This window comes from Falco punctatus, assembly GCF_963210335.1.
Source record: "Falco punctatus genome assembly, chromosome: 4".
Taxonomy (NCBI): domain Eukaryota; kingdom Metazoa; phylum Chordata; class Aves; order Falconiformes; family Falconidae; genus Falco; species Falco punctatus.
Genome location: NC_137583.1, coordinates 50,760,596 through 51,033,125, shown reverse-complemented (window position 1 = coordinate 51,033,125; position 272,530 = coordinate 50,760,596). Strand labels below are relative to the sequence as shown.

General features: G+C 59.2%; 10 protein-coding genes across 31 annotated transcripts in view; 5 read left to right on the top strand and 5 right to left on the bottom strand.

Moving 5' to 3' along the window:
- KCNH2 (potassium voltage-gated channel subfamily H member 2) overlaps positions 1–24,835 on the bottom strand; it is a 30,376-nt gene extending 5,541 nt beyond the window's left edge. Inside the window, exons 1-7 of one of the 2 annotated variants that reach the window (XM_080382752.1) lie at positions 21,089–24,835; positions 20,137–20,367; positions 13,847–14,011; positions 13,154–13,594; positions 12,121–12,335; positions 1,541–1,966; positions 366–753 (exon numbers count right to left, since the gene is read on the bottom strand). In XM_080382752.1, the coding sequence (XP_080238878.1) occupies positions 366–753; positions 1,541–1,966; positions 12,121–12,335; positions 13,154–13,594; positions 13,847–14,011; positions 20,137–20,367; positions 21,089–21,164 (1,942 nt within the window). In that variant the 5' untranslated portion in view covers positions 21,165–24,835. Of the gene's footprint in view, positions 1–365; positions 754–1,540; positions 1,967–12,120; positions 12,336–13,153; positions 13,595–13,846; positions 14,012–20,136; positions 20,565–21,088 lie in introns of those variants that run through there. The other variant, XM_080382751.1, reaches the window with a different exon arrangement.
- A 2,912-nt stretch (positions 24,836–27,747) lies between these two features.
- NOS3 (nitric oxide synthase 3) lies at positions 27,748–37,837 on the top strand. Of its 4 annotated transcripts, none has more exons than XM_080382754.1 (26): positions 27,748–27,966; positions 28,992–29,094; positions 29,374–29,522; positions 29,901–30,063; positions 30,215–30,306; positions 30,425–30,566; positions 30,713–30,786; positions 30,982–31,156; positions 31,248–31,349; positions 31,461–31,655; positions 31,730–31,803; positions 31,903–32,047; positions 32,186–32,290; positions 32,374–32,441; positions 32,539–32,655; positions 33,204–33,378; positions 33,457–33,586; positions 33,887–33,965; positions 34,494–34,681; positions 34,946–35,124; positions 35,386–35,596; positions 35,982–36,069; positions 36,358–36,479; positions 37,110–37,258; positions 37,353–37,547; positions 37,625–37,837. In XM_080382754.1, the coding sequence occupies exons 1-26, from the start codon at positions 27,854–27,856 to the stop codon at positions 37,745–37,747; spliced, it is 3,456 nt and encodes a 1,151-aa protein (XP_080238880.1). In that variant the 5' UTR covers positions 27,748–27,853; the 3' UTR covers positions 37,748–37,837. The 4 variants fall into 4 exon arrangements, with proteins under 4 accessions (XP_080238880.1, XP_080238879.1, XP_080238881.1 ...); XM_080382753.1 differs by having other exon boundaries at positions 30,647–30,786; XM_080382755.1 differs by lacking the exon at positions 37,353–37,547 and having other exon boundaries at positions 30,647–30,786.
- On the bottom strand, positions 37,825–45,416 carry ATG9B (autophagy related 9B; the record flags this gene model as incomplete). Of its 6 annotated transcripts, none has more annotated exons than XM_080382762.1 (14): positions 45,007–45,416; positions 42,820–42,937; positions 42,447–42,490; positions 42,238–42,302; positions 41,956–42,126; positions 41,727–41,868; positions 40,877–41,625; positions 40,611–40,764; positions 40,351–40,530; positions 40,024–40,269; positions 39,490–39,592; positions 38,988–39,078; positions 38,709–38,831; positions 37,825–38,566 (listed from the first exon to the last, which is right to left on the bottom strand). In XM_080382762.1, exons 2-14 carry the CDS (start codon positions 42,917–42,919, stop codon positions 37,825–37,827), a joined length of 2,910 nt encoding a protein of 969 aa, XP_080238888.1. In that variant the 5' UTR covers positions 42,920–42,937; positions 45,007–45,416. The 6 variants fall into 6 exon arrangements, 5 of the variants coding, with proteins under 5 accessions (XP_080238888.1, XP_080238887.1, XP_080238886.1 ...); XM_080382761.1 differs by having other exon boundaries at positions 42,820–42,934; XM_080382763.1 differs by lacking the exon at positions 45,007–45,416 and adding an exon at positions 39,735–39,946 and having other exon boundaries at positions 38,427–38,566; positions 42,820–43,314.
- A 70-nt stretch (positions 45,417–45,486) lies between these two features.
- Positions 45,487–49,954, top strand: ABCB8 (ATP binding cassette subfamily B member 8). The gene is made up of 16 exons (XM_080382773.1): positions 45,487–45,631; positions 46,047–46,326; positions 46,531–46,686; positions 46,767–46,861; positions 46,951–47,056; positions 47,136–47,297; positions 47,422–47,507; positions 47,578–47,675; positions 47,760–47,865; positions 47,961–47,994; positions 48,088–48,224; positions 48,321–48,415; positions 48,729–48,862; positions 48,974–49,121; positions 49,487–49,737; positions 49,815–49,954. The coding sequence occupies exons 1-16, from the start codon at positions 45,543–45,545 to the stop codon at positions 49,893–49,895; spliced, it is 2,058 nt and encodes a 685-aa protein (XP_080238899.1). The 5' UTR covers positions 45,487–45,542; the 3' UTR covers positions 49,896–49,954.
- A 110-nt stretch (positions 49,955–50,064) lies between these two features.
- On the top strand, positions 50,065–60,134 carry ASIC3 (acid sensing ion channel subunit 3; the record flags this gene model as incomplete). Of its 5 annotated transcripts, none has more annotated exons than XM_080382771.1 (11): positions 50,065–51,419; positions 55,700–55,850; positions 55,924–56,051; positions 56,830–56,980; positions 57,079–57,135; positions 57,426–57,579; positions 58,240–58,331; positions 58,406–58,485; positions 58,572–58,643; positions 58,919–58,971; positions 59,578–59,802. In XM_080382771.1, exons 1-11 carry the CDS (start codon positions 50,865–50,867, stop codon positions 59,654–59,656), a joined length of 1,572 nt encoding a protein of 523 aa, XP_080238897.1. In that variant the 5' UTR covers positions 50,065–50,864. The 5 variants fall into 5 exon arrangements, with proteins under 5 accessions (XP_080238897.1, XP_080238895.1, XP_080238898.1 ...); XM_080382772.1 differs by adding an exon at positions 54,596–54,707 and having other exon boundaries at positions 51,411–51,419; positions 58,572–58,971; positions 59,578–60,134; XM_080382769.1 differs by having other exon boundaries at positions 58,572–58,971; positions 59,578–60,134.
- On the bottom strand, positions 60,091–62,912 carry CDK5 (cyclin dependent kinase 5). Its single transcript, XM_080382774.1, has 12 exons — positions 62,783–62,912; positions 62,557–62,645; positions 62,420–62,487; positions 62,232–62,292; positions 62,084–62,140; positions 61,848–61,943; positions 61,526–61,600; positions 61,324–61,420; positions 61,169–61,238; positions 60,987–61,053; positions 60,829–60,909; positions 60,091–60,700 (listed from the first exon to the last, which is right to left on the bottom strand). The coding sequence occupies exons 1-12, from the start codon at positions 62,817–62,819 to the stop codon at positions 60,614–60,616; spliced, it is 885 nt and encodes a 294-aa protein (XP_080238900.1). The 5' UTR covers positions 62,820–62,912; the 3' UTR covers positions 60,091–60,613.
- Positions 62,913–63,879: 967 nt separating this feature from the next.
- On the top strand, positions 63,880–82,633 carry SLC4A2 (solute carrier family 4 member 2). Of its 4 annotated transcripts, none has more exons than XM_080382738.1 (23): positions 63,880–63,954; positions 71,006–71,150; positions 74,378–74,546; positions 74,614–74,849; positions 75,028–75,152; positions 75,306–75,532; positions 76,340–76,476; positions 76,646–76,826; positions 76,914–77,049; positions 77,230–77,413; positions 77,546–77,660; positions 77,738–77,922; positions 78,005–78,218; positions 78,313–78,534; positions 78,680–78,828; positions 79,040–79,234; positions 79,313–79,546; positions 79,684–79,773; positions 80,078–80,244; positions 80,536–80,789; positions 81,119–81,288; positions 81,574–81,747; positions 81,878–82,633. In XM_080382738.1, the coding sequence occupies exons 2-23, from the start codon at positions 71,091–71,093 to the stop codon at positions 81,956–81,958; spliced, it is 3,705 nt and encodes a 1,234-aa protein (XP_080238864.1). In that variant the 5' UTR covers positions 63,880–63,954; positions 71,006–71,090; the 3' UTR covers positions 81,959–82,633. The 4 variants fall into 4 exon arrangements, with proteins under 4 accessions (XP_080238864.1, XP_080238865.1, XP_080238866.1 ...); XM_080382739.1 differs by lacking the exon at positions 63,880–63,954 and adding an exon at positions 65,701–66,128; XM_080382740.1 differs by lacking the exons at positions 63,880–63,954; positions 71,006–71,150 and adding an exon at positions 71,171–71,705 and having other exon boundaries at positions 75,040–75,152.
- A 173-nt stretch (positions 82,634–82,806) lies between these two features.
- Positions 82,807–97,182, bottom strand: FASTK (Fas activated serine/threonine kinase). 4 transcript variants are annotated; one of them, XR_013927423.1, is made up of 11 exons: positions 96,893–97,182; positions 95,647–96,259; positions 93,261–93,731; positions 92,531–92,679; positions 92,068–92,284; positions 91,712–91,871; positions 90,947–91,038; positions 89,925–90,561; positions 89,450–89,564; positions 84,611–85,196; positions 83,108–83,301 (listed from the first exon to the last, which is right to left on the bottom strand). XR_013927423.1 is itself a non-coding variant. In XM_080382766.1 (10 exons), exons 2-10 carry the CDS (start codon positions 96,212–96,214, stop codon positions 83,215–83,217), a joined length of 2,496 nt encoding a protein of 831 aa, XP_080238892.1. In that variant the 5' UTR covers positions 96,215–96,259; positions 96,893–97,182; the 3' UTR covers positions 82,807–83,214. The 4 variants fall into 4 exon arrangements, 2 of the variants coding, with proteins under 2 accessions (XP_080238892.1, XP_080238893.1); XR_013927424.1 differs by having other exon boundaries at positions 85,121–85,196; XM_080382766.1 differs by lacking the exon at positions 84,611–85,196 and having other exon boundaries at positions 82,807–83,301.
- A 119-nt stretch (positions 97,183–97,301) lies between these two features.
- On the bottom strand, positions 97,302–99,063 carry TMUB1 (transmembrane and ubiquitin like domain containing 1; the record flags this gene model as incomplete). Its single annotated transcript, XM_080382775.1, is given in 3 exon segments — positions 97,302–98,181; positions 98,562–99,045; positions 99,048–99,063. Coding segments are annotated over 3 exon segments (855 nt in total). The 3' UTR covers positions 97,302–97,826.
- A 25,797-nt stretch (positions 99,064–124,860) lies between these two features.
- AGAP3 (ArfGAP with GTPase domain, ankyrin repeat and PH domain 3) lies at positions 124,861–272,149 on the top strand. Of its 3 annotated transcripts, none has more exons than XM_080382758.1 (18): positions 124,870–125,393; positions 179,938–179,996; positions 187,314–187,401; positions 187,596–187,681; positions 188,013–188,154; positions 190,416–190,550; positions 197,635–197,762; positions 207,138–207,293; positions 211,339–211,431; positions 219,833–219,937; positions 224,994–225,162; positions 250,127–250,300; positions 254,769–254,930; positions 267,775–267,929; positions 268,469–268,559; positions 268,902–269,124; positions 270,199–270,454; positions 270,741–272,149. In XM_080382758.1, the coding sequence occupies exons 1-18, from the start codon at positions 125,117–125,119 to the stop codon at positions 270,966–270,968; spliced, it is 2,727 nt and encodes a 908-aa protein (XP_080238884.1). In that variant the 5' UTR covers positions 124,870–125,116; the 3' UTR covers positions 270,969–272,149. The 3 variants fall into 3 exon arrangements, with proteins under 3 accessions (XP_080238885.1, XP_080238884.1, XP_080238883.1); XM_080382757.1 differs by lacking the exon at positions 124,870–125,393 and adding an exon at positions 164,266–168,541; XM_080382759.1 differs by lacking the exons at positions 211,339–211,431; positions 219,833–219,937; positions 224,994–225,162; ... (5 more) ...; positions 270,199–270,454; positions 270,741–272,149 and adding an exon at positions 209,899–210,028 and having other exon boundaries at positions 124,861–125,393.
- Positions 272,150–272,530: the final 381 nt, after the last annotated feature.

Here is a 272,530-nt window from a genome sequence, read left to right as displayed (position 1 = left end):
CCCACACACATGGACTCACACATGGATGCATACTCACACACACATGCATGCCCCCACACACACGTGCATGCATGCTCACATGTGCTTGCACATGCATGACCCCACTCACATGTACACCCACACATATGCACAGGCACATGTACACTCACACACACCCCAACACACACAGTCACGCACAGTCACATGCTTGCACGCACACACACCCCCACGCTCACATGGATGCCCACACACACGGACACCCACACACCCCCAGACTCACACATGTGCACACATGTGTGTCTGCAGTTTCCCGCCCCCCCCTCCAGGCATGTGCCCCCCACAGCCCCCGCAGCGAGCCCGCCAGGGTGCACGCCGGGGGCACTCACAGCCAATGAGCATGACACAGATGGAGAAGATCTTCTCGGAGTTGGTGTTGGGGGAGACGTTGCCAAAGCCGACGCTGGTCAGGCTGCTGAAGGTGAAGTAGAGCGCAGTGACGTACTTGTCCTTGATGGTGGGGCCATAGAGGGGGTTGCTGGCGTTGAGGGGCTTGCCGATCTGGTCACCCAGGGAGTGCAGCCAGCCGATGCGCTGCCCCTCCACGTTGCCAATGGCGTACCAGATGCAGGCCAGCCAGTGGGCGATGAGGGCGAAGGTGCACATCAGGAGGAAGAGCACGGCTGCCCCGTACTCTGAGTAGCGGTCCAGCTTGCGGGCCACCCGCACCAGGCGCAGCAGCCGTGCCGTCTTCAGCAGCCCAATCAGTGTGGTGGTCTGCAGGGGAGGGGGGCCACAGCAGGGGTCACCGAGAGCTACTGCCACAGAGACTCCCACCCAGCCCTCCAGGAGAGGGGGGGGGGGCCTGCGCCAACCCGGGGACCCCCCAGCCTCTCTGCAGGCAAGGCAGCCCTGGCCCCTCTCCCCACTTCAGGCTCCGGTGACCCCAGTGCCCCACCCACCCCACCCCCGGGGGAAAGACCCCCCCGGTGCTAGGGGGCCCCACAGAGGTGCGTGGCAGGGCGGCAGTTAAGCCCACTCCCCCACTGCACGTGGCACTGCTCCATCAGTGCTGGGGGTGGGGGTCCCCCAGGGCCAGACCCAGATTCGCTTGCACCTGCGCTCAGTGCCACATGCTGCCTGCGCCTTCCCTGGCACCTACTGCCCCAGCACCCCCCATGACACCGCAAGTGCCAGCCTTGGTCTGGGGGCATGTGCAGGACCCCCAGGAACCACCCCATAGGAGGACCTGGCACCCAGGGAACAGCACCCACTGCCCTGGCTCCCACTGTGGCACCACAGGCACCTAGCCTTGGCCTGGGGGTGTGTGGAGGACCCCCAGGCATCACCCTATGGGAGGACTCGGCACCTGGGGAACAGCACCCACTGCCGTAATACCCACCATGGCACAGTGGGGCCCCAGCCCCAGCCTGGGGGCACACACGGGACCCCCCACGCATCACCCTAGGGGAGGACCCAGCACTGAAACAGCACCCAGCCCAGAAAGGGCATGGCGCAGCCAGTGCCATAATGGCACTGTGGCACTCCGTGGGGCAGCTGATACCTCCTCAGAGCCAGAGCCAAAGATGAGCAGGTCAAAGGGGATGGCAGCGACCATGTCAATGAGGAACCAGCCTTTGAAGTAGTGGATGGCGATCTTGGCAGGGTGGCTGACCACCTCCTCGTTGGAGTTGACGTAGGTGGTGCGGAAGTTAATGAGGATGTCGATGATGAACATGATGTCCACAATGAGATCGACGACGTTGAGGGGGCTGCAGGAGTAGCCGCAGTTGTGGCGCTGGACCTCCTCCTGGTCATTGAGCAGGAAGGCGGCGGAGTAGGGGGTGAAGATGGCCGTGTAGATGACCAACAGCAGGATGAGCCAGTCCCACACTGCCTTGAAGGGGCTGTAGTGCAGGATGGTCCATTTGTGGATGCGTGGTGCCTGCAGCTTGTACTCCGGGAGGACATCGGCACCCAGCGACAGCACCTGGGCAGGCAGGTGGGCAGGGGCTCAGCTCCTGCAGCTCCCCACTGCCCCATGGGGCTGAGCCCCCCAGCCCCCCCGAGTTGCCTTTGCCAGCCACAGACAGAGTATCCCTGGGCCAGGGCTGCTCTGGTGGGTACCAGCGGCCCAAGGGTGCTCTGGGGTGACAACATGGCTCTCTGCAACCGCCTGGAAGGAGGCTGTTGCGACATGGCGTCGGGCTCTTCTCCCAGGTTACAAGTGACAGGACAAGAGGAAATGGCCTCAAGTTGTGCCAGAGGAGGTTTAGATTGGATATGGGGAAAAATGTCTTGCCTGAAAGGGTGGTCAAGCACTGGAACAGGCTGCCCAGGGAAGCGGTGGAGTCACCATCCCTGGAGGGATTTGACAAGTGTACATGTGGCACTTAGGGACATGGTTTAGCGGTGGGTTTGGCAGTGTTAATGGTTGGACTTGGTGATCTTAAAGCTCTTTTCCAACCTCAACGATTCTGTGATTCTATGGGGTGCAGCATGACCCCAGAGCTGGTGGTGAGGGATGCGGAGGAGACAGTTGGTAGGCATGGCTGGAAAAAAGCCACTCCACACCGCAGACCAACCCACGAGCCCCCCTGCCCCACCGGTGCTGCCCAGGTGCAGTTCCCCCTGCAAACACTCGCACCTCCCTGCATGGACACGATGCTACCCCTCGGCAAGGCACATCCCTGTGCCCCCCTGCCCACGCCACCTCCAAAGCGGCAGCAGCCGCCCCAGAGCTCTGCTCCAGCAGGACCCTGGCACAGCTGCTGCCAGACTGGGGCCGGCAGCCCCAGAGGCACACAGTGACGCAGCTGTGGGCTGCCACGGGTGCCCCAGCCTGTCCCCGTGCCAGGCCAGCTGGCAGAAGCATCACAGAGCCCCGACCACGCCACGGGGCTGGGCTATGGGGCTGGGGCTGCTGCCAGCCAGGTCCCAGCTCAGGGAGTGGGACTCCTGCAGCTGGCACAGCGGATGCAGCAAGGTGCAGCAGGCACAGTGGGTGCAGAGGGCACAGTGGGGTGCAGCATGTACAGTGGTTGCAGCTGGCACAGTAGGGTGCAGCAGGTGCAGAGGGTGCAGCTGGTACAGTGGGGTGCAGCAGGCACAGCTGGGTGCAGCAGGCACAGTGGGCACAGTGGGGTGCAGTGGGTGCGGACAGTTCCCGCATCCTCAGCAGGACGCTGCCTGCTGAAAGCCACCCCCCACCCTGTCCTTCCCCAGGCAGGGATGGGCAGGCAGCACCCATAGAAATGAGGGCTGGCATGCAAAACACCCCAGCACGGTACTGACATATGGGGGGGCACCCCCCCCCCAGGTGTTGCCTCGCCTGCCCCATGGCATCCCACTGCCCTCAGCACTGCACCCCATCCTCCTGGGTCCCACAGGGCCGCTGCCCACCCCATCCCTGCTGCACACACACGTGCATGCACAGGCAGAGCCCAAGTACAGGGGTCTGAGGGGCACCACTGTGCCCCGGCAGCTGTGCCCATCCGTCCCAGCCGCCTGGCATGGGGATTAGATGTACCGGCTGTGGGGCGAGGGGCACCAGCTATAAATAGGGACCGGGTGAGTGGGTGCCGGGGGGCAGATGGGCCCTGCGGTGGGGAGAGGGTGCCGGGGCCCCACAAGGCAGAGCCAGGCTGGGCATGGTACCAGCCGCACGGGACCCGCTCAGAGCAGCTGCCGGGCTCAGGCAGGCGGGGTCTGGTGGCCACCGGCTGCACCCAGTGGCTCCGCACGGAGCGCCGGGTACCCAAGGGCAGGGGTGGGAGCCGGGGTGATGCCAACCCAGATCACCAGGTGGCAGGACACCCGGCACAGCCCTGCCCGGCTGAGGGGGCACAGCCTGGGAGCATGATCCCGGGGGCCCCCTGGGAGTCCCTGAGGGGGTCGCTCCCTGTGCTGTCCCGCTCTCAGCCACCACGTGTCCCCGCACCGCCACCGAGGCGCAGGTGAGAAGCGACGGGGGCGACCCGCAGCCCTTGCCCACCACCCCACCACGGCCAAGGGCCACAGCCCCCGCCCCCCGTGCCGTGCAGTTCTGCCTGTGCCCGCAGCGGCCGGGCACTTGCCCGCCGGCCGCATCACAACAGCTGCGCCACGGCCGCACAAGCACGCGGCAGGGCCCCATCCAGCCCCCAGCCCGGGGGGTCCACCGTTCCGGGGGGGCTGGGGAGGGCTCCCCGTGCCGGGTCGCCCCGGGGGGCTGTGGTCCGAGCGGGGGTCAGAGCGAGAGGCAGCTTTACATAACCACCCCAAACCCAGAGCCGGTGGCAGTCACGGGGGGACAGAGCCCGAGCCCACCCGCGGCCACCGCCAGGATGCAGGTCCCCCGGGGTAGGCACAGCACCCGGACCCTCCTGCCACCCGTGTGGCAGCACCCACCACCCCTCGCCGGGGCTGGGCGGCGGCGGTACCGGTACCTTCTCCTCCTGGCTCTGCCCCGCGGAGCGGGCCGTGTCGCTGTCAAGGCACAGGCAGGTGCTGCAGAGGGAGATGCCGGGCATGGGTCCTGCTCCGGCCCGGGGAGGGGCGGCGGGGGGGCCCGGCAACTCCTGGAGCAGCTGCAGGAGCGACGCCAGCATCCTCACGGCTGCCCGCGGCCCCGGCCCCGGCCCATGGCGCACCGGCGGCGCTCACTCCCTGCCGCCCGCCCGCCACCCGCGCCCCGGGCACCGGGCACTCGGCCCTCCGCCGGCGGCGCCCGTGCCCATCCCGCCGCCCCTCCGGCCCCCGGCACCGGGCGCGCCTCGCGGGTCGGCTCGGCGGGAGCAGCGGGAGGCGGCACGCGCCACCGGCAGCCGAGAGGAAAATTATTGGGGCGGAAATTTTTCCCAGCCTGCTCCGCTCCCGCAGGACGGCGGTGCTGCCCCCAGCCCTTAACCCCCCGCACCCGGGCGCGGCGCGGCACGGCTCGGCGCGGCACGGCACGGCACGGAACCGCACGGCACGGCGCGGCGACTTGGCCGGGCGCGGGGCCATGGGGCCGCCGTGGCGCAGACCCTGGTGCGGCCGCGGGTGGCCACAGGCAGCCAGCCCAGGCGGCAGTTGTCCTGTCACGGCACGGGGTGGGACGCATCTTGACCCCATCAGCATCCTTCGGCCAACCGGGCACCGCACTAGTGCCAGCACCCGCGCCTGGCACGGGGGGACGCAGCCTGGCCCTGCAGCGGTGAACAGGGCATCACGGCGTGCAAGCACACCGCGGACACAGCGCGGGCACCTGCGCGGTGCTCACGGGCTGGGGAACACGGCTCCCACCCCGCCGGTTCAGCCAAAACATCCCCTCCTACCACCACCGCCACCCCCTCGGGCCACGGGGCAGCAAGCGATGTCGCCGGAGGGTACACGTGCAGCCAGTGTCACCCCCCGTCCCCAGGTGCCACAGTGGCCTCACGGGGTGCGTGGTGCCCGGGGCTGAGCTCGGGGAAGTGGCACGGCGCCGCAGGAGCTGCCGTACTGATGCGGCAGCAGCGCCGGGGATGCGCCGCAGTTCCCGTCGGCCCTGGCTCACCCGCCGCCACCCACGCGCAGGGGTTTCCCGCTGGCACCCGTGTCCCCACGCACCGCGTGATGGTGACGGACGAGGCCACGCGTGCGGCGCGCGCGGTGGGTGGTCCCGGCGGCGCTGCTGGGGAGGGGGCTGCGTGCTGAAACTGCACAGGGGCCATTCGCATGCCCCTTCCCACATGGGATCACGCTGATGTGGGGTCATATGGGGTCATGCTCCCACGGGGGCACATGAGGTCATGGGTACGGGGAGGGGGGACAGGGGGTGAGGATACTGTGAGACACATGGGGCTGGGGTCCCACGGGGATACATAGGGTCAAGGACAACGCAGGAGCGCAGGTACCGTGGGGCACAGCCCCCCCCGCCCCAGGCTCCAGCACACCCAATGGCGGGTGGGAGCCCTGGGGGTGTCCCAGCCGTGGCCCCCAGCCCCAGGAGCCAACGGTGGCCCGGTCCCGGCTGCCCCTTTAAGCTGCGGCTCTGCCAGCCCGGCTCCATTTTTAGCCAGGGCAGGGGGGCCGGGGGCGGGCGGCTCCAACAGCCAGCCGGCTCCTGCCTCTAAAATTAACGCAGCTGCCGCGCCAAATTGGGACAAATCCCTGCCTGCAGCAGGCAGGACGGGCAGTGCGGGCAGCTGCCCACGGCCCCAGCAATGCCACACTCTGCCTCCTCCAGCCCCACCAGCCCCACCAGCACCGTGTCCCCACTCAGCCTGGTGTGACCCCTCTGCCCAAGACTCCCCCACGCTGCTCCCCCCTGCCCAGCACAGGGGCCGTTTGCATGCCCCTTCCCACACGGGATCACGCTGTGTGGGGCAGGGTGGACCTCCCGGGGGCTGGATGGCGGTAGAGGGCCCCAAAGCCTGCACAAGCCCCAGACCCCCAGGGACGTGGCAGGTACCACGGTACCACAGACCCCTGCCCAAACCCCAGCACACATCGATCATCCGGATCCCATGGGCATGGAGTGGGGGCAGTCCAGATCCCCAGGGGTGGCACAGACCCTGCACACCTCTCCCACCTGGACACCTCCCCCCCCAGAAAAATCCCATTTGAGGAAACTCCTGGCTGTGCTGGCAGCTGAGAATGGATGGCTGAAGGACACAAGGGAACAGGCACTGTCAGCCCCACGGATACACCCCCCACCCCACCCCACTCCACTCCCCCAAACACACCATCAACCCCCAGCCTCTGGCCACCCCCCTGACGTGGCCCCAGCCCCAAGGCTGCACTGCTAGTGGGAAGCAGCCCTGGCTCCCCCACCTCCTGGTGCTAGCCCATGCCTCAGCCCCAGGCAGAGCTGGGGACTCCCAGCATGGCAGGGGCACAGCCACCAGCCCCCCCAGCCATGGGGACAGCACATCCCCATGGCTGGCACCGTCACAGACCCACACCCACAACAAGAGCACCTGACCCATCCCATGGGCACAGACCCTCAGCCCAGACCCCGCACTGGGGCTGGCACATGGCGACCTCGTGACCCCTCAACCCACACCGGCCCAGCAGGTCACGATACCACACCAATGATGCCAACAGGCAGTGGGACCACTGGTGGTGACACAACACCTATCAGTCACCGTGACACAGATACTGGTGGTGCCGACACTCGGTGACACATACACCGCCCCAGCACAGGCACGCAGCACCTCACACTCACGGTGACACGTACACCGACACCTGCTGTGACACTGGCACACAACACCCAGCCCGCACACCCGGAGACACCCAGCACGGCACCTGCTGCGACCCAGACACCCACGCCCACGGGGCACAGCCCCCTTGCTGCCACAAATACCCCAACCCGTGGCCAGGGGCCACCCCCCGGGCACCCCCAGACACTGCCACCTGGCACACTGGTGCACTTGCACCCTGCCATGACCCAGCACCCTGATAACCCCCACCCCAGCAGACACTGTGCACCATGGCAAAACTGCCCGGCACCAAGACCAGGCAGGTGTCAACGTGCTGGTACCCCCCCGGACCCCAAGACCCACACTGACAGACACCCCCAACCAGACACCCAGCATCCACGTGCTGATAACGACATCCAGCACCTGCAGGTACCCAAGACCCACATCGGCAGCCAACAACTGCACCTGCAGGTACCCAACAGCCACAGGCACCCAACACTGGCACCGGCACTCAGCTGACACCTGCACAGCGACCCCCCACCAGCACCAACACAGGCACCCAACACTAGCACCAGCACCCACCTGACACCTGCCCAGGGACCCCCCACCAGCAGGTTTCCAGCACTGTCCAGAACACCCAACACCAGAACACCGGCACCCAACACGCACCGACCGCAGCATCCGCGGTACCAAACAATGCCATGCTGCCCAGCATTGACAGCTCCCACGCCAGCACTGATGGGGGACTCAGCACCCTTGGGGACACCCAAAGCAGGACAGGCACTGACACCCAGGGCCCACATTGCCCCACAGCTGCAGTGGCCACCACAAGTGCAGGTGCCTGACACCAGCTGTGACACCCCTGCCACCCTCACAGGTGCCAGTGTCCGCATCACCTAACTCGCTCTCCACGGCAGTGGGCACCGGCCATTGGCAAGGCACCAGCACAGCCCTGGCAGTGCGGACGACAGGTGCTGCAGCAGTGGGGACGCCCCAACACCCGACTGTCCCCACCTCAGCAGCAGTGGCCGGTACTTACAGCGTTGAGCTGCGGCAGCGGTGCGGTTCCCTTGGCACCCCCCGACATGGGTGCCAGGGATGGGTGGCCACCCTAGGCCAGGAGGCAATGCAGACACCCTGCTACGGACAGCACGGCAGCAGCACCGACACCCTGCAGTACCGGCGGCACAGCGGGGTGATGAGCCCTGTGACGGGGTGACGTCCCCACGGGGCGGTGCGTCCGCCCCAACACCCGAGCCCCACCTGCTGACACAGACACCCAGGGGCCCCGGCGCTGACCCACACAGCCCACAGCCACCGTGCCACAAACCACCATCGATGGGACAGCCATGGGGACCACCTGGGGACATGGTAGCCACTGCAAACTCCCGATGCTGCCCCAGCTGGCAACACCTCTTGCCACTGCCACGGCCACGCTAGAGCCGCCGTGGCAGAGCCGGTCGCAGCACCGAGCCTGGCAGCGTGCCCGTGGGTGGGCAGTGCCCCTGCCACCCTGGCTTACGGAACCCACAGCAGTTGGCAGGAGCCCGGCTGTCGCGACAGCTCTCGCGGCTCCCCGGCCCCCCAGGATGCTCAGCCCCCCGCTGCCCCCCAGCCCCCCGGAGCGCGGCCGACGCCTGCTCCGACGCCTGGTGCCCCCTCCCATCCCGGTTGCGCCCCAACCCAGCGTGGGAACGGCCCCGGGACACCCACACCTACTCGCGACGGGACAAGCCCCTGGAGCCCGGGACACCCCCCCCCGTACCCCCCCGTACCTCCTGGGCCACCAGACTGGAGATGCGGACTGCGCGGCGGACGCGGTCGCTCCTCCGTTCCCCGTCGGGGCGGTCGCCGCTGTCGCGCCGCGCCGGGGCCATAATCGCGATTAGCGGGGAGAGCCCTGCGGTCCCCCCCGCCGCCCCCCGGCCCGGCCGAGCCCAGCCCGGCCCGGCCCGGCGCTGCCCGAGCTAGCGGCAGATGGAGCGGGCGGGCGCCCCCCCGAGCCCCCCCGCCGCCGCCCGCCTCCGCCGGTCCCGCTCCCCGCCCGGCAGCCGCCGCCCCCCCGGCTCCAGCTTCCGCCACTCCCCGTGGGCCCGTCACGCCGCGGGGAGGGACTGAAAACACCCCCCGCGGGGAAACTGAGGCACGGGGGGCAGGGGGGGGCACTCCCTGGGGTGCCCCTGCCTGCTGCTGCCCGCAGAGCCTGGACCCCCAGGGATCCCCCAGCCCCATCTGCTACGGGGTGGGGATGGGGAGGCGCTGGCAGCCCCCCCGGCTGGTTCCCGGCACTGCCAGTGCCCGGTGTCCCTGGCTGCTGCCCAGCCCTGGCAGCGAGACACTGCTGCGCCTGCCCACCGCCTCTGCCCGCTCCCCTCGCCGAGGGGCAGCCCTGGGGGGCAGCATCTTCACCCAGCGGGGCCGGGGGAGCACCCGCCCCATCACCTGGGGGCTTCCCTGCGCCCCCCACCCTTACTCCCGCCCACCACCACCAGCCAGCGAGCCCCGGGCCTGTGGCAACTCCCGATGACACTCCTCCTAGCCGGTGTCCTGGCAGGGGCACCCACTAGCCCTGAGCAGGGCTGGGGGTCCCCCCAGATGTGCCGCCCCAGCCTCCACCACAGTCACAGCAGGCAGTGGCACATGCTCCATTGCCCTGCGACACCGGAGACCCGCTCTGTCCGGGCCGGTCAGTCAGCACGGTGCCGGCAGCACCCAGCACCAGCACTGTCCCACCACACTGTGGGCAGGGGTTCCTGCCGGAGCAGGCTGGGGGTCCCCAGGGCTGCCGCAAGCTGCCGAGATGCCACAGAGCCCGTCCCAGCGTGGCAGTGGGGCCTCCTGCCTCCCCATCCGCACCACCCAGTGCCAGCCACGCAGCCACGCCAGGCCCCGTCCGTGTCCCTGTCCCCACCGGGCTGGCACAGCACGCTGGCCGCGGCGAGCTGGCAGGCCCAGCAGTGCGGTGACCTTGACGGGCTGCGGGAGCAGGCGGTGTGGGAGCGGGCAGTGCGTGGGCTCCTTCACCTGCCGTTACTGTGGGTGATTCATGGTGCCGCTGCCTGGGAGCCCTGGCCCCTCCAGTGCTGCCAGCCCGGTGGCTCACTGCGCCTGAGCTGGGGCTGCCCCACAACCCGCTGGCAAGGTCCTGAACATGGTGGCCACCCCTACATGGCCCACCCGCTCCCCATGCCACGCCGGCATGTGGTGTCCCCCAGGCCACAGCAGGCACACACTGCACAGCAAGGACCCCCACCCCATCCCGGGGAGGCAGTGGGTGCTCCCGCCCAAGGGAGCCCAGCGCAGCCGAGGCACAGCCAAGCCCCCTGACCTGGCACCATGGGCCAGGGCTACTGTGCCCCCCCACCCGCTGGGCACTGCGTGGCAATGCCGGTCACGGGCAGGAGGGAACGACCGAGGTTTGGTGCAGGCTGCTGCCTGCCCACACAGCAGCAGCCACCACAGCATCCGAATTAATTACACAGCAATCAGGATGCTTTGCTTGTTAGCGCACTATAGAGGAACAGGGCAGGCCAGCCAGAACATCACGAGGAGTGGGGAGGGGGTTTGGGGGGCTTTGAGGGAGTTTGGGGAGGCCCCACCCCTGTGTCTGTGGGGCTGGGGTCCCCAACCCCCCAGAGGGGTCCTGCAGCTGCCCCAGCACCCCGCGAGGGGGGAGGGGCTGGGTGCCCACCCCAGCACTGCCTGGAAAGGAGCCCCAGCAGCAGGGCTGGGAGTTCCTCATGGGATCAGGGGGGTCCTGCATGGGGCCCCCCTCACCTGTGCGAGCAGACGCAGGGCAGGGGGCGGGGCTGTTCGGGGACCGGCAGCTGGGCAGACGTACCCAAGCAGCTCCATCCCCTGCCAGCTGCTGGGGCCCCTGGGGAGAGGGGATGTCAAGGGGCTGCCTGGGTGGCTTGGGGATGAGGCAGAAGGGACTGGGAGAGCTCCCCGTCCCTGCAACCTCATCCCCAACCCCCCCGGGCAGCCCTCCCTGTGGGGGTAGACAGAGGTCCCGGGAGCCCAGCAGCCCCCAGCAGCTTTCAGTTCATTAGCTGGAGCCAGCATCAGGGTGTAATTAAGCATCCACCGCCGCCTGCTCCCCACAGCCAGATGGCAGTTACACAACGTGCCAAGGATTAGCCACCACTTCCAGCCCCCTGGGCACCCCCAGCACGAGCTGTGGCAAGCTGGAGGCATGGAACAGCCTGCCATGATGCCGGGGCTTGTGTCCTCACCAGGACAGAGCCAGGGCCGAGGGATGCTCCAGTCCCAGGGGGTGCCTGCCCCGTTGCTCCCCACTAGGAGCCCCCTGAGGATCCCATGTGCCATGTGGAGTCTGTCCCAGCCACATGCCACCCAGCCATGGCATCCATCCCACCCATCCTCACGCCCTGACACAAGGGGCAAGGACCACCCCAGCCAATTGCTCCGGGGGCAAGGAGCAATGGGGACCCTCTGGACCCCAGAGGGGGAATGACAAAGGCCATGTGGCACAACCAGCACCAGCCTGCACCTCCAACCTGCCCCAGCATGCCCTGCTCAAGCCAGCCCCCCCAGCACGCCACTGGGCCAGGGCACCCTGGGGACCCGGCCCTGCCCTCGGCTCCCTCCTGCAGTGCCCAGCCCCATCCTGCAGCCCCCTGCACCTCCCAGTGAGCTCTAGCACCATCTGGCACACTCCAGCACCTCCCTGCACACTCCAGCATCATGCTGCATGCTCCAGCATCATCCCACAAGCTCCAGTATTGCCCTGTGTGTTCCAGCATCGGCCTGCACATTCCAGCATCACCCTGAGAGCTCCAGCATTATCCCACAAGCTCCAGCACCTCCCTGCATGCTCCAGCATCATCCTGCACACTCCAACACATCCCTGCGAGCTCCGGCAGCCAGCTGCCGTGCAGAGCATCCTCTGGGCTCTGGCCATACCCCGAGCCCCACCCAACCGCCTCTGGCGCTGCCCAGCCACCTCCGTTGGCGTGGCAGGTGCCGGTGGGCTCACCTGGGTGACCTTCTCAGTGACATTGTGGGTGCGGTCCTTCAGCTTGGTGGGGGCGATGATCTCCTTCTCACCGGGTGGTGCAGCCAGGAAGGCATCCGCTTTGAAGTCCACGAAGTTGAGGGTGATCTGGGGGATCTTGCTGATGGCCCGGTAGCGCATCAGGTCCGAGTCGGAGGTGGAGTTCAGCAGGGCACTCCGGACGTTGTTCATGGCCCCTGGGCACGGGGACTGTCACCATAGGGGACCATAGCCCCGCTGTTCCCCAGGGCTGGGGTCCCACAGCAGGGCGAGGGGAGCAGGGAACCCCAGGGCTCAGGGGGTCATGATGGCAGATGAAGGGAGCGAGAAGCCCCGGCACAGGGGGGCACCCCCAGCCAGGCGCTGCAGGGCTGTGACCCAACAGCTTGCTATCATTTACCATTAATATAATTATTTTTCCCTTCCTAATGCACTTAGCAGGATTGGGGGTTAACAAGGCAATTGCTGGTGGCTCTGTGCTGCCAAGGGGATCATGGGCTGCAGCAGGTGGGGCCGGGCACCGCGGGGGGGGGGCAGGGGGCTGCGCGATGAGGGGAGCCAGGGAGCCCCTCACCCCATGCGCTGCAGCCAGGCAGGGGGTGTGCACTGGGCAGCCACACCAGGGTGGCGCCGGGGTCCCTGCCACGCAAGGGCGGGGCTTGGTGCCGGGGCGGGGGGCGGAGCTCAAGGCTGCCCCAGCCCACCCCATGCCAGGTGCCGGGCCCCACCAGGCGCCGGAGCTGCCGGCAGCGCAGAGCATCACAGCAATGAGGAGCCTGACAGTGACAAGTGCCGCGGCAACCCCGTGCTGGCACTGCTGCCAAGCTGCCGGCAGCTCCCTCCGGCTGCGCTTGAAAGCTGCCCCGGCACCCTGCGTGCCAGGAGATGGCCCTGGCCCTAATGAGCTGCCAGCCATAATGACTTCACCCCATGGCCACACGCTGCGCCTGGGCAAGAAGCTGCAGGTGCTGGCACTGGTGTGTGCAACACCCGCGGTGTGCCAGCAGTGCCGTACCAGTGCTGGAGCCACGATGCATGCTGGTGCCAGTGCTGGCGTGGCGGTTGTGGCAGCGCTTGTCACCCTCGCCCTTCATGGTCTCGATGTCGTCAACGGAGGAAGCACGGCGCACACTGTGGATGCTCTCGTGGGAGCGGCTCCGTGCCAGGCTGCAGTTGGAGAAGGCGGTGTGCAGGGCCAGGCGGTCGGCGCATGGCGAGGAGTGGGTGACGGGTGGCTCAGGGGGTCTGTCCCCCATCAGTGCTGCCTGGTCCTCAGGCTGGGCCCCCCCCAGGCAGCTGGGCTCCAGCGAGGAGGTGGCCTCCTCAGCACCAGACTCGCTGCTCTGCTTGGAGAAGTCCACGACAACGGCGTCAGGTGGCTCCTGCGGCAGTGACTGCTTGCTGCCCGCCAGTGCCAGCAGCGCTGGCAGCTTCAGCCTGAAGGACTTGCTGCGCCCTGGAGGGAGGAAGGGGCACGGTCAGGGTTGGGGTCCACCCACCAAACCCACTCCATGGGTGCTTGGCGACCTGGGCACCCACTGCCCTCGCCACATGCTGTGTGGCACAGCGCTTTTGGCACAGCACCCGGGATGTGGGGTCAGTGGTAGCAGTATCAGCACCACCTTGGTAGGACTCGGTGCTGCAACTGGCACGGCAGTGCCAGCACAAGTCCCCCCAGTCATGCCACATGCACTGGCACCAGCCCTACCTGCAGGGAACCAGTTGGCGGGGGTGACCCAATGGTTGGCATCCTTGTCGGGCGAGCCTGGGTGCTCCTTCTCCATCACCACCTCAAAGTTCAGGATGAACATGATGACGGCCCCATCCTCGTTCTTCACCGGCACCACGTCCACCAGGCACAGGAAGCAGCTGCCTATGGTGCAGGGGGTGCTCAGCACCGTGGCAGCATTGCCCCCCATCCCTGCTGGGCACCCCCTGCTGCCATCTGCCTTGGTGGGGGGTGGGGGGCAAGAACTTGCTGACTCAGCAGGATGCCAGCCCCCCTGCAGCCACATCACAGGGAGACGCTGAGGCACCGAGAGGGTAGAAGGGGCCCTCAATTCCCCAGAGCCCCCCTAAAACATTCCAGAGAGCATGTGGGGTGAGCGTGGGGCCTGCAGGAGGTGGGGGCTGTGGTGGGAGCAGCGCTGGGGGCAGCCAGGGTGCCAGGCCAGGCTTAAGCTGCTCAGGACTTGTTAACAGCTGCAGCGTTAATCCTGCTGCCACAGCTGCAAACTCAGCTGGGCCGGGGGGGGGGGGGGGGGGGGGGGGGGCGGGGGGGCGCAGGCGGGCAGGGCAGAGGCAGCCCAGGGTAACGGCTCCAGCATCCCGCATCCCCACCATTGCCCCACGGAGCCACTGCCCTTCCCTCTGCAGGGGTCCTTGTCCGCCCTGGGGATGCATGGGATGGCCTCTGCAGCTCCCCCCCCCCTCTCCCCCCCCCCCCCCCCCCAGCATCCCAGTGACGCCCCAGCACCTGCAATGGCTGCAGTAGGACACGGGATGGGGTGACAAGCACATAATGCCAGAGCGCTGCATCATCACCACGCGGCTCCTCTGAGCTGCAGCCCCCACTGCACCCCCACACGGCATCCCCCCAGCTGGCAGCGGGCCCGGTAGCCTGCGCCGTGGAGCCCAGTACGGCAGGCGCCAGCTGGCGCCAGCACCATCCCCAGCCCCGCATGGGGAATCCCTGCCCGCACGTGGGGCTGTGGGCAGGGGGCCAGTACCACAGGAGGCATGTGGCATGCCACGGGCATGGCACACCAGGGCACAGAATGGCACGCCATGGGCCACAGCAGGGTCCCCAGCTGGGCCACCCGCTGCAGGGGGATTAGCGGCACTGACACATGGCCACCCTGTGCCGCCAGCAGCTTTATTTCATCCTCGCCCACCCTGTACCCAGCTCCCGCGGGAAAACCTAATACCCCTGATCCCCCACACTGGGATGCATGCCAGCACTGGCCACGGGCACCTCCGGCCCTCCCACCCGTGGCAGCCCCATCCCACTCCCTGCAGGCGGCCGGCCCCGGGGCAGGGGAAATGGCAGGACCCCCGCGCCGGGTGCATGCACCTCACCTTGCTGCCGCCAGGGCCTCCGGGGGGGGTCAGGGTCCCCCAGCACCCGCCCCATGCACCCCTGGGGCTGCAGGCATGCGGACCCACACCCACGTGGGCTGGAGAGGTGCAGGGGGGCCTGAGTCTGGCCGTGGCCTTGGCCAGCCCAGGTCACACACACCCCCACGGTGTGCAGCACCCCAGTCGGCTGCCCCCCCAGCCCAGCTGCTGAGCTCAGGGGCTGCGGCCCTTGGCACCGCCGCTGTGCCGGCTTTATGCCTAAATATGGCTGCGGGCAGCAGCTGCCGGCGCCACGGGACGGCCACGCCATGCCATGCCATGCGCCCTGGTCCAGCTGCCAGCTGCCTCCAGCCCCCCTGGCACCAGCTGCCCGTGGGGAAATGGGGTGCAGGGCTTTGAGGCACGGGGATGCCCAGGGCGAAGGTTGAGGGCTCAGGGCACCAAAACACCAGACCTACACACGCCTGTACTGCGGTACTGGCTGGGGGGAGAGGTGGGGGCTGTGCTGAGACCCCTGCCCCTCCAGTGTCCCCCTGTATCCCCCCCCACCATTCCACTGCCTCCCCCAGCATCCCTGTCCTGCCCCAGCATCCTACTGCCCCCCCCAGCATCCCCCTGTCCTGCCCCAGCATCCCACTTCCCCCCCCCCCAAGCATCTCCCCCAGCCCCCCTCCCAGCATCCACCCCAAGCCAGACCCCAGCATCCTCCAGCCCTGCAACACGTCCCCCTCCCCTGGCCACACACCCCCAGTACCCTGCCCAGCCCGGCACAGGCCCTGCGCCAGGAGTTGCAACAAAGTGGCTGCCGTCCCTGCCCTAGCAGGTCTGGGGGCTCTTGCACCCCCGGGCCCTCCCGGCCTCTGGGACTGCAGTCACGAGTGGCAGGGACGGAATGTACCCCGCGGGGGGGAGGCTGCTCCCGCCCCCCAAATGCACCCACACACCTCCAGACCAACGCCTCAAATCCACGCACCCCCCTACGCTGCAGCCCCCGCCCCCCCAAAGCTGAGGCTGAGCTGCTCCCCACGACCGCCAGGGGGCAGCACCGGGAGCACTGAGCACCCTGCCGCCGACCCTGCACCCCTACCGTGCACCCCCCAAATGCACCAAGCACTCCGCATCCCTCCCTGCACTGAGCACCCTGTGCCCCCACCCTGCACGACACTGAGCACCCAGCACCCTGACACCCTGCGCCCTGCAGTGCACTGTGCACCCCCACATCACGCACCACGCACTGTGCCATGTTGTGCGCCCTGCACCCCACATTGCATCATACACCCCCACACCCTGCCCAGCACCGCGCAACCCTACACCACCCACCCCACGCTGCATCCACACCACACCAGGCACCCCATGGCACAGCTCAGCCCGCACCACGCACCCCTCCCTGCTGCACAGCCCCCACCATGCCGCGGGACCCACACCCTGCACCATGGTGCTGTGACCCAAAGGCCAGGCAGGGGCACCCAGACACATGCACCTCCTTGCTCCCCCATGCAAACCCCGCTGGCATCCCCGTCCCGCAGCACCCACCGTGCCGGCACTGGTATGCTGCCTGCCACTCCCCCCCTGGCGCTGAGGCTGCCGGCGCCTGGCCTGGCTCCCACCGCGGTGAGGACATGACCTTGCCCAGGCAGCGCTGGCAACACCAGCGAGAGCCACCGTGTACTGATGCTCCTCGCCAGCACTACTGGCCCATGGCCACCCAGCCACAAGTGCGGTGCCAGCGCGGTGCCTGGCTGGGCCAGGGCAGCCCCACTGGCACGGGGCAAGCACCTGCACCTGGCTGCACCAGCTTGTGCCAGGCTGGTGGGGACTGGGGGCCTGATCTGGCTCCTTCACGCTCCCGGGCCAGCACCCAGCCTGTGCCAGCAGACAGGGACAGGCGCTGCTGCAGCTGGCCCTGGCCCCAGGCCATCAGCCTCCCCAGCCATGGGTGGCAGGGGTCTCTGCCCCAGATGTGGTGTGGCACCACGGCAGCTGCCCCTGTGCCCAAGGCTGTCCCCACAGGGCCCTGGCTCCTCTGTGGCTGCCACGACCTTCTGGCGTCCCCAGCAGCACCAGGGCTGTATAAACAACGTCGCTCAAAACTAATGGCTGCAGCAGCGGCTGGCGACACGGCAGAGCCCAGCCACCTGCCTGCAGCACAGCACGGCACTTCCGTGTGCCACACCATGGCGGTCCAGGGCCGTGCCAGACAGGCTGGCCGGGCACTGTGGCAGGGCTTGGTGCCAGGGGGATGCCAGGGCAGCGGAGCGGGGTTCAGCACAACCACAAAGGCACAGATGGGATGAGCAATGGCAGCCACGGCCAGGGAGATTGCCGGGGCTGCCAGGGCCAGCAGCAAGGCCACAGCCAGTGGCAGCAGGGTCCCTGCTCGGGGTTCAGGTGCCCCAGTGCAGCAAGAGGCAGCAGGTGGGACCCCACCTCCCAAGCACCCGGCAGGCCTCCCCGCCCCAGTGCTAGCCCCACCGTGGCAGGGCGGCACCAGCACTGCAGCACACTGCAAAGGGGATGCCCATGAGTGGTGCCACTTGCAGCCAGGGACCCACCACACCAGCCCCTGGACACAGGGCCAATCTGTGGGTACAGGAAAACCCCATACCCCAAGGGCAGTGGGACTCTGCCACCAACGCTGCTCCTGCCCACTCCCCTGCCCCACGCAGCTCTGCCCCGTGGGCCAGGGCAGCCAGGTCCCCACAGATCCCTCGTCCTGGCCCCCTGCCCCAGGGAGGTCCCGGCCATGACAGAGAGAGCTAAGCAGCAGCTCCCCAGCCACTGCACACACCCGCCACTGCTGCTGCCTATAAATATCCCATCGGAAACACCACGCTCCCCAGGGACATGGCACGGGCAGCGCTGCTGCAGCACCAGCCACTGCCAGCACCTGCTGCCACATGCCCTGGGTGCCCCCGCTGGCCTGTGGGCAGGGGAAGCCCCATCCCCACCCGGGGTCTGGGGCTGCAGGACAGAGCTGCCCCTCGGGGTCAGCCCTGCCATCCAGGGCAAAGTCAGGCCCTGGGCTAGGGGACCCCCCCTGACATCACCCCCAGGACCCTACATCCCACCTGCTACAGGTTTCACAGCAGCACCCAAGAGCCCAGGCTGGGGAGGGGGCTGGCAGAGGACTGACAGCTGTCCTGCTGCAGCACTTGCCCTGGCAGCCTAGTGCTGGGGGGGCACAAGCCCAGATCAGATCCCCCAACTGGTGCCAGGGCCGCAGCCCCCGGCCCAGGGACACAGATCTCATCCCCTGCTCTCTGGAGATGGGGTGCCTCGTCCCATCCTGGCTGGCAGCTGAGGGGCACAGGCACCCCTGGGCTGCTGGCTCAGCCTGCCCACCACTGCCCAGAGCCAGGGCTGGAGGCACCAAGTGCAGGCAGGCAGCAGGTGGGCACGGGTGCTGCTTGCAAGCACAGCAGCTGGGGGGTCCTAGCAAGGGCCCCAGCAGGAGCCTGAGCCTGGTCCCAGTCTGCTGGCACACACCAGCCAGCAAGCAATGGGCAGGGTAATTAGCACAGCCCTAATGAGAACTAACAAAGCATTGCCCACACTGCTGGCAGGGAACAGCCATGTGCTGCCTGTGCCCTGCCAGAACCCAGCACCATGCACAGGTCCGAAGGGCACTGGCACCAGGTACGCCCGCCTCGGCGCCACTGCCCCAGCTGCCAGCCCTGGCTGTGCCAGGCACCACAGTGCCCAGCTGCCTGGCCAGCACCGCAGAGCCGCAGCCAGCTGCGGCAGGACAGGGGCACGGCAGGGACTGGGGTGTCCTCCCACCCCAGCTCAGTCCTCAGAGCCTCTGGCAGCCACCCCAGCCGGGACCCCTGGCACCCCGCACCCCAGAAGCCAGGTGGCACCAGGAAGCCAAAGCCATCGTTGCAGCACGTGGTGGCTGCCGGCAAAGCCGACATGGGGCCAGCAGCTGGGAACCAGCTTTGTTTACTCTGCCGCCGGAACCAGGGCCGGGTGCCGAGAGCCGGGACAGCTGCCATGAGAGCCGGGACACCTGGTGGAGGCACAAATGGGGCTGCGGTGCGGGGCAGCCCCAGCACCACCAACGTGGAGCTGCACCAACCTGCTGTCACCGTCCACTGGCACAGGGACCCCCAGGACTGGCAGCACTGGGGCAAGGCAGGGGGTGCAGCACGGCCCTTGTGCCCAGCCTGGGCAGTGACCCCCCCCATGCACCACATGCTCCGGGGTGGCAGCACTGCGATGTCCACTGCAGGCTTAAGCCCCACAGCCTCAGTGGCTTGCTCCAGGGCTGGGTGCAGCACAGCACCCACATCCCACCCAGCCATGGGGCAGCCAGACCCCCAGGACAAGGCAGGCTGAGTGGCTGCTGGTGGGGCAGGAGCTGGCCCAGGCCAGCAAAGCCATGCAGCACAGCAGCACAGAGGCTGCCACCCTGCTACCCCCTCCGCTTCCCCAGCACTCAGACCACGCTGCCCCAAATCGTGTCCCCCCACTGCTCCCCATGTCCTTGCTGGCAGGCAGCGCAGTGCCCCCACACCCCACGTCATCCCCCACTGGGTCGCAGCACGCTGCTCCCACCCCACAGCTGCAGCCCCATGGCACATGGATTCCCGGCACCCCACTGGTGCCCCCAGCACCATCGCTCTGCTGCGAGCCAGGGCAGCAGCCAGGGCAGCTGGCAGAGCTCCAGTAGTGCCAGAGAGGCAGGACAAATCCCCACCTGCGAGGCCAGAGGTGCTGCCCTTCAGCACACAGGCACCAGCTGCTGGTGCCAGGCTCCCACCCACGCTGATGCCACCCACAATGCAGCAGGGCCCGGCACAGCTGATGGATGGCCACAACTCAAGGGTCTGTCTGCCCATGACACAACGAACAGCCACCTTCACCCCCACGCAAATAACCATCAATTTTCGCTGGCGGCCGCATGGCGCAGGTCCCTACCATCCTTGCGGTAGAAGCAGATCTCCACCTTGCGCTCCTCAGCGCCCAGCAGTGCCTGGGCGATCTGGGCAGCGGCACCGCGCTGGGTGCGGGGCCCATGGAGGAAGTCACAGGTGCTGGGCTTCTGCATCACCTCCGCCCGTGAGTACCCGCACAGCTGGCAGAAGCCGTCGTTGCAGTAGATCACCGCGCAGTTCTCCACCCGGGCGTTGGCAATGATGAACTTGCGGCCTGGGGGAGAGGGAAGGGTCACTCCCTCACGCCCCCCCCAGCCCAGCACCCCACCGGGATGCTTCGCTCCATCCATCCATCCATCCATCCTTCCATCCACCCACGGCTCTGGGCTCCCAGTGACCGAACACCTGCAAGCTGCCCTACTCGCTCCCTGGAGAGCCCCCCCAAGGCTGCCAGCACTGCCACCATCACCGAGGGGACCCCCCGCCATGGGGACCCCCCCGCCACCGCGGCCTGAGGACAGAGGCTCAGCTGGGCCAGCCCAGCCCTCCCCAGGACACCATGCTGCCACCAGCCCCTGGCTCATGGCCTGTCCCCCAGCACGGTGACACCCCACAGCTCAGCCCCACGGGGTGGTATCGCCCCCGGGCCACCGCCCAGCCCTGCCGGGATGCCGTGCCCGATCCCCCCCAGCACTGGGGCCCCCCGCAGGCCCCGCTGCCGGCACAACGGCACGGCTCGGGGGGGCCGCGGACAGCCGGGGTGCCCTGGCCGGGCGGCAGCCGCGGCGGACGAGCCGCCGCCGGCGTCTCCATCACCGCTGGTGCTGGGCCCCCCCGAGGGGCAGGGGGACCCCGGCACGGCCGCCCTGGGGCCGGCGGGGGCCAGGAGCCGGGGCGCTGCCTCATCACCCGCACCCCAAACCCTGCCCGGAGCCATGCGCGCGCGCGCCCGCCCCCCCGGCTCCCGGCGCCCCCCCACCCCCGGCCCCACTCACTCTGCCCCTCGAACTTGCGGATGATGGTGTCCAGGAAGGTGTTCTGGGGGGCGACGTGCCCCCGCCGCACCGGCATGCTGCCCGTCCCATGGGCAGCGCAGCCGCCCGCGCCGCACCGCCGGGCCCCGGGCACGGGGGGGGGCGGGGGGGAGGCGGCCCCGCGCCGCGGGGGGTCCCGCTGCCCTTGAGCCAAGGACGGCGCCGGCGGGGCGGCTACGGCGGGGCTGGGGGGCCCCGGCCCGGCCCCGGGGAAGGCGGGATGCGGGGGGGGAGCACGCAAGGGGTTAAGACGGGGCCCTCCCCCGCCGGGGCCGGGGCCGGACCCTGCCCGGCCGGGGCCGGGGCCGGGCCCCCCCGCACTACCCGCTGGGTGCGCGCCGCGGCGGTCGCAGCATCGGCCTTATTTAGTCAAGGAGAGGCCGGGGGGGATGGAACCCCCGCCCCGCCCCGCCCCGGCTCCGTTCGGCCCGGCCCGGCTCCGTTCGGTTCGGCTCAGCCCGGCTCGGTTCGGCTCGGCTCGGCTCGGCTCGGCCCGGATCCGTTCGGCTCGGCTCGGCCCGGCCCGGCCCAGCTGGGTTCCGTTCCGCCCGGCAGGGGCTAGGCTCGGCAGGGCTGGACTGGGTTGGGCTCGGCGGGGCGGGGCTCGGCTCGGCTCGGCCCGGCCCGGCTCGGCTCGGCGGGGCTCGGCTCGGCTCGGCTCGGCGGGCGGCGGCAGGCGCTGCGTGTTGACAGCCGGGCCCGCGGGGCGGGGCGAGCGCGGCCGCAGCCAATGGCCGGGGGGGGAGCCCGAGGGGGCCCCCCGCCACGCCCGGCCTGGGGGCGCCCATAGGCCCCGTCCCCCGGCGCACCCCGCAAGCACAGACCCTCCGGACCCCCCCCGCGCCCCAGGGCCGGGCACACCGGCACCCCCAGCAGCCCCACCCACCTGCGACCCCAGCGCTCACCGGCCCACCTACCTGCCCTGCCCTGCCCTCCTTGCCTTGTCTGCCCTGACTGCCTGCCCTGCCCCCGTCTGCCCTGCCCTGCCTGCCCTGCCCCCCCCACCTGCCCTGCCCTGCCCTCTCTGCCTGCCCTGCCTGCACCCCTTACCACACCCCTGCCTGCACCCTCAGGGCCGCAGACCAGCAGCCCCTGCCCACATCCCCCTGCCTGCTGCTGCCCGCCCACCCCTCCTGCAGGTGGGCTGGGATGGGATGGATGTACTGGGACACCAGGACACTGGGATGCCAGGGTGCCAGGACGGCAAGATGCCTGCACACCAGGACACTGGGATACTGGGATGCCAGGACACCAGGATGCTGGGATGCCAGGATGGCAGGACCCTGGGATACTGGGATGCCAGGATGGCAGGACCCTGCGATACTGGGATGCCAGGATGCTGCGACACTAGCAGGGCCGGTGCCAGCTGCTGGGAGCAAGCAAGCGGGCTGCCCCCCCCCCCGCTGCTGGGACCCTGTCCACACAGCTGTGTGGTGCCATCCCTGTGCCGCACTGCCCACACTGGGCCCCTCCCGCTGTGGGACCCCCCTCCCTCGGCCTGGGGTCCTGTGCCCCTTCTAGAGGCAGGTGCCAGGGTCCCCCAAGATGCTGGTGACCAGCCAGTCTCAACGCATCCCAGCCCTGCTCCTCAGTGGGGTTACATGGGGTCATGTAGGCTCAGGGCACGGCCGTACTCCGGGTTCTGGGTGATTATGTGTGGTCTGGCCACGGTGGGGCCCATGGGGGCAGGTGCATGTCCCCCCATCCCTCCTCTTGCCCTCACAGAACCAGCCACCACCAGCACCCCCTGCCCCCCCAGGTCTCAGTATGGCCCAGTGCCTGGCCCACTCCCAGTGCTGGTTCCAGTCCCAGTGCTGATCCCACTGCTGGGCCCAGGTCTGATCCCATTCCCAGTGCTGGGTCCCAGTCCCAGTCTAGCTCTAGTTCCAGTCCTGGTGCTGGTCCCAGTCTCAGTCTGGGTCCCAGTCACAGTCATGGCTGCACTCCCAGTTTCAGTCTCAGTCCCAGTCCCACTCCTAATGCAGTCCTGGTGCTGGTCCCAGTCCTGGTCCCAATACCAGTTCTGGGTCCTTGTTACAGGCTCATTCCTGGTCCCAGCCTAGTTCCAGTCCCAGACCTGGTCCCTGTCCCAGTCTCATTCCAGTTCTGGTCCCAGTCATGATGCTGGTCCTGGTGCTGGTCCCAGTCCATGTTGCAGTCCACTCCTGTCCCAGTTCCAGTCCCTGTCCCCATCCCAGTCCCAGTTTCAGTCCCCATTCCAATCCCAGTCCAGTCCCAGTCTCAGTCTAATCCTGGTCCCAACCATGATGCTGGTGCTGGTCCAAGTCCCTGTCCAGCCCAGGCACCAGTCCCTGTCCCAGTCTCAGCCTCTGCCTTAGTCCAAATCCAGACCAGGTACCAGTCCTGGTCCCAGTCCCAGTTTCAGTCCCTAGTGCCAGACCCAGGCCAGGTTAGGTCAGGTCCTGGTCCCCACCCCAGTTTCATTCCAATCCCAGTCCCAGTCATGATGCTGGTCCTGGTGCTCATCCAATTCCCTGTCCTAGTCCCAGTTCAGTCCAGTCCCACACCCAGTCCCAATCCTAGTCCCATCCCTGTCCAGTTCAATCCCAGTCCCAATAATGATGCTGGTCCCAGTGCTAGTCCCAGTCCCAGTCCAGTCTAGTCCAGGTACCACTCTCAGTTCCAGAATCAGTCCAGTTCCAGCCCCAATCATGATCTGTTGCTGTTGCTGGGCTTAGTCCCAGTCCCAGTCCTAGTTCAGTTCCGATCCCAGTCCCAGTTCAGTTCCAGACCCAGTCTCAATCCCAGTGCCAGTCTCATTCCAGTCCCATTTCCAGTCTCAGTCCCAGTCCCTGTCCCAGTCCAGTCTCAGTCTAGTCTGAGTCCAGTCACATTCCCAGTCCTATCCTGGTCCCAGTCATGATACTGGTCCCAGTCCCTGTTCCAGTTCCAGTTCCAGTCCCAGTCCTAGTCTCATTCCAATCCTGGACCCTATCATGATGCTGCTTCTGGTACTGGCTCCAGTCCCAGTTCCAGTTCAGTCCAGTCCCACTCCAAGTCCCAATCCAGTCCTGTCCCAGTCTTTTTCCCATCCCAGTACATTCCCAGTCCCAGTCCAGCCCTTGTCCCGGTCTGAGTCCAGTCCTTATCCCAGTGCAGTCTCAGTCCCAGTTCTTGTCCCAGTCCAGTCCCATCTCAGTCTCACTCCCCATCCAGTCTAATCCTAGTCCAGTCCTTGTCCAGTCCAGGTTCTGGTACCAGTCTAGTCCTGGTCCCAGTCATGATGCTGGTCCCAGCCACAGTCCAGTCCAGTCCCGGTCCTTGTCTCAGTCCAGTCTCTGATTAGTTCCAGTTCAGTCCAGTCCAGGTTCTGGTCCCGGTCCTGGTCCTGGTCCCAGTTCAGCACCAGTCCCAGTCCCAGTCCAGTCCTCTCCCAGTCCTTGTCTCAGTCCAGTCCCGGATTAGTTCCAGTCCAGTCCAGTCCACTCCCTGTAAAGTCCTAGTCCTGGTCCCAGTTCAGCACCAGTCCCAGTCCGAATGCAGTCCTGTCACAGGCCCAATCTCCATCTCAATCTGAGTCCAGGTCCACGCCAGATCCCTGTCCCTGTCCAGTCCCAGCCCCAGTTTCAGTCCAGTCTCGGTCCCAGTCGTGATGCTGGTCCTGGGCCCTGCCCCAGTCCAATCACAATCCCAGTCTCAGTCCAGTCCAGCCCAGTCCCGGTCGAGTCCCTGTGCAGTCCCAGATCCAGTTCAGCACCAGTCCACCCCGGTCTCCCTCCGCTCCTATCCCAGTCCGGCCGCCCCGCCGGGCGCTGTCCTTGGTGCTGAAACTGGAGCCGGACCCGGCCCGGACGCGCGGTCGGAGCTGTGACCGCCAGGACCCTGCTCAGCTCACCCTAGCCCAGCTCAGCCCAGCTCAGCCCGGCTCAGCTCGGCTCAGCCCGGCTCAGCCCAGCTCAGCTCAGCCCAGCTCAGCCCAGCTCAGCCCTGCCCAGCTCAGCTCAGCCCGGCCCAGCCCTGCCCAACTCAGCCCAGCTCAGTCTAGCTCCGCCCAGCTCAGCTCAGCCCAGCTCAGCCCTGCCCAGCTCAGCCTGGCTCAGTCCAGCTCAGCTCAGCCCTGCCCAGATCAGCCCGGTTCAGCTCAGTCCAGCCCAGCCCAGCTCAGCCCAGCTTGGCCCAGTTCATCTCAGCCCTGCCCAGCCCAGCTTGGGTCAGCTCTGTCCGGCTCAGCCAAGCTCAGCCCAGCCCAGCTCAGCTTGGCTCAGCTCAGCTCAGCCCTGCCCAACTCAGCCCAGCTCAGCCCGGCTCAGCTCGGCCCAGCTCCGCCTGGCCCAGCCCAGCTCAGCCCAACTCAGCCCAGCTCAGCCTGGCTCAGCTCAGCCCAGCTCAGCTCAGCCCAGCTCAGCCCAGCTCAGCCCGGCTCAGCTCAGCTCAGCCCTGCCCAACTCAGCCCAGCTCAGCCCGGCTCAGCTCAGCCCAGCTCCGCCTGGCCCAGCCCAGCTCAGCCCAACCCAGCCCAGCTCAGCCCTGTCCAGCTCAGCCCAGCTCAGCTCAGCCCAGCTCAGCCCAGCTCAGCCCAGCTCAGCCCAGCTCAGCCTGGCTCAGCTCAGCCCAGCTCAGCCCTGCCCAGCTCAGCTCAGCCCAGCTCAGCCCGGCTCAGCCCGGCTCAGCCCGGCTCAGCTCGGCCCAGCTCAGCCCGGCTCAGCTCAACCCAGCCCAGCCCAGCTCAGTTCGGCCCAGCTCAGCCCAGCTCGGCCCAGTTCAGCTCAGCCCAGCTCAGCCCAGCTCGGCCCAGTTCAGCTCAGCCCAGCTCAGCCCTGCCCAGCTCAGCCCAGCTCAGCTCAGCCCGGCTCAGCCCAGCTCAGCTCAGCCCTGCCCAGCTCAGCTCAGCCCAGCCCGGCTCAGCTCGGCCGAGCTCAGCCCAGCTCAGCCCTGCCCAGCTCAGCCCAGCTCGGCCCAGTTCAGCTCAGCCCGGCTCAGCCCTGCCCAGCTCAGCCCAGCCCGGCTCAGCCCAGCTCAACCCAGCCCAGCCCGGCTCAGCTCGGCCGAGCTCAGCCCAGCTCGGCCCAGTTCAGCTCAGCCCGGCTCAGCCCAGCTCAGCCCAACTCAGCCCAGCTCGGCTCAGCCCGGCTCAACGCGGCCCCGCTCAGCTGGCCCGGCCGAGCCGAGCCCCACCCCGGGCTGCCCCGCGGGGGACACGCGTGGGGAGGGGCGGGGCGCAGCCTTGGGGCAGGGGGCGCAGCCGTGGGGCAAGACCAGTCCTGAGCACCCTCACCCGCCCCCTCCCCAGGGCCGAGTCCCCGCCCCCCAGAAAGGGCAGCCAATCGCATGGACGCTCTGCAGTGACGGACAGGCCTGTCCCGCCCCCCGTGGAGGGCGCGGCGCGGGGGGGCGCGAAACAGCCCGGGCAGCGGGGGCCGCGGAGACCCCCTTGGGACGGGGTGACCCGGCATTGTCCCCGAGCCGGGAGGGGGAGCGGGGCTGGAACCCCGGCACCCAGCCCGTGCCCCGCTGGGAGTCCCTGAGCCCCCTCGCTGACCCCGCCCCGCCCGCCCCCTCGCTGCCCCCCGCCTCCCCCCGCCGCAGGAAGGAACCGCCGGCAGCCGCGGCCGGGCGCGGTTTCCCGTCGGTGCGGGGCCCCCCCGAGAACCCCCCAGCCAGGCCCCCCCCCCCGTCCCGGGACCCCCTCCTCGGGTGTCACCGTGGGACCCCAGCACCGCCGGCAGCTCGGGTGACCCCCCACCCCAGGGTCACCCCAGTGTGTCCCCCTTCCCGTGCCCCCACCCCCCCCCGGAGGGTGCCGGGGCACAGCCCCCCGGGGTGCCCGGCCGGGGGGCCCCTGGGAAGCGGCCTGGCATATCAATGGCAGGAACTGGGTGGGGAGCGGCAGCCCCACACGGGAGGGGCAGGGAAACTGGGGGCTTGCGGTGGACATCCACCCCACAGCCCCCGGGGAGGGGGCTGGGAGGAGGCCTGGGACCCCTGCGGGACATCCAGCCTCCTGGCACGAACGTGGGACCCCCCAAGGAGGGCACACTGCCCATGGCCCCCCAAAGGAGCTGGCAGGAGGGGCGGGGGGGCAGCTGGCCCCATCAGGGGCAGGTGGTGGCAGACTCCAGCCCACGGCCCCTCTCTCCCCTGCTCTGGCATGCCATGGGGCTGGGGCCAGGGGAAATGGACCCCTCTCGGGGACAGTGGCTGGGGGAGGCAGGAAGGGTCCGTGGCTGTGCCAGGGGGGCCATAGCCATGCTTGGAGCTGTGTGGCCATGCTGGGGGTCCTGTGGCTGTGCTGGGGGTCCCGTGGCCGCGCCAGGGGTCCCATGGCTGTGCTGGGAGCCCTGTGGCTGTGCTGGGGGGGCTGAGGCCACGTTGTGGGTCCCATGGCTGTGCTGTGGTCCTGCAGCCATGCTGAGGGAGCTATGGCCATGCTGGGGGGTTCTATGGCTGTGCCAGGGCCTGTGGCCATGCTGGGGGGGCCCTTCACCATGCTGGGGGTCCTGTGCATGCCACCCCTGGCACTGCCACCCCTGCCTCCCCCCCCCGGCCACCTGCAGGGGTACAGGGAGGGCAGAGCAGGGCTGAAGCACCTCAGCAGCCCCACGGCAGGGTCCGCAGCATGGCCTGTGCCACGTCCTGGTGGGCAGCATCGCAGCAGTGGGTGCCCATTGTGCGCAGGGCGGAGGCGTGCACGGCCGAGGTCACCACTTCCCCGCTGCGGCCGGAGGAAGCGGCCGCTCCCGGCACCGGCGGCTCAGTGGCGGCACGATGGGCAACCTGCCGGCCGTGCTGCCCAGCGCTGCCCGCTCCTGCGGCCTCGGCCTCTGCTCCCGCCAGCTCAGCACCACGCCTGAGGAGACTGCGGGCACCGAGCGGGGCAGGTGGGTGCACAGCGCGGACAGCAGGGCAGGATGGATGGGGCAAATGGGGTGGGGTGGACGGATGGCTGGACGGGGCACCGGCACCCACTGTGCCGCAGTGCACCGTGTCTGCTGGCTGCCATGCCTCAATGGGACTGCTCACTCAGCTCCCTCCTGCCTGACCCCACCATGGCTCATGAGGACATTCCCACATGGCCAGAGCCCACCAGGGATGTGTCCCCACAGCAGAGGTGGCCCAGCTAGGGTGATGCTTGCTGGGGCAGGATGCGGTGCAGCCATGGGCACCCATCGGCAGAGAGCCCTGTGCCTGCGATGCCATGTGGCATCATGCCAGTGTCCCCTGCCCCGTGGCATGTCCCCGGCAGCCCCAGTGTAGTGCCCCCAGCCCCACAGCAGGCTGTGGGATGAGTCAGGACCTACCGGGATATGCTGGGGTGGATGGGACATACAGGGACATATGGGGATGTATGGGGACATACGGGGAAGGGGCACAAGGGTCGAGTTGGGCTGGGAAGTAAAGCTGTGCCGGGATGTGTGGGGTCACCCCAGCGCGGGGGGGGCAGGAGATCGGTTCACCCCCTCAGTGGCCATGAGCCTGCTCTGACTCATGGCCATTGTTCACACACACACACAGACACACACTCACACACACACAGAGACACACACATGAGGCCCAGGAACGTCCCACTCCCCCCCAGCCAGCTCCCACAGCTCAACCCCACGGCATTGAGCCAGGGGCCACCACAGCAGCACCAGGGGCCAGGGGAGGTCCCTGGTCACCTCCATGTTCCCTCACAGCCCCCCATCTCCAATGATCCCCTCATCCCAGTGCACCCTGCCCACCCCCCTGAGGGTCACAGTCCCCATGGGCAGCAGGTGCCAGAGCCCCACTGGTCCCAGTTGCTGGACCAAGTGCAGGGTGTGTGGGGGTGTACCCCCCCAGATCGCCAGCTGTGCCCCACGTGCAGGGCAGGCTGGCCCCCTTCCCTGTGCCTGGGCAGGGCTCAGGGCCATGTCCCCCCCAGCTTGGTGCCCACCCGCCCAGCGGAGCCCCCTCGCTTTGCCCGGCTGAAGAACTGGGAGACAGGGAGCATCGGCTATGACACTCTCTGTGCCCAGGCCCTGCAGGTGGTGGGGTGAGGGGGTAGGGGGTGTGGGGCTAGAGGGCACAGGGATGCGGGGCATGGGGATAGGGGGTGGGGGCATGGGGATGGGTGTTCAGGGCTGTTGGGGAACGGGGTTGGGGGTTTGGGGATGGGGGGGGTGAGGCTGAGGGTGGGGGGATGGGGTTTACCGGGCTGAGGGCCATGGGGATGCCGGTGTCAGGATGGGGGAATGCAGGATGGAGGGTCTGGGACTGGGGGTGTGCGGAAGGGCCCCTCTCTAGACCTCCCTCCTCCCACCCAGGAGCTGCCCTGCTCAGGGCAGCGCTGCCTGGGCTCCTTGGTGCTGCCACGGCCACTGCCAGCCCCGGCGCCTGATGGCCCCCGGCCCATCGAAGAGCTGCTGGGCTTGGCCCGGGACTTCATCACCCAGTACTACCTGTCCCTGCGCCGGTGAGCAGGGTGCTGGCGGGGCCAGGGCACCGACCTGCCCTGGGGCACCCCACATCCCCATCCCTGCCCTGGGGCACCCCACATCCCTGTCTCTGCCCCAAAGTACCTCAAAGCCCCAGCTGTGCCCTGAGCACCCCACAGCCCCCGTCCTGCACAAGACAGGTACCCCAAAACCCCACTGTTACCCCAAAGCACCCCGCATCCCCATTCCTGCCCCACAGTAACCCCACAGCCCACTTGTGCCCTGGGGCACCCCACGTCCCCATCTCCCCCCCAAGGGCACCCCCAGCCCTGCACCCCACAGCAGTGCAGGGCGGGTCCCAGTGCGGGGGGTGTCTGTCCCAGTGTGGGGGGGCTGAGGTGTGGGGGTGTCCGCAGGGAGAACTCACCAGCACACGCCCAGCGGCTGCGAGAGGTGGAAGCCGCCATCATGGCCACCGGCACCTACCAGCTGCTGGAGCCCGAGCTCGTCTTTGGGGCCAAGCAGGCCTGGCGCAACGCTGCACGCTGTGTGGGGCGCATCCAGTGGAACAAGCTGCAGGTGGGGCAGGGGGCACACCATGGTGCTGGCAGGAACCCCGGCCCCATGCCTGCCCCACAGCCACGGGTCACCCTAGTGTGGATGCTCTGCGGATGCTTGTTGGGGGACCAGTGGGATGTCCCCTTGCATCCCTCCCGACCCCCTCCCACAGGTGTTTGACGCCCGGGACTGCGCCAGTGTGGGAGAGATGTTCAGCTTCCTCTGCACCCACATCCAGTATGCCACCAACCGCGGCAACATTCGGTGAGAGCCCTGCCAGGCTGCTGTACTCACCACCGGCCAGACCACCCCACCTGGGGCAGGACCCCCCAGCCCTGCAGCCGGTGGGGGTGTTGGTGACATCCCACCCTGGCCCCTCCAGGTCGGCCATCACCATTTTCCCCCAGCGGATGCCGGGTCGCGGTGATTTCCGCATCTGGAACACGCAGCTGATCCGCTATGCTGGGTACCGGCAGCCCGATGGCTCCGTGCAGGGGGACCCAGCCAACGTTGACATCACCGAGGTGGGGAGACACCCCCTGTCCAGCCCCCTGCCCGAGGCCCCGCCTGGTGCCACCGCCGTCCTGATGCTGCTGCCCCCCAGCTCTGCATCCAGCACGGCTGGAGCCCCGGCGGCGGCCGCTTCGACGTGCTGCCACTGCTGCTGCAGGGCCCCGACGAGCCCCCCGAGCTCTTCCCGCTCCCGCCGGAGCTGGTCCTCGAGGTGCCCCTCCAGCACCCCACGTGAGTGGGGCTGTGCCCACACCCCCCCCCCCCCCCCCAGCCCTGCCTGCCCCCCACAGCCCCGAGGGACCGGAGCCCTGCCAGCCTCGATGGGACACCCCTGAGGAGGGGAGCGGGGCTGGGATGTGCGGCAGGGACCCACACTAGGGCTGGTGAGGGTCCCTGGCTAGAGCCCACCCACCTCCCCCCATGCAGGCTGGAGTGGTTCGGGGAGCTGGGGCTGCGGTGGTACGCGCTGCCAGCTGTCTCCAACATGCTGCTGGAGGTCGGGGGGCTGGAGTTCCCGGCAGCCCCCTTCAACGGCTGGTACATGAGCAGTGAGATTGGCACCAGGAACCTCTGCGACAGCCAGCGCTACAACCTGCTGCCGGTGAGCCCCACAACTGGGGGGGGGGGGGGCGAGCTGGCCTAGAACCCCCACCGGGACCCCCCAGCTAAGCCCCCCACCATGCCGCTGGCAGGAGGTGGCCCTGCGCATGGGGCTGGACACACGAACGACATCGTCCCTCTGGAAGGACAAGGCAGCAGTGGAGGTGAACATCGCCGTGCTGCACAGCTACCAGGTGGGACGCATGGCTGGGGGGTGATGCTGGCACGGCTGCACCAGGGGAACCCCAACACTGCCACTACCCTGGGCCAGGTGCCAGCCACTCCCCAGCCCATTCTACCCGCAGGTGGCCAAGGTGACAATCGTGGACCACCACGCGGCCACAGAGTCCTTTGTGAAGCACATGGAGAATGAGCTGCGGACACGGGGGGGGTGCCCTGCAGACTGGGTCTGGATCGTGCCCCCCATCTCGGGCAGCCTCACCCCCGTCTTCCACCAGGAGATGGTCAACTACCAGCTCTGCCCCACCTTCCGCTACCAGGTGGGCCCAGCCCCCGGCCCCCCCACCCCCCAGCCCCCCAGCCCCCCAGCTGACCCCTCCCGCTTGCCCCACAGCCCGATGCCTGGAAGGTCTACGTCTCTAAGGGCACCACTGTCACCAGGAGAAAGACCTTCAAGGAGGTGGCCAAGTAGGTGCCCACCCTTTGGGGGCTGTCTTTGTAGGGGGGGATTCTTGCCCATGGGTCCCCAAGCCCAAGCTGCTGACCCAGCGATCCCCCCATCCCCAGTGCGGTGAAGATTTCAGCCAAGCTGATGGGACACATGATGGCACGCCGCGTCAAGGCCACCATTCTCTATGCCACCGAGACTGGCAAATCCCGGACCTATGCCTGGAACCTCTGCCAGCTTTTCCGACGTGCCTTCGACCCCAAGGTGGGCAGGGGGAGATGGGGTGGGGAGCAGCAGTCTGGGCTGCAACGGGTGCCTTCATGTGGGGGGTGGTTTGGGTGGTGGGGAAGGCATCTGTTGCAGCCCCCTGTCCATGTCCCAGTCCCATGTCCCCCCCTCCAGGTGCTGTGCATGGATGAGTATGATGTGGTGTCCCTGGAACATGAGACCCTGGTTCTGGTGGTGACCAGCACCTTTGGCAATGGGGACCCCCCTGAGTGCGCGGAGGTAAAGGGCTGCAAGGAGGCAGAGAGGATGGGATGGGATGGGGATGGGATGGGATAGCGATAGTGACATGCTATCCCCAACAGAGCTTCTCCAAGGCACTGATGGAGATGACCTCACCCTACACCAGCACCTCCCAGGCTGAGCCACCCATGTGAGCACACGAGGGAGGCCAGGGGTGCCTGCCTGGGGCTGGGGAAAGGTCCACCCAGGCAGGGCCCACCCTGCCCTCACCCTCCTGTCCTGAACAGGAGCTACAAGCTGCGGTTCAACAGCGTCTCACAGTCTGACCAGCTCGTCACCTCCTGGAAGAAGAAGCGGCGGCAGCTGAGCAACACTGACAGTGCTGGCACACTGGGCGCCCTGCGGTACCGCCAGCATGGCCATGGCCACAGGGATGGGGTCCTCTGCCTGAGCACAGTGTCTGGCTGGGGGCTCAGGGTGCCCTGTCTGGGAGGACGGGGGGGCTTCATGGTGCTGGGCCAGGGAGAGGTCAGAGTCTGTGGTGGGCACTGGCCCTGGCACCAGCAGCTTCAGCCACGTCTGTTCCATGGCTGTGGCAGAAGCTGTCCCTAGGGGTCCTCAACCCTGAACCCTGCTTGTGACAGCCCTGACCCACCAGGCTAGGTGCCCCCACCAACATCACTCCCCTTCACAACCCTAGGTAGCCCCACCCCTGGGTGCCCCCACCCCAGCCCTGAGCACCCCAGCCCACCCCTGAGCATCCACTCCCCATCCCTGGGTGCCCCCACCCCAGCCCTGAGCATATCCCCCACCCATCCCTGAGCATGGCCCCTCCTGCCCTGAGCATCCCCCCACCTGTGAGTGCTCCCCCTCCCAGTGCAGGCTCCAACCCTCCATCAGAGGGTCTGGGTCTTGGGTCACTGTGCTCAGCCCTCCCCCGCGGTGGTGGCAGGTTCTCGGTGTTCGGGCTGGGGTCCCGGGCATACCCCCACTTCTGTGCCTTCGCCCGGGCGGTGGACACGCGGCTGGAGGAGCTCGGGGGGGAGCGGGTGCTGCCCATGGGCGAGGGCGACGAGCTCTGTGCCCAGGAGGAGTCCTTCCGCACGTGGGCCCGCCTCGTCTTCCAGGTCAGTGGGGGCACCGGGGGGGTGGGAGGCAGGCACCCACCACCTGCAGCACCCACTGGCCCTTTCCTGTGTCCTCAGGCTGCCTGTGAGACCTTCTGCGTGGGGGACGTGGCAGGGGGGGCCGAGGAGCTCTTCGCCCCCCCCCAAAGCTGGAAGCGCCAGAGGCACCGGCTGGTTGGGCAGCCCCAGGCCACGGAGACCCTGGCTGGTACCACCACCACCCTGCCCCCCCCAGCACCCCTAGGGAGCCCCCAACCCCCCCTTAGCATCACCCTCCACCTGTCGCCAGCATCTGTCCCATGGCCCCCCGCCCTGGTCATCCCCACCCAGCTCTGGGGAGAACACCCCACGACCCCCCCGCAGGACACCTACAGCCAGCGCAAACATGGGATCTCGGCAGTGCCCTGCCAAGAGTCTCTCCAGCCCCCCCATGACCCCCCCAGCTTCCTCGACCTCGCCAGCCCCTACTGTGCCCCCCTGTGAGTGCTAGCCCCTCGTGCCCCCCCAGGGCTGTCCCACCTGCACAAGCGCCGGGTGTTGCCCTGCACGGTGCTTTCTGTGGAGAACCTGCAGAGCGAGGAGTCCAGGTGAGCCCCTCCCCGCCCCGGGACTCCCCACCCCCATGACCCCCCAGCACACCTGGAACCTCCCATCCCCGAATCCCCCACTGCCGGGACCCCCACCCCTCCCCGTGTCCCTGCAACCCCCCACTCCTGGGCTGCCCCCACCCCTACACCCCCAGAACCCCCCCAACTCTGGGACCCCTCACCCCTGGATCCTCCCTCACCCCAGGACCCTTCCAACTTTTGGCACCCCCCACCTCTGGGACCCTCATCCCTGGATCCCCCCTCACCCCCGGGACCCCCACCCCCGGGGCCCTAAGCCCCTGAGATGCCCCCCCCCCCCCAACACCGGAACCTCTCACCCCTGGATCCCCCCTCACCCCGGGACCCCCCATACACCTCTGGGACCCCCCACCTCCGGGACCCTCACCCCTGCATCCCCCCTCACCCCGGAACCCCCCCCCCCCAAATCTGGAACCCCCCACGGGCCCCCAGCCCCCCCAGCCCCCACCCCAGGACCACCCCTTGCGCCCCGCTGACCCACCCGCGCAGCCGGGCTACCCTGCTGGTGCGGCTGGACTCGGCGGGGCAGGCGGAGCTGCGGTACCAGCCCGGGGACCACCTCGGCGTCTTCCCCGCCAACCGCGCCGAGCTGGTGCGGGGGGTCCTGGGCCGCGTGCGCGACCCGCCGCCCCCCGAGCAGCCTGTCGTGGTGGAGAGTCTGGAGGGGGATCCCGGCGGTAGGACCCGCGGCCGCGGGGAGCGGGGGCCGGGAAGGGGCTGGAGAGGGAGCAGAGAAAGGGGCTGGGGCAGGGGGCAGGAAAGGCAGAAGCCGGGGCAGGAGAAGGAGCAGGGGAAGGGGCCGGGGCAGGGGCTGGAGCAGGGGAAAGGGCAGGAAAAGGGGCTGGGGCAGGGGCGGAAGGGGCTGGGGCAGGAGAAGGGGCTGGGGCAGGGGCAGAGGCTTAGCATGCCTACCATATCGCGCCCCCACCCTCCTCCCGCAGACGGGCCCGTGCCCCCCCAGCCCGGGGTGCCACAGAGCCGCCTGCCCCCCTGCACCCTGGCCCAGGCACTCACCTTCTTCCTGGATGTGGCGGCCCCCCCGAGCCCCCAGTTTCTGCAGCTTCTGGCTACACTGGCACAGGAGCCAGCCGACCGGCAGCGCCTGCAGCAACTCGGCCAGGTGGGAGAGGGGGCTGGGGCTTGTTCGCTGCTGACTGGGGTGCTGGGCCCCTCCCTGGCTGAGATGCTGGGATGCTGGCCCCTCCCTGGCTGGGAGGCTGGGGTACTGGGAGGCTGGCTCCCTTCCTGCTGAGATACTGGGATGCTGGTGTGCTGGCCCCTCCCTGGCTGGGATGCTGGTTCCCTTCCTGCTAGGATGCTGGGTCCCTGCTGGGCAGGGGTGCTGGGCACAGTGGCCATGGGCCAGCTGGGTGCCTTGCAGGACGCCCGGCTGTATGAGGACTGGAAGTGGTTCCGGTGCCCCACGCTGCTGGAGGTGCTGGAGGAGTTCCCCTCGGTGGGGCTGCCGGCCTCCCTGCTGCTCACCCAGCTGCCACTGCTCCAGCCGCGCTACTACTCCATCAGCTCAGCACCTGGCCCCAGCCCTGGGGAGATCCACCTCACAGTGGCCGTAGTCACCTACCACAGTGAGAGTGAGTGGGGCTGGGGGCTGGTGGGCGCCCCGGGTGGGGGGCTGCTACCTTCTGCCCTGCCACACACACAGCAATGCCTGTCACAGCACCCCTGTGTTGCATGGCCCCAGAGGCACCTCCAGGGTTCCCCAGGGGCATCTCCAGGGTTCCCCTCCAGAGGTACCTCCAGGACCCCCGAGGGGTATCTGCAGGTCTCCCAGGGCCCCTTGAGGGTCCCGCCCAGCCCTATCACACAGTGCCTGGGAGATGCTGTTGGACGTGGTCCCCTGTCCCCATGCATTGTCCCAGGCTCCTAGGGCCCCCCAGGGCCCCCGTGCGGGGATGGTGGGGGGACTGCCTGCCACAGCCCATGCAGCACCTCCCCCCCGCCTCCGTGTCCCCGCAGATGGGCAGGGCCCCCTGCACTACGGCGTCTGCTCCACCTGGCTGGCACGGCTGCAGCCGGGGGACACCGTGCCCGCCTTCATCCGGGGGTAAGGGACAGGCCCCCCCGCCCCTGCCTGCATGCGCCCCTCGCCCCCGGACTACATTTCCCAGCGTGTCCTACGCACACCACCGGCACGCCCCGCTACATTTCCCAGCATGCCCTGCGTGTTCCCCACCACTCGGACTACATTTCCCAGCATGCTCTGCGCGCACATTCCCGCAACCCGGACTACGTTTCCCAGCATGCCCTGCGCGCACCCTCTGCACCCCGGACTCCGTTCCCCGGCACCCCCCGCGCGGGCGCTGCCGGTGACCCGCTGACCCGCCGTCCGCAGCGCCCCGTCGTTCCGGCTGCCGGCCGCCGCGGAGGCGCCCTGCATCCTGGTGGGGCCCGGCACCGGCGTCGCGCCCTTCCGCAGCTTCTGGCAGCACCGGCTGCACCACCTGCGGGCCGGAGGTGGGGGCGGCGGGGGGCTGGGTGGGGTCGGGGTCACGGGGCTGGGGACAAGGGTGGGTGTTGGGGATGCGGTGGCACCGGGATGCAGGACACGGGGGACAGAGGGATGCGGCGACCTGGGGGCAGAAGGTCGGGGGCTGGTGGCACCGGGATGCAGGGTATGGTGACAAGGGGATGTGGGGACACGAGGAAGGAGGTGGAGGGTGGGGGCATGGGGACACAAGAGCAGGGTGACGCGGGGGTGGGGGGAACATGGGTGTGTGTGGCATGGAGACATGGGGATGGAGGGACATGGGGACAGGGCAGCGTGGGGATGTGTCAGGGCTACAGGACACGGGCAAGTGGGGATGTGGAGCATGGGGACAGGGGGACATGGGGCACAGGGTGCAGGGATGGAGGGACATGGCCACCTGGGGACAGAAGGTTGGGGGCCAGGGGCACAGTGGCACAGGGCATGGTGGCGCGGAGATGTGGGCCACGGGGCTGGGGACAGAGGGACACAAGGGGATGGGGGCATGTGGGGACAGGGCGGTGTGGGGGGCTGCAGGAGATGGGAGAGCAGGGACGCAGGGTGAGGGAAAATGGGGACATAGGGCACAGGGACAGGTCCCGGCTGCTGCCTCCCCACAGGCGGCCCCCTGGGCAGCATGGTGCTGGTTTTCGGCTGCCGCTCCTCAGCGCTGGACCACATCTACCGGCAGGAGATGCAGGAGGCACAGGAGCAGGGGGCCCTCAGCCAGGTCCTCACTGCCTTCTCCCGTGAGCTGGGGACCCCCAAGGTGGGACTGGAGTGGGGACCAGGTGGGGCTGGGGGCAGCATGGGGCTGCGGCCATGTGCCGGGTGTCAGCAGCAGCCCTGCGCGGTGTCCCCAGACCTACGTGCAGGATGTGCTGCGGATGCAGCTGGCAGCAGAGGTGCACCGGGTGCTGTGCCAGAGTGCTGGGCACATGTATGTCTGCGGGGATGTGACGATGGCCACCGAGGTGCTGCAGACGGTGCAGCACATCCTGGTGCAGCAAGCCGGCATGACGCTAGGGCAGGCTGGGGACTTCATCAGTGAGCTGCGGGTAAGGGCTGGGGGCGTGCAGCACGCTGGCACCATGCCCGGCATGCTGCCATGCTGCCATGCTACCTTTTCCCCCAGGACAAGAACCGCTACCACGAGGACATCTTCGGCCTCACCTTCCGCACGCAGGAGGTGGCCTTCCGCATCCGCAGCCAGTCCTTCTCCATGCAGGAGCGTCAGCAGCCGGCCCCAGCCCCCTGAGTGTGCTAGGGCAGGAGGCACCACCGCTGCTGCTCGCCCCGCCCCGCTGCAGGCAGCGCCGCCTTCCCAGTAAAGGTTTAGTTTTGATAACCCTGGCCTGGCACTTCACCTCCCCCAGCATGGCACCGTGCGTGACTGGGAACAGTGGGTGGGCAGGGCTGGGCTGGGGTCTGCGGTGGGGTCTCCCGGCCCTGCTTTGGCCACGAGTGGGGCAGATGTGGGATGGGGGGACACAGCTGTGGTCCTGCTGCTCCAACCTGTGTGGCTGCGGGCGAGTGGCACCACCCTGGCATCACTGCCCCAAACCACCACAGCTCTGTCCACAGCATCACCCCCACCCCCATGATATCCCCCTGCACAGCCCCACAGCATAGCCCCCCACCAGCCCTCTGCCGGATCCAGGCACAGTCACCACTGGGCACAGCCCCTCTATAAACCTTTATTTCCCATGGCGGCTCGGTGCAGCCAGTGCCCTGGGCAGGGCACTGTGGGGGGCAGTGGCCCCGGCAGGCAGCGCAAGCAGGGATGGCACCAGCTCCAGGAAGGGGCAGCCTGGGCGCACCATGCCCCCCCCTAAATATAGCACCTCGCAGGGCTGGCTGCCTCTGGCAGCACCCCTGGCCCTGCACCACAGCAGGGCCACCCGCAAAGCCCCGCGCCTGAGCTGGGGGCCCATGCGGGCAGGGTCGGCTGGACCACCCCGTGCCCCAGCCCCAGGCAGCACGGTGGGCAGCGGCAAGCATCCCCTCTGTACCCGGTCCCAGCCAGCGCCTCCTGGCAGCTCTCCTGGCACTGGGAGCTCTCAGCATGCCCAGGACCCTGCAGAGGAAAGAGGTCTGTCAGCGGGGACCCCAGCAGTGGCGACCCCAGCAGACATACTGCCTGAACACCACCGGGCCCCAGCCCCAGTGGTCACCGACCTTCCCCAGGCCAGGGCTGCCAGGCTGGGCCATGCCCTTACCCACTGAGGCCAGCTAGCCCGTCGTCTGCACTTCCTCCTCCTCCTTCTCTTCCTCCTCTTCCTCGGCCCAGCCACCCAGCGGCATCTCCCGGTGCTGAGCCTGTGAGGCCCTGGCAGCTGAGCCTGGGGCACAGGGTGGGTCAGAACCAGTCCTGCAGCTCCTGCCTGCGGTTCAGGCCCTCAGGACCCCCCAGCTGCCCCACCTCCAGGCTCAGCCCTGTGGGGGCTGGGGGCAGCATGTGTCCCCCGCTCCCCCAGGAGCCCCAGCACGGTGCTCACCTGTGGTCATGGGGGGAGGCTTGGGTGCTCCTGTGGCCCCCCACACCCCCACGGCCTGGGGTCCAGGGCCTTGCTGCTGCTGCTGGTGGAGCTGGAAGAGTGGAAGAGGCAGTCAGAGCCCCCCACCATGGCAAGCCGCCTCCCCACAGTGTCCCCTTGCGACACCGCCCCATCCCCAATGGGGTGGCAGAAGGGAGGACATGGCTGCAGTGATGCCAGCCATGGCAGTTCACCCCCAACACTGTCTGGCAGCACCCATGGGGTCCCCAGCCAAACCCAGGGTGACGGGGGGTGACAGAGCAGAGGACTAGGGACAAGGGCCTGGGAACCAGGGCCAGGGCCAGGCAAGACCCGTGGGGGTGGCAGGCAGGAGGCAAGGGCAGAGCACCCAGCTGGGTACAGCCCCCCCCAGCAATGCTCCTGCAGGCAGGGATATGGGTAGGGCCATGGTGGGGGACCCACACCCCGGGGGCGCCACGGGCAGGGGAGTCAGGGGATGTACCTCGTGCAGGTAGATGGCATGGAGGCTCATCTCGGCCGAGGCCACCTCGGAGAGCAGTGCCGAGTGGCTCAGGCTGCACAGACGTGACTTGCTCAGGAGCAGGCTGTGGGCAGAGCCAGTGAACACCGCGCCAGCACATGGGGCCCCGCCACGACACCCCTTCCCCATGCCCCCTCCCCCAGCCCACTCCGCACACAGACCCCGCGCCCCCCCCCCCCCCCCCCCCGCCCCCCCATCGGCAGGACCTCTCCTCCGGGAGCAGGCGGTCGCTGTGGCAGCCGGGGCTGTCGGCGGGAGGACCCCGTGCCCGCCCAGGCAGGGGCGATGCCAGGGAGGCCAGGACGCTGGCGGCGGCGCTGGCGGTGCTGCAGGGCTGGGCGAAGTGCCGGTCCCGGGCCACCAGCCCGCTGGCCGAGAGGATGGGCCGGGCCAGGACGCTGGCTAGCAGGCCCTCTGGCTGCGGAGACATGCGTCAGGGCGACCCCGGCTGGAAACCTCCGGACCCCCCCAGCCCCCCGTGCCCGCCCCACTCACCGCAGCTGCCGAGTCGTCGGAGAGGAGGGATGCTCCCAACGGCCCCTCGGCCAGGATGCACTGGGCAGGCGGCGCAGTGGCCGCGTCCTGCTGCACCTTCTCCTTCAGCTGGCTGAGGAAGAGCTCGCTCTGTGGCGGTGGCTGCCAGCGCGGGTTGGTGATAGCGAAGTGCATCAGCGACAGCTCCGTCTTCCCATTCTCTGCTTGCTGGTACACGGAGGCCTCCGTCTGCCCGGCTGACAGCCACTGTGGGGCAGAGGTGAGCAGGGCTGCTGCACCTGGGACCCCCTGACCCCGGGACTCCCCCACCCTGGGACCCCCCCCGACCTGGGGATTGCCGTGGTTGCGGACATCAAGCTGGGCAAAGGAGCAGATGTCGCCCACTCCTACCACCTCCACCGTGAAGTTGCGGAAGAAGTCGACGATGTCGAGGGCACGAGTGGGCAGGGCAAAGATGAGGATGAGGGGGGTGAGGATGGGGCTCAGCAGCTCCTCCAGGATGAAAACCTGCAGGTGACAGGGGCATCAGGGGGTGTCTGGGGGACGGGGGGGGGTTGGTCCCACCACCTACCCCTGCCCATGCTCACCGCCTTGTACTGGAAGAGCTGTGCCATCTCGCTGCGTGTCTCCGACCGGCTGGCATTGCCCTGCCAGTGGTCAGGCATGTAGTGGACGTGGGCCAGGACACGCTGCAGCAGCTGCTCTGGGCACCAGACCGTGTGCTCATCGGGGATGAAGGACCTGCAGGTGGGGGGCAGGCATCCCACCTCCCACTCAGCCACTGCACTGCCCACTGTGCCCGCCAGCGGCCCGGCACCGCACAGCCCAGCACCGCACAGCCTGGCGCACCTACCTGGCCAGAGTGACCACCAGCCCCAGCAGCGTGATGGCGGTGAGGATGTGCTGCACCGTCAGCACATCTTCGTCATAGACAGTCAGGACAATGAGCACGGCCAGGATGGAGCCAGCGAAGAAGCCGATGTTCTTGGCCAGCACAGTGAGCAGTGGGCTGGTGAAGGAGTTCATGTACTTGGTGGCCGGCTTGTAGCCACGGCTCAGCCGTGCCTGCAGCTCGTGGTTGAGCTCATTGAAGTGGCGCAGGTAGTGGCGGCCATAGAGGGACCAGCGGCGGGCACCCAGGCTGCCCGGCTCCCGCTTGATCACCTCGGCGTAGCTGAAGAAGGCATAGAGAAGCTGCCAGACCAGCACGCAGGGGCAGAGCAGCAGGTTGGCCAGCCCCAGCAGCACCATGGCACGTGCCAAGCGCCGGGCCAGCTCCCGCCGGGCACCTGCCCGCTTGCACTGCGGCCGCAGGCTCCACTTGTTCTGGAAGAGCGAGCCGGGGCCCCAGAAAAGGAGCAGCTCCAGGTTGTACTTGAGGCCCTGGGTGAGGAAGACGACGGAGCCCAGCAGCGGCAGGCGGAAGTGGACGGGCAGAAGCGACTTGTTGATCATGGCCACCGTGTAGTTCTTGAAGCGCAGGATGCGGTGGTAGATGTCCAGCTCCGTCAGCTCCTTCTTGTGCACGCACATCTGCTGCTGCCGCTGCAGCAAGATCAGCCGTTCCTGCACCTCCTGCCAGCTGTAGTTGCACAGCCCCTCCTGCGCCAAACAACACACCCATTGGCTCTGGGTGGGCACAGCTGGCCCTGCAGACCCCCTCCCCATGGCCCCATGAGCCCGCTCCCTGCAGCCCCACTCACCGAGGGGATGTTGAGGGCTTTGATATAGAAGGTTCGGATCTCCCAGTAGCTCAGCAGGCTGCAGAGCACCTTCACCAGCCGGTACAGCCAGAAGACAGCTGCCATCACCAGCAGGAAGATGATCCAGCCACTGGCCTGGATCCTGGCAGGGGACGTGTGTCAGGCACGGCCATGGCGGTGCTGGGACCCTTGCACGGCCATGGCGGCAGCTCCCAGCCCTGCTCCTCACCTCTGGGCACACTGCGGGGCTGGCAGGACAGCATCGGGCAGCGTCACCTTGCTGCGGTCAGGGGCCACCCCCCCGGGGTGGCTGTGGTTGAGTGGCCGGTTGGCAAAGAGGACGTCATAATCCACGCAACACAGCAGGAAGGTGGTGAAGGTGACAACGAACAGGAACTGCCTGGGGGTGGCAGAGGCTCAGTGCAGCCCCTTGCCCCATGGCCGCACAGCATGGCATCGCATGGCACAGCACGGCATGGCACGTAGGGGCGGGTGTCCCGCAGGCACTTACACCAGCTCAAAGATGTCAGAAAGCATCATGCAGGTGAAGCCATTCTTCTGGTGGAAGTGGTAGATGTTGGGGCCACGTTAAGGAGTGTGTGCCTGCAGTGCCAGACCCCCCTGCCCCCCCGCTCGGCACCAGGTCTCCCCGCCCCCCCGCCACAGTGCCGGCCACGGGCAGGGCTGGGCAGCAGCCAGGCAGGGGCCCTGCAAGGATATCTTGGTGAAGAAATTATCCAGGTTCTTGATGTGGTGCCAAGAGTCTGGCAGAGGAGAGAAAAACAGCAGCAACTAAGCCAGGGCCACAGCACAGCCCACCCTGGCCCCCCACACCCCCCACCCTCAGCACATCCCAGCCTGGCACCCACAGTCCCCCCACCTGTGACCAGCTGGAGGGCTGTGGGGTAGCAGTGCCCCCACCCCACATGCAGCAGGGATGGGCCTGTCCCCTCTTCCGGCAGGCTGCCCTCCAGTCAAGCCCCCCAGCCCAGAGCCAGGAACCCTAGGCTGCCGCTGTGACCCCCCAGGGCAGCACCGCCCCCCCAGCAGCCTGGACCCCTCCACCCGCGGCAGGGTCTGAACCCCTCAGTACCTTGCAGCCCCTCGGTGACATGCACCAGCAGCTCTTCCTCGCCTGGGGGTGAGTCTTCCTCAAAGTCCTCCAAGCGCTGGTACTCCCCTTGCGCCTCCATCGCCCACCGTCCCACCTGCTGGGGATACCCATCGGCACCCACCGATTGCAAGGTTGCAGGGTGCAGCCCCTCTGCAACCCCATGGGCTGTGGTGCACAGGGCTGCTGGGCTGAGCCTGCCCTGCTGCCGGGAGCCGGAAATGCCGGCGAGGTCACGCCGCGCCGCCCGCATGCCCTGAATTCGAGTGGCCTGAGCTGGCCTCCCACACCGCGGCCACGGTCACGGCCATGGCCCCGAGGCAGGGCACGCCACCCAGCCTGGCCACCGGCTGGATCCCTGCCAGCACTCAGCCATGCCCCGCCACAGCAGAGCTCCCTGGGGAGAGACCCCTGCCTGGCCTGGCAGGGACCCCCAATTCACCCCCTCCATGCCCACCCCTCAGGCCATGCCATGCTGCCCCCCTGCAATCTGAGTAGAGTGGACCCCCACCCCACAGACCCACAACCCACGGACATGCATCCCCATGGACCGCCACCCCACTGACACACACACCCCAGACCCCCATCCCCATGGACCCCCATCCCCAAGGACACCTCCCCTCCCAGACCCCCATCCCTGAGCTCAGGGCCAGATCTTGAGCCCCAGTGGACTCTTAATGCCCCGGGGACCCCTGGCCTCAGAGTAGGACTGGACCCCAAGCTCTTTTGGGCAGGAGGGACCCCAAACCCTTGGGACAGGAACCCAAGCCCCTTGGGGAAGCACAGGACTGTGGCTCCTTTGGGGCAGTGTGGGACCCCCACCCCCACTGGGGAAGGGCAGCACCCCCTACCCCTAGGGAAGGACAGGACCCCTGGGCAGCATGGGACCCTTACCCCTTGGGGAAGCACAGTACCCCAATCCTCTGCGGCAGGATGGGACACCCAGACCCCCAGGGAAGCACAGGACCCCGGGACCCTTGGGGCAGGATGGGACCCCCCTCCCCTTGCGGCAGGACGGGACCCTCACTCCATGGGGAGGGACAGGACCCCCAGCCCCTGGGGAAGGACAGAACCCCCCTGTGCAGCAGCCCTCACTGCCCTCCCCTTACCGCCGCTGGTCGGTGCTCCCGCAGCCCCGCACGTCACCCGTGTCCCCTCTGGTGGCCCGTGCCAGTGCCCGGCCAGGCCAGGGGCCGCAGGTGATGCCGTCTGGCCCCACCCTGCCGCGGCGCTGCCAGGGCCTGACTCACGGTACCGGGCCGGTGCGACGGGGCCGCGGGCACGAGGGGCCCCGGGGCGGTGATTCAGCAGGAGGAACACGGCTGCAGGGGCCTGGGTGCTGCCGGACGCACCGTCCCCGCACTGACCCCCGCCTTGCGCAACTCCCCGTTGGGGACAGGGCCACCGTGTCCCCCAGGATCGGGTGTCCCGGCCGGTGATGCCGGCACAGTCCTTCCCCCACGTGCCCCGCACCGGGCGGCCAAAAATACCCGCAGGGCTGGGGCACCCGAAAATAGCCCGGGCGGCGTAAACAGCTGGGGGGGCCGGGGCCTGGCAAGGGGACCCCTGTGCCAGAGCAGGGCAGCACGGGACCCCTCCTCGGCACACTGCTCCTCGGAGACACAGGCCCTGGCAAGGACCCCTGCGAGGACACACGTACCCCAGTGTCCCCACAGTGGCATGTGTGTCACATAGGGACCGCCACGACCCTGCAGGGACACAGGCACCTCAGTGGGGACACAGGTACACGCATGAGGACACAGGCAGCGTGACAGCCCCGTGGTGACACACACCCTGTGGTGACACGTACCCCAATAGCACCGTGGTGACACACACCCCGCAGGGACACAGCCACCCCTCAGGGACAGACACTGGCGTGCCAATGGCCCTGTGGAGTCACCTGGATGCCAGGGGCCCACATGTACCCCGTGGGGACACGGGCACCCCGATGACCCCATGGAGACATATCTGCTGGTGCGGCAGCCTGTGCCCCCATGTCGCCTGGTGGTCCCCCCCGCAGTGGCCAGGCCAGGGGACTCCAGGAAGGTGCGGGGTGACCCCACACAGGGGGCTCTGGGGCATCGCAGCTGTCTGAAGCCACCCACTCCCGTGTCCCTGGCCCCTCCGGTCTCCCCTGGCCCAGGCGCCCGCTGGTCCCTCCCGGCTCACCTGGCAGCTCGGTGCTGGTGCGGTCCCCGCGGGACCGGTATCCCCGGTGCCGGGCGCTCATCTGTCCCCGCACCGGCCCCGGGACCGGGACGGCGTCCTGCCGCTGGGCATGGCCGCTGCGGCACCGACACCGACACCGGGGGGTCGGGCGGGGGTCTCGGGGGTGTCCCCCGCCCTAGGGAGCGGGGTCCGAGCAGGAGTAAGGCGGAACCGCTGCAGGGTCCCGGATCAGGGCTCTGGGTCCCGGTGCAGGGCCCGGTGAGCAGCGCGGGCCCCGGCGGGCCCGGTGTGCCGAAGGAGGCGCCGGGGAGTGACGGGGGTGCGGGCCCTGGCGGGTTGTCGGGGTGCGGGGCCCGGGGGGAGCCGAGGGGCTCGTGTGGGGCCGGGGCGGGTCGGGGCCGGCGCAGGGCCCGGGCCGCGGTGCTGGAGCTCCGCCCGTCGCAGCCGGTGCTGCCCGCCCCTCCCCGCCCCGGTGCCGCCCCCGCCCGCCCCTGCCCGCCCCGGTGCCGCCCCCGCCCACCCCGTCGGTGCCCGCCATGCTGCTGCTGCTGCGGGCACTCGGCGCTCGGGCCGGGCTCCGCTGTGTCCACGCTGCGCTGCGGCCGCCCCTCGCCCCGGCCCGGAGGTACCGGGGAGCCTCGGGGTCGGGGGGGCTGGCCGGGCTCGGGGTCGCTGGGGGGGCGGGGCTGGACTCGGGGTCACTGGGGTCAGGGGGTGCGGTGGGGTGGGGGCTGCAGGGGTTCGTGTGTGTCTCGGGGCAGCAGGGCTGGGGGCGTGCAGGGGGCGGTGGGCTCCCAAGCGCTGGGCTGGGGGCAGAGCGGGGGGGCGAGTCCGGGTGCTGGTGCTCAGCCAGGGGGGGGAGTATGCGAGCGGGGATGGCGGGAGCACTGGGAGGGGGCCAGGGTGTCCCCTGCCCCGGGGCAGCCCAGGTCAGCATGGGGAGGCTGGCCGTGCCTGGGGGGAGCGGCCCTTGTCCAGGTCCCCTATGTCCCCGGGGCTGGCCCCGGGTTCAGGTGGCCCATGCTCACCCCTCTCCTCAGTTTCAGGTATGGGGGGGTACGCCTCGGGCTTGCTGGCCCCCCTCACCTCTCCCCCAGCCCCACGCCACCAGCCCTGCGCTGCCTGCTCCTGGCTGGCCCAGCCACGGGCTGCATGGTGCTTGGCTTGCTGGGCACAGCTGCGCGCTGCAAGGAGGCCACCGTCCCCACCGTCCCAGCTGTCCTCGAGCCTGCCCAGCCACAGCCGGAGCCCACCTTCAACTGGCCGCTGTTCTGGACCTTCCTGCGCCCCCAGCTCCTGGCCCTCTCGGCAGCCGTGGTGGTAAGGTGGGGCGGGTGGGTGGCCACGGGCCCCTCGTCCCTGTGCCATGGTGTGATGCCCACCATCCCCGATGCCCACTGTTCCCATACTGCAGCATGACGCCCACTGTCCCTGTGCCATGGCACGGACACCCACTGTCCCCATGCCACGGCACTGACACCCGCCATCCCTGTGCTGTGGCACTGACACCCGCCGTTCCCGCAGCTGGCGCTGGGCGCAGCCCTGCTCAACGTCCACATCCCGGTGCTGCTGGGGCAGCTGGTCAACGTGGTGGCCCACTGCACCCGCAGCCACGTCACCACCTACCTGCAGGAGGTCCGGTGCCCAGCTCTGCGTCTGCTCGCTGTATACTGCCTGCAGGTGGGTGCCAGCACCCTGAGCCAGGTGGGGGGTGCCGGGGGGCTGCCCCTGTGCCCCTCGCAAGCCTGTTTCCTCCGCAGGGGCTGCTGACCTTTGGGTACATCGCGCTGCTGGCACGGGTTGGGGAGCAGGTGGCGGGCAGCATGCGCAAGGCGCTCTTCATCTCCTTGCTCCGGTAAAACGCCCCACAGGGCAGTGAGGGGACAGGATGCATGAGGGGACCCCCAGCCCACTGCTCCAGCCTGCTGCCACTCCCCCCGGCAGGCAGGATGTGGCATTCTTTGACGCCAACCGGACAGGACAGCTGGTGAACCGGCTGACGGCTGACATCCAGGAGTTCAAGTCCTCTTTCAAGCTGGCCATCTCCCAGGTGAGACACGCAGCTAGCAGCACCAGACCCCCCCCCCCAGCCCCTAGCACCCACCCCTGCCGACCCTCCCCCCACCTAGGGCCTGCGCAGTGGCACCCAGACGGCAGGCTGTTTTGTCTCGCTCTACCTGCTCTCTCCGAAGCTGACCGGCCTCCTGCTCGTGGCGCTGCCCACGCTGGTGGGTGCCGGGGCCCTCATTGGCACCATCCTCCGCAGCCTCTCCCGCCGGGCACAGGAGCAGGTAACCCCACACTTTCCCCCTGCACTCCAGCCCTACAACCCCCATCAAGGGACCCCGCCATCCCCCAGGGCCCGAGCAGGGGGTGTCCCACTCCTGGCCCCCTGCTCCATCCCTCTCCCCGCAGGTGGCCAAGGCCACCGGGATAGCAGATGAGGTGCTGGGAAATGTCCGGACAGTGCGCGCCTTTGCTATGGAGGACCAGCAGGCAGGGTAAGGGGTCAGTGGGGATCGGGGGCAACTGGGAGCTGGGTGGGCATCAGTCCCCATTCCCTGCCCACAGGCTGTACTGTACCGAGGTGGACCGTGCCAGCTGGCTGAATGAGCGGCTGGGGCTGGGCATTGCTGCCTTCCAGGGGCTCTCCAACCTGGCGCTCAACGGTGAGTGGGTGCCATGGGGTGGAACCAAGCAGTGCCATGGGGCAGCACCCCCTCTGGGTCCCAACTCTATCCCGCCCCCCATAGGCATTGTCCTGGGTACCATCTTCGTGGGCGGCTCACTGATGGCTGGGGATGAGCTCTCACCTGGGGACCTCATGTCCTTCCTGGTGGCCTCACAGACGGTGCAAAGGTCAGGGCAGGGCCTGGCACAATGCCTCTCCCGGCACCCCGGTGCGCTGCAGCCCGCTGTGGGCGCAGCCCTGAGTCTCCCCTTGTGCACCACAGGTCCATGGCCAACATCTCCATCCTCTTTGGGCAGGTAGGTGGGGCAGGGGGTCCCACTCCCCCCCCCGGGAGCTGGGGGGCAGGTGACCGGGGGTCCTGGGGGGTGTTTCCACTGCTGTCCCTGCAGGTGGTGCGAGGTCTGAGTGCTGGCGCCCGCGTCTTTGAGTTGCTGACGCTGGAGCCCAGTGTGGCGCTGCGGGGAGGAGGCTCCATCCCCAGCCACTCCCTGCTGGGCCGCATCTGCTTCCACCACGTCTCCTTCAGGTGAGCCCCTGCATCCCGGCCGGCCACCCAAGCCTCCCCACAGGCTGGGGGGTGCTGGCACGGTGCTCTTGCAGCCCCCCTCTCCTCTACCTGCAGCTACCCCACCCGCCCTGGCTACTCAGTCCTGCGGGACTTCAGCCTCACCTTGCCCCCCTGCAAGACGGTGGCCATCGTGGGACCATCCGGAGGAGGTACCAGCCTGGCCGCAGACTCCCCCTGGCTCTCCCTGCACCCCCAGGGCAGGGGATACCCTGACCTGTGTGTTGCAGCCAGGGTTGGGGGCTAGAGCCAGCCCAGCCACCCCAGGGACGCCAGCTCAGCCCCTCTCCAGTCCCTGGCTGCATCCTCCTGCACCCCAGTCCTCTGCAGTACTACCCAGTCAGCCCAGTGGGTGCCAGGGACTGGGAACTGGCCTCTGTGCCTCTCACCCACCCACCAGCTCTCCATGATGCCGGGGCATGTGGCCGGAGCCGGTGTTGTGGGGCTGAGGGCTCCCTTCTGCAGGGAAGTCGACGGTGGCAGCACTGCTGGAGCGGTTCTATGAGCCCACGCAAGGCACCATCACTCTAGACGGCCATGACATCTCCTCCCTGGACCCTTCCTGGCTGCGAGGGCAGGTCATCGGCTTCATCAGCCAGGTTTGGGGCTGCTGTGGGATGCTTCCCCCACACCCTGGATGGGACACCCGAGGAGGAGAGGGAGGTGGCCTGGTCCAGGGCTCGGTGTTGAGGAGCTGGCTGCTGCTGCAGGAGCCAGTGCTCTTCGGAATGACCATCATGGAGAACATCCGCTTCGGGAAGCCGGGTGCCTCTGACACAGAGGTGTACGCTGCAGCCCAGCTTGCCAACGCGGACGGCTTCATCCGCAGCTTCCCCGATGGCTACAACACTATTGTGGGTATGTGCTGGGCTGCAGGGCACGGCAGGGGGCTGAGCCTGGCGGCGGTGCGGGGCAGGATGGAGCTCAGCTGCCCCGTGGGACAGGCAGACGAGCATGAGACCCTGGCCAAGGTGGCCCAAGTTCCCCTGAGGACACTGGCTGCTAGTCACCGCTGGTGCGAGGCTGTGCTGGGAGGGACAGCAGCTGCGCCAGGCTCCCCACAGGAGTGGGGCTTCTGGGGGGCTCTCTGGCTGTGGTGCCTGGGGGTGCTGCAGGAACATGGCTGTGCCCCTTGGCTCCTGTCCTCGGGGCCTGGGTCCCTGCCCATCCAGGGGTCCCCCCAGGGTGGGGCGGCACCAGAACCCCGCAGTTGTCCCCATCAGGCGAGCGCGGCACGGCACTGTCAGGAGGTCAGAAGCAGCGCATCGCCATCGCCCGTGCCCTGCTGAAGGACCCTGCTATCCTGATCCTGGACGAGGCGACGAGCGCACTGGATGCCCAGTCAGAGAAGGTGGTGCAGGAGGCGCTGGACCGCGCAGCCTCGGGCCGCACGGTGCTGCTCATCGCACACCGCCTCAGCACCATCCGGGGGGCCGACCTTATCGTGGTGCTGGCGCAGGGGCGGGTGGCCGAGGTGAGCGGGGGGCGCTGGGGGGCGTGGGGTGGTGGTGCGCAGCCGCATGGGTGACGCTGTCTCCACCGTCCCCCCAGGCAGGGACCCACGAGGAGCTGGTGCGCCGCGGGGGGCTGTACGCCGAGCTCATCCGTCGGCAGACCAAGGACCAGTCCTGAGCGTGGAGCGGACGCGGAGGGGCACCCGCAGCTCCCCAATAAACCAGGGATGAAAAGCGGCCGTGGGGGCTCTGCTGTGTGCTGCGGGGCTGGGGGGACCCGAGCCGGGGCCGACCGCGCTGCCGAGGGGGGCGCCAGCACCGCCCTCCCCGCGCCCGCTGCGAGGGGCCCTCCGAGCCGCTCGGGGGCGCCCGTCGCAGCGGCGGGAGCGGGGCCTGTGCTCGGCCTCCCGCCCTGCCAGGGGGCGGTGCCGTGGGGTGACGCTTATTTAGGGGCGGGTCGGAGTGTTGGCCCCGCCCCTCCGCGGGGCCGGGCGGGTGCCTGCCGGCGGCCCGGGGCGGGGGAACCCTTGTATACACCGCCCCCCCTCCCCCGCCGGAGTAAGGAGGGACCCCTGCGTTGTTCCTCTGGGTGTCGGGACCCCCGTGTGCCCCCCGGGGCAGGACAGCCGCCTGCTGACACGCCCCCCCGCTGGGGCTCCCACCCCTCAGTACCCCAGCGCCCCCCGCCCCGCCGCTGCCCCGGGAGGGGCTCCGGGCCACCCCGGCTCTGCGGCCGCCGGTGCGGGGGCCCGGCGCGGTCCAGGGGGATGCTGCAGTGTCCGAGTTCCCCCCCCGCAATGGGCTGAGCGGGGGCTCCGTGCCCGGAGGGAGGGGGGTCGAGCAGGGAGGGAGAGAGGAGGGGGTTGCGGCGAGGCAGCCCCCAACCCTGCCCGGCCCCCGGCTCCGCGCCCCCCGCCCGTCCTCGCCGGGGGGCGGTGACGGGTGGAGCCGCCCGGGAGGGGCGGGGGCGGGGGGCGGCCGCAGACCGGCAGCGGCTGCGCCGCGGCAGCGAGAGCGGAGCCGGAGCCGGGGCTGGTCCTGGTCCTGCCCTGGCCGCCCGCAGCAGTCTGAGCACGACGCGGCGATGGGCCGGGGGCGGCCGGGGGGCTGAGGGCGGTGGGGAGCGTGGGGGTCCGGCAGCAGCATCATGAGGGCGGGCGCAGAGGGTGGCAGGGAGGGCTCGGGGCTCTCCAGCCTGCGGGCCTTCGCCCACAGCTCCTCGCTGCACGGCATCAGCCACGTCTTCGCCTACGGGGCCGTGTCGCTGCGCCGCGTGCTGTGGGGTGCCTTCTTCCTGGGCTCGCTGGGGTTGCTGCTGCTGGTCTGCGCCGAGCGTGTCGCCTACTTCCTCACCTACCCACATGTCACCAAGCTGGACGAGGTGGCTGCCCACAACCTCACCTTCCCGGCCATCACCATCTGCAACCTCAATGAGTTCCGCTTCTCCAAGATCACCCGCAACGACATGTACCACGTGGGCGAGCTGCTGGCGCTGCTCAATGACCGCTACGAGATCAGCAATCCGCAGCTGGCCGAGCCCCACGTCCTGGCTGCCCTGCGCGACAAGGCCAACTTCAAGAACTTCAAGGCGAAGCCCTTCAGCATGGCCGAGTTCTACAACCGCACTGGCCATGACCTGGCCGACATGCTGCTGCAGTGCTCCTTCCGTGGTGCTAACTGCACTGCCCGCAACTTCACCGTGGTGAGTGCCGGCCGCGGGGCGCGATGCCCAGCTGGAGGAGGGGGCTCCACCGGTGACAGGGTGGCCACGTGCCCCTGAGGACCACGAACGGATGCCAGTGTCCTGCCAGGGTCAGGCACCGGCATGCTGAGGCTGCTGCAGCACCGGTGGGTGAGCCCCACAGCCATCCCACTGGCGTGTCCCACCACCCTCAGCCCACCTTCCCAGGCACTGCAGTGGGCCAGCTGAGGTGCCCTCACCCCACCCTCACTGCAGGGGTGCCTGGTGGCTGTGAACGGCACCCAGCCTGGAGCCGTGCTGTGCCGGGACCCTGCACCCGGCTGGGCAGCTCTGCCTGTGTGCAGCCCCTTGCCACGGGATGCTTAGGGGTACAGCCCCTGCTCCCCCCACGCCAGCCCCAGGTGCCACCCAGGCACCAGCACCAGCCGCTTCCCCGGCTGAGTTTGCAAACAGGCTCCCACTCCCGCAACTCCTCCGTGCAGCTGGCCCTGGGGCGGCCAGGGGTCTCCTATGCCAGAGTCATCCCCCCTGCAGCCGTCGTGCTGCCCTCAGCACTCCCCCACCACTCCTGGGGCTGTGCCCGCTCTGCTGCTGAGCCAGGGAGTCACTCTCACCACAGCAGCCGTGCCCCAGCAGCGGGGCCAAGCTGCATCCCCCGGGCTGCAGGCTCGCCCCTGGGTGACATGCAGGGTGCAGGCAGCTGCTGGAGCATGGCAGAGGAGAGCAGGGCTTCCACGTCCCTGTGCAGGTGGGGGCTGCTGTGGGCAGCAGGGCGGCCGTGGGAGGGGGTGCCCTCCCTGCCCTGTGCAACCATGGGTGGGAATGGGGACCCCCAGCAAACCTCGGCTGCAGGCAGCCTGTGCCAGGTCCTGTGAGACCCGCCTGTGGCAGTGCCTGCCCAGGAGGGACAGGCAGGAACGGTGGCACGGGCAGGAGAGGGGCATGGACAGGAGACATGTCCTTTGTGCTGCGGCAGTGCCGGGGAGGCAGCGTGCTGTGGGAGCTGGGCAGCCTGTGCCCGCTGCTTGGCCACGCTATCACAACAGCAATTACTGTCAGCTTAAGACTACTAATGTGCAAAATTAATTTTCCTTGGGAGCTCAATTGAAAAGCATCCCCTTCGGCAACTCTGCGACCCCTGCGCCCTTTGCTGGAGCAGCTCTGCTGGTGCCCCTCTGGCAGGGCCAGGTTGCAGCCGCCTGGGTTGAGGGCTGGGACATGTGGCGGGAGGGCTGAGGGTCCCCAGGGCAGGACGTGGGGTGGCACAGCTGCCATGGCAGCTGGAGGGCCAGCACCTCTCTGGAGAGTATGGCTGAGCCACAGGGGCCCCAGCTTGCTGCCAGCGTGGGGAACCGGTGCCTGCCCCAGGGGTGCGCAGGCACCCATCTCCGTTCCTGTGCTGATGGTGTCGGGGGGGCGTGCTGTGCTGCTCCCACTGCCCTGAGGGTCACCGATGCCTCCGGGAGCATCGGGCTCTGCCTGCATGTGTTGCACAACCGGCACCACTGCCACCTTGTCTCTGATGGGCAGCGAGAAACTTCTGCCTGAGCAGCCGTGGCCACCCCCGGCACACACAGCCACACCGTGGGGCTGCCCAGCCCAGCTCAGCCCTGTCTCTGCCTGCATCCACTGCAACTTTCCCGGCTGAAAATCCAGAGCTAATGCCTGGCCTTAGTCACGGATTATGACCCTCTGCCCTGGGCCTCAGTGCTAAGCTGGCAGCTCACGGCACCGCGTCCCCTCCGGTGGCAGTGGGCTCTGGGGCTCCCATCCCGTGCCTGGGCTGGAGAGATCGGCTGTGTGCGGCACCTCATCCCAGCCCCATCCTTGGGGTCCCCAAGGACCCTGGGCACATGGCGAGTGTCCAAAGCAAGGGCTGTCCAGGCTGGGTCTGTGCCCCACAGCTGCCTCCCCCTGGGGCTGGTAGGGATGGGGCAAGCTGGGCTGTGGGAACTGGGGGGGCTTGGGGCCAGCATGGCCCCAGAGTGCAGGGCTGGGGGGCTGATCGTGGGTCACCCTGAGTATGGGGACCAAGAGGGCTGGCAGTAACAGGGCTGTATCCCCATTCCTATCGTCCCCCCCCCAGCAGCTATGTCCCAGCACATCCCTGTGCCGGGCAGCCGTTGCCATGGTAGTCGCCCCCCTCCTCCTCCTTGGGCAGCGTGTTGCCATGGTGACGGCTCCCCTCTTTAGGAACAGCCCATTACCATAGCAACGCCCCTCTCCCTGTCGTGTGGTTCCCCCCCCCCCCCCCCGTGGGGCAGTATGGGGGGACAACCATACCCGGGGGACAGACACACACATGCCATAGCTGGGTTGGGGCCTGACCTTATGGGGCAGCGACAGGGCTGGGGGGCCATGGCTGCACCCCCTCCCCCAGGGCAGCCCCTCCATGGGGTGGAGGCTGTGGCCTCTGTGTGAGAGGGGTTCTGAGGGAGCAGCTCACAGTTGTTCAGCTCAGGGTCATGCTGCGAGCTCTGGGCAGGGTCTCTGCCCCTGGGTGCTGGTCCCTGGAGGCTCTGGGTGCTGGGGTCCCTGGCTGTGGGTGCTGGTCCATGGGTGCTGGGTGCTCTGGGGTAGATGGCACAAGGCTGGCTCTCAGGTCCTTGTGGGAGTGACAACCTCTGCCGCCATGGCTAAGCCAAGTCCTGGTCCCTGTCTCTGTCCTGGCTTGTGCCCTCGCCACTCACATGTCCCCACATATCCCCACATACCCCTGGAGCTGTGCTGAAGCCCAGTCCTGCTGCAGAGCCAGGCAGGATGGACCACCATGGCCACTGAGCCACTAGGGCCAGATGAAGGAGCGCAGGGGATGGCCAGCCCAGCCACCTTTCACCTGCTCCTGTGCCCTGCATGGGCTGGGACACATCTTTGTGCCTGGTGCACCGGCGTCGTGCCACGTGCTCCAGGCTGGTGCCTTCCTGGCTTGCTGGGCACCTTCCTGCTGCAGGCTGGGCAGTGGGTGCAGCACTAGGTTGCGTACCCCCGAGTCGCTGGCAGGTGGAAAGCCATGGCCTCGTCTTCCCCACCGTCACCCTCTGCAACTACAACTGCTCCCAGCTCACCCCCCGTGACCTGTTCTGGCTGGGGCAGCTGCTGGCAGTGGGGAGGGAGGATTTCCCCCCTGTCTGCGGGCACTGGGGCAGACCCCCCAACCTCGCCGGCTTCTTCCCCAGCAAGAGCCACGACCTGGGCGCCTTCCACCAGCGCACCTGGCGCCCCATCCATGAGATGCTGCTGCGCTGCTGCTTACGTGCCCAGGACTGCGGCCCCCAGAACTTCACTGCCGTGAGTGCCAGCACCACTGCCACAGCTACAGTCACAGTCACTGCCACGGCCACATCTGGCTCCGCCCCGGGCAGGACCCACAGCAGCCTCAGCTGGCTCTGCCCTGGGCAGGGCTTGGGCAGGACCCCCAGGGCTGAGCAGGTTTTGGAGCAGTGGGGTGATGGGGTGTGTGGGCTGTGGGGCAGCCGTGCCCCCACCCTGTGTTCCCTAGCCCCAGGCACTCGGTGAAGCTCCCACTGCGCTGCCCTGGGGCAGCTCCTCTTGCCCACCCTGCACCCACGGGGCCATGGAGAGATGTGGGGCTGTGGGGAAGTGTGGTGGGGATGGGGAGCCACAGGAGGATGGGGGGGCTGTCGGGCTGCAGTGCAGGTGTAGGGGGCCAGGGCGGGGTGATGGCCAGAGTGTGTGGCTCAGCCCTGCTCCCCAAAAGAGAGCGGTCCCCGGGGCATGGGGAAGGGGTGGGAAGTGGCTGTGGGGCAGTGGGGACAAGGTGTGACGGCAGGGGCAGGTGGTCTGCTCACTGTGGAGGCTGGTGGGGTCTTTCTCCATGCTGGTGGGCTGTGGGAAGAAGTGGGTCAGCCCTGGGCTGGGGGGGTCTGTGGGCACCTTCCCAGGGGTTGGGGTCCCACATCCTGCCTAGCTGGGGCTGGGGAGGAACTGTCCCTCTGCCATGGCAAGTGCTGGGAGGCAGGATACAGGCCGGGAGTCCCACAGCACCATTGGGACCTGGCAGAGCCAAGGACACTGTGCTGAGGCAAGAGGTAGCAGCAGCCACTCCACGACCCCATCCACAGCCCCCACACCAGCCGCTTCCCTGGTCATGGACTGATGGGGCACTGGATCCAGCACTGGGGCTGTGCCGGGTCCCCGGGTGCTGCCCCCCAAGCTCTGTTCGGTGGGTGCAGGGCAGGTGCGCACCCAGCACCCCAGATACTGTTGTCTCATGGGTGGCCCCCGTGGTGGGTGCTGAGGGTCCTGCCCTGTCCCCACAGATCTTCACCCGCCTCGGCAAGTGCTACACCTTCAACTCGGGGGGGCCAGGCCGGGAGGTGCTGACCACGCTGCAGGGTGGTGCGGGGAACGGCCTGGAGCTGATGCTCAACGTCCAGCAAGAGGAATACCTGCCCGTCTGGGGGGACACGGGTGAGGGCCCCCCCCAGCTCTGCCCACAGCCTGGCTGAAGCCCCGCACCCCCAACGCCTTCCCTGCCTTGCAGACGAGACCTCCTACGAGGCAGGGGTGAAGGTGCAGATCCATAGCCAGGAGGAGCCCCCCTTCATTGACCAGCTGGGCTTTGGTGTGGCACCCGGCTTCCAGACCTTCGTGTCCTGCCAGCAGCAGCGGGTATCCGGCCGCTCTGCCCAAGCGGTGCATGGAGGGGGCTAGGGGGACACAGACCTCTCCCCAGGGTTCGGGCAGTCCCGGCACAGGGGCAGCCATCCCCATGGGGCCATGCTGTGCCAAGCCACGCCACATGGCAGGTACCGTGCCACCGGCATGGCAGCTTTGCTGGCAATACCGCAGCACGGTGTGGGGCAGCCCCACGCTGAGGAAGCTCGGTCCTGCGGCATGCATCAGCCCCCGGCAGCGACCCCCCAGCCTCCTGCAGAACAGACCGTTGGCAGGGGCGGCATCCAGCTCGCGCAGCCAGACACCTAAATTTAGGTGTCTGGAGTGGGTGTCTCCATGTGTGCCGGCACTCATGGTGTGGGCTGTGGCAGCAGGAGTGCAGCCCTTGGCGCCCATGGGTGTCTTGCTGGTTCCTGCTGCTGCCTTGCCAAGCATGCACCTTGCACTGGCCCCAGCACCACTCCACCGGCCACCACAAGGAGCATGGGGGTCCATGCCGACCCCCAGAACGTCTGGCCCCTGTGTACTCCCAGCTGGTGCCATGTGCCAGGTCTCGCCCAGCACCTTCCCACCCACTGCCACGCTGGGTGCAGGTGACACCAGTGCCCCACAAGGAGAGGCAGGGGTGGGAGCAGGGTCTCCGGGGTGGCGTGACCCCCCCAACACCACTGCATGGGGCCAAGCTCTGCCTGAGGGACACAGCACCATGGTGGGCTGGGAGGTGGGCGTTGTGGGCCAGGGATGCGTGTTTTCCTTAGCCCACGGCCGGCAGCTGGTGTACCTGCCCCCACCCTGGGGGGACTGCAAGGCCACCCCCATCGAGTCCGACTTCTTCACCAACTACAGCATCACTGCCTGCCGCCTGGACTGCGAGACCCGCTACCTGGCTGAGAACTGCAACTGCCGCATGGTGCACATGCCGGGTGAGCCGGGGCCGGGGCTGGGGCTGGGGGGTGGCTGCCGCAGGGCCGGGGCGGTGGGGAGACCCTCCTGCCCCTGCGACTGCCGCCTCCCCCCGCAGGCAACGCCAACGTCTGCACCCCGGAGCAGTACAAGGAGTGCGCTGACCCCGCGCTGGGTACGTACTGGCAGCACCCGGACACCTCCAGCTTCCCCCCAGGACCCCTTGGCCACCCCCGCACCTTCTGCCAGGCTCTATCATTGCAAACGTGGCATCATTGTCCCCATGCCCTCGCCACAGGGGGTCCCTGGCTGCTCAGACCCCAGGCACACCAGCCATGCTCATGGCACGCTTGTCCCATGCCACCGGCACCCACCACTGCCTGGGTGGCTCCAGTCAGGAGCATCCCAACCCCACATGGGCAGGAGTCCCAGTGTCCCCATCCCACCCATGCTTCCCCCCTCCAGACTTCCTGGTGAAGAAGGACAGTGAGTACTGTGCCTGCCGCACGCCCTGCGCCATGGTGCGCTACGGCAAAGAGCTTTCCATGGTGAAGATCCCCAGCAAGGCCTCAGCACGGTACCTGGCCAAGAAGTTCAACAAAACGGAGCAGTACATCGCGTGAGTGCCCGCGGCTTCGAGAGCACATGGTGTGGCACGGCATCCCCCAGCATGCAGGAACTGGCACGGCATGACAGTGTGACATGGCATGGCACAGCCACACATCCCTACCATATGTGAACTGACACGGCACAGCACGGCACGACCTCCCCTGTGCAAATCTGCCCCAGCACAGGGAAAAATGTGGCACCACACAGCATGGCATGGCACAGTATGGCACAGCACAGCACGGCATCCCCCAGCATGTGTGAACTGGCACGGCACAGCACACCGGTGTGAGACAGCACAACACAGCTGTGTGGCATGCCCCAGCATACATGAACTGGTATAGCACGGTGGTGTGACGGCGTGACATGGCACAGCATGGCCACACGACATCCTCAAGCATACATGAACTGGCACAGCACCACCTCCCCTCTGCAAATCTGCCCCAGCACAGGGAAAAACACACAGCACCACACAACCAGTGTGGCACAGCATGGTGTGGCACAGCGTGGCGTGGCACAGCACAGCATGGCACAGTACATCCTTGTGCCATGCCAGCTCAGGGCAGACCCAGACCTCTCCACCCCATCCTGCTGGCACAGCATAGCCCGCCGTGGCTGGGGATGCCTCCTGATAGCTCCTCTGTCCGTCCCGGACCCTTCTGTACCTCCCCAGGGACAATGTGCTGGTCCTGGACATCTTCTTTGAGGCCCTGAACTACGAGATGATCGAGCAGAAGAAGGCGTATGAGGTGGCGGGGCTGCTGGGTAAGTGCCCAGGGGGGTCCATGAGGGTCTGGGGGGGGGGAAAAGCCCCCCCTCTAACACCAGCCCTCGGCCAGGCGACATCGGAGGGCAGATGGGGCTCTTCATTGGTGCCAGCCTCCTCACCATACTGGAGATCTTTGACTACCTGTACGAGGTGAGCATCCCCCCAGCCCCCTGCACTGCCCCCCAGCCAGAGGATGCTCAGGGCTGTGGCCAGGGGCCCTGAACCATCTCCCCCAGGTGTTCCGGTACAAACTCCTCAGCTTCTACAAGGAGAAAAAGAGGGCTCCCCGGAGCGACAGCAGCACCCTGGTAACACCCCTCCCCGACAGCCCCCTGCAGCCCCTCATGGCTCAACCTGCCCGGTGCTGCACCCCCTCAGCACCCCCCAACCCCTCCGGGCTGCGACCGGGCCACCCTCTCCCCCCAGCCCTGGCACAGGCGGCAAGGGGGGGGGGGGAGGGGCGGTCCTCACACCTCATCCCACCCATTGCTGCTCGGCCTCATCCCACTGGGACCCCCGCACTCATTCGCTCCTCTCTGTCCGTCCGTCTGCCCGCCCATCCTGCACCCACGCCGCCGGCCAGGAGCATCCAGCGGTCCCGGGCAGCCCCGCTGTCCCGCTCCCTCCGGGGCCCAGGTAGAGATCCCCCTGCTGCACCCGGGGGGGCAGCACCCAGACCCCCACCCCGGCAATGCCAGCACAGGGGGGCCACCTCCCTCCAGGGGGGTGATCGGGATCCCCGGCCAGGGTTGAGGGGCAAGAAAGATGCAGCCACGGTCCCCCTGGGCAGGGACCCCCTTACCCCGTTCCCCTGCAGATGGGCCCTAGGGGTCCACACACCCACTCCCTCCATCCCAGGCTTTTCTTGACATCATCACCGGGGGCCACCCCCCCACCGGCTCTGCTCACATCCTCATGCATCACTCCCCAGCACCATGTCCCCTGGGTCCCTCCTGCCTAGTGACCCCCATTCCCCCGCAGCTGGGGCCCACCCCAACCTCCCCTCTCCTGTCCTGGGGGAGGTTGACCACTCAGGGATGGGACAAGGTGGGGGGACACCCTTGCTCCATAGCAGCTGTGTGCTGGCCTCCCTGAAACTAGGGGGGTTCCCAGGGCAGCCCCAAGGGCATGTGGGGTCGGGGCAAGGGGCAGAGCCCCCCAGCATGGCCCAGTGCAGTGGGATGGGGGTGGTGGCTGCAGCGCAGCCCCCTGGAGCCTCCAACAGCTTCCCCCCATCCCCAGAGCCCCCGTCCACCCCTGCGCTGCCACACGGACAGTCTCAGCTTCACCCCGAACGTGCTACCTCGTCACCCGGCTCTAGGCGCCTTCGAGGAGTTTGCCTGCTGAGAGTCCAGCCCTTTGTCCCCCTGTCGGGCTGGGGGGGGGGTCCAGCGGGGCCCCCACCAGACTGCCCTGCCGGGACCGGGGGAGCCCATGCGGCTGTGGAGCTGGCACCAGGCCCCAAGGTGCCCCATTCTGGGCCTCCCACCACCACTGCCTGGGGGTGGTGGCAGTGGTGGTGGGTCCCTCCCGGCCCTCCTCCAGTGTACCTGCATGCGCTGCTTGCGCCCACCCCCCTCCCCACTGCACTGTACATTGCGACGCCTGCTCGCTGTGGCCCCCGCCCCATTAAAGACCTGTCCCAGGCCCTGGCTCCTGTGCTGCTGGCAGGGGGGACAGGGGCTGTGCAGAGCAGGGCAGGCTCTGCAGGGGTTGTGGGGGTTCCCCAGTGCCCTAGGAAAGAGAAGGCAGGCGCTGGGGAGAGGGAAGCTCTTTATGGAGGTAACAAACACGCATGATCACCCACGTACAGCAGCACGGTAGAAAAAAAACAAGGTCCCCCCCCAGCCCTGAGGCTGGTGCCCGGAACCCCCTCTCCTGCCAGGGAAGGGGCCGGGGTGCAGCAGGGAAAGGAGGGGTGGGGGGGTCCCACCCACCCCACCAAGGTCCCTGCATCTGGTCCTGGGAGGGTCCTGCCCCTCCACCAGCACCATGGCCCCATGTCACCGGGGAGGGCTCCAAGCACTCCTGGCCCCACTATGGGGCTGGGAGGGTGAGGGACAGGAGGGGCTGTGCTAGCACCCAGCAGCCAGGGCAGAACTGGGGCAGCACTGGGTTAAAAAACCTAATAAATACTGGAGGTAGGGGGCTGTGGAGCCAGGGTCCTCACCTCACACACCCCGCCACTGCCCTTCCCACCACTGCCAGAAGCATGCCCAGAGCTGGGGTGCTGCCCCTCCAGCTCAGCACGGGGGCTGGGCCAGTGCCAGGGGTGTCCCTAGGGGGGGCAGAAGTCTGTGAAGTAGGGGTGCTGGAGAGCCTCCTCCGCCGATATCCGCTGCACCGGGTTGCACTTCAGCAGGTTCTGGTGATGAGAGGTGAGGCTGAGCCCCCCAGCCCCCACAGACAGGCACCCCCCTCCAAGAAGCCAGAGCCCCTCTCACTCCCAGGGAAGCCCCGTGGGGCAGCAGGATGGATGGGCAGAGCACTCACCTGCAGCAGGTCCCGGCCGGTGGCGTTTAGCTTGGGCACCACGTTGACCAGGGAGGTGGTGGCGGGGTACATGGGGTAGGGCTGGGGACAGAGAGGTGAGCCCTGGCTGCCTGCTCCTGTCACCCACCACCCCTGCCCCCAGCCTGCCCCTGCCTCACCTTGTAGTCTGGCAGCTTGGCCATGGCTGGCCACTGCTCCTCTGTGGGGGTTCCCAGCAACGTGGGGATGGCAGCAGTCAAGGGCCACCACAGGGGTCACCCTGCCCATCCCTGCCTCACCCTACCCTGCTCCCCTGCCCAGGAGAGGGGGATGCACCCCTCCCGACGCATCGGAAGGATATCGGAAAATTCTCTTCAGCTGGTCATCCACATCATTCCCTGGGAACAGGGGCCGCCCCGCGTTGGCCAGCTCTGGGAAAGAGAGAGGGGCTGGGCCCCAAGGCCCCACAGCACCGGCAGCCACAGCCCCCTGTGCTGGCAGCCCCGGCAGCACTACCTGCGAAGATGCAGCCAGCTGACCACATATCGATGGAGGTGGAGTAGAGCTTGGCGCCAAAGAGCACATCTGGGGGCCGGTACCACAGCGTGACAACCTGCACAGAGGGCCAGGGGGGGATGCTCAGCCAGCCGGGGGACGGGGAAGCTGAGCCTCCATCCAGGAGAAGGCCTCCAGCAAATGTGCGGACCTCCCAGCTCACCTCTGCCGAGTAACAGCGCACAGGGATGCCAAAGGCCCGGGCCAAGCCAAAGTCAGCCAGCTTGAGCTCCCCGTTCTGCAGGGAAAGTGCTGTGTCAGCAGGACAGCGGGGGACACACCCTGTCCTGCACCCCAGGGATGGCAGTGGCCATCACTTCAGGCCCTTCAGCCTTTCCCATCGACCAAAAACATGAGGCAGAGGCAGCACCACAAGCCACGGACAGCCAGGACAGCTCCACAGCATCACCCCCGCCTCAGCCCCCACTAGCAAGCAGCCCCCCGCCGGCACGCAGCCCGCTGCTGGCACGCAGCCTGGCCCTCACCCTGTTGATGAGCAGGTTCTGGGGCTTGAGGTCTCGGTGCAGGACGTTGCGGCTGTGGCAGAATGCGAGGCCCTTCAGCAGCTGGTACATGAAAGACTGCAGAGAAGAGCACGGCCCCAGCGGAATCCATCAGCTCCTGGAGCCCGCGGGCTGGTGCCAGGGGCAGTCCACGGTGCCGCAGCGAGGCAGGACAAGTGCCAGCCCCCCCGAGGGCTTGCCAAGCCCCCCAAGCGCACCTTGACGATCTCCGGGTCCAGGTCCCCGTTGCAGCTGTCGAAGTACTTCTTCAGGTCCTGGGAAGAAGGGAGCAGGGGCCGCGTCGGGCAGGGCCAGGGTCCTGGCACCGTGACCCGCTCCCGGTGCCGCCCTGGTGCCGGCACTCACCTGGTCGCAGAACTCGAAGACCAGAGTCAGCTTCTTGTCGCTGTGCAGAACGTCGTGGAGCCTGCAAGGGGAGGGGGGACCCTGAGGCCCCGCGGCACCCGGCTGAGCCCCCGGAGCCAGGCCAGCCCCGGAGGGGTGCGGGGCTCCCCCGGGGCTCCCCACCCCCCGGCCTGGCAGCCCCCCCTTGCCTGACGATGTTCTTGTGCTTCAGCTCCTTGAGCAGGCAGATCTCCCGCAGCGCCGAGCTAGGGACACCCTGCGAGAGAGCGGAGTGCTCAGGGGGGGCCCAGTACCGGCCCCGGCCCCGGCCCTGGCCCCCCCTCACCTCATCGTCATCGTCCAGCCGCACCCGTTTCAGCGCCACGATCTCGTGCGTCTCCCGGTTCTTGGCCTTGAACACAGTCCCGTAGGTGCCTGCGGACAAGCGGGTCACCGCCGCACCGGCCCCCCAGCCCGCGCGCCCGGCCGGGCCCTCCGGCCGGGCCCTCCGGCACGGCCCCAACCCCGGCCCCCGGTACCGGTACCGGCACCGGTCCCCGCCCCGACCGCACCTTCCCCGATCTTCTCTAGCTTCTCATATTTCTGCATCTCTCCGCTCCGCTCCGGTCCGGTCCGGCCCGGCCCCGCCGCCGCCGCCACTCCTCCCGGCAGCCCCCGCGCCGCCCCGCGCCGCCCCGCCCCGCCGCCACTCCTCCCGGCAGCCCCCGCGCCGCCCCGCCCCTGGGCCCCCTCCCGGCGCCGGCCCCGCCCCCGGCCACACCTTCCGCCCCACCCCACGCCGTGGTTCCGGGTTCGATTCCTGAGCCCGCCCGCCTCTCCCTAGGACGCTGCGGCACCGGGCCCGGCCGCGGCGGGGATCCTCTGTGGGGCGGCGGTGACCGCACCCGCTGGGAACGGCGCCGGGACTGGTGCGGACCCGCCCGGTGCTGCCCCGCCCCGCCCCGGCGCGCTCCCGCTGCCGCTCCGCCCCGCGGGGCCGCGCAGACCCGCCCGGCGCGGCGGGACTCTCCGGTAAGCGGCGGGCGCGGGAGCGGGAGCCAGCACCGCGCTGGTGCCCGGAGGCGGTGGGGCCGGCCCCTGTCCCGGTCCCATCCCGATGCTGCCCGCTCGCCCGGTGTCGCTAGTGCCATCCTCCGCTTCCCCCCGCTGTGCCTGGGCGGCCCCCCGAGCCCCCGCCCGCCGCTCCATTCCTCTCGCGCCCCGGCCCAACCGGCCCAGAGACACCCCCCCCGGGCCCGCCCCGCTTTCCCTCCCCGGGACGCTGCACCGGACCGGCCCCGCTTCCCCTTGCCGTCCGCTCGGGCCCGGCCGCGGGATGGAGGGACCCGGGGGGGCCGCGGGGCTCCGTGCCGCCCAGCCCGCGCTCCCGGGACCCCCGGCCGGGCTGGAAGCCGCACCCCCGCCCGCCGGCATTTACCCCCCGGGACCTCCCTCCCGACCCCCTCCCGCCCGCGCCCGGCTCCCGCTGATCCACCAGCCAGGGCATCGCGCCTCGTCCCGTCCCCCGCCCCGGGGCGCTCCCGCGCGGCCCTGGCGGCGCCCCTGGCCCGGACCCGGGTTCGGGGCGGTGGCTGCCCCGGGACACGGCGGCAGGGCCGCGGTCGTGCCGCTGCCGCGCTGCAGCCCTTCTCGTCTTTCTATTTTGCAGCGGGTGCCGGAGCAACGCGAGGCAGCTCCATGCCCTTCCCGCCCGGCCTCTGAACCCCACAGCGACCCTCAGCAGGTGAGAAACGTGGGGCCGGGGAGCGGATGAGTCTGTCCCGCACCCGTCCCGCACCCACCGGCTCCCCCCGAGCAGAGGGACCCTCCTGCAAGTCTGCTGTGTCCCGGCGCAGCCCCGCGGCTGCCCAGCCTCATGGCATAGATCTGCTGCTGAGGGGTTCGCACCCGCCCGGCATGTGCCGCGCTCGGTGGTGAGCAGCACTGCCCGCTTGCGAAATGCTGCCAGGAGTTGAGCAACACCGGGCATGGGTCCAGCCCCGCTGCTTCCCACTTACACATTGGCATGGGCTCCCACGGCCCCAGAGTGGGGACCGTGTGGCCTGGAGTTGTGTCCTGGGGGACACGGCACCTATGGCTGCCCCTGATCCCCTTGGTGCAGGCAGGGATGTGGGCAGAGCTGGTCCCTGGGGGCAAACGGGGCTGTCCCATGCTTCTGCAGCCAGAGAGGCCCCCATAGTCTCTGCTCTGGTGTCGGGAAGCAGGATTGCTCTGGGCAGGAATCATGTCAGTGGGTCAGTGATGGTCGTGGGGGCTGTGGGGAGATGTGTGTCGTCCCCCTGTGCAGTGGCTCTGGGCACAAGCTGCAGAGTCTCTGCTGGGGCATCAGCCCCGAGGGCAGTGGAGACCGCCCAGCTCTGCTGTCGTGCCCTTCGGGGTCGCTGCACCGCTTCAAGCGGCTGCCAGGAGCGCGGGATTTGATCGCTCTAACAACCCTGCTGGCACCGGTGCCTCTGCCTCCCCGCGGGCAGCCCTTCCGTCTGCCCCAGCCTCCTCTGGCACTGGGGGCCAGGAGCAGGGCTGGCCCTGAGCCCAGGTAGGGGATACTCTGGGTGGGCTCTGCCCCACACTCCCTCGCTGCTCCCCAGGCCCTCAGTGCTGCCTCACACTGCCATGGTGGGTTCTGGTTGCCCCCTGCCTCACTGCCCTCCTGCCTGTACCTGGCAGGTGTGGGGCCCTGCTTGGCCACGTGTCCTCCCGACGGTCACTGCTATCGGTGTCTGTGGGTGAAGGCGCACAGCAGAGCCGGCTTGGAGGATCCCTGCACTGGTGAGGGTCACCCCAGGGTTTGGTGCCTCCCCTGCCCTGCTGTGCTCTGTGCCACTGCAGTGAGAGCAGCGAGAGTGCTGCAGGGTGGGCTTGGGGACCCTCAGCGTGGGCAGGCCCGTTACAGGGGACAATCCTGTCACCCTCACCTCCTGCGACGTCCCAGGGATGGGATGGGGGTGGCCCAGCCCAGCCCCACAGCGGTGGCCCCTGGCCCAGGGATACTGGCCCAGCTGCCGGAAAGGAGGGGGGGCCGCAGGAACTGCTGCCTGGCTGGGTCCTTGTGCTGGGCTGCGGGGTGGGGGGGGGTCTGGCTGCCATCCCCAGTGCAGCCCCCACAATCGGAGCCCTGTCATTAGAGGGGACTGGGTGGCCGCAGGGACTGGGCTGGCTGCCCAAGGATGCCACACTGGGGTTTGCCAGGGGCGCCGAGGCCGGCGGGGGGGCCCAGGCTGTTCCCCAGGCCCTTGCTTTCTGCCCCACAGCCCTTGCCCGGCGGGTCATGCTGTCCATCCCCTGAGGGAACCTCAGTGCCGGGTCTGTGCAGGCAAAGCCCCCGGCATCCGCTCCTGCCTGCGCCCACGGGGCTGTGGGATGGCCCTCTGCGCCCCCCCCCCCCCGGCTGGCTGGTCTGCGGGGCAGGACCGTGGCCCCTGCGCTGGCACTCGCTGCCGGTGGCGATCGCCGCTGGCTGCCCCCGAACGCAGCGGGAGCCGCGGCACGGAGGTGGGACTGACCGAGGAGCCGGGCCGGGGCTTGGCACCGCCGCTGTTTGGACGGAGCGGCCCGGTGCTGGCCGGGACACAGGCGCTGTAGCAGCCGCCGGCGGCGGCGGTTTTTTTTCTTCTACGCCGGTATAAAAGCTGCCGCCGGCGGCCGGCGCTCGGCAACCCCGGCGCAGCGGGGCAGAGCGGCGGCCCTGGCCTCGCCGCGGAGGGAGGGACCCAGCCCACGAGAGAGGCAGGCGGAGGGGCCGCGGGCCCCGTCGCGCCCTGGGCCTCACTCCGTCTCCCGCGGGGGCAGGTCCCCGCCACGGGGGCGCGCACCGGCCGGACAGGCGCCCGGTACCCCTGCGGGCAGCGGCGGCAACGCAGCAGAAACCGCAGCCTTTCCGGGTCGGCGGGCGATGGGGTGAGTGGGGCCGGGCCGCCCACTTGTGCCGGGGTCCGTGGGGCACAGCCGGGCTCACACACACACCGGCCTCTGGGCAGCCGCGGGTGGGTGGTCATACGGCCCCCAGCCCTACCGTGGGTGACGGCGTGGAGGGCTGCGGCCAGGCACACCCCCCACGGGCAGCCGCCGAGGACCCCGGGGTTGGTGCCAGTGCATCTCCCCGGGGTGGTACGTGGAGCTCGGCACCGTGGCGCGGGGGCAGCGGGTCCGTGGGGGCGGCAGCTGTGCCCACTCCTTCCCGCGGCTGGGATGGGGACAGCGGTGGGGACCGCGGGCAGGGGCGGCAGGAGCCTCGCACGGGGGGGCCGGTGCCACACGGGGGGTCTCGGCCTCTCTAGGTCTGGGCCGGGGCGGCGGGGGGCTGCATCCTGCGGGGTCCGCAGGACAGCCCCTGCCCGGGGCGGCTGTGCCTGCCCTGCCTGTCATTCCCCCGGGCCGGTCCCCGGGCGCGGCGGTGGCACCGCGTGGGCGTGGGCGCCGAGCCACGCAGCGCTGTGATTCATCTCCCGGATCTGGCGGTTTCGAGGTCGCGGGGCGGGGGGTGCGGGATGGGGGGAGGATATTTTTGGTGGCGGCTTCTAAAGTTGCAGTGTCTAGAAAACCTCTGCCGGGCTGGGGGCCGCACCGTCGCGGCGTTGTCCTGGCCCAGCTGCGTCCCGCGGGTCCGCCGCGGCCATGAGGGGCTGCGGGACCCCAGCCCGCCACGCCGGGTGGGCGCATGGGAGGCGGGGTCTCCCAGAGCAGCCAGGTGAGCCGGGCAGGAGGGAGTGGGGGCAGCTGACACGTGCCATGTGGACCCCACGGAGCTGGGGGGGGGGCTGGCACGGAGCTGCATGGCTGTGCGGGGGTCTGCACCGCCTGCCAGGAGCCCCCGCCCCCCACCCCACCCCACCCCCACCCCCCCACCCCGCCCCATCTTGGGCGGCCTCCGGCCCTTGGGTGCAGGTGCTGCCCGGGAAGTGAGGGGCTGCTGGGGGCTCTGGGTGGTCTCCTGCCCTCAGGTCCTCAGGGGTAGGTGGGGGAGCTGGAGTGTGCGGCCAGCCCCTCCCGGCACTGCTCCCCATTTGGGGGTGCAGGGAGCTGGGGGGCCTGTGCTCTGCCCGTGCCGGTGGGGGGTCGGTGCATGGCCACCGCGGGTGCTGGTGGTGCATGCCGGGGCTCCCGGTGGTGCGGGGAGCGTGGCAGAGCCCGGGCACTGTTAGGCACGGACACAGCCCTGTTTCGGAGTACTACCCTCGGCCGGTGCTGGCGCCGGTGCTGGGCGGCTCTGCCAGGGCCAGCTCGCGTGGGGCAGGAGCACCCCGAGGAGCAGCGGGGGGAGCATGGCCGTGCCAGACCACCCGCTCCTTCCTGCTGCCGCGGGCAGGGCTGTCCCGGGGCAGCCGTCCCGGTGGGAGCCCGGGCTCCGGGCAGCCCCTGCTGCGGCGAGGGTCTGTGCGGACCCACGGGGACGGGGGACGGGTCTGTGCTCCCCTCTGCCGCGGCGGGGCGGGTCCGGGGGAAGGCGGCCGTGACCGAGGGGCCGTGGTGGGCGCTGGCTGTGGCTCTGAGCCTGGGCAGCATCTGCCAGCTGCACTCTCGACGGTGACGGGCGACCCGGGGGGGAGCGGGTCCTGCTGGGCAGCGGGCGGCGAGCATCACCCCACGGTGGCCGTGCACCGCCCCTGCTTGGGTGTTCCAGGACCCCGCACGCCGCAGCGGGACGGGCTCCGGTGAGCACCCGTGGCAAGGCGGGGTGACCCGTGCCAGGGTCCCAGCCCCGGTCGAGGAGCCCAGAGGAGTTTCCGTGCCTGCCAGGGTGCCGGTGCAGCATCGCTGCTGGCAGAGGTGGCAGCAGGAGAACGGGGGGACGGGCCTGGGGGTGCGGAGCACCCCCCGGGCAGCCGTCGCCATCCCTGGGCTCCCCCTGTTCCACGGGGCCCAGGCCCGGGCTCGCCGTGCTGGGCACAGCCTGACCTGCGCTGGGCTCGGCCTGCTGCAATTTCGGCTGGAAATCGGGCACAGGCAGTTCCCGGGGTGGTGGCTGCCAGTGCGGGAGGGGCAGCCAGGGACGCGGTGCGTCCTCCAACACCCGGTGCCAGGCGGGCGGGGCGCGGGCAGGGCCGGCAAACGCGGCCCCGGCTCCCGGCCAGGCGCGGCACGGCGGTCGCCTCGTCCCCGGCAGCGGCCACAAGCGTGGGGCGCGCCCGTGCGTGCTGACCCCGCGGCGGGGGGCCCGACGGCAGGGGGCGGGCAGCGGGGCTCTGGCTGGCCCCCGCCGCCCCGGCCTCGCCTCCCGCCTGGCTCGGCCCGCCGCCGGTCCGGTCTCCCCTCCCGGGTGCCGGCGCGGGGGGCGGGAGCCTGCGGGCCCCCACGGCGGCGTGGGGCGTGGGGCCGGGCCCTCTAATCGCCTCAGCGGATCAGGCAGGCCGGGGCCGGTCCCAGGAATGCGGCTGCGGCAGCGGCGGGAGCCGCCGGGCCGGCTCGCGCACAGGCGCTGATCGGAGCCAGCCGGTAATTAGCGGCGCGGCGCTGGCAGCCGCGGCTCTCTGCGGGCCTGCCCGGCTCGCTGCCCCGGCCCCTTCCTCGCACAAGGGGCCATTGTGTGCGCCGCCGGCCCCACGGGGCGCGGCAGCCTCGGCGCCGCTCCGGTCCCCGCCGCCCCGTTCCCCCGGCACAGCCGGAGCCCCTGGGCCCGGAGCAGGGCGAGGTGGTGGCACTGCGGACGCGGGGGTGCCCGGAGGCACGGGGCGCTGGTGGCGCAGCCCCGGGCACCGGCGGAGCCCCGCGGCTGCCGGGCGTCCCGCCTCGCCGACCTGCGCCCCCGGCCCGGGGTGCGGTGGGGGCGGGCGGGGACCGATCCGGCGCGGTGCGGGGTCTCCCGGGCGGGCTGGCTCCAGGCGCCGCTCTGCAGGGCTGGCACGAGCCGCTGAGCCGCTGCCGGCCGGCTGCCCAGCTGTGCCTGCCCGGTGACTCAGCCACCACCACGGAAAGCAGAAGCTGCCCCCTCCGGGTGCCCATCACCCTTTCCAGCAGGGTCAGGCCACAGGCTCCGGGGCACCGCGTGTCCCCTGCACGCCGGGCCTGGCACCGTGGAATCACCCACCCTGGCACCAACCTGCCAGGTCCCTGCAGTGGCACTGCTAGAGCCCGGGGGTAAGGGGCTAGTGGCACCTCAGGGGGCCAGGAGCCCCCCTTTTTGGGTGATGGGCTGGCAGCCGGCTGCCCCATGCCAAAAGCCGGTGAGAGTGCAGCTTGGTGCCGCTTCCCAGCCTGGTGTTCCTGGAGAACAATCCCAAGTGTGTTCCCGGGGCCCTAATCCCTGCGAGCTGCCAACGGGATTAAACCCAAAAAGCGGTTTAGGGCTGGGAGCGGCGAGTGCCTTCCCACGCTGGAGCCCTGGCACCTGCCAGCTGCAGTGGCCTGCCACCACATCCCTGCGATGGGTGGGATGGGGCACTGTCCTGCGGGAGCTCTGCCCAGGCATGACACTGGTGGGGGTCCCACAGTCTGACTGGGCTGGCACGAAGGCGCTGGCTGTGCCCGGCTGGTTGCTCAATGCTGCTGACCTCCCTGTGGGTTCCGGCCCCCCCACCACAATGCCCTGGAGCCCCCTGCTCCCGGCAGCTGCTCTCACCGCTGGTCCTAGTCCTCAGGGCTGAGGGGGGATGCAGCCGTGTGAGACCCCAGGAGCACAGGGTGCTGGGTGCCCTGTGCTGGAAAGGGACCCCTTGCACCCCCCTCGAGTCATCCAGCAAGGGCAGGCTGGGGGTACCAGCTCCATTTGGGAAGGGAGAACAGAGGTGCTGGCTCCTTCCCCAGTTCTAGCCTTAGTGGGTTGGGCAGGTGCACTGGTGAGACTGGATCAGCTCTCTGCTACCTGTGCCACAGCGGGGGCTGGCTGCAGTCCCTCTCAGGCACGGCACTGCGGGGTGCACAGATCGGGGGGTCCCCATCTCAAGTAGCAGGGGGAGTTCTGGCTGCTGGCTGTGGCTTGGCGTGCGCCCCAGGAGAGCGGTGTGGCAGGTCGGCTAATCTGCACTCGCTGGAATGTGGATGTGCTGGCTCAGGCCCCGCATGGGTAGCAGGGATTAGGGAGCAGCCGGAGCTGGGTGGCACCAAACCTAGGAGATGGTGTGATCTAGTGCGGTGGCTAGGCTCGAGGAGCCACGGCCTCGGCAAATGCCAAGCCTGGCTGTGGCCACCATGCTTGCACCCCAGGGTGCCTGTGAGGCACGGTGTGGCGGGAGGGGTGCCAGTGATGGTGACGAGGATGGTGATGGTGAGCCACCCATGTGAGACGCAGTCATCCGTCACCACCCTCCTCAGTCCCCGCCGTCACGTGGGGCCACCTCCCGCGGCAATAAACCCAGCACGCTGGTGCCGGAGGGGTCAGCCTGGTGCACCGGGAGCTGCCGAGGGGCAAGTGCAGGGCGAAGATGGCCGGTGGGCAGGTGTGGGGGGACGGGATGGGGGTACTGGGGGGCTTTCAGGGCTGGGGGGTGTGTCCGTTCCTGCCGCTGCCCCCCGGGGCCTGGCTCCCTGCCTGCCCTGCGGGTCTGGGTGTGTGCCCAGGGTCCTGCCGGGGGGGCTGGACCATCCCGCTGCCCCGGCTCTGCTTCCCTCCTGGCATTTGTCTTGGCCACTGCTCTCCTGCTCCCACCGGCAGCCAAGACAAACCAGCCTGGGGCCAGGCCTGCCTGCGCCTCCCCCCGGCCCCTGGGCAGACCCCGACCCCCTGCCTGTGGCTTTGCAGCGGGGGCAGCAGTGGCACCCGGTGCCTGGGAGAAGGGGGGCATCTCCGCTGCCGGTGGGGAGCACCAGCTGTGCCCCTGAGCACCCTTCTCTGCCTGCAGGTTATGCTGCCCCGACAGCGTCCCCTGAGCCCCCGTGAGAAGGAGAAGGGCTAAGCCGGCTGTCCTGGGCTGCCACGCCGGCACCATGACCCACTCCCAGGTGTCCTCCGAGATCCACCACATCGTCTCCTCTGCCTTCCAGAGTGTAAGTGCCATGGTGGGCACAGCCCCACGGCTGCTGGGAGGGGAACGGTGGGGCTGCGTGCGTGCCGCTGCCTGGCTGGGCAAGGGGTGCTGCGGCACGTCCCTCCTGCCATGCTGCACTGCAGGGTGGTGCCCCGTGGCCGAGGGGTGCTGGCAGGGCTGCATGGCGCTCACCCCGTTGGCACTTGCTGCGTTGCATGGCCATGGGGCAGGGCCGTGCCCCACAGCTGCCACCCTGGGGCAGGCTGAGCTGACTGTGCCAGGGCGGTGGGTGGCCTTGAGGCAGGTGCTGTTGGGGCGCGTTGGGCTGGGGCCGCAGGCTCTGCCGGTGCCGCTTGCCTGCCCCAGCTGTGTGCGGTGCCAGTGCTGCCAGCGCTGCACTCGTGTGGGTTCATGGGGTTGCCCAGGAGCAGAGTTAATGATTAACCCTTTGCATCGTGCTGCACGGCTGCCTGGTGCCGTTGGGCAAGTCCCCATTGCCACGTGACCGGGGATGGGACCTTGTGTCCCCTTCCTCGCGGCTCCGCTACCTATGGATTTCCTCCTGTGCTCCCGGGTAAGCTGTGGCCTCGCCCCAGCTGGCAGGTCCCTCGCCCCACTGGCACCCATCCTGGGGCTGAAGCTGGGCCCAGCATGGCCGTGGGTGTCCCGTGGGTGAGGGAGCGTGCCGGGGCACGCAGGGACATGGGGCATCGCTCCGGCATGGGGAGCTGGCTTGGGTGCTGTTCAGCCCCACTGACAGCCGTGTGCCCCCCTGGGCCACAGCGCACATGGGGATGTGGGCACTCGGTCACGCCAGGCCGGGGACAAGGCGTGTTCAGCAAGGGGGTCCTGGGTGTCACTGTGGGCACAGTTGGAGTGCAAGTGCTGGGGTCTGGAGGAGCCAGGCCCCTGGGGTGGCAGGGACAGGTGACATGGTCATGGTGTGGGCAGTGGATGGGGAGTCCAAGGTTGTTTTGGAGCAGGCGGGACCCTGGAGTTGCGGTGTGGGGGTGCACTCCCAGGTTGGGGGCTGTCTCGCTGGGAGCCGCAGGAGCTGCTGGGGCACTGCAGGCACTGAGCTGTAGGGGGGGGGTCTCAGTGGGCGGGGGCTGTCAGAGGGGTCTCTGGGGGCGGCAGGAGGGATGTGGCAGGAGTGGGGGGATGTGGGCAGAGGATGCGGCCTGACTGCCGCTGTCACAAGGCAGTCATGATGCCATGGGGTGGTGGGTGTAATGGGATGGTACGGGGCTGTCTGTTCCCTGTCACCCCGTGGCGGTATCAGGGCCTGGGGGCTTTGGAGTCACCGCACAGTGAGGATGGGGGCCAGGAGACCATGGCTCCGCTTGAGGACACGATACTGGGGCTGGGATGTGCCAGGTTGGGGGGGCTGCGGCACCGCCATGGGGCACAGACTCCAGGTGTGGGGCTGTCCCCGGGGAGGGTGGCAGCCCCCACTGCCGTCCGCAGGTGTCCCAGCGGGCAGAGCCTGACACCCACCGCCTTGGTAGGGGACAGTGCCTAGGGTGCTCCTGTCCCCATCCCCGCCCCCTGCCATGTCCGGCTGTCACTGTCCTCCCCGGCTCCCTCCTCCTGGTGCCCCCAGCCCCATGTCGTCCTGCCGGGGGGGTCAAGGACCTGCCTCTTCCCGGGGGTCGCTGCGGGTGGCCAGGGCAGGGACCGACCCCCGGGCTGAGCACTGCCGGTGGCTCGGGGCGGGGGGTGGGGAAAGCACCTGCCTTACCGGGGAGGACTTGACCGGGAACGGGGGCGTGGGGGGGAAGCCATGCATTACCGGGTGGGTGGCGACCCGGCCCGGCCCGGCCCGACCCGTGCTGCACCGGGGGGGTGGTGCGACCGTTGGGGGGCGTCGTGCGGCCGCGAGCAGAGTCGGTGCGTTCAGGGGGCCCGTGCAAGGCTGGGGGGGTCGGTGCAGTGCCGGGGGAGTCAGAGCTCGGCCGGGGGTCGGTGCATTGTGCCGGGGGGGGGCGGGGGAGGGCGGGGTCGGTGCGTTCCCCGGGGGAGGGGGTCGATGCGTTGCCGGGGTGGTCAGTAGGTTCCCGAGGGGGGTCGGTGCATTACCGGGGGTAGGTGCTTTCCCGGGGGCGTCGGTGCATTGCCGGGGGTCGGTGCATTGCCAGGGGGGAAGCCGGAGCTTGGCAGGGGGGCGCAGCCCGATGCTGCGGGCGCAGCCGGTGCCCTCTGCGGGCCGCTGTCACCTTGAGGCGGGCACGGGGCGGCTCCGTCAATATTTGGCGAGGCCGGGGAAGGAACCGCCGCCCCCCCCCGCCGCCCCCATCCCCGGCCGTGCCGTGCCGCCCCGATAAAGCGCTGCGGGAGCTGCGGCGGGAGCGCGGCTCCGCCATGACTCAGGTAGGACCAGCCGGGTGGGGACGGCCCCCCCAGCACCCCCCCTGTATCCATTCCTGCATCCCCCCTCTGCACCACCGCACCCCCTGCCCTGCACCCCTCGTCCCGTCCCCCCCTGCACCCCTGCACTGCACCCCCCACCCTCCTGCACCACCCCGGCCCCCCTCGGTCCTGCACCCCTGCACCACCTGCACCCACATCCCCCTCGACCCCTGCCCCGGCTCAGGAGCCCACCCCTTGCACCCCAGCACCCACAGCTGGGTAGCACCAGCAGCATGGGGATGGGGGCACAGCAGCGGGGGCACAGCACCAGGGGCACTGCAGGTGCTAGGGCTGGGGTCCACAGGGGGGCATGGCACTGGGGGTTCTGGGGGTACATAGGGGGGCACGGCACCATGGCATGGCACTGGGGGAACCGAGGGTACACAGGGAGCACAGCACTGGGGGTGCCGGGGGTATACACGGGGGCATGGCACCAGGACGCGGCACTGGGGGTGCCGGGGGTATACACGGGGGCACGGCACCAGGACGCGGCACTGGGGGTGCTGTGTCCAGGCTGACCGGGGAGTATGGCACTGGGGTGCCAGGCTGGGGCTGCAGCAGCAGGGTGCTGGGCACATGCAGGGGATTGCAGCGCTGAGGCTGGGGTGTGTGGGGGGTGGCCGGCACCCAGCTCAGGGGTGCAGCGGGGGTACATGGCCCGTGGAGCACTGGCAGGCACGTCCCTTGGGTGCAGTCTGTGGGGAGTCAGGAGAGCCGGTGTCCGGGGTGCCCATTGTGCGGGGCTGTGTGACCACAGCACACTGGGAACTGGCAGCATGGTGGGCAACAGTGCCAGTGGTGATGGGTGCCAGCTCAGCCCCGCTGCTGCCCCCACAGCCTGAGCAGGAGACGCCAGGCGCCGGCTCACCTGTATTCGGGGAGGAGGAGGAGGAGAAGGACCTGAACAAGGCGCTGGGGGTCGAGCGCTTCGAGGAGATCCTGTGTGACGCACACCCACGCAACGCGGAGGAGGCCGGGCGCAGCTACGGCGAGGAAGACTTCGAATGTGAGTGTGGCCCGGGGGGCAGCAGGCAGGCAGCAGGCAGGGCACCAACCCACCCTGTCCCCCGCAGACCACCGCCAGTCATCCCACCACATCCATCACCCACTCTCCACGCACCTGCCCCCTGACACCCGCCGCAAGAAGGGGGTGCCAAAAAGGGGCAAGAAGAAGCACCGCCGTGCCTCTGTCCCTGGCGAGACCCCCACCATCGAGGAGGCTGAAGAGGATGAGGATGAGGCATGTGACACGGAGACAGAGCGGTCGGTGGAGGAACTCCTGCAGCCCGGCCCACCCGATGCAGTGCAGGTGAGCCAGGGCTGGGTATGGGGCGCAGTGCTGTGCTCCCCCTGCTCCAGGGGCTCTTGGGGTGGGCTGGGCTGGGCATGGCCAGGGTGCCAAGGCTGGAGAGGAGCTGGAGTCGGTGGTGCCTGTGGCTGGGGCACACGGCTCCACAGCAGCCAGTTCCTCCCATGCCGCCTCTCAGTTCTTCTTGCAGGAGGATGAGGTGACTGACCGCCGGGTGGAGGAGCCGGCGATGCCCCCTGTACTGCCTGGCTCCCCCTTGGAGCCCCGTGGGTCCATGTCCCCCAAGGAAGCCCGGGTAGGCAGGTGAGTGGGGGCCAGGGGCAAGTAGTGCAGGGGCTTACCTGGAGCTTGGATGGGGATGGGGCTCTCGGGGGCAAGCAGCCCCCTCCAGCTGCCCCACAGCAGGGCTGGGGGCAGAGCAGGGGCTGAGCTCTGAGGTGGGTGCCTGCCTTGCAGCCCCGATGTGGAAGAGGGAGGTTTGGTGGAGGGAGCAGCTGCCACCGAGGCTGGCTCCCCTGGTCGCTCCATTTCCAAGTCGCAGCCGGGGCACCGCAGCTACAACCTGCATGAGCGGCGGCGGATTGGCAGCATGACAGGCGTGGAGCAGGACCGGTACCAGAAGATGCCGACAGACGAGTCAGAGGCCCAGACACTGGCCTCAGCTGACCTGGACTACATGAAGAGTGAGTGGAGGGCACCTTGCACCCTGGGGGCCATGCTGACAGCAGCCGTTGGCGCAGCAGGAGCTGAGCTGTGCACCGGGGCAAGCTGGGCTGGGGCTGGTGGGTCTGGCAGTGCCGGGTTGCCCCACAGCTGCAGCGGAGCCAGGTTGGGCACAGGCTCTGGCCGCACTCCAGGGGCTGGGTATGGTCACAGGGGACCACTTCCCAGGATGCCAGGGATGCGCCAGGTCTGCATCCATGTGGAGTGTGGCCAGGAGCCGTAGCCGGGGTGGCTGGAGCCAGAGGCAGTGGTGGTGCCTCCCCTGGGTGCTCACCAACCCCTGGTGATTCGCAGCTCTGGGGACTCTGAGTGACGCTGCTGCCTCAGAGCTCCCTGGGGAGCGCTGCCTGCAACAGAGCCCGCGCACTGACAGGCACACACAGCCCTTGGCACGGGGGGCTTGGGTGACCCCTCTGCAAGGAGCCACCACAGCTCCTGCCCCTCACCACTGGCACTGGAGAAGCAGCGACCAGGTGCTGCAGCACTCACCAGCTCACAGACCCTGTCCCTGGCTCCCTGTCTCATGCTGTCCTGATGCTGGGTGCTGCCCTGCTGCACTTGGGGACCCTGGGGCTGTGGTGGTCCCTGCCTGGCCCCAGCTCGGGTCCCTCTGCGCCAAGCTGCCCTGGCTGGCCCGCCAGCCCACACCTCCCCGGGCCCCCATGCTGGGACTTGGTGGTCTTCCTGTGCCAGGGCTCAGGGCGCAGGGCTGTGAGCTCCACAGGTTGCCCACCCGCTGCCATTGCTGTCCTCACTGTCTCTGGCAGGTCACCGCTTTGAGGACGTGCCGGGGGTGCGCCGGCACCTCGTCCGGAAGAGTGCCAAGGCACAGGTGGTCCATGTCAGCAAGGACCATAAGGAGCCCAGCATGCGGCACCGCAAGCAGGACCGGCAGCCCCACGAGGTGCGGGGTCCCGGTGCCCAGGGGGACGAGTAGGGCTGGGGGTCCTGGAGTGCGGTGCCAGATGGGGGGAGCAGCTGGGCAGGCACTGTGGAGGGGGACTGCCAGTGTGAGGCCCCCTCACCCCGCAGGGGTCCCTGCCATCCTGGCACTGACCCAGCTGTGCTGGCAGGTGTTCGTGGAGCTGAACGAGCTGGTGGTGGACAAGAACCAGGAGCTGCAGTGGAAGGAGACGGCGCGCTGGATCAAGTTTGAGGAGGATGTGGAGGAGGAGACAGACCGCTGGGGCAAGCCACACGTGGCCTCCCTGTCCTTCCGCAGCCTTCTGGAGCTGCGCAAGACGCTGTCCCACGGTAAGGAGGCAGGGATGGCCCCACTGGGCCTGGGCAGTGGGAGGGTCCCGGCCCCGCTCGCTTCAGCCCCCGGCTTCTCTCGCCCAGGGGCTGTGCTCCTCGACCTGGACCAGAAGACACTGCCAGGGGTAGCTCACCAGGTGGTGGAGCAGATGGTCATCACCGACCAGATCCGGGCCGAGGACCGCGCTAATGTGCTGCGGGCACTGCTGCTCAAGCACAGGTGAGTGTGGGGGGCAGCAGCCCACAGCCCCCGCTTTGCTCGGCTCCACTCCCTGCAGCGGAGGGGACAGCGCTGTCTCTGGGATCACTGGTGTGCAGTGTGCTGGCAGGGGTGGCTCTGCCAGGCTGGTGGCCGTTCTCCTATTGGGCCATCACAGATAGCCCTGGCTTTGTCCTGCAGCCACCCAAGCGATGAGAAGGACTTCTCTTTCCCCCGAAACATCTCGGCTGGCAGCCTGGGCTCCCTGCTTGTGCACCACCACAGCACCAACCACGTGGCTGAGGGCAGCGAGCCGGCTGTCACCGAGCCCCTCATTGCTGGCCACGCTGTGGAGCATGACACACGGGTCGATGTGGAGCGGGAGGTGAGCCTGGCTCCCGTGGCCATGCCCCACCATCCCCAGCCCTTTGCCCATGCCTTCCTCCCAGCCTGCCATGGCTCCTTGCCCTTGGGAGGGGCCCTGACCCCAGCCCTGCTCCTCGCTCTGTCCCTGCAGAGGGAGGTACTCACCCCCACGCCCCCAGCTGGCATCACTCGCTCCAAGTCCAAGCACGAGCTGAAGCTGCTGGAGAAGATCCCGGACAATGCCGAGGCCACAGTGGTGCTTGTGGGTACGGAGGAGTGGCAGGGGGGTGGGATTGGGCACTACAAGCTGGGCTCCCATGGTGACGCCCCTGTGCCCACCCAGGGTGCGTGGAGTTCCTGGACCAGCCCACCATGGCCTTCGTGCGGCTGCAGGAGGCGGTGGAGCTGGACTCGGTGCTGGAGGTCCCTGTCCCTGTGCGGTTCCTCTTTGTGCTGCTGGGGCCCAGCAGCACCCACATGGACTACCACGAGATCGGGCGCTCCATCTCCACCCTCATGTCTGACAAGGTGAGTGCTGTATCCCTGCCGGGGCTTGGGAGCCCACGGTGCCCCTGGGCTGGGTGTTCTGACCCCGCTGCTGCCCCGCCAGCAATTCCATGAAGCTGCGTACCTGGCTGATGACCGCCACGACCTCCTCAACGCCATCAATGAGTTCCTGGACTGCAGCGTGGTGCTGCCGCCCTCCGAGGTGCAGGGTGAGGAGCTGCTGCGCAGCGTCGCCCACTTCCAGCGTGAGATGCTGAAGAAGAGGGAGGAGCACGAGCGAAGACTGCTGCTGGAGCCCAAGTCCCCCGAGGAGAAAGGTGCCAGCACAGCAGGGCTCGGGCAGGGTCTGGGTGGGGGCACCTGGCTGGCAGGGTCTCACTGTCCGTCCATCTGTCTGTCCATGGGGCACAGCGCTGCTGAAGTTGAAGGTGGTGGAGGGTGAGGGTGAAGAGGAGGATGACCCCCTGCGGCGCACGGGCCGGCCCTTTGGGGGGCTGATCCGGGACATGCGGCGGCGGTACCCCAAGTACCTGAGCGACTTCAGGGATGCGCTGAACCCCCAGTGCATTGCAGCCGTCATCTTCATCTACTTTGCCGCGCTGTCACCGGCCATCACCTTTGGAGGGCTGCTGGGTGAGTGCTGGGGGCACGGCACTGTGCTGGGGCACTCAGCTGCTGCGTGTTGCCCGGTGGGTAGGAGCTGCAGGGCCAGCGGCTGCGACACTGGGGACGACGGGCCCTGTCCCACGGGGTGTGCCTGAGCCTGTCCTGCCTGCAGGGGAGAAGACGCAGGACCTGATTGGGGTGTCTGAGCTGATCATCTCCACATCACTGCAGGGTGTGCTCTTCTGCCTGCTGGGCGCCCAGCCCCTGCTTGTCATCGGCTTCTCAGGGCCCCTGCTCGTCTTTGAGGAGGCTTTCTTCACAGTGAGAGTGGGGCGAGCCCCTGTGGAGGGTAGCGGGGCGGGGGGACATTCCCAGGTGCTGTGGGACAGACATCCCCCCTTAGCCCCGCTGCTCCTGCTGGAGCCCTCCCCATGCCGCTGCCCAGGGCTTTGCCCCAGCCCTGTGGCCATCCCTCCTGCTGACACTTGTCTGTTTGTCTGCATCTGTCCATCTGTCCGCACGGCACCGGCAGTTCTGCACATCCAATGAGCTGGAGTACCTGGTGGGGCGTGTCTGGATCGGCTTCTGGCTCATCCTCATTGTGCTGGTCATGGTGGCCTTCGAGGGCAGCTTCCTGGTGCGCTTCGTCTCCCGCTTTACCCAGGAGATCTTCGCCTTCCTCATCTCTCTCATCTTCATCTATGAGACCTTCTCCAAGCTGGCCAAGGTGAGGTGGCAGGGCTGGGGTTGGGGTGTCTGTGGGGCAGGGGCAGGCAGGCCTGGCCTGAGCACTGTGCTGCCGCAGATCTTCCAGGAGCACCCCCTGCACGGCTGCCTGCGGGTGAACGGCACGGTCACGGAGGCAGAGGCGTGGAGGAACACCAGCGCAGCCCCGGCCAATGGCACGGTCGACCGTGCTGCAGCCAAGGTGACGGGGCAGCCCAACACGGCGCTGCTCTCGCTGGTGCTGATGGCCGGCACCTTCTTCATCGCCTTCTTCCTGCGCAAGTTCAAGAACAGCCGGTTCTTCCCCGGACGGGTGCGTGGGGCAGGCGGGACGGCAGCGCAGGCACTGCGTGGGGCCCTGGGGTGAGCCCAGCTTTGGGGGCAGGGCTGAGCCGGGGTGGAGGGTCGGGCAGTGGGGCTGGGGCTGGGCTGACGCTGCTCTTCCCCCAGATTCGGCGGCTCATCGGGGACTTCGGGGTGCCCATTGCCATCCTGGTGATGGTGCTGGTGGACTACAGCATCCAGGACACCTACACGCAGGTCAGCACCCAACCACCCTCCCTGGGCAGGGCACCCCAACCCTGCACCCTCCGGGGGGGTCCCAGCACCACAGAGCCCCAGTCCCACTAGCTGCCGCCATCCTGCTCCCGGCGTCTGCGGTGCTCTGCTACCTCCCGCTCCTGGCATCGCACCTTTCCTCTCCCTGCTTTGCTGGGAGCCCTTTGAGTGCCAGTGCCTCCCCAGCTCACCGCACACCCCTCGGCACCCCTCACTTGGGGGGACCTGCCTGCCAGGGGGCAGAGCTGGTGCCCCTGCCCGAGCGTTTCTCGCCCCCTCCTCACAGAAGCTGAGCGTGCCTAGTGGGTTCTCGGTGACAGCCCCGGACAAGCGGGGCTGGGTGATCAACCCCCTGGGTGAGAAGAGCGACTTCCCGGTCTGGATGATGGTAGCCAGTGGCCTCCCCGCCGTCCTCGTCTTCATCCTCATCTTCATGGAGACACAGATCACCACGTGAGCGCAGCGGGGCTGGGCTGGGGGTCCAGCAGGGCAGTGCGGGGCACAAATGGGGCAGGGTGTGCCGTGCTGTGCTGAGCTGAGCCAAGCTGTGCCATGCTGTGTCAAGCTGTGCTGAGCTGTGCCATGTTATGCTGAGCTGTGCCAAGCCATACTGTGCCAGGCTGAGCCGTGCCAAGCTGTGCTGTGCCATGCTGAACAGTGCCATGCTGAGCCATGCCAAGCTTTGCAGTGCCAAGCCGTGCCAAGCCCTGTCAAGCCATGCCGACGGTCTGCCCTTGTGCCCAGGCTGATCATCAGCAAGAAGGAGCGGATGCTGCAGAAGGGCTCTGGGTTCCACCTTGACCTCCTGCTTATTGTGGCCATGGGTGGCTTCTTCGCACTCTTCGGGCTGCCATGGCTCGCCGCGGCCACGGTGCGCTCCGTCACGCACGCCAATGCCCTCACCGTCATGAGTAAGGCTGTGGCACCTGGGGACAAGCCCAAGATCCAGGAAGTGAAGGAGCAGCGGGTCACCGGGCTGCTGGTGGCTGTGCTCGTTGGTAGGTCCAGCCCTGCCCACTGTGGGTCCCCCACCAGCCCTGCTCCATCCTGCATGGCCGTGGCAGGGCCAGGCAGCCATGGGGAGCTGCAGCAGTGCAGGGAGCAGCATGGAGGTGGGGGGACTGGGTCCACACAAACTGGGGTGCCCTGAGCCCTGGCTGACTTGGCATGGCCACTGGGCACCAGTGATGCAGGAGCCTCCCCAAGCATGGGGTGTGACAGGGCAGGGAGGAGTGGGGCTGGGGAGGGGGCTTTGTGAGCCCTGGCCCCAGTTGGAGCTCCGGGTACCCCCTGCCTGGGCACTGCAGCTGACCCTGCTCTGGCCCAGGCCTGTCCATCGTCATCGGGGACCTGCTACGACAGATCCCACTGGCTGTGCTCTTCGGGATCTTCCTTTACATGGGTGTCACCTCCCTCAATGGCATCCAGTTCTACGAGCGCCTGCAGCTGCTGCTGATGCCCCCCAAGCACCACCCTGATGTCACCTATGTCAAAAAGGTTGGGGGGGGGGATATCTTAGGGGGTGGGACCCTCATCTGGGGCACTCTCAGGTTGGGGGTGTCTGCAGGACAGACTCTGGCAAAGCCTTGTTCAGGGGGTTGGGATCGGGGGGACACAGGGCAGTTCCTGTGGGGCAGCCAGACCCTGGCAGGGGTGTGGGGGAGCTGTGTCTGGGGAGGGGGTGAATGGGGACTGCTGGGGGCCAGTTGTGCTTGGGGTGGGAGGGGGAGTTGGGAGTCTGGCACACGTGTGGCCCCAGCACTGACACCCGTCCCCGTGCAGGTGCGCACACTGCGCATGCACCTCTTCACAGGGCTGCAGCTGGCATGTCTGGCTGTGCTCTGGGCCGTCATGTCCACGGTGGCCTCCCTGGCCTTCCCCTTCATCCTCATCCTAACGGTGCCACTCCGCATGTGCCTGCTCAGCCGTATCTTCACTGACCGGGAGATGAAGTGTGTAAGTACCTGCTCCGTGGCCAGCTGCGTCCCTCATCCCCGGGGGTGCTTGGTCTGTGATGGCTGGATCCAGCCAGGTGGGGGGTGACGGGGGCAGGCCCTCTGCCTGCTCAGCTGCCATCTCCCCACAGCTGGATGCAGACGAGGCCGAGCCCATCTTCGACGAGCGGGAAGGTGTGGACGAGTACAATGAAATGCCGATGCCGGTGTGACCGCACGCCAGCCAGCGAGTCACCCGGGGCCGGGCACGGCCAGGCCCCCGTGTTGCTGTCCTGTACAGGGCTGGGGGCAACGGCTGCGCAGCTGTGCCCGGCCAGGGACGGGCACCCCACGCTCCCCACGCCTTCAGGTGGGACCCCTGCCAAAGAGATGCCGGCCCGCAGCCTTGCCCCACCAGGGACCCCCCGCACCCCTCCTGAGCAGTGCAGGGCTGGGCTGTGCCTTCAGTCCCCCTTGGGCACATCCTGACCACGCCACGGGGCAGAGCCCCCCCGGTCACCCCCCAGCAGAGCTGCAGGTCCTGGCCCTGCCTCAGCCCCTCTGCAGCCCCAGCCTGGCCCTGGGCTCCCACCAGACAATCAGGTGTTGCCTAAATCTCACCATGTTTTATTTAACAGAGTAATTTAAAAGGCAATAAACAGCTTTGTAGTGAGCATGCCGGGCTGAAGGGGGGCCCAGGTGGGGAGAGGAGGGGGGCAAGCCCCATGCCCCCCTGCCCGCGCCGTGGCCGTGCAGGGGCAGGGCTGCAGGCAGCAGCACCCCCTGCACCACACGCTGCCAGGGCCCGGTACGGGCACTGCTGCCAAGGGGGGAGGGGGCATGGGGGTCACCTTGCAGGGGCCCAGCCCAGCTGCTGCCTCCTACTAATAAACAGAATGGACTTTGCACATTTTTCACCAGTTTTATTGTAAAGTTAACCCCTGCTTCCCAAGCGCCCCCCCCCTCCTCCCGCCTCAGGGCCTGGGGAGCAGCCCCCTGTGCAAACCTGCTCCCTGCCATGTGTGGGGGCTGCCGCAGCACCCCCCCCACCCCCCACCCCCCAGACCCCACAGGTGCTAACCCTCCCTCCCAGTGTTGGGGGCAGAGGGACATCCCCAAGGCTGCCAGGAAGCCAGGCAAGGCCCCCTGGCAATGACTCTTACAGACAGGGCTGGGGTGGCTGGGCCGGGGCAGGGGGGGGGGGCAGCAGCAAGGGACCTCCTGCCCCCTCCCCACCACCCCCAGCACCCAAACACTCCCCTATGCACCAGTCAAGTCACACCCCTCCCCCTGCTAATGGCAATAAATAATCTCACACTACCCCAGCCCCACATTAAGGAGCAGGTGCCCACAGCCTGGCCCTGTGTCCCCCAGGACAGGGGATGGCTCTGTCTCCCCCACCACCCCCCCCACCCCAAGGGGAAAAGGGCTGGCAGCACCCGCCTGCACCCACCCCTGCCCAGGGCCTGGGACTTGGGGCGTCTGTCCCTCAGAAGCGCAGCTCCCTCAGCTTCTGCCGCAGGTAGTGCTTGGCCTCCTCGATGCCACTCACCTTCTCCAGCTCCGTGTAGGGCAGCTGAAAGGGGACAGGGAGAAACCGTCAGAGCAGCCCTGCCACCCCCACCACCCCCTGCAGCCAGCCCCAGCCATCCGTGGGGCAGGGGGAAGAACCAGGACTCAGCACCTTCCCAGGGGAAGGATGGTGCTGTTCCAGCGGAACGGGGACACGGGAGGAGCAGCCGAGCCCCAGCTCAGCATTCCACCCCGCCCCAGGCAAGGTGCTGCCTCCTGGGGGGGCAAAATTCCCCACACGCCTGCCTGCGCTGGCTCTGCTACCCCCGACCCTGGCCACCCACTGGCGAGGGCGGGCGGCCCCATCCCCATCCCCACTGGGGTGAGCCCAGCACACACGTGGGGAGGATGTGCGGCACTGCAGGGCCAGGGGCGCTCTCAAGCCTCCCCTGACCTTTAACCGCAGTCGCCAACCACCCGGGGAGGGGTGAGGAGCGAAACGCAGCTGCCCTCCTGCCGAGCAGGGTCGGGGAGCCCGGGGCTAGCGGCAGCAAGGGGCAGCCCCCAACAGCAGGGCTGCAGCAGCGAGCCCAGGTAACAGTTCTGCCCCAACACGTCACTTTAACCACAGCCAGCGAGGGAAAGGCAGCAGTGGGACCCACAGAAAGGGGGACTCCCCTCCCTTTGCCCAGGGGAGCCAGTACAGGGCACCGGGAGGGAGTGGAGACCCCACTGGGAAAGCTGAACTGGATGTCGGTCTGTGGAGCCAGGAGTACTCTGTGACCCCCAACAGCAAATACAACCTGGAGCTGAACACCCACCAGAAGGGCCACGAGCCCTGGGCCACCCCGACCACAAGACAGATGCACCCACGGGGGGGGGAGCAGAGGTGGGTCTGGGCTTGTGCCCTATCACTGCCCTTGCAGGCACTGTCTGGGGACAACCCGGCAGTCGCTTCTCTAAACAGACCCGGTCCCTAAAAACACCTATTCCCTGTTCAAGGTCCTCTTGCCCCAGGGCTTGTCACCGACAGCCCCTGCTCCAGCCCAGATGCATGCCTGTCCCCACACTCATCTGGGAGCACCAAAGGAATTGTGCAAACCTGCCCACCAGCAGCTGCATGGGAAGGGATCCACAGGGACAACCAGGAGAGTCCAGCCACCACCAGTGCTCCCCTCCACATGGCTCTCAGGGACCAGGGAGCAAAGCTTGCCAGGGCAGCTGGAAGCTCTGCTGGTCCAACATCCCCGAAGGCACCATCAGTGCTCATGGAGCACGACTAAGGGTGGCTGTCACCCACACGCCTTGGCTGCCTGGCAGCACCACAGAGGGCTAAAAGCATTACACCGCGGCAACAGGACCCGCACGCTCACCCCACCGCAGTCCAGCTCTCAGTGCGTTTTGCTACCCAGGCACAAGAGGAGTCCTGCCCCATCCCACCTGGGAACATGGAAGTACAGGAGAAGCCTCCTCCAGGCTTGGAGATCCTGCTAAAAGAGGCAGCCGCAGGGGGCTGGGGCTGGAGCTACGCAGGGCAGTGCTCAGCCCAGAACTCACCTGCCCTTCCCAGCCCCTAGGGCTGAGCGGATGAGCCCCGCACACCAGGAGGCAGCTCTGGCCACCCTGGAGAGCAGGGGGAAAGCATCCCCCTCTGCGGGGAAGTGACCCACCGCTCGGCTGCGCCGCTCGGGGCTGTGCCACCCAGCTGGTCCTGCACTGTCCATGGACAGCAGGAGACCAGGGCCCTGCAGGGGCTGCATTCATGAAGCCCACTCGGAGCAGGGCTGGGGCCCAGCCTTCTGGAGGAGCCTGCACGGGGCTGGGTCTGCAGGAGAGCTGTCGGGGAAGCGCTCCCTGCATGGCAAGGGGGTGGTCTACTATACCAGAAGCATCCAAGGCTGCTTGGAGAGGCCACTGCCATCCCTCGGGAGTTGCAGATCATGACACATAGGAGTTGGCCTGCAAAGGAGGAAGCTTTTTCTTACCAGCTCATTGAGAAACAGGGCTAGCAATAGGCATCGTGAGGGGCCAGGATGGGAAAATTTGGCACAGATGACACAGGGACTCCACAGAAAGGCTAGATCCTGACATGGGCGCTGCACAGGGCTCAGGACCTGTTTGCAACCATCACAGATGAGCAAGTGGGATGGGACACATGGACAAACTGCACACACTGCCCCGGGACAGCAGACAGGCAGTGTTCTCCAGCAGTCCCACGCAGGCCAGGGGCGAAAAGGTTACTAACTTTGTCTGGGGAGAAGGAACCAAGTCCTCTGGCTCCTGAATCAAAGGTTTCTGGCAGTTCTGCTAAAAAGCCATCTCCTTCCACTGCTCCATGCTCATTTCCTCACTGCCCAGCTCTGCAGGGTCTGCCTCCCCAGCAGGCTTGCCCTTCAGACACTATGGAAGGATCAAGAACACAGAAAACTCCTTCACACACAAACAGACTGGAAGCAAGTAATGCCAGAGCCAGGACAGGGTCTGTGGGAACATCAGATCCAGCCGCTTTTCAGGGCAGGATCCTGGGAAGGAAGGAGCGTGTCCTCACCTAGAAACTTTCAAGGGAAAAGAGCTGGCTGTCAATAAAAGGTCAGGACCACCAGGTAAAAGAACACCTACCTGGGAAAGGGCCAAGAGCCAGAGCACCTGTGGGCAGAGCAGAGGGCCCACAGTAGGTGACCCTGTCACAGCACTCCCACCGCCTGCCAGAGGGGTAGAAGCAGCACACAGGTCGGACCAGAGGACAGAGGCAAGGAAGGGTCCGGGTGCAAGATCCGTCAATGCCCTTTGCAGTCACGGCAGGCAGCCCCTGCGCACTGTGCCACAGCAGCCCTGCTCAGAGGCACTGCCAAACCCGCAGCTGCTGCTGCTACAGATCAGCGGCACCCCGAGGAGGAGCCGGCCCTGGCACGGTCACACAGACACAGCCAGACAGCTTAGCAGCATGCCAGACATGACAGGCAGTCCAGCACCCATCGAGCACACACGCGCAATGCAACAGTCAGCAAGAGAAGGCCTTAAATTAAATACAAGGAGGGCTGAACTGCCAGGGTCAAAGAGCTGCAGACAGGCACAACGTCCAGCTGGACCAAGTCACAAGCCACATACCCCAGCAGTCAGTATGGGGGCCAATGCTGATTAGTATCCTCATCAGTGACCCGGACCAAGTGCACCCCCGGCAAGGCCGCACAGTACCAGACGGGGAGGAGCGGCTGACACACGAGATGGTTGTGCTGCCATTCAGAAGGACCCAAAAGGGCTGGAGAAATGGCCCTCAGGCAGGGAAGGGCCAAGCCCTGACCCTAGCAGGGAATAACCCCACGAACCAGGACAGGCTGGGGCCAACTGGCTGGAAAGTGGCTTTGCAGAAAAGGGACTAAGGGTCCCCAATGGACAAACTGAATGCTGGCCAGCAGTGCTCCCTTGCAGCAAAGGCGCGACAGCATCCCAGGCTGTGTTAGGAAGAGCATGGTGAGCAGGCTGAGGGAGCGGATCCTTCTCTGCTGCTCAGCACTGGTGAGACACATCTGGAGTGTCCAAAGCTGGGCTCCCCAGAACAAGACATGGGCATAGCGGAACATGTCTGGTGCAGAGCCACAAAGATGATTGCGGGACTAAAGCACATGATACATGAGAAGAGGCTGACAGAGCTGGAGAAGAAAAGGATCGAAGCATCTTATCTATATGTACAAACACCCAAAGACGACAGATCCAGACTCCTAGTGGTGCCCAGTGACAGAGACTGAGGCAAGGGCACAAACCCAAAATATTGGAAATCCCATTTAAACTTAAGAAAAAGCTACACACAAACATGCTCCCCCAAACACAAGAAAATCCTCCTGTACTTTAAGGGTAAAGCAGCATGGGCCTTGAGTCTGGAACAGGTTACCCAGAAAGCAACCTGTCACTGAGCCATTCAGAACTCGACAGGACATAGTACTGAGCAACCTGCTGTAGGTGAGCCAGAGTTGGGCTGGATGATCTCCAGAAGCCCCTGCTACTACCTCAACTACTCCGTGATTCTGTAAAGGTGTCAGAAGAAGAAATAGAGGAAATAAACCTCAAACAAGAAGAGTAACCACCAAGCTATGAAGCAGCTTCAACTCAAGAAGTTGAACTGCCTGGGGTTCTTTGTCTTAAAGGGAAGCGACCTCTGGAACCACAAGCACAGAAGAAGGTAACCACAGAGCTGCTCTTCACTCCTTTGTGGTTCCAGACCCAGCAGCACCATGCTGGCTAACCAGACAGCAGGTTTAAAACAAACAGAGCCTGTTGCAAGTAGTACTGCCTGAAGCTTGTTGGCACTGGATGCTGCAGGTGTGGAAGAAATACAGGACCAAAGAGGAATACAATGCTGAGAGAAGAGGTCCGTCAGGGTGACTCAACATGGCTGTTCAGACACATGCTCTGTTGCAGGAGTCCTTGGACTATCCACAGTCCATTTCTGACTCATCTTCTCACGATCTGCCACCGTGTGCTGCTGGAGGAGTAGAGGGGATGGGACCACAGTGCCTGTTGTTACATACCCAAAGGGAGCTAACCATGCCAGCAGCTGCACACTGATAAGGCACGCTGAGCAAAGGGGAAGAGCTCCTGCAGCTTTCATCAGGCGGGTCCCAACACCTCACAGCATGCTGCCGGACGGAGCACCTCCCTGTGCACACGAGGAGCCAGAGCATGCTCTTCCTTGCCTGCACCCATGCCCATTCTGCCTTGCTCCTCAGAGCAAGGGGCTGGTGATCAGCAGCCCTGACCTGCACGGGGGGCGCAGACCCCAGCAGTAGCGGTTACCAGAGACAGCCTGAGATGGGGCATGGACCCCACAGCTGGGCCAACTGCAGGGTGAGCACAGTCCCTGGCTGCTGTGGGTGGCAGGTGTGCTGGGCAGAGGGCAAGCAGGAAAGGGCAGCTTTTGGCTCTCGGACGCAGTGGCACAAAGATGGGAGCAGGGGCAGCTGTGCCAAGTGCCTTTCCTCAACCAGGGGCATCCCGGAGCCCAGACATGCAGCGAGAGCCTGCGGCATCAGCCTTGAGCCCAGCAGTGGACACTGGGGAGCCCTCCTCTGCACAACAAAGCTGCTGGTCCCCACTGCTGCCTGGGGACACGGCTGGCCCTGGGCAGCCCGTCCTGAATGCCAGCACAAGAGAGACCCAGGGCGCAGTGCACAGGAGAGCTGGTCCCGCTCCACTGCTCTGCACTTTGGGATCTCCAAGGAAATACCCCAACCTGAGTCACAGGACTGCCAAAGCTATGCATAAACAAAGGGCTTCTGAACTATGTATGTTGCAAATTATGAAATTAGGAGGAGCTTTGTGTTGGCACGCTGTGCCGTCGCAGCAGGGGAGGTAAGAAGCTTTAAGAAATGGTTATGGAACTGCTTGGTAGAGCTATGACTGCAACTCAGGTGATCTCTGAAGTAAAGTAAACAGGAATAAGAGGCCTGCGCTTCTGAGTTGTTTTCCTCAGAAAGATCTGTCCTCAAGCTAAAAATCACCCCACAAATAGGCTTATAGAAGCTGCACACCTTAAAACAACATCTGAAGTTTTCAAAGAAATCTGAAGACAATTGCGAAGGTGTGGCAAAGCCTTGAGGGCTTCTCTGTTCACAGAGGCTGCACCAAATGGACCAGAGCTCCGAGACAGGCACTGAAGGGAGGTTTCCCTCCTTGCCTCGCCTCCACTTGCACATCCATGCTTGCAGAACTGACAGCCAGGACCACAGCGCAGGTTATCAGGCCGAGCCACATCCCCCACTTGGTTTCCACCCGAGGCCCTGCAGCAGACACTGCTGCTGCTGACATGCCTGCTGGGCCCAGGCTGAGCCAACTTCCCCTTCTTCCCTCCCTGCCCAGCAAGCAGGTTGGGTCCAAGCTCCAGGTGGCAGACCCGCAGGATGGGATTCCTGCTGGACCAGCAGACAGGAGGGGGCTGGCCCCTTGTCTGTACTTTCCACTGGGGCACCAGGGCTGGCATCACCTGCCAGCTGCAATGAAAAAAGTCTTGGGGTGTGGTGGGGGAGGGCAAAAAGGAGTCATGAGGATGAGTCGCTGCTTCCTCTCACGAGCAGCAAGCATGGAAGGATGGCTCCTGTTGGATTGTTTACAGTGGGGATGCCAGCTCTGCCGCCTGCAGCCTGTCACCCATCTCGTTGCACAGCCACGGGCCGTTCCTGCCTGGCGGGAGGAGGGGAAGGGGGCAGTCCCCTGCTTACCTGCACCAGACAGTAGCCCAGCAGTCGCAAGTGCCTGTCCCTCATGGCTCGCGAGCCCACAAGTATGTCGGAGTTCTGGCAGTAATGCCATTTGTCATTGACCGACAGCACCACCCTGCAGAGGACAGAGCCAGGGGAGAAGAGCAGCGTTACCCCACGCCACAGACCCTGCAGGCAGGACGGGCAGCAGTGTGGCCCGCACCTGGTCCCCAGCACTGCAGTGGGTGAAGGGCAGCACCCCTTATGCCTGGCAGCACGCCCAGCTGGGACATGGTGCACCCTGGGGCCGGGGGGTGGTGGGGACAGGGGTCTCTGCAGCACAGCCTGCATGGCCACCAGGCACCTGGCAGCACAGGGCAGAAGGGGGCTGGGGCTGAATTGGGGACAGCAGGGGCTGCAGCCAGTGCCAGCACGGGCCCAGGGCAGCTGTGATGCTGGAAGGGAGCGGGGACACAGACCGGCTCTGCTCAGTTACCTCTGAATCTCTTCGGCTCCTTGCGGCCCATCGCCTGGCCCTCGCTTGGGGCTGGGCCGGCACGGAGAGGGTGGAGGGCAGGCATCCTCGACAGGGGGTGGGCTGCTTTCCTCCGGTTCCTCCTGGTCCTGCTCCCCCTGGAAGCAGTTGTGATCATGCCCAGGGCAGCCTGCGGTAGCCTCCTCCTCCTCCTCCAGAATCTTGCTGATGGGGAACTGGAAGAGGGTGGCTGAGGAGGTGCCCCTGGGGGAGCAGTCAGGGGTGCCAGCTGGCTGCGCAGAGAGGCACTCGGAAGGGCTGCTTAACGTGGAGCTGCCCTGGCTCTCCAGGGAAGACTCTTTGCTCAGGCCGCAGTAATAGTCCGAGGGGGGCTGGTAGCAGGGCCCCCCCGGGGCAGGGCAAAGCGTGGGGAGGAACCGCCCAGCCAAGTTGCTCTCCCGGGAGCCCGGGGGGCTGCTTGGCGTCTCTGGAGCAAATGGGGCAAAGTCCTGCAAGTCCGAGGTCAGGGCCAGGACGCTTGTGCGCAAGGAGATGGCGGCAGGGGAAGTTGTAGCATGGGCAGAGGGAGCCTTGGAAGCTGCAGGAACACGGGAGAGAGGCAGCACAGTGCCCGAGCGGTTAATCCACAGCAGGAAGTCTGTGGAGAGAGAGAACAGGGATCAGCACTGGGCCTTGAGACCCGTTTACTGATGGAACACAGGCTCAGGGACCCCGCGTGCCCCACGGTGGGCCGTTGTGCCAGCCAACCCGGCAAACAGGAGTGCAGAAGGAGCTCCCCGCTGCACTGGCCCAGCTGAGCCCTCCTGCAGCAGGGGTGGCTCAGGAAGCTTTGTCCCAAAGTGCCAGGGTAAGGCAGGGACAAAGCAGCTAAATCTAGTTCTGCCCTGAATATTCTCCCAGCCTCAGGCCTCCCCCAAGCAGCTGCAGGGCTTCTGCTGCACCCACAGCCCCCCAGATCCCAACTGCCAGCCCCCTCCCCAGAGCCACAGCCCTGCCCCAAAGCGCGCGCCCAGCCAGGCAACCTGTGCAGTATCCTGGGGGCAGCACCTCGTCCTGCCGATAGCACTCCTCTCCCACCAGCTGCCGCAGGGCCTCTGCCACCAGCCCCTTGTAACTGAGGGGAAAAAGAAGAGTCGGAGGATACACTAGAGAGGGCTCCCAGCCTGCCCCACCGAGCCCTGCCGACCCACGTTCTCCCTCTGAGCACATCTGTAGAGATGGGAAGGTGCCTGGGAGTGAGAAGTAATAACAGCCTTGAGCTTCAGGCTCTGCTGTTCTGAGGCAAGGAGGGGACATGCTTCAACTCATTCAGAAGAAAAGCTCCTCCCAATATTGCTGCACCAACAACGTATTCTTCCTCACTGAAAGGGTTGCCAAGCACTGGAACACGCTGCCCAGGGAAGTGGTGGAGTCACCGTCCCTGGAGAAATTTAAAAGACCTGTAGACATGGCACTTAGGGACGTGGTTTAGCGGTGGAGTTGGCAGTGTTAGGTTAATGGTTAGACTCTTGTGATCTTAAGGGTCTTTTCCAACCTCAACAATTCTGTGATTCTAAAGAATTCTAAATGATTCTACACTGCTCCACTACAGGCTTCAGAGCTCACGTACAGGCCTTTACCCCAGCACCGTCCTCAGCTGGGATCCTACCAGTACAAGGTCACAGACCACATGTCCCAAGTGACACCACTCTGTCCACCTGCGAGGGACAGGCAGTGGGGTGCCCAGCAGACTGCACTCCCAGCCATGCTCTCCCCTCCCCAGCACACTGCCTGCTGCCACCACTGACCTGTACTTTCTGTTGGCTTCGTCAGCTGTCAGAGCATGCTCAAACATGAGGACACGGTAGCGTGGGTCGAGACGTGGGCCGCTGTAATCATGGAACTCCAGCTCCACTGCTGCATCCAGCAGCGAGAGGTAGCGGCGCACGATCAGCGCGTAGGGGCTGCCTGTGGGGAGAGGATGGCTGGCTAGACACCCCGGCAGCCCCTCCTTGCCCAGCCACACTCCTGGCGGGGCTGCCTGCCAGCAAGGTGGTCCTGCACTCCCAAGGGGAGTCTGTTCTGCCCAACGCTTTCCAAGTCCATCCCCACCCCAGCCCCAAGCTCTAATGGCTGGGTTTACCCTGGAAAAGACCCAACATACTCATAACATTGGTGATGAATGCTGGGGAGAAGACTTGGTGCAGGACAGTCTGGGGGAAATGGCTAAGCTGAAACATGGACATGAGGATGTTGACTGTTGCCAGGGGTGAGCTGCCGGCTTTCTGCTCCAGGATGGCCTCCAGCTTGGGGAAGAGCTCGCTGTGGTTGGATGGGCGGTAATTCATGCGACTGAAGGGAAACACCAGCTTCTGGATCACCTGCAGGCAGGAGGAGAGGGAGTGGGGCCGGGCCAGGCAGTGGGATGAAGGTCAGGTCAGGCCCAGGCCTGCCCAGAGCCAGGTAGAAACAGGTTCTCACAACCCATATGGGTCAGGCCAGGTCCCGGTTGGTCCCCAGTAAGAACCCCCTGCCCAATGGCACAGAAGGGCCCTGCTTCCCCCCAGCACCAGGGCATCCCCAGAGCCAGCCCCAGGCGTCCCCCACAGACCAGGGCCAACACTCACCTTGCTGTCAAGCTGCTCCCCACGCTTCAGAAGAAAGTTAGCGATGGTATCAAGCAGCCGTGGCTCACGCAGCCGGTGCCGGGCCACATACTTGGCAATGAGGGCCATGGTGTAGGGGGTAAGGTTCTCTGCCTTCCTGGGGAGCCACTCTGCACAGAGCAAACCACAGCAGGGTATCTGTCAGAGGGGCCTGGCTCTGTCCAAAATGCAGCTCTCCAAAAGCCACTACAGCCTGGGCAGGAAAGGCAGTGCAGGCAGGCGGGAGGTAATGAGACCTGGGCAGCAGAGCCACCTCTCCTGAAATCCAGGTGGCTTCCAAAAACCATCAAATTATGGGGCTTGTGAAGAGGCTCGGGCAGATTCCAGTCACATGCACCCAGAAGGCACAGTAGGAACATGCATGGAATGGGGGGCCTTCTGTTAGAAACCCCACTGAAACCAACCTGCTCCCAGTCTTGAGGTGAGGCAGGCTCACAGCCCCAGGAAGGGCTGGGCTGGGATGATGTCAGTGACAGAGTAGCCATAGTGCAGGGCATCTCCTGCTCTGGCCTCACTGGTGCTCAGCCAGGCCCCAGCTGGTGCTGTCACAGACCCAGATATCCTCTGGGGCCAAGAAAGGAGGCTCCAAGGCTGCCACGTGCACAGACAGAGCCCAGCACACCCCACACCGGGGAGGAAGCTCGCACAGTGGGCAAGGCTGGGACCCTGCCTGGGCAGACCCTGCCCTCACCTGCCATACTGCGGATGAATCGCTCTTGGCGGTTCTCGTAGAAGAGCTGAGAGCTGAAGATGGCCTCCAGGGCCTTGTTGTTCGCCTCCTGGGCGCACAGAGCCAGCATCTCGTCCAAGAGGGCCAGCTCATGCTCCCGCATGGCACTCACTTGCCCCAGCGTATGCCTGACAAGGCGCAGGATCTTGCGGTTGTTGATCAGCTGCTGGTCAGAGGCTGGGTGTCCCTGCAGCGCCTGCGCTCGCAGCCGGTAGTAGGAGAGGAGCAGGAAGAGGGTCTGGGGGTGCCGCTCCTTCTCCAGGTGCCGCTCCAAACTGCTGAGGCAGGACTCGACCAGGGGGTGCGGGCTGGACGGGTGCAGCCGCATCACGCTGCTGAAAACCATGGAGACGTCCTTCTGGTTGAAGCGGCCCAGGCGGCTCCGGGATTCGTCCTCCAGCACTCGCACCAGCGGTGATTCCCCAGGCAGGCCTGTGACAGGGAAGGGATTAGGGACAGCCGGACCCCACCTCTCATCTTCACTAGGCACAACCGTCCTCGAAAGCTCAGGCACGAGACTATGGCCGGAGAAGGGCAGATTTGCCATGCCAGTGACAAACCAAGGATGAGAAAGGGAAAGAGGACCGGTCTGGCAAAGCCTGACCAGAACACCACCATGTTTGCACTGCAGAAAAAGTCACGTGGAGGCATTGGATTATTCCCACCCATTTCACCAAAATGGATGTCCCTTAGTTCATCCACAAATGAAAGGTTTATTTCTTAAGTCTCAAACTGCTTAAAGATAAATAATACACCTCAAAGTACTTTTAAAAAAAGTTTCTGTTGGAAGACAAATAAGACAGCCACATATTACAAAAAAAAAGCCTGTCCGTGTATGACAGGAATTAATCCTTTCACATTTCTAATTGTCTCCCATTTTCTACTTTAGCTTTAGTCTTTCAAACTCGGCTCCTGGGGAAAATACTTTCTTCCAACTCTACATATTATTCAGCCACAGAAAGACAGGAGGCCAGGCACACAGCGCGGCTACGAAAAAAGGCAAAGGCCATCCCTCATGTGTCAGGAGAGATATTTTCAGGAGATGCATGAAGCATTATGCACTGTATGAGGCCCTGGTAGCCCACTGGTCTCCTAAGCCAGCTGACAGGATTTTAATTTTCAAAAGCGCTTTAAAGCAACTAAGGCAGCATGGGGTAAGTTGCTGTGTTTTCTCATTAATCAAACATCAGTCAGAAGGTGGAAAAAGTGAAGAATTGGTCTGAGCAGTTGCTTTGTTCCTTAAAAAAGGCCTCAGAAAGGCAGACTGGCGTTTTCATTAACGAGTGGGTAAGCGTGGTGAGCAGGGAAGGGTGACAGATGGAGAACAAAGTGTGGGTCAAAACCAGAGCAGGCCAGGGGGAGCCCAGCTGAGGGGAGAGGCGCCTGGCAGCCCAGAGTTCAGTGTCAACAAACACAAGGTGCTGTGAGGCAGAGGGGGGAAGAGCAGAAACTTCTTCCCTCCCCCCTTTCAGCAGGATCTAGAGTTACTGCATCAACCCACAGCCGGGACTGGGCGTCTCCATACGTGGCTGGGCCAAGGCCTCAGCCCAGCATGCAGCTGCGGTGGAAAAAAAAAGCAAACAGAATGGCAGGAGATGTGCATGTGGGACAGTGGAGCGTGGGGCTGGCAGGAACCACTGGGGTGGGGAGGGCAGCCCCCTGCTGCTGCAGGCAACTGCCAGACATGATCCCCTTCCTCACAGGCCAGGGCATCTGCAGAGAATCTGTGGGGCCCGCAGCTGCCCCTGGCGCAGTCCTGTTCCCAGGACACGCCTGCCCACCAGCCCAGGCTCCATAATGCCCAGAGGCTACTGCTGTGCAGGAACCCAGCCAGGCTTGAACCTTTTCTCCTGAATATCAAATGCCCAACACAGGGCTCGTGGCTTGCAAAGGGTTTACCCAAGATCTTGCTTCTCACATTTTGATGCGCAGCTGTTTGCTGATTTTCAGGGACTGGAACAAAACTCAAGGAGTGGTTTATCCCGCAACTTGCCAGGCACTGTTGGCCACTGCTTCGACTGCTCTTTGGGCTGACATGCAGGGTGGTCCAGCCAGCTGAGCCCCGCAGAGTCCACCTGATTCCCTTCCTGCAGAGAGCAGAGCCTCCCCCTTCAAAGGGCACAGCTCTGCCTGCCACAAAGCCACCTTCACACGTAAACCCACACACAAACCCAGACACTAGCCCCTGTTCTGGCACACCCTTCCTCCTTCATAGCAGCCAGAGCAGCAAGCTCTCCTGTTACCTCACAAACCCAAGCGCCAGCCTGCATCCAGTTGCTCTGCCTGCTTTCCCCATTTTCTGTGGACAACCCCACACAGGCAGATGCTAGCAGCCCGGGACACTCACCCAGTGCAGCAGCGGCGTACAGGCAGTTGACAATGCTGAAGTTATCGAACTTGGAGCAGCCACTGATGATGGCCTGACAGAGAGTCTGAAACTCCGGCTGTTCTAACATCTGGCCAGGCCCGCGACTCTCCCCGTTCAGCGTGGCCTGGCCCTGCTGCTGCTGCAAGAGCTGGCCCAGCTTGTGCAGGGCGATGGGGTAGTGGCTGGCGGACACCTTGCTGGGGTTCTGCGTGACCCACCGCAGCACTTCCCCTACGCTGCGTGAGCGCTCTATCAGACGCTTCATTGTGAAGAAGGTGTCATAACTCATCTTCTCATGAATGAAGTTCCAGCTCTTCCGCTTACCATGGCCTCGAGTCCTGTAGGCATCTGGGGGAAAGGTGTGCAGCAGCCCATGGCCGTAGGGGTCCAGGGGGAGCAGCACAGCCCGCTGCTTAGCTTTGCCTGCACAGTAGCAGGTGGGATACATCCCGGCCCTGCTCCTGTCACCAGCAGCCAGGCCCTGCAGGACACCAGGCCGCACGCTCTCCCGCGTCAGAGCACGGAGCCATGGCAGCAGGCGCAGCATGGCGAGGGCAGGGCAGCTTGAGAGGCTTCCGAGAACTGGGAGACCCTGGGGATGAGACGGGGGATGAGAGGGGCAGTGAGTTCGTGTCTCTGGGAGGCCTGAAACCAGCAAGGCACACATGGAGCCCACACTGGGACCCCTCCTGCAGCGATCTGCCCCAGTGCAGGGGTGCCTGCCCGCGCCGTTCTGAGGTCCCCCCACCCACAAAGACCCCCTTGGCACCGGGACCCCGCCCTGCACAGCCGCCCAGGCCGCGGGCCCGCAGCCCACTCGAGCCCCGGTGTTCCGGGACCCCGCTGTCCCCGGCCCACACAAGCCCCTCCCCTCTCCCGGTGCCCCCGGCTCGCACATCTCCCACCTTCCTGGCGCCCCGGCACATACAGAGCCCCGACGGGTACCGGGACCCCTGGGACACCCCGATCTTCCATTATCCCAGTGCCGGCACCCCCGGGCCGGACTGAGCTCTCCTTCCTCGGTACCGGGATCCCAGGGTTGCCCCGATCTTCCCCTCCCCTGGTACCAGGACCCCCGGGCCGGGCCGGGCTGGGCGGCACCGGCACCACGACACCCGGCCCACCACGGGCGCCGTCCCCACCCGCCCAGCGTAGGCGGGCCCCGCGGCGCCCGGCCAGCGACCCGGCCCGGCCCTGTCCCGCCCGGCCCCCGGCCCAGCCCTACATGGCGCTCGCGGCCGCGCTGGGACCCGCCGCCGCCCCGGCCGCTCAGCACCGCCCGGACATCGAGTCCGCCATCTTCCCGACAGCCCCCGTAGGGCCGAAGGAGGCCACGGCCCCGCCCCCCGCACGGCCCACACTTCCGGGGGCTGTCCGGTCCGCGTGCGTAGCGGCATATGTAAATAAACGCTAACCGCCCTCCAATGAGCAAGCGCCTCGCGAAGGGGCGGGGCGGCTCTGCCGGCGCACGCGCGCGAGCTACAGCCCTGCGGTACGGGCAGCCTGAGGCGCAGGCCCCGCCCCGCCAGAGAACCCCGCCCCCCGCAAGGGCCCGCCCCCGCCCCTCCCGCCGCCACGGTGCCCCCCCTTCCGCCCTTCCCCCGGCGGCGCAGCAGCAGAACCGGGAGGCCGCGACCGTTCACAGTCCTTTCTCTTTAATCGTAACAGAGCGGCGGGGAGGTCATGTTGCCCCCCGCCAGGAGCCCCGGAATTCCCGGGGAGCAGGCCCCGGGAGGTGCCGGACGGCCAGACTGTCCTGCCGTGGGCAAGCAGCCCCAGCGGAGTGGCAGAGGCCCGGGCAGGAGGGCTCTCCCGTGCATAGGCCCGGGAGTGGCAGGTGGGGTGGGGGAGCCAGGCAGATGCTCTGCACAGGCTTGGGGGGCACTCGGACCCCGCCCCCCACCCCCCCCCACCCCCCATCCCCAGAGGTAGCACTTGCTCCTGCAACAACCCTGGCTCCAGCTGCAGCACTGCCCAGCCCTCAAGCCACAGTGTGCGGGCAGGCTGTCTGCCTCCTACCGGGGCACCGGCCCTGCCAGGTCCTGCAGCCCCCGGGGGACAGAGTCTGTGGACCCCCAGGCTCAGGTGCAGCAGGCAGTCTCCACCCAGGACCACGCATTCTCCGGGTGTGGCGGCTCCTTTCTGGGCATGGGGCCGTGCTATCTGCGGTACATGGTGAAGGCCATGAAGCTGAAGAGGAGGGTGAGGCCAGCTAGGAAGGTGGTTGCGGTGGCAGTGAAGACATGGCGGTACTGCAGCTGAAAGTACCAGAGCACGGCCAGCATCAGCACGAAGAGTGGCAGCATGAGGCTGCCCACGTTGAGGGCGGCGTGTACAGGGTCGGCAGAGGTGTGGGAGCCGGTGGGCGCGGGGGCCGGGCTGTGCTGGGAGATGTGGCAGTGCAGGACGCTGTTGTGTGCGAGGTGCAGGGCGGCCAGGCTCTGGGTGTCATCGCGGAGCAGCTGCCCCTGGTAGATTAGCCGCACTTGCTGCTCCTGCCCAGGAAAATAGGCCCTGGGGCAGGGGACAAGGAGGGAGTTGTCACACTCCCCCCAGGACACGCACCCCTCCATCCATCCCCCCAGGGGCAGGCGGCAAACCGACCCATCCACCCACCCTGCCTGCACAATGCCTGCACCCCTGTGCCTGCGCTTTGCCATCAGCCGCCCTGGGGGCACTACCAGAAGCCAAGCCACCTGCCAGGACAGGTCACCTGATGGCCCCACCAGGGACAGGCCCAGGCACCAAGGGCACACACCACCCACACAAGGACAAGGGTGGCAGCTCCCAGCTGCTCCAGGGAAGGAAGGCATGGCCAGCGGGGCTCGGGGACGCCCCCAGTCGGGACATCCCCGAGCGGTGCCGCGGGAGAACCGGTGTGCCCTGCCCCTCACCTCTTCAAGGCCCCGACGGTATCGCCGGGGCGCACCCGGGCCAGGCGCTCCGTGTCGTTGAGGAACTTCAGCCGCAGCACCATGGTGGGCTCGGTGGGGCCGCCGTCCCCCTCACTGAGGGGGCCCTGCGCGGGTGTGGGGCCGGCCCGGGGCCGCAACCCCGCCGCCAGCCCACCCGCCCCATCGGCAGCCGCTGGGGCCGCCGCCGCCGGGGCCTTGTGCTCCACGGGGGTCGGGGCAGCGCTTGGGCCCTCCTCGGAGAGCGGCGCGGCGGCTCGGGGCGGCGCAGCAGGCTCGGGGGCGCGGGTGGAGGCCCAGGCCAGCCCCAGCACCACGACCACCAGCAACAACGCGAAGAGCACAGTCACCTCATCGCCAACGCCCTCGATCAGCGCCATGGCGGCACCGCCTACCGACCTGCGGACATAGAGCGGGGCGGTCAGCCCGCCGGGCCGCCGGCAACCGGAGCCGCAAGCGGCCCGGGCCCCTCACCTGCCGCCATCGCAACCGCTTCCGCCTAACTGCAAGGCACTCCGGGAGATGTAGTTCTACTCTGTGCCTGCGCAAAGGCACCCGCCGCGGTGCACCCTGGGAAGTGTAGTCCCGCCCTCTGCCTTGGCACACCCTGCGGCAGAGGGCGGGACTACACTTCCCAGCGTGCCCTGCGCCAAGCTGCGCCTGCGCCGTGCGGCTACCTCGGCCAGGGCCCTTCCCCTCCGCCATTAGCGGTTTGAGAAATACTCCGCTTTGCAGGGCCCAGTCTGAGTAGGTGCGGTGCTGCGGGGTGGCTGGAGGAAGGGGTTGCGAGGATGGCGGCAGCTGGGCCTGGGTTCACAGGGAGGCGTTGGGGTGTTGGCGTTAATGCGGTGGCGCTTGGCGAGGCTTAGGAGGGAAGGATTGCTGTTGGGGTGTTGACAGGATAGGGTAAAATAGACTATTTCATCTAGTCCAACTGCTGGATCACTTCAGAGCTGACCAACGCTTAAAGTATGTTATTAAGGGTATAAGTGTCTCTTAAAGCACTGACAGGCTTGAGGCAATGACCATTTCTCTAGGAAGCTTGTTTTGGTGTTTAACTGCCCTCTTGGTACAGAATTGCTTCCTAATGTCTGGTCTGGTGCAGCTTGGAGCTATTCCCAGGCATCCTGTCCCTGGATTGCAGCGAGAAGTGATCGGCACCTCCCCCTCCATGTCCTTTCCTCAGTTAAGCTTCAGAGAGCAATGGGGTTGCCCCCCAGCCTCCCTTTCTCCAAACTCGACAAGCTTGAAGTCCTCAGCTGCTCCTCAGAGGACATGCTTTGCTGGCCTTCTCTGGACACATTCAAGGACCTTCTCATCCTTCTTAAATGGTTGGGGCCAGAACTGCACTTGAGGTGAGGCTGCACCAACACTGAATACAGTGGGATAATCCCCTCTCTTGAGCGGCTGGTTCTGCTGCATTTGAGGCACCGCTGGATGTGGTTTGCCCTCTTGGCTGACTGCTGTTGAGCTGCTGCCACCTAGCACCCCCAGATTCCTTTCTGCAGGGCTGTTCTCCAACCGCTCCTTTCCTGGTTTATGGGGTGTCCTTGGAAATCTGTTGGCGAGTCCAGAGGAGGCCACAGAAATGGTCAGAAGGCTGGAACACATCTTCTGTGAGGACGGGCTGAGAGAGTTGGCGTGGAGGAGGCTCCAGGAGACCTCACTGCAGCCTTTCAGTACTTAAAGGGGGCTTAAAAAAAAAGATGGAGAGAGACTTTTTAGCAGGGCCTGTTGCAACAGGACAAGTGGCAATGGTTTTAAAATAAAGGAGGGCAGATTCAGACTAGATTTAAGGAAGAAATCTTTTACACTGAGGGTGGCAAAACACTGGCACAGGTTACCCAGAGAGGTGGTGGATGACCCATCCCTGGAAACATTCAAGGCCAGGTTGGACAGGGCTCTGAGCAACCTGATCTAGTTGAAGATGTCCCTGCCCATGGCAGGGGGCTTGGGCTAGATGACCTTTGAAGGTCCCTTCCTACCCAGACTGTTCTGTGATGATTCTGTGAAACCTTTCAGATGAAATTTCTCATGCAACTGAAGGAGCATGAAGTCATCAGTTCCGCTTAACAGTAGAAGTATTTTTATAATTTAATCGATATCCTGTTCTTTGCTTTATATATAGAAAAGTGGTGAAGGGTCTAGAAAGCAAGTCTTATGAGGAGTGTCTGAGGGCACTGGGGGTGTTTATCCTGGAGAAAAGGAGGCTTAGGGGAGATCTTCTCACTCTACAACTGTCTGAAAGTAGGGTGTAGCGAGGTGCGGTTGGTCTCCAAACTAACAAGTGATAGGACAAAGGGAAATAGCCTTAAGTTGCACCAGGGGAGGTTTAGATTGGATATTAGGAAAAATGTCTTCACTGCAAAGGTTGTCAAGCACTGGAACAGGCTGCCCAGAGAGGTGGTGGAGTCACCATCCCTGGAGGGATATAAAAGACTTGTAGATGTGGTGCTTAGGGATGTGGTTTAGTGGTGGGCTTGGCAGTGCTGGGTTAACAGTTGGACTCAGTGATCTTAAGGGTCTTTTTCAACCTAAACAATTCTATGATTCTAAATTATTCTGTGATTCTAAAACAAGGTGGACAATTGTCAAAGGACAGCAAACTACAGGCAGATCCCACCTCTGGAAGTGCTGTGCTCTGGTGAAGACGTGGTCTCTGGCAGGCAGTAAGCAGATTACAAAGCACAGAGATGACATGGGGCAATGGGAGAAGCTGCAGATTAAAACTGGCTGAGTTCCAGCGATCCTTTGGGGGACTGTAGTTCCCCAGATGCGTTTAAACCTACCTGCAGACTTCATGAAGAAGGAGAGTTTGAAAGAGAGCTGGATATTTGATGTGGAGTAGTTTTTGCCTCCAACTTGGTTTTGATGTTCAACGACATTTCAAATAATTTATGCTGAATTCTCTCTTGGTTGATTAGTATCTGGTATTAAAGCTTAATGCTGGAGACTCAGCTTTTCTGTGTTCCTGAAAAACATTCAGATAATTTTGAACATAGTCAAAAATAGTTTGATCAAAATTTCTGTATTTTGAGGAGAAAAGGCTTGTACCATCAAAACAAGATAGTGGAGGGGGAGACTTGTGGGAGGGGAAAACCTACAGAACCCTGTAAAGGAATGAAGCTGAAAGGGAGATCTTTGGGTGACAATATCCCCTTTCTCCAGGGCATCACCTCCAAGGATCTGTCGTTTTGATGGTATGAGACATTTCCTACAGTAAAATCAGGAGAAATGTGAAGCGGTCATAAACTGCAGCATCCTTTCTGCTGGGGTAATTCCAAGGGGCTGGGTAGCTCTGAGGAATTAATCATTTTCCCTGCCGGGCTCCTGTGTCCAAACTGCCTCCGGGTGGGAGGGACTGGCTGGCTGATGGGTCAGGGGTGGCCCAGGCCTCCTGGCTCCAGCTCAGGTTGAAATCCCAGTTCAGAGCACTGACCGGGAGTCCCAGCATTGGGGCATGGAGCCTGAGGTGGTGATTCTCTCGGCTGCCTCCTTCAGTCCTGATCTGCATTCTTCATTACTGGTTTCAGCTTATCGTTAGACTGCAGCAATGTAGATTGATGAGATGTGTGATAGGAGAGCTTAAGGCTCCAGGCAGCGTGAGTGTAATATTAGCATTAGCAGGAGGCACTGCAAACATAAAATATATTTTTTGTGTGCAGCTGTCTTGCAGAACTCCATAGCAGAACTTGTCCTGCGATCACAGGGAGCAAAGTCTCTAATGACCTGCAAATAGCACTGAGAGAGCTGAAAAGTGGGGCTGCCAAAGCAGAGCTCTTGCATGCACAGCAGAATTTAAAAATAGGCTGCTGCTGGCGTTCTTGCTTACCCGTCATTCCTGGAAGCCCACGGGGAGGACGACTCTCCAGCAGAGGAGAGACGCAGTCCCCTGACGTGACTTCCCTCAGCATCTACGCCGCAGAGCAGAAAGTTGCAGATTCAGTCATTTTACACCAGAGCATCCCTGACTGTTGTTTGCATCTTTTCCAGCTCCAGGTCTGTGCTGGTGCTGGCTTTCCCCTCCCCGGAGCAGCGAGGTGGCAGGGGTACCGGGCAGATGCCCCCTCACCCATGGCACTGCCATCACGGTGGGAGCAAGGAGTCCCTTTAGCTTGACATTTTCAGTGCCTTCAGGGAAGCTCAGCGCATGTGGGAGTAGAGACATGGGGGAGATGAATGCCTCTGCAGATGAAACTGCTTTCAGAAGCTCCCACCAACAGCGAGAGGTGTCAGCCCCAGTCAAAGACTTGTTGTGGGGAATGCAGTTGGGCCAGAAAAAAGAGCTCAAGGGTGGGAGCATGGGGAGTTGAGGATGCTGAGCTGCAGCATCTCCAGGCAAGGATGAGCTCTTCATTTACAAAGGACTGCAGAGAACCAGGCTGTGAAACGCCCCCTCCCCATTAGGAGTGAGGGGTCTGCAAGAAGATCCTGAGAAGCCACCCCTGGGTACCACAGCCTGGTGGCACAGCATCATCCCTTTGTGGGGAAAGGACCCCAATGCTGTGTGCCGAGGGACTGAGGGAGATGGGCAGCCACTGGCTGAGCTGGGGCTTCTCGCAGCAGAGGCGGGCAGTGCCCGTGGGTGCAGAGGCTGCTGGGGAGCAGGTTGCCCCGCTCCACCTGCCTGGGGTGCTCAAGCTGACCGGTGGGCAGGGAGGTACATGCAAGCGCCCCCCCCCCCCCCCCGAGGTGCTGTGGGGTGGTGGGTGCGCTGCTCCCTCCCACAGCACTGAGCTGTGAGCCTGGTGCCGGGGGCAGAGGCAAGAAGCTGCTGGGAAGAAAGAGCTGCCCCTTCACTGGGTCACTAAGGCTGATGCAGAAAGTGCTGGGCAAAGCCTGGGTCTGTGCCTGGTGTGGAGAAACAAGGGGTGAGGCTGGGGGGGGTGGCTGTGGGGGGTGTGTCGGTGCTGGTCAGGGACTGGCTCGGAGGGCGGGAGGAAGCCAGGTACAGGGATGATCAGAGAGGGAGCTGGTCTGGGTATCACCACCCAAATTAGAAAAAATGCTCCCTGATTTTCTGTTCCCTGATTTTTTTTCAGAGGTGTTGCTTGTGCTGGCCTCCACGCTCGGACAAAGCAGTGCTGCGACCTGCCTGGTCACTGCAGTCATTGAGTGGCCTTGGACCTCCAGTGGCCACAAAGCCAATCCGTCCTTGGTCACTGGACTAGACCATGGTCACATGGTCACTGGACCACAGCTGGCAACTGGGGTGACTGCTCCAGTGACAGAAAAGGGGCAGAGAGCAGTTAGACATAAGGGAGGACAGGGATGGGACGTGCATTTGCACCAGGGAGAAAGAGGTGGGACCCATGTTAATCTGAGCTGAATAAATCACTACAGACAAAGCTTTGGGAGCAGCAGAGCACCTGCTGAAGAAGACAAAGAGAAAACACACAGAAGAGTCAAAATTTATTAGCTGCTAGTAAGGTGTTTGAATAAGCTGTAGTTAGTAGAGGGTGGTGACCACAAGTTTGCCTCTGGGACAGAAAAGCCCTGGATGCTGGAGATCGTAGAGGCATTTCTGACAAACTGTCTTGGGGAGATGCAGATTCCCCAAACCAGAGCATGGCTGCTTTGACGAGCTCCCAGCAAGAGCAGAGGGTTCCTGAGGAGCCCATCTCACCTCCCTGCCAGTACAGGGCTGACAGAGCTGTCCCACAGCTCACACCTCCCAGGCTGGCTCTGCTGAGGGTGGAGAAGGCAACCCGGGGCTGTACTAACCCAACAAAGCGCTACAGGATGCCTGTAAGTCCTATAGGACAAGGAACTGAGATGTTCTGGCTCCTTGGCTATGGGATACCAGCAGCAGAAAACCGGTGGGGAATCTTTTCCACTTGTGTAATAACTTTAAAATACCACCCATGTTTCTTCTCCTGCCGTGGCTGGGCGAGGGTGCACCCCTACCCAAGCAATTTCTAGAATCCGGGCCCGGGTCCAGGTGTGCAGCACCACACAAAGCTTAAATGTAGTCTGAAGAGAAAAAGAATAACAAACACTGATTGAAAAACATCTCATAATCTTGGTGGTTCTGTTTAATACTTTAAAAAGTCAAGCCCTTGGAGATTCGGTGGTGTGGTTTTTTGGAATAAAGTTTTTTTGACAGATGGAGAGCTGGCAAGACTTGACAGAGCAGGTTGTGTGTTGGGGTCGCCCAGGAAGAGGCAAGGAGTGTCGAGCAGGGGCTGTGGGAAGAGTGGACATACGGAGAGGAAGAGCGAGGCAGAGAGAGTTGAGCCCTGGTACATGATGTTTGGAAGAGTCTCTGGGGCCTGGAAGGTGGGAAGAGATCACTTACACTTGATGCACACGCCAGAGAGAGTAAAAGGAAGGATTTCAACAGCCGTGATTCAGCTAAAGCATGCAGCTTTGGAGGCCCGCTGGAGGTAAGGCAGAGCAAGGCTCCAAGAGTGGGGGAGAAGCTGCTGCAAAAACAGAAGAGAAGATCCCAGGGCTGTAAGGGTGCTGGATGCAAGGATGCACAAGAAGCAGCAGATTTAAAAAATACATACACTGTAGGAGGCAGAAAGAGGATTTATAACTTGCAGAATGTAGAAAATAAGCCATGTCTGAGCAAAATCATTTGAGTGGTTATGACTGTTCAAATTTAATGCATTTTATCCAGTGGTTAATCACCCTTGCTGATAAAATTTTGTGTCTAATTTTCAATGTGGATTTGTCTGGCTTCAGCTTCCAGAGATTGAGTCTTTTTATATCTTTCCTGGCTCGATTAAAGAGCCATTTAATATTTCCCTATGAAAGTACTTCTACAGTGTAATCAAGTCACCCCTCAATCTTCTTTTGGATAAGCTGAACAGATTGTGCTCTTTAAATCTTCTGCTGTAAGGCACTCGCTCTAGCCTGCAAATCATTCTGCGTGGGTCTTTTCAGAATCTCTTTGATTTTTCAATATTCTTCTGAAATATTGTTCATGTAAAGCAATGCCCAGTTCTAGAGCGCTTCTGCTCCAGTGATATGCAGAGGTGGGGTCACCCCCTGCCCTGCCTGGGCTCCCCGTGCCCCCTGGGGGACTGGCCCGTTCCGCTCTGTGGAAGGTCACCTTCGCCGGCTGGCCCCCACTGTGTTTTGTTTGTGCCGTTTGTCTGAGTACACACGATGGAAGTGGGAAAGGGCCCAGACCACTCACTGCTGCATTGCTTTTGTCTCCGGCCAGGCTTGGAGTGCGGCAAGGGCAACAGTGCCGAGCCCAGCAGCATCTCTGGCACAGTGCCGGGGTGAGACATGGCAGCTGTGTGGGCCAGGCACCTGTGGGTGCTGGCTCCTGGCCTCATGGTGGGTGCAGTGTCATGTGCCAGCACCACTGTGAGCGGGGGCCTCCCTCTCTGCTTTCTGCTTCTTTCTGCCTGCTGCACTGCCTCTGCTCCCGGGACAGGACAGGAGAGCTGCTCGCAGGCTGCAGGGCATCACCCAGGTGGGCAAGCAGCCAGTCCTGGCACCCGGTGCTGCTCTGGGTGCCACACGTTTTGGGGAAGGTCGGCCCAGAGACTGAAAACTGCCCCTTTTCTCTCTGGAGCAGGCCTGCCGTGGGAGCAAGGTGGTCTCAGGGTTCAGCAGGGTTGACGGCACCACAGAGGGTGCAGTGACCTGCCACACCTGAGGCAGCTGGCACCCAAGGGAGCCGGGACCCCTTCCTGCAGCTCTGCCCCTCCCTGGGGCTGGGGAGCGTGCTGAGACCAGACCTGCCGGGGGCTGCTCCGGGGACCTCCATGGCAAGAGCTGACGTCTGCTCTTGCCTTACCCAGTCTTCTAGGAAACTGGATGCTTACCCTGTGGCTGTCCTGCCTGTCCCACGGCTGTCTGATTTCCTTAAAGCCCTTTGGGAATCAAAGCAGACTTCACCTTTCAACCATCTTATCTGTGTGTAATCTCTCTTCTCTCTTCAGGGCTCTCTTCAAGGTCAGGACTTCTCTGCACAACTGCCACCCCCATCATAGAATCCCCGAATCCCTGGTTGGTGTGGGTTCGGCTTGGACCTTGAAGACCCCCCAGTCCCACCCCTGCCACGCGCAGGGCCCCCTTCCCCCAGCCCCGGTGGCTCCCAGCCCCGTCCAGCCTGGCCTTGGGCACTGCCAGGGCTGGGGCACCCACAGCTGCTCTGGGCAGCCCGTGCCGGCGCCTCGCCGCCCTCACAGGGAAGGATTTCTCCCTCAGCTCTGATCTCCATCTGCCCTCTCTCAGCGCAAAGCCGTTCCCCCTTGTCCTGGCGCTGCAGGCCCTTGGGAAAAGCCCCTCCCCAGCTTCCTCGCCGGCCCCTTTGGGTGCTGGAAGGTGCTCCAGGCTCTCCAGGAGCCTTCCCTTCTCCGGGCTGAACAGCCCCAGCGCTCCCAGCCCGGCTGCACAGCAGAGGGGCTCCAGCCCTCTGGCCATCTCCGTGGCCTCCTCTGGCCCCGCTCCAACAGGTCCGTGCCCTCCTTATGCTGGGGGCCCCGGAGCTGGAGGCGGCGCTGCAGGGGGGTCTCAGCAGAGCGGGGCAGAGGGGCAGAGCCCCCTCCCTCGCCCCGCTGGCCACGCAGCAGCCCAGGGCACTGGGGGCTTTCTGGGCTGCAAGCTCACATCATCGTCCCTAAGCAGATCATATCAGTGCACCTTGCTGTAGCTTTACTCACCGCAGCTCCTACTTGTTTGCAGCTGCTGGACCTACAGGCCTGGATTTCCCGAGAGCTCCCCTGATGGATGGCATCGCTCCTGGGACCCTCCACCACCCAGGTACCCACCAGGTATTGAGACAGCCGCCAGTAAATATCTCTGTGTCTTAGGTCATGCATCCTGGGCTCCCTGCAGCATGGGTCAGCACTGTCCCATCAGCTCTGCTCCTCCAGTGTCTTCTGCAGCCACTGCCCCTCCAAACAGGTCCTCTGCTGCACTCCTGCAAAGAGGAGTGCCTGCCTGCAGGACAACCCCCTCCCAGTGCTTCCTAGGGAATATTGATGCAAAAAATGGGTTTAGCTCCTCTGCAGTGGCCCTGCCCTGTCAGTTTACCTTTTGCGTCTGGGCACCTGTTGGCCCTGCAGAATTCTGGAAGGCAGAAGCAGGGTGCTCCTGATGCATCTGAAGAAAAGATTTATGGTTGGGTATAATCTCTTTGTTCGTTGTTTCTCGGAGCAGTCTCACTGCCTTGCTGTGTTTACACATTTAATCTGCCAGGGTTTATGGTCCTCTCCATTTCCTTTATTACTCACAATTTCACCTTTCCAAAGGATGTCTCAGTGTTTCTACCTGCATCCCCCGCTCTGCTGCTGGGCTGTGCCAGCTCCCTCTCTCCTCATCTGCTGTCCTCATGTCTTTGCTGGGGCTCACCAGGCTCGGGGGGCTCCTTTGCCCTGCACCCCTCTAGCCTCCGCTTCTCACCAGGTTAGGGCTTGTCCTCAGCACTCTGCAGATACGTCTTTGCCCTTGGCTGGGCCAGTGACCATCTCCCGTGCTTAAATAAACCACGTGCAAATCATTAGCACAGTGATTGTAAATGTGGTTTCTTACCTGTAAGGCTCTATGCGGGTCTCGGCATGAAACAGCTTCATCAGCTGAACTATGTATTTTGGATTTGCAGTTTGCTTGCTGCCTGACAGCCGCACTTTGCACAGATATGGATGGGATTAGTGTGTGCGGTTACCACCGAGCTCCAAAGTAAGATTAAAGAGCTGCAGCTATTCTGGGGAAAAAAGCTCTTGGCCTCATCCCCAGCCCAAAGAGGACAGTTATTGTGACTTGAAGGTGATATCTCATGATGAAACACCTCCCTTCCCACCAAGCCATTGCCACTAACTGCCTGCTTTGTAGCAGGAACACAGCAGAGGAAAGTCCTGATGGGTTTGGGAAAAGGAGCTGCTAATCTCACAGGGTGTGTGAGGGGGACAGGGCAGCCTAAGCTGAGCCGGGGCTGTGGCCATGGGGAGGGGATTAGGTTCCCTGCTCCCCCTTTGGCTCCTGGAAAGATGAGCAGCATCTCCCAGCTGTGCCCTGCACAAGCCGGCTCTCCGGGACAGAGCCATCTCCGCAGAAATGAAGCTCCAGTTTTTAAGAGCAAGTGTGATTAAGCACCTGAGGGTCCCAAGTGCACCCTGACAAGTCCATCGGCAACACAGACTCTCTGCTGTGGGGCCAGGACACCCATTCCAGCTCAGCCCTGGGCCTTAGCCCTCGCCTCAGCTCTGCTGTGGGACACTGCTTCCCAGCCCCGCACCCCAGACAGACCCTGGGGGTCTGTTGCCAGCGGCTCCTCTGCAGCCCTGTCAGGAGACACCTGCACCGCTCCGTCCCCTCGCTCAGTCCCCTTGCCCATCCCCTCCTGCCTCCTGGGGCTGTTACTGCAGCAGGCTCGGGGCTGGAAAAGGGCTCTGCTCTGCCTGCTGAGCAGATGGCTGTCTTCTTCTTCACCCCCCAGGCTGCCAGGGCCACCTCCCAGCATAGCAGATCTGGCAGCCTCCCCGCTGCCAGCAGGGTTCCGAAGAGAGCAGCAAGCCCCCTGCTCCTGTTCCCCCCAGACCCATGCGCGCTGGGTGGGCGGGTGGGCCCCCCTGCCACCTGGTGCCCATGTAGGGCCTGTGGCTCTGGCCCCGTGGGGTGGGGGCAGGCTCCCTCCTGCTCAGCGAGCAGCCACGCCTGAGCTGTGTCCAGCGCTGGCCAAGCCGATGCTGACCGTCTCCATCTGCCAGGTGGTTCCAGCCGGTTGGGTCTGTGGCCACCAAGGTGCTGGAGCATCTGGTCTGGGGGTGGGAGTGGCAGGAGGAGGAGGAGGAGGAGGAGGAGGGGTCATTGCTTCTCTTGGCAGCAGCACCAGTTTGAGGCACTTGCGATTGGCAGCATCAGATGGAAGTGCTGCAGATGGAGAGCACCCCTGAGCTGAGAAAGTTGGGGTTCTGAGCATGAAATTTACCCTAAAAAACAGCTTCCATTTCCCTGTGGCCCCTGTCTGCAGAAAGTGTCCATCCAACCATCCTTGGGTGCATTTTTCTTCCAGAAAGCACCGGGCTCATCTCCCCCGTGAGCTCTCGCTTTCCTCCCCCACTTCCCCCGTGCTGCAGTCATGTGATGTGGCCTCTCAGTACATTTCAGTTCTCTCCTGATTTTTTTTCTTCCTTGTCTATGGTAAGTACCAACTCCATCTGTTTGCCTGCAATTAATGTGGGCCCCTCTCTCCGTGATCTCGTCTGCCTTCTCAGTAACTTTGGGCTCTGATTTTCCAGTGCTGGCAGCACCATGGGAGCCAGCGCCGCAGCTGCTCCCACCGCACCACAGTGTGGGCGCGATGAGGCAGTGGCTCTGGAGCTGCCCGCGGCGGCACGGGTCTTCCCGCTCGCTCCACGGCGGCGCTGCTGGTGGGACGTGGGCTTGGGGGGCTGTGCGGAGTGAGAGGCCGGGGCGGCTGTGAGGAGCCTTGCATGTCTGCTGGAAGCGGAGGCGGCCAGTGGGGACTGGGTTAACACTTGGCCTTGATGGTCTTAAAGGTCTTTTCCAACAGGGATGATTCTATGATGAGTCTGTGATTGTGGAGGGAGGAATGGAGGGTGACCCATCACTTGCTGCAGATAAATCCCAACGCCGTCTCTCATTGCATCCCAGCAGCCGCCCGTGGGTGCTGGTGACGGGGCTGTGCAGAGGGTGCGGGGAAGGGCCGGGTGCTGCCTGCCAGGAGGGTGCTGAGCGCAGCCACCAGCCCCGGGGTGCTCACTGAGGGAGCCAAGCCTGTGTGGGTGCAAGGGCACCACTGGCTGGGATGGTGATGCTGCAAGGGGGCTGCAAGCACTTGGGATGCTGATACCTCAGAAGAGCCCAGGACAGAGGCAATGTATATGTGCTTATAGCCAAGGGTCTGGCGGGGCTGTGCTGGAGCTCGGCGCAGGCTGAATCCGAGCTGCTGGCAAGGCTTGGGGGGCCCAGCCACAAACCTGCCATGGGTCTGTCACTGGGAGGGTGGGACCCTGTGTGACAGGGGGGTCTGGAGGGCCAAGAGAGCCCACATGAGATCAGCCGCAGCGTCTGAGGCCCTCAGCTCTGTTAGCGAGAAAAGCTCGAAAGCTCAGGCTTGTTCCGGCTGAGAAAGGAGACAATTGCAATGACTTTGCCTGTATTGAAATACGGGAAAAGATGATGAAAAGAGGGAGGGAATAATTTAGCAAGAAAAAGGAATCATTGCTGAAGCTCCAGAAAGGGAGCTCAAAGTTTGATAATTTTCTAAGAATAACTGAGCACTGGAATAGAGTGAAAGTTGTCAGATCGCCGCCACTGGCTGTCTGTAAGGGCAGGCTAAACATTCTCAGCAACCTGGTCAGATAACAGAGCCTGGCCTGGGACACGGGGACGAGTCAAAACAGCCTTTTGCAGCCCTTTCCAGCACCACTGTCTAGTTCCTTCTTCTTTTTCATTCCTTTACAAAAACTAGCTTATTTTTAAAATCAATGTATGTATGCAAATCTGTTTATCTTGGCCAAGGCAGGGTAGAGAAGGTGGGAGATGAGCAGAGGTGAGGCCAGTGACAGCCACGGGCTGAGCTGTTGATGTTGTACAATTCCTGTACATTGTTATATGTGGTGTTTAGATCAGCCCCAGGCAAAGCTGCTCAGGGAAAAGTTTGGTTTCACAAAAATGGTGTGTTGCAGCCGTACCACTGGCCCTTTCTTTTCTTCTGTTGGAGGTCCTGGATAGAAGCCACTTGTTCTGGGCGATGGGGACCATGCCCTTGCCCTTGTCCTGGGATGCACTTGTCCTTTCCTGCACTGAAATGAGATTCCTAATTGCTGTTCAGGCAAATCTTGCCTCCCAGAAAAGCTCTGTTTGGATTTTTATGCATTGAGGATGTTCTGGTAGCAAACCTTCCTAAAACACTACTAAAAATACGTCTTGCTGCTTATTTCTGTTTGTGCTGTTTCCACAGCAGCCAGCAGTTCTTGTTATTCTTCCGAAAGAAGGAACCCTCAGTTCTCAATATTTTCTTCCCTGAATGTGCTTGCCTGCCATAATTTCTACTTCTTGAACCTTTCTGACAAGCTATGCAGGCACAGATTTTTTTTAGTCATGAGCTGAAAATCCTTTTCCAGCTCCCCAGCGCAGCTTTTCCCTTCTGTGCAGCCTCTCCATCCTTCAGCGCGTCTCCACTGGAGCTGGAGGTGTTGTGTCAGTGCAGATCTCGCTGGTGCCGTGGCTGGAAGAAAGATCCACCGTCTGTGCCTGTACCTCATCACATCCACCTTTAAATCCTCAGCAGTTGCTCTGGGCCTTCTTGGGGCAGTTTTGCACCATATTCTGTTACTGTGCCACCCCTGAATCCTTCTCAGATGTTTTTCCTTCCTAGAGCAAAGACCTTGTTTCTTCATCTTGGGGCTACAGTTTTTATTACCAGGGAGATGATTGGTTTGACTATTTAAATATATGTTATCTGAGTGGGACCAGCTTGCCAAGTTAGCTGCATCTCTCTGTGTGCCTGTTCTATGGTTGTGGTTTATCCGCTCCTTTTTTGTAAATTTCATCAGCAGTGATTTCATGATTACACCCAGATGGTGTCTTAGCAAGCAATATTTGAATGACGAATAGGGGTGAGCTCTTGTCTTGTGCTAAAGGTGAAAACGCACCCTACAATAATGGAAATGGAGGAGCAGCAGGCAAGAGCACAGGGACCTGGACACGCCTCAGTAATGGTGCTCCCGGTTGCTGTCACCAGCTCCAGCAGGGACAGCTGTGCTTGGGTGTCCTGCTCCTGCATGGCCCATGGCCCGGGACACTGCTGCCCCTGGAGCCCCCACCATGCTACCCCATCCCGATGAGGTCTGGGCGGCGGCATCCTGCATGGGGCAGGAGATGCTCGCTGCCCTGTCCTCTCTGGTCCCACGTATCGCATACCTCTCCCTGTCCTGGCCTTCACACGCGTTTTTTCCTGTTTGTGTCATGTTTTAGAGTGATACCGAAATGTGCAGGTCAGCCCGGGAGACGTGTTGCCCGTCCATCCCCATCCACAAGCTGACACACTCAGCTTCACCGTGCACTTTGCGAGGGGTCCCCTGGCAAGCCACGGTTTGGGTGGTGGGCTGTCGCTCAGTGTGATGTAACACCAGCCCCCTGGTTGCCCCCCACCATCTGGGGAGAGGTTCTGCTCTTGCGGTCCTGCTGTGCCAGAGCAGTGGGGTTTGGTGGGGGGTTTGCTGTCCCCTGGGCACCACACTGGTCAGTGCCCGATACTGCTCTGGGCTTGGGCAGGTTCTCTCTGCTCAGGAGGGCGACGGGTGTCCTGACACCCCTTCGCCTCTGCTGCTGGGGGCTAAGGCGTGGGGGCTGGGGCCCCCCTGCCCTGGGCGAGGGGCTGCCACAGCCTGCCAAGGTGGGTCCGTTCCTGCCCCATGCTGAGCTCCCACAGCAGGGCCCTCAGCCCCTGCTGCTCTGATGTGGTTTTGCATAAGGAGCGTTGGCTGGCTCCAGCTTCTCCCTCGGGGCTGTCATGCTCTGCGTGGGGTTCGCCCTGTCTCCGCCACAGACTCGCCGTGTCAGTGGTGGAGGGGACATGGGCAGTGCAGCCATCTCCTCCGCAGGATGCATGGGGTGAGCCTGCTACATCCTCTGCTCTCAGTCCCCGCCATCACCCAGCTTTCTGGTGCCTTGGTCTTTGGCTCTGGCTTTGGCAGTCAAGGTCTCTTGCCTCAGCGTTAGCTGTAGCTGCAGATCCCTGCCATGGGAATGCTGTTAGACTGGCTCCCCTGCGTTTGCTTCGCAGGTGAGGCTGTCCTCCAGGCAGTGGTCCTCCCCAGGAGTCCTGCAAATCTATTTCTGCAAACAGCTCCTATTTGAGCCAGGGCTTGTGTTTGTAGAATCCCAGAATGGTGTGGGTTGGAAGGGACCTTAAAGACCCCCCAGTCCCACCCCTGCCACGCACAGGGCCCCCTTCCCCCAGCCCCGGTGGCTCCCAGCCCCGTCCAGCCTGGCCTTGGGCACTGCCAGGGCTGGGGCACCCACAGCTGCTCTGGGCAGCCTGTGCCGGCGCCTCGCCGCCCTCACAGTGGGCTGCTGCGTCCTCGGCTGCTTTATTCAAAGTAAGCAGGAAGCACCAAAAGAAAGTCTGAAGTTTAGCTTGCTTCCTAAGCTGCAGACATGGCCTCAAAATAGCAGTGGCATTTCTACCTGGTGAAGAAGGACAGGTGACTCAGGCTCCCCAACGCACTGGGCACTGCTCTTGTTGCAGGCACAAGTGTCACTGGTCTTAGGGGGGAACAGCATCCTCTGTGTCAGCTGCTGGGGTACAGGCAAACACCTGCTGGGCAGCTTCACCTGCACGCAGCCTCCCTCATCACCTGGCCTTGGACCAGGGTGGGGAGCACATCCCCAGCACTGTGGAGCTCTTGCTCAGTCCTGGCTCCAGCTGCTGCCCTGCGTGCGATGGCCAAGTGCAGGCATGGCACCAAGGGTAGCCTGCACTCTCACAAGGAAACCTCCAGTCTTACAAAACTGCAGTCCCTCTGCACACTGGGACAAAGCTTTCAGCATCTGGGGTCTGTGGCACTGCTGGGGAAACACTTCAGCTACAGCAGATGATGGGTATTTGAGTGAAGCTTGATTGTGCTGTTGTGTGATAAAGCCTCCCTACATGCCCATGGGGAGGCTGGGGGGGACGGCCCAAATAACACCCCCCCACACACACAACACCCAGCAGCAACAGCCTGTCCTGGCCCATCTCTACCCACCCAGGGGAGCACCAGGCACAATAGCAGGCAGGGACCCCCTGTCCAAGCCCCACCAGGCTGTCCTAGGGAGCCACAGCCAGGGGTGACACCCATCAGGAGGGGGCACCCAGGAGCAGTGCTAGGACAGGAATGCCACTACCCAGGGTGCAGGACACAGCACAGGATGATATATCCCTGTGGGCTGTAGCTTTTATAACAGGGAGGGGGTGGGGGGTAGTTATCAATCACAATCACGAGTCACAGCTGCTCGCAACAGGCTGTGGCAGGCCAGTCCCTGCCAGGGCTCTCCCTGGCTCTGGACTGGGCTGAATCCAGCCGCCTGCTGCTGAGCAACACCGCTTCTGCTCAGCCCGTTCCTTCAAGTGTAAATGCTCTTTTTGTCAGCCCCGTTGCTTTCAGTGTTGTTGCAAGGCATTATAAACAAAAGTGCTTATACACTAATGAGAGAAAAGTTTTCTCAACGGTGTGTGAACCCGCTCTGAGCATAAGGATGTGGAAAATGGTGTGTAAGTATGAATGAAAATGTATGTACAGGGGTGATGCCAGCCCTGCCATGTTGGCTGTTTTGGCACACGCTGGCACCCTGCATGCTACCCCGGCTCTGCCGGTCTTGGCACAGCTTACGGTTCCAGTACTGCATGTCCCTAAGACGCGGGGGTGAGCAGCACGGATTAAGGATTCAGGCACAACTGAGAAACGTGATGCGAGTGGTGGGGGTGAAACCGGGTGATTTCCATGGCAGAAAGGTAACGTGGCTGTTGGTGGCCTGCTGGAGAGGGCTCCCTCCGATAACCGTGCAGAATGTAGGCATCCCTGATGAAGATATCCCTGCTTCCTCTGAGGGTGCTGATAACATAAATTACAAGGTCTGGAAGGCACGCACTAATGAGCAGTTGCACAAGACCGGGATGTTGCTGTTGGCTGGATCAGGCCCGAGGATGGGCAGAGACACCTCCCCAGAACCACCGTGCCAAGCACCTGTCTCCATGCACGTCCGCACCACGACGGCTACAGCAGCCTGCTGCAGCTGTGTCCACTGTGCCGGAAAGCAAGAGGTCTGCTCTGCACCTGGGGCACAGGGGTGTCCCCGCAGCCCCCAGCTGACAGGGTGCTGCAAGTAAGGGGCCAGGATCACTTTCCCTACAGTATATCCCACTGCGGCCCCCACCAGCAGTTTATACTGTGTTGGATTAATGTGTGAACTGGGGGAATCTCTCCCAGCTGCGTCACCTTCACCAGCTGGCCAGGACACTCAGCCACTCTGGTCCAGCCGAGGCAGGGGCCACGGGCAGCTCCTGCCTCTCGCACGGGGATGGTTTCCACTTCATGTTGCCTCAGGGGTATTTTGCAGCACTTCAAGCTCTCCATCCCCTTCGTGCGCTCAGCGGCCCTGCACATCTCGCAGGGCCAGACCCCACTAGTGGGGCAGGCAGGGACACCACATCCCCTGGGGCACTGTGCCGTGCCTGCACCTGAGCCCCCCTCATTTATGGCATCGCTGAGACTGAAGGAAGACAACCAAGACCATTGCCTCAACAGATGACTTCACGCATGGTTATAGTGTTGCTGGAAAACATTTTCCCTGGTTAGGTTGCAAGTTTGAGTATCAAACTGGACTCAAAGTGCTTGGACAGATGCAGATGTTGGATTTCTGCCTGTGGGTTTTAGGAAAGCCTGTGGTCCCTCACCCCACGATGTCAGCTGGCACCAAAACATGCTGCATGGGCACCGCCAGGTACTGCCAAGCTGCATGTCCACGCAGCTCCACACCAGAGGTGGCGGAGGAGACGCTGCCTGCCGGCCCTGGGTTTCCTCACTGCTACCTGTGGCTCAGGATGTTTTTGGTATCGGACTGACAAAATGCTTCTTTGGATGAGGAAGTCCAGCGGCTTTGGGGCATCCTAAATTCCTCTTCCACAAGAAGTTCTGCCTTGCTCAGGTTTTTCCCATTCTCGGTCTCCTTGTTTAACCAGCAGCCAGCACAAGGGACAGGGAACTGCAACTCCATTTTCCACTCGTTTCTCCCGAGCTCAGCACTTTTTCTGGGCAGACATGGAATGCTCTCTGGGTTTGCTGCCTGCAAGTGCCAACAAGCAGGTGCTGCGTGTCATGGTCCAGGCTTTCCCACTCTCACCTTGGGTACCCGTCTCATGAGAACTTGCCTGCAGAAGAGCTGTCAGTATTTCTGAAAGGGGCAATGTGAGACACAAGGAAGGGAAACTGGAGCTTTGCAGCAGTAACTGGGAAGGGCTGACCCCCTTCAAACTATGCCTGAATTCCTTTACCTGGACACCTGGATTTAGCACGGCAGCAAGGTGTCAGGGATCACTGGTCCAGTGGACCAGCTTGCTTGCATCTTCTGACTGGGGAGGCAAGGGATGTGGGATGAGCAGAGCTGGGTCAGGAGTACCTGCCCCCCGCTGGCTCTCCAGCAGCAGCAGTGCATCTGTGCCTGTGGCCGCATGTGAGAAGGTGGCACACATATGGTGACACAGCCCCATGACGTGCTGCCATGCTCAAAGGCCAGTGGCATGGCAGCTTGCTGGGCACCGGGGATGCCCCTATGGCTGGCAGCTCTCTGCATGGGCTTGTCTTTTCATGTCCTGAGCCCAGGTAAACCCTTTGCATCCCTGGCTGCAGCAGCCAATATCCCAACGCTTGCATCTGTGCCCCCACACTGCTGGTGTCAAAGCCTTTGCACTTTGCAGGGTGTCAGGGTTAGTGCTGGGCCAGAGCCCTCCTCTGAGGATTTCCAGTTTTTGCAAAAAATGTTTCCAGCCATCACCCATTGGAGAGATCCCTGTTGGATGCCTGGCCAATGAAGCATGTGCCACCCTGGTAGCCACCATAACTGGCTGAGCTTGTCCCTGCCTCGAGCTGTCCTACCTGTGTCGCAGTGCAGGGGCGTTCACTGAGCCCCCCAGGAGCTGAACCTCTGGAGCTGCTGCCCAGTGAAGTGGGGTGACTCTCCCTCCACCACAGCAATTGCATCCCCCCCCAGGTGCTGCGTCTGCACTGGGAGAACGATGTCCTCCCTTTCTCGCTCTGAACCTGGGCATCCCTGGACTCCATCTCCTTCCTCTAGAGGCTTCCTAATCTGCCAGAGTTTCTCCTTCTGAGCTTACATTTTCCTTATGCTGATTGTAATTCCATGCTCAGGAAAGCTCATTTACACATTTTTCTCTGACTTGGCTTTTACCCAAAGCTCTTTTCACCTGGGATGGGGCATCGCTGTTCTGCTAACCCAGGCTGGAGGCAGCACTGACAGCAGGGCTTCCAGTGCCCCGAGACACAAACTCCTGCCGTGCCTGCAGGTTTCCTTTCAGTGACCTTGCATAAAATCTGTCACCCTGGGACCACCGGCCTGTGCTGCACACATTTAAGATGGGGTCTCTCCTAGAAGGATAATGCAGTTGCTCAGCTTTGCGGGATGCCTGGTGTAATGCAGAAGGCGATCTCTTGAAGGATGGTGAGGTTTTGAGCAGGAGGTTGGAGAAGAGTCCCCTGAGACCCCAACACCCCCTGGACACCGGCTGGCGTCTGCAGCATCCAGCCTGGTGACAGCTCCTCTGCTTACTTCTGTAGTGGAAATGCTACATTTCTTCCTGCAGTTGAAGAAAATGATGACAAAAAGCCAGGTGTCTCTTTTAGTTTAGTTAAAGTCCACCTGTTGGGTATTTTGGATTTACAGTGTCCTAAAGAAGGACTTTGTTTTTTCCATCATCTTGTGGAAAGATGATTTCTGAAGCACTCCACTGTTTTCAGCCACTGTAGGAACTTGCTCTCCGTGGGCATTAGCAGACCCTATGGAGCTTTCCTTGGGGTGCTGCCTTCTGCAACACAGCAGGCACCAGCCTCTCAGGTGGCTGCCAGTGCTGTGGGGAGAGTGGGGGGATTCAGGTTCTGTGGAGAAGCTGCACAGGCAAAGTCACTGTGAGACCCCCCAGCCCAAGCAGGTGTTGGAGGCTCGTTAGAGCTTTGTTAGAAGCAGAGGCTTGAACAATCCCTGCTGCAGGATCTGTAACTTGTTTCTTTAGGAAGTGGGGACACAAATTGTAATGAATGGAGCTAACAGGAAACAAATCACGGTAAATGAGAATTTATAAATGGAGAAAGATAAGGGAAGTGAGAGGCATCAGGAAGAAATCAGGGTCAGGTCCTGCCAAGGATAGCGGGGAGAGGATGTAAGAACGCGTCAGGAGCAGGAGGGCTGCCAACAGCGGCGTGCCTGTGTGGCTCTGTGCCGGTACTGCTGCTGCTGCTGCTGCTGTGGAAGGGGAGAAGTTTGGCTATTCTGCCCTGCGAGGGAGGATGGCGGGGCCATGGGCTCGGTTCCCACACAGTGGCTGGCGCTGTGGTTCCCCAGGCAACAGCGATGGCCACGCCCGAGCTGCCCGTGAGCTGTGGGATAACGGCACAGCCCACGGCTGGCTGCTGCCCCCAGCCCAGGGAAGCCCCCAGCCCAAGGCAGCCCCCCAGCCCAGGGCAGCCCCCAGCCCGCTGGAGGGGCCAACGGTGGCGATGAGGTGCTGTGAAGGCTGAAGCTGTTGAGCGAGGCAGGAGGGGCAGCTGGGGGAGGCTCCGCCAGCGCCGGTCCGTTCTCTGCATTATTCGTGATCTGCAGTTTCCAAGAAGAGCCGGGGCCAGTCCAAAGGACAGAGCTGGGCCCTTGGCACCACCGCGGATTTACAGAACATTGCAGCAGGCTGGAAACCAGGATGGCTAGTGCTAAAGTGGCCCAAGGCAGAGGGAGCATGCGGTGCAGTAGCCACCAGCAGCCTGTGGCAGGAGCAGTGGGGCTGGCAGGGGCAGGGGCAGGGGCTGGGACAAGGGAAGTGGCACAGGGACCCACTTGCTCCTCAGCATTGAGCAGCTGTATGAACTGAAGTACAAAGGCAGAGCTGGCACACGTCCTGCTGCAGCGGGATAAGGGTCCCAGCAAGTCCTGGCAGCCCCGGCAGCATGGGGCCAGGACCCCCACCCAGCCTTTCACTCACACTTAATGTAGGGCCAGGGCCGGGCCACATCCCATGGCACAGCAGTGCCCTTGTACTGAGCGTTGGGACGGGGAGAGAGCTTTGGTGCCCGGCACCCTTGGTGACTGCACTGGGGTGATTAATTTTCCTCTTTCGGTAATTCCCATTTCCCATTTGTAATCAAGAACAAACCATTTTGCTTTGCAGGAACAATTCCGACTGCTCTTCTCTGAGAGCTCACCTGCTGGGAGCGCTGCCCTCCAACAACCCTCTTTGGTTTCTGAAGACTGTGCTGAAAAGGTAAGTGCAGATGTATCATGCTCTGCTTTAGTAAGAAAATTATCTTAGTGCTGTGAGACATTTTGATTTAAAAACTTAGCAGTGTACAGTGCTAATAAAGAACTATTAATTGACTCTAAAAGTCTAAGTGATGAATTTAAAACGTGTTCATCAACACGAATTTATTTTTTGGCCAAATGTGTTCCTAGAAAGGTCCCTAAAAGACCTCTGCTGGTGTCGGTGGCATTCAGCATCTTACTCAATGGTCTAAAAGCTAGCAGGAAAAGACAGATGTGGAAAATATGTGGATGACCGACAGTTAAAATCATAGACGGGATCACAGACAAGCAAGGAACCCTCCCAGACACACGTGTGTGAGGCAGTGGTGTAGGTGATGCAGGGGCAGCGCTGAGACTGTGTTGCGGCATTCGGCAGAGGTGAGACCAGCACTGGAAAAGGGCATCCAGAGTTTTGCATTTTGAAGTTATTAAGATTCAGGATTCAGGAAAGAAACGTGAAAATTATCTGAGGTTTGGAGAAAATGCCTTATTTGGACCTTTCTAAGCCTTACGATGGCATCAGAGCAGAGATTGAGTGGTGATGATTTCTAGGGAGAGAAGATGGCTCAGGTCTCAGCATAGGGAAGGAGCTGCAAAGCTGCTGGTAAACTGCTCACCAGGACACTGTATCAGCATCTCACCAGCAAAGGGCAGTGAGGTCCCCCTTGCGTGACACTCAGAAGTGTTGGGAAATCAGTTCTACCTGGTATTTAAACTGATGATAAGTGCAACATCCACAGGCAAGAAATCCCCAAGCAGAAGAAAGGGAAGAGCGATGTGGGATTATGGACAGCATCATGACAATGAAGGATCCGGGTGGGCAGCAGTGGGGATGAACACACATGCTAATAAAGTCCTTGATAAAAAAGCAAACCTCAACTTTGGGATGTGTTCATGGGAGACCCAAGAATTTAAAATCAGTTAAAAATGTTTATTAGAATTAGCTTATATTCATTTGATCACCTGAGCTCACCAGCTGATGTACTGAGGTCCATTTCTAATATCAACCCTTCCTGTTCTGTGAGAAGAGCCCCAGCAGGGGTATCAGCACCGCAGGGGTCTGGGCAGAGCGCGAGGCAGGCAGGGCTTGGGGAGGAAGCATTGCTTTTCTGGGGCCACTGGCATGGCTGGTACCCCATCTCTTTCCCATTCTTTACTGAAGATGTGGCTGAGAGCATCACATGTACCAGTGCAATGCGTTTCTGCTCTGTTCTCTACCTCCTGGTACCTGCAGGTCTCAGCCAGGCACCTTTGGGGGAGTTCCTGCTTTATCCGAACATCAGCTGTGCTTTGGCCAAGAAAAGTTACTGGTCTCACCACAGAGGTCACTGGGTGAGATCTTACAGCTGGTGGAGCCCAGAGTGGGATCCCACAGTACCCTCAAGTTTGTGCATCCTGTAACTCTGTGGAGAAGGTGATGATGGGGCAGCTGTTTTTGGCAAAAAGTGCCACCTGACTGATGCCATACTCAGAAAAAGAGCCTGTGTGTGTTATCTTTGACATTTAAATTTAATTGGGGAAATGACAGAGTAAAGCTAGAAGAAAATAAATTTCATAGAATCGTAGGATCCTAGAATGGTTTGAGTTAGAAGGGACCTTGAAGACCGCCCAGTCCCACCCCTGCCACGCACAGGGCCCCCTTGCCCCAGCCCCGGTGGCTCCCAGCCCCGTCCAGCCTGGCCTTGGGCACTGCCAGGGCTGGGGCACCCACAGCTGCTCTGGGCAGCCCGTGCCGGCGCCTCGCCGCCCTCACAGGGAAGGATTTCTCCCTCAGCTCTGATCTCCATCTGCCCTCTCTCAGCGCAAAGCCGTTCCCCCTTGTCCTGGCGCTGCAGGCCCTTGGGAAAAGCCCCTCCCCAGCTTCCTCGCCGGCCCCTTTGGGTGCTGGAAGGTGCTCCAGGCTCTCCAGGAGCCTTCCCTTCTCCGGGCTGAACAGCCCCAGCGCTCCCAGCCCGGCTGCACAGCAGAGGGGCTCCAGCCCTCTGGCCATCTCCGTGGCCTCCTCTGGCCCCGCTCCAACAGGTCCGTGCCCTCCTTATGCTGGGGGCCCCGGAGCTGGAGGCGGCGCTGCAGGGGGGTCTCAGCAGAGCGGGGCAGAGGGGCAGAGCCCCCTCCCTCGCCCCGCCGGCCACGCTGCTGGGGATGCAGCCCAGGGCACGGGGGGCTTTCTGGGCTGCGAGCGCACGTGGCCAGGTCACGTCTGATTTTTCATCCGCCAGCACCCCCAGTCCCTCTCCTCAGGGCTGCTCCCAACCCATTCTCTGCCCAGCCAGTGTTTGTGCTTGGCATTGCCCCCACACCATGTTTTGGGCAGGAGACGTTCTGCTGACCTCAGTGATCCGGCTGCCACAGAACCACCCCCATCTCCACTGTGATGAGCAGAGGGAAACATTGCCTGAACCAGCCCATCACATGAGACATCCCAAAATTAGACTTCTGACGCCAGTCCTTTCAAGATGGATTTTCAAATCTGTCCTTTTTTCTTGGTCACCCAAGAAATTCTGCTTGGGGTTTGCATTTAAAATCATATTTTTCAGTCTAATCTTTCCTTTCCAGTGATTTTACTCAACCTTCCTCTGTTCAAGGAAATTAAGCCTTTCAAAGCACTACATAAGCGTGTTAGCAGTTGAGATTATCACCTATTTGTCCAGACTAATTGCAATCTCATTTTGATCACTAATTGTAGGATGACCACTCAAGGATTATGGAGTATCTGTCCGGTTCAGAGCATCAGATCACAGGGTTCACTCAGGATCCTGACCTCAAAAGCCCAACACAAATCAAGGGGCAGCGTGAGACCTGCAGCTGTAATACAGACTGGTGCTCTGAGCCCGATCAGAAGGCAAGCAGTCTCAGGCTGAGCAGCTCACCGTAGGCTTGAGGAGGTGCCTACTTCTTAATTAGAGCCACTGGTGTCTGTGGGTTGCAGGATGAATGTGGCTGCTTAGGTTTATCTTTTCAGGTTTCATTTTTCATCCAGCTGCAGATGGCGTTCACTTTCAGTGTTCTGTTGGTGCATGAAGATATGGAGAAATGCAGAAAGCAATGGATTTTTTTTCTCTTTTTCCTTTTCCAAGAAAGAAAGGGAAAAGATTGAAACATATACCGCTCTGTGTATGTATGTAGGTCTGTACATATGTTTATTTAAAAACAGACTAATCCTGCTGCCTGGTCTCCACAGGACTTGCAGAAATACAGGAATCTCCCCGTGGACCTCTCTGGAAGTTCCCTGCGGTGCAATAGCTCATGCTTTCCAGGCGCTAACTTAATGAAGATGTGGCCATTTGCCCGGGAGCCTCCGTGGTGCAGGACCACACACACACTTCAGAAACACCCGGGACCGGCAACTTTCTACTGGGCCTTCACTCCGAGGGGAGAAAACGCCCCCAGGCAGCTATTTTGGATGGACAAACCATCAAAGCCATTTTCTCATTCAGAGATGGATGAAAGGAATGTTCTTAACGCTAACTGGGAGATACCCGCAAGGTGACCTTGCCAGATTGCTCCGTCTCTCCACCTGTAGGCAAGCAGTGGACCTCTCAGCACCCCACACCAAAGGGGCTTCCTGAAGAAACAGACCCAACTGCTCTGGTGCAGTGGGTGTGAAGCCATTGAGTACAGTCGATGCACTCAAGGAAATGTCTCAGACTGAAGTCTCCGTTGGGGAGGACATGTGAAATGGACTCGTTGCCCCAGGGCAGGCTCACGGGGGCAGACGCCCCCATGCAGCACTGCCAGAGGGATCTGGGCAGGGGACCCTTGGACCACTTGGTGTCATCTGCAGCCAGCTGTTTCAGATAGCACTGCCAGAGGGATCTGGGCAGGGGACCCTTGGACCACTTGGTGTCATCTGCAGCCAGCTGTTTCAGATAGCTGCTGTGAACAAGAACAGAAAGACTCAAATGAAAAAAAACAGTACTCAAGCAAGGCTCCAGGCATGGCCTGGGCACCGCAGAGCAGGGCGTGCAGCCCTTGTGCCCGCAGCGTCGGCAGAGGCTGCAGCACAGCGCTGACGCAGATGTGGTGGCATGTGACACGCAGGGAAGAGCTGGTCCGGCTTTCGCAGAGCGAGCCCGTGATTCACAAATGCACAAAGAGGGCTTTGGAAGCATCAGTGAGTGTACAGGTGAGGTTGATCCTGGCGCTATAACAGATGGGGATTTTCTAAAAGCTTTCAACAGAACCCTCATTAAGGGTTTTTCCTAATAAAACACTTCTCGTTGTGTAGGCTGCTGGGACCACACTCTCGAGGAATCCTGGCAGGCCCAGAGAGGGAGGTGAAGAGGGCTTTGCCCACCCACCCACCCCAGCACCCAGCTGCCTGCATCCATGAGGGTGCCAGAGCATGGTTTAGGAACCCTGCAGAAATCTCTCCTCCTCCTCCAACCCTTCCTGCCTCTGGGAAGGGCAGTGGATGGCAGCCCCCTCCCCTCCCCCCGGCTCCGTGGCCCCGGCACAGCCCAGGCCCTGGCTCTGCAGCCACCCCTGAGCCCCCCAGGTACTGGGGCATCACGGCTCCACAGGACTCTGGTCCTGAAGGGATGGGGGAAGAAATCTGTTGGGACCTTGATCCTCTCAGCTGGCTCTCCATCTTCCTAATCACAGTTTCTCATTTAATCTGCTGGGGTTTATGATCCCGCGTTCTTTGTCGCTCAGCCTGTCGGAAGATGCCATCTTGCTGTGACCTCGGTGGCTTGGCCAGGCCGTGACCTCGCTGGTGGCTGCGCTGTGGGACGCACACAGGGTGCTGCGGGTGCGGGGCCTGCCGGAGCCCCCTGTTCACACTGGCACCCCTCGCAGGCTGCTCCTGGCAGGGGCACAGCCCGGCTGGGCTTTATCGGCCCCAGCCTCCGAGCATCCTCCTGCAACGGTCCCCGGCTGGCACCGGCACCGCGCGGCAGACGCCGCCGAAGCAGTCCGCAGCGGGCGGCTGGGTAGGGGTCCCGGGGCGGCAGGGCGGGGGCCCCCTGTGGCGCTCCGGGTCCCGGCCGCCTTTCAGGGCTTCGTCGACGGCCTCGGCACGACAGGCGCGACGGTGAAGCCACCGCCGCAGTGCAGCCGGGCGGCCGGCGGGGGGGCCGGGAGGGCGGGGGGCACCGGGGTCCACGCGGGCTGCGCGGGACGGCGCTGCCCTTAGGGCGCCGCTGCCGAGCCGGGGCCCGGTGAGCCGCACCCCCCCCGCCCCCCCCGGGTCCTCGCTGCCCTCAGGCGTGAGCTGGCCGCAGCGGCGAGTGCACGGTGGGGCGGAGCCCGGGGCGGGGGGACGCAGGGCCGGGGGCTGGCCCGTTCCCCCCCCCCCCCCCCCCCCCGCCCCAGCTCCGCCGCCCCGCCCCGGGGCCGGTCCCGCTCCCCCCGGTGTGACGCGCGCGCGGGCGGGGCGGGGGCGGTGCGTGACGCGGGGCCGCTGCCGGCGGCGGAGCGGAGCGCGGCGGGGCGGGGGTGGCAGAGCCCGCAGAGCGGCGGAGCCCGCAGAGCGCGGCCATGCAGCGGCTGCCGGCGGCCCCGCGCCGCTGACCGCCGGCTCCGCCGCCGCCGCCGCCATGAACTTCCAGGGCGGGCCCGGGCAGAGCCCGCAGCAGCAGAGCCTGGCGGCGCCGGGCGGGCCGGTGCCGGTGCCGGTGCCCGGCCCCTCAGGCCCGCAGCCCGGCGGGCCGCCGCCGCCGCAGTTTGGGCTCTCCAACTCGGCGGCGATCCGGGCCGAGATCGGGCGCTTCGAGTCGGTGCACCCCAACATCTACGCCATCTACGACCTCATCGAGCGGGTGGAGGACCTGGCGCTGCAGAGCCAGATCCGCGAGCACGTCATCTCCATCGAGGGTGAGGCGGGGGGCCGGGGCCGGGCTGGGCCGAGCGGGGCCGCGCCGCGCCGTACCGGGCCGCCGCCGCTGCCCTTTGTCCCCGCCGGCCGCTGCACCTGCTCCCGGTGCCCGCCGGGGGCGGCGGCCTCGCCCGCTGCCTGCCCGTGGGGCTCGGCTGGAGCCTGCCTGCCCCGCCGCTCCGCCCCGTGCACGCTGGCCGGGCCGGCATCGGCCGCGCCGCCCGGCGGGCCCCGTGGCGGCGGGAAGCGGCCGGGCCGCGGGGGTGGCCGGAGGCGTGGCGGGGCCGGGCTGAGGCCTGCGCTGAGGCGGGCCGGGGCCTGCGGGGCGCGGCGCCCCCCGCTGCCCGGAGCCGAGAGCCGTGGCCGGGTTGTGAGCCGGGGGGGCTGGGCCGTGGCCCGGGGGCTGCCGGCGCCGGCCGGGGGGGAGGGGAGGGAAGTGGTGGTGGGGCTGCGCTGCGCTGCCGGCCCTGCCCCGGGGGCCCCGGCCCGGCGCCGCGACCTGCAGCGCCGGTGGTCGCGGCTCGGGAGCCCGCGCAGGGCGGGAGCTCCTGGGCTTCGGCTGGCCCCGGGGGGAGGGGGGCGGCCGGCCCGCGCTCGGTGGGCGGCGGTGTCGGGACGTGCGCTCTGCCGAAGCTAGCTCGAATTAAAAATGCAGAAAACTGCGGGCTCGGCCCACGAGGCTCGCAGCTGGCGGCCGAGCGAGCGCCGGGCTGGGCGAGGGGCAGCCTTCGCGTTGGGTGCTGCTCACCACAGCCCACCCCAGAGCCCCTTGGGGTGGCTCGGCGGCCCTGAACGCTGAGGGGTTCGCAGCTTGGCATCGCCCTTCAGCAAGGGGAGCCTCGGCTGGGGGTGTCCATCGGTCTGCGCAAGCAGCGCCGGCCGGCCGGCTGTGGTGGCTCGTGGGGCTCGCCGTCCCCCTGCTGCAGTTGTTGTCTTTGCTGGGTTTTTGGCAGTGTGCTCGGGTCTGCTCCCGCTAACTCGTGCCAGAAACGTCACCGCGGGTGGCACGTGGGACCGATGTCACAGCGAGCGGTGCCCCGCCGTCCTGGGTGCGGGCAAGGAGCAGCACTGGTCTCTGCAGCAGGTGACACTGCACGGGGGTGGCAGCTGGGGCCAGGTGCCTTCCCTGGAGCTGTTCTCCAGATGTCTGCACCACGCTTTGCTCTTTGGGGTGGTTTCTTGGCAAAGAAGAAAAGTAAGAGGGACTGCAATGAAAGGGCAAAAGGCTGCATGGTTGGGGGAATGTAAATTCCAGAATTTGTTTCAGCTGTCCTGCAGTGCGAGGACAAAGGACACTTGGTGAGATCAGAACGGGGACACATGTAAAACCAGTAAAAGGATTGGGCTTTTCTCCACATCTGTGACTGCTCTGTGAGGTCTCATGCCACAGAAGGCTGTTGAATTAATGGAATTTAATGAGGCGAAGAGGGAAGGGATTTGTACTGGAGATCAGCTGGAGTGCACAGGGCTGGCCCAGGCCATGGCAATGCCTTCCACCCTGCGCCTCCTGGCTCCCGCTGGTCTCCAGCTGAGGAAGTCAGGATGTTCCTGGTGAGGGAAGCCCGTCTTGTGTCCCTGTGGGGTTCCTGCAGCTCTTCCTTGTTTGTGCCCCTGATGCTGGCTGCAGTGGAAGAGCTGAGGGACTGGTGACTGATAACGTGGTCTGATCCTGCTTGTGATTCCCGTGTTGTGGGACAGAGAAGCTACCAACTGTAATACTGTTGTACAACCCTGCTCACAGGACCAGGGAGTGCGAGTGGCCAACCCTACTGGGCTCCCCCATCCCTGCTTCTCGCACCTCATCTCCCTCCCTGTGGGGTTGTAGAGCTGCTCCCCTGGGTTTTGGGTGCCTGTGTGCCTCCGCAGCCGTGTGTCCTCACTCACTGCTGCCTGCTTGCGCCCTGTCTCGTGCCATGTGAACATGCGTAAGCTGATGGTGAGCATGTTGGCGTTTTAGGTGCGTCTCTTAGCAACTTCACTGGTGGCGCATGTTTTCTTCTGCTGATCAAGGAAAGGTGTGAAAACAAAATTCTTTCATATGCAGCTGCAAATGGTTGGGGCTTCCTGAAGCTGGATGGGGGCTGCCTCATTTTACCCGAAGATGAGGCGTGAAGAGTGACTGGTACACTAGCAGGTGGCCACATTGTGGCTTGCTCGGAGTCACGCAGGGGTGTGTGATGTGGCTCGAGGCTGCGTGTCGTCGGGGGGCTTTGACTGCTCCAGCCACAGGCCTGTCCTGTCTCTTCTGGTCCTTTCCCGCTTCCTCCCTCCTTTCTTCCCAGCTGTGGATTTGGCAGAGCAGGAATCCCACAGATTTCCTTACCTTGGCTACATTCCCTGCTTACCTGCTAGGCACTGGGTTAAACTGTGGTCCTGGTGAAAAGCACACTGTGATTATGCACTTACATGTAATATATTACCAAGCCTATGTGAGAGGCTGAATTAACGGTGGGGGTAATTAACCACTGCAAGAGTTTTACTAGAGATGTTATCATTGCTTGAAGTGCCTGAGTCTGGAAGGGAATATCCTTCTAAACTGCGTGTTTTGGGCTTGATACAGAAATGACTGGAAGAGGGTTTTTGTTTGTTGGTTTGTTTATGTTCTTGATCCGAACATCAGATTCTGTGACCATAACGACTGCTTCTGGTGCTAAAATCTGTTATGTGAGTTGCCAGTGAAATCCCAAATTCAGCTTCCTAACACAGAGTGCTGGCTCTTGCCAGACTTGCTTGTGTCCTCTTAACAGATTTTTTTTCTGCAGGCAATTCCTGCATTTTTAAAAGTGAAGGAGGCCGGGGCCATTTCCTCTCTCCAGCAGTAGTGGTGTGCCAGAGCTGGGGTTGCTGTTGCTTTGGTGCGGGTTTTCACCTCCAGAGCAGTGTTGGAGGGGAGGCGTTAGCAGGAGGTGTGTTGTACAGAAATCCTTTGGGTTTGTGGCTTGCGCTGCAGGCGGCATTGCCGAGGAGGGAGATAAAGCGGGTGCTGGGTAGGCTGCTACAGCCAGGAGCCCTGGTAGCCCTGCTGGGCCAGTGGGAAGGAGCCTTTTCCCGAGGAGGAACAAGAAGAGTTTGGGGTTGATGGTGGGGTGAAAACCAGCTGTGGAGGGAGCCAGCAGCTGCTGGGTGGTCACCCTCTCCTGGGCTCAAACGGAGGTGGTGTTCAGAGCATTGCTGCGGGAGAAAGAGCGTATCTGCTGTGTTTTGGTCTTCTCCTTGTAGCTGAAGCTTCGCTGAGGGGCTGTGGTGGGAAAGAAGGCTGTTGGGTACCCAGAGCTGGGGAAGGCAGTGGGTTTGGCTGGTCACCAGCATCAGCTGAATCACAGGCAGGGACCCGGTGGTTTTCAGTAGTTTCTAAGCACCAAATTTGGACAGATTTTCAGGGGGCTAGCAAAAAGCGTTTCCCTCATCCTAGGCTTGTTTCTTTGCCAAATTTCAGAGACTGCTGCAAGCTGCTGAGCTCTATAAAGATTTTATATGTGCATAAAGCAAAATGATATGCAACTTCAGTTCTGAGGTTGCTACAACCCCTACTTGTAATAAAGTTGAAGTGACCTTCAACTATGTTACTCTGGAACAGACTATAGACAGAAATATATTAATAGAATTTGTAATTAGAACAGTAATAACACAGCACTTCTTTCATAGAAGTGAGTTTTCAGAAGTGACCAAAACACAGGTTCTAGGCAGGGAGAGCAATGCCAGTGGTGCAGAGAATTACCTGAGGGACACGCAGGATGGGGACTGCAAGTTGCACAGGGCACCGGGAGCCAACGTGGATCCACTGACATGCACGGAGATCTGGAAGGAGGATGACTCTGTGGGGCTGAGAAGATGGTTACTGAGAGGTCTTCTGCCTGCATAAAGTAACGAAGGGCAGGAGGGAGGAGATGGAAGATAGGTGAGGAGAAGTAGGTGAGATCCCTCAGCAGAGCTTTTGTCAAATGATCAAAATTTTTTCCTGACGTTAGCTGTTGTGCACATGTCTTGCAGCCCACCTAAAAGCCTCAGGTCTCTGGAAAAGCATGGACAAACTTGTCAGCCATGGTAAGAGGACTAGGTGGCCAGGTAGCAGGAGCAAGAATCTCTCTCTGTTTGAATGAGGGTAGTCAAAGTTTTACCTGAACCGTGTGTTTTTCCCTTTGTCATCCTCTCATACCCCTGCAACACGCTTCTAAACTTGTTTTGGTTCTTTCTGCATTTTAAGAAGCAGGATTAGTTTGGAAAAGCTTTCCTCTACGTTTTTCAGCTGTTGCTTCTCTGGCAGAGGCACAGGATGAAAAAAGCCCTGCAGAATGATCTGCTGATAGCAGACTGGCAGCTAAATGTGGCTCTGCATCTGGCTTTTGCTGGGCAGGAGTTACCTGTGAATGTTGGCTTTGCATTGCTCCATGTCCCAGCTGTTTTGCTGGGTTTTAGACCAGAACAGACTCTTGGGTCACTTGGTATGAACACTTTTGTCCCAGGATTTCAGCCTTTTCCCAGTCACCTAAATATAAGGCATCTGGTTAAGGCATATCTTTGAGACAGAGTTACGATCTAGGGCCTTGCTGCCTTAGGAGTTTTTCGCCATTATTAACCGTCTCGCTGTTAATAGCATAATTTTTTCAGTAGGCTTCTTCAACATCCTGGATATGTTTTTTCTTGCATTTCTCTTTCAGAGTAAGTAGTCCTTTGACGCTGGGTATTATTGTGTTTAAAGCTGCTCGTAGCAGTTAATGAAGTCACTTCTCTGTCTTTCTGATGACTTAAACTGGCTGAACCTTGCCATTGTGTTCAGTTTCAGCTGAAGTTTTATGGCTCAATTCTGTATCCTTTTCCAATGTGTCTTGAAACTGGTTCCTGATGCTGTGATTCACAAAGGAACATCTGAGGTAGAAGTTGTCACTGAGGCAGTATCTTCTTGAGGAAGGTAAGAATGAAGCCCTCTGGAGTCCTCCCAGTGTCCTGCCTGGGTTCTGGGGAGCCCCGTGCTGCCAGGCCGCACACAGGGTTTGCTGGCATGTCCTTGCTTAGCTGAATCAGCCTCAAGTAAATTACACTCTTTGGGAAGGAGGGTGTTCTGCTTAGCTAGCTTTTTCCTGCTAATTCCATGACCTCTGCAGAATTGCCCCGTTTATGTGTGCCTCTGAGTTCCCGAAGTCTTGGAAACCACAGGGGATGGTGGCGGGGTGCGGCAGAAGGAGCTGCGCTGTCTCCTCCAAGAGCAGCACATTTCAGAGCCGTCAGCACATCTGTGCTCCCGGGGGCTGGAACTAGGCGTCCTGGGTGGCTGCGTGTCTTCTGCCGCGCTGCCCCTTCTGCATGCTGCGTCATAGCAGGACTCCTCTGTCCCCATAGCCTTGAGCTTTCCTGGAAATCAAGTGCAAAGGTGGTGAAAAGAACACAAAAATGAGAGATTGGGCCAACATTCTGGTCACACAGTCTGTTTTGTTTGCATGAGGGGTGCTGGAGTCTCAGGGCAAAGACTCCCAGGAGAGATTCCTGAGGGTACTTGGAAGGGCTTCTGGAGCTGCATTACGTGCTAGCAAAGAAAAGTCTTGGGTCCTCTAACACAGACTGTGTCCTTGCCTGGCAGAGGAGTCGGCAGAGCTGATGCTGCTCAGCATCTCCCAGAGTTGATGCCTGATGTGAGTGGCACAAGCAGAAAGATCTGTGTGGGGAGAGCTCGAGAGTGCGTCCTGGTGTGGGGTGAGACCTTGGCCCTGTGGGAATGATGGACAGGGCAGGAGCACAGCTGGAGGAGGCCTGGAGCGTGGTTGGAGAAATACATCTGTGAGCCACCTTTGCCAGATGCACGTCTTACCTCGTGGTGCTTATAGCTGAGGAACAAAGTCTTGTGGAACAGCCAGAAAATCAGAAAAAAGAAATTGCTTGATGCTGTGATTGACAGGAATTGGGAGAGGTGATGAAGCTGGAGCAGGAAGACCAGAGGATGATCTTGATAGCTGAAGACCGAGCAGGATGAAGTTGCAGGTGCCGTGGTGAGGGAAGAAGAGGTTTCTGATGTTGTGGAGGCAAGAACGTTGTGGCTAAAGGGGAGAAGATGGGCATGTCAGCTACGCTGCAGGGAGAGAATGGGATTTGGATGTGGCTTCGATGAGGGCATCGGAGACTTCCATGGCCACAATTTCACAATTACCTCGATCTAACACAAGTGTGATTGCTGCTAGAGTGGACAGTGCAACTCTTCCCACCCAGCAGCCTGCCCTCCCTTTTGGCAGCTGCTTGCTGCGTGGCGAGCTGGAGCAGGGAGCTGCTCTGCTGGAAGCCCAGCTTTGTGCTGGGGTTCGGCTGAATCAGTTTTCAGTTGGTCGCAGGGCTCGCGGTGCCAACACATGAATGCGCATGTGGGCACAGGTGAGGAGGGAGGGGCAATGCATGGTCAGGGCTGGTGGGGAAGGCAAGACAGACCTCTGTTTTGTTGATTCTGAGCTTGTGTGAGACAGCTTACAGCAAGGGCCCATTTACTAAATATCCTACCTGTGGCTGCGGCACAAGTCAAATGCCTGGGGAAGTATGGGAACCAGTGCCTCTTTAAGGGATGCTTTCTCCGAGTGCTTTGCCAGATGTCTGCAGGTCTTCCCGTGCTCGGTGTGGTTTCTCTGTGTTGCTTCATCCTTGGTGGCTCTCTTGCCTGGGCTTGTTTGGTCTTCCTTGACCCAACGTAAACTCATAGCTTTCATGATTTCTCCCAGCAGGGAATTTCACAGTTTGGTTGCAGAGTTTTTTGCTTGTTTAGGGACGGTCCAAGCAGTGACATCCCACTGACCGACAGCTGCCTGAGCCTCCATTGAAATAGGGATGGCTGCAGTGACCCTGTCCCCAGGAGCTGCCTCGGCGTTTGGTGCATGGCAAGACCTTGGTTTGTAGCTGGGACTGTTGCTTATGTTTTCCTTCTGTGCTTGGGCTGGAGTGGCCAGGGCCTGGCGTGGCGAGGACCCAGTAGGAGAAATTTGAGTGTGGTTAGTTTTTTGGCAGTTGGTCTGCGAATAGCTGATCTTGTCATCCACTTTCAGTAGGTTTCCTAGTGCTCCTGACAGAGTGTGTCTGCTTTCATTGCCGAGACCTTTGAGTCTTGCACAGCACTGGGCTCTTGCCTCCTCTGGAGTGTCACCAAGATGAGGGTTAAAGGCGTTTGTGCATCCAGGCTGGCTGTTCAAAGCTGGTGATAGGACTTTTGGTTAATTTGGATGGCCAAACTTAGTTTAAATTCTGTCTGATCTGGACCTTAACCTGTGTTTCCAGATGGGCTGGCTGATGTGGAATGGTCCCACCTTCTCTCCTCATCTGAAGTAGATCCCGGGGAAGACTAGGTGTTCCTGGTGCCCTTGGGCAATGGGGTGGCAGTCCCTGAGCTAAAATCCCAGTCACGCTCTTAGCTGGTGGCGAGTGCGAGAGATCTGTGGGCAGTGGCTGTGAGTTCTAAAGCAGCAGCAGTGGGCTGAAGGGCTGGTGCAGAAGCTTAACTACTGGAAACTGGGGAATACAAGAACTACCCCAGCAACGTGCTGATGATCAGAGCTTTAACCTTGACGAACACCTCAGTAATACCATTGTGCTGCTATTGCATCCCTCGCTGGGCAGGAAAAGTCCTTTTCTCTTCATGATCCCCTCTTCCTACTTTGGCGTCTGGCTTTTTTAATTATTTATTTTTTTAAAAAAATCCTCCAGGACTTTCTGCGAGTCAGATTGTCCTGTATAGCAGCTGCACGGAGCGAACAAACCACATCAGTTTTATTCCTGCCTACGGTGCCTTGCACGAAAAAGGCAACTGTGGTCTTATTGCCACCTTCTTACCTCCGCAATGCTCTGGGCACCCCTAGCAGCACTGAAGCTGGGGTGTGCCGGTTCAGGTGGATTTTCTGCAGTGTTGTGGTGAGAGGAAGGAGCCTTCTGAGGCAGGAAAGCTAAAAATCAAGACAATTTTAGCCTGATTTTTAGCCTGCTTCCCTATTGAAAGGAGGTTCAAATGAATAAGAGCTCTTCTTCTGTGTTTGCTTGCCTCTCCTGCCCCAGCTTTCAGACCTGCTGTTCAGGTTCAACCTAACCTGGCAAATCTGTGCTGCTTCTGAATTCCTACAAATCCCAAGAAAATAGATACCTAGACAGAGCAGAGTGACCCAGCTTGTGCCACATGAGGGGAAAGGGACGTGTGCATCTGTCTGCAGTGGCTCACTGCCATGGGGCTGCATCTCCGCACTGGAACCTCTGGCTTGCATGAGTCACTCTGGAAGTTCTTGCCTGGGGTTATATGTGAGATCTTGTTCCTTCCATATGATCTGTGGTGATGAAATCCACTCAGTCATCCAGAGCACTGCGCCTCAGTTACAGCTAACTGGCTGCTGTGCCCAAGATCCTGCTCTTGTTGTGCTGATGCTGTAGTTCTGGAGTGTTGGGAGCCACCAGCTCTGGGTCCGTCATCTCGCATCTCAACTTGCTGCTAATGTGGGCTGTCAGCCCTGACGCTTGCTCCCTGTAGCATGTTTGTTGCCCACTTGCCTCCTGCTGTTGTTTTTGGGACAGCTTTTGGTATATAGCCCAGCACTGACTCCTGTACTTAATGAAAAGGGTTTTGACCTTCAGATTAGCCTCTAGAGAGTGCACTGCCCTTCCCCAGTATCCAGGTGAATGAATGGAGCGTAAAGGGAGCAGCGCTGCTGGCCAGGCGGCCGAGGCCGGTGCTCTCCCCGGTGGATTCCGGGTACTGCAGGCTCGAAAGTACTACGGCACTTCTGTTTAGGAGCCTGCTTCTTCTGTTACTGGTGTTTTCCTTAGTCACACCTTGGAGCCTTATCTGATCAGGATCCTCCTGCAGCAGATGCTGTGAAAACACAGGACAAAGAGAGCCCTGCTGCAGAGGTGTTGTAGTTCATTTAAAGACGAGAGGCAGATGCCAGTGAGCAATTGGGGAGCGGACAGAGGCAGTGGGACAGCATGGACTGTGTCGTGAATGTGGGCTTAACATGGCAGTCATCTAATCTGTGTTTGTTTTCAATGTTCCTGGTGAGTGCAGAGGCACAGGAGAGCTTTAAGGAGCAATTTGAAAGAGGATAATAAAGGGGATTTCAGGTTGTTTACAGAGAGCTCTTTTCAAACATGAAGTACAAATGGGAGAAAATAGAGAGGTGTTTGCTTGAAATTTAGCAGCTGGGAAGTGGAGATTGCTGTCATGTTTGGGAGGGAGAAGAGTCAGCTCTTCAGCAGCCAAGGAAGGATAGCTGTTAATGTATGAGTAGTTTGGGAGGGTGAAGACAAGCAGCTTGCAGTTGACGTGACAGAAGAGGAGGACCCGGAGAGGGGATTCAAAGGAAGGGCTGGCCTGCTTAAGAACGAGAGGTTAGGAAAATAATTTTAGCAACAGCATTCTGACTGAATGTGGATGAGGCACGATTTCATGTGTTCTAGACAATTTTGTGGGGGAAGGGTGCAATAGTGATTGATGTAGAGTGGAAGCCTGGGGTCTTTGTGTGGCCAGGTGGTAAAGGCTGTATTTCAGGGGCTATAACTTGTGTAGCTCTGTAGGGGTTTAAGGACAACCAGGATATGGAGACAAGAAGAGAGTTAGGTCTGTGAACTCTGTTCCCTTTCTGAATTGTGTCCTTAACTCACAGACAGGATCTAAGTGATGTCTCCAGGCATCGAGCAGCAAGGGCTTGGGGGAAGAGGGGACAAAGCTGGGATTAGTAACAGCTCTCTTTAATCATGTTGAGCTTGGGCTTGTGGGTACACACTTGAAATGCTGGAGGGGAAAATAAGCTGAGACTTCATTTTGGACAGGAGACAGTCCAGGAATAGAAAGGCAAACTATGAATCATCAACACAGAGCTGAGAGATGGTATTAAATTAAAACATAAGGCTAGCTAGAAGAAGCATGAAGGGAGAAAAGAAGGTGCTATGGGCAGAGCCATGTGAGACGCCTGAAAAACATAGTATAGCTGAAGGTGGGGGGTAAGGATGATCTTTTTGAGGCTGGTGAAAGAAGCAGTAGAGAACTAACAGGAGAACCAAGAGAATAAAAGAATTTCTGGGGCCGGTGAGGACAAGGTGTTGGGGCCAGCTAGGTTCCTGAGGGAGTAGCTGACAGGGTTCGGAAGAGTCCAGAATCTGATGTGAGGGAGGAACAACCTTGTGTGATCCCCCAATGAGATGGGAAGGGCAATGGGAGATCATTTACCCACCTTCCTGCCTGGAGTCAAGATGTCTGTCCTTCCTGAGAAATGTTTGTCTAACTAGCTTTTAAAAGACAGTCAGTGACAGTACCTCTGAAGCCTTCCCAGGAAACTGGAGAGAGATGGATTTGATAGATGGACTGTTAGGTTGGTAAGGAATTGGCTGGCTGGCTGCATCCAAAGACTTACAGTCAATGGCTCAATGTCCAAGTGGAAACCAGTGACAAGTGGTGTCACTCAGGGGGTCCATACTGGGACCAATACTTTTTAATGTCTTTATTAATGACATAAATAGTGGGATTGAGTGCCCCTCAGCATGTTTGCAGACGACATCCAGCTGAGTGGTGCAGCTGACAGGCTGGAGGGAAGGGATGCTGTCCAGAGGGACCTGGACGGGCCGGGGAGTGGGTGCTTGTGAACTTCATGAAGTTCAACAAGGCCAAGTGCAAGGTCATGCCCCAGGGTCAGGGCAATCACCAGTACCAGTACAGACTGGGGGTGGTGAATGGACTGAGAGCAGCCCTGCGGAGGAGGACCTGGGGGTGCTGGCGGATGAAAAATCAGACGTGACCTGGCCACATGCGCTCGCAGCCCAGAAAGCCCCCCATGCCCTGGGCTGCATCCCCAGCAGTGTGGCCGGCGGGGCGAGGGAGGGGGCTCTGCCCCTCTGCCCCGCTCTGCTGAGACCCCCCTGCAGCGCCGCCTCCAGCTCCGGGGCCCCCAGCATAAGGAGGGCACGGACCTGTTGGAGCGGGGCCAGAGGAGGCCACGGAGATGGCCAGAGGGCTGGAGCCCCTCTGCTGTGCAGCCGGGCTGGGAGCGCTGGGGCTGTTCAGCCCGGAGAAGGGAAGGCTCCTGGAGAGCCTGGAGCACCTTCCAGCACCCAAAGGGGCCGGCGAGGAAGCTGGGGAGGGGCTTTTCCCAAGGGCCTGCAGCGCCAGGACAAGGGGGAACGGCTTTGCGCTGAGAGAGGGCAGATGGAGATCAGAGCTGAGGGAGAAATCCTTCCCTGTGAGGGCGGCGAGGCGCCGGCACGGGCTGCCCAGAGCAGCTGTGGGTGCCCCAGCCCTGGCAGTGCCCAAGGCCAGGCTGGACGGGGCTGGGAGCCACCGGGGCTGGGGGAAGGGGGCCCTGTGCGTGGCAGGGGTGGGACTGGGGGGTCCTTAAGGTCTCTTCCAACCCAAACCGTTCTGGGATTCTATGAAATCTCTTCTAGTGTTTAACTGTCCTTTTCCTTAGAAAGTTTAACCTGAACCTTTTTTGCTCCCGATTTCAGCCACTTACTAAGGACAAAGGGAACAGGTTGCTCCCTTCCTTTTTGCAGCAGGCTGTTTTCATGCTTGAAAACTCTTCTTTAGGCTTAATAACTTCATGTCTTTGTGATATTTTCTGATCCTCTGTTCATCTTCATGCTCCTCTGGACTCTCTCCCCTTGATCATATCCACCTTGAAAAGTGGTACCCTTGGCCAGTGCTGGAAAAAGCACAAAGCAGGACTTCTTCTGCAGACTTTTGTCTGTGTTCACATGATTCAACATGGTGGTTGTCCTTTCTCAGAAATACAGTATTGCTGAATCCTGTTGGTTTGTGATCCACTTTGACCTCCCCACCCACCACCATCCCTTTATGAAGAGCTGCTAACTACAGCTCTCTGTCCTGTTCTTGGGAAATGATTAATGCTGTGCAAGTGTAGACCCTCATAACTGCTCCTTCATAGACAGCTTCTCTAATTTGAGAAAGCCATTTAGGATTCTAATCCTTGCAGTCACTATTAGTTTCATGCCACCTGCAGTTTCAATAAGTATAGTTTCTTCCATTGTCTGGTTGGTTAATAAGAATATTGAACAGAGCTGAACCTAGGAGAAACCTTGCCCAATCCAAGTTGATACTCATTTCAATTTCTTGGGTTATCTTTGATAACTTTTCTGAGAATTTTTATCAGATCAGTTTTGTTCTGAGCCTGTAGTAGGTTTATCCTTCCTTAAATTAATTCAGAAAATACCACATGAAGCAGTTAGAAACGTTACTTAAGTTATGATGCTTGACATCTGCTTCTTCGCTGTGCTGAAGGTCTGCTACCCTGCTGCAGAAGGAACTGACGTTGGTTAGACACCATTTGTTCCTAATAAATCTGTATGTACTAATGCTTGCCTTGTGTTTCAGGGACTTACGGGTCGTGGCTTTTTTTAAACATTTTGAATCAGTGATCTGTGAGTTCTTTGCTTCCCTATTTGTTTTTAAAGGTGGGCGCTACTCTTGCCTTTTTCAGTGTAGTTGCCTTTCATCAGTCAAGAGCTCTCGGGGCTTGAGCTCTTCGAGGTTGCTCCAGACAATTAAGCATTCCAGGGTCAAGTTAATCAAAATCTGATATTGCATTTTTTTTTTACTGAAAGCTTACGTATATTCTTTGGCAACTACTTTTTGTGCTAGACACTTCTTCGCTGTTTATAGTGAATACTTAAGCAAAAAGGCCTAAGACACTTTGTCCTCAGGGTCATTTCTCAGTTGCGTCTACCGTCCACTGAGAACAGATCAATTTTTTTCATGTTGTTACGTTGATTACTAATGTACATGAGACTTGCTGCTTGTCTTTGATGGCTCTGTGTTGCCAGTTGCCTCTTACTCTTTGCATAGCTGTTTTGAGTTCAGTCTGTAGTACTGATGCTACTCTTTTGTATTTATCCTTGTTAATCTGACCTAATTTCCACTTCCCACATGCATGCCTTCCTGTGCCCGAGACCAATAAGGAGTTCATGTGAGCTACCCAAGTTGGTCTCCTACCAGACTTGTTATTCCTTTGCACCAGCATAATTCCTGTTTGTGCCATTAGCACCATTGCTTTGAGGATCTGCATCTTTCTGTAATATCTTTTAAAATTTTTTTCTCCGCCTTGTGGATTTGCCTCCAATAAGATCTTGCATACAGAGTTTAGTAATGTCTGCCTTCGTGGAGTCTCTTGTATTGGAGGAAGGGCAGCAAACTATAAACATCAGAAGAACTTCTGATGGTCTTTTTTCTGCTCTGCCTCCTCCCGACAGCTTTCTTCAGAGGATTTGGTGAAGGATGGCTTTGGTAGACTGTAAGATGTGGATATTAAGTTGGAGAGAGTCTACAAAAAAATTGGAGGACAAAATGACATGTGGCCTGGTGTAAATAAGTTAGAAATGGGTGTGGGAGAATCTGCCCAACCCCTCCTGCTTGGGAGCCCAGGCTTGAAAGTGGGTTGGCAAAGAGAGCATTGCGCAGTGGCTGCGACGAGACGTTCACTGAGCTTGTAGTGGAAGGGTATGAGGAGATTGTGGTGGTGAGAGGCGAGGGGTGAGACTGAAGTAGGTTCCTCTTGTGAGGAAAAAATACCTGGAAGTACGTTGAGCTCAGTCAACCAGGTTTTGTTTTTAAATACGGAGTTTGATACTGGAGTGTCTGTTGAATTGTTTTCGCGTGTATTGCAAACTAATAAGACTTGCATTATTATCCCACTATTTAGCTTAATAAATTGGCTGAAGTGTTTCCTGGACAAACGTGTAGGTCAGACTGAAAAACATTAAGGGGTAGAGAATGGCAGAACTGTCCCTGTTAGAAGGGACCTTGGGAGGTCCCTAGTGCAATGTCCTACTTGATGTGACGTCAGCTTTGCCATCCAAGCAGGTTGTGAAGGGCTTTGTCCAGCTGAAAAGGTCTTGAAAACCTCTAGGGATGGGGGTTCCATACTCTCCCTGGGCAACAGTGCCCAATGCACTGTTTTCTTTGGTCGGTTGTTCCAGCTGCTAATTCCTCTAGCTACTAATAGTTAGCATTTAATTTCTAATTTGCATTCATCTATTTTAAAGTTCCATTTTTGTACTTGTTTCTTTAGATTGGACTAAATAGAACTTTGTTACCTGAATGTTACTCCCCAAAAAGTTTACTTTTACTTTATAATCAATTATCTCTTGATGTTCTTTTTGGAAAGTTAATCACATAACGCTTGTTAAATATCTCTTTGTGGATTCATTTATTGTGGCCTTCAAATAATTTTTATGGCTCTTCATTACCCAGTGTTCTTAAAATAAAAAAAAATATCAGACTATAGGCAGGATGCTGTTATTTGACCCAACCACAGTTATATTTACTGTAAATGCATCTCCTTTCTCTATTGACTGTGATCTGAGGATCATTTAGCTCTTTTGCTTTAGCATTGCGTTACTGGCTAAGGATGAACTACTCATTTGCTCAGACCTGTGACCCTTTCCCAGGGTTTGAGCCTCTGTCTTGTGGGGGTGGCTGGTAACCCTTGGTCAGAACACCTTGCACTGGGCAGTAGGAAAAGGTGCTTCAGCTGAATGGGCTCAGCTTGCGAAGTGATTTGGGTCACTCAGTCCTGTCCTAGTCCTAGATTCTCCAAGTCAGATCAACCAGATGTTTTTCAACTGCTATCTTACTTGCATTATTGCATCACATAGAGAAGGCATTGAATGGCATCAGGTCTGATACTGATTCGTTTGTGCCGTCAGAGGAGTGTTTGGGTCTCTGGAGATCTCCAGGCCAGCCAACTCAAAGCCAGACTCTCAACAACACTAGATCATGTTGGCTGTGGCTTTCTCTGGCTAAATCTAGAAAATTCTTTGGAATGGGAATTATTCCATGTCTCTGCAGGTACTCCTCCCTTAGCGGAGAAGTTTTTTCTAATACTCAGTCCTTGTGGTCCAAAGCAATGGCACGTGGCTCTTGTCCCTTGTTGCACTGTCTGCTGTTGCCGAGAAGGGTTCAAGTACACCTTTTGCACAGCTGAAGGCCGCTGTTAGATTGCCGCATTGCCTCCTCTTTGACAGACTGAGGAAGGTCATCTTCTCAGTGTCATTGTGTAGATCAAGCCCCTCACCGCTTGCTAGCCATTTCCTGGACCCTCACCAGTTTTTCAACATCCCTCTTGAATGGGGGAGCCCCAGACTGGTGCAGCCTCATCAGCGTTGAGTAGAGAGGCATGATACACTCCCTCAATCCGCTGACCATGCTGCTTCTGATGTGACCCAGGATGCAGTTTGCTTTTCTCACTGTGAGCACATGTTCTTGGCTCATGCTCAACCTGGTGTGTGCCTTGACCCCAAGCTCTTCTCTGGGAGGCTGCTCTCAGCCAGCAGCTTCCCAGCTGGCACCGTCGCACGGGTGTCCTTAAGCTCAAACACAGACAGCTGTGTGTCTCCATACTGAGCTTCATGAGGTTTCCCACCACCCAGTCAGAGTTAATCATGGTACTTGTGCAGCAAAGCCCTGCTGTTTGGCACATCCACCTGCCCCCTTTGCTGGGGGTGCACCCTGCCATTACACAGGTGCTTGATGAAGATGGCATGGTGTTGGCCCAGTATTGACCTGTGGGCTTCTGCTCATTGCTAGCTGATGGCTGGTTATTGAGCCATTGATCGCTGCCCTCAGCCTGGTGCTGCAGGCAGTTTCTGCTCATCCTTGCTCTGTGTGTCCAGCCCACGCTTCCTCAGTCCGGCCATTGTGTGAGGCAGTCGGATTGATGGTGGATTGTCTGCCACGACAAATCCATACTGACAGCTCCTGGTCACCCACTCGTTCCTCATGTGTTTGGAAATGGCCTCCAAAAGGATGCGCTCCATGGTCCTTGCTGGGGAGGAGCTGGCTGGCCTGGCATTTCTGGCAATTGCTGCCTTGCGTGTCTTGGAGATGGGCATGGCAACAGCATTGTCCAACTCTCTGGAGCTTCTCCTCATCACCGGGATGGCTCCAGAGTGTCACTAGAGTTCCTTTTACCTGTTAGTGTGAAGTTGCTCTGGCTGTTTTCTGAGACGAGTAATTTAGCCGGTTCTTGCTGCACTTATCATTAGTGACTTTGCAAAGTGTTAATTTGTAACAGAAATATTGTTTTGTTACACATTTGTCTCTGTGTTTACTCTTTATGAGTATTTCAGTCTGCTCCTTTAATGAATTCGATGTGAGGACTGAAGGACGATGTCTGCTCTTGTATCTGCTGCCGTGATTTGGCTGTGCCTGCCCGCAGGAGCTCTGTGAAGGTACCTTATTTTGCAAAGCTGCTTCCTGTTGTACTTAGCATTGTTGAAAAAAATTTTCCTGAAGTCTTTGGCTTCCTATACCAATTTTTGATACTTCCTGCATTCAAGATCTTATTGACATCTGTTTCCTCCTCTTTTTTTCATATTTCTTACCCTTTTTTGGTTATTTCGGATGTTAATAACCTCTAAGCTAGTTCAGGCCTTTTAGCCAAATTGTCCTCTTTATTTTATTTATAGAGTATTGGCTTTTTGGCTATCCAGTAAATTATCATGAAAATGTAAAAAAGCTAAACAACAACAAAACTCCCAAACAAATGAAAAACCGAGCAAAGCCCCACAGTGCCAAACCCCATTGTCCCAGCTTTACATTCTCCCGCAAGTACTTTTGTTATCCAAGAGGACCAGGAGTGAGGAGGTGCTTGCTTGCTGCAGGAGGTGTTGCTGCAGGGCGTGCAGGACCAGGACCAGGTTCCCGGCCTGGTGCAGGGGGCGTTCCATGAAGGGTGCTCCGCGCTGGGGCTGCCCGGCCCTGCGCCGAAGGCAGCCGTGGCTGCAGTCTCGCTCTCAGCCCCCTTGCCCAGACAGAGGGGCCTGCAGAGCTGAGGAGCAGCTCCTACCTGCCCTGGTCACTGGGCTGGGCTGGAAGAGATGCTGGCTGGGCTCTGGCTTTGGCAGCTCACGTGGAGGTCCACGGGCTATGCCTGAGCTGGAGCTGTTGGCTCTGTTTCCAACAGCCCCCCAGTCCTGGGCAGCACCTGGCAGCCTTCAGAAAGCCCGTTGCATCTGCTGTTGCCAGCTGTTCTCTGCGTTATGTGGGAAGAAGCTGCTTGTGTGCCCATGGCCCCGGTTCCACTGCCAGTGACAGGGTGTAGGAAGGGGTTGTCACCACACCACTTCCTCCTTCGCACGGTTTGTCAGTGAGCAAAGCCCCTGTTGCTGCTTTCCTCTTTGGGTGGTGGGTTGTACCGCTGCTCCTGCCACTGTCTTGGGCTGTCTGTGTGCCTGGGGCTGTCCCACTGCTGGCAGCGACGGGTCTGCCAGGCTCCTCGGCAGCGCTGGCCCCAGCTCGCGTCCCTCCTCTCCTTGAGCTAATTCTGCTGGTCCCAAACCACAGTGGTGGGTGCCGGATTTAAGTGGCACACTAAAATAAATGCCCAGTTAATGAGATTTTGGGTTACTTTATTGCTGAAGTAGGTGGTGTATGGTTTCCTCCAGCCAAAGACGGTGGCAGTGGTTGGAGGGACTGGGCATGTGAAGTCCCCTCTGTCCCAGTACCTTCGTGCTGCCAGCTACCTGGGCTGGGGAAGGTGGTGTGGGCAGGCCAAGGAGCAGGTGGGTGGCATGTGGGGCGCAGGGTGGGTGGCCATGGTAGCATGCCCTGGGAGCCAACGCAGGGTGGCTGTTGTGGTCAGGCTGAGGGCTCGTCCAACCCGTGGCTTCATTCCTGGCGTGGGGGCAGATGATGGGGACCGCAGCAGGGACACTGGAACCGGTGTCGCACATCAGGCGTGGCACCCCTGGTCAGCATCCCTGGAGCACCACTGGTGGCCTGGGGGACCTCCTGCCCAGGCTGCTGCCAGGTCGCTGCTCTGCACTGCAATGGGGCCCTTGGGGAACCGCTGTCAGCGGAATGGTGCGGCAGGGAGGAAACCTGCACCTGGAGCTGCCGTGGCAGCATCTGCTGGCCAGCCAGCATCCATCCGTCCTGCAGCGCTGTGTCCAAGGGTGAGTCAGCCCGTCTCCACGCTGGGTGACTCAGCTGGCAGACACCCACATGCAGTGCTGCCTGTGCCTGACTCACTGCCGCTGCCAGGCACCCGCCGCCTGCTCCCCTCCACCAGCTGAGGCGGTGTCAGCCCCGGCTGGCCAGATGAGGGGGAGAGAAGGGGTGGGAGAGGAGGATGGGCAGGCTGCAGGCAGCAGAGGAAAGGACAGAGTGAGGAGCCGTATGCAAGGCAGCCCGATGGCTTGGCTGATGAACCCTTGGGGTGGGGAGGATGTGCTGGGGTATGTACCCCAGGGGTAGTTTGATCTTGCAGTGTCCTGACAGCGTCTCCTCTCCATCAGCACCCCAGTCCCATCTGCAGTGGCTTTGTGGAGAAGCAGGCTGGGTCTCCTGCATGACGTGAGAAGCTCGGGTGACTGGGGTTCAGGATGCTCAAGGGCTCTGTGTGGGGAGCAGCAGGCATGGACCAGGGGCCAGAGAGGCTCTTCCCTGCCCGTTCTTGTCATTACAGGCAGTCTTGGGTTGGCAGGCCTGTAGCTGTGCCCTGGGGAATTCTCTTCAGAGGCTGAAGGACAGTCTGGCCTAAACCACACCCAGCTTTCGTGGTCTATCAGCTGGAGACATAGTTTTCAGCCATGCTTATGTGTCTTTATGATGGAGCTTTGCTGACACGAGGGTGGAGATGGCTCCATGTGAGCTCTCACTGGAGCAGGGCAGCCTTGCCACGTCCCACAGACTCAGCTGCAGAAGATTACTTCCCTCCATCTTCTCCAATTCTGAGCTTTCCGTCTCTGAGCAAGGTTAAGGTTTCTGTGGGTGAGAAGTTGGTTTCCTAGAGGAAAACAGAAACTAGACAATGTTGCTGTCCTGACCTGGCAGGAAGGGCTTAAGGAGTGTGGTTATAATCACAGCAGGAACTTGGCTGATGGTCAGGTTAGTGCCTTCCAGGCATGGGCAAGGCAGCAGATAGTATGTGCTACAGAAAATTGCTCTCAGTTAGCATGTTACCCACTGTCTGCCTGTTTGTGTGGCGACACGTGATCGGAACTGGGCTGAGCAATTTTCGTCCTTGGACTTGGGTGTAATGGCCAAGAAGAGAAAGACTTGTGCAAGACTCCCTGGACCCATTACGAATGGTCATGCCAATCACAGCGATGCCAAGGCATCAGAGCACCAAGAGAAGATTTTAGGGCAGTAACCCCTCAAAGCAGACCCCTGGCTGGGCAGAAGACAGAGGTGCAGCTCTTCTCTCTCGTGGGAGATGCCTCTGTGTTACCTGAGTGTTTCCTGGGTGTAGGTAGCTCCCCTGATCTAGCTCAACAGCCTTGATGATGCTGCCAGTATCATAGCTTAAGTTGAGTTTTGCAGACCCAAGGTACTTGTTTCAGAAGGCTTGTGATGCTGCCTAGCTCCTTCTCAGCTGTTTTCAGGAAAGGCTCGTGGTGCAGGTGGAGTGACAACTGTAGGGTTGGACAGGGTAACCCTCAGCTGGCGATGGTAATTAGCACCTTGGCTTCACACCACTCTTTGTGTTGACCATGGCAGTTGCAGTGCTTTGCTGTGTCAGGTGAAAGAGGAGCCATTAGCGTCTCTTTGTGCTGGCTGATACTCATATTAGTGCCTGAAGCCACCCAGTAACTCGCTGAACAACTCAAAGTACACAAAGCCTTTTCCTTCTGCTGAAACATCAGGGAAGCCCTGGTCAGCAGGACCACTGCATGTCGGGGGTCACGGGGGTCAGTTACCAGTGCACAAGCAGGCGCTGGGGTCAGTCCCCTCCAGTCAGGAACTTCCATTTCCTCATATACTGATGCAAGGTAAGCCCTCTGGGAGCCTGACTGACTGGTAAGTGAAACAAGAGTAACTGCCGACGGGATGGCCCCGCTCTCAGTGGCACAACCCGAGTGTGGCCGGGCACGGTGCTGTGCCGGAGAGCGGCTCGGCCGCATTGCTGCTGTGCAGCTGTCGGTGTGGGGAAGCGCCGTCTCCTCTCCTGGCGTTGGAGATGGGAGTGCTGACGGGTTTAACAGTTAAACACCCAACATTGGTAATTTTCTTTAAACTGAAGTCCCTAATTCTGCTGTTTCCATGGAAATAGAACGATCTTGTGATTAAGATGTAAGGCTGGGGCGGCAATCACTGCAGTCCTTCGGAGCTGCAGGCCCTTGCTTCGTTCCCAGCATTGCTGCTCCGAGGTGTGGTGTGTCTGTCTACCTGGACTGCGAGGGGAGGCGCAGACCTGCCCTTGCACAGAAAGGTGGATACCTGCTTTCAGAAAGGTGGTCCGGAAAACCCTGCCTAGATCTTGAGGATCCTGACAGAAACATCTTCAGGTGCCTCAAATGATGGTGTTGCTCATGCTGTGTCAGCTGAGCAGGCTGTCACTGAAGGAGGTGTGGGATCTAGAAGTTGGAGGAGTTGTCTAACTCTGCATTGGGTGGCTGTGGTGGGGGTGACACCACCTGAGTCAGTTCTCCCAGGCTCCTCCGCAGTCAGTCTCTGCCTGCAGTAGGAGCGCAAAGTAGGTTGGATGACTTGTGCACTAAAAGTGCTTATTTTTCTCCGTTGACTGTAGGAGAGCTGAGGGTGATGAGATCAGATGTAGGTATCTAAAACACAGATGGCTTTGAGTTCAGCTTGAAAAGAGGAGGAGGAAAATATGTGATGGGACCCACTTTTTTTATGGTGGCTTCCTGAGCAGGGTGTCAGTGCAGAAGAGGCACTTGGGCCAGTGGGGTTCAGCAGAGCATCTCCCTGCAGAGCTGCCCCATGGAAACCAGCGTCTCCTGAGCGAATCCATTCACAGGTGGCTCGGAGAGCTGGTACTTTCAGCCCACCTCTCCCTGGTCCACCAGCTGCGTTGCCTTGCCTAGTGCCCTGACCTTGGCCTTTCTCCTGTTTTTGTAGCGCTTTGGCTGACATGGAGTGAAATCTCGCAGCCGCCGTTGTCTCCTGTGGGTGGAGGTGGATTCAGTCCCATGAAACACAAATCACGGTGATTCTGCTGGTCTGTTTGCTTTGTTGAGAGAGCTTTACTGCGGGGCTTGCCGATTAAGCTGTAGCATCTTGCTGACTTCAGAAGACCGTGTCGTGGTGGAAGGTCAGAAGGGAAGAGGGTTCCATTCCTTCCTGGGACTTGCGTCCTTGTCTTTCAGGCACAGAGACCTCACACAAATGTAAGAAGTGTAGCTTCTGTGTAAACTGCGTAAACTCTCGGTTCCTTAATTAGTTTGTATGTCTACCTTTACTGGCTTTCCTGTAAGCCATGGCAGTTTTAAGCTGGTACAGTATTCTGTGCGTCATACAATGTAAGAAAGTTATTAAACAAATACCTCATTAACTTTCAACTCATCCCAGGCATTATGTAAAATGGTAGATGATTTATAGTCCAATAGAAAGTGCATTTGAATTTGGCCATGTTTAGATTGTGCAACATCCCAATTGTTGTGTTAGTCTGGGAGAAACGCTCCGCAGTACCCTGCTACGCAGGCTTTTAGCGCGAGTTGGAACTTACCTCACAGATGTGGAAGGGAGAGCTAATGTTTTTATGGCTTTGACAAGGCCATCACCAGGTACTGTATGTAGTTTGATGTATATAATTTTTTTTATTGTTTAAAAAAATGTGAGTAGTTACAAAAAGAGTCATAAAAACATTTTAAGATTTGTGGAAAAGGTATTTCAAAGCAATCATGTCAGTTTAGAAGCTGGAAGCAGAATGTGACCCGCTGGGCAGAGCCCAAAGCTATGCAGATGCAACTTTGAAGTACTCGTTTACATCAGAGAGCATCTAACCATTGGAATAACTTTGCTAGAGATGCAGTAAATACCTGCAGGGCCTCAAATCAAAGCCCGGTGTTTCTTCGCAGATAAAAGTCCACGGTAGTTCAAGTATAAGAGGTGATTTTGGTGCTGAATTTGAGTGGGGTTTTTCTAACCTGTGCTGTGCAGCAAGTGCCACTAAATGGCACAGGGATGATTGCTGCTGTTCTCATAATCTGTTATCAGTGACAAAATATACAGGATTCAATAGGAGCCCTCGATCTCAGCTGAAGAGCCTGACTGCATGTGAAATACAACTGGTCACATTCAAATAAACTTAAGCAATGGCAATAAAGTTATGAGCCGAGCACTCAAAACCTGAGAAGTGCTAAAGTCAAAAGTGCCTTTGTATTTCTTTGTATTTTGAAATTCTTTTCTTAGGCTGTCAGTGAGGGAGCTATCTAGCAGATCAAGATAGGAACTGTTCTGCTGCAGCCCGTATCTTGGTGTAGCCCAACCAAAAGTTTAGGCTCTTGTGCATCTTCAGCTTGAGTTGTTGATGTGTGGAAGCCAAAGGCAGGGCTGCCTCCCTGCTGTGTTGGTTCCTTCTCTGTTAGTTTGAATCGAGCGCAAGGGGTCTGGTCTCTTGCATCCAGCAGCATGACCTGAGATGTGTGAACAGCAGCTCTTGAAGAGGGTGTCCCCGCCCGCTGGCCCAGGTTTGGTTGGATGCACATTTACAGACAGCAAAAGTAGTCCCCTTGAACGAAGGATGACCCCGGGCCAGCCACTTGGTGCCAGCTCTGAACTATGGAGGTGGATTAGCTCTTCAGATAACTCAGTCAAAGCTGGAAAAATGTACAACTTTGGCAAAGCTACCTTATTTTTCCCTAACCTCATTTTTGGAAATGTCTGAATTGCTTTTGCTGAAACTTCTAAAAATACCAGTCTAATGCAGAGAGCAAGCATGGAAAATTTCAGCTTGAATAGGTAGTTTGGCAAAGTTTGAAGGCCCTGATTCTCAGCTGCTGCAGTGACTGTTTGACAACCCAAAGCACAGATACTGCCAGCAGCTCTGCTTGCACAGGCAGAGGCCGGCAGGGGAGAGGAGAGACGAGCCCGCTCTTCATGCCAAAGGGGCTCCGTGGGTGGCTCAGCCTATTGCCCTGGCCTCTGCTGCCTGTGCCCAGGGGGCCAGGGCGCCAGCTGGGCTGTGGGCCGTTTGTTTTCCCAGCGTGGAGCCATTTGCCTGTCATGGATTTCCTGAGCCCAAAGCAGCATCTCTGTGTTTCTGTAGCCTTGCGCAGAGCTTTCATCCTTGAATTTGCCTAATCATCTTCTGAGAGCGTGTTAGCTTAGCATCACTGCATCCCTTGACAAGGCATTTTACAGCTTAGTGATGTTTTATATGAAGAGATCTCTTTCTGTTTTGAACCTGCCTTCTGATTAATTGGATTTGATGTCCCCTAGTTTGTGTTTTGAAAGAAACAGTGAACAAATTGTTCCCTGGTGGCCTTCTCCTTTTTTCTGACTTGGAAGACTTGATTCCCCCTCTGCCATCTTCATTTTCGTGTACAGAAGCTGTTCTGTCCTTTTGATTATCTCCTGCCCTTCTTGGTACCTTTTCTAGTTCCCTTCTATCTGTTCTTGAGATCTGGGTCAGAAGCGCCAGGGAGGGTGAGGAGCGGCACTTGAGCAATGCACAGCCTTCAACTGCAGGCACGCCGTGGATCAGGGCAAGAGCGTCATGATGTTCCCTGTTCTGTTCTTCATCCTTTTCTTAGTAATTGCTAGTACTCTGTTTGCTCTCTGATTGCTGTGGAGCAGCAAACTGATGTTTTCATAGAGTGGTTTAGAATAACCTCAAGATTTCATTTGAGTGGTTAAGAAGAAGTTGGAGCTCATTATTCTGTATGTAAAATAAGAATGATTTTGTTTCTGAGCATGCCACTTTACATTGATCTAGATATCAATTCTGTCACCCAGTTACTCAGGATTTTAAGATCCTTTCACAAAGCTTTGTCTTCATTTATGCTATCCTGACTAATGCTTTGGAGCTGATCTGTGGTTTTTTTTTTGTTTTGTTTGTTTTGTTCTTACTGTGCTTGCCTGCAAACACTGCACTTGTTCTAGCACCTTCCTCCTCCTGAAGCGCTGGGGCTGCCACAGCCTGAGCTGCAGCAGAATGAGGACGTGCTGCCTGCGGAGAGACTCGTTCTGTCCGGCCGGCTGAGCAGAGGTTTCTCTGTGAACCCAAGTCTCTTGTCTGAGCTTGATTTAATTTATTCTTTCTCTGAAGTTCCTTTCAACCAGCTGGCTGTTCCTCTGTGTGTTGGAGGCCTAGGCAGGCTCTCTGTTTGCAGTCCTTCCAGTGGCGTACCGCGGTGCAGTATGCATTGCTGCGGCACGCTGTGCCGTGGGACCTGCAGCTGGCTCCCAGTGTGGGCTGGACCCCCATCCTGGGAGCTGCTGCTGCCACCACAGCCATTCCTTTCCAGCAGCTTTTATGTTCCCTCTCCAAGAACTGTGCGGCAGCCTCCTTTCAGTGCAGTTGTTCCCCGAGGAGAGAAGGTCCTGGGGATCATGCCGTGGTCCCAGGGAGCATGCTGTGGTCTCCAGCGTTGCTGTTCCCCAGTGCAAGTGGTGCAGCGAGGTTTTGGTAGCGGAGGCCCAGGGAGAGCTGAGCAGCGCTGGCACATGGCTCCCTGCAGAAAATCGCTCCTGCTTTCAGGACTTGCCAGCCTGCACCAGAGCCTGTGGTGCAGCTCACTGGTTCAGGGAGGATTTGTGGTTTGGCCAGGGAGACCTTGGACGTCAAAGATGTTTAAAGGTGGAGTGAGTGTTGTAGTTGTGTGTGTATTTTCTCTGATGACTTCAGTACAGGGGAAAGGAGGTTACGAGCACAGGAACCCAGACCTGCCTTCCTAAGTGCTTCAGTACCTGGAGCTCCCGAGTTTTGCAGTAAGCTCTCCAGGCAGCGGAGAGCCAGCGTGCTCACTCAGTCATTGCCTGTAGCGTTGGAAAGCTGGAATGAAGCTGTGGGCAAATGCAGATGGTTGAAGGGACTCTGCTCTTGAAGCATGGCTCCCTATGGCCCCTGAGCAGCCCAGCAATATTTAATGTGATGCCAGCTCTTCCTCGATATCTACATTAGTCTGACTGCCCATTCAAAGATAGGTCAGGGCTCAGTCCACCTCAAGGACCCTGGTAGGTGATGAGGAGCCAAAAGCAGCTCTTTTCTAGGCTGATCAAGGCCCCGGTTCCCTCAGCTTTTCTTCCAGGGTGAACGCCCCCACCCTGGACATCCCCATTCCCTCCACGAAACCTCCCCACATGCTGTACAGAAGCATGTTGTGTGTGGAGTGGTGAGAGCACTCGCTCCCTGGTAGCGCTCTCCCTCCAGCCTTGATGGCTCAGTGCTGTTCCTTCCCACTTTGTCCACAGCACAGCACCAACAGAAACAAGAGATATAAACAGGTAGGTGGTGGTGTGAATTGTTGTTGTGTTTGTTTGGTGCTCATGCCAGACAATATTCTGGTGCTCTGATCACACCATGATTTTAGACGTGAGCTGTGTCACACAGTGAATGCCAAAGTTGCCAGGTCTGGTGTCATGGTGTTACCAATGGTACCAGTCTGGCCCTAGCCTTGGACATCCCTGGGTGAGATTCTCAGCAGTGTTTCTTGCTACACCTCCACCAAAGCAATCTCTTGGGAGCCATCCTAGCCCCTTCCTCGCTACTGGCTTGTCTGAAGATGGGAAAGGAGGGCAGGACACTTCCCTTCCCCTTACCGCCCTCCGTAACTGCCTGAATCTTTCTCCCAGAAGCGTTGAGTAGTGACTTGATGCTTTTTCTGGTAATGGTGTTTGTGTGACTCTCACCTGTTACTATTTGTTTTAGAAGGGTTGATGTTGCAAAGCCAAAAAAAAAAAAAAAAAAAAAAAGAGCCGAAGTACTTGGGAGAAGGAACATAAATAGAAATTACAAGCAATAATTACGGATTTCTAAAGAATGTCTTGTTTGTGCCCAGAACACCCAAACCCCACAATTAATGAAAAAGGCTGCACTATTTCAAAATTCAGCCTGGGATACAAAAGAGGTGGTACATCTGTCATACCATGGATTGTTAAAAGAAGTTGATATTATGGAACGTAAACCAAGACTGAAAGTGAGCAGATGGAAGGAGTAAGATACAAGCAGCAGTCTGTATCCAGCTTGGTTAGTGACTATCAGGAATAACGAGGTTTATTAGGAACAGGGATGCTTTTTAACTATGGTATTGGTCTATGGCTGGCTAACAAGCATGGAATGTCGGTAGCCATGCAGTATAAGCATTTCTGTCCTGTGCCTGGAGAGGTGAAGTACTTTCCCTTGAATGGTTGTTCAGTCTTGACCAGCAGCTCCCAGAACCAGGCATGTTAAGGTTGCCAGCTGCCGGTAGCTTGCGCCCAGAGCCGTGGGGAGCTGGCTGTGGAGCTCTCTAATCGCTGGCCTCTTGGTGGCTCCCGACGATAGGATGGCTGTGACTGGAGCAGGCTAACGCTCTGCCAGCCTGTAACAGGATAAATGGGATGACTCAGGTATTTATGATACAGTTAGCTTGATACTGATCCCTGGGAAAGCAGCGGAGTGGCTGACATAATCTGAATTAATGAAGAATTAAAGGAGGTGAAATGAGTGCCAAGTAACACGGTTTGATGGGATCTGTTTTATGTAACACTGATAACCACACCTGAGCAGAGTGATTAGGTACAGGTGTTAAGGATTCAATATGTTTAGACTTCTTTATGATACTTGGTTTAGGACAGAGTGACCTTCTGATGAAGGAACTAGAAGAGTCTATGGTCAACGTGAAACGTGTAAAATGAAGTAAGAATTAGGACCTCAAAATGTTGTTGTAAATAAAAACAGTATTTGAGCAGCTGGATTTGTGGTGGGTTTTGTGGGATCTGTTCTTCACCTTGTAGCATTTAGCATTTGTATCAATTACTGGGAAAAAAATAATCAAGAATGGTGATTGAATTAATAAAGATTACGTAAAGTGACAAAAGCAGGAGGAATCCAAGCAGTGAGGTGGGCAAGTCTCTGACAGTGGGGGGTGAGGGACTGTGCCTGGAGAGCCAGGGACTGGGAAGACTTGAACTATGCTCTTTTCTTAGTGGAAAATGAGTTTCCGGTGCAGTGCCAAGGACAGCAGGGGTAGTGTGGATTCTGCGTGTGCAGGTGTGGTTTTCTATAGGGAATGTGGTGGGAGAGGAGGCTGGGTGCCGGGATGATCCTTGCTGGGAAGGTGCCTGCTTCTGCTGTGCCTGTACCAGAAGAAAAGCATTGGGAGATCAGGGAGGATTCAAAAACACGTGTAAATGAGTGTCCAGACTGTGGGATGTCCTCGTAGGAGGGGCCCTGAGTAGCCCTGCTGTATCACAGGGACTGTTCAGAGGTTATTTGGTCGGTCAGGTATCTTTAAGGGAGCAAGGTTTTGATGGCTGTCCCTTCATGTTGCAGACAAAAGGGTGATTAGAGGCTGAAGCTGAAAGGTGCCATCTGTAAGGCAGGCAAGAGTTCTGGAGAGGTGAGGGCAGTAATTCAGGGGTGAGGAGGATGTACGAAGGTCACATCTCTGGCCCCTGGGGCAGGGTGGTGCGTGATGAGTGGGCAGAGGATGTCCCATGTGCTGCTCACAGCATGGGTGCCAGGGGTGTTGTTGGTGGCCAGTGTGCCACTGACCGGGCACCAGCAGCATGGGGTGCATGGATGAAGAGGGATCTCAAGTGGGATTTCTAAAGTCAGCAGGATTTGGCTGGGATGGCTGGGGAGGCCCTGTGGTCCCGGGGCAGGTGCCGATCCGGGAAGAGGACTAGGGCACAAGGGTCTCTCAAAAGACACCATGTATTAGCGTGACCTTGAGAGACTGGCTCTGGGGAGAGCATAAATGAACGTCCCTCTCAGTGTGGTCGCAGGGTGGCAGTCCATGCCCGAGCCGCCGTGCCCGCTCCTCTGCCAAGCCATGGGGCAGTGCTGACCTGTGCTCAGCCTGGCTGGGGGAGCAGGAGCTGTTTGCAGCCGGAGCTGCTTGCCTGGCGTGGCTGGAAGGAGATGCCAGGGAGTGTCTGGTGCTGCTGGGCTGTGTGAGGGGCTATGCTGCCAGGGGATGCTCGTTGGGGGTTCAATCTTTCCTGAGCAGCCTTGTGCCACTGTGGGGGCACTGGCTGCGTGCTGCCTGCCCCAGCTCCATGTCGCCAGTGTGCTTGGAAGGAGAACATGTCGATCCCGCTCTGCCGCTGCCCCTTGGCTGGGCTGCAGGCAGGACCTTCGCTGTGCCCAGGCAGCGATTGCATTGCAGTTACAGCACCAGGCTCGCACAGCCTGGTGCCACTGGGAGGGCAGGAGGGGAGGTGTTTCTTTGATCTTCAAAGATGAACTTTGGTGTGAAGGAGGGAGGGGTGGACAGACGGGTGCTCTCCTGTTGTGCGCGGGCATGCAGCCTGTTGGTCACCAGCCGCTCTGCCACAAATGGGGGAAACCTCCTCCATGTTTGTGTGCTGGGGGACAGGCTGGTGACAGCTCTTCATAGGTCTTCTTGCTGGCCCAAAGTCTGCCGTGCCCTCCGTGACGTGCTTAGCTGGTTTCGGGGCGGTGAGAGGCACTCAGAGGTGTCACCTCCTGCCCCAACCGCAGGGGAAGTTCATATTGGTGCCGGTGTGGTTGAAGCCTTCCGCTGCGCGCGCCTGTGGTCAGGCAACGGGGACTTGGCAGCTGCTGGGGCGGTGTCAGTGGGGAGGGCGGCGATGCTCAGGGTGGCACTGTGCGGGACAGGGCAGAGCGACGAGGAGGCTGCTCCCTCCCGGGGGTCCGGGTGGGATGCTGCACATTGGCCCTTCCGGGAGGACGAGCAGACTGCAGGCTGAGGCATCTGCGGCTGCAGCAGGAGAGTCTGGGGGACTGTGAGAACGCAGGTGGGAGGCCAGCACCTTCGCTTGTCTGTGGCTTGGTGGTTTGGTTTTTTTTACTCTTTTTTTTTTTTTTTTTTCTCACTCCATCTGTCGTTGGTGGTTTGGTCTTTGTGCACAGGCCCTGGGGAGAAACCCGATATTGCCATGTCTGACGGAGCCCTTTTCGCCTGGGTGCTGTTGTATATAATGGCTACATCAATGGAGACAGACTGTGTGGTGAGGCTGCTTGAGGGGTCTGCCCTCCCGCGGCACGCTGCAGAGCCTCTGCCACCCTGGCAGTGCAGCCTGGGCACCCCGCCGGGGCAGAAGCAGTGCTGCCGCTCAGCGGGGATGCAGGCAGTGCAGTAAAGGCGCTTGGGTGGAATTCTTCCAGGACAGTCTCATGTGCTGGGGCTGGCAGGGCTGGTGTGTGTACAGGGGAATAAAGCAAGAGCATGCTCGCCTGGGGGCTTTGGCAGTATGGCCATTTTTCCTAGGTTGCGATCCCTATCTGATGACCAGCATCCAAATCTGCAGCTCAGCTGACAGTGGCTGTACCACGGTACCACAGCTTTGTAGTTCAAGCTCTCTGGATTATGTGAAACGAGTTAGATAAAACCTGATTTTCTTACATAAAATGGAAAAGTCATACAAAATGGCTCACCAGAAAACTGCACCAAAACTAAACATTACTTTGGTTCCGAAAGTCAGCCTTGTGAACATTTACTTTTGCTTTTACATCCTAATTTGGGCTTTTTTGCATATGAGTTTTGATGCAGCCTTTAATTATATGCTTGTATATTTTCCACAAAGCACTGACTTACTCAGGATGAAAACACGCGCACGCAGGCCTGAGGTAACATCGTGTGGGCAGCGGCAGGGCAGGCGCTGCTGCTCTCAGACCTCAGTCACCCTGTGAATCTAAATGACCTCCAGATGCACTAGCCTAAGCCGTGCCAGAAGTGAGCTGGTGGGTTAGGGTGTTCACTGCTGAGAACTGGTGAGCTCTCGGTACCCCCTTTTGGCCTTTGAGGAAGGACTGTCTTCAGGGTGTTCCTCTTCACCTGGGAATCTGGAACTCGACCACCCAAATAAGCCCCGTTTCTGGAGGGCTGCTGCAGCAGCCTCTCATTCATCCACTGGCGATGGTGTCCAGCTCCTGAGTGCTGCATCAGCATCAGGATACAGAGCTCCTCTCCTGCTGCTGTGTTACAGCCTGCGGTTGATTAAGGATTATCATGAGCTTAGATTAAAACTGTGAATGACCCCCTCGGCCCATCTGGGACAGCATCTGCAGTGTCCCCTCCTGCCAGCTCTGCAGCTCTGGCAGCCCTGTGGCAGTTACCGGTGCTGTGGTATACTGGGGCAGGAAGGGGCTCTGGGGCTGGCAGGGAGGGCTGTACCCCTTCCATGCCTCCCAGCTGCCTCCGTTCAGGTGGTTGGGTCATCCCCTGTAGTGCTGCACGCGTTCTGTTTGGGTGACACAGTGGCCCCTTAGGACAGGGCCACCCTTGTGTGCGGCTCGGCTGCTGAGCAGGCAGGTGAGGGTTGAGTAATATTCCTTGTGCCCTCTCCTCAGTCTCTGGCTATTTCCACCCATCCTGGCCCTGTCAGTGGGTGGGGGTCCTGGCAGGTGATGGCCCTGCTCTGCGTGGGTAAGTTGGGTTCCTGGTGGGGCTGGCCCTGGCTGGGGCTGCTCTGCCTGGCCCGGTGGAGCCCACCTCTCCTGCTGACAGTCGTGGTGGGAACTGCTGGAGTCCCAGCAGGAGATCCTTCCTGATGAGATGTGGGGTGGCTTCTCTCTCCCTCTCTCTGACAGCAGGGTCAGTTTTCAGGACCCTGTAGGGGCTCAGCAGCTGGGGCAGGGTCAAGGGAAAGCTCTGTTTTATGAGGGGCTTGTCCCATCTTTCCTCAGCCACGGGTGGTTGCAGACTGTGAGCCAGGTCTCGCACCCCCGGGTCTGCAGTGCTGCAGGGTGTCACAGAGCGAGCATCTCCGCTCAGACCTGCTCTCTGAGGCATTCGTGTCTGCAGCTGTCCCAGCCATCGCAGGAGCTGCTGGGTCGGGGCAGAGAAGGGACCAAGGCGCTGGGCTGGGAGGCTGCTCGTTCTGAGCTGTGCCCTCACAGCAGCTTCTGCCCCACCTGCACATCCCTGCTGTCCCAGCTGATGCCCCAGGGAAATGCAGAAATGCCCCTGGCAGCCTCCCTGTGCTTGGTGGGTCTCTAAAGCATGGCTTGTAGCTTTGAGGCGAGACTCGAGACTCTGACTGGATGCTTTCTTCCTGTGGGCTCACCGGTAGGTGTTTTTGCTGTATTTGTTCAGTTGGCTTTAGGGCTGGGAACTGCTGAGCAGTGAGGGAAGTGTGTGAAAGGCTGGGCTAGTGGCCCCTGCAGAAGTCTTAATTAACAAGCTAAAATCTGGATAGAAAGCAGGGTTATTCTTCCCATTCTTTGGAGCAGTGGTGCAGGATCTGGGACAGTTACTGGTCGTTACTGGTCATTCCTGAGACCCTGGGAGCTAATCTGCAGAGTAATGGTTAGCTCTTGAGTGCTGTCAGTGTCTGCTAACAAACTACATTATAAACATTTTAATTAAAAACACTGATCATGATTGCAGCAAAAGTGGGATTAAAAAATAAAGCATAGCTAAATATGTGTTTAGTCCCATGTTTACTGCCTCTTCCCACTGATGTCCTTTGGAAAGCTGCCATGGTCTCGCTGCTGCAGGGCTTGCAGGGCGCTGCTGCTGGGGTCCGAGTCTTGCCAGGCTCTGCTCCACAGGCTTCCCGGCCCATGTCCATGGGAGAGCCCGTCTGCCGCAGAGCCAGGTCTTCCTCAGCCCTTCCCCAGCGGTCCCGGATTTTGGCAGCCTGGCCTTGCTCAGGTCCTGAGCAGGGGAGGGTCCTGCCCAGAAACCACCACTTGGCTCCCGGATTTTCAGGCTCCCCGCCTTCCCCATCCTGGGTGGCAGCTGAGACCGATGCTTGGAGACGGTGGTGGGTGAGGTGGTCTCAGGGTGACTGGGGACCTCATTTGCTGGAAGGGGCCTTGCAGGGTGGCAGTGTGGGAGCGCCTCAGCTAGCTGGGCCTTGGGGAAGGCTCTGTGCTGGTGTGGTGCTGGAGCTCACCTTCCTTGGCCGATGGGCACCATGTTCCCGCAGCCTGCAGTCCTGCGGCCCCACTCAGGCGAGGATTGATGGGCTTCCTAGCCTTCTCCTCCCCTCTGTTCTGGGCAGTCACAGCCCTGGTCACCTGATGGCCTCCATCTGCTGGGCACGTTCCTGCTGTGTCCCTCTGGACCATCTCTCCTGGAAAGCCCAGATGTGATACCTTCTGCCGTGAGGGCAGGGTAGTCCCCAGGGCCAGAGGCATCTGAGGAACTTGTCATCTGGAAGCTGCTGGGTCTGAGGTTCCCAGGCTTGCAGAGAGAGTGCGTTTAGAGCTCCAGGACTAATAAACTGTTGTGGGAATTTTGTCTTACTTGGTATTATTTTCCCTTGAAGTTGTGCTGCACTGTTCACTCTGAAATCATAATCTGGGTTGGTTTGGGCTGTGGCATTTCTTGGAGCAAGAGATTTACAGTGGCGTGTCCAGCAAAATGCAAAGTACAGCCCTATGCTATATAGGGAGAATATATGACATGGAAGCAGCAGTGTCCTTGTGCAGGGCATTGCTGAGATTTCCTCCCGGAGGCTTTGTACAATGCTTGCTATGGGAAAGAGGACTTTGATGGAAACAGAAAGGGGTTATGAGGGTGGTCAGGAGAACCCAGGGTCTGTGTGAGGAATCATAGAATCATTTAGGTTGGAAAAGACCATTGAAAAGATCATCAAGTGCAATCATTAACCCAGCACTGCCAAGCCTGCTGCTAAACCACGTCCCTAAGCACTGGATCGGTGTTTTTTAAGCACTTCCAGGGATGGTGATTCCATTGAGTCTGTGGGCAGCCTGTTCCAATGTGAGGAAGGTTGTGCTGGTTTAGACCAAAGTTTGGTTTCGCCCCAGTATCGTCTTAGAAGATGGCTGGGAGCACGTGCCTCAGGAATCGGACAAAACCAGGAAAAGGATATAGTAATATTTCTCTGGTTGACTCAGCATCCAGTGGTATGTGGCTGAGGGACTCCTGTGCCAGTAGTAGTGTCTTCAGATTTAATAGTGCTGGTTAGATTTTCTTCTGTGATTTTGTTTAATTGCTTTTGAACTGGGTGAACTTTGGAGTATCCACAGCCTCCTGTTGCAGGGGGTCCACAGTCTGACGGCACAGCCTGTGAAGAAGTACCTGCCTTTGTTTTGAAACTTGCCGATTTAACCTAACTTTCCCTAACTCTTCTAAGATACTGTTTGTTATGTGTGCAGTGCTCTGGATATCAAATCATAGACTGGGAGTCTCACCCCACTCAGCTGCCTCTTCCTTAGTCTGACAGATCCTTCTGCATTGGCTTCATGGAAGCTCTTTGTGTCCCTGCTGAGCTGGGGACCAGAACATGGCATTCAGGGTGGGGGTAAAGCACTACTGCTGACAGGATGCTCTCGGTCTCGTTCCCTATTCTTCCTCTATGCTTTACACATCTGGCTGCAGCCAAGCTGTTGCAGCTGAGGGCTCCGTGCCTGGGCAGGAATAGCTGGCCCAGCAGCCACGTTTTGCTTGTGAAGTCAAGGATCCTCACCTTGATGGGCATGCCTGTCTTCAAATCCCAGGACTGATACCCTTGGCAGTGTAGTGCTCCCTGCCGAGGCCATCACCCCACCACTCGCCCCTGGCCCAGACCAGGCGTGGGTGGAGGAGCACAGGTCCCAGCACCAGCTTCTCAGCACTGACTGAGACAGTGGCCTTCTGGTGGTCCTTTTCCCCTTGTAACCAGCTCTTCATCCGCCCAAGGGCTCCCCTTCCCCTTCCAGAGAACCTTGAGAACATTTGGTGGAGGGACCTGGTCAGGCTGGACATCCACAGTGCGGCTGGACCAGCTGCATCTCCTGAGTTGAGATGGGTTTGTTCATCTTTCATAAGGAGGTGACATCTTTCTGCAAGGTGCAACTGTTGCTGGCAGAACCCATACTGATGCTTTCCCAGGACATTGCATCTACTTAGGTGTCTGCTTGCTCTGTTCTTGATCATTGTTCTGACTGATTTTCCCATTACAGATGGTAGCTGGCTGGTCCCAGGTTCCCAGGATTGCCCCCAACCTGCTGCGTAACACGTGTTGCGTTTGCCACCTCCCTCGTCCTGGACACAGAGGCAGTTTTGGGTCACAGCATGTACATCGCAGTGAAGAGTTTGGCTTTTTTATTGAGTATAATCAATCAGAGTTACTGGAAGTTCAGTGTTAGCAGGCCCATGCCCTGACAGCGCTTGGTCTATTTAATCTGTAGATGGAAACTTTATGGTTGTTGCAGTAATATCCACCTTTCTCATGTTAACTTCTTTTTTTCCCTTTCCACTGTGTGAAATACTTTGTTGAAGTTCACATTCTGCAAATGCCTTATAGTTTTCTGTTAGCTGAGGCTGATAGACTGTGTGGCTTGGTGGATGTTTGGATGGCCACCTAAAGTTAAGTTGGTTAATGGGCAGTCAGGTACTGAAAATAAAACTGCACGTGACTGTTGGCATGGGTGGATGGTCAAAGGGAGCTGCCCTGTGCCTCTGTGAGCGAGTGCTGTGTCTGTGGGGAGGGTGGTGGGAGGAGATGCTGTGCTGCTTGTGAAGACCTGTGCAGGAATTCCCTTTCTGGGTGCCTGCTGTCAGAGCCTGGGACCCTTGCACCTGGGCAAGAGCAGGAGGAGACATCTAATCCTCATCCAGCCTGGAGCAGAGGCTGTGGCTCGGCACCTGCTGTGGGATGCTGCTGCATTGCAGGCCAGAGGCTGCCCCTGGCTTGCTCTGAGATCCGTCCTCATTGCAGCACCTGAAGATGGGAGTGGGTTTAATGAAACGCATGTTCTCACCAATACCATTTTATTTTAAGTGTTAGTTTCATATGATAGATGACATCTATGTTTTTTAACATCCTGAGAGTTATATTTCCTTTTCTAAATCCAATTGCTAATGAGTGTTTAAGCTAAAACATGGGGTCTGGGGCTTGTTTTGCTGGGAGGAGGCTGGTTTGGCTCTTCCAGAGAACTTTTTTGCTGGCTAGAGTGCTCTAATTACCCTGCACCAGGTGTGATGCAGAAGAGTTTGCTAATACTGCTCTCACCGCTGAGTCTTGTTTGTGGCAAAACAATCTCTGCATTTGTGTGCTGACGTTATTAGTCACTGAGCTGTTCCTCGGGAGGATGACGAGGTAGAAGCACTAGGTAAAATGGTATTTGAAGGCATTTGTTGGGGTGCTTAGTTCCATGTGAGCATCTCATGTTGTTATCAGTCTGTTTTTTTAGTTTGTTTTTTGAAAAGACTTAGTTTACCTCCCCTCTTGTTCTCGAGCAGGTGCCTGGAGGGAGCAGGGAAAGACGAGACCTTTCCATGGCTTCTTACAGTGTAATTGTGCATGTTTTCCAGGGAGGACAGGTCTCAGATAGCTTTGGGAAGCTCTGTTGGGAACATCCCGTTTGGGGATCTGGGCTTCTCTCCTTTCTGTAGAGCTAAACGCCCTTCCAGTCTTACCTGCTGCTGGTGTCTGCTGCTCCCGTAGTTCTGTGCAGGTCACCAGTGGTGTCGCAGCGATGCTGTGTGTGGCAGAACGAGAAGGAGCTGAGGAGGGGTGGTCTGTCTGGCCAGTGCAGACCTGGTTTGGGGGATCCAGGCTCCATCCTCTGCCAGGGTGGGGGCTTTTCATACGGCCGTAGGAATGTCCTTATCCACCCGATGTGCAAATGGGACAGTGGCGCAGTCATGTGTAAAAGACAGCTCAGCTAGAAGCGGGGCAGAGAGGCTGTATGTGTGCATTGCTGCACGGTGCTGTGCTCCGTTGTGACTGCGTGGCCTTCGATCCTCAGCCCGTGTCTGTCTGGGGTGTGACGAGCGCTGCCCGGCCCCGCAGGTGCAAGGCAAGGGCAGCAGAGCATTTTGAGAGCTGTGACAGTCTGCACAGACGTCCTTCAGCATCAGTGTTCGGCACAGCTGGTTCCCCTCAGTTGTGGGGCAGGACTGTTTCATTTTTGAGGTTCTCTGTACCTGAGAAGGGTTTTGTTTCCTCCTGCTGTATGCAGGGCTTTGCCTGGGTGTCCTGCTGCCCTGGCAAGGCCAGCGAGCACTGCCCTGAGCCAGCCGCTTGATGGGGAATTGCAAAGAGGCGCTGCTCCCGTGTGCAGCTCCCTCCTTGGGAGACATCTTTGCTTCAATCCTCTGGGCAAACTCCCTAGCCTTCTGTGAGGGCTGCTCTGGAGCTGGGAGGGTCTGGAGCAATCCTCTGCGCTCCTGATCCCTGAGGAGCTGGCTCTGTGGCCGCCCTTTGCAGGCTGCTACAGGGTCGATGCCTTTTTGGTGAGGCAGAGGGGGATTTGCCAGCCTCTTCCATCGCCTGGCCAGGAGGCTGTGTTCTCTTGACCTCCAGATTTATTTACCTGTCCTCTGAATCTTATTTCTGCACTGTCAGTCTCTCACTTTCACCCCTTTGGTATTTTTCTTCTAATTTATCCTTTCCTCCGCTGCTTTTGGAATAAGCCAGAGGATTTTCACTGTTGTAAGTGATGATCATGGGAGGGACTTTAAAGCCAGGGCAAGGGCTGGGCTTGAGGACCAGACGAGGTCTCCTTTAGTCCTCTTCCCAAATTTCCAAATGGGCTTTTTTATTGGGATTTCAAAACACTGAGGAGATTTCACAATATCTAGCCTAATCAGGTTGAGTCTGCTCATACCTGCAGCCATTGCCCGAGCATCTCCTGCGAGGCCAGTGAGGTGTGCAGGACTGCGTAAATACAGCCTGGGAGCAGCCTGGTGCCTACGCTGGCATTACAGCGAGTCTGCCCTGTGGCTTGGAGTGGAGGTACCGGACTAACTGCAGCTAAGGAGAGGCTGAGATTTAGTCAGAACGCTGGTATTAACTTCCCGGCTTGCAGAAGTGCCCAGGAGGTGGTGGTTTAATGAGCATAAGTGATTGCTGCCCCAGTCTTCTATTACACCCAGGAGATAAACATCTCAAAGAGTTATCTACCAGGGCCTCCCTGTGGCATCGGGGTCTGGACCTGCCTAGGAAGCCTGTCTCAGCATCTGTCTCGCAGATGCTGTCACGCACGGGTCCGCAGCACAGCTGCCCTGGCTGGAGGAGGTCTGGTGCTCAGTTTCTCTTCTTCGTGGGCAAGAGGATGCCTGTGCCCGGCGTGCGGGGTGCTGCAGAGATGGGATGCTGTGGGGTGGTTTGGGTGACATGGGCATGACCTCATGGTGTGTAGGAGGGAGCTGGTTTGCTTCAGCGCTGTGAACCCCAGGGGGGAGAAAGCGGTAATTTCCTTGTCATCGTCAGCAGTGGCAAGGTTTGCAGGCAGGATTTGAGCTGGGGGTGTGCGGAGCGTGTGGGAGGAGGGAGATAGCTGCTGCTGAAGTCAGGCTCTTGTGTGTGCTTTTTCTGTTTACTTCCTGGCTTTTGTTAACTGTTTGCTGGCTGGGCCTGTTCCCCCTCTCTCCATGGAAACCGTAGGGAACAGCCTGCTCTTTGTGGTCTCTGACTTCAGCCCGCAGGTGTCGGACCCCGGGCTCCGGGGCTGCGGAGGGGCAGGGACAGGGAACAGGGGTCCTGCGGGTCTCGACCCGGAGCGATGCCTCGTTCTCCAGCCTGAGAGCCTGGGGATCTACGGGGGGCCGGCGGATGCTTTGCTGGTGGGGAGGGTGGGGATATTGCCTTTTGTGGAGGGGTCGGTTGGGGTGACCAGAAGGGGCTATCACAGCCCAGCTGGCGTGGCTTGGGGTCTCCGGCTGTGCTGGCTGCCCAGAGCCCAGCTGTGGCTGACCTCAGCCGTGAACAGTGGCCCTCCGCCCAGGGTCCGGCGAAACGACTCCACCTCCTGCACCCTCCTCTTGTTTGGGCAGAGGACAGCTCGGTCCCTGCCCTGCGGGGCCATCCGGCAGGGCCTTGCCCCCGCCCCCGCCTCCGCCTCCGAGCGAGGGCTGCGGCAGGCTGCTGCTGCTGCCGCGCTGGCAGCCGGGCTGTGACGCAGGGCTGCGGGGGCTGCGGCACTGTGCACCCCGGGCCGGGCAGGGGGGCTGCGCTCCCGGACCTGCCCTGTTTGGGCAGAGCCTCATCAGTATTCCGGGTGCGTGGCCGAGCCGGCTGGAGCCGGTCTGCGGAGCCTGGCAGCTCCGGCGCGGTTCTGGGGTGCTCCCGCCGCTGCGGATGGGCTCAGCCGCTGTCCTGTGGCACTGCATGGAGCCCTCCTGCTCCGCTGCTCCAGCCTCGCACTGTTGGCATGGGTCAGGCTGGGGAACATGTGCCGGGGGTCCTGGGCATCCCACAGCCTGGCTTGAGTGTGGTGCTGTCATCCCGCTCTGTCCTGTCTTTGCCTGGGCAGCAGCACTAGGCTGGGTCTTCCCCAGTGCCACCACCAGCACGGTCTGCGTGGGGCTGCGGGCCTCTGCAGCCCCACTAGCATGTAGGTCCTGGGGCTGGCTGATGTCTGTCCTGTCCTGGTCTGCTGCTGGCATCTGCCCGCTGCCAGGGCACTCAGAACTTAACAGCTCCAGACATGCTGGGAGCCTCACCCCTCCATCCCTGACTGCCGAGGCATTCTTAGATGCTGCAGCACCAGTCCCTCAAGCTGGGTATGTGGCTTGCTGCAGGGGATCCCCCAGACTTGGGGCCCTCTGCGAAGCGACAGCACCTTCAAGCCCAGGTGGGATGGTGAATGCAGCCATCCCACCCCCCATCCTTGCAACAAAACCCTTGCATCTGCAGACAGCTGGAGCAAAACCACCGATGCCAGTTAGGTCTGGAGGAGCACAGTGGAGCATTTGACCAGTCACTGTTCAGACTCCTTTTCCGTTTTGGGACTCCACCCTGAACTTCACTCTGGGGACCAGCCAGCAGTGGAAAGTTCCCTGACTTTTGGACTGCCTTCCAGTGCAGCTGCTGTTTAGCCTCTCGTGGCTTTTTGTTAATTTAAGCCAGATGTTCATTGCCATAATATTTGTAACATGAGTGTGACTCACAAAAATACTGGTGTAAGAGACTAACTTGCTTCTGTCCCCAAGCACCTGCCCCAGGTCAGGATTGCAAAAGCACGGTGTCCCTGTTACATCCTCTGAGCTCGTCTGCTTCTGGAGGCCTGCATGGCACAGGGGACTCTGGCCCAGCCGCCTTCCCACCAGGTGGGTGGATTGTAGTCTTTTATTTGCATTAGATACACAGCACCAGTCAAACCCAGTATAGTCATGGAGTAAACTATCTAAAGAAGAGACACTTGAAGGGTGCATGGGGGATATTTCGGTGGTGGCTGTCTGTAAATGCTGGTGGCTTCTGGTTTCCTGGTCTCATTCTCAGAACAGTTCCTCCATCACTCGGTGTTTCAGCTGTGGTGGCTGAAGAGGCAGCCAGAGCCCACATGCTGTTGAGATCTCTTGGGGTTTGAGCCTTCCTTGGGTGCAAGTGCCCTGCCTGCAGCCCTCTGCCACCTGAAGTTGTGTCTGAGGTTCTGTTTTACTCTGTTTTAGAGGGTCTTGTTCTTTCTGTGTGAATAATGCCAGGAGGATCATATCAATGTATATAGCATATGAAACCTTTGGCTCTTAACAGGCTAATTCGGTAAAAATATCATTATGTTGTTACTGTAGTAAAGACCAGTATCTTCTTGGGATGTGGCTGTACAGCTGTTTGAAGTGTATTTCTTCTCAATGCTACTGGATGCCCCAGATGAGTATTGTGCCTGGGTTCTGGCACTGCATTTTAAAAAAAAGTAGTATACAAACTGTAAAGAATTGAAGGGAATGCATTAAAAGCACTAACAGCTTTAAAAATACCATCCTTGGTGGGATAGTGAAGGAGGCATTGTCAGCTGACGGGAATTCTCCGTGTTTCTCAGTACATTTCAGACTGTAGGGAAGAATGTGGTCTGCTTTTCTTCCCAGCTGATAAGGGTATTGTTGAAGAAACTGGCTTTATATGCAGGCAAAGGGATTTGGACAAGATCGTGGGAGGAGGCAGGGTGGGAGCTTCGAGGACAGTGTGGTACTGCAGTGGGCTTTGGAAGGTTGTTGAGGATGGGTCAGGCAGATGCCTGTTGGGGTGATCCATGCACGCTTGGTCCCACCTCAGCAGGGGAGTGTGTGGTACATCATCTCTTCCAGCAGATACTTCTGCGATTTAGTGATACCTTAAAGCCCAGAACTTGCCAGAATATTTTAAAAAGATGAGATTCATATGGAAGGTGTACCATCTGACGTTTTACAGTGACAGTTAAACCCAGGATTTTGGCAAGGGATGAATATAGATGGTCCTGCTTCATTACAGGAACAATTTCCAGTCCCTGGGAGCAAGGAGCTGTCAGAGCACAGCTAGGAAGAGGCTTGTGGGGTTAGTGGTCTGGTTCCTGCCCAAAGGCTGGTTACCTGCGTCTGAACTACTACTGACAGATGTCTGTGCGATTGGTTCTAACATCTCCAGTGACGGAGACGCCACCGCCTCCACCAGCCTCACCTGGAGTTTGGCACTCTTTGGAAGACCTTCCCTCTTAATTGCTTTCTGCAGAATTCCTTGCTCCTCGCTGCAGTGCGGCTGCTTCTGGGAGACAGGACACCAGATGATGTGGATGAGGGTTGAATCCAGTCTGGCAGCTCGTGTGTTCCTGTGACCTTGGCACAGATGGCAGAGCCGTAGCTTTGGCGGGTTGTCAGGCACCTTCTGCTTGGTTTCAGACATTGGTGCCCGTTGGCTTGGGAGGGAGGGGAGCTGGGTGCATTCCGCCTTCTGCCCAAGAAGCACTGACTTGGTGTGGAAAGGGGCATCTTTGAGCTGATCCTAGGTCTGGGCAGCTGCCGCACATGTTCAGCACCGTGTAGCTAGGAGGGTGTACTGCTCAATGAGAGATTACTGTCTGAAAAGTGCAGAATGGTTGAGGGAAGAGAAGGACCTCCAGCTAAGGCAAGGAGGTGGCTGGGCAATACCTCTGCTTGTGCAGCATGGTGAACGGTGGTCTGTCAGTAACAGGGGCAGTGGTGGAAGAGGAGGCAGCTGGTGCAACTTGTGGGCTTAGGAGGGGACTGAGGAGGGAGAGGAAGGGGCTGAGCTGAGGTGTTGGCTGTGCCCTGGGAAAGGGAGAGGCTGAACCTGGTGGTGCCTCGTGGCAAAGTGGGATTCGGCCGTGTCTGAGGGCTGCAGGCAATGACCAGGGCTGGGCGCATCCACAGCGAGCTGGAGAGGAGATGGGTGTTGCTTAAGAAAATTGTGAGGGCGTACTGTGAAGGAGGATGAGGGATGGAAGAAAAGGGCCAATTCCAGAAAGGTGGTGGGATTTCAAGAGTCGAGGCAGTGGGGTCAAAGACTCCTGGATAAGGAGGGCGAAAGGAGTTGCTGATGTTAAGATGTTCTCTTCTCCTTGAGAGGCAGAAGGCCTAGGCTGGTTTAGCAAACAGCTTTCAGAAAGGTAAGAATAATTTAAGGGGAGTCAAGCATCTTTTTTTTTTTTTTGCCCCCTCCCTAGAGGGAGCGCAGATGAAGCTTGCACTGAGGAGGACAGCCAGAGAGAGCGAAAACATGCTAGGAGAAGGGGAGGAGGAGGAGGGTCCTGGGGTGATGCTGGAGATGGGGGAGTGCTGCAGGCAGCAAAGGTGGGGGGTGCCAGGGAGGATGTGGGTGCTGCCATGGGGGACTCTGGAGGCAGCGGCCGGGAAGGAGGAGCAGAGCTTAACGACGGTGCGTTTGATCAATGAAAAACACTTTGCTCGGGAGCAAGGCAGGAGTGGAGCTGTGGCCGAGACGGGTCCGTTCGTCCTGCTGTGCTGGGCCCTGGCCGCCGTCGGTGCGGGTCCGGGGAGCTGCTGGGTGCCGGCGCTGCGGGGGTCTCGGAGCCGGTGGGCTGTCAGACACCATCGCCCGCGGCACAAGAGCAGCTGCCGGCGACGAGGTGCGGGTTGCAGAAGGGGGAGAGGGGAGCCTAGGAGCAGCTGAGTCTCCGGGGCCCGGGGCCAGGCACGGGAGCGATGGGCGGGCGGTAGGGGGGCGGCGGCGGCGGTGGTGGTACCCGCCAGGGGCGGGGGGCGGCCGCGGGGCGGAGTGTGCTTGTGCCGGCTTCTCTCTGCCGGTGCTGGCCCCCAGCCCGAGCCGCGCGGGGGCGCCCGGCGGCAGCGGCGAGCGGGAGCGCTGCGCCCCCTGGTGGGCACTCCGGGTCCCGGTCCCGGCCCGCGGCGGCCCTGCCCGGCGCTCGGTGGTGCCCCGGCGGGGCCAAGGCCGGGCGGGGCGGGTGCGGGCGGCCGGGCGGTGACGGGGCCCTGCCCCGGGGCTGCGGCCGAGCGCCGGCCCGGCGCGGCTCCGCTGCCTCCGCCCGCGGCCCGGCCAAGCGGTGCCTGCCCGCAGCCGGACGCCGAGCACCCCGGGAGGGCGCGGCCCCGGCCCGGCCCCGGCCCCGTTCCGGGGCGGGCCCGGCCCCAGCCCCAGTCCCAGCCCCAGCCCCGCGCTGGCGGCGCGCCGGAGCGCGGCCCGGGCATGCCGGCGCGGCGTGGGAGCCGGCAGGCAGCGGGCGGCGTGTGGGGTCCCGCTGCGCTGCCTTCCCGGGGCCGGCCGCCCGCGCCGGCAGCGGCCCAGAGCGGCGGGCGGCCCGGGGCCATGGGGCAGCCCCGCAGCTGACGATGGCGGAGGGCTGGCGTTGGAGCGAGGCGGGCCGGGGCCCCCCGCGACCGAGCCCCCGCCGCGCCGTCAGTGTGTGCGAGTCGCTGGACCTGCAGGGCGTCCCCGCCGTCCACGCCGCGCTGCGGGCTGCACAGCAGCAGCGGCGGCGGCCCAAGAGCTTCTGCGTGGCGGGGAACGGGCTGGCGGCTGGGGCGCTGATCCCCCCGCCGCCACCCTGCCGGGCCCGCGGTGGCCTGCTGGACTTCTTCAGGCTGCGCTCGCCCCGCAAGCCGGGGCCGGAGGGCGAGGGCGAGGCTGCGGCGGCCCTGCTCGCCGGGCCCGACGGGACGCAGCGCCCGCGCCCCAGCAGCATGACTTTCCTGCCGTCGGCCCGGCAGCCGCCCCCCGGCGAGAGCCCCGGCTTCCTCCGGGGGGGCTCCCTGTGGGGCAGCCGCCGCTGGAACCTCTTTGGAGGCAGCGGCTGGAGCGGCTCCAGCCCCAGGAAGAACTTCAGCTCCCTGCGGAAAAGCTTCAGCTTCCGCCTGCGCCGGGGCCACGAGCTGCGGCGGTCAGAGTCGGGGGGGCTCCTGCGCCCTGCGCGCCTCCGCACCAAGAGCGAGGGGGACGCCAGCTCCCTGCACACTTGCCCCAGCAAACGGGACCTGCTCTACCCGGAGCTGGCCAGGGTCGGGGGCCGGCTGCACACTGAGCCCGGGCAGGCGGGGGGACTCTGGAGACTCCTCACGAGCCGCTTCCGAAGGCGAGAGCGCGGCAGCACCAGCGGCATGTGCCCCAAGGACCCCCACGGCGCCACTGAGCCTGTCCTCCTGGGCAGCGGTCCGCTGCGAGTGCTGGGTAAGTGAGCGCAGGAGCGCTGCTGGCCTGGTGAGAGCCCCCCTGTGCTTGTGGGGTCTGTGGCAATGGGCAACCGTGGCCCATCCCAGCCGAGGCCCTGGTCTGGGCAGGGCACAGCTGTGCCCTGGTGCACTGTGAGGTGGGCGCTCAGGAAGGCTTGGCTGCAGCGAGGTAGCCTGAGCGTTCATGGGTCCGTTCCGTACTCCAGCACCCGGTGGCCCTGGGCACCGCCATTGTCATTGGTGCCAAAGGAGCTGCAGCGTGGCTTGCTGGGAGTAGGTGCCGCGGGGGTCTGGGTTCCTTTGCCAGCCGTGCACCTGGGAGCCGACTGCGTGTTCCATATCCTTCTTGCCCCAGTGGTGTTCCAGCAGGGATGGGGAGAGCTTCACCTTGCATAGCAGCACTGGTGGAACACAGGGAACTGAAACTCCGTGGGATGGGGAGAGGAGTCCTGTTAGTGGGGTCCTGAGCAAGCCTGAGCTGTTTGGGAGATTGCCAGAGCAGTGGTGCAGAGCAGCGCGAAGGGGCTGGGGAGCACAGAGGTGCATCTGCACCTCCCTGGTGCCAGGCTCTGTCTGGGCGAAGCTCTGATGGGTCCTTCCTTAGGGCAAGCGGAGGCCGTGCGTTCAGGAGCACAGTGGTGCTTGCCAAGTGCGGGACAGCCTGTGGAGAGTGGGGGTGGCATCCTGAGTGATGGCACCAAGGTCAGGACTGGCTGGAGAGGGATGCCAGGACCCCCGTGGGCACTGGGCATGCAATGGGGACTGGTAGCTGGGCCAGCCGTCAGATCTCGACTTTCTAGTGTTTGGCCTCACTGCCGTGGGCTGTTCTCCCATGCCAGAGCTGCCTGGGCATGCGGGGGGCCTCTACAGGGGCCGCGTTACCTGTTCCTCTGCGCCCCATTCCGTTCCCTGGCTGTGCAGTGTGCCCAGCCCTGCAGAAGCAAATGTGCGGGTGAGCCCTGCTGCCTGGCACGGGCTGGGGGGTGAGAACAGCATCCATGGGTTTTTTAAGGTGTTGAACGCTGGCCTGCACCCGCAGAGCTGGGCTCTGTGCTGGGACCTGCCGCTCTCGGGGAGGCAGGGCAGCCGCTTCCTGGCACCTGCGAGCCTCTCTGGGTTTCCATCACTCTGCTCTGGAGTCTGGGCGTTGTGGAGGCAGTTCACTGGTGTGGCTCACATGCCAGAGGGGTGGGTTGGGGCTGGTGGGCTCCCCGAGGAATCTGCACGCTCCCGAGGCAGTGGCTGCCCAGAGGAGCTTTGTGCCCAGGATGCTTTCTGGAAGGCTGGGCTTCTGTGACCAGCGGAGGAGCAGTGCTGCCGGCAGCCTGAGCTTTGCTGCTGTGCAGGTGCTACACAGGGAGGTCAAGGGGTTCATTCCTGACAGTCCCCCTTGTCCCAGGGGCTCACTGTGTTCCAAGGGAAGGTCCTGGAGGCTCCGTCTGAGTGGGTGGCCGAGGCTGCCTTTGGGTGCTGTGAGGCAAAGGGATGGGATGCTGCCTCGCTCCCTGCGCATGCTCCTCCAGGGGGGCCATGCGCTGGCAGGGGTGCCCAGGGCTGGGTGCCTGGTTCTGGCTGGGTGGCGGGAGATTCCCAGGCGAGGGGAGGCTGCGCTTATGGCTGGGGAATGTGGGTGTATCCCGACAGGGAGGGCCAGGCCCTGCCCGTGCAGCAGGGGGCCTGTTCCTGCTTGCCGGTGGCTTCCAGTGGGAGCTGCATCAGCAGCAGCCAGCCTGGCGGCCTCATTCCTAAAGAAGCAACTGAGGTTGAGCGCTCCTGGTGGTGTCCTCGCCCTTCACCTGGGTGCTCTGCTGGGGCAGCTGGGGCTCCCTGTGCATCCTTCTGCTAGAGAACCTTCTGACACTTGGCTGGGGAGCGGCAGAGAGGGCTTGGAGCCCTCCTAGCGGCGGCCAGCCAGCTGATGTGAGACCCCTGCTTGTCAGGGTCATTTGCATTTGCCACCATGGCTCATACTGGAGGTGTGGGCTCAGGAATGACCTTTCTGGACAGCCTCTGGGAACAGCAGAATGAGCCCTGCTTGCTGGAGCTGCAAAGTTCACACATTGGTTAGGTCTTTGCTTGTAACACCGTTTTTGCCATTATCTGCCTGGTGCCCAGGACAGGCCTCTGTAGCCAGTCGAACTAGGTTCTCCTGGGGTCAGTGAGATGTGAAGAAGCAGCGGTGAAGCCTGCAGAGCAGAGCTGCTGTTGCTTGTCCTGGCTTATGTCCTGTCTCCCCGTTGTCTATCCACTCAGCATGTTGGTCAGTGGGCTCTGGCTCACTGCGGTGGGAGCTGTGAGCCTCTAAGCCAGGACACTGTAGACTGGAGGTGCACAGCCTTAATGCTCCAACATGGACTTGCTGGATACGGCAGCTCAGGAGATCTCTGCCCTGTTCCTATTTCAGACTTGCAGGCCAATAGTGTGTCTAACACCCTCTCGACATTTCAAAAACTTTGATGCTTTATGCTAGTGCTGCCCACCTTAGCCCTAGGAAAGCTGATGGTACCGTCCCAACACGCCCTCCTGAGGGGGTGCAGCTGCAGTTGCGGTTATCAGCTCTTTGGAAGAGCTGGATATATGAGTCCAGGTGGAGATCCAAGCCAACACTGCTACCCTGTTTCCAGTACCTGGAGTATTTTGTTTATAGCAAGCTGAGATACCATCCAGTGCTGCATTCTGCCATGTAGACATACTCAAGGGCCAAAAAACCCAGCCCGCTGGAGAGTTGGAAGATGGTCCCAGTGCTGCTCCCCCAGCCCTGCTGAGACCTCCTCTGGGCTGTGTGGGTGACGTTCGCTCCCTGCTGATGCAGAGGTTCAGCTGGGACCAAGCGCAGGGAGGGGTGATCAGGGGAATGCAGAGTCTGTTGCCCAAAAACGGCTTTTAAAGAGCTGATCTTTGTGTAGCAGGGTGAAGGCTGACAGGAGGTATGATTTTCTGTTAATGCACCAAGACAGGGCAAGAGCCCTTGGATCTTGAGAGCCGAGTCAACACAGAGTCCAGCCAGCTTGGACTGATCACAGATAATCGTGGTCAGTGGTTCAGAGGAACGCTTCAAGGTACCGAGGTATTGGCTGATGCAGTTTTGAAGAAGCCTGATGGGCACAGGCTTGGAAAAACTTGACTGGTTTGGGACTGGAGTTTTTCTGGTACACAGAGGGATTATGTGGTGGGTATAGCATTGCTGACAGCTCAGGAAGTGTTTCTCCTAACCATATTCCCCTCTTCCAGAAAAATGCCCTGCTTTTTAAAATGCCTTAAGGTTTTAAGGTAACTCCCTTTACTCTCCTGTTTGGTGTTTGGCCATGCAGAAGACTAATGTGTAGGGCAGGGGTCCTCAAACTTTTTAAACAGGGGCCGGCGCGCGGATGAAGTGGCAGGAAGTCATCTGCGGCTGCTTGGTTGCTTGGTTTCCCCCCCCAACCCCTGGCGGGGTGTGTGTGTGTGTCTGTAAATACCGGGGGACCAGACTAAGGACCCTGGGGGGCCATATTGAGGATCCCTGGTGTAGGGCATGTGTGAGAGAAGACTGCTGGGAGATGAGGTGGGTGTTTCTACATGAATAAGGTGAAGTTTGCATAGTGAATTGAGTAGGCAATGATATGCGTCATCTCTTGTTGGTACCTGCCTCGGCTTAGCTGAGAGTGTTGGTGAGAAGCAGAAATTCGTGATGAGTTTAGAGACCATGCCTCAAGATGATTAATCCAGTCTGGTGTCCACGCTTCAGAAAAACTTAAGTCTGGAAAGTATCAAGGAAGGAGCTGCTGGGACACCAGTCTGAGAGGCCTGATTCTCAGGGCGAGATCGGAGGAGGCGTGTGCAGGAGGTGCAGAGGTGTTCTGATTAGTCTACAGGCATCCATAGGAAGAGGGAACTTCAAAAAACTGCCTTTTTAATCTTGACCTGCCTTTGCTCATGGGGTTAAACAGCTAGAGCTGAGGTCAGCCAGTCTTGGAACAGGTTGTTACCGGAGAGGTAGGTCCCCAATAGAGCAGTTGTGCTGAGGAAGCAGTGGGTTATCTGTCTCTCCACGTCACTAGCTCTGCCGGCTTGTCCCTTCCAGCAGACCCTGTCTGGCTGTCAGAGCAGAGAATTTGGTACAGTTCTTTCATCTGCGTGTATTTGGATGTGGGCTGGAAAGTAGTAGGTGCTGAGAGGCTTAAGTCTTCTTCTGAAGCCTGTGTGCTGTACAGCATACGTGGTCTGATGTCCCCGCTGCTGCAGTGTGCGGTAATAGCTGAGGAACAGGGGTGGCCGTTGGTGATCACACCCTGGTTTCCCAGAGATACACAAGGTGCTCTCCTTTCACTGCTTCAAGGTGGTTAAAGCTCCGGTGAGATAATCCTTGCTGAGATCGTGTGCTGCACTGGGTGTCCGTATTGGCTGCGCTTTCGGACAGGAACACTAGCCTTGCCCGTGTTGGTCCTTGACCTGGAGAGATCTTTCCTTCTGCCAGCGCTGCCAGGGTTGAGCCTTTATCAAGGCTGGCTGGGGAAGGGTGGCTCTGCCCAGGCACGTTGCACCCCGCTGCCCTTTCATCTGCGTGTGCGGGCAGATGGGTACTTTGGAGCGTGGTTGGTGTGGGCCCTGCTGTGTTTGCTCAGCCTCTGACCTGATTTCAAGGCTGGTTTTAGTGTCCAGGGTTTTGCTGTCCAAGTTAGTTCCACAGTGGCTTGGATAATGAGTTGGTTAATTATTAGTTGCTGTGTGTGGAGACCACATGTGTCTGGCACTAGTTCTTCTGAAGAACAAGGTAGATGAACCTGCTACGCTTCACTTTATGAAGGGAGCAGCCTGGGTGAGGAGTCGGTTCTGCCTGGCCAGCTCCTTCGCCCCCCAGCTTGGTGGCAGCAGGAGGATGCAGGCGGCAGTGGGCCCGTGCTGCCGGGGCTGAGTTCCCACTGAGCTGTCCGTAGAGGTAGAGGAGGCCATTGCATCCAGCTTCCGAGGTGGAGGATTTCTGGCCTTCCCTCAATCATGTGTGATGCTGCCCGTCTCATAGCTGTGGTCTGGTCTGTAGGTCACTGAAGGTGTCCGGGGTGACTGGCTGGCTGAGGACCATCAGCTATATAGCGTGCCTGCTTTATGCCCATATCTGCTGCTCTTCATGGTAGAGACGCTGTCTGCCATAACATCCAGACTGCCACATCGTTTTCCACCTTCTGCAGTAGAGCTGCCTATGCCTGGGAATCTCCACGAGCAGAAGCTTCTAGCTTCTAGGCAGTAACAAAATTGGCCTGAATGTGTTTTTTTTCAGGACAGGTTGGGCTGTGCCTCTCATGTGTGGTTGTGTCTTGGAGCCAAGGCCGTTTGGCTGTGCCAAGGCTCTTGGTGTGCAAGTGGTGCTGTAAGTCCACTGCTTCTGCTTTTGAGGTGAGATGCACCTGGGGAGGGTGTGCTGACTGGCCTGATTTTGGTTAGTGCGTTAGATCAGGTCAGGTCACTGGTGGCTTGCTGTGTGCTTCCATGTGGTCACTGTTTCTCGGCAGGAGAAGACCGGGGTCTTGTGCCACTTCCAGTGGGAAATGGTGCCCGAGTGGGTGGTGTCACCCCCTGCACCTCCCACTGCCCAGCGCACCAGCTGGGCGGGTGGGGGGGAGCTCTGGCAGCCCTGGAGGGCAGCGGTGCTGTCCGAGGTGGGGCTGCCACACTCAAACTGAGCTCCTGCAGCTGTGGGCTGAGACCTCTCTTAGGCTGATGTGGGTGTGTAACAGCTGCGCAAATGCAGAGTGTGTAGTACTATACTAACAGAGTTTATACCGATGGAGGGCAGGGAATTGCCATAAGCTGCATTTTAGTAGCAAATGATCAATGCTTGGAGTGGACGAAGCCAACATCAGCGAGTTGTGTCAGCATTTTTCGGGAGCCAGGTACTTGGCCTGTGGCTCTTTTGGGTGGTTGAGAAACTGCTCTGGAGGTGCCTTTCTGACAGCTCCGTGGGCGTCATCCACGCCCGCCTGCACAGGCTGCTGCTGGTGGGGGAGGAAAGCAAGTGCATGAAAACGGCGGGCGGGGGGGCTCTGTGCTGAAAAGTGAGCAATGGAGCCGTCTGCGGTACAGGCGGCTGCAGGGCGCAGGGGCTTTCGGTGACCTGAGGGCTGGCGGACAAGGCCTGCGAGTGGGCACATCGTGTCACCCAGATGTCAGTGTACATGCATGAGTTGTGTGTGTCCCCTTGCCTGGTGAGAGAGGGGTGACCGGTGTGCCCTGGGAGCAGAGCAGCAGGGGGGTATGAAGGACTGAGGGCCAGTTACAGTGACAGATTTGACTTATTTGTGGCACAGACCCCAGCCTGACACATGGAAGTGGGTTGTGCTCCACATGCTCAGGCCTTCCTGGGCTAGCTGGTGGTCTTGACGGTCTTGAGTACCTTGTCTAGGTGGTAGGTGGGAATGGTATGTGTCAAGGCTTCATGTTTGGTAATGGTGATTCTTCAGGTGCTGCAGGAACCGCCACATCTTCTGGAGCCTGCTCTTCAGGGCACTGGAAGTGCATGCTATGGGCTGCTGGTTGGTGCACCTGAAAACATTTATTTTTCCTCCTTTTGACAACCAGAGCCAAGCTTCTTCCCATGGTCTGCAGGGAGTGCTAGAAGTCTGTGTGTGGAAATGCTACTTTGTTAAATGCACAACTTGGGGAAGCTACGCTAACACCACCTGGTTTTGAGGAGTTTCAGCTTTCAGGCACCACTACAGAAGATCCCCAGACTCTGCAAGCAGCTCACCCGGAGTCAGTGTTGAGGGCTGGCTGGTGCCAGCAGTCAGGCGTGCAGCGGGGCTTGATCTGAGCACTCTTCCTTGGTGACTGGCTGGCTGTGGGGTGGGCAGGGTGCTTTGGGAAGTGGCTCTGGAGGGCATGCTGCAGGACACTGTGACGCTCCTTCTGTGCTCTTGCAGAAGCTCAGGAGCATCCCAGACATGTCACAAGGTGCCGGCACATGCCCACCCCGGTGCATGGGCACATGTGGCCTCCTCGCTCACTTCCCTGCCTTGCCCCATCCCCAGTCCCTGCAGCAGGAGGAACCTCCGGCAGTGCCACCCGCTTGGCTGGTGGGGAAGGGCAGAGGGTGAGCAGGTTGGTTCGGGGAGTTGTGCTCCGTGCGGGCAGTTTAAAGTCAGGGTGGGATGTCCTCCTGAACAAGGGGTGCTTTTGTTTGCGTAGAAATTCATTGGTGGAGGGGTTTGTGTGTACGGGTACAGCCTGGGACGGCAGGTGGACGCGAGGGTCTTCTGATCCTGACACCTGTGACCTTGGCTCTGGAGGAGGTAACAGGGAGCTGGCTCCTCTAAGATCTGTGTCTCAGTAACTTTTCTAGGCAATTGTGAAGGAATGCTGTGACTGTCTTGAGGTCAAGGCCATTTCCACCTTAGTCTCCGTTTCTTTGATCTGTAAGCTCTTCCTTTTACCCTCCTGGGTACTGGAGTAAGAGTGGGTTTATCCATACCTCTGTGAGCGCTTACAGTGGGTGTCTTGTCCACAAAACACTGCAGGTAAGCACCTTATCCTTACAGCTGCAGTGAAATGGCTGGATGGTCTGGGCAGGGTCAGTCACTGGAGCCACGTGAGACCTTCCACTGCAGCCACCTACCTTCCTCCTGTTGTGGGCGAGGTGCTTTACACAGCAACATGTGCAGTGGACATGTCCTCTTCTGCTTAACAGGAGGTACTGGAGGAGGATAGCAGGGAGGGTGGGAGGTGCACAGCAGCTTCTGCGTGAGGGTTGATCCAATGGCTGGGAGTCCACAGTGTGGAAACGAGGGGCTGCAGGGAATGATGGGGCAGTACTGGCTGGTCGGGCTGGCTAGGGGTGTTAGCTCACCGCCTCTGGTACAGAAGCTGGGCACCCCATGAAGTCAAGCCTAAAACAGAAGAAAGCGGGTGTTCAAGGAATGGGTGTTGATACTGCTGAAAAAAGTATTTACATGGTTTTAAAAGGAGACAGAACAGTTACTCGAGTAAGATTTTTTTGAGGTTTACTAAATAGGCAAACTGTGGGAGATCCGTGAGCTGAAGAAGTCAGCAGCCGCAAACACACGTGGGGTCAGTGTCATGTACTCTTACCATGTTCCTACTCTTCCTGGGCTCCCACATGCCAGCTGATGCTGGAGATGGTGTGCTGGGCAGACCCTTGGTCCAAATCCAGATGGGCATCTCTGGTAATGTGCTGGGCAGCCTCTTGCCTTCAGCAGAAGCTGCTGCTGGGACAAAGCAGCCCCCATCGCCCCCAAGGAGGGGCAGTGGCCCCCGGGCTGTGCCAGGAGGGCTCCCTGCTCCTGGAGGGGCCAAGCAGACTCTGTCAAGCTGCAGTGGTGGATGGGTTTCCCAGCAGCAGTGTGAGAGCTGCTGGGCAGCGATGGCCACTGCAGGCGGGGGCATGGCACAGCTTAGAGTGGTCTGGTGCGGGTGAGCCAGTGGCGCTGAGTGCGTCCTCCCTGGTGTTGAGCGGTGGCATGGGGGTGTCGCTGCTGGTGTTTCCATCCCGCTCCTTCACGCCAGTGGGGCTGTGGCTTGGGTGCAGGGATTTGTGGCAGTGGGAGCTCTGCTCTGGCTGCAGCATGCAGAGGGGTGCCAGCGCCCTGACGTGCACTGCCAAGCAGAGGTGGCAGGGGTTGTGCCAGCTGCCAGGCTGCTCTGGGATCCATGGGCTGGCAGTGCCGTGTGTGGGCTGGGGCATGCCGAGTCCATCACCAGGGCTGGCCACTGGCCTGGGCTAGAATTCAGACTTGACACACGTTGGGAGCTGATGGACAAGCAGAGCTGCACAGGTTGCATGTCTGTGCTTCGGGATAGGCATGCTAGTGATGGTTAACAATTGAATGTGTTATATGGCTGAATTGGCATTGTGTTGCCGTTATTTCTGTTAAGATTTACTCAGCGGTTTTCACAGCAAGTTAAAAAGCAAGCTGTTGCTAACAAATTCCTGAACCTTGTTAAAAACCAAAGATCTGCTGGAATGGTTAGCAAAGGAGGCAACTAGCAAAAATCTGGACAGTTTCTCTATCCTGAGTATCTGAGGACAGAAAAAGAGAATAGCCTGCCCTCGCCAGGTCTCACTGCCTCTCTCTTCTTTCTTAAGGCCAAATCAGTGAGTACGTGTGGCTTATGCTCTGCTCAGAACCCCTTGAAAAACCCGCTCGGTTTTTGCCAGTTTTGTGTAGTTCGAGAGCAACGTGCATATAGTGAAACAGTGTAAGTGTGCTGCTCTGTCTGATCAGGAGGGAGGGAATGCCAGTAAAGGCAAAAGTATGGGGGGCGCATACCCATTGCACCTAACTGACAAAGGGACTAAGTGCAGCAGAAGTTAAGGGTGGAGACAGCTTTTTCTAGACCGAGTTGAAGATACAGGTGTGCTGTTACCTTTCCGAAAGGGCTCAAGAACATATCATTTTCCTCCTGACTAACCCATTGTTTTAATAAAAATTTTACCTGTGCCTAAAAGAAAGATAGGTGAAAGACAGAGCACGTGAAGAAACAATTCCTCCTAAGAACCTTCATGATGATTATAAATAACCTTGTTTCACTGCATCAGACTTGTGTTTTATTTGTCTGTAGCTTCTGCAAAAGAAGTGTTACTTACCTAGAATTTACCATTCATATACTCTTCATCAGTGCCCTATTCTTACCTGTTTTTGGCTTGATGGAAAAACACGCTGTAGCCCACAGGTGCTGCGGCTGCCCAAGTGCCATGATAAAGGCATAGGGGCTGATCACCTTTTTCCCCCTCGTGCACACCGAGCAGCAGCGGACCAGGGTGCAGACATGGAGGCAGGAGGTGCAAGGCAGGAGCAGCAGGAGCAGACCCTGCCCCACGCAGGTTTGGACTGCGCATCTCCCACCGGTTCCCCAGGTGAGGTGGGGAGAGACAAGGCAAGGCATTAGTCTGGAGATAGAGGGTTGCTGCTGTTGCGTGTCCAGCCTTCCCTTGGGAGTTACAAGGGCAGGAACATAAACCGGGGTGAAGATAGTCATCGACAGACTTCTGCCAGGGCTGAAGAGCCTGGCGTTGCCCTCCGATCCTGCCTTGGTCTGGCGGCACCTCCTGCGCTGCTCTGGTTTCAGCCTGCGGTGCCTGGCACAGCCCCAGATGAAACACCCACTCGGCAGAGACCTGCAGCCGCCAGCTTGCCCAGCTGGTTCGGCCAGTGCCGGTGCAGATGCTGAGAGCTGGGACTGGCACCAAAGTGGTGGGGTCAGGGCTGCAGGCAGGCAGGAGCTGCTGGGACAGGGTAGTGGGGCAGCTCCAGGGCCACACTCCCCTTTGGCCTGGCGTCCTGCTGCGGCCTCGGGTGACCTTGGAGCAGCAGTAGCACCCAGGCCATCATGCTTGGTTGCTGCCCGCAGCTGGTTGTTGTGGATTCGCCTCTTCCCTGTTTAAGCCCATCTGAGATTTCCATTTCTGCAATCGTGTGTGGCAGTGAATTTGGCAAGGTTATTATGGGTTCTTGAAGAAGCAGTGCTCCCACAGGTTTCCGGTCTCCAAAAATCCTTTATTTGTTTTTATGCTATTAATGTACAGCAAGTGCTGCTCTTTTGTTTTGGCCCCCTACCCCATAGCCATCTGGCTGTGGGTGGAGGATGTACTTCCTCGTCCAAGGCAAATGAAGGACTCCAGTTTTGTTAGGAGTGGCTGCTGGCTACTTGTGATACTCAAGGTGCTCTCCAGGCTCTTGCTCCTCCTCCTCCGAGTCTGGTTTTATTTGGGAAGTCTGTTGTTTGACCAGCTCCTGGAGACTGTTTGGATGTAAATGAAGTGTTTGTGATTTCTGTGGCAGGAGAGAGGGTGTTTCCTGCGCCGCTCAAAGACGTGCCTGACAGTTAAAACCTTTTTAAGCCTATTACAACGTTCTGCGAATTACATAACATACACATAATTAATTGTGTTCACTTTCAATCACGAACACAGATTATAGTGTACTTTCAGCTATTAATCTGCACTGTGTACGACATGCTACCGTTGCAGCCTGGGTGCAGTGCTCAGGGTGCTGCTTTCGTGGCTATGGGCCCTCAGTTCTGGGGTCCTTTACAGCGTATGCTCCGCAAAAAGGTGTCTGGTGCTTCCCTTGTCCCATGTGCCTCCAGCAAGGGGATGTCATAGGGCTTTCTGTGCTCCTGCAGGACAGGAGGGAGGGTCCCCAGCCCACGGTGCGTGGGCTCTGTGCTGCCTGGCTGCTCTCAGCTCGGCCGCTTCTTCCCATCTGGAGCTCCGGCTGCAGAGCCTCCCAGGAACAGGCAGCGTCAGGACCTCGTGCAGCTTTGTGTCTCTGGGTGAGGTGGAAGGGAGAGAAGAGCCATAAATCTCCTGCCTGGAGGGAGCAGGGAGAGCATGGCAAGAGCCTTGTTGGCATTGTGAGGGAGGCCACACTGACCTGATGATTTCTTCTCTCTGTTCTGCAGATTCGTTTGTAAACAGCCAGGAATGGACTCTGAGTCGCTCTGTGCCTGAGCTGAAGGTGGTGAGTACTTGCAAGTCATGCCTCTGCGGATACCTCTGGTTCTCTGATGCTTCTCCAAACCCCCAAGAAAAGCCCATGTTTTAATGTGGCCAAGTGGAAATGCATAGAGGCTTCAGCCTCACGCGACAGAGGATCTGGGACTGCCATCATGCTGGGGGAAGGCGAGGGCTTCTCAGTGGCTCACGCTTGTAAGGGAGAGGGTGTTGATCTGGGAGAGCGCTGGGATGTGAAGGTTGAAAGGCAATATTTGACCACCTCACCCTTCCTGCTGGCCATAGCAGAGCTGTGATCCCCAAACAGGTACTGCTGCATGGGGCCAGACCTTCTGGCATAGCAGAAGCGGGGGCAGATCCTGAACGATGGTTTGGGCATGCATCCACAGCCGTAACCCTCAGAGCAGCTGTCCACACGTGGGAGTTGCCCGTGTGAGAGGTGTGACCTCTCCATTTGAGCCTCACTGACTTCAGCTCTATCCTGGTGCTTCCCTGGCCTTTGCTACTGGTCACCTCCCAGACATGGCTGCCCCACGGTGTCCCTGCTGTGGAGGGATGCTGGTGGGGTGAAACTGTCACCTCTGGGGTTTTGTTCTGCCAAACAGAGGGGATGAAGCTCCTGGTTTGTCAGCATGAGGCGGGTTTCCCAGGGCACGCTGTTACCAGGCTTCGTCACCTACTTACGGGATATGGTGTCTGGCAGGGGGGCTGCCTCTGCCCCCTTCTTGCCCCTGACACAGCATGTTCACGTGGGGTGAGGTCATGAGGGAGGGGGCCTGAACTTGGGGTGCAGCACCTCTGGGACGGGAGGTGTTTCCCACGGACTGCCATCGCTGGTGGCCACTTGCCAGCTGGCCGGGGCCATCTGTGAGCCGGCAGAGGTTGGTAGTGCAGGAAGACATGGAGGGCGTTCTGCTCCAGCCGAGCTGGCTGGCGAGCACAAGGGGCAGAATCTGTGCCTGGGGGCGAGGGGTGAAGCGGGACGCCCTGCTGGTGGCAATGAGCTGGTGGGCTGGTTTAGGCCTTCACAGCAGGGCACCCTCAGCAGCCGTGTGTGAGTGCTGGGGTAATGCTAGAAGGGACATCGGGGCAGGCAGGACGCTGCAGGCGCTTCCAAGTGTCTGCTGGCTGTTGTCAGGGACCTCGGCAATCTGTTCCACCACACCACTCTTCTCGCACTCTCCATGGCAGCCCTTAATTCCCTTGGAAGACTGTTGGCACATCTCCCCTTCAGCCCATTCAAGATTATTTTTTTCAGTCTTACTCTGAGAAATAAGCCATTTTGTAAAACATAGCAGCACCATACTGCCACTCTTTTTCTTATGTGCAGTTAAGTAAAAATCGTAACAAACTTTGAATATTCATTTGTTAGTTTAGCTACTTAAATGTGTCTCTGTTCAAAAATATTCTTGCAGCTATTTTGTATGTTGCCTTCTGATATTTTAACATCCTGTAGGCTACAAAACAGTGCTGCAAGCTAAACAGACCTAAAGCTTTTAGTTCTTCCTCAATTAGCACAATCCTTTTCCCATGTTTTCCATGACCTCTGGGATCTCTGTTGCTGTGGGGTTTCATCTGGCCAATGCAGCTCTTCCTAAAATAAAAGCCTGGAGGCCTTTCAGAGTCCTGGTTCAGTCCTTGCTGGGCTGAAGCCCCTTCCGTCGTGTCTCTGGGGTTAGGCTGCAGTAGCCGATGGTGGTGGGGGACCCTGTGCCTGGGCAAGCAGACCCCTGGGCGGTGGGGTGATCATTCGGGACTTTGTCTTTCTGCAGCTGCGAAGGGTCTGCTGCTCCAGCCTGGAGCTGGGGTGATGGTCAGCCAGAGGGGTGAGGAAGGCCAGGTGGGTCCTGAGCTCTCAGGTGGGTCTGTTCTGCACACACTGCCACAGCTCTGGCCACCAGTGCTTCTCTTCCTCGGCTCCCACCTCACCACCCTAGCGGTGTGGCTGTCCCTGTTTGTCACAGGGCCCGGCTCTTCTTGTCAGGGCTCTGCAGACAGGTTGGTCTTTGCGGAAGCGTCCCAAGTTACCACAGAGTTAACAGTGGTGCAGAAGGAGTCCCCATGTGGACCTGGGGTCTGTATGGGATTCACTAAATAAATGGCTTGAGACTTGGCAACAAGTGTCCCCAGGCTTTGCTCCCTTTCAGTTTTCCAGCAACCCTCTCCTCGATTCCCACCTCTGCTTCACCGGCCCCATTCTCCACAGCACGCTCGGCACAGGGAGGTGCTCCTGGTGGAGCAAGGTCTTGCCTGCGCAGCTGGCACGAGGCTTGGCAGCAGTGTCAGCTGCAGAAGTGGCTTCCACGGCAGAGCTGCCCAGTCATTGGTCCTGCATGTGTGATGCTTCACCAAATGTACCATGTGCCCCTGTGACAAATGTGTCTGAAACAAAATGACCTTGTAGTGCAGGGCAAATGCAGGGTCTTTTGATAAAAGCCAGAGTGTACGTACTGTTGGTGGAGAGGCTTGCACGAAGTACCTGCCCTGTCTCTGATCTGCCAGTCATTGTCCCCAAGGGAGACCTACAATGAGCCTGTGAACCAAGATTCACAGTGTGTGGAAAACCACAGACTCGTTGGGGGCTTCTTTTTCATGGCACAGAAAGCTTTGACCGCAGCCCACATCCCTCTGCCTTCAACTGGAAGGAGCCATTGCCTTTACTTCCTCTGCTGGAGGTAAGGGTTCTTGCCGCTTTCTTCCCTGCTCACGTTCCCGTTTGCGACACACGTGGTCAGTGCACTTTCTCTAAGATGTTTTAGAAGCTTGATGTGATTAAGTTACGTTCAGCAATTCTTCCCACCTCAATTTTATCCTGTAGCTTCCTCCATCTGCTGGAGGCTGTGCCTAGAAGAGGCGGTGGTCCTGTGGGCAGGCACAAATGAGGCCCCTTGGCAGGGACTCGTCCCCTAGACCCGGTGCTGGGCGGCACCAGCCGTTCAGTGGCCAGCACAGGGGCAGGCTGCCTGCCCTCATCACCCTGCCTGTCTCGGTACAGAGGTTTCCATGGTGCCTACACCGTGTTTTACTTCAATTTGCTACCTCTCAAGGGTTTTGTTCTTCCAGACTGTCAGCTCTGTTTGAGCTTGTTCAATACACCAGATGCACTTGAGGATAAGACAATGCAGAAGTTGGTTTCAGCAAGGTGTAAGTCAGGATTTTGGTTATAAGCAGAGTGTAAATGCAACCTCCATCCAAGTTTGAGAGAGTGAAATATTGTTGGTGTGTTCAGTCCCTGGTGTGGCATGGAGTCCTAGCTGCTGGGTGGCCTTGGGGAGCCTCCCTGTTTTGCAGAGGTTGCCCCGGGGCTGCAGCTGGCCTGGGTACTGAGCTGGGCCTCGAGCTGCCTGCTCTGTGCAGTGCTCGCCACGGTTTCTTCCCTGACTCCAGTTTGTATCCTAGGCTGTTCGTGCTGCCGTCCCAGTGTAGCTGGGGGAAAGGGGTGTTGCCTTCCTTCATGACACGGGTATGGCGTTCGTGCAGCCCTTGTGTCTCCGCAGATTGCTTGGCTCCGGGAGCATGCATGTGTTACCTCTGAGGTTTGCAGTCTGGTACATGTTCCCATCTGTCTGAACGCGCTGTGTGTGTGATCTGTAATTACTATAGTGGGTGACAGACCTGGCAGCAATGTGTTCGGCCTGGGCATGCCCGTGGGAGCACGTTGACCTGCACTTCCTAGTCCCAGGCTCCTGGCACCTTGGTTCTGCCACTTGCTGGCTCCGTGCAGTATGGCCATGGGAGGTGTGGGCAAGCCGGGCAATTCCGTGCCCCCGGCGCACAGTCTGCTGCTGGCCAAATGTCCACCGGAGCGTCTTTGCCTCTCACCGGGAGCGTGCAGGCAGCCTAGGGCAGGGCCCGGGGCAGCGGGAGCTTTCAAGCACTGGCTGAAAGCTAGAGAACCTGGGCTGGGGGTGACACAATCGCCAAACTCATCCCTTTGCCTGGAAAAGGTTGGCCATAAACTTCTCTTTGATGGCAAGAGGCAGTGTTGATGTTCCCAGTCACTGCTCTCTCCTCACCCCCTGCTTCTTTCGGCGCTGGTGTGGCTGTGTGCGGCTGTACTGCAGACCTGCTCCGGCAACTGAGCAGCTTTGAAAGTAGCGCTGCGAACACGTGTGGGGCCAGACCAACTCTTCACTCCTTTTGCCTGGCAGCGGCACAAAGCGTGTGGGTGGTGTGGCCGGGGCTGCAGTGGGAGGCGGGTGCCAGAGGCAGGCTTGGGTGCGGTGGGACAGTCCCTGCAGGCAGGCCAGCTGGAGCAGAGCACTGGGCTGCTGCAGTTAGGTGGCTCCTGGCAGCATGGTGTGTCTGCCCTGTGCCACAGCTTGCCACCTGGGTGCCACCACACATGGGTCATGTCTGTGAGACTTGTCCCTGAGTACCAAGATAGGGAGAAGATCTTGGTGCGCAGGGAAGAGCCGGTGGCCAGAGCTGAAATCATCATGGTCTATGCTTGGGCATCGTGAGGAAGCCTTACCAGAGTGTGGTGTTGGGCTCTGGAGGACCTGCCCTGAGCCAGGGGATGCCTGGGGCCAGCTGCCCCCTTCCCCAGCCCTAGGAGCATGGGAGCAGGCTCAGCCCGAGGCAACAGGATGGGCAGGGGGAGCAGCCCCCAGCCCCAACACAGGGCTCGGGTCTCTTGGGGCGGCGTGTCCCTGGCCAGGCTGGGTCTGCGCTGAGTGTGCCGCAGGTTTCATTCCTGGTGCTCGGAGGGGCTGGGCTCAGCAGGCTGTGGATGGGGCGAAGGCAGAGCATGTGGCACCTGCTGGGGAAGGAGCTGCTTCTCACTTAGCTGCATGGGCTCTCCCCTGGGTCGGCTGGCAGTGCCATGTCACGTTTCCAGGAGTTGGACTCACTGGAACCTGGGAGGAAGGTTCTTCCGTGACAGTAGATGAGTGGAGAGCTCTGACACCACCGTGCCTTGTGCTGGCTTCCCATACCCAAGTGACACTTGGAGACACGTGATGGGACTTCGAATTTTGATTTTGTCTTTCGTGTGTAATGGTATGTGCTGTTTTCACAGATGCTGTTACCTGTTCAGTGTTGTGTGCCTGCTTGAAATTTTCATCATAAAGATACTGTATTTCTGCCTGGGACTTCCTGTGCAGAAACACACCCACTGTGCACAGCTCCGTGGAGACTCCGGTGTTTCCAGCAAATGCGGGCCCTCCACCTGTGCCCAGTGAATCTTGTGGTCTGGTCCAGTGGTGGGTTGAGGAAGGATGCACAGACCGCAGATGCACAGAAAGCACTGCCGGATGCTTCTGTGTCACTGTGCATTTGCTGTGAAGCAGCCATGGACATGCAGGGGATGTTGGATTTTCCAGAAGCACAACAGCCCCATTTGGAGATTTGCACAGGGATGTCTCTAGTGGCTTCTGTCTGGTAGATGTACCAGATGTCTTAAATCCCACTGAAACAGCAAGTCCCTACAGTCCATGCTAACTGGTCTTGGGGCCAGAAGGAGGATGTCTGCACAGGCATCTGCGTGGATGGTATGGGGAACAACAACAACAAGAAGTCTGTTCCAGTCATATGTTCGCTGGGGCAGAGTGAACCTTCAGTAGAGGAGAAACCCCCAGGCTCCAGGTTGCGCAGGACAGTGTGGGCTGGTGCTCGGAACGGCAGTGTTGGTGTGCTGGACACCCACCCGCAGAATGTCTCTGTAGGAGCACTGCCAGTGTGGTTTAGACACAGGAGGAGGTGTAGAGTGCCCTAAAGCGCAGGAGTCAGTTATGTGCTAGAAGCTCTGTGGCAAGGTCAGACTATCCAAAGCCAAAGGTAGTTTAGATGCTTTTGGGGAAGCTGTGTGGAAAAGGAGCAGGAGCCTGCTTCGCCCAGGTACGGCGAACCGTGGCCCTGGCTTGGCCAGGATGGCTCCCTGGGCTCTGCATGTCAAACGGCTGGTAGGAGCTTGCCTGCCTGCTTCACCAGCAAGGGTTTTGAGGTGCACAGGCCTATGTAAAAGTGAGTTAGGAATGTCTTTTATGGCTCTTGGCTGAGAGCGTCTCTCCACAGGCCTGGGGCATCAGGACGAGGTAGAAGAGTATGCTGTGGGTGAAGGGCACCTCTGCATCACCCCGGCATTTCCACTCCAGCTCTATCAGAGCAACGCTGCAGCTGAGGCTAGAGGAGTGCAAGGCGGGATGGTTGGTAACACAAGAGCCTATCCCACAAGCTGTGTTGTCCCTGTGGATGTGGGGAATAGCTGTGGATATACGCTGACCAGTTGGAGCTAGGTTTTTTGCAAGGATGGCAGAAGATGTGCCTTTACCCCAGGACTGCTCTCCCATCAGCAGGCAGGGCCACTTGCAAGCACTGGAGGCTCTTTCGCTGGGAAGATGCCGACGTCAGGAAGAACTGGGTCAGGGGTCCTCAAACTTTTTAAACAGGGGGCTGGTGCGTGGATGAAGTGGCAGGAAGTCATCTGCGGCTGCTTGGTTCCCCCCCCCAACCCCCGGGGGGGGGGGGGGGGGGCAGGGGGGTTCTGTAAATACCGGGGGCCGGATTGAGGACCCTGGGGGGCCGTATCTGGCCCGTGGGCTGTAGTTTGAGAACCCCTGAACTGGGTCTTCAGGCTGACCCATTCAGAGACAGCTGCATTCATTTGGTAGCAAATCTGTGGGATGATCCAGACTGACAGACCCCCAGCTTAGTGTGTTTCAACCCAGTTAAAAATTAGTGCTAGGTATCTTTATTTTTCAACTCGGTTAAAAATTGGTGCAAGATGTCCTTCTGTGTTGGCAGCCCAGCCAGCTCTGCCAGGAAGTGTGCACCCTGCTACAGCAGCCGTGCCGCCGCAGCAAGGAGCAAGTGCTGTGCCTTGCTGCTGGTGTTAGCAGCAGCAGCTGTACCAAACGCATGGCCAGTCTCTGCTCTCGTTCTTCTTCTGGCAGGTATTGTCAAGAGCTGTAACACCCCAAAATTTGGGATGTGTGAGCTGGGAGGAGAAGGTTTTTTCCTTCTGTGGAAATGACTGGCCTGGGAGGGCAAGTGTCCCCCTGAGGAGCAGGGGAGCTGTGGGAAGAGCTAGCGCAGTGCTGATGAGGCTGCGCCTGTTTGGGAGAGAATGAGGGTCCTCACCACTCTCTGGGAAGCTGCACCCAGTACCTGCTGCTTTCTGCCCAGCTGAGACCAGTTAATGTCCCCAGGCTTCACACCAAGTACTGGGCTGGATTATGTCATCCCCTGTGTCCTCTTGGGAGCACCTATGCCCATTGTCCACATGTGCCCAGGCACTGGTGGTCTTGACTCACAGGGGGTGGCCTCGTGTAGAGGGAGACGTTCTGGGCACACAGGCAGTGTGTGACATGTGCCTCTGTTTCAGGGCATTGTGGGGAACCTGTCCAGCGGCAAGTCAGCCCTCGTGCACCGCTACCTGACCGGCACCTACGTGCAGGAGGAGTCTCCAGAGGGTAAGGTCTGGTTCCCAGGGCACCCGGGGGCTGGTCTGGGTCCTTGCTCCTTTCTCCACTCTAAAGGTGACCCCTGTCTCTGCACCTCATCTGCCACTGCTGCAGGGCTCCCCAGCCTCCCCTGGCCTTCATTAAGGGTTTCCCCTCCTTGCTTCCCCCTGTCGCTTGACTTGCTGCTTTGCTCTTTTCCCAAGGTGGCAGATTTAAGAAGGAGATTGTAGTGGATGGTCAGAGTTACTTGCTGCTGATTCGAGATGAAGGGGGCCCCCCCGAACTCCAGGTAGGAGACCTGTGCTTCCTGCAGTCTCTTCCCACCCATCCTGCTGGTGGGATTGGAGGGCTCCTGGGGAGGGACCTACCCGGCTGCCTCTTGAGAGCTCGGTTGTGATAAAACATGACTCTGAGGCCCAAGGAGAGGCTACCTCTACGGTGGTGTCCCCAGGGCCTCCTTGCGGTGCCAGGGAGCTCGTGCCGCAGGGCCTGGGCACACACTTGGCTGAGCCCAGCCACAGCACCCCACTTGCCTGCTGTGTGGCTGCCCTTGCCACGGCTCTGGGCACAGGGCTCGGGGGTGCCTTTGCAGGCTGTAACGGGTGGCGTGTCTCCCTCAGTTTGCTGCCTGGGTCGATGCGGTGGTGTTTGTCTTCAGCCTGGAGGACGAGATCAGTTTCCAGACAGTGTACAACTACTACCTGCGGCTCTGCAGCTACCGGAACACAGCGGAGGTGCCAATGGTGCTGGTGGGCACACAGGGTGAGAGCAGGGCGGCCGGGCTTCCTCCCTACATCCTCCCTGCCTCAGCTGGGAGCACTGGTGAGGTGTCCACGCTGACAAGCGAGCACGGGGTGCTAGCCCTGCCAGCGCATTGGGGAACACCAGTGTGTAAGCCATACGTGGGACCGAATGATGCCGGGGCCCCCGGAGTTGCTGAGTAATTCCTTCTCAGACCATCTTGGCTTCCCTGCAGAGAGCCGCCTTACTTCATGGAGCCATTTTCCTCTTTGAAATGTCCAAACCTCCTGGAATTGCCTGCCTTCCTCAATTCTGCCTGCAGCAGCTGGGTGCAGGCAGGAGCCAGGGCCTGGGTGTGGGAGGGTTTCTGCATCGGTAGGGCATGCTGCCCTTTGTCCTCTGGGGCAAGCTGCAGCCAACAAGGATTAGGGGGGGGTGGCGACTTGCTTTGAGCACCCTGAGAAGAGGCCTGAGCCATGGAGTACCATCTCCCCTGAGGTGCTGCCAGCACACGTGGATGGGGAGAAGTGCAGCAGCAACCCAGAACTGTCCTCCCCCTGATGTCCCCTGCAGGGCTGGGGCCTGGAGCCAGCTGGGACTGGGATGGAGATAATAAGGGAGCTGTCAGGAAACCACAGCTGAGGCTGCCGGTGGGCGCAGGCAGCAGAGACACGGTGCAGGCGTGCCTGGGCAAGGGGCTGCTGATGGAGAGGGGCTGCCCGGAGAGAGGGCAGCCCTGGAGCGGGATTGCTGCCTGGTGCAGCATGGGTCGGAGGCAGCCTGGCTTCCAAAAGCCTTGCTGCGCATGTCCAGGAGGCAAGGAGGGGCAGCAGTGAGGGCACTGCTTCAAGTGTCGGAGCTCTGCTCTTCCAGAATGGGTGTCCTTCCTGCTGGTAGTTGGTAACGTGTAGAGGAGGAGTAGAGGATTGAGGATATGAGGAAAAAAATGTTTTGGCAAGACCCAGTTCCTAAGCAGTGTGACCCATTCCTGGCGAAGAAGGAACTCTGAGGCTGGGAAGAGGTGGTGACAGCGGGTGGGGAGTTGCAGGGGTGTCTGCTTTGGACCCCAGTTTAAGAGTAGAACAAAATTGTTAAACTTTGGATATTTAAAGATTGTGAAATTAATTGTAGGACTGAGTGATCTTGATTCAGGACTGGGCTGGGGTTGCAGGCACGTGCTTGTGGAGGCTCAGGAGTGGCAGAGGGGTTGGTGATCATTGTTGTTCCAGAATTAGACCCAGGTAAGGTTGCAGCCTTGGTATGGTCACACTAAGCAACCCACTGGAGAGTTCAAGGGGACTTCTTTACAGTGTGAGTCCCACAACTCCTTCAGCTCCTCCTGTCAGGGTTTATCTACAGCCTCTGCTTGTCCCAGGCATAGAATCCCAGAATGTTTTGGATAGGAAAGGACCCTAAAGACCACCCAGTCCCACCCCTGCCACAGGCAGGGACACCTTCTACTAGCTCAGGTCGCTCCAAGCCCCATCCAGCCTGGCCTTGTGAAGCAAATATTTTCTTCTGTGGTCAGTGCTCATCAGCATGTGTTAGCTCTAGAATTGCCAGTTATCCAAGCAGTGGGAGAGGAGTGACCAAAGAAACCGTAACTGATGTAATGAGCCATTCACAGTTTCATTGTACTGCCTGTGTGTACTTAGATGTGCTTGGCTTCAGCTTTGAGACAAGCATATGCTACTGGCAGGATCAGCCAGGTAACTGGCATGTCTTCAAGGAATGGGATTCCTCTTGGGAAAGTAGTTTTTCCAAAACATGCAAGCACTGAGCAAGCATCTGGGATACAAATTAAGCCCATTTTTTAGTATTGTCCACCAAGGCCTCAACTGTGACTACGTGCTAGCAGAGCTGTCTTTCCCAGCTAACTGAGGATGATTTCTCCCTTTTGATTCTATAACGTGTAGGGTATGGCCATGAGACCTAAAACAACTGAGACTGGCAAGTCCATTTTACTCTGCAACTGGGGCTGCCTTGCCAGCCACACCTCCTGCTGGTTTCTGCCCTCTTGTCTTCAGAAACATTGGTGGCTGGACGGTTAGGAGAGTTAAATAAGGTTCATTTAGAAAAGGTTAATTTAACAAATCCATTTTTCTACAAATGTGGGACGTGATTATCTAAGACATTGGTAAGAGAGGGGTTGTACTGTGAAGGTGGGTATGTCTCGGTGCGTGAAGTGGGGGAGGGAGGGAGGCCAGGAGTGTGCCCTGGGAGCTGTGGCTAGATGGGACACAGACACTTGCTTTTTAATCTCCTCTCCCTTTGGTTTCCAGATGCCATCAGTGCCACAAACCCCCGGGTCATTGATGATTCTCGGGCACGGAAGCTTTCCAACGATCTGAAGCGCTGCACGTATTACGAGACCTGTGCCACCTACGGACTGAATGTGGAGAGAGTCTTCCAGGATGGTAACTGCAGCCAGTGGAGGGTGTCCAGGCGAGGCGGGGCAGCAGTGCTGTCCCGCAGAGGGGGTTTACGCTAACTAGACTGCTGGTTCTCTCTCGCTGCCTAGACTGCCGGCTCTCGGTTAGAAGGGCGTGCTGCCCTGAGGCCAAGGCGGTTAGGCATGCACTCGTGTGCAGTGCCTTGCTTTACACGCACAGACCTGGTCCAAGGAGTAGGATGTGCTTTTTGTATGGAATGATTCCTCTGTGTGTGGCATGTAGGTGAACTGCACACGGATGTGCATGAGGGTCCGCAGAGCAGGGCCAGGCAGCACCTTTCTACTGCCCTTCTTGTAGGGGACAGTGGCATCCCGTGGTGGGCCCGTGCAGCCCAGCAGTCTGTATGACCCTGCAGAGGACGTGTGAGGCTGCAGAGGGGGTTTTGATTGCCTTTTGTGGAGGGGAGGAGGAAGCACAGCGGAACCTTTGGGTGCTAGGGGAGCAGCAACTGAATGGCTAGACAGGGCAGCTGTTCCTCATGGGAACGGTGGGTGGGGAGCATTTCTGCCTAGCTTTAGAGAGGGGTCTGCATGACAGGGATGCTGCAGCTGGGAGAGGGAGCCTGCACCATGTCCTGGGAGTTTGCATTCTGCTTAAATAAGCCAGGATCCTGATTGCACATATCCCTGTCCTCTTTCTCTACCTTGTCTTACAGAGTGCAGCAGAGGTTCTGCAATTAGTGTGCGAGAAAGGGTCTGTGTGGAGCTGAGTGGCTGGGCAGGACAGAGTTGCTCTTGGAAAGGAGAGCTGCTAGTGTTTGCAAGTGGAACAAGTGCATGGAATAAAGTTTGGAAATCATATTTGATTTGGAAATCAGGCAGCAGGACTGCCTGAAGGCAAAAATGCAGCTTGGTTCATAGCAGCACAGCGTAATAGGCTGAGGGCACACCAGAGGACTGAGCCTGTCATTGGCTTCACGTGCTTCCTTCATCTGAGCTGGAGCTGGTGATCATCCTTCCCCTGCATAAGTCTGTGACCTTCCAGTAATCTCCTGCTGCAGGGCTGAGGATCAGTCTCAGTGCTGCTTTTATGCAGGGGCATGTAGAGATGGTCCCCTCTTCTGCTGCTTTTCCGCCTCTTGGGACGGTGTGACAAGTCAGCCCAGAGAGCAACCTTTCAAACTGTCCTACCTGCGCCCTGGCAGGGAACCCTCAGCACCCAGGAGCCTCTGCCTTGGTGTGGTGTTCTTGGGGACACAGGGGTGACTCTGTCAGGCAGGGTGCTTGTAAGTCTCCCCTTCTTCCTTCCTCCTCTTCGTGAGGAATGGAGGGAATGAACAGCTGGGAATAGTTGGGGACAGTGAATACTGCAGCAGAGCTCCAAGGGGAGGATCTACTAAACCAACTCAGAGGTTTGCAGAGCAAGCCTGGGGAGAGCAACAGTGGGTGGGCTGTGTGCGCATCTCATCCTGGCTTCTGAAATGTGTCTGGCACTGTGTGTCAGCAATTCCGTTCAGGTTATTCCTTCAAATTCATTCTGTTGTGTCCCTTCCCTGGAGAATGGTAGTGAGCAATAGCAGCCGATGGGTTTGGGAAGGAGCTGGGGAAGGCACTGCAGGATTAGGTGCTGCTGTTTGTTAGGCTGCTTTTCAGCCTTTCTTGTATCAAGATGGAATGAATTGTCGTCTGGGGTTATTTTTTTTCTTTGTTGACCCTGGGAGCATAGACAGCACAACTTTTAAGTGGTGCAATGTGTGAGATGAAAGCTCTCATGTGAGTCTTGGGATTCAGCTTCTAGCACCATTGCTGCTTAGCAAGCTTGGTGGGAGACCTTGAACGGCTGCTTGAAGGCTCAGGAGTGAGCACCTGCAAAGTGCTGTGCTTCATCTTTTGTCTGGACTTATTCGCGGCCTGTATGTGTGGTCAGGAAGGAGGCAAGGGAGCAGGTTTGTCCACATAAGGAGCAGCCAGCGAGGCTGAGGAAATCCAGAAGACCCCAAGGACTGTGGTAATCGGAGACCGTTCAAATAAAACCGATGTCAGTCTGGGCAAATGCTGATGCTGTATGGAACAAGGAGCGTGGGCCGTCCTGCTGGGAGGGCTGGTGCTGGCCCTGGGTGGGGAAGCAGGGCAACACCGAGTGGAAGTCCAGATGGGTTCTTGCCTTCATACAGGGCAGCAGGAGGACCATTACCAGAGTGTTGTCAAACTCGAGTGTCAGCACTTCAAAAGGACACAGAAGAAACTGAGAAGACTTTTTTTTTTTTTTTTTTAAAAAAAGCTACAAATATTAATCAAAGGCTGGAAAAAGTACCTGATAGTGAGACAGTGAAAGAGCTTATCCTTAAATCAGAAAGAAGATTGAAAGGTGACTTGATTACAGTGTAAGAGTAACTATGTACCTATCTGCATGGGGAGAAAATCAAGAGACACTAAGACTTTGCAGGCTGGGTGGGAGTTCATGCTAGAAGCCAAAGCCAGCTGAATTCAAATTTTGAAGTACCCTTGTTCTTTTTATTAGTAGCCCTTTCTTCATTAGCTGTTGGAAAAAATGCGTAGGAAAGTGCTGTGTTCTACATCTCTTGTACTGTCTCCAAATCTGGACCAAATCCCTTTGTGGAAGAGGCTCGCTGCATGCCCAGGTGACTGGTGCAGTATAGGCTGGGCAAAGTTTAGAGGCTGGCAGTATACATAGGTCAGCCCTTGTACCAGCCTGAGAGATCCTTCTGGCCTTTGAGTCTGTGCACACAAGAGCCATCTGTGTTGCCGCGGTTCCCTGGGCCATGCCATGTTTCCTGCAGTAGGCTGCCTCTGAATGCCATGCTGCGCTGCATGCCTGCCAGTGCAGTTTTGCCATTGTCAGTGCCATTATGCAGTGTGCTGCTCAGAGCTGTGGAGAAAGCAGTGTGATAACTGGGAGGTGCAAATGGAGCAGAGGGATCTGCCGTTTCACAGGAGATGTGGAGTAAATCCCAGGTATTCAGTGCTCTCACCTGCCTGCTCAACTGCAGGACCATGCAGATGCTCCTGAGCACAGCTGTGGGAGGGACAGAATGAGGCAGGGGGTGCTGGCAAGGAGCTGAGGAGAGCTGAGCCCAACGGGTTGGCCCCCGACATCGCTGGCATCTGAGAACTAATCAGGGACTTCCCAGGATCCCATTTCAGATAACACTGAGTTGATGGGATGAGGTGTTTTCGCAGCAGGTAAGCGGCTTTTCCCAACGAGCACTGCTGTGTGCTGATGCACCAGTGTGCGATCTGCTGGAGTGCTGCAGTCATGGGTTGTGTGAGGAGCTTGCCTCGTGTGGCGATCCAGTTACCAGGCAGAACTCATCTTTATGTGGTTTCTCCAACACAAGTTACTTGGCCCAGGTTGTGGTAGACCTGTCCCTTGCAGGCAGGGGAAGATGTTGACTTTCCACAGCAGAAACAGGAAGACTTCTCTAAGCGGTGGTCTTTGCTTTCATTGCTAAGGTTTGCTTGCTTGTCCATGCTGTGCCGAGCGTATGCTGCACCTCTGTTCGCAGAGACCCTTTCCGTGCCAGTGGCTCATCTAACAACAAGCAGTCACTGACCATTTTGGACAGCAGGTGAATGTCGTGCTGGTCTAGCATGACAGCTTGAGGGAGTGACCATCCTACCTCTCGGTAGTCAGTTGAAGTCTGAGGCTAGCGCTCTTCCTCTGCAAATGCCCCACAGTCTGCACGTGCTGCTGCTGAGCACGAGAGAAGCTCCAAGAAGGAGAACCTCAGATCTCCACATTCACCGACTGTTCAGAGGTTCCCCACGAACTGGGTGGCCCCAGCTGTGGTGATGCCCTCCTTCCTGCTCAGGCAGGTGCAGCAGAGAACCTCCTTCCATGCCCTGCACAGCTCCTGGGTGTTTGGTCTAAGTTTTGGGTTGTGTCGTGCTGGGATCTAGATCAGGTACGTTACGTTACGGTGTGTAACTGTCATTGTGTTGAATCTTTTGGAGCAGCAGAAGCTTTGTCCAGGTAGTCAGGCTTCTGAGGGTTGCTGTGAGAAGGATGCATGGCTTGTGGAAAAGGGGCAGCTGTCCCCTTGCTGGTTTCTCATGTGCAGCCTGGCAAAAGTCCCCCTGGAAATCTGTTCGCTGACACTTCTCTCATCCTTTCCAAGTTGCTTCCAGCACCAGATGTTGTCACAGTTACTGCTTCTGTGAAAAGGTGGGACAACCTGCCTGTGGCTTTAGATCCTGTGAGGAGATGACCCTGCAGGTGCAGGCTAAGTGACACGGGCTGGGCAGTGCCGCAGTGCCTGGTGCTTCTCAGAATGCCAGCGGGGTGAGCCTGCCCTGAGGGTCGGGTCAGCGTGGTCCCCTCGCTCACAGCAGAGCTCCTGGTGAGGTGGGAGGCTGCTACGGAACGTGCCTTTTGACTTCTTGGCTCTGGATAGGTACAGTTAAAGAGCTTCCTTCTCAGAATTGCCTTCAGAGAGCTCCTGTATGCAGAAGTCTCCTAGAGTTTAGAGGATGTCAGGACAACAGCAAGAAGCTGTCGGTGTGTGGGTGCCTTAGCTCTTGGCCTTTACCTTAAGAATATTTCTGTACCAAACAAAGGTTAGAAAGCAAATTGTCTGTAGAGCCCTTCGGCAGTGATTTATCTCGGTGCTGTTCCTGAAGAGGAAGAATGGCCCAGGTCCGGTGCTGGAAGGGCACAGGAGGGACAGCAGCCGGGCTGCCTGCTGCTGTGGGTGCCTTCTCTAGCTTAAGCTCCTCAGCAAGCCCACGGTGAGTGGCCCTCTCCTCCCACTGGCCCCGAGCATCAGTGAGGACAGCCAGCGGTGCGAGGCAGCTTCCTCCTGTCACCTGCCAGAACCTGCTGGTGGCATCGCTGCTCTCCATCGCTCCCCTGAGCCGCAGGGCTGCAGGCCTGGACCTCAGCTAGAAAGCCCAGGGTGGTTCTGGCTCTCCTGCCTGGGCGGGATTTGGGTTTCTGCACCCTGAGCAGGACAACGGCATCCTGCCTTATGTTCTGGAGCGGGTTGGTTTATTCCTGGCTGTTAGGGTGATAGACAGCATTTCCGTGTCTTCCAGCCCAGTGAGTGATGCTTCTGAGGAAGGTTTTGGCAGGAGCATTTCAATGGAGAGGCCAAGGGTTTTGTGCACAGGAGAGTGTGCAAGGCCCTGCAACTCCATAAGGTGCTACCCCACCCTGAGGTGTTTTTTGTGGTGTCCCTGGTACATTGCTGGGGACCTTCACATGCACCTTTTCTCTGTCCGGGTGCTCCTCCCAGAGCTTGACCGGTCCTGGCAGTGCCTGTACAGGGATTTCTCCAAAATGTCTAGGACAGGGTGCTTTGTTTTGCTATAAAATACTGTGTGATGCTCAAGTGCTAACAGCAGCAGCACCATGTGTATCTGGACAGAGGTTCTGCACACAGGGCAGGGCTTGTTGGTTGTACATCAGACAGCTGCCTGTAGCAACCAAAGGAAGTGTGATAAACAACCAATCCAAGAGACTGGCTTAAGGGATCATAGAATCCTGGAATGGTTTGGGTTGGAAGGGATCTTAAAGATCATCTAGTTCCAACCCTGCTGCCATGGGCAGGGACACCTTTCACTAGATCAGGTTGCTCAAAGCCCCATGAGATTGGAGTGACAGAAATTGTCCTTGCAAAAGTCTGGCTGATGTTCCAGAAGTGGAAGAACCTCTGCCTGGCAAGCAGAAACAGGAAGGATGCCTCAGTTAAGGGTTGGTGAGATTTTATCACCACCAGTGAGGTCTTGCTGGACTCATGATTAATTCTGTTACCACTAATGGTACAGGGTGAGTGACAAGGCAGAGCCTCTGCCAGGTGTTGTGCCCAGGACAACAACTGCTGAGGAGTTTTTCTCAACTTCCTTGGGTCCCTGGGGTGCCTGAGCCCGCAGTGTGCCTGGCCAGTGTTTGAAGGAGAGATGGTTCCCACAGCGAACAGTGGATGAAGCTGGCCAGAGGAGAGGATGGAGGGGAGGAGAGCAGGGAAAACCAGCCAGTTAATACTGTCTGTTGGGTGGGTGTAGGAGGGGTTCCTGCTATTTACGGGACTAATATTTGTCTTGGGAGTCTGGAGAGGCTCCCGGCTTTGTCAGATGAGCAAGTAGCCATGGCCCAATAGGCCTTCATCTGTCTCTGTAGGGACATGGCACTGCAGCTGTGAGGTGGCAGGATTTTGCAGTTGCTGTCAGCATCTGACTTTTGCAGATGGGTTCAGTCTCACCACATGTGGTGCAGTATCTTTTACCTCTCTGGAAAGGAGTGTGGCAGCTCCTTTATTGCAAGGGTGCACGATATGAGGCGCGCTGGGTTGGACGTGTGACATTGCCAGTGCCTTCAGTCACGTTCATCTGAAAGGTCCTTCCTTCTCTGAGGGTGGATACCTGGCCAGTGTGCAAGAGAAAACAAGGACTGGTGATGTGTTGTTCTGAATTCCCCAACAGCCCAGCTTGTTTCCTGTTACACTCTTTGGTCAAGATGTTTCTTTCCAGAAAAGGTAGGAGACTGGGAAGGTTGAAATGCAATTTTGGGCTGTTGGCATCAGACAGCATGGTCACAGGAACTGGGAAATTTGTTCCTCACATTAGTTTTTCAAACATTTGGAGACTGTAAGGGTCACAAGGGCCTGGACTGATGGAGGTGGCATTGCCCAAGCTGTTCAGTTTGGTAACTGGCTCCTGTAGCTGCTGTGAGGGGGTGACCAAGACAGGACTCTGGCTGCCCAGGGATTCTTCTGCAGCAGCCCCGGGCTCTGGGTGGCTCCTTGGTGCCCGCATGAAGTCGCTGCTCTGTGTAAGACCCGAGAGAGTGGGTGGTCTCTGGGGACTCAGCATGACTGGCATGGAAAGCCTGCACTGCTGCCTGCTGGAACGTCCACAGGCAAAGGCTGTCCCTTGCAGCTGGGTTGCCCAGCGGTGGCCGGCAATGGGGGTTGTGAGGCTGGGTGTGCTGCAGAGATCCTCCCTGCTGATACTGGGCAGTGCAGCTTGCACCCCAGGTGTTGGCATCGAGCGGAGGAAGGGTTTGGGTCTCACTGAAGCCCTCAAGAAATCTGTGTGTGGAGAAAGTTGCTTTCTGGACTCTGACCCTGTCCCCTTCTCCCTTCTTCCAGTGGCTCAGAAGGTGGTGGCTCTGCGGAAGAAACAGCAGCTTTCCATTGGCCCCTGCAAGTCCCTGCCCAATTCACCCAGCCATTCATCTGTCTCTGCGGCCTCCATTCCTTCTGTTCACATCAACCAGGTGGGAAACGGGACCGGGGAAAGCTGGGGACTCCACATGCTTCTCTGCACCCCCTCAATTCACTCAATACACAGCACATTTAGGCTGGCCTTAGACTTGTGGCTAGAGCCCTGGAGCTTTTGGGAAGAGCAGAGCCGTGGTCACCCTGGCACTTCTGTCTGTAGCCCAGAGCAGCCTGATGCTTGCCCTGAGGTCAAGTTTTGTGTCTAAACCACAGAGTCTGGCTCACGATCTCCAAAGATTGTGGCATGCTTCTAGAGACTCAGTGGCAGAGCCGTGAGCAGCCCACAGGGAAGCTGCAGGGCAGGTCAGGTCTGTGGGAAGGGTCTCGGTCTGGCTGCCCTGGCCAGGCAGGCAAGCCTCGGTGGTCACAGCTGCCCACCAGCCTGCTGCCCCGGAGGTGGGAAGCTGATGGTCTCCCATGCATGTACGGGTTCGCTTCTTAGGAGGTGTATTTGTGGAGGGGCAAATTCAGTAGTGAATTGAAGCGGTAGCACAGAGAAGGAGGTTCTCCTCCCCTTGGCTAGATGAAGGGCTCGGTGCTGTTCTTCTGGCATGGTGTTATCTTGACAGGGACTGCCAAGGTCTCTGTGCTGGGAGGATGGTGAAACCAGAGGTGTTTGTTCCGTGGCTCTGGAGGAGCAGAACTGATGCAGGGGAGGCAGGTCAGAAACCAAAGCAAGCAGCCATGGTGAGTGGCTCGGTGAAGCAGACTCTTTGGGCAGCTGCCTGTTTGCATTAGGCTTTGCTGCATGTTTCCAGCACCCACATAAGTGCTGAGCTGGCACTCTGATGAGGACAGGGAGGTCCTGGGCTCTGCTGCTTCTCTGGGGCAGTCAAGCCAACAGATTCCAGCTCTGAAGCAACTAGCGTATGAAATCACAGGGTCTGTAGCAGGGACTTTGGGAAATCTGTCTGTCTGGCACAGTGCTGTCAGGCTGAGGAACAGCAAGTGTAGCAGCTGGGTTTATGGAAGATGGGATACAGCATAGCTGGAGTAGTTGTGAGCCCCTCGGCTGCCTCAGCAGTGAGCAGCACTTGAAGTGGTCTTTTTCTCAAAGACTGTAGCTAAGGATTCAGAGGAGCACGTAAAACTGAAGAAAATGCAAAGCAAGTTTAGCAAAATAAATTCTGCTGGACTGACAGTTTTTTTCATAAGGAGATGGGCTTTGAACCTTCAGGTGTATCTGAGCCTCTCAGCCCTGGGAGGGCTTCCAGTAAACCATGACTGGGGAGATTGTTCTGTACACACCTGAGTAGTGTCCGCAGCCACTGGCTGGACCCCTAGATAAAGAATTTTTAAATACCCATGTGAAGTTAATACCTGAGCATATAGGCTGCTAAAGCTGGACTGCGAGTAGGTGCGTGCAGGTTTTTGCTGACACCTGTGCCACCTTCCTGGTGCTCCAGGTCACCAGGGCCCTAGCAAGTTCAGATGAAGTCTCTGTGTGCATGCAAATAAGCTGAGCCCTGCTGACAGCCAGAGCTGCCTGATGAAGTACTATGTAGTTTTCTGATCAGCGCTTGCTTGTGTCCAGCGAGCTTGAGATACAAGCAGAGTGAGCACAGCTGCTTGCAAAACATACACAGCCGTTCCATGCCCTGCAGTATGTCTGCATGTCAGTGCTTTCGGGGAAGTTTAATCGGAGGCATCCAAAGTGGAGAGCAAAGTCCAGGGAAGATGCGGATTTGAGTGTATCTGGTAATTTGAGGATTTTATTAGCAGGCAAATTGTAAACAGTCAGAGGCTGGCTGGGGAGGAGAGGCAGTCTGTGCTGAAAGGGGAAGCAGGGTGGAAGATGGCCTAGAGCAGCATTCCCCAGGGAGGAGCTGAACACTCGCTTAGTATTTTCTTCAGTGTTCGAAGTATGAGAAGAATAGCAAATACGTACTAATGGCACTTGCTCTGCTGGGCAGTGTGTTTGTGGTAAAGCTAAAAATGTGTGAGGGGTGTGGGGATACCAGACCCCTCAGGCTGATTGCAGTTGCTCATGTAAGTATGTGTTGAAATGGGTGTAGGAACAGCAAAAAGCAGGTAGGAGGGAAAAGAGACCCTAACACAAGAGGAAGTTAAGCACCTGGCTTGTTTAGCCAAGGAGAGTGAAGGCTGAAATGGACCAAACCTGATGTGTAATACACAGCTGTGAAAGGAAATAGCTATTTAAGAAAAGAAAATGCTAGAATAAAAGGAATGGATTTAAGACTGGCCTTGGGGAAGCAACATTTGGGCATCAGAAGAGGTTTCTAACTGCATGTCATGAGCTTTGTTAGAGGTTTTTGCTCAGAAACCTCCTTTCCTTCCTGCAGAGTGCCTTTCAGCCCGGTTTGCAGATGCGGTCTGTGTAGAGGTGAATGCTGGCTCCTTGGCTCTTGAGACAGGACCTTTACTCTCAGTACCTTGCTGTCTCCTGGGGCTTTGCCAGAGGGACCTGAGTAGTTCTGGTGGGAAACGAGAGCTGTTAAAGGGAAGTAATGCAGCATGCAGCTAAAAGGGAATTGCAGCTAACTGTGAGGCCTTTCCAAGCAAGAAATATTGATTGATTGCTTGTGTTGTAGAGGTGTCAGCAGTAATGATAGGCCATGTCCTTCTGGAGCTTCCTCCCTCTGTCCTCCCTCCCTGGTATGCGCTCTGTGCCTGTCTGACACTGTGTCCCCCCTGCACTTGGCAAACCTGGACGCTGCAGTGGGGATCAAAGTTAATTCCCATTCCCTGGGCCTTCTGTGGCTCAACAACAAATGCTTTCGGTTCCCAGTGACCTGCTGCAGTAATCTTTGCTGTGGTGTTTACACACCCCTCTTCCATTACAAAACCACTTCTCTTAAAAATAGAATATGAAGTAATGGAACTAGTAAGTGATGGTAAAATGCTGTGGAGCATTTCCCCATTCTTGCTTGGGCTCAGGAATGAGGTTCTGGAACTGCTTCCTGCTGTCCTCAGGGAAAATCCAGCTGGCTTTAAGAAACGCAAGTTCACTGGTTGCTGATGTTTCTGACATGGACCTGGGCAGAGCAACCCACGCACTCTGGTGCATATGGGCTTGCCGCCCGTGTGGGAGGATGCACATCCAATACTGAGCACATTGACCAGGCAGGTAGTGCAGCAGGGATGCAAAAGAGCCCGGAATTGCCGCTCAGGAGTGCGCTGTGATGGTGGTGACACGCTGAGGGGTATGGCCTCCAGCACGAGCTGAAGCAGCTGTCCCTAACACAGGAGGGAGCAGGGTGCAGACAGCTCTGAGCCCGGCCAGGCACTGCTCTCCGGGTCTGGACTGCAGAAGTGCCAGCGCCTCTCGTCAGACTGGGTGACAGTGGCCTCGCTCCTGGGAGGTGTCCTCTGCTCCTGGCACTGCGCTACCCCCTGGGTCTCTGGGAGGAGATGGACAGGCTGTACATGGTCTGGAGGGACGAAGGAGAGAGTGACAAGTTCTTTGCAGAGTAGTGCCCTGTTCTGTCTTTTTCCACCTGAGGGTATGGGGCTCTTGCCAAGGTTTTTTACTTGCCTTTGTGAGTAAGAGAGCAGGAGCTGGCACAGGGAAAAGGATCTCAAGGAAGGGCTTGGGAACACAGGGTTTAACATGAAGATGAGATGGAAAGAAGCCAGACAAAGAGTTAAAGAGCTTTTGTTTGCCTTGTTCCGCAGCTAGGTATTGGCGTAAGCAGGCAGGACACACGAACTGGGACAGAAGGGTCTCTTTCTTCTTGGTACCGCTTGTGGGAGCAGTGGGACTGGCATTTGTATCTGGAGTGCTTGGGCAGGAGGAGCCCCTGGGAGCCTGTGCGCTGCTCTGTCCTCCTGGGGCCTGATTTTGGGTGTCAAGAGCTGCTGCCCGCAGCTGCTGGCTGTGTGTGGTGGCAGCGTTGCTCTGTTCCTTCCAGGCCGTTATGGCATCTTGGGCAGCATTTTGCTCCCCTTAGCAGGCTGCCTTTCCGAGGGCTGTTAGCAACAGTGTTCCCTTCCCCCTGGAAGGGGGAAGTTAATAAACAGTATGCCCTTCCCATCTTGTCTTCTGCCAGTAGCTATGGTTGAGGTCTGCTTCCCTTCATAGCTCTGTGCCTGCAGAGGTGATGGTGCCATCTGAGATGGGAGGGATGTCCTGCTCATTGCCTGCTCTCCTGGCCCATGCAGGCAGGGACAGCTCAGTCTTCTGGAGCTGTCAGTGAAGAAGGCACTTGTCTCCTGGAAATGGGAGCAAAGGGACCCTGCAAAGGATTGCTTAGGGGAGGCAGGAGCTGGGAGCCAGCCCTGCCTCTCATCCCAGTCCTGGGGACATCTGTTCTGGAAGTAGTTTGGTGCTACTAGTTGAGCCAAATTAAGATTTTTGGAAATGACCACTGCTTGTCTGGTCTCCTGACAATCTGGCCAGTCCATTGCAATTACTGGGACAGGAGAGACCCCAGAGGACCTTGGTGATTTTGTCACCTGTCGGGGGACTTTATTGTCCTGGCATGAGGTGGTGGCCAGTTTCTGAACCTTCATGATTGTGCCAGGTTCCCAGGTTGGCAGGGCTCTGGGACAGCGGTGCTGCATGAGGTGTTTTGGTGTCCTTGCACAGTGGATGATCCTCTTTGTGATACAGTTCTTGGACCAGTCAAAGGCCTTGGTTTCATTTCTGTCTTTGGAATTGTTGAGGTTTTTTGCTTGTATTCCATAGCAGTGCCTGGTGCCTCAGGGGACACTGCTTCCACCAAGGTGGAGAGGAAGGGAGCTGTAGTAGTTGGTCAGCTGTGGTCAGGGTTTTCCACCAGCACTGTTGGGTGTGCCAGTCATGCTCGTCAGGTCTGTGACCCTGAGTACTGTGTTCAGCACCTCCCTGGTCCTCTGGCATGGCCGAAGCCAGGGCCAGCCCCAGGAGTCCTGCACGCTTCCTCAGGGTTGCCACGTCTGCGGCTTGGGGATGCCACATCTGTCCCTCAGGCCTTCCCAGCAGCTTGTGGGATGCAGATCTGCACTTGTTTGAACAGGCACCTGGACCCTGCAGCTCCCACAGGGAGCTTTTGCTTGCCTACTGGTTCAGACTCTCCCCTCCTGTGTCCTGCCCACACCCATCACTGGGCGAGCAGGTTGGATGGGTTTGGGAGCCCCATTTCTTGGCTTGGCCTTGACTTCCACCCTGCTGCCTTCTGGCAGCTGCCTGTCCCTTGCCTGCAGGGCGTGGGTGGGAGTTTCTCAGGCCAGTGGGTGCTTGCAGTACTTGCAGAGCTATTCCACCTGATTTCCTTACCGTTGTTACCCCTTTCTCCGTTGTTACCCCTTTCTCCGTCTTTCTTCAGGGACCCTGAGATGCCTTTAGGAATACCCCAGGCTGTGGGATGAGTCACCATTGCCTCTTTGCTGTGGGATTGAAATTTGCCTTTCTGCCAGGGAACTGGTTCCCAGCAGCTGGCAGGAGGTAACACAGGCACCCTGTGCCAAGCCCTGCCGTGCTGCCTGGATGCCCGGGCATGCCTGGCCCTGCTCAGCTGCCCTCCTGGTGTGGGCTGGCCCAGTGTCACGGCTTGACTCTGATGGCCTTGGTCTGTGGGCCTGCACTGGCTCTTCGGTGACACTGGGAAGTGCATTTGCTGAGACTTTAGTAAGAGAGTGGATGAAAGAGGTGAAAAGTTAAAGTTTGCAAGTGAAATGAAACACAAGCTGCAGCTCACCTGTGCTTGGTAACAAGCGCTTCCCTGCCTGTCACAGCACGTTTCAGCAGGGTTCAGTCAGCATGTGTGCCTCGGCAGGTGAAGCAATGGGTGTTTGCATTTCCTCGTGGAAGCCTGTGTTCTGTAGCCTGCTCAGCTTGCTGTGCCCTCCACAGTCAGTACACTTCTCTGGCTTCTTCCGCTGAGTTGGTGGCTGATGTTCGTTTGTACTCTTCCGTTCAGAGCCCTTCCCATATTTCACTCCATGTTCTGCCTTATGCCTTTTTATACCGAGAGTTGCTGCATCTTAACTTCAGCTGAGTTCTTCCCTGCTTAGACACCCTATGGCACTGTCAGTATTCTTTGAAGTTCATGATGTTCACCCATTACACACTAACGGGAAGGATTTGTCCTGCACGTGTGATTTTTCAGCTTCTGCTGTGTTCTTATTCAGTAGCAACCACAGGTGGTTGTTCAGGTACATCAGCAAAGTAGCTGCCAGGAGCAAAAATACAGTATTTGCCCAGACCCGTCATCTTGTCAGGGTTCTCCCACATCCCTGCAATTTGTTCTGGGTGCCTGGATCACTCCTGAATTCTTGGAGCAGTCTGCTTCAGTTGAGCAGTGTGGTGGCTCAGGAGTGCTTGTGTAGCCAGAGGCTGTACTGCTGTCTGCCTTTGGGGGAATTTCACCCCTGCCCCCAAACTCACAGGTGGCACCAGACCTCACATTTCCCTCTGTAGCTTGGTGCAAGGCATCCTTCAGCCCCAGTACCTTTCCTGAGGTTTGGGTGTCTGCAGTGTCCTTTGTCACTCAAGAAAGACAAGAACTTTGTCTTGTCTCCATCACTAGGCAAGTTTATGGGCTAAGGAAAATTATTCTGGCCAGGCAAAAACTATAAACAAGGTTACAGGGAGTATGTAAAATATAAACCACAATTTAGCAAGATTTCTTTCTAGGAGCTTTAGTGTCCATCAGCTAACATCCATAGGGTTTGTCCCAGCTGCTATGTCAGGAGCTCAACCTCTACAGCCTCTTCTGAACTGAATCCTTCCCACAGTCGTAGCTTCTTAAATGTGCTGACAGGGTGACTGAAATGTGCAGAGCTTAGCCAGGAGACTACCCTCAGAGTGGTTTCTGGACTCCTGGCAGCCTTAGCTGGCTCACCTTCCTGGGTAGCAGGTTCTCTCTGTTGCAGCACCGGCCATTTCTTCTCTCCCTTCAAATCCTTTTCTTTTTTTGGCATGGTTCACACATTATACATTAATTAAATGCTGATTCTACGTGCATTGTTATGGCTGATGTTAAACTTGAGCTGCCTCAGCAAATTCTTTTTGACTTTGTAGCCCGAGCTTTCTCCATCTATTCCTTCATCACAGCATTTGCAGAACACTTCTTCATGCAGTGTTGAATCCATGGTTTGCAGGATCTCTCTCTGTTAAGGATTCAGAAATCACTGGCAGGGTGGCATGTTGCTCTGCTTCTCCATGTCCCTGGTGGTCCCCCCTTCCCGGGGACATGGTAGCAGGACTCCCTTTCATCGCAGGGTTCGTCAGCTGGACAGCCTGCAGGGAAGCTCCCTGGCAATGTTTGCTTCTGCGGTCGGAACGCCCAGCCTCTTTTCACGCATGGAGTGGTACAAGTAGACCAGTTTCCCACTCATTCTGCATTTCTGGGCAGCAGAAGCTTTCCTGTCTCTAGACAGGCTTGGGACAGCCGGAGTCCTATACTGGCAGGGAGGCTGCCTGCTCTCGGTAAGGCTTTCCTGAAAGCCACGGAGCAGCCTTGGGGCCTCCAGCTCCTGGGCTGGTGCCATGCATGCTGTCAGGCGGGTGGCAGGCAGGAGCTCAGCCTGATGGGTCCCTTTCAGCACGAGGCTCCCTCTCCCCATGAGCAGTCAGCAGAGCTGGGCAGGCTGCGGAGAATCTGTCGCTTGGGCTGCCTTGGCTCCAGCGTGATGTTAGGGTCTTCCAGACCCACCTGGAAGTGGTGGCCTTCAGGGCAGTGTCCCTCCCCACAGGCTTCACCTCCCTGCTTGAAAGGATGTTTTCACCATGCTGCAGGCAGGCTGCTCCGGAGCTGCTTGGAGCCTGGGGTGGCCCTGGCAAGTCGGGCCACTGTAACTTCCCAGAAGCAGCTGCCAGCTCCCTGAATGCAGCTGTGAAGGAGGCAATCTCAGAGTCCTTCCAGAGCAGGGTTTCCCTGTGGCACACCTTGCTGCCCGCAGTCAGAAGTCCCTTGCTCCACTTCAGAGAGGAAGAAGTTGCCTTGCTCTATTTCAGTGGCTCTCTTCTAGGAAAAGTTATCTTTCATGCCTTTTCTCCCATTTCTCTCATCAAAGATGAGGCAGTCCATAGCTTGAGTGAACATTGCACCCTTTCTAGGAGACTGGGCTGTGGATCACGGCCACTGCTCCGCCTGCACCGCCTCTTTCACGCTTCTTAATGTTTCTTAACTGCTTGTCTCAGAATAAGGCTCAGATCCCATCGGGCACAGCCTGCGCACGCGGGTATTTTCTCACTGAGCACCTCTGGCAGATCTGCATCCTGCATCTGCTTGCACTTTCTGCTGTAAGCAGTAGGTGGGAGTGGAGGAAGTCCCGTGGCCCTCGGATGCTGCTGCTCTGTGAGCATGTGAGCTGGGAGGAGGTGGGCTGCTCTCTGCAAGGGGTGCAGGAGCTCTCCTAGCCATCTAGGGGCAGCTTTTTCAATGTATTTTTTAAATACTGTTCAAAGATCAGCAGAACTATCAAAGAAAGCACAGGCTGCCACGTGCCTTTTCATAGTAAGTTGTCCTGGGCTGCAGATCTGAAATGCTTTTGTGCAGGTGTTGCTCCTTGGGACCTCTTGTAAGCTCATTTCCAGGTCATCGCCTGCAGAGCTTGCGTGAGCAGAATGGGAGTGAGCAGCCTACTTGTCTGAAAGAAATGCACTGCGGAGGTGGTTGCACAAATGGCACAGTTAGATTTTTCCCCTCTCCCTGAAGTCGAGCAAGTTGCTAGTGAAGACACGGTGTGTTGTCCCATGTGTTCCCAGGCATGGGCCACTGCAGCCAAGGCCACGGTGGTCCACAGCCATGAGAGGTGTGTACCACCCGTGAGGGTATTATCCTTGCTTGGATAAACCTCAAAACCAGCAGGAGAGATATAAGGCGAAGGCTTGAGTCACAGGGACACACGTCCTCGTTCGTATTGTAGCTGTCATTGTGAGACAGGGAAGGGACCAAGTGGGACTGTGAGCCAGGCAGACTCTGGGCTGCCTCACAGCTCCATGTCTGATGGCCTCTGTAGAGAGTAGGGTTCTCACCAGCAGACTGTCTGAGGCATAGCTACACAGGTCCTGTGTTCTGGAGAGGAAGTATCCCCAGCTATGCCCCCTCGAGAAGAAAGGCTGCTGTTCAGGGCTGCGTGGTTGATTGCTGCCTTCCACGCCTTTGCTCCAGACCTTTGTCTGGAAGGGCTTCTGTGTCTGCTGGCCAACAGCCAGCAGTCAGGTCTCTGTCTGTTTGCTGCTCTTCACTGTTGATTTCAGAATTTTAACGTTTTACCAGTGGAAAAAATAGAGCAGAAAGAAGGGCTTTCCCAAGGTCCCCTGTTGGGCAGGAGCCATGCATGGCGTAGGATGTTTCCCCTATCCCAGTCCTATGCTGCACTTCCTTGCCCTGTGTGCAGGGCTGCAAAGGCAGAAGGTGTTTCCGCAGTCGTGCCCCCGGGCAGCTGTCTGCCTCTGACTGCCCCGTCTCGTTCTGCCCTAGGCCACCAATGGTGGAGGAGCCTTCAGCGATTACTCCTCCTCTGTGCCCTCCACACCTAGCATCAGCCAGCGGGAGCTGCGGATTGAGACCATCGCTGCCTCCAACACCCCTACCCCCATCCGCAAGCAGTCAAAGCGGCGCTCCAACATATTCACGGTAAGTGGCACTGGGGTCGGAGGAACTTTGGGATGAGTTTTCTGAGGGTCAGGCAAGGAGAGGGGAAGGGAGCTGGTTCGTAGCGGTCTCGCCCCACAGGCTTTTTTGCACTAGTCTCTAGGTGAACCTTGCTGTGCTGGCCAGGGAGGGGCGGGTGGCTGGGGGCACAGAGTGAGTGCGTGGAGGGGTCTCCCTGCAGCAGTGTGTGTGTGCAGCAGGGAGGGAGGGAGCCTTCTGCGTGTGTAGGGCCCGTGGTGCTGAGAGCAGCTTCTGGTGTGCATGGGGGAGTGCCTGAGAGCAAGCCATTCCTTGCACACGTAGGAGTGTGCATGGGGTATGCTCGTGTGTGTGTCTCTATAGTGTGTGTGTGCGAGCACGAGTAGAACTCCTTGAGCTTTACTGGGGAGAGCTGCACTTTGTGCGTGCACAGCACCAGTGACCTCTGCTGTACCTCTCCTTGGGGCCATGTACCCTAAGCGTGGCATGAAGCCCCTGGTGACTGGGCCTCCTCTTTGGTGCCAGCTGTGCTGTGCCAAGTGGTGCTGTGCAGAGCCTAGTGCGTGGCACTGGGCCCCATTCGCTCCAGTACCCAAACCCTGCGTCTGTGTGACTTGAGCAGTGCGTCTGGGAACTGCTGTGGGGCATGGAGGGAGGGGAGGCGTTAGGGAGCCAGCAAAGCTGTGGGCCCCAGTGGTGCAGGGTACGTTTGCAGCTGTTATCTCTGCCGGTTGAATCGCAGCCTGCCTCTCAGCATGCTCTCACACCATGCACACACCCGTCCACGCAGCGTGCACACAGTCCTACCCACACACTTGCCCTCACTGTTGGCGCAGCCCATGAGTTTCCCCTTGCTCTCAGCACACATGTACTCCTAGTCCCCACGTCTAGCGTAGATAGCCTCTGTTCCCCATGTAAATGTGCTCCTCTTCCCCTGTGCCCCTGTAAATGTGCTGGGCTCAGGCCTTTCTCCTCCTCCCCATCTAAATGTGCTTTCCAGCCACCATTGCTCGGTACGCCTGTGTCTGCTGTCTGTGGAACTGGCCACCACAAAGTCCTTGTATGTGTTGCACCATGTTACCCTGTCTGAACAGCCACCATTGCTCTGGACTCAGACAACATAAATTCACAGTGCCCCATGCCCCGTCCCTCTCACTGCACTATTGGCATCCCAGATTCCCCCATCTCCTTGTACTGGGAGTGTACCCATCTCCCCCAGCTTCTGACATCCTAGAAGCATCTGCTCTGATGTCCTGAATGCTCCGTGCACTCCCCACTGTTTGCATCTCGTGCACCTCCCAGTTCTCTGTATGCATGTGTTCCCAGCCCTGCTGCAGCGCACGTGCTCGCCCCTGCTCCCTGTGCTCCCTGGCAGGTAGGCTCTCCCCCGCCAGCCCCCTCCTCCCAGCACACACCGCCCTTTGCAGCGGATTCACTGCTGCAGACGCATGGTTGTTTCCTTACTAGCCCTCCCTTCCTCTGTGTGCTCACGCCTACCTGAAGATGCCGTGTAGGTCTCCTGTTGTCGATGGTCATGCTTACTGTTGCACTTCAGTGCTGATGGATGCTTCTTCTCCCTCCCCGCCGTTTCTCTTGCTCATGCTTGCTGCTGTGCACCAGTGCACGTGGGCGCTCATGCACTGCCCCCCATCCTTCTGCTCGCCTGTGTGCCAATGGGTTCTGGACTCGCCGTCAGCTCATATTCACGCTCTCTCACACTTCCCAGAGCCCCATGCTCAGCTCACTTGGTGTGGGCACACACTCATGGGGGGAGGAGGAGGGTGGCTTGCTGCGGGCTTACGCTTATTTGCTGTGGATGTCATCATCTGTCTAGGGCTCTCACTTGCTCGCTCATTCTGGGCTCAAGCTTGCTCACTCTCACTGTGGGGCTCACCTGTGCTCATCCGGGCTCACGCTCACTTGCCGTGGTGCTGGGGCTCACGCTCACTTGCTTGCTCTTGTGCTGGTGCACCTACATAGCTCACATTGAAGTCTTCACCCCATTTGGTCGTGGCAGCAGCAGCAGCTCCTGACACCTCCTCCCGCAGTGGGACAGGGCCAGGGAGGATAGGGAGGGGAAGGGAAGGCTGTTCTTCTGCTGCTAGCTTTTCCCAGGCAGGCAGCGTAGGTGTAGCCAGCAGCCCCCGTCCTCGCAGGGTCCCCCAGGTGGGCACGGGCCCCTCCAAGGTCCAGTGCTGGGCAGGGCTGCGCTCCACTCAGCTCCCGGAGCAGCTGCAGCCCCAGCCCCGAGCTGTGCCAGGCTCCTTTGCATCCAATCCTCTTCCTCCTCTTCCTCTTCCTCCTCTGCCTTCTCCTCTCCTCCTCCTCCTCTCCTGCCCTCGCTCCCCTCCTGCTCCCCTCCTGCTCCCCACGCCGGATCGTACCGCCGCTGCAGAGGCGGGGGTCTGCGTGCCGGAGACCACCAGGTGGAGACAGACTCTGCCCGAGGGGCACCCACACTGTCCCCGCAAACCCCGACTGCTGCTGCCGCCGGTGCCTCGCTCCATGGCCTGTCTGTCTGCCTGTCTGCTGGTGCCCATCGCTGACAGACTCGTGTCCGTGTTCTGAGTATAACTTGCCAAACTCTTTATTCTTTCGATATTTGCAGATATGTGCCACTGTTTCCAACTTTTCATCAACAAAAAGGCCTTTCCAACTCCTTCCAAATTAGAAGATCCAGGTGGTTACACACGGCACCTCTGTACAAATTCTCTCACTTTTCATTGCCTCTCCAGGGCCGGATAAGGGATGGGCACTGGGATTGATCTAAGATTAGAGGCTCGCCCGCCCTCCAGCCAGCATGGGTCCCCCCCTCGGAGACACGCAGGAGCCTTTTAAATCCCCCCAATGTAAAGTCTAGGAAGCGCTGAGACGGCCTGCGCCTGCACTTTAAGCTGGGACATTTCTGGGCCTGCTGGATGCTGTCTAGGCACTTTCCATGCTCGGGGATGCCAGGCGGACGACCCTCATGGGATGGGAAGACCTGCAGACCCACCGGGACCGGGCGACAGCAGCGAGTGGAGCTGGATGGGCCAAAAGACGCTTTGCTGCTGCCTGTGGGAGCTGCTGCTAGCGCCTGCTGCTAGCACTCAGCTCCTTCCTCCCTACTGCACCTCCTGCAGCCTGCATGGACTCCTGCTCCTCCTCCTCTTCCTCCTCGCAGCAGAGCAGCCATCTATGTCTCTTTAGTTTTCTTCTCTTTCAATCTCTTTGTTTTGTTCTGGGCCCAAAAGCAAGTGAATTGGTGTCCCAGGCGTGTGGGCTCGTGTCCCTTTCTGATCCAAAGCACATGGGGCGCTCCCGGACTGAGGGGGTGTGTAGGACGCTCCAGAGAGACGCTGCCGCTGCCCTTCTGCCATTGTTGTGATTCTGAATGTATTGATTGTGCTCCATGCCGTGTATGACTTGATATTTTCCTCTGTCCTGAGCACTTTGAATGAGTTCTGCTCAACAGACTGTATATTTCATATTGTATTTATTGGAGTTTGCTCTCACCGCAGCTGCCCTCGGGGGCTGGCGGGTTTTGCTCTCAACTCTCTAGACGTGTGATAGATATTTATTGTCCATGCTCTTTTGTAAGGGGCTGGTATCTCTGCCCAGTGACCTGTGCTACTTTGTATGGTGCAAGTGTGTTAACAGAATAAATCTGTTGGATTAGTAGAGGTGTGAGTTCCTTCACTGCCTTAGCCTCTCCTGCTTCCATCCATGCTCCACCTGCATCCCATGCCATTTCTGTCTGTCGCCATGTCCTGTGTGCCCCCGCGGGAGGCGGGTCAGAGGTAGCCCCATTCTGCTAGGAGAACAGCACTGCTGACAGTTGTGGGGGGAGAAGGCAGCTTGCCAGGGGACAGGTGGTGGGGAGGCTGGGGCTGGAGTGTCCTTAGAGGGGACGGGTGAGATGCTGGCTGCTCCATGCGCTGGGAGACCTGGCCTTGGGGGAGAGTGGTCCGGTCTGGTCTGGTCTGGCAGCCCGCCTGGGGGTGGTGGGGCTGTGTGTTTCCATCTCCTGTGCCCTGTCTCTAATGGACCTGTGTCTCTTCTCTTCCAGTCTCGAAAGGGCGCGGACCCAGAGCGGGAGAAGAAGGTGCCGGAGTGTAAAGCGGACAGTATCGGCAGCGGGCGGGCCATTCCCATGAAGCAGGTTCGATCCTCCTCCCTTCACCCCCAAGTGAGAGCAGGCTCCCTGGGGAGGTGCCGTGAGGCTTTTTGGTGCGGTCCAGAGTGCCTCTCCTTGGCACGGGGGAGCATGGAGGAGCCGGCCGTCCCTTGGCCCAGCTGGTCGGGCATCCTGGGGGGCTGCACTGGGGGGCTGCACGCCTGCTAGGCTCCAGTAGCGTTGTACTGGGGGTGCTGGTGCAGACCCTGTGCCATGTGCGGGTGCTCGGTGCGGAGTGGGGTGCTCCGGCCAGCTGGCGGAGCAGTTCCAGCAGAGGGCATCCACACCCTGCGCCTGCTCCCCGGCTGCACACACCACCCCCCCCCCGCCCCCGCCACGGCCCCCACTGCAGCCCTCCTTGCCTTGCTCCTCTTCATCTCTCCTTTCCGCTCCCTCTCCGCGCCAGCCCAGCTGCCCCCTGGCAGAACAGGCAGGCTCTCCTCATCGTGGGCAATGGTAAAAAGCAGTGAGCACAGCGCCCACACCATGAGCTGTCATGGATCAGAGGGAGGCAGCCACTTGCTCTGGCAGCAGGGCGTCCAACTCCTGCCTCTGGGCTTCCAGGGAAGCTCAAGCTGCCTGGAACAGACCCTGAATATTGCCTGCCCCTGTGTCCCATCAGCTGGAAGGCAGTAATGGGTAATGTCCAAGACAGCCAAGTAGTATGGATTGCCTGGATGGTGTCTCCACCAGGATTTCCTTGCACTACTGGCAAGGCTCATCCATACATTGCTTTGCAACACCTGGCTGTGCTTCTGCTTTGCACCCTGTGCACTCTATTTTTCTTCCTGTGGCCCCAGCTGGCCTCTCTGTGCCCCATCTGCCTGTGCTATGCATGAGGCCAGTTCACGTCTGCATCACAGGAGCACTGGGGCAGGAGAGCAGAGTCTGCATCCCAGCTGGGTACTGTCTTCATGGCACCATTTCGTGCTGAGTATTCACTGGGGAAAGAGATCCCTGGGAAGGATTCGGTGAGGCCAGGCTGACTGAGGAATGGGATGGAGGGTCAAAAGAGGGAGACCCTGCTTGCTGCTTCAGCTCCCAAAGCTTCCTGCCCTTTCTAGTCCATGTAGTAATGTTGTGAAAGGTTTGCGAAGGGCTGTTAGTGCTGCGGACAGGGGAGTGCCATGGAGCATCTGGAAGGAAGGCTCTGGGGTCAAAGGGGAGCAGTGGTAGGGGCAGCAATGCCAGGGCAGGGGCTGTGGGGCCTTGCATGGAGGGACTCTCCTTCCAGAGTGCCAAAGCTTTGAGCAGACCCTGCAGGAAGGGACGTACCAGCTGCATGCCCCTTCTCTATGTAGCACAGTTCCTTTTCTTCCTCAGTCTCCTGTTTGGAGCAAGGATCAAAGCTCCTTAACTGGTTTTTCCACTGGTTCCGCTGCTGGAGTGCTTGCCTCTGTATCCGCACTGCTCCTCTCATTTCCAAGCAGAGCTGGCTGCCTCCACGCACACTTTGGTAGGGAACATGTGCCAGAGACGATGGGCATGCCCACTCCAGCACCCCTCGCGCTGACTGGGAGGGCTGTGAGCTGCACAGTCCGAGGCCTGCCTCTGTGCCTCGTGTGCTGCCCTTTGGCTGCCAGTACAGTACTCGGTGGGTACTTGGTGTGCAGCAGCAGCGCCTGCATGCTCTGGTTTTGAGTCAGCGCAGCATGGCGGGTGGGGGAAGCAGCGGGCTGTCGGTCTGTAGTGCCGAAGGGGAGGCTGAGAGCAGAGCAACTGGAGCCTTGAGCTAGACCTGACTTGGCTCCCCAGAACCACGCTGCTTGCTGCAGGGGGTCTGGCTGTGGGAGCATTTCCATGACCTTTGGTTTCTGGACCTTTGGGTTGCTTTTTCCAGGACTTCACTCAGCAGGGCGAGATGCTTTCTTTACCTGCTCCTGTGTCTGTCTGTGTTGTTAACTGGGCCTGGCCTTGTCCAGTCTGCTGGCAATTACAGTGTTCTAGTGTACGTACTAAGTTGTTCCTTTCTGTAGGCAGAGCAGTGCTGTTACTGTGTTGAACAGTTGAACTGAGACAGACAAAGGTCCAGGTCTGCAAAACAAAGCTTTCATGTCATTTCTGTGCTTTGCAAGAAGTAGGTGCCAAACCACTTGCCTGGTTCAGGACCCAAGTGAAGTGACCGGTGGGCACGGCAGCAGCTTGCCAGGAGAGCCCACAGCAAAATGTTACCATGTGAGATCTGGGTCCGTGCCTGGGCTTTGGGCTGGCACCTCCTGTAGCCAGAGCTCCAGGAGGTGATTTTGCAGAGGAGATCCTGTCAGTCTTTATATAGGAACATGTACTGACGCTGGGGGAAGCAATGTCTTGTTGGAAAGGTAGGCACCAGTTTATGTAAATGGCTCTCCCTCCCTGGGCTCTGGCTGACTGTGTCTTACACTGTACTGGAGTTGCTGCCTCGAGGGCAATGCTCAGGCCACCAAGCGCGTCAGTGACCTGTCTCTTGAGATACTGTGGCATGCTGAAATTGCTGCCCTCCCACTGCTTGAATTAAACGGTTGTGCTACAGCATCTTAGGAAGGCGCAGAGCTTTGTTGCTAAAGGAGAAAACAGGCCAATATTCATATGCAGGTTACAGGAGATGAGGCTGGTGTAAACATGCAGTGTGGCTGATCCAGAGTAGTGTGAGAGTGCTGCAGTCGTGCACCATCCCTGCTGTGCCATCACCCCTCCAGGAGGAGCCATGGCTCAGTACCACCAATGTGAAATGGAACACAGACTTCAAGGAGCTGTAGCTCCATATCACAGATATTCGGGACAGGTGATGGTCTGCTCTCTGATTCAGACCTGCCCTTTCTGGAAGGCTGTGGAGATCTTGTTGCTTGCTGTCTCTTTGAAGGGCAGTGAAAGAGCAAGGCCTTTCACTAGTTTTACTCTTAAGTGGTCTGATGGTCCTGCCCAGCCATAAAAGAGCAGAGAAGCCAGTCATTTTGGGGGCTGTAGAGTGGCAAATGTGCCAGATCTTCTGCCTGGGCGCTTGGCTGCTTTCAGACTGCTTCGTTTCCCTCAGCATGTACACTGCTGGGCTGATGGCAAGAAACGCCGTGTTTGGGGTGCTGCAGGCACTGGTGGGTAACCTTGGGAGAAGTCTGATTCCTCTGCTTGGAAGAACAAGACTGGTGCATGCTTAAGTTACCTGAAGATACTTGCAGTCTGTGGGTGATGTGGGGCAGCAGTAGAGGTAGTTGCCCTGCAGATTCCTTCCGTGGTCCCTGGGGCTGTGGTTGCTGTGACTGGTGCATGAACCCCTCCAGGACTCCGCAGGGAGAGAACTGGCCCTAGGGACTGCGGGCAGCCTTGCTGGGCACTCGCTGCTCTGGGTGTCCGCACTGAGCCGAGTCTGCTGGCAGGGAAGGCTGGTGGCGAAGTGGGAGGCCAGGTCGGGTGCTGCAGAAAGGAGGAACATTGGATGGAGGGTTTGCTTGGCTGAGGGGAGGACTTACGCTGCCATGGAGGTGTGGTGGCGGGCTGTAACTTGTCACCACCTTCCCTAGCACAGCTGAGAACAACACCTCTGGGTGACACACTCTTGTCTCCCTTACACCCCATGCACACCTAGAAAAGAGAAATTCCTGATGGGACAAGTGATACCATGGGTGCTGGCCCCCCTCTATGCCTGGGACAGTACCTCCTCTCCCTCCAGGCAGCCAGTGCCTCTGCTGTGGACTCGGGGTCCCTTTCCTGCGGTGTCCTGTTGGTGATACGTAGGTTCAGATAGTCTTGCAAGGTCGGAAGAGCTTCATAGCTGGACGCTTGTCACTGAGAAGTGGGTTAATTAGGCCAGGAGACTAAGCTTCCCCAGCTGTTCATTACTAGGAATGAACTCCTAATTGCACATGCACCAGATTCGTTCCAGGAAGGCTGTACTGAACACACAGGCAGCCCAGGGGTCCCCAGGCCCCTGGCCCGGCTCAGTTTGGGCCGTGCACTCCAGTAGGGCCCAAGGCGGATGACTCCTCCTCCTTGGGAGCTGGGATCATGCTGGGAGCTTAGATTACATTTAAATTGCCATTTGCATTTTCCAATCAATACACGACTTTACAATTAAGTTTGGTGTTAAAATTCTTAGCAAAAAGTGAGTGAAAGGGAGATTTGTGGAGTAAACGAGTCCTTTGGGGGCCATCGCTGCTCCCTGCTTCATTACGCTGCATATTGCTGCTGCTGCTTTTACTGTGCACCACCACAATCCAAACACAACACAGAGACGCTGGCGCTGGCCAACAAAATGCTGGGAAAGAAAGGAAGAGTGGGGAGAGGAAGAGGACTGGGCTGTCTTGCCTTTCATCTCTGGCAGCTTCTTCCCTTCGTGCATGACTTCCACACTTGGGAAGAAACTTGTGGAAGAGTTACTTCTTGTTAAGTCTTTCCATGAGAAGCAGAGGGAGCTTGATGTGTTGCCGGGCGCGCCGGCGCAGGGGTCTCAGCAGATCTGAGGAACCCGGCCAGGAGGTGCATCAGGGTGCATGCGCAGGAGCACATCGAGGACGTGCATGGAGGGGACAAGTTGAGCTGTGGGGATGCGCCTGCCTCTGGCCTGTTCCCCTGCGTTCCGCCTGGCTTTGCCCTCCTTGCTGCTTCTCGCTTCTCTGAGCTGCGGTGGGGGCTGTCTGCCAGGAACACCAGGGTTCTCGGGATGCCGCTGGACCAAACCGCCACATTCTGCCATCACAACAGAAGAAGCTGGGCTACAGAGTTGTAACCTTGATGCAGTCAGCACAGCATCACCGTTAAAACCTGGAATCCTCTCAGCTTCTGTCCCCTGCCTCTTAATCTCCAATACAGCAGCGAACAACAAGTCTAACTGAGCTCTATCCCTTGATGCAGCTGTTTCTTGCAAATGTTTGGCCTTGAGGGCCCCTTCTCCTCCCCCCCATTTTATTAGATGTTTAGTTAGACTGTGTAGTTGCTCCCAATTTGGATTCTTGTGCCTTCTGGCTTGAAAAAATGGGCTGCCAGTGCTCGAGTCTGTGTTTCCAGGTCTGGTTTTGCTTGTGTTTCAATTTGCAAAGTTCCAGATTTGTAGCTGAACTAACTGCAGCTGAACTCTTCTCTGCAGACAACATATTTTTGGGGCTTGACAGAAGATGCAGCAGCCTGAAAGTGTTGAAGTGGGTATTTTGTAGCACCAAGGTGCGTCAAGTCAAAGACACATCAAGGAGAGGAGAGGTGGCCAGAGTTGTTTTGCAGTATGTATTGACAGGTCAGACCGCAGAACTGAGCCAGGTTTAAGGCCAGAAGGGATCATTATGCCCAGAAGCCAGAGAATTTCAGCCTGTGACTTTGAGCTAAATTTGTAACTTCAGCCTGGTCTGGAGCAGATTTATTTGAAGGATATCAAATGGATGTTCTCAAATTCAGAGTCCACCATTTGTTTATATTAGTTGCTCTGATATTTAATGACTGTATATGTGAGGAGGAATAATCATTTTCATATGCTGCGTGAGAAATGCGTGGCTAGAGAAGGTGATTTTGTGTAGGTCAGAGCCAGAGCAGAGCCAGCCGTGCCCTGGTGTTGAGAAAACGCAGGTACTGCTCGCTACGTGTGAGGATGGCTTATGAGACCCAAGAAGCAGTCTTGCCTCTTGGCATGGTAAAGCCCCAGGTGGGCTGCCGTGTCCCAGTCAGAACACTGCCCTTCGAGCTTGGGGACGGCCGGGAACTCTGTGGGACAGGCAGGTTAATGCTCTCAGAAGCACCTTTTGCAGCGCAGGAGTGATGGATTTGGGGCTGCGAGTGCGGAGGAGAGAAGAGCGTGTGGAGATGTAATTGAAGTTGATAAAGGCTGCTGTGGAGGTCTGGGGACCGAGCTGGGTGGTCGCTATGGCAGGACAAGTGCTGTAGTGCCATTTTGTTGTGGAGGTGCAGGAAACGCGTGGATCCAGTCTCTGGTGGGGAGGACCGCAGTCTCCATCGCTGGTGGGTGTTGTGAAGAGGTTGGAGTGGCATGGGTGCACCTGGGCTGGCCCTGGGCAGGGATGTGGCAAGGTGACCTCTGAGCACCCTTCCAGCTCTGCTTTGCTATGATGATGTCGTGCCTGGGGGTAATGCTGTCTGCTGTGTCCGACCTGAGCCCGCTGCTGGCTGGTGTTACTTCCCCGGCTGAACACCGGGAGCTCAGGAGCCACATGGTGCTGGTGCTCTCTGTCCCCAAGAGCCCACGCTGCATGGGTTGGGCTGGCCCCAGGAGTGGGACCTTGCCCGAGCTGCGCTAAAATCCTTCTCAAGAGCCCCGTTTGCCAAGCGATAGGAGGCAATTTGTGTTAACGACCAGCCGCCGCAGTCATTTATGCTGTGCAGTTTCTATGTTTCCTTCAAGTTTTCTGGGTTTGTGTTTTCTTTGAGCTCATTTGGGGAAGACGCTGATTAAATAGTGTGAATCAAATGCAGACTGGCTGGACCTCTGTACAGGTGCTTCTGTTGGATGTTGATTTGCCATTTATGATTACACTTGTTCTCATTTACGATTATGTTTTGAGACCTTTCACTTGACCAGTTTTTACTCTGTACATTAATGGCTTTATGGATTTTGTACAGTTGGTTTTTAATGGCGTGTGCTGCTCAGTTAAAATCCTGACAGAAAACTCAAAATGCTGTGTCAACACAGCCACCGTTGTCATCAGATACAGCCATCTTACCAAAAGCAGGATCAGACTTCTCTGATGACCTGTTTCTGCCTTGGATGGCATTAGTTAACACTGCTGTCCTCTCGTTCCTTGCTGATCACTTCTTGCAGTGGCTTTTCCACTGTTTTGCCCAGCGTAAGTGTCCAGCTAAGTGGCCGTAATTACAAGGGTCATTGCTTCTTCCCTTGTAGATCTTGGCAAAACATGAGCTTTTGGACTGCTGCCATGTTCCAAGGCATGTTAAAATCAGCACCTTTTAACCACTGCTGAGTGAGCTCTTGTAGCTCTTGAAGGCAAGGGATCGGGTCCTGCCACCAACACAGCTCAGTTTTTGCTGCTCTGTTCTAACTTTCTCTCCCTCGCATGAGTAGGAGGCATTTCCTTCTCGCACTGTTTGCTTCCCAAGTACTGAACATAAGCAGTCATGGAGCACTTCTGCCTTTTCTGCATCATTTATTGCCGATTTCATGGTCATGTCTGGCAGTGTTGTTACCCCAGCAAGTGCCAAACCCTACAGCATTTTGTTGTGTTTTTCCATCGTGCGGGCGCAGCAGCATCAGTCTCTAGGCAGTGGGACGGGGGCCCCAAATATGCCAAGGCTGGCAGGACAGAGACTTTCTGTCCAGGTTTTTGAGGAGGTGCTGGCCTGGGGCCCAGATTTTTACCCTATTAGGAACAGCCAGTCTGGATGTCTGTCCAGACGGTGCTTTTGGAGGGCCTGGGCCCAACAGTTGGTAGATCGAGTTTTTCCCAGACTCTCTTATTCATTCATACTTTTGTCCCCCCGTGCTTTCCTTTCCCCCTTGCTGGCAGAATACTTGATGTTCTTTCCCTGGTCCCTGCTCCAGAGCAGTTGCACCTGGCTTCTTGCCCCGCTTTCCTTCTCCCCTTCCACCTCTGGTCTCACCTGGTGCGTGATGAATTGCTGCTAGAAGCAGATTCCCTGGGGAGACGGGACTGGATGGTTAGGGGGGTTCGAGCCCTGAGCATTGGTTCAGATCAGTGGGAGTTAGTTCTGGGTTGGGCTGGTGGGCAGATGGAGCTTCAGGGCACCATTGTTCTCAGGCCCTGCGAGCGTGCTGTGCCTGAAGGCCACAGGATGGGTCTCATGTAAAATCTTGATGGGGAGAGGGGATGAACTGACCCCTCAGCTGCCCAGGACCTGCTCCACCTCCTGGAGTGTGTCCCTGGCTCCATTTGTTTGAATGCTAAGAAAGAATGGTGAGCAGGCAGGAGAATATGCATCCCTTGTGAGACCTACACCTTGGCATGTTGTTCCGTTGATCAGCCCCTGCCTGTCCGATTGTCCTTGCCTTGACCTCTGGCTGTGCTTTTGGTGGTGGAAGAACGTCTGTGGGCACAGTGGAAACAGAGCAAGCAGTGTCGAGTGGTGATGAGGCTGGCTTCTGCCTTGTGTTGGCACTGTCTTTCAGCACAAGAAGAGTTGCCCAGAGGGGGTGATTTGGGACAGCAGAGTATGTGATGGGTCCCTCAGAGGATCTGAGCATTTACACCAGCATGTAGAGACCCTTACCTCTGAGAATGGCAGAGGCGCTGTCTGTGGAGGCATGCTGGGGTTGGTGAGGAAAGGGCTCCAGCACTTTTCCTAGGGAAGATGCCATTGGGAAGGCCAGCCTAGAAGATGTTTTCTTGATCCTGATCTTCCTGTCTCTTAAGAGACCAGTCTCCTACAAGGGGTAATGCTGGAGCTGCTCAGGAGGTGCCTGGGCCAAAGACTGAGACTCTTGATGCTTCTCTTTTAGGGCATTCTCCTCAAACGCAGTGGCAAGTCTCTCAACAAGGAGTGGAAGAAGAAGTACGTGACGCTGTGTGACAACGGAGTCCTCACCTACCACCCCAGCCTGCATGTAAGTACTGCGCTGGGTTGGGAGAGGAGTGGGGTGGCACAGAGCAGTGTCCTCCTCGGTGCTGTGGCTGCTGCTGCAGGTCCTCTTGTGGATGCCACAGTCGCAGAGGGCTGCTTGGGAAGGGTCTGGCAGCTGACGAAAGCCCCGGCCGCGCTGGCAGCAGGGCCCTGCAGCCCTCAGCACAGCAGGTGTGTTTGCAGCGCTGCTTTCTGCTGCGGTGTGGGGGACACCTCTTCCCTCTTGTGAAGGCTGTCTCTGTGGTGCCAGGCTGGGTGGGAAAAGCTGATAGGAACACGCTCTGCAGAGAATTACACTAAGTAAATGCATCTTTTCTCTGTTTCCCTCACTCAGCCTGTTAAAGCAGGGATTGCTGCCTCCCTGCATCTGGGGTGAGGAGCAGGCAGAGGGCTCTTTGCAGCCACAGCTGATGGTGCCATTTGGGTGTGGAATAATTTTCCTGGCTGCTAGGTATTGGGTAATGGAGATGAGGTGCCTGTGCAGAGCCTGCCGAGCTGAGCTGTCACTCGGTGCATCTCTGATCCTCTTCACTGCTTGGCTCAGGCGCACAGCTGCCTCCCCATCCATCTCTGTCGCCTCCCCACTGTGGGGCTAATGACTTCTTCCCCATTCCCTCTTGAGCACAGTTTGCTGCTGAGGCAGCGAGCCACGGACAGGCACACCTGTGACATGGAGGCCACTGCCCCCTCTGCAGAGAGGCCGCGCTGCAGCAGGACAGCCAGGGAGCAGCTGGGGAGCGCAGGGCAGAGCTTTGGAAGCAGCGTGCTTTAGGGGCTGCTGGAGCACCCTCCGGGGCTAAGGGGAGAGGAGCGAGGGGTTGCATCTCCTGTGCTTCCTGCGTGCTCCCAGGCCCTCGGTTTGCCCCAGATCTCCTCAGACTTATGTGTATTGGAGTGCCCTGAGCCTCAAGTCTTTCTCCTCATTTCTCACCCTGTATCTCTGACTCAGGCTTACAGCGCTCAGTTGTCTGGCTCCTGAGCCACTGAGCCTTTTAACCCTCCTGTCCTTACACTGGAAAGCCAGTCATTGCATTCCCTTGCCTTCGTTTGTGGGAGCATTGAGAACAGGCTTTTTTTCTTTCAGTCTTTGATCCCTGTACCATATTGTGGTTCTGCAGTTCCCTAACTTCATAACCCCGTTTTTGGTCTTTGTATAGAACCAAACTGGGAGGGAATGGCTGCTGCTACTGCCTGCTCTGCGTGTGTGCTCACACACGTGTGTGGGTTTATCACATTTCCATTGTAGACATCGTAGACCATTATTACAATCAGCTGTAGAGGCAGAGTAATTTCTGGGATGTTGTTTAACCGTCCTCAGATGCTGCTGCTACACACTAGGTTTCTCTCCTTTTTACACCATTTCTTCCTCAGGGGGTGATCTAGATTGATGTCACTTGCTTTCCTTACTTCACTTCTTCAGTGTTTCATTTCATTATTGTGTTGCCCCAAGCAAAAATCTGGTTTGCTTCTACCTGGTGCTACTGGTGATCCACACGGCCCCGTTGCTAAGGAAGGTACGAGATGGGCCTCTCCTCCCCTAGGTTTCACTGAAAGCTTTGAACCTTGCACCCAAGATAGGTAGTGTATTGCCCTATGTGTTTACCTAGGGCAAGGACTAATTATATGCAGGCCACAGAACGCAGAGCTGCTTGCTGCCCGGCTCTGACTTCTGCAAGGATGGGGGTCTGCACGCTCCCTCCGTGCCATTTGGGGATAAGAGCCACACCACCTACCATCGTGTCATATTTTTTATTGCAATGCTGACAAAGACTTTGGTGAGCAGCATGCTCACAGGATGACACAAGCAGGGCATGTTAGGGTTGCACAGCCTGGGTCACTAACAGAACCTGTGTTCCTGAGGAAGGGCACACACTGCTTTGTCACTTCCATTTGCAACAGCAGCTCTCAGGCCAGCAGGCACGTGGTGAGTTTAGCTGCCGGCAAGAACAAGTATGCAGATCCTCGGTCAAGGAGACACTCGGCATCCTGAAGTTCCTTTCCTGAGATGTGAAGTCTCAGCTTCAACCCTGCCTCACTCAGGTTGGGTCCAACTGCCTTGTGTCTGGAGGTGGCAGAATTCAGGGTGCAGCAGAGGTCCCTGAGGGCATGGCTGGGCACCATTCGAAGGGTTTTTTTCCAAGCCCCTGTCAGGATGTCCAAGCCCCAGAGCATTTTTTTGCTGCTTTTGTGTTCCCAATGGCATTTCTTGGCATTATTCAGGGCAATTCCTGCCTAGGCTTCTCTTCTCTTGCACCTCTGTTGTGTTTTCTCCCTGTCCCTCTTGGGATGGGTGTGGGTCCCCCAGGGATCAGCAGCCCTGTTGGTCTTCTTTTTCCTACAGCAGACTTATCTGCCCCAGATATGTCTGTGCCCCATTGGGTGGTTACTGGCTGGGTGATACTTCTGATTTTATAAACCAAAAACTTCCTGGCAGGGCTATTCATCTGCTTTTGGGTGTTTGTCACAGTCTGCTTCTGGATCTGTATCTTGACACCTCCAGCCTGACTTTGAAGTTTCCTCACTGGGAGTCAGGCTGAAACTGTGGGTTTACAGTCACAGGCTGACAGAGAGCACTCTGGTGAGCTGGGTCCAGCCCTGAAATCAAGTGTTCTGTGGATTCTCGGTGGAAGCGTATCTGCCTTGACTGTCAGCCTGGGCCAGTGCATGGGTCCTACAGAGCTGTGTGTTCCTGCTGTGAGGTGCCACCTTTGCCTCCTCTTTGGAGCAGTGAGTGGTTTCAGAGGTTTTGCATGCAGAATGGCTGGGGCTGGAGCAGTGGGCAGCAGCTCTTGCTGAAGGCGGGAGCGCCTGGGGGCCTGGTGTCTGGATTCAGCACAGCTTTCCTCCTTGCAACTATATTTTTCTTACCCTTCTGTGAGCGTGTTCAATTTCTATGAAGAGACCGGTGCGGCATCCTATCACTTTCCTAAAGCCTTGGAGACTAAATTCTTCTGCTCATGAGGAAGGCTTATGTGGTTCAGCCCAACTTCACTGGCCAGGCTGTTGTGCTGCACAGAGCTAGAGAGAAAGCATCTCCCATTTTGCAGCCAGTGGAGCCATTCACACAATCACCTTCTGTTAATTCTATCTGCAACATCAATTAAATTGTTTGTAGAAACTAATTGAATGTGGCTTAATCACACATCTTAATAGCTTTCCACGCTTTGAACTCGTTGTTAATTCCAGTAATAAAATGAAATGAGAGAACTGGCTGGGTAATTAGCGAGGAGGCTTGGGAAGAAATTGCTGTTTTATAGCATGTAATAAAAGCAGTGTGCTGGTGACCGCTCTCTCCGGCAGGCAGCCGGCTACCGCAGCAATTGTGCTGAGTTAGGGAAAATCCTTCAGCCCCTCTGAGATTCACTGCCCAGGGGTGCCACCAGGCTCCCACCCCACCAGGAACAACTTGGAGCAGTGTTTGGTTGGGCCGGTATCTCGGAATCGCCCAGGGCACTAAAAGCTGCGTGCATGTCATTTGAGGTCAAGTCACCCAGAAGCTGGAAGCCCAGAAGGGTGTGCTGCCACGCTGCCCTGTCTCTTGGGTTTGCCGTGCAGACTGGATGCCTGCCCAGGGGTCTGTGAAAAGACGAGCATTGAAACCAAGGTGCTGAGGTGCTGCTGCGAGGTTGTAACCCTTGCAGGTTAGTCACCTGAGACCACAGCATTGCACATACAGTGCCCATTCACCTGCTTCTTGGAGCCAAGGACTGGGAGAATGGTTGCTCTTTGCTCTTAAACTGATCTTGTTCTTGTCTTTATCTTCTTGGATATGGAAGCAGACGGGAACCAGCTCTGAGTTAATCTTTTTGGTGACCTCCTTGTGAACTGGAGCGAGCCCAAGCCTCCCTGCAGCAGCCACGGTCTCAGCCTGGACGGTTTCTGCCATTCCTCTCCCCATAGTAGTGCACACCCCCAGCGCAGAGAGCCGGGGGGATGCACGCACATCTTGATGCCTCCCAGGGTCCCTAGCTCAGCTTTCGATCACCCCTCCCTTGAGGTCTGCCCACCGGCAGGGCAGGGCAGTTCCCTTCCATGTGTCTCTGGAGATCACATGGATCAGTCACCTCCTGGGGGCAGGGGCCCAAGGAGGAGCCAGCCGTGTGGGAGGGGGTTAGGGGAGAGCTACAGTGCCCTGTGGAGCAGGGAAGGGGCAGAATACATGGGAAAGGATGCAGCTCTCAGGAGACGTGGAGGGCTGAAGCCTTTTTTGACTGAAAGTTGAGATGCTGTTAATAGACAGAGCAGAGTGATATTAACAGTCCACATGTGTAATTTTTGGTTGTATAGTAGTCTACCAGAAGAAATGGTGGAAGCACCAAGTTTTGAGTAATGTAAAGCTATGCAGGTGGATATACAAGGGACTTACCCTGAGCTGTGTTGTTCTGGGCTTGAGTTACCCTGGGTGTGACCTGAGAGGGAATTTCCAGGTATCCAATTACTTACACTGTGTACTATATTATTAGCTCTTACAGCTGAGTGCTGTGATTAAAAAGACAACGAATGACAGGGAAGAAGAACTGTCTGCCACCTAAGTGCTCTTTTGCTCCATCTAATCTCTGATCCCCAGCCAGGCTTTCACACATGGGCTTGTCGTGGCATCTGACTGCCCATGGCAACATCCCGATGCTATTCATATCAGAGCTGACTAGTTCTGGGCACTGAAAGTGAGACCTGGCACTTCTCCGGAGCCAGTTCTCAGGCACGAGCTAGTCATGGGAAGAAGGCAGGTTGGAGTCAAGGCGTGTTGTCAGAAAACAGTTGGCTGTGGACATGGGGGAAGTCGGAGGGTCTGGAATTTTCCTCCTCATCTGCACTCTCTAGCCCATCTGACTTGGGACTTCAGTATAGTGCAAGAGAAACCAGCATGTGGTGAGCTCCCAGCTCACCTCCCGGTTGCTGGCTGACCCTCTGTCTGTTAACCAGTTACCACGTGGATGAATGCATCTGGATTTTAGTTTAGGTTATGGGGCTGAGAGGAGAGCTGAGAGGGCTGGGCTGGGGCAGGGCTGATCCTGAACCACTCTGCCTCTCTGCTGTAGGATTACATGCAGAACATCCATGGGAAGGAAATCGATCTGCTGAGAACTACAGTGAAGGTACCGGGCAAGCGGCTACCCAGGGCAACAACAGCAGCAGCACCCAGCGCTAGCCCCAAAGCCAACGGGCTTGTGAAGGAGAGGAGCAGCACGCAGCTGACAGGAGGCACAGGTAAGGGGTGCTGTGGGTGCACAGATCTGGCGGCCGTCCTTCCCTCGGGTGCATCAGCAGTGCCTTGCTTCGCTGAGCTGGCAGCAAAAGCTGTTCTGAAGTTTCTTGCTTTCACCACTCTTGAGAGCGCCTTTGGTGGGTGTTGGCATTTCTCTGTGTGTCTCAGGTAAGCTCCTGTTGGGATTTTATGCTGGTTAGTGTCCAGGACAGAAGAAAGAGTTGAAGGGCTTTACCTAGTGATGTGAACTCCCTGAGAGGAAACAGTCGGGTCCAATGAGCTGCCCTGCGTGGGGGAAGCTGTTCCTCCGTAAACCAAAAGAAATCTCAACCAAGGATGTCCTTTTGATCCCTGGAAAGTTGTCTTCTGTTTCTTTCCTTTTCCGTGGCCCTCTTTTTCCTACTTGCTTTCCCCTGGAGAAACACTAATGTGAGGGGCTTGTTTTGTAATTATTATTCTTCTGTGTGCACATTCAAGCGGCGTAGCTGCCGCAGAGACTGGTGAGAGGAGGTGGGGTTGGGAGGCTCTCTGGATTCTCAGGGGTTCATGCCACACCGCTTACTGCTTCTCCTGCCACGGGAGGTATTTTGCCCTGCCTAGGGGAACTGCTGAACTCCGGGTTTTCCTGCCTGTTTCCCAGGGCACTGACATGCCTCTACTTTGTCCTCAGGGCTGGTATCCTTGGCCAGGGTGGGCAGTTTCCACACACATTCTTCCCAGGCAGCTGTTGGCAGCAGCCTGGTCCAGCAGGGTATGGGTACCTCCGCACTCTACAGGAACACAAGGGAGTGCTGATACTGCTGCTGCTAAGATAAACCCTTCGTAACCTGGTACTGTGCGCTGTGCCACCGAGGGTGAGCTTGGGTGGCCACGTATGTCCTCGTTTCTGTTCAGTCCTGCTGTGCATCCGGGTTGTGTCCTGCCGTCAGGGTGTTGTCGGCACCGTGCTTCACAGCTTTCTGGAGCTGAGGACTCGTGAGATGGGGTGCAGCTGGAGCAGACACCAGGAGCTGGCTGGGGTCCTCAGCGTCACAGATGACATGGGGAACACGGCATGCTGACATCGCTGTGTTCGCATGGTATCAAGTGTGAAATAATCAGCCTTTTGAACCCAAGCCGCTGTTTCTGTAGAGTCACCCTGCAGACCAGATAAACTGCCAGCGAATGATTGCAACTGCTGTCTTTTTTGACCAAGGATGCGGAACTCTGCCGGTGCTCTGCTGCAGCTCTCCGCCGCACACTGTCATTTCCCCGCCCCCGCTGTGCCCCCCAGCAGGCCCACCCCAGTGTGTAGCAATTCCTGCCCCTGGACAGAGGCACTTCACAGGCATGCATTTCTAGGGTGCTTTGTCTGAGCTCCCGGAGAAGGTTATCAGAGCTCTAGGAAGAATTCAAAAGCAAACCACAGAAAGGCTTGCGCCAGTGTCAAACCAAATGCTCGCATAACCCTGTATCCGGCTTTCAACAGTCATCTCAGTCCTGTTGGGCTCACAAGAGCAGATTGAGATGTGACTTGATTACTGATTACTGCTGCTTGGAAAAGCAGCACCTAGAAGTGAGCGCTGTGCAAGGACTTTCAGTCTGGTTCACAAAGCCTGAGGAGACGCAGTGCATGGAGGCTGAAGTTAGAACAATTTATACTTGAGAGGAGATGGAGTTTCCTAGCAGGGAGGGTAATTAAATGTTATAATAGTGTATCTGGAGAGGTAGTGGACTTAGCACTGCTTGAAGCCTTTAAAATGAGATTAGTTATCTTTCTACAAGATATGGTTTAATCCTGCTCACGTGTGCGTTGCCGCATACGTGTGTGTAGGAGACCAGACTGGAGGATACGACAGTCTTTTCTCGTGTAGAAATCTGTGAATTTGAGACCCTCGTGTCCAGCATCTTCTCTTGGGAGCCCTGAGCAGAATAGCGCTACTGTGCTACCCACAGCACATGCATCAGCATGGGGCTCGGTGTTAAGACAGCAACCAAGATTTTATGTGTCTTGGCTTTGGGTGGTTGTCTGCACTGGTCAGAAAGGTTTTTTCTCCTGGTACACAAATGGTAAGATGTTTTCTGAGGAATTTTTTCAACTCGCTCAGATGCCTCCGAGACTGATTGCAGCTGACGATGCAGTCGTCACGGTAAGTGCACTGACATGATAAAAAATCCTCTGAGGTGTCTCATTCATATCCCTGTGTAATGCAGAGTACTGGATTTGGGGTTGGTAAAGCATCTGCCCTGCTTCAAATTAGCAGGGACTTGGCAGTTTTGCTGCCTTTGGGGCTAGGGACGGGACTGTTGCTGGGGTCTGCTGGCCATCTCTCATCTAACACGTGCTTTTGGGCAGCTGGAGAGGGAGTACCTCAAAATCTGCACAGTGCACAAGTTCGTCTAACAGTGCACAAGTTAATCTTCAGAGGACAGGAGCTCTGGAGACCTGAAGGATTGCTGTCTTACACCAGGAGTGTCTGGGTAAAACTACACGGCCTGTGTTTAGAGTTCAAAACAGGTGGTCCATGGTTTTTTACTGACCCGAGTTCCGCCAAGGTGAGTGTGCTAACTAATGTCCACTATGTGCACAGTCCTTACCCAGGGTCAGGAAAAGAAGTAGTAGATAAAGGGGAGGAGGAGAAAAAAAAGATGAAATATCTCAGAGTGCCCTGTATTTGGTTAAAATACATGTATGCAGCACTCTGGTGATGATTCAAAATAACCCCCAAAGTAGGTACAGGCAGTACAGGCTGGAGCTAAATAAAGTAAGAACGGGAAAGGAACTTAGATTTGTGAAACCTGTGGGACTCTGAGCTCAATGGATGATTGTACCCCGGTACTTAAACCTTTAAAAAACGCAACTTTACTGTAGTCAGAGTTGGTTTTGTTTTAGATTGCATGTGTTTCCATTGTAAACCCTGTTCTCAGAGGCACAGAACCTTGTCAGGCTTTGCAGCTGCCTTATGTCCACCTAAGGCTTACCTTTTGTGGAACGTACATGCAGATGTGATGTTGTACGTGCCCAGGGAGGCTGTGTGGTCTCCCTCCTGAGGGGTAATCAAAAACTGTCCTGACGCAGCCTGGGGCAGTTGGCTGTGGGTGGCCCCACTGGAGCAGGGGTGGACAGGACAATCTCGAGGTCCCAGCCAGTCTCAGCTGTGCTGGGACTCTGTATTTGTTTTGTCAATACTGAAAATTTGTCTCCAAGAGCTGTAAAACTTCAGAGATTTGGTGCAGAAATTGTCTGAAAGCAGAAGGTTTGTCCTCAATTAGAAGCTTTCTTTTTTCTTTGTCCCTTGAAAAATATATTGGGATTTGATCAAAGTTTTGGAAGTTGGTTACTTGAAAGCACCTAATCTCCTCCTGGACTGTCAAGGGCTCCTGGCAGAGCAATCTCTGCTTTTCTTCACTTTCCAACTGTAATGTCCTCCTAACATTTATTCTTGTATGGAATTTTACTGGTAAAGAGACTGTCTGGAGATGGAAGAGTAGCTGAGATCAAGCCCAGGTTCTGTGAACAGGTTTAGAGCTAACTAAATGCAATAGCATTAGTACGACATACGTGTCTGAGCCCTAAATCAAGCCCTTCAGCATCAAGAGATCCTAAAGGGCAGGCGGCTGGCCGTGTCATCTCTGCCCACTCGCACTCCTGGCCCGTGTTGCTAGCAGTGGGCAGCGTGGGGTGTGGGGTGCCTGACCCAGTGGACCGGCCAGGGAAGCGAAGCCCCACGCCTGCACCTCCATGGGCTCGAGTATCGTGTTCTTCATCTGGGTCTTGGCGCAGGATTTGCTGGTTGTCCGTCATGCTCACTGTTCGTGTCCAGGAAGACCAAGAGAACACCTGGGAAATGCCAGCCAAGGAGAGCTTGTCCAGGAACATTTTGGGTATGCCTTCCAGAAGCCTTTCTCATATGCCCGTGTATTTCCGTGGCTCTTTCCTGCCACCTTCTTGTCCCCTGGGTTTTCTTTGGACACTTGTTGCGGACTACCACGGAACCACTTGGTGTCTGACATTATGGTTCAGCCATGCTGGCTGCAGAGCCTTTGGGCGTTCCTGACATGGTTCTGGCTTACGGCAAGGATTCTCCTGGAGAATGGCCTCGGGAGCAGTGCAGGCTGGCACACAGATTGGGTGCAGCTTTTGAGGAGAGCGAGTTACTGTGTGTAGGCAAAAGCTCAATTGTGCCACGGGGTCTTGACCAAGGGATGGTGTTCAGTGGTCTCCAGAGGGACCTGTCTGGCAGGTGGCCAGGGCACGGCTGCAGGCTGGCCTCCCCCGCTGGAGCAGCAAACCTTGTGCAAACAGTGCAGCCCTGTAGCTGGCACAGGTCAGGGGCCAGCCTGCACCCCGCAGGCCGCGAGAGGGGTCCACCCCAGCACATGCTGCTGTCCCACGCACTACCCCAGGCTGACACAGGCTTTTAAGTGAGGGCTCTGATGGTTTTTGTGTCCACTACAGAAGAATTCCTTTAGTGGAACAGATGTGGTCAGGACCGTGATGAAGTCATTTGTCTGTTCAAGCCACCGCTCCTTTGCCCGGGGCGGGAAGGTGTTGCATGTACGTGCTGCATCTTCTGCAGTCGTGGTCACAAAACTTCTTTGGGCCAAGCAATCTACATCAGGAAAAGGAGCGGCCTCACCTTGGGAGACGCGGGGAGGAAGGGGAATGTAACACTGGAAAGCTGCAAGCGTGGAGGGGAGGAACTTGCCTTCATGAGCACACCTGAACAAAACATCTCATCACTTAGAGGAGAATATATTGTGACTGATGGGCATGAAGGCTGAGAATACGTTAAAGTTATAAGCGATACATGATATAGGTATAAAGAGAGTAAATGCTTCTTATGTGTTACTCTTAATACAAAAAACAGTCCAAGAAGTGCTTTGAGGAGCAAAGGCACCGGTGCCTCAATAAGCCATCGGTACTGCACTGGCATGAAATGGGAGCGCAGGTGGGCCTGGCAGAAGGAGAGAGACACCAGGGACAGCTTAAGGTTACCCGGGGAAGCACGCGGCGGCAGAGAGGGCTGGCTGCCCGCTTCAGCGTATGGATTAGTTAGCGCTCTGATGGAGGGGGTGGCCATGCGGATGCTGAACTCCAGCTTTCAGAGCTAGATGGGGGTGCAGACATGAAGTGGTCTGGCTGACGGACACTAAGACAGCATTATGTGTTTTTACTCTCTGTAACAATTTCTTTCTGAACTTGAAAAGTCAGATGGTTTAGCACGGCTTAGTGAACCTTTATTTTACGGTAAGTCTTCCTTCTTGTTGAGGTGAGATGAACTAGGCTGGAAAATTCAGGGTGTATTGCATGGAGGTATCTAGTCAAAACAGAGCAGGAGGCACTGGCACTTGTGGTCAGCTGCACCCTGAGATGTGAGGAGGGTACGTCAAAGCAGGCGGGCAGCTCCTGGTGCTGCCTAAAGGCTCTGTGTAAAATGGGCACTACCTGGGGTCCACCTGGGGAGAAATCCTCCCTAGTTTGTGCTGGTTGGCACCTGCCAAACGCACCTGAAGCCGATGGACATGCATGTCCCCGTCCCGCCAGCCCCTTCTCCCTTCCTCCCCAGCCCGGGTGGGCTGTCCTGCCCCGTGGCCCCTGGGGGGTCCCTGCCTGGCTGGTGCCCAGTGTCCGTGGAACACCCAACCCCTTGGGCTGCATTGCAGCGTGTAGGCATGTGGCTCATGCTACAACTGTCCTGACAGATGCAGTCTTGGCATTTTCCAAGTTCTGTTTTCTTAACTTTATTTAAAAGATGCAGGTTTTTTCCCTTTAATACCTTTTTGAACACAGCTAAAAGACTGCCCTTCCTCGAAGAGCAGACTTGCTCTCTGTCCCGTGGCAGGTTTGGACCCTCACCCTGGCGAGGGGCTGGGGCAGCTGGACACCACTGCTCTCCAAGCAGCCGCCCGCGTGGGAGGCGGGAGGCTCCGCTGGCTGGGAAGAGGTGCACTGGGATGTAGGAATAAGGCACTTGTTCCAACAGCTGGTGGATGTGGCTCCTTTATTCCTGACCTCTGCTGTTCTGCCTGTGCTCTCCTATTCTGCTTGCTTCTTCCTGCTCCCAGCTGTTCTGCCTGCCTGCCTCTCCCCCAGCAGCTCCATCCCTTGCTCGCTTTGCCTCCTCCTCAGCACTGCTGGGACGCTGGTGATGGGCAGCCCAAGCATGGAAGATGCATCCCGGTGCTCTCATTCCCCAGAGCTGATACTGCAGCAGCACCAGGTGCCAGAAGAAGCAGTTATTCATGCTGCAAATCAGGCTGCATAGAAATAGGGACATATACTTACCCTGTTTGTGTCAAAGACTCCCAGAGACTGGGAAGAATCCATCTGTGCGTGTCTGTCTGCCTAATTTTCCACAACTAGAAATGAGACCACCAAAAGCACACAGGTTACTCAAAGCATCCCTGCATCTGGGTTGCTGGGTCAGATGTGTCCTAAAAGGACAGTGATACTTGATAAAGGACTTTTGAAACCACTAGTAGAAATTCTCCACAAGCGACAGGAACTGTGGAGACCCCTAAAGTCTCAAAGGAAGAGCACAAGTGGGTGCTGGCCTTTGGGGAAAGCTGAGAAAGAGTTCTTGGCAGTCACTTCTTGGTCTTGTGAATCTCTGGTCAGGTGGGAGTGCTGGCTGTGGTCCAGTGATGAAACGCCTGCATTATCCTGGGTTTTGGGACTGGAGCAGGGCAGGGCCACATGCTGGGCGCTCCAGTGGACCACAGCTGGAGCAGAGGTGCCCAGCAGTGCCCCAGGTGAGCTCTGGGCATGTTGCTTCACAAGGTGGCATGGGTCCCTGTTGGCCAGGCTGTGAGCAGCACCTTGCAGCATCTCCTGCGTGGGCAAACCCACGTGGTGGTTGGGTTGGAGAGGGCAGGGAAGGGATGTGCAGATCTCGCTACCAGAGCTTAAGGGTGCTGCTTTCTGGGTGTAAATTGGCTGTGAATATGGAGCCTGGAGATGTTTTCACTGCATGTGTGGCAGTGCTGGTTCAGGTGTCTCCTTCAGATCCCTGCAGGCCCTTATCCCACTGGAATATCACTTCTGTTGCACTCTTCTTCAGGGCTCCCCAGCTGTATCTTTGCTGTAGTTCAGCATACTCACCCTTTCTGCTTCTTTGCCCCATCTGTGTCTTGCTTGGTGTTTGTTTCTGGCTTGAAGAATGAGGGCAGCTCTTAGTGTAGACTGGATGAAAAGGAATTTTTTCAGTGGGGGAGGACAGATGGTAGGACAAGAAAAATACAGAGACAATGTCAGTCAGTGTGAGGGACCAGTCTTGGCGCAGCTATAGCCCTGAGTCTTGCTTTGCAGAGGTTTGTAGGGACTGGCTGCAAAGCAGTCAACACAGGGGGAAAGGGCGTGAAGCATATTGCCTGAAAATGTGGTATGTGATGCCTGTGCACGTACTGACATGCACACTTAACGTGGCCATGCACAGAGCACACGAGTCTATTCCTTGACACTGCATTGCGGCTGAGCAATGTAAAAGGAAGCCAAGCAGCTGAACGCTGGAAAACCTGAAGCTGAAGTGTAAGGAGAAATCAGCAGATTGCTGAGACTGTGTGGTTGTGAGCAGCTACACGGAGGCATAGCTGACAGCAGAAGGCTGGCTGATCTCACAGGCAGGAGCAGTGCAGATGCTCTACCTCAGCCAGCAGCACTGAGCCTAAGGCAGCCGTCCCAGCGAGGGTTTCTGGCCAGCGCTGCACAGGAGCCAGCCTGGGTGGCTCAGGGATGGGACTGAAGCACAGGGTGGGAGAGCCAGAGCACGGCCTTAGGGGAGGAGGTTGAAGGAGAAAGCTGTGCCTGTCTCGGTGGTGGCTTGGCAGCTTGCTGAGGACCGCAAGCCTCCTGAGGGATTTGTGCCAAGCCATGCGGGAGGGCTGCCCCGGAGTCTCTGTTGCAGAGTAGGACAAGCAGAAGGAGCCGAGTTGGTCTCAGCGCCGACATGGGAGCTTAAGCACTGGAGTCTTCCATGTGGGGCAAGAGTTGGAAGGGGCTGAGGCTGCTTGGTTGCCTTGGCCCTGAGCAGTCCACATGGTGTGACACGTGTCAGGGCAGGCTGCGTGGGAGCCCTTCTCCTGCTGCAGGGTTACCTCTGTAGCCAAAGAAGAGCATTTTCTTCAGCGTGTCTGTGGTGGTGGTGGAGGCACTGCCTGGTTTTGTCTGATGCTCACAATTGCTCTGAAGTGAGGAGGGTCCAGCCATCCCCTGGCTGAGCTGTGAGCGCCTGCGTTGGCGCACAGCGCTGCTGGCCATGCTCCTCGGGCACAGGCAGGAGAGCCCTCAGTGTGCGGTGCCCAGGCAGCTGCCCATGCCCCTTGGCTCTTGTGCCGGCTGGGGTGGTGGAGAGCCTGTGCTGGCCTCGGCCGTGCCACAAAGCACCTGGGACCCCAGCCTGGGCTGGAGGTGGTGCTGGGCTTCCAGGCGGCTGCAGGATTTTTGCTGGGCTTGTGCTGATGACTAGCAGCACGCTTGGCTGTTGTTCCTGGAGCAGGTAGCCCCGGAGTGTGTTTGCACCAGGCCGGCAGGAGGAGAGCATCGTGCTGGTGCCGGTGCTGCCTGGCCAGCGGTGCTGGGGGAGATTGCAGCAGCGGGCCCCCCCTCTGCCTGGCCCGGTGCATGTGCGCTGCCCCCCGATGCTCTGCCTCTGCAGAGTGAGGGATTGGCTCCCCCAGGCCGGGGTTGCTGAGCCTGCTGTGATCATGTCACGTCGGGCTCCGTCGATGTTAACATCTCATTATCTTTGTTACTGTAATTACATTATCCGCTGCTTTATGCAGAATTATTCTCCGAGGACTAATTGATGGATCCATGTTTAATTCATTAATCATTAGCATCAAATTCGACAATTACAGTGCACACTGATTGTGGAATTTCAAATGTAATGAGGGAAGAATTAACAAAGAAAAGGGAAAACCTGTTTCTCTGGCATACCGCTGCTCGCCATGGGGGACAATGACATTGAGGGAAGAAGAGGCAGCAGAGAGCAGGGTGACGCAGGTCATGGCAGACAGGAGGCTGGTGGGATCATCCTCTGCCTTTCTCCTGGTTGTGGCTGCTTAACGTGTTCTTTCAGGTCAGAGCAGGGTCATTGATCTCCTGTGAAAGAATGGATATTTGGGTAGAGGAGGAAAAGCTCAGCTCTCACTTGTGGAACAAAGTTGCCTTCCCCACCCTGCAAATAGCCTGTGGGTGCAGGAGCAGTGCATCTTACCTTGCTGTGGCAGGTTTCCAGGATTACGAAGACCATCCCCAGTGTACACATGTGCTCACACACTGCGGGGAAAGCCAGCTGGTCAAGGTATGGTGTCTTCAAAACGAACTTGCTGCTCCCATCGTTTGGCCAAAATCCCGTGGCTGGTCTGTTCCCTGCATGGTGCATAGGACCTGCTCTTAAAATCTGTGGCTACCTCTCGGTTTCAGCATTTCCTACTCTGGGGCAGGAATCCTCTTGTTGTTTTGGTGCCTGTGAACTAGTTAGAAAGAAAACCAGAGCAGTCTTTCCATTCCTGCCCCATCAGCCAGTGGACCTGCTCAGGACCAGGGTTGGTGCAATACCCCTGCACAGCTGTTTCAGTGCCAGATGTGGATACGCTTCTTCCCTCCCTTCAGACGTGCTACTGCAGGGTCTCGTTGTCTATGGAAATGGGCAGCTTCTGCTTCATCTTTCGGTGATCCTTGTCACTTTGCTCAGTCTGAGGATGTAGACAGGCTTTGCCTGGCACCTTGTGTTAAGTCAGTTAAATACCCGGGGACACTCAGTTTTCTATTGTCACCTTTGATGGAAAGGTTGGAACGGGCTGCCAGCTTGTGCCCATTCAGCTTCAGTGCAGTGCAGTGCAGTTCAATGTAAACAGAGGTTTCCAGCTTGCTTTTCCTGGCTACCGCAGCTCCCTTGGTGGCAAGCAGTTCTGCGGACAGTGGCAGCAGCAGCATCTTCCAAAGTGGCCAGGGTACGTGCACAGGGCCAAGAGATCCGCTTCCAGATGGGCTCCCATCACCTCCTGCCTCTCTGAGTGGGGCCACATGCTGCTGGCTGGGAGCCAGATGTTAAACCACCGCACGCCAGGATTTTGGCTAGCTCCCTTTGCTTTCTGTTGAGTCCACCTGGAAAAGTTCAATGTTAGTTGCTGCTGTTCAGCCAAGGGCCAAGAACTGGGATGGGGGGGATGCCAAATCTGAACGGAAGAGGGTGCGGGTCTGTGTGCAGTGTTTGCCGGTGCGGGACTTTTATCCTTCCCAATAATATGTTAAAGGGTTGTTTGTAGTCTGAAGATGAAGCAGAGATCAGAGATTTAGTAAAATTTATCTGTAATTAATATTTTGCATCATGAATCATGTATAAAATACTGCAAATTCATATGTATATTACAACTATTATAAATTCACTATAACATTCATATGGTAACATCTTACGAATGTTTATCTGGCTGCTTGAAGTAGGAGGATGAATCCAAATGGGAGGCTGGGAGCCATTGCATTCAAGGACTTGCACTGGGTAGAAGCTAGAAATTGTCAGGACTTCACAGGGGAGAGGAGTGCATTGGGAACTTGAAGGGATGACCTGAGGCAGGACAGTTCCAGCAAACCTTGGCACCCAGTTCTTGCAGAACTTCAGGCTCAGCTGAGCTCAGCACCGCTACAGACTTGACTTGGAGGCTGTGCCACCTGGCCATGGCTCCCTCGGCTGTGTGCCCAGGTGGAGCGCAGGCGGCACTGTCCACTTGATCCCAGTCCTGCATGCCCCTGTGAATCCCAGATGTGGGCCCGTTCTGAGCACAGGACCTCTCCCAGTGACTCCCATGGCAGGGTTGGCTAACGTAGGGTTAAACCCTCAGTTTGCCAAGGTGTTACCTGTGGTTGTGGGTCAGTCAGCATTGGCTGTTCCTGCACCACCTCTGACTGGCAAACTGGTGATTCCAGGATGAGTGTCCTCTCCCTGCTCAAGGGACCCAGTTGCCTGTAACATCTTTAGTGATTTACAGTATTCCATACACCGTAAAAGTGTTAATGTTCTGTGTGTTTTACGGAACTTTGGCTCATCCTCAGCTTTTGATAAATGCCACAGGGTCTCTGTGGATGTGCTAGTAGATGGCAGACCCAGGAGCGAGGTTCTTGCCAGCCGTGTCTCCGAGGCCTGGCCATCCTGCTGCCACCTTGTCAGCTCTCAGGCTCCAGGGTTATGCAGGGCTGTGACAACTCGAAGACTCAGGTTGTCTCTTCGGTTTTGTTAGGGACTCCTGGGGTGACTGGCAAACTGCCTCTCGTGGTCTCTCAGTTTTTCCGTATGCCCAACAAGAGTGGCTATGCACAGCGTTCCTGCTTCCCAGAGGGGCACAGCAGCCCTGACACTGCCGCGTCCTCCCTGCGGATCCCAGGGGCAAAGCACAGCACTGTGTTGTGCTTCCTAAGTTCTGAGCAAGGCCACAGTCACACAGTGTTATCAGGACGTGCCAGGTCTTGGTGGTGATAGTGATGGCAAACAGCCGAAGGATGAATGTGAAATAATCTGAGGAGCTCATAGGGCTGAACCCTGATTTTGTGACAACAGTAGTATTTATGGTCTTGCAACGTATTGCGTCCTTAGGTTTTACCATGGTTTTGTCTGCCTTTAGGCAGCCAGCTGGCTCACTCCAGCTTGTAGGTAGGCAGTGGAGTGATTTTTCCAGAATGAGTCTGTCCTTGTGGGAGGAAGGAAATGCTTTCTTCTAGGGGTGAAATCAGGTACACTGGGGTGTTTGAGATTTCTCTGGAGTGACGAAGGTGTGTACCAGTACCAGCTCTGAATTGGGGTGTGCTGTGGCGCATCGGCGGAAAGGGCTGGTCTGTTGGTTGTGGGTTGGAAAGGCATACTGAGCTGCTCCTCTGGGAGATCCTGTGCTCAGCGTGAGTGTGCGGAGCTGTTACAGAGTTGTGCAGATTGGATTGTGCGTGCACCAGCCAAGAGAGGAGAGATGTGGGAATCTCTGTGAGGCAGAGCAACAAGGAGCAACGCAGATGAAACCCCTTGCAGAAACCCACAGTTTGTACACAGTCCACAGCAGCTCCTCGCCTGCCAGTCCACATCCCTCCACGGTCTGTCCTCATTGCATCTGAGGGCCATTTTATCTGCACTTGAACCATTACGTGGAAGTACTGGTAGCCTATTCGGTCATACAAGACCACCATTACCATTGTATCATTTTCAGCTTCACTGGTGACTTTGCAGATGTTTGGAAAGACACTACCATTCTCATTCTCAGAGAGCTGATGACCCACCTACCTTGAGCATATTAAGTAGCTTCATCTATCGCTTGGTTTCCAAAGGGCTCGTGCTCCCCTTGTCAGAGCATGACTCCTCCGTGGAGCTGGTGAGCCAGGAATTGTGCTTGGGAGCAGAGTGGCGCGCTCCCACTGTTCCTAGGAGCCACAGAAGCTGTCACCAAGCCACGAAAATGAGGTTTCGCCTCCTGCCCAGTGGCTGGGGTTCTGTACAAGCATGGGGAGAAGGGCAGCACCTTCTTGCTTCAGACCTGCTCTTCTTCTTGTGGGCTTCCTTTGCCAGAAATCTGGATGCTGTTCTTCGTTTTGACCTGCCAGTTGTCAGAGGTTTGTGTCCAGAACCTGTTCTGTCTTGGTGCATCTTTTTTCGGAGAGCTGCTCAGCCATCCCTCTGCTTTGTATGTCCATCTTGCTGCTTGGGAGGTGTGAACGCTCAGCTCACTGAACTTCTAGGTTGGGCATCACAGACACACTTTAGAGTTTTCTCAAAAGAGCTTCTCTGGTGTGCAACAGACTGCTCTGGCTGTTTCTCTTTGGTTTTCACCTTCATCCACAGCTGCCTTCCAGCATATTCAACCCTTCTGCCTTTTGCCCTTCAGACCATGGCCGTGGCATGGCTCACAGGGCAGCAGTCGTGTTCTCCAGGAGTGTGCGGGGTAAGCATGCCACAATACAACTTGAGGCACTGACCTCAGGCTTCAGTCAGATGGCAGAGCATCGCTCTGGGGGGCTGCCGTCACCTGGCGCACCCCGTACCCAGGGGAGCTGCGGGACCTCCTCAGGTCTCTGCTCCACGCTGTCCTTCGGGGAGCGCAGCCTCAGTGGCTCCAGCACCCCACACGGTGTCTTGCCTCTAGCCACAGGGCACGAGCCCCGGTGCCCCTGTGAGAGGGACCTGCAGGCGCAGCCCGCGCTGTGAGGTGGCCGCTGGTGGTGCCTGGGGTGGGCTGCCCTCTGCCCACCCAGAGCTCCTGGTCCTCGGGCTGAGCATGCCAGGAGCAGCACGGGCAGCAGGGAGCTCGCGGGAGCCGTCGGAGCACGGGAGGGAGCTGCCAGTGCTTCCTCCCCTCCCTACCCCGACTCTCTCTGCCCTCCCTGATGGGAAACCAGAGATTGATTTTCTCCGACCCAACAGTATAATCACTAACCCTAATTAGAGATAATTACTTGGACTTGATACACTTATTACTTGCTAGAACACTAAAGGAGCTGTGCATTGCAGGGCTGAACAGGGAAAAGGGCCTCAGAGAAAGTGAGGAGGAGAGGAGCAGAGAGGAGAAAAGAACCAGGCAGACAGAACGCTGTGATGATCAGAACCCTGCCCAGGGACGATGGAGGTGCCGAGGGAAGCCAGATGGGCATGCGGCTTCGTCGCACAGGGGCAGCAAGCCAGACCCATCGGCTGCAGTTGTAGATGGAAGCATCCTGCATTTCTGAACATCTGGCTCTGGGTGTCTTGCACAGGGCACCTGGAAAAATGAAGAGGGTATACTTAGTAGCCACCTGTGAAAATCTCAGTATAAATAACATGCCCTACATTGCCAAGGAAGACTGGTGGTGGGGTAGCTGGTATTCTCCTGGGGTGGACTGAGGACCTTTTCCAGAAAACCATGCTTTCTCTTCCATTTGGACCGCGCTTGCGCTGCAAGAGGCAGAGGGGCAGCGGAGCAACTTCCTGCAGGCAACAAACTCGTGCTCTTTCTGCTGTCACCCTGTCTTCCTGCCAGCTCGTCCCTTCCCGAGCACAGGCTGCCGCTCCTGCCTTGATTCCCGCTTGCTGACCTCTCCTCCGCCACCCCACACTGCGGGCACGTGGGCCCGGTGCCTGGGGTCGTTGTTGTGCTGCTGGACAGTCAGGTGCCGCAGAGGAAGGTGCAAAACCCCTTTGCTAGCAGGCAAGTCGAGTCATCCCATTACGGGCTTGCTCCAAATAGAGCAGTGCTTGCCCTGTCCCCTCCAAGGAACCTGTGCAGAACTTTAAGCAGATCCATGGTCTCCCTGGGTATTGTGCACGCCGGCTGGTTGTGTTGCTGTATGCCTCTGGGCAAAGCACGCAGGGGTGTATAAAATGTTATGAGTGAATAGCTTTAGAAACAGGAGTTACGTAAGAAAATATAATACAATTCTAGCGTAAGCTGAATGGCCTTTTCGGTTGCCAGCATTCGTGAGCTGTGTGCAAATGCAGTTTTTTCATCATTGACTGCAATACTTGTCCAGATCCACAGTTTGCTTCTGCAGCAAACCCAGAAAGTTCTGAGTCTGTTTCCTTCCTTCCTGCAATTTTGTATTAGGCTTCCTGCTTCTGACTGTAAATGCAAATGGTGATTCGTATTGTTGCAACCTGTTGTGAGTGTCTGTCTCCCACCGTGGTCTTGCTGATCTCTTTTGGGCTTTTTGGCTACACAGAAACTTTTCTGGTTTGTATTTTAAACAGTATTACTTTATTATACATTATACATTACTTTCTGCAGTTGGTGATTTCAGGTTTCTACAGAGACTGTAAATGACACCTCTGGTTGTATTGACAGATCAGGAGAGAGATCCAAGACAAGGACCATCACGCACTCCCCTCTGCTCATTCCCAGTGCTTTGGTTTGCGTGTCTCAGAAACAGTTTCTGAAGTATTTCGTTATAATGTGTTGGAGAGGAAATTAGTTATTGTGGTAATAGTCACTGAAGAACTTCTAGCCAAGTGACACTAAAGCTTCCTCAGACTTTCTGAATCCTGCTCATTCAAACAATGCAGCCCCCATGGAGAATGCCATAGTTACCTTTGTCTAAGCAGATGAGAATGAATCACAAAACTACAGTTTAGTAGTGGCTTAGCTAAAAGTAACCTTGACTTTGTTGTACTGGTCTTCAGGCAGAGTAAAATTCAAATCAGAAATACAGAGTATTAAATACACACATGCACAGACACACACACAAAACTATAAATCTGAGCCAATTTCACAAAGCTGAAAGCAATTATGAGCCAGATCATTTGGGAGAAAGAACTTAAACAGAAAAAAAAAAAAAAAGTGAAGCATAATTAGGAGTTTTTAAAGAACATTTTACTGGATGCTAGAAAGTTAAAATCAAAAGGAAGGTTGCAGTGCTTTAAAATGTACAAATCTGGGTTAAGAGGAGATGTAAACTGTTCACTCTCTCTCTGCCCAGATAGTGAAGAATGCACAGGAACAAAAGCAAGTGGACGGGAGCAAGCTGTATTGTGCTAAAGTATTTTGTACATCTGTGTATCTGCATGTATACAAAAAGCAATAAAAATAACGGCAACATAATACAGTAATCAGTAAGTATTGAGCAGCAGTTGCAAGCCCCGGTAGGTAGTAGTTGGTAACGCCGGTGTGGTCCTGCATGGCCAGCTGGAACCACGGGTGGAGGCTCTCTCTGCCATTTAGCCCTTTGCCAGAGCTCTGCAGATGAACATCCGCCACGAGTGATTAATTATGAGCAGCCCTCAAAGTGACCCTTTTGGCTTTGTGGGAAGCATTCCGGCTCCTGACGTTCCCAGACTTGCTCTGGTTACAACCGCACAAAGGGTTTGTTTCATCGTTTTATCTGGGTTCATTGCTTTTGGGGAAACCATGCACCTTGTGCCTGGCCAGCTTCCCCAGACCACGCCGAGTACCGGTTGCATTTAGGGAAGGAGTTAAATGCATTTAGCAGAGTATGCTGTTGACTAAGAACTTGGAAATAAAGTCACCAGCAAGGTAAGAATACCGACACGCCACAGTTGCTGGGTGCAGCTCCCCACCACCTTCCCTGTGGGGACATCAGTGCCTCAGCTGAGGGGATGGCTGGCACTGCCATCCTGCTGCCTTTCTCCTCCAGGGAATTTTCTCTTTCCCTCTCTGTCTTGTAGCTGCTTCACTTGAAAAAAAGACAGCTCTTGCATCTTGGTTCCTCCTCCAACACAGATGCAGATGGAAGAGCCCACAGCAGTTCCTGGGTCCTCCCTGGTGCTTTTTCCCGTTCTGGTCTCAGTGGTGCAGCCTGGGAATGCAGCGGGGCCTCGGCTGCTGCTTGATGTGCTCTGACTTCACGCTCGTCCTGTACCTTGTACTTGGTGAGCTGCTGCTGAAGCGGCTTGCTTGTCCACAGCATCTTGGCCACCGTGTGACAGGATTTTCAGCCTGTGAATCATGAGAATAGTCACTGTTCGTATAGTTTACTGAGTTCCTAATCTTCAACTTTTACATGTTCCATGGAGACTCTACGTAACTTACAAATAAAAGTGATGGATTTAGTACCTGAAATTGATTTCTCAGCTCACCTTCCCCCTTCTTGGCTAGCGTCAGGAGCCTGCAGTACCGTGGTTGCACAAGAGGATACAGAAAAGGTAACCAGCAGAGTTAAAGACAGTGAAAGTTGGGTTTTTTCAAGTGTATTAGAAACTAATGAATCCTAAAACTAGCATTCGTTCCTTACTGTATAGAAATAGTAGAATGATTAATAAAGGAGGAAAAAAAAAAGTGTTCAGTGAGCACTTCTGTTTGGTGTCTGGGAAGACGCAAGGTGATGTATCTTATCACAGAACGATGAATTCTTCATCTTCCAACTGTAATTAGGAAGCATATTAAACAGCAGGTAGGAGATTTAGACATGTTTGAATCAGCACGTCTGAATTATTTAATTCAGGAATTCTAGAAGACATGGTCAAGGTCTTTCTGACATGTTGATGGTGACTGTCAATTTTGGGATGGAGAGGACTTCTAGAGGGCTGAAGTTCATGCATTTCATATGTCCACGGTACGAGAACGAAACCGATGATTGGAAAGGACTCAGAGAATACCTGTAAGAACAATGAAATGCTTGCAAATGCACCTTTTAGGGAATGATTCAAGGAGCTTGATTTGTTTAGTTTATCGGAGAAAAGGTTAAGAGATTATTTCAACACCATCTGTAAGTACCTGCATAGGAGCAAGAATTTGGTAATAGAGAGCTCTTTATCAGATAAAAATAAACCGAGATCCAATGACGGGTAGCAGAAGCAAGACAATTCAGACTAGAAATAAGGTGCAGTTTTCAACAGTGAGTGTAATTAACCACGGGAACTACTTATCAAGAGCTGCTGTGATTTCTCTGCCACTGACAATATTCTAATCAAGATTAGATTTTCTAAAAGATAGGCTGTAGTTCAGGCAGGAGTAAATTAGTGGAAGACCTATGGTGTAATTTTATGCTATGCAGAAAAGATCAGACAACCAGAGGGCTACTTCTGGCTGCTTCTGACTCCCTCTCCCCATGTGCTTTCACTGGCTCTCCTGGCGGATTCGCCTCTTCCCACACATCTCTGGCCACCCTCCCATGGCAGTGGAGCTGCGTGGTGAGCGGATGAGGTGTGCTGCAGCAGGCTGCACGGGCTCTGCGCAGTGCTCGGTGCGGGCACAGCTCAGGCTGGAGGGACACTGAGTGGTTGCGGCTGCCTGCGGTTCCTGGGCTGTCAGCGTGCTCTTTGTGCCTGGGGATTTTGCATCACTGTTCACAGGCTTCTGGGGTTTGTTGGGGTCCTGCTGACCCTGTACGTGGAGCTGGTCACCATCTGAACCAGAGATGAGTCTGCTGTGCCGGCTTGAGATGCCTTGGCTCATCTGGGTTGTGGCTAGGAGATGGGAGTATAAAACGGTAATGGTGTCATGGCCAGCTCTTCCCACCCTGCTGCTGGCAGCTTGGGTTTTCCTCCCTTCCACCCAGAGATGCCTGGACTACGCAGAGCTGTTTTTCCTGGCAGTTCGTACCCATTGTGGATTAGCTTCGGTAGGAGCTGGGGCGCTACAGAGGCACTTACCATGTGCATATGTCCAAAAACGCGCTCTCCAAATGCAGTGCTAAGAAAGGAGGACGATTCCCCAGTGTCAGAGCATCTGTGAGGCCCAGTGAAAGGCAATGGCTCCCACTGTGTGCAAGCTGGCAGATCTGATGGCCTTGCTCAGAAGCAGGGCTGGGAAACCTTGGTCGCCTGCAGTTTGGATTGGTGATTTCCCACAGGCATTCGCTGTTAGCGGAGCTGGGAAGGACATGTGTCATCCCAGGACATGCCCTGCCATGCCTGTGGGGCTGTGTAGGTGCTCGGCATTGTTGCCACCTCCCAAGGAGAACTTGGAAGTTAATGTCTTTCAAATGGCACGTCTCCATCCTGGTGCTCCTCGTTGATAAGAGCTAGCCTACGTGTTTTGGCCTTGTTGCTGGTAGGAATTGTTCAAGAGGAAGGGAGCAGCTATGTCCAGCAAAACAGCAGGCAGTGCTTTGTTCAGAAAACCAACCTGATGGAGACTCTTCTGGCTCTGGACCTGCTCCGGGGGTGGGGGCAGCTCTGGGAAAGGCAGCCGTGGGGTGCTCCCAGGACAGCTGCATTCCTGTGCACATGGCAGCTGACCGCCCATTGACGGAGAGTGGTGAATTATGTCTTTACGAGCGGGGATTTCACAGGCAGTCAGCTTAACCAGGCTCGCTGGCTCTCGCCTTCCCAGAAGAACTGGTTGGTTTCTCACAAGTGAGGAGTTTCCCACCAGCTGGAGGTGGATCCCCGTCCAGCGCACTCCACACAGCCCAGGAGCAGCATGCCAGGGTCCCAGAGCCGCCGCGGCTGCCCCACACACGCGGCTCTTGGGGGGCTGCAAGGCATGTTCCGGCGGCAGGCACCCGCAGAGTGCTTGAGCATCGGTGCACTACGGTGACCTGCAGTCATTCTGATTATTGCTTGGAATAAGTGATGATCGGTTGGCAACAAGTACCTTAGAGTTTTGGTTAATGGGTAGTGGTAACTGATGACTCTTCAGGACGTGGTTTGGCAGGCAGTGAATAGCATTAATCTGCAGCATGCTGTTGGCCTACGGCAGCACTAGAGAAAACAGGATTTGCTTTGTGCCAGGGTGTCCTCGCCCCGCCCTGGGGTGGCTTCATCACCGTCCCATGTTGTGCAGCTGGCAGTCTCTGCTGTGAGGTAGCCTGGTGGCAGCCCTCCTCCTGTGCCGGAGCAAGGCCTGGCACTCCAGAGAAAAGACCTGTGCTGTCCTTGGCCGTTAAAAAAGGGGGAATTTCCCAACTGCTGTCCAGCTTGTGCCTCTTCAAAATTCAGCATAGCCCTGTTCCACCAAAGGAACGTGGTTTCTTCCATGTTATAAAGGCAGGGTAGCAGCCCACGTTTGCCCCAGGGGAGCGGTCCTGAGGTGGGGGTGGGCAGTTGGGGGCTGCTCAGAAAAACATAATTGCAGGTAATTGCCTGGCTGTGCCCTCAGCTCCGCAGGGCCTCGGGGCAGTCACGGGGTGCGGGTGCTGGGGGATCTATCCCTTTGTGTTTCTGGGAGGTGGAGGAACCCAGAAGCAGTCTTAGCTGGGGTGGAGTATCCGGCCAGCCTCCTGCTTTCTCTAAAATCACCTGCCACTGCTGCCTCAGCCTGGGCTCGTGGTGGCTTCATACACGGGGAAGGAGCATGCTGGGATGTTCCAGCTGAGAAATGATGGAAGCATGAAGAGCTGAGGCCAAGCTGATGAGACCCAGTCTGCTGCTCGAGGAAGAGCAATGACCCCATCCAAGAGTAATTACGCTGTGCCAGAACATAGCTCCAGTGAAAGAACCAAGAGCGAAGCTCGCTCCAGACAGCAGCAGCTGGTTCAGAAGTCGGCACCTTCAGTTTTCATGGGAGCTGCAAACTTCTCCAAGGGTTTCCTCTGCTACCTTTGCCATGCCTGATAATCATGTCCAACTGAGCCATCCTGACCACAGTAGTGTGGAGATGCGCAGGCAGAGCAGAATTTAGCTGCCATCTGACCATCCTCCCATTGGCTGTATTTTAGTGTTGAATAAATCCAGCAAGAGACAGCCCTTCCTTTGAGTTCTCGCCAGGCAGGGTCTGAGGGTGTGCAGACACTTTGGTGTTGCAGGAAGATGAGCCTTTGGGACCCTGTCCCCTTTCTCAGGTTGAAATGGCAGTGTTCCTGGCTTCACGACATCAAACACAGCAAAGGGATTAGCCCAGGCCCATAATCACTGGTATCTGTCCTGTGTCTGTTGGCACACAGAGTGTAGCCATCTGTGCCACTGAGGCAGTCTCTGTCCCGTGCCCTGGCCAGCCTGCAGACACTCAATGCTCAGGACTTGCACATCCAGGAGATGTCAGGCATCACCAGGAGCTTGCTCAGAAATGGGTGTCGAAAGCTGGTGGTAGGAAGTAGTGCTGATGTGTCATGGCTTGGTTTCTCCAGTGCTGGTCAGGTTCTTGCATGTTGAAGAAGGAGAAAGAACTGGTCTTTTCCTCAGTGAAGTTGTCAAGAATGTAAGTATTTCTGTTACTCCTATTAAAAAAATGTATGTGCTTTGCTTAGCAGATCCATACACTTTGTACTGCTATTACTGGCAGTTGACAGTAGTTCAGGACTGCTGTCTGTGGGGAGCTGGGCGAATGGGATCAATAGGAATGGAAAGTCACCTTTGTCTTCTGTACCTGTTCCACCTTGAATTAGTTTTTTTCAAGGTGATGGGTTGTGCGTGAAGATCTAGGTGACGTATCACACCAGCTTTGTGCAGCAAGCGTGCGTGTTTCCCAGTTATGGAAGACATACTTCATCTTGCACATGTGGGATCACATTCAGCTTTCCAGCCTTGGTGGTGGTGTGGTTTGGTGATACTTGCAGAATTCCTTTTCCTCTGGTGTTCCCAGCCTAGTGCAGACATTCTTGTCACTGAGCTGCAATCCAGATCCCATAGACAGCAGTACATACTTTCCAGGGCTTTCTGAATCAGGCCCCTTAGTTCCAGAGTACATCTTTGCATTTTGTACTAAAATATTTTGTTGTGGTTTTGTTAGCTCACTTTTCAAAAGCATCTAGTCCTGCATGATGTCTTCATTGCCAAAATACTGGCAGTGCTTCCAGCTTAATGTCACCAGGAAATCTCACCAGAACCTGTGTATTATTTTGCCAAATTGCTGTTGAAAATGCTAAATTTATCCAAAGATTTGTCCAAGAATCCTGAAGTGACTCTGCAAATGCTTTCCTTCCCAGCCGATGGTACCCTTTTTTGTTAACTCACCTGAGTTATCCAGTTCCCTGTGCATCTGCACCTTACTGAAGACTTTTCCGTTTGCTTTGATCTGAGTGTTTTACTGAAGTGGCCAGGCTGCCTCACTTCACACTTAGAAAAATGATGGTCTGTTTTTCGGTGATTCTCCATTTACTGCCATGTTATCAGTTAGGCTTTACTTTAAAAGGCATCACAAAGCCTTGCCTGCTGGTGAGTAGACACTATCATGTCTACGTGAACTGTTTTTTTGGGGGTTTTGAGGAAGTAGTGGTTGGGAGAGCTTTGCTTGAGGGGCTGTAAGGCAGAGTCAGGGAGAGTTCAGTTCCTGGACGCTTTGGCTCAAAGAGGCAATTAGTATTTTACATATAGCCTTTTATTGACCTTTCACTTTGCTTGCCTCATTTAAAGGGAACATATCCAGCAACTGCCGGTGGTGCCACTCCCAAAGGGATGCAATTCCTGAGAGCTTGAGCCTTGCTGGGGCCACCTTGCAGGTCCCTGAGACAAGGTGGAGTGGCGCAGCCGAGAGGTCGGTGAGCCAGGGGCTGTGAGGACATTGCAACTGGGTGACTCCAGGCAGCTGGTGTAAAGTGCAGGGAGCTCCTGGAGAGGCTGCAGAGGCTGATAGAAGCTGTTCCTGGAACTCGTGGCAGCACCCTTTCATTTCAAAATGAAATTTGCAAATTGGCACCGCTTCACGGCATGTGCTGCTGGCAAGGCAGGCGTCAGATTTGAGGGGCTCATGCTGGGCAGTGCTGCAGGGTCAGGTGTTGCTGTGGGTGTGCAGCGTGGGCTCTGAGCATGTGTCAGCGGCTTTCCCAAGTGTGTCTTCTTCTGCACACACTTGGTGTCTTGCAGGCCCGGCGTGACGCCGCAGCTGTGGCCACCTGCCCAGGCAGCACAGTGTACTCCCAGAGCAGGCGGCAGCAGAGCTGAGCAGGGCTGCGGGGCAGTCTCTTGAGGCACCTGGGGCTGCTGTTCGGCGAGTCTGACCGCAGCAGCCTTCCTTTCCTGCTGCCTTTCCTGCAGCCAGCACTCGTTCCTCTGCTCAGCCTCACCCACCACACAGAACCAATGAGATCCATCATGGAGGACAGGTCTGTCGGGTGCCTTGGACACAGCAAAGTTGCAGGTCCCTGGCCCTGGTCAGGGCTGGGGTGCTTGGGGTCCTCGGAGGAGCGATGGAGGGGCACATGCCAGCAGGCTGGGGCTTACAGCCTGGCTGGGGTGGGGGTGCAAAGGGCAAACTGGAGCTCTGCAGGGCTTTCCCCTCTGCTGGAAGCTTCTCCCCAGCTCTCTGCGCTCCTGTTTGCCTCCCTCCCCTCCGTGGCTGTGGCAATAGACACTGGCTGCGTGCACAGCCTGGGCTGGGGCCGGCAGGCACTGCCTGAGCTCTGGGCACAGCCCGTCCTGTCCCATCCCATCCTGACCTGTCCCGTCCTGTCCCGTCCCATCCCACCCTGTCCTGTCCTGTCCTGTCCCAGCCCAGCAGCATGGTCCCCAGGGCCCAGCACTTCCCAGCCCCGGGAGAGCAGCGTTGTCCCTGCTCCAGTGGCAGCAGGCTCCCTCCCACGAGGAGGCGAGAGGAGATGGATGCGGCAGTCGGGAGCTGAGCGCCAGCTAATTACCCTTCCGAGTGTGTCTTGTAAATTAAGGGCTAATTAGAGGCAAAGTCAGTGTCACGGTTTTACACGTGTTTCTGTGGTGCTGAACAAGGGGAGGGAGGGGGAGCGCTGCAGCCGGGCTGGAGGCAGTCGAGCCAGTGGCGCTGCTGCTCCTGCCCCACGGGCAGGGGCTGTGGCAGCTCAGGCCGCCCGGCGAGCTCTGCCTCAGAACCGCCGCGCAGGCAGGATCGGCAGGCAGGGCTTGCAGATCGTCCCTCTGCAGTGCAGCAGAGAAGGGGGATTTTTGGTCCAGGGTGGGTGCACGGAGGAGGGTGGGAGGCACCTGCCGCGCTGGCGGTGAGCAATGGGTGCTGGTGGATGGCTGATGGCCCACGTCACCCCTCCCTTCAGCACACGCCTTGGGTCCACCTTTTGCAGGGGGGGATTTGGGCTTCTTGAGCTGTGGTTCCAGGCACTCTGCAGCCTCAGGCAGTGCTTGGGTACCAGTGACAATCAAATCACATTTCTTAGGTTTTCATGGAAACAGCAGGGACAGAAACATGACTTGATGAACAAAATCTGGGGCTCCACATGGGATTTTGTGGGGCTTTGCCCTTGGTGGAGGATGGCTGAGCACTGGAATAGGTTGCCCAGAAAGGCTGTGCGGTCCCGGTCCCCCTCCTTGGAGATATTAAAAAAGCATCCTGACGCAGCCCGGCTGCGGGTGGCCCCACTTGAGCACAGGTTGGGCAGGACAGTCTCCCGAGGTCCTGGCCAGCCTCAGCTGTGCTGGAATTCTGTGAGAGCAAAATGAGGCTGGTTTTACACAAGCGAAGACACAGGTGAGCTGTTGTGGCTTTAGCAAATCCATCTGGGACCCACTCTGCAAGTTTCCATCTGCTCTCCAGCCTGCTTCTGTGAAAGGATCCCTCTTAGGCACCAGTCCCATGAAACAAGTTGCTTGGTTTCTCTTAGCCTGGCTCCTTGCATGGTCGTGGGGTGGTCAGCTCTGGCAGGCTGGAGCAAGCAGAGGGGTCAGGATGTGGGTGCCCGTCTCATCAGCCAGGCACGCTGCAGCTGGAGCCATTCAGCGGGCCCTGCCATCTTCTGTGGCCAGAAGGGCTGGTGTGAGAGTCCCAGCCCAGCATCTGTGCCTCTGGGTGTGGAAGGAGGAAACACAGCTTCAGAGTAGGGACGGGGACCCTTTGCTCAGCCCTGAGCTCCCCAGAGCTCTTGCTCTACGGAGGCTGGAGCTGAATGCCCTAAGGGAGGCACAGGAACGTGCTTGCAGTGGGCAGGTGTAGGGCAGTCCCTCTAGGGCAGCAGCATCCTCCTTGGCAGGTTGCCTGCAGCCTTGCTCCCTGTCAGAACTGTACTGTTTACTAGTCTGGAAATTTTGGATATCCTTGTAATCCGGAAACACTTGACCCATTTTGAATCACTGGGTGATCGTGTCTTCTGTGATAGCCTCTGGTCCCCAAAACACTGCTTTCTTGGGGGTTCAGGCTCCTGGGCTCAACTCCAGGGGTTTCCAGCTATTGGGAAGAGGCATTTACACCCACGATGTCCACCTTACAGATGTCTGTTCCCCTGCTTGTCACTTTGACATCCTCCATGTGATTTCCCATTCATTCCTAGTGCCTGCAGCATGGTTGTATTTCTTGCTAGGGACATGCAAGGAGTCAAGTTAAGGAGTAAGGATAAGCGTGCTGGCTATGGGGTGGGTGCATGTTTGTCCAGGTGCCTGAGGCTATAGTTAAAATTGTGAGCAGACTGTGAACTCCAGCTGCAAAATCTGGCTGGAGGGGGAAGCTGTGTGCCAGGATGGCTAGCTACTCATCCCAGGGTGCGGCGCTGAAATCCGTCAAGCTGGGTGTCCTCTGAGAAATGGTGTGTGCTGCACAATGCTGTTTTCTCAGCACCTTTGGGGGGGTCATGTGCTGGCACCCCTTGGGAGAGGAGAACCAAAGAGAGCCTGTGCTCATGCAGGGCCCCCCAGGAGCATGTCGCATTGGGTACTGCACAGCTTTTCCTTCTTCCATCATGCTTCAGAGCAGCAGTTGGTTCATGCTCAATTCATGCCTCTCTTCCAGGTGCTCCTCACTCGACCAGCAGTACCTCCCTGCACTCAGAGCGCTCCATCAGCGGCATCAACCTTGTGGGCTTCAGCTCCAAGCCAGACGGCATGCACCAGCGCTCCTACTCCATCTCCAGCGCAGACCAGTGGAATGAGGCCGTGGCTATCCCCGGCAGCTGCCCCAACCCTTGTAAGTAGCACTTCTGACCATGCTCCCCTCACCTGCAGCGGCGGGGGGGTGGGGGGGTGAGGTGGGGTGGGGGGCTTACTTTGGTGATGGGGGCAGTTGTGAGCTCTGCCCTGTGGCTGCAAGCCCAGAGTTTGCTCGTGGGTGTCAGACACAGCCTTTGCGGCCTTGTTGGGACTGTCCACCTTGTTGAGGGTCAGCCAGCAGCGTTTACCCTGGGGGGGAGAAGCTCTCCTGCCAGGCACAGTAAAGCTTCCCTCCAGCCAAGGGATGCTGCTCTGCGGCAGGACCGGTCTGACCACAGACTCCTCTGCCTGCCCCACTCGACTCACCATGCGAGGGGCAACCATCGCTTTCCCTCATCTCTGCTCCTTGTCAGCACCCCCAGCTCCCAGGTTTCAGGGCAGTTGAACGAATAAGAGTAATTCCTGTCTCTGGAGCACACACTGAATGCAGCCCGCCCCCTCCCCCCACGCTCACTCGCTCTCTGTGATGTTTCAGGACAGTTGAGTGAATTAAAATAATTCATACATTTCCCAACGTAGCCACTTTGCCGAATTGGAAAATAAATGCTTTTGTGCTGCATTCATCACTCCTTCGTTCCTGGCTCTGCCGCCGCACTAAAAAAGCAGTTAAATGCACATCAAGAGTGGAGGAGCCATTTCCATGCCTGCTCGCCCCTTGTAGTTCTCATTAGCGCGGCAGCCGCCCCCCCGCTCGGTCCCAGGGGCTTTCGCAGTTTAAAGAGAGCCTCTTTATGATCATTACCGGAGTCCGACTGTGCGGGCGCCATTTGCAGCTGAGGAGGCTCCTCATTTGTAACTGTGAAAAACTATCAATTTCAGCGCGCCTGATGCAGCGGCTCCATCATTGGCCCCATCAGCTCCCTGCTGGAAGCGAATTAATCAGACTGTTACTGCTGATGGGGCAGCGCAGGCGACGGGAGCGGAAGGGCGCAGCTCTGAGCATTAATGTGCCAGCAGCCCCCCCTCCCCTCGCCTCGGACACGGGGTGCAGCAGGGCAGCCTCTGCTCCTCCAGCACCGGAGGAAGCGGGATGCGAGGGGGGGACCAACACGTCACGCACCGCATCGGACAGGGGCGCATCTGCTGGGACACTGTAGGGCAGGTCCCCCATGCCGGGAGAGGGGTACCCCCACTGCTGAGAGCACCTCGCCCTGCCCTGGGGAGCCGTGCACACCGGCAGCAGGAGCCTTCCGTGCCGCAATGCCAAGTGTGCCCCTGTGCGCGCGGCAGCAGGGTCTGCAGACCCTGGTGCAGCCAAGAAGACGCAGGTGAGTTTTGTGGTGCAGCCCTTCCGGACAGCAGCTGCTGCCTGGATGGCCTTGTGCCCAGGAGCCATTGTGGCAGGGCTTGTCCTCCTCCCAGCGGCGCCGCGGCAGAGCGTGGGGCCTGGCGTGGCTGTGCAGTGCGTTTTGCCTACCCTGGCTCTGGCCCGAGTGTCACAGGAGAGCAGCTGGCCTCTGCTCCCTGGCCACCCCAAAGCAATCTGCCTCTTTCGTGCAAAGTAACACGAAGGCCGACACAAACGGCTGCTGAGATGGCGCTGCTCCCCTTGCGATGTGGAGGGGTGAGGTGTTTGGCTCACATGTCTCAAGTACCGATGGCTGCTCATCTGCTCCTGGGTCCCGCCACACTATGCTGGACCCCAAGCCCTGCGGGTCGGTCCTGCTTGGCCCTGCCCTGTGTTAGTGGTCCGCAGATGCGTACTGGGCCAGCTGTGCTGAAGGGCCTGTAGCCTGCGAGGGGCAACCAGCTCAGCTGTTTGGGGACCTGCTGGAGCAGCCTCCGTCCGTCGCCCAGCTCACAGCTCGCAGTGCTGTCACCGCTGCGCTGGCAGGGACAACAGCGATTTTGTACCTCCCAGCATCTGTCCCCTGCCCACAGGACCACTCAGGACGGCAGGCAGCCCCCTGGGTTCCTGGCGCTGCTGGCTGGAGCAGCCCTGGGCTGCGCACGTGCCAGGCGGGCGGCTCGGTGGGCTGCGTACCTGCCCAGCCAGCAGCCAGCAGAACAAGTGGGTTCTTAGCGTCACAAAGCTTTTGGGGGGGCAGGCAGGGCTTCCTGCGCGTGCCAAGCTGAGCCGCCTGTCCCTCTTCTGCCACGGGGCTGAGCTACGGCAGAGCAGGCGTGCCTTGCGACCGGGCCTGGCAATGCCACTGTGCCGCGCAGCCCAGGTCCGAGCACACCACTGAGCTTCCAGCTCGAAATGGTGGGCAGGGTGAGGAGCCCCGCAGGCTGCCGTCCCGGTGCCAGGGGATGGGCTGACTTCTCCAGTTGTGCCCAGGTAAGCACATGTAAGAGGGGTGGGACAGGCTGTACAGATCATGTAAACATACACCAGCACATTTTGTGTTTGTTCGTTACGGGAAGACCCCCCAGCCGTGGTGACCCAGGGGCTGCCCGTAAGGCCAGCTGGTTCAGAGGGAGGAGCCAGGAGGTCCCACAGGTGCCTGCAGAAGGGTGAGATGGGGACCTGGAAGTCCCCAAGTGGGTCAGAGAAGCTCACTTCTGGCCTGCTGGGGAAAAAGGGAGAGCAAGCAACACCTGGTCTTTTAGAGGAGCGTGTTTCATGTTCTGCCCCCATCCCTTTGCAGTCCCATCCCCATCCCACTGGAGGCCCTGGAGGCCTCCAGTTCTGTGGCTCTGGCTGCTGGGCAGTAAGAAGAGCAGGGACATGGACAGCCTGTGCTCTGTGGAGCAGGAGGTGTCAGGCTCACCACCAGCACGTTGGCAGGAGCTGCAGAAATGCACAAACCCTCATGCTGAGCCTGGAAGGGGGCAGGATGCCAGCAGTGCCTGGTTTGACCCGGGGGGCAGCCTGGTGAGCAGGTGGGCAGCAGAGGTAGGCTGCAGGCACCACGTGTAGCCTCAGATGAGAAAGTTCAGGTCCCCTGTGACATCTAAGACTGGGAGATGAAGGTGCTTCACACCTGCTCTAAATGTAGTCCTGTTGAACAGCATCAGTAATTTACATTTATAAAACTGGAGTCTGATTTTATTAGATTTATCTCTCTTAATTGTCAAGGGTCAGTTATTTCCCTGTGGATAAATAGCAGCAGAAACACCCTACTAGTGTGTGTCAAACGTAGTAGAAACCAGAGATGGAAGAGCTTTGATGCTGGCTCCTCTCCCAGCCTTGCGAGGAGACCAGCTACATGCCAGACCTCTGCATGGGGCTGTCCCTGGCTCCTGCCGGTAGGCCTCTGTCCCGGTGTTGGATGCTGGTTTTGCCACAGAGAGATAGAGCGAGCCCCAGAGAGCCAGGCTGACCAAACGAGGCTGAAATGGGAAGCTGGAGCCTGAGAAGGGTTTGCCAAGTCCCCACTGCTGGAGGATGCTGCCCTTGTTACACACCGTGATTACTTCCTCAATTTCAGGTGTCATAAAGCATGGAAATCAGAGGTTAGGACTTGGTGGGAGACACTGGGTCATTGCAAAGTGGATGGCAAGCTGCCCGGGATGGAAGCAGGCTGGGAGAGGAGCTGCCATACATGCCCGGTGGGTGGGTGGACACTGGAGAGGCAGGAGTGTATTTCGGAGAGGGTTAACAGTGCAGCGAGGGCTCCTGCGCCTCGTTGCCTTCCCCGGAGTCTGCATTTTTATGCTGATTGGAAGCCTGCGCTGTGTGTGCTGCTGAAATTGAATGTCAGGCTTTTGATTTTGTTGCTGGTCTCTAATGAAATTTGACATTTAATGGTGAGTGCAAGCGGCAGCGTGTGTGTGTGTGATCGGAGCTTGATTAGCGCGCTCTAATTGACAGTAATTAGGCAGCTCCCTGATTGTTTCTAATTCTGCTATTAATTGTAAGGAACAGTATGATTGAGGATAAATTTGGTGCGTTGCTGCTGGGGATGCAGCTTCTTCAGCTCCGTATCGGAAGCCTATTGAGACCATCATGCTTAGGTTCCTAAGTGTGGCAGCCCCAGTCACCTCATCTGGTAGAGCAGTGCCGTGGGGTATCGATGTTTCTGCAGCAGCTCTTCAGATCCTGGGACCTGGATCTGCTCCTGGGGGGGCCAACAGCACCTCCTGGGACTGTCCCTTCCCCAAACGCATGCCCTGCCCTGTGAGGACACTGCCACTGAGCAGTACACATGGGGATGTGTGCTGAGGGATTGGTATGTCAGGCTGCCCCCAGTGATGCCACTGTGCTCACCCTGGCTACGTAGATGCCAGCGCTGTCTCTGTGTGATCATCCTGAAGGAATTCCAGTGCAGAGTGTGTCCAGCCTGACCCTGCTCAAAGAGCCTGCCAGCCCTGAGCTGGAGTGTGGGTGCCGGAGCTGCCCCATGCAATGGGACTGAGCACGGGTGCTGTCCTGTCTCATAGGGCTGTGCATCTTGAGCCAGGTGGAGCACCAGGGCTGTCTCCAGGACATTTGGTTGTCTCTAGAAAGAGCAGCCTGTCACTGTCTTGCTGTACATTACTTTCTTTATCTTTGTTCCCAGCTAATGGTACTGCAGATTCTCTCAGCTCCAGCCCAAACATTTCCAGTGCTGCCAGCCCGAAGCTGGAGCCACCTCCATCACCACATGCGAACAGGAAGAAGCATCGCAGGAAAAAGAGCACAGGGACTACTCGGCCTGACGGCCCCAGCACAGCAGCAGAAGGTAGGAAAGGTCTTCTGCTTGGGGGAGCTCTGCCGGCTCAGAGCGCTGGGCACCCAGGAGTCCTGCCAGGGCTTGTCGGGGACCTGGGGCTTAGAGCACTCCTCCTCTGAGCTGGCTGTGCTTGGGCAGAAAGGAGCAACCAGCCCCTCTTAATCTGCCCTTGATTTCTCACCTGCAGCAGAAGCAGGACTGCCATCATGCCTGTGACTGCACATACTGTTAGTGGTAATTACTAACTGTATTAGCAGACCTGAGAGCACACCACATAGTTAAGGCATGCTTAACTATGCTTAAGGTGTGCAGACACTTTCTTCCACAAGAAATAACCTATTTCACTCGGCTTGTAAATTGGCCAAACATTCATCATTTAAAAGACCTATGCTGGCCGTCTGCCTCAAGCTGAGGGTCTCTTGGAAAAGTTTATCTATCTACTTCAGGGAGCCAGTTGGAGACGTATACATTGCTTTGCTTGTGCTGAAAGTACTGGTGGTTTTTCTGTTGAGAAATTTTGGTGTCTGCGGTTTTTGAAGAGGAACCCAAAGCTTGGCAGGGAGCCTGCAAGACACAGGAAGGTGTATTTTGCTGTGAAAACCCATCCAGTTTTGTCCAGGTAGAGATGAGCTTGGCAACCACATTCTCCAAAGCCTGCATCTATGGTTAGCCAAATCACAGGTCAGCCTGTAGACCAGCAGCCCAGGTTTCCTGTGGCAGAACAACTCTTCTTAAGTTCCCTCTCTTGGAAACACTGCGGTGATGATCTGCATGGGAATTCAGCAGTTCTGTTGTTCAGTCTTTTCTGTTGTAGTTAACTTCATCTGAAAACCACGGAGTTTAGGAAAGACTTGCCCTTTGCAGTGGTTGACTCGGGCGTCTTGAGCATCAGTTGAGTCTATCATAATCACTGGATGTCTCATGAAAAGCGAGAAGTATTATCTGTATTTACAATTTGTTAAACAACTGATGTGTTCTTAGCTATGGGTATATGTTGACTTTTCAGACATGTTACTGCCCTTCCCCACATCGGCTCTTGGTTTGTAGTTCTCTCAGTCCAGTGTTTTGGCAAAAAGAGAGACATGTATTCTTTATGTCTTGTAAAAGCAGGATACAAAAGAGCAGAATGACTTTGCACTTACCCGTGAGACTAAGAAAGCGCATGCTAAAGTACTGTGCCCCATCCTGTAAATAATACTCCAAGAGGGCATGGAAATATTGGACAGAGTTGTAAAGAAGGTCCCAAAACTGACTTGGGTCTGGTGAATGTATTTGTGATGTGGACATTGAGGTATTCAGCTTACCAGAATAAAGACTGGGAGGCAAAGGACTGATGTTTTCAGCACTTATAGAGAAAAGTCTGGTCCTGCAAGGCTACGCAGCGTTAGCTGACAGGGATGTGAGAAGGTGCAGAGGCTGGGATCTCGGGTTACACAAAATTGAATACAATTTCTTAGTGGAAAAGGTAATTAAATGTGGAAACACTTTTATGAAGCAGTAACGTGGACTAACCACTGCTCAAAGTCTTAAAATTAAGTTAGTTACTTTTCCACAAGATGTGTGTGATCTGGCCCCTGGCAGAATTCCCTGCCCTCTGCATCTGGGTGGGCAGGTTGATGGTTGTCATCCTCCTCCTCAGATGCCCAGTCCATGAATCTTTGAGACATCCCAGTTTTTGTGTCATTTCATAGGGAGGTTTTTTCAGTTGCATATTCACCTTTGCTGTCCTTCCCTGTTTGGCAGTATCCTTGGAAGGTGGAATGACTGAGACAGCACATAGTGATGATGTGATACCACGTGATGTGTATGAGGGCAACAGAATATTTTCTGTTATTCCCTGCCCTGGTCCTTGACCATGGTGGTGCATGGGGCAGAGGTCTTGTGCTATCTGCAGTGATACCCAGGCCTGTCTTGGCTTGATACAGTTAATTTAGAGCCCTGTCAGGTGTTGGAGTAATGTAATTTTTTCCTACAGTGTGCATTACTTTGCATTTATCAACACAAAACTTCATTTGCCAGTGAAGTGTCAGTTACCAAACTTCATTTGTCACTGCACAGACCTTGCACACACGTTGCTTCTGCTGCTGCCAGAAGCCTCTGGCACCAGAACCGGGAGCAGGAAACATACTTCCCCAGTGACCTGCAGTACTGCCGCTGCTGGGACAAGTGGCAGCCGGCTGCTTAGTCCGCACCAGTGCGGTGGTGTGAAGGGAGCAGTGAGGTGGTGGGAAGGGAGCAGTGAGGTGGTGGGAAGGGAGCAGTGAGGACACCATGTGAGGGGTTAGCAGAGCACAGCAGAGGCGGGAGGGGCACAGCAGAGCAGAAGGGGCACCTGTGATCTGAAGTCACCAGAGCAATCCGGCCTAACACAGCCTTTCCAGGTCCCTGTGTCCTCCTCCAGTCGGTGAATGAGTGCAGTATCCACTGGCTCAGCGCTGTCATTAGGCAGAGATGGCAAGAACCTGCTGCTCCCAGGTTCTGGCTGGGTCAGAGCAGTCCCGTGCAGTGTCCCCCACATGGGTTATTGCATGGTGGGTTTTCTGGCTTTTTGGTCGGCTTTTCAAAAACTTAATTTGTATTATTTTTTATACAATATACTGTATTAGAAAACTGATCTGATGGCAAAATTTGGCTTCCAAAGGCTGGGTCAGTTCTGTCATCCTCACGGGTTACCTTGCATCAGCATCTCCTGGGCAGGCCAGGCTGTGCGTGCTGCAGGTGCAGAGGGGGCTGTGGGCAGCATCCGTGCCAGTGGCACCCTGCTCCATGTCCACAGGAGTCAGCCACTGCTGCCGTGCGCAGGCAGCACACGCTTCAAGGTTTACAGCTTGGTCCTGCTGAGCCAGCCTGATGTTTCAGTGGCAAACAGCTGTATACTCCATTGTGGGGAGAGGAGGACATCTCTGTTCAGGAGGGGTCCTTGTACCCCCCTGTGCTCAATACAGATTGCAGAGCTGCCTATCACACGCTCCTTTTCAGGCAGACAATCCCCTCACCTGCCGTACGTCTGATTGGCACTGGGTCTCCCTGCTCATGGTACCCTCTCTGAGCGATGCATTTTGTCTCTCTCCTGCTCCCAGCAGCAGGGCTGCTCCTGAGAGCTGACGCAGCTCAGCACCGTGATGGGTCACCAGGAGCAGGCAGGCAGCCCAGGGCAGATGCAGAGGAGTGACTGTGGGACTGATGTTTGGGTTGTCTCCATTCTAGACACTCTGGGCGAGCACGAGACTGGAGTCACACCCAGGTCACTGTCCTGCATGGCAGCCTGCTTTAGAAGTGGAAACTGGCAGCAAGCAAATAAGAGATAATGAGCCTCTATGCAAGGTCCCATCCTGATGTCTTGATGGTCAGCTATTGGTTCCAGCTGTGAACCTGGGGCTGAGCGCTGCTCCACATCAGGAACATGACTGATGACTTATGTTATGGCCTGGTGTCCATACGTATGTCTGATTCTTCCTTGAATCTTTTTTAGCTGCTTTTGAATGGTTACAGTATTTTTTTTCGTAACAGGATAATCGGAGCTTTTTGCTTTCACGTAGTCAGCAAGGTGAAAGTGTAAAAATCCCTGTGCAGAGAGCAGGGCTGCCATGCTCTGTGGTAGAGCTGCCATCCCTCATGGTGCTCATCCCTCATAGGAGGGCACACCGGCCTGGGAGCAGGACAGCTGTGCTCCCCATTGGCTCATGCCAGCCTTGCCAGTTTGGGGGGTGCCGCTGCTGGGAGCCCCCAAAGCAGCAACTTGGGTGGGCCAGGCACAGGCAAGGTGTCAGGCTCAGCCCTCGGTCACAGCCTCTCCCAGGCAGGAGCAGCAACAGCAGCAGGGGAGTGCGGAGGAACGTGGGCTGCAGCCAGGCTGCCTTCCCATGCACCCAGCCCCATGCCTACGTGTGCAGGGCATGAGCATCTCAGGTTAGCATCCTGGGAAAGTTGGTGAGGTCTGGGGATAAATTGCCATCAGTTTATCTCATTTAGGAGGTAATCAGAGCCAGGGACGTGCAGAGCAATTGAATCTTAGTTGTTCTGAAGTATCATAAATCAAACGAGCTGTTGCTTTTTTACATGGTCGCATGTTAAAGAGAGCGCAGTGTCAGGTTGCTAGGGAGCATCAGCAAACTATGGCAAGCGTGGTATTGGGCTGCCGGGGATGTCACCAAACTGGAGAGTATGGCTCAGGCTGTCAGCGAGCACCCACAGGCTGGCAAATGTGGTGTCAGGCTGTCACGGGATGTTGCAGCAGAAATGCTCGCAGCAGAAATGCTCATCACCATGGTGGGGTTGCAGCATCAGCCTGCAGGGACCATCAAGAAAATCTGTTCAAGATCAAAGCCCAGCAAAGCGCTGTGGCCAGGAGTGCCCTGTCCTGCCACAGACAAGCCCAGAGCCCCCGCTGCAGCTGTGTCCCCTCCCTGCCTGGGACCCCAGGCTCCTGTTTTGGGCAGCCAGGAGGACCCTGGGAGCCACCAGGCATGTCTGATGGCAGGAGCACCTTTGCGACGCTCCCTACGCTAGCATCCCCATGGCTGCCAGAGCTCCAGGGATAATGAACTTCTCATGTGCTTAAAGAGTGATGCAGGGTGCATGTCGAGAAGCTGACAGCCCCTTAATGTGCTTCTCAGTGGCGGCCAAACGACGCGGTTTTGTCTTTGTTTTTTAGTTTTAAAACCCACGGGAAATTGATGGCCAGTAAAGAGTTGTGTTGGGGCGATGTGCATGATTAATACCAACTGTCGGGGGCTGTCGGAGGCCAATATCGGTGAGCTGGGAGTGCGAGGCTGAGCTGCGCTTACCAGATTGCTGGGGATTCCAGCTGCTATTGCTCAGCTCCCGCCTGCCCCACGCAGCTTGTGTCACCCGTGCACTTCCTTCCACCAGGCCTCTTAATTCAGTGCTAACAAGTCACTCCTGCTCATTACAGACCCCGCGAGCTCCCTGCTGTGTCCTGGGTGGGAGGAAAGCAGCCCGTGCCTGGGCATAGCCATGCCACAGCTGACCCCCATCTCCATCAGCTCCACACCCACCTCATTCTGGGATTCCTGGGAGGCACCTCGTACAGCTCTGTGTTACCCCTCTGAGAGACCCTTGTGTGCACAGCCGTAGCCCCACCGGTGTGTCTTGCAGCAAGCTTCCACATGCACTGTAAAGCCTGCACTGTCCCATGCCCTCCCTCATGTGCCTACAGCGTCATCCCCTGCCCTGATGCATGCACGCACCCTGCATGGTCCTTCTGCTGCTTCCCAGCCCCACTGCACTGTCTGCACACACTGCACCCCATATGGCATCCACCCCATCATACACACAGAAATGACATGCTTGGTCCCTTGCAGTGACCCCCCCGCCCATCAGTCCCACAGGAGCACCTTCTCTTCCTGACATGCAGCCTCAACTGCCTTTGCTATCCTTTCCCGAATGTGCATGCATGTATGTGCATGCACCCGCACACATCTGGTACCCCACGGCATGCCCTCTGTGCGCAGTTGAGCTTGCCCATCTCTGCCAGTGCTGCTGCACAGAGCCCTCCCTGGCCCTGCCACCCCCAGCCCGCCATGCCCCTGTGGGCAGGGCAGGCAGCACGGGGTGGTCGGAATGTGCCAGCTCAGCTTGGGGTCTGGGGGCACTGGGACAGAAGGCACTGTGGGATCTGCATAGCAATGTTCTTGCTGTGGCTCTCCTGGTGGCTTGTCAATGTGGAGGGGGCCTGTCCCCATTGCACTAATACAGGTTAGGAATATTGGGTTTAATGATCTGCAAAATGAGGAGGCAGCGAGCTGACATTTACGAATGGTGCTGCATCCTTCTCTTCCCAGACGCCTGCTAATTTGTTGATATCCCAAACACCTCATAATGATGTGGTACAGTGGCAGCTTGCAAACAAGCATCCCGGGGCTGGGGGGCCTGCTGGCTGCCCTGCTTCTGGATACTCTGGACAGACTTGGCAGCACAAGAGCAGAGCTGTGGGCCAGGGACTCCCTGCGCTGAAGGCAGGACCAGCCCCTGGTTCCCCACCGTGCACCCCACACACTGGAACCGTCCCCCCACCTCCTCCCACCCCCTCGCCAGGGCAGCCAGAGGCTGCACCTCTGCTATGCCAGCTCCAAGTGGGAGAGAAGACAGGAGCAGGAGAAGGGCAGTGCAAAGGGGAGGTGGGATGTGACTGGAAGCTGGGGGACAGTGCAGGTGAAAGAGGGGACTTCTGCTTCAACAGCAGGGCACAGCTCAGTGTGAGCTCCGCTGCTCTTTTTACTGAGATTGAATGGGATCCTGCTCTGCCTTCCTGAACCTGCTGGGATGTAGGGAGAGGCGTCCCACATGGTCCTGCGTGCAGGGCAGGGGCTGCGTCTCATCCCACCAGGGAAGGAGCCAGCTGGGGAGCTGGCTGGCATGGAGGACTCTCTGTTCCTGGTGTGCTGGCATGGAAGTGCTCCTGACCATCCCTTGTGCTGAGCTCCCTCCTGTCCAGCCCGCTGGGGTGGGAAGTGCTGCCCTGTGTCTTGCAGGCTGGCGTGGGCAAGTTCTATCCAGTGCCCTGTGTGGGAAGAGAATTGCAGCCCTGTCCCTCACGATCCTGCCGTGCTGGGTGAGGAGCATCACTCCACATCTCCCAAAGTGACTAGAGGGGCATTGCTCCATCTTCTGCATCCATTCCCCGCAGAACTGCTTTGTGTCATGGTAGGCATGCAGCCTGCCCTGTGTCACTGCTTGTGCTCTGAGAGTGCTGCCCCAACCTGTGCAGGGTCACCTTGGGTACCTGTGTGGGATGTGGCCAGCCTGTCCCACTGCAGCTCTCCAGGGAGACCCACTGGCCTAAGGTTTCATGCCACACCCCAGGGAGAAGCAGGGTGTCCTTGGGGAAGGAGGTGGGACGTGCCACTCCCTGGACTCGTACAGTGGGGTCTCCAGGCTGGCCCCTTCTGCGTCGATGCGGCATGTAGTCTGAGCTCTTCACAGAGCAGGACAGAGCCCTGCGCCCAGCTGTGTGCTAAAGCTAAGGTACCACTTCTGCCCAAAGCTGTGCTTCCTCCCACTGTGAGCAGAGAGAACGGTCCTGGCACCAGTTGTAAGGGCAGCACTCCTGGAACACCACTGCTTCCCTTCCTCACCATGCTGCTTCTCCTCTCCAACGTTCTCTGCTGCTTCCACAGGTGACCGTGACACATCCACCAGTCTGCTGGGCAGCTCAGCCCTAGGGCACCTTTGGGCAGCAGAGCCCTGTCTCACCCTAGCTTCTTGGTGGGGCTCTTCGCTTACCCTCTTCCTTTCACTTTGTGCTGGTTCCTGGCAGCATGCACAGGGTGTCTCTGTTCACGCATTTCTTGCCAGCCCTGTGGAGCTCATCTGCTGCCCTAAGGAGACGCTTCCTCCCAAGGCGGCTTGTTGGTAGTGGGGGCTGCTGGCCTCCCCCCTCTCTAGCCCAGCAGGCTGCTGCAGGGTAATGCCGTGAGGGCTAATCACCTTGCTGCAGCTGCTGCAGAAGTCCTCAAGCCGCCTCAGCTTGGAGACTCAGTTGTGAGTCAGGTGTCTGAGTGCCGCACAGCCTGGGCCATCCCGGCTGCTGCGCAGTGCCCTCGCTAATTCTGCTCTCGTTTGGAGCACTCATTGCTGGGCAGCGTTGGAGCTGGGTCACGGGGTTAACGCCCATTAGCAGAGCCGGCTTGCACTGAACTCTGCTCAGCGACTCTTCACGGAGCTCAGTCTTTAAAACATCATCAAAAAATCATCAAGAGAGAGACAAGCGCGTTCATTTCCGCTGCCCACTAATTCTAATGGAGCTGGCGTAATGGACTCCCACCAGCACTCCTGCAGGCAGCTGCAGGGCCAGGGAGATGGGCTCTGCCTTCTGGCCCTGGGATAGCCCCTCTACCCTGAGACAGCTGGAAAGGGGTCCCCATTCCTGTAGGAGTGGCTTCCTCCAGGACCTTAGCCCTGTTGAGTCTGAGCTGGCAAGCTCTGGGGCTCTTCTGGCCACCAGGGAGGAGGCTGTGCCCTACACATGGTGCAGGGAAGGGCATTCTGCCAACTCTGCTTCAACAGAGGTAGTCTGAATCCTTCTGCCTAGGTCATCTCCTTTATGCCACCCTTTCATCTGGCCAGAAATGCCCCTGCCCCATCAGACAGCTGTTCCTTTCTCCCCAGAAAGGTCTGAGAAGGCCCCATACTTTCCCTCAAGCTATGACTTGAGTCTGATTCAAATTGCGTGGGCCCCGAGGGAGCTCGGGAACTCACCCCAAATCGTCCAAGAAGCTGGGTCTGCACACTGTTCAAAGGCACTCCCAAGTCCTGGATTCCCTTCCCAGCTCTGCCAAACCCTGCATGCAAATCTGAGGGTGCGATCCCACAGGTCCCCCCTGCTCTCCTGCCATAGCCATGCTGCGCTCAAGCCTCCAAAGAGGTCTGGCCTTGCAGTGCCGTCCTGTGCTGCTGCAGGGAAAGGGAGGCAGTGATTCTGCTTGGGAAAGAAGCCTTAGTGTGGAAGAAAAGCTGTTGCCTTTGTTAGCTCTTCCCAGGCTCTGCTGAGAGCAACAGGCCCTTTGTTAGGAGTAAAGCTGGAATCTGTGAGGCACAAAGGAGGAAGGGGAATGGAGGCCCTGCGGCTTGCGAAGATGGTGCTGGAGCTTTGGTCTGGCTGGGACTGCTGCCAGGGCTGGGACTGGGCAGCCCCAGGGCTCCGGGATGCCCCTGAGCTGTGGCAGTGGGACAGTCTGTCCAAGTGGGGCTGGAGCCTCAGAAGTCTTGCTGTTTGTCAGCGGACAGGTGTGGGCAGCCCAGCAGGGAGCCTGGCAGGAGGGAGCTGCCTGCCCTTCCTCTGTGAGCATCCTGAGCTCACAGTGCACACACAGTACACACAGTGCCCCGAGCCCTGGCACAGCAACTGAGGCGGAGGGGCCGTGCCTTGGAGGAGCAGCAGCGTGCGAGCCTTGGGGCATGCAGGTGCTGCAGGCAGGCGTTTGCAGCCTTGTCCCTCCTGGGAAGTACGCTGGTGCAGGAAGGCTTGGACTGGGATTCCTATGTGCATGGGTGTTGGAGAGGTACGGAGCAAGCAAGAGAAAGGAACAAGGATGATGGAGTCATGCGAGCCCATGGCAAGGATCCTCAACGTGTGCCAGGGACTGTGCCAACCTGCTTGCTGCTGTTTTAGTGGCAGCAGAAGCGGCTCAGCAGCATGGAGCACTTGAAGCGCATCCAGTACTTGCCAGGTCCAGGCAACTGGCCTGGACTCTGCGGCACACTGACAGCAGCCACAGGTGGCTCAGACCAAGGGTGGGAGAGATTTAAGGAGAATAGGGCCCATTCTATGTCACGATGCCCCAGGAGTGGCTTTGTTGGTGGCTGCTCCAACAGTGTGGCCCGATCTGAGATCTGGGAACTGCAGCTGCTGCCTCAAGCACCTGGGCAGTTGCTGCCCCCAGGAAGAAGTGCTGCTTCTTCCTTCCTGGCTGTTAATCCTTCGCCCTGGGCAGCAGTCGATGCTGCAGCTGTCAGGGGCTTGATCCTCGCTCTCTTGTAGCCTCCGCAGAGGTGGAAGGGGATGTCTCTCAGAACAGCTGGAGTGCTCAAGTCCCTGGACTGCAGGTCGCAGTGACAGGTTGGGGCGGTGGAAGAGGGGGGCAGCTGCTCGCTTGAGTGGGCTGGAGCTGAGCAGGGCCTGGGTAGTAGGTTCCCACATCGCCTGGCTGCTGGCTGCCATCAGTGGCTGGGTGCTCCCTGCCCATGCCCATGGTATGGCAGTGCTCACAGGGAGGATGGTGCTAGCTAGCCAAGAGGGCAGGGCTGTTAGCCTGGATGTTGTCTGGTTATTTCTTCTCCCAGTACTCAGAAATTACCAGCTGTGTGTTTTCCAAGAATCTTGTTTTTGAGCTGGGATTTGGTGTCCTTGGAGTCTCCACAGCAAACTTCCTTAGGGAAGGAGGCATGTTGACTGCAGGGAGCTCCCCAGAGCAGGGACCCTGGGGTCTGTTCTACAGCTGAGAGCTGGAAAAGGGCAAAGTGCTGCTGGGCAAGCTGGATGTCCCGGTTAGGCAAGTGCATCACAGTCCAGCAGCGTGACTGACTGCCTGCACCCTGCAGCCTTGTCCTCCTCCTGATGCCCCAGAGTTTCTCATTCCTAGCACGAGAAAGGCAGTTGCAGGCATCTTTCCCCAGAGGAAGGATCCCGAGCTGATTCTAGGTGACTTGAGTGAAACAGCCTCCCCTTCCTATCTGGGAAAGGCAAGCCAATTGATACTTCACCTGGAGAGCCAGCCATCCTGGAGTCATTCAATCCTCCTAAGGGCCTGCTGGTGTGAAGAGCAAGCCTTGCATTCCTGCACCAGTCCGTTTCATCAGTGCTGATGATCTCCAAGCCCCTGTGGCTACTCCTGGGATCTGTGCAGGTCACACCATGGAGTGCTCTCAGCAGCAGCAAAGGGCAGGCATCTTCCCAGCCAGATGTCACTCACACTTTTAACCCCCATGACATGCAAGACCCTAAGCCTCCTGTGTGAGTGACACAACACTCTCCACCATGGCACAGTAGCCGGAGCAGCATTTTACCCTCGGGTTGTTCTGGGTTAAGTAGCTGCGTGTGATGGGAAAGAGAGCAGAGTGCCTGGTACTTGTTAATGTAGGTAGTAGTGCCTGTGGAGGAGGTGAGAACCTGGAAAGAGCACTTGCAAGAGAGGAAGGGCTGTGCTCTCCCACCCCTCGCATCAGAGCTGTCTTCCCTTGAGGAGACTTCCCATGGCTGCACCCACTTTCTGAGAGTGTTTGTGGACACAGCCCTGCTCAGCCGGGGCCAGGCAGAGCAGCAGCATCTGAGGTTGGCAGTGCCCTTGATGGGACCCGGCTGATGGCCTCTGCACCTGTTCGTTAGCTCTGCTGGGGTGCTGCAAGCTGCAGCACGTTCCTCAGTCACTGCCCTCCTGCTGCTTCCCACCGCAGTAAGGGAATCCTCCAGACACAGCTTGCTGGGGGAGCCAGGCAGAGGAGAGGACCCCCTCCAGACACACTCTGCTTGCCTCCCCGCGTCTGCCCCAGCAGGCACGGACCCCACCAGGCTCCAGGCCAGCACGGCCCTACCTTGCTGCGGACCAGGCTGGGCCCCTCAGCCTCCTTGCTGTCTCTGGAGCTGTGCAGTTGACTCCCTGCTTTTAATAGAGAGCTGGGAAGGCACATTATGGAGATGAGGGTATTATTTGCATAACGCTAATTAGGTAATTACAAATCATTTTGCTATGAGCTGAAGCGTGTGCTGTGACATAACGTTTATTAGTCATTCCATTCAGGCCCCGCTTAGTTAAGTCATTTACTGCACTAACTACTGAAGTTGGCAATAAAAGGTAAATGCTGGTGCTTGGGTGCAAAGCTGAGGCCAGGCGCCCCATGTAAACCTGCGGCCCAGGGGCCCACTTGGTGCAGCCCGCAGCAGGCCCAGAGCCCGCACTGGGAGGGAGTTATGGCACTCAGAGCAGTAGCCTGACAAGCCCACGTCAGAGTGAGGAAAGCACATTTTAAGCCTTGGCTTTCGGCAGACTCTTGGTTGTTTGGGGGCTGTTTTCTTAGGTCCGGGGGGGCTGAGGTGCTTTCACACATTTTCGCCATCCCACGTCTCTGCTGCTGGCTCAGCCACCCAGCGCAGAGGTACCTGTGCTCTGACACTCTCCCTGGAAACCCACCAGGCAGCCTGTGTTTGTAGGGATGCTAATGCTTCCATTTGTACCCAGCCTCTCAGTGCCTGGCAGCCTGAGCAGCCCTTGGGGCTCACCAAAAATATCTTCCCTGAAGATGGAAAGTCAGGAATTTGTCCCCATGTGTTTCACAGCCAGAGAAGTGCTTCAACATTGAGGCTGTATCCTCTGGGGTTGCTTGCGGGGCGCAGATGCCGGTGCTGTGTGGAGGAGCGGCTGAGGTGCCTGAGAAGCAAGTTGCCTGGCCCTGGCTTCCCAGGTGCTTTGCCCTGCGTGCGTCCCTGCTGCTGCCCCTGCTGCCTCGTGGAAGCAGCTCCCCTTGGCCAGCTTCCATGAACCCCTGTGGCCACCAGCTTTGCAGGTTTGGGAGTCGGAGGCTGCCTGCCCAGCAGGGCACTGAGAGGTGGCAGGGCTGAGAATGGCATCACTCTTGCCTCTCCGTGCCTCCCGCCTGGGTCTCTGTGACTTAGTGCTGCTCTATGGGAAGACAGTGGCTGTGCCCCATCATGTGGGTCTGTGGAGTGCCCAGGCACTGAGGTCTTGCCACGTGGGATCCCTACCCTGCTGCGCTCCTCAGCTGGCGATGATGCCCCTTCTTGATGCATGGGACTGTGAAGAGCTGCCTTCGAGCTCACCACGAGGACACTCTTTGCATCTCCTGGTTCAGCTTGCAGAGCCTTGTCCCTCTAAAGCCACTTGTCAGCAGGCACTGAGTACTCAGTGGGGGTGATGGGACTGTTGGGGGACACCAGCTCTGCAGAGAAGCTTATTTCACTGCTCAAGAGGTCAGCAGCTTCCTCCGAGGGTGGGACATTCAGGGCATGGAGAGCAGAGTGCAGGCAGCATCCAGGAGTGCTACAGCCTCTTGGGTTTCCCAGCCCAGGATGGTGGGGAGTGATGAGGCTGCTGATGTTTGGTGTGAAAGGAAGGGCCAGCCCACACTAGAGGAGCTGGAGCACAAGGAGCTGTGTGAGCAGCAGGAGGGACTGGCTGGCGCAGAGCTCCAGTGCCTCCCTGCAGGCGCTCTCTGCCTGCTCTTCCCTGTCTCTCCTGCAGACCCCTGCTGCCAGCGGTCCTGCCCACACAGGGGCACAGCCATGGCCCACGGGGGTCTGTCTGTGTGCTCACGCCCTGCGAAGCCGGCAGACCTCCTCCTTCCCTGACACATGTCATGGCACACCTTTCTTTTCCAGAACCGGACGAGCCATTTGAGTTCATTATCGTGTCCCTAACGGGCCAGACATGGCTCTTTGAGGCCTCAACATCAGAGGAGCGAGAGCTTTGGGTCCAGGCCATCGAGAGCCAGATCTTGGCCAGCCTGCAGGGCTGTGAGAGCAGCAAAAATAAGGTAAGAGGCCTCAGCTGAGTTCTGCTTTGTTCCCTCCTCTCTGGCATCTGCTTTGCTGTGTCCATTGCTGCCTTAGCCTTCCCTCTCTGTCCAGGCTGGATCCCATCCTGATCCCTCTGCTCCCAGTCAGGGCTGAGTCCCATCCTTGGGGCTGTGCTGCACCCCTCCCCGGGTTTCCCGTCACCTCTCTGAGCTCCCTGTCCCCTCCCCAGCCTGGCTTGGGCCCCAGGAGCTCTCTGCATCCTGTAAGGGCTGAGTCCTGCACTGTCCACCTCCTCCTTGGACAGCTCTGCCTTTCGCTCCGCTTCTGGCCCACCACCCCCTGCTCCTCCAGCACCCACCCAGCTACGGATCAGTCTTCCCTCAAGACCCTGTCCTTTGAGTCCCTGTGCTGGACACCCCTCCTGCAGCAGAGCCGGGGAGGGCCTGCGGGAGCCAGGTGCTGGCGGCCCCCCAGCAGGCTCCTGGGGTGGTGAAGCGAGGGCGTGTGGCGGGGCGATTGCCTTGAGTAAGCGGGGGCCCCGTGTGTTGTGTTTCAGGCTCGGCTGGGCAGCCAGAGCGACGCACAGGCCATGCAGGCCGTCCGCACTGCACGTGGGAACAGCTTCTGCGTGGACTGCGATGCACCGAGTAAGTGATGCTGTTGCAGTGGGAGGGAAGGGGGGGTCACTCATCCAGAGAGGGGAGGGTTCTCCACCCCAGCCACCCCCTCTCTTACCCCAAAGAGACCTACTCTGGGAGCTGTCTCGTCCTCTCCCGCAGTCAACCCGTTCTTGGGATCCACCTGCACACTGCTCTGTGACCCCTTGCTGACCAGCCTGGGTTCCCTCCCTCTCTGTGCTGCTGGGACACTGGGCTTGGAAGGGCTCTGGTGGGCAGGTGCCTGCAAATATGGGTCTCCTGGATCGTAGGAGAGAGGCTGGTGAGTCTGCAGCGGTATTAACTCTTCCCCACTGATCTCACTGCCCTCAGATCCAGACTGGGCAAGCCTGAACCTGGGCTCCCTCATGTGCATTGAGTGCTCTGGGATCCACCGCAACCTGGGCACCCACCTGTCCCGTGTGCGCTCCTTGGACCTGGACGACTGGCCTAGTGAGCTTCTCATGGTCATGACAGCCATCGGCAACGCCCTGGCCAATGCTGTCTGGGAAGGAACAGTGGAAGGCTACTTCAAGCCCACCCCTGAGAGCAGTCGGTAAGGGGGATGGGGAACTGCAGAGGTGCTTCTCAGGCAACCTCTCCAGGAGGCTTGTGGGCACCACAGGAGGTTGGAAGCAGCCATCCAGTCGGCTGAGCAGGAATCCTTGAGGTACTCCAGGGATCCTGCCTGCTCTCTGGGCACTGGAGGCCCCCTGCCACTGTCCTGGTGGGCCAGCAGGTCTTCATGGCCAGCCATGGCTGTGCAGTGGCTGCTGGAGCCGTCGCTGGCTGCAAAGCAGAAGGGGTTAACAGAGATGGCTTGGCAGCGTTGTGCGGGTCTCAAGGGTGCATCCCTTTCAGGCCCTTGTCTGTCCCTATCGAAGCGACTCTCCTGTCACTCATCCCAACAAGAGCCCATTCTGCAGCTTATCAACGGATAAGAGCGGGTCAGGGGGCGGCAGGAGTGAGCATGCTCCGCGCAGGGCATTGATGGCCGCCCGCCAGATGCAGATGGATAGAATGGCAGCAGATAGCGGCGGCACGGCACAGATCGATCCGCCGGCCCCGCAGCCCCAGGCGGGATGGACGCTGCCACAGCCTTTGTTTGTACCAGGCGAGACGGCAGCAGTGATAACATGCCTCCCGTGGCACTGGGCTGTCATGTGTGGCAGCTAACCTTTTCTTGCCGCTGGCCATGGCCCACACACAAGTATGGGACAGAGATAGTCCCCGCACTGCCACATAATGGGCACGCAGGGGAGTGTAGGGTCACCAACATGGAGGTGCAGGTGTCCCTTTGCACAGTGGCAGGTGTGGGTCTGGGTGTGGAACGATGCTGCTGCTGCACATGCATGCATGTAAGTGCACAGCATACGCAGAGAGTGAGACAAGTGCATGTTGGGTATGAGTCTGGAGCACCGTGACAGAGCCCCAGTGACAGCCATGGGTGTGGGGGGACACAGCAGGGGAAGTGTCTGCAGCAGGGGCTTACGCAAGGCGTGCCAAATACTCACTGCTAACACGGGACGCATTCAGGGTGGCAGTGCCAGCATGCATGCCCCTTTGCATGTGGGGCCCAGGCAAGCTGGCCCACCTGTGACAGTGACAGTGACAGTGTCCCATCTGGCAGGGAGGAGAAGGAGCGCTGGATCCGGGCCAAGTATGAGCAGAAGCTCTTCCTGGCTCCTCTGCCCCAGTCGGACATCCCGCTGGGGCAGCAGCTGCTGCGGGCTGTGGTAGAGGATGACCTGCGCCTTGTGGTGACACTCCTGGCCCATGGCACCAAGGAGGAAGTGAATGAGACCTACGGGGATGGAGATGGACGCACAGCACTGCATCTCTCCTGTGCCATGGCCAACGTAGTCTTCACGCAGCTGCTCATCTGGGTAAGACAGGGCCCTGTAGGCTCCACCACAGTGCTTCTGGCCCTGCTCTGGTACAGCACTGCCCCACTCCCAGGTCTCGCAACACCCCTCATCCATCCCCCGTCCCGTGGGCTCCCCCACATGCCTCCTAGCACTGCCCTTCCCACCCTCCCATCTCCCTTTCCCTGCCCACCCCAGTGCCACAGAGCATCTCTGCCTCTGCCAGTGCTCTTGCTGTGCCACCCCCGTGCCCATGGGCTGCATGGCACCCGGGTGCCACTGACCAGCTGCTTTCTCTCCTGCACAGTACGGGGTAGACGTGAAAAGCCAGGACGCTCGGGGCCTGACCCCGCTGGCCTACGCCCGGCGAGCTGGCAGCCAGGAGTGCATCGACATCCTGCTGCAGCACGGATGCCCCAGCGACAGTGCCGTCACCACGCTGACCCCCAGCCTGCCCCGCCGCAACACCAATGCCAACAACAATGCCTGTACCGTGGTGCCAGCTGAGCTCGGCTCCAGCCCCAGTGCTGTCTAGCTCCTCACGGGCCCTGTGCTCGCAGCACAGATGCCTTCCAGGAGACCAGGGCCACAGGAGCGGGTCTGAGAGCAGCACAGCCAGGCCGTCCTCTGTGCTCAGCCCCCACCAAGACCCCTGTTCTGGCCGGGAGGAGGCGGGGACCCAGCAGCCTGCTCCTCTGCGCTGGTTCCTGTGGACTCCTGTCATGCAGCTGGGTTGGGGGGGAGTTGTGCAGACCCAGCACTGTCAGCTTGCGGAGGAGCTCCCTCACAGTCACTGGGATGGGGGCTCTAGTACACCCCATTCTCACGACCGGTACAGGGGGAAGAGAGGCAAGTTCTCGGTGCCCCCCACCACACACATATAGATAATAGAGGAGCTGAAGGCAGTTCAGGTGTGTGGCCTTCCTCTGCTGGTACCGAGGAGGGCGATTGCTGCACTTGCTGTCCCCAACAATAGGGCAGTTTGGGCACTGCCGTCCTGCCCTCCCTCCTGTGTCGGCCTTGCTATGCACCCCTGGTGCACTGAGGAGGTGAGGGGCAGCAGAAGGTGCATGTTACTCCACTGCACCCCAGTGCTTCTCTCTGCTTCTGGCTGGTGCGGCGAGGGATCTGCTCGCTGGTACCACTCCCCATGTGCTGATGCAAAGGGAGCAGCTCTCCCACGCAGCCCCTGGGCAAAGGCCTCTCCAGCCTCCCTGGTGCCATAGAGGAGGAAGAGGATGATCACCCCAGGATCCCCAGCTGTGTCTGTCTGTCTGTAGAGTCACTGTCCTTCCAGGTTCAAGCCCCAAAGCCATACACAGTGTCTCCATCAGAGCATCCCTGCTGGCTCCCGCTGCTGCCCAGGTGGGGCTGGTCTCCGGCTGAGCAAGAGGAGAGAGACGAGCATCTCCCTTTGGTTTTGGGCCAAGCCTGCAGCTGAGCGCTGGAACCCCAAGGCTTTGGACGCTGCTGTGGAACGTCTCTGTCACTTGTGTATAAAATGTACATTGGAAATATTTATATGGACACTCTGTATATACTGTTTCTTTGCCATGAGTTGCCCTGTGTGTGTTATCTGCAGCCAAGGAGATAAAGGCCAATAAAGCAACCCACCTCCTGTCAGGCCAGCTTTTCTGTGTGCTGCCTTTTGGGCCTCCAGTGCAGCCTCCAGTCTGCTGCTTGCCTGCCCTGTGAGGTTGGTGCATTTTCATCCCAGACTGACAAACGTTCGGCCCTTTCTCCTCCCGCTTGGGAGTTGGTAACAGCAGTCCTGTGCCGAACTGGGCATGGCAGACTGCTGGGATGGGGAGAGGAGATGTGTCAACCCCAGACACTGTGGGACAATCAAGGAACACAGCCTCGGTCAGAGGGATGCACGGCTGTGGCAGGATCAGAGATGGGCACAGCAGAGGTGCGTGCTGCGCAAGGGATGTGCCAGGTCAGAAGTGCTGGGGCCAGCTGGGCCCTGTGCATGATACAGCGAGTTTGAGGCCGAGGGGGGGGAAAGCAGAGATGGGCAGGGACTGGTGGGCTGTCCTGGGAGCAAGGTGCCCGGCTGGTTTGCTATGGCAAAAAGGTTGCTGCAGAAGACTGAGG

What these genes read in the sequence shown, in the direction of transcription:
- NOS3 (XM_080382753.1), top strand. Translation starts at nt 27,854, where the DNA reads ATGGGCAACCTGCCGGCCGTGCTGCCCAGCGCTGCCCGCTCCTGCGGC. An exon ending in ACCCCCCTGAGTGCGCGGAG is followed by an intron (nt 32,291 to 32,373) that starts GTAAAGGGCTGC and finishes TATCCCCAACAG; the next exon opens with AGCTTCTCCAAGGCACTGAT. An exon ending in GGCACACTGGGCGCCCTGCG is followed by an intron (nt 32,656 to 33,203) that starts GTACCGCCAGCA and finishes CGGTGGTGGCAG; the next exon opens with GTTCTCGGTGTTCGGGCTGG.
- ABCB8 (XM_080382773.1), top strand. Translation starts at nt 45,543, where the DNA reads ATGCTGCTGCTGCTGCGGGCACTCGGCGCTCGGGCCGGGCTCCGCTGT. An exon ending in CCCCTCGCCCCGGCCCGGAG is followed by an intron (nt 45,632 to 46,046) that starts GTACCGGGGAGC and finishes CCCTCTCCTCAG; the next exon opens with TTTCAGGTATGGGGGGGTAC. An exon ending in TCAAGCTGGCCATCTCCCAG is followed by an intron (nt 47,057 to 47,135) that starts GTGAGACACGCA and finishes CCCCCCACCTAG; the next exon opens with GGCCTGCGCAGTGGCACCCA.
- CDK5 (XM_080382774.1), bottom strand. Translation starts at nt 62,819, where the DNA reads ATGCAGAAATATGAGAAGCTAGAGAAGATCGGGGAAG. An exon ending in GCTAGAGAAGATCGGGGAAG is followed by an intron (nt 62,646 to 62,782) that starts GTGCGGTCGGGG and finishes GCTTGTCCGCAG; the next exon opens with GCACCTACGGGACTGTGTTC. An exon ending in AGAACCTGCTCATCAACAGG is followed by an intron (nt 61,601 to 61,847) that starts GTGAGGGCCAGG and finishes CTTTCCCTGCAG; the next exon opens with AACGGGGAGCTCAAGCTGGC.
- SLC4A2 (XM_080382737.1), top strand. Translation starts at nt 71,643, where the DNA reads ATGGGACCTTGTGTCCCCTTCCTCGCGGCTCCGCTACCTATGGATTTC. An exon ending in GCGCAAGACGCTGTCCCACG is followed by an intron (nt 76,827 to 76,913) that starts GTAAGGAGGCAG and finishes TCTCTCGCCCAG; the next exon opens with GGGCTGTGCTCCTCGACCTG. An exon ending in ATGGAGACACAGATCACCAC is followed by an intron (nt 80,245 to 80,535) that starts GTGAGCGCAGCG and finishes CCTTGTGCCCAG; the next exon opens with GCTGATCATCAGCAAGAAGG.
- FASTK (XM_080382766.1), bottom strand. Translation starts at nt 96,214, where the DNA reads ATGCTGCGCCTGCTGCCATGGCTCCGTGCTCTGACGCGGGAGAGCGTG. An exon ending in GTACGCCGCTGCTGCACTGG is followed by an intron (nt 93,732 to 95,646) that starts GTGAGTGTCCCG and finishes TCCCTGTCACAG; the next exon opens with GCCTGCCTGGGGAATCACCG. An exon ending in ATTCATCCGCAGTATGGCAG is followed by an intron (nt 92,680 to 93,260) that starts GTGAGGGCAGGG and finishes TGCTCTGTGCAG; the next exon opens with AGTGGCTCCCCAGGAAGGCA.
- AGAP3 (XM_080382757.1), top strand. Translation starts at nt 167,707, where the DNA reads ATGGCGGAGGGCTGGCGTTGGAGCGAGGCGGGCCGGGGCCCCCCGCGA. An exon ending in CTGTGCCTGAGCTGAAGGTG is followed by an intron (nt 179,997 to 187,313) that starts GTGAGTACTTGC and finishes CCTCTGTTTCAG; the next exon opens with GGCATTGTGGGGAACCTGTC. An exon ending in CGTGGACTGCGATGCACCGA is followed by an intron (nt 268,560 to 268,901) that starts GTAAGTGATGCT and finishes CACTGCCCTCAG; the next exon opens with ATCCAGACTGGGCAAGCCTG.